Source organism: Tachypleus tridentatus, chromosome 2, assembly GCF_004210375.1.
Source record: "Tachypleus tridentatus isolate NWPU-2018 chromosome 2, ASM421037v1, whole genome shotgun sequence".
NCBI classification, from domain to species: Eukaryota; Metazoa; Arthropoda; class Merostomata; order Xiphosura; family Limulidae; genus Tachypleus; species Tachypleus tridentatus.
In genome coordinates, this window is record NC_134826.1 from 102,037,165 (window position 1) to 102,282,074 (window position 244,910).

At 34.8% G+C, this 244,910-nt stretch overlaps 1 protein-coding gene across 17 annotated transcripts; it reads left to right on the top strand.

Annotated features, from left to right (window-relative positions):
• Positions 1–21,882: 21,882 nt before the first annotated feature.
• LOC143244712 (nucleolysin TIAR-like) lies at positions 21,883–226,698 on the top strand. Of its 17 annotated transcripts, none has more exons than XM_076489841.1 (13): positions 21,883–22,005; positions 22,086–22,117; positions 22,290–22,385; positions 42,399–42,494; positions 172,053–172,110; positions 177,878–177,965; positions 203,596–203,671; positions 212,463–212,586; positions 215,661–215,756; positions 221,196–221,280; positions 221,565–221,694; positions 224,351–224,484; positions 225,223–226,698. In XM_076489841.1, exons 2-13 carry the CDS (start codon positions 22,109–22,111, stop codon positions 225,362–225,364), a joined length of 1,134 nt encoding a protein of 377 aa, XP_076345956.1. In that variant the 5' UTR covers positions 21,883–22,005; positions 22,086–22,108; the 3' UTR covers positions 225,365–226,698. The 17 variants fall into 17 exon arrangements, with proteins under 17 accessions (XP_076345956.1, XP_076345972.1, XP_076345955.1 ...); XM_076489851.1 differs by having other exon boundaries at positions 21,980–22,005; positions 22,297–22,385; XM_076489840.1 differs by having other exon boundaries at positions 21,955–22,117.
• The last annotated feature ends 18,212 nt before the right edge of the window (positions 226,699–244,910 follow it).

Genomic DNA, 244,910 nt, shown 5'->3' on the forward strand with positions numbered 1-244,910 from the left:
AAATTTTCAAATTACTTTCACCAGAAAATTTAAAGTGTTTTTAAGCATATCTTTACGAAACAATTTTTATTAGGCAACAAATAATATAAAGATCAGTGCAAAATAAGATAATAACGAACTGCACTTCTTGCTTCGTCAACCCTGTAGATCACTTCAACAGAGCTATATTATGAACAAACTGTTTTTGTTTTCCTGCTTAGCAGCCGTTCACTGATCATCGATCAAGAAACTCTAATGTTTTCTGTATTCGTAACGCAGTTACCAAAATGCCCGTTAGCTTTCTGAGTTTCCATACAAATGCTCGTGATGTTCAGCTTTGAGTGTTTCAACTATATGAAGATTTGTTTCAAACAACTAATCATCATTCACTTAGCAGTATTAATATCTACATGGTAAGTTTTTCACTTACTTTTGCTGAGCATTAGAAACGTGGGAATCACTTGGAATCCACATCATGGAGAAATTCAAAATATGTCAAATTATACAAGTATACAATTAGAATATTGGCTTTCCAATACTCCGAATATCAGTTTTGAAGAACAAAGTAGATATGCGTCTATCGCTTTACCATATAAAAGAAAAGAATATATTTCACTACCACTCAATCCAATACAATGCTAAGTAAAACTACATATGAATATTGTTTTGGACTATATTTTCAATTTTATAATTTAGATTATTTTGTTGTTGCTAGAGGGTGTTAAGTGTGATGTAATTATAATGAGGATATCTAGAAGATTTCCAAAAGTTTAAATGTAACGTGACGTCTCGAATTTTTGGAAGATTTGGGAAAACAAATATTGTGAAACATAAAAACACAAAATGAGTCTGTTTGTGAATCAAATAGAAATAAACAATTACTTAATGAGTCGTCAGAGAATTAGTTGAGAAATCCGTTTTTAGTTAGTGATCGATTATTGAGATTATTAGTCAGCCAGTTTTTAGATGTGTCGAGATATAAAGTGAAATGTAAGTAGTTTTATTTGTGAGTTACGTTTATCAACCTAACATAACCTGTAGAAACTGTGTTTTACAGTCGAAGAAGTAAATAGTACCTTACAAGTAGGTGAATTGGACAACATTATTTTTTACCTAATAATCATAAAGAATCCAACCAAAGATAGAAATAATTACAAAACTGTAATGATGACTCTTTTAGTGAAATTAAAATAGAATCTAAACTAAACTTCGTAATGATGACATGTGACAGAAGTGCGATCAAAAGTTTGCTGGAGATGGTGAAAAAGTTGTAAGAAGAATTTTAAAAAGACAGAAAAAGAAAAGAGACAGGAATTTATAAGAAACTCAGATAATTGGAAGAAAGCTACAGGAAACTAAATAAACATCAAAAAGAAAGAGGCGAAAATTAAAAGAAGATCAAAGGGCACGTTACCAAAGTATAAGGGAGAGGTTTAAAAGACGTAGGATTTAAAATTGTAATAATAAAAATAAATTTCACTGAAAACCAGATCAAAGAAACTATTAGAGACGTGCATAAAGTTCATAGCAGCAAAGCTGAGGGAATACAAAAATTATGAAATACAGAAAGACTGTGATGACAAAAATGAATAAGCAATGAGTTACATCCAAGAAGTAATGCATGATTATAACGGTAAAAGTAACAAGGTAAAAAATGAACATCAATAATAGAATAAAATATACGGAAAATGAATTTGTAAATGCGAGGGTTAAACCAGTCACATTCCTCTCTGCAACTTTCTTATTATTCTCTCCTCAACCACATTTAAATATCAAGTATGGGATAGAAGAACCCATTTGCTCTACACTATATTATTATATATATATATGTGTGTGTGTCATCTATGATTACGAGGATTTCATGGATTATTCTAGCTATATCATTACATGACCCAATTCCAGAATTAACCCATCATTTCAACATCACTGCACAATTAATAAACTAATAGATTATAATAAGAAAATACCTTGGGAGGCACATTTATCTCAGTTCCAAATAGCTTCTAAGGTGCATTGAAAGGGACCAGCCTTAACACTAAGAAATATCAAAGCTGAGAGCTGTAACAACTATTTGACTTTAGTTGTTGCCTCATTAAACAGGTTTGGAATGACACACCAGAAGGAATTTTCCAAAGCAAAATTATGAAGCACAATAAAATGAAAGAAAGAGCATATACTGGCTGAACTCAATGAAGATGTTAAAAGGCTTGCTCAGATATCTATTCCAGATACGACACCAGACATGGTGGTTTCATTAGTCATATCGAATTCATAAATACAACAGAGGAAGATAAACAACTTAGGCTAAAGAAAAGTAGATATATATATTTGAAGGAATCTGTTTCTTTGGAGATGGAAGTTGAATTCACTAAAATCACTGGTAAGCAACTAAAGCATCATCAAAGATCCACATTATTATCAAATCAAGTATTATAGAAATATTAATTTCCTCTAATGATAGCCTTGGAGAAATGTCAGGATTGATTAAACAGATGTAATTTATAGGGACATATTGCCAACAACTGTATACGAAAGTCAAAGGTGTGCAAAGCAGGAATTTGGTAGCACTCCATGATTTGACATAAAGAGCATTGTGCATGCGTGATTCCGATTATATACATAAGTTCCAAGTTTATACAATAGTTTTCAGCATGCTACTTCAAAAATCGTCATGGTATTGACGCTAAAGCTAATAGGGAATAAAATACTACTTCCTAGAAGGATGTCAAAAAAGTGTTATAAATCTGGAAAGCAGGACTATTGCACGCAAGTTTACGATTAAAAAAAAAAGTAGGCAAGCCATAAGGATATATATCAAAATCCAACTAGATCAGAGGAACAACAGAGAGCTAATCAGACGACTGAAAATAAGAATTAGCTAGACTTGAGAACCAAAGCTTAGTTGAGAATTATTCATTTGCCCTTGAATGAGATAACGAGTTCATTATTTAATAAAACCATTTCGTAATTTAATATATTCATGGATGGATAATCTTACAGTATGTTGAATGCTCATGGTTATACAGTAATAATTGATTGACTTGATCTGATAATGAAATGTAGCAGGAAAGATGGATTGATATGAACAGTATATAGATGTAAATTCCCACCAAGAGGGAAGTTGAAAGTCACTTGTATCATGGGAAACTGTTCTATACAATGCGATGTTCAGGTAAATGACATATAGGAAGAGTGCATATTTTGAGCCAACTTCATTAGTAAGTATGTATGTGAGGTTAAACTAGCTTCAAATATCGCCACAGTCTATGGTCAGGAAATTCTCAAACACTTAATGGCAATTACATCACCAGAGTTTGGACTTCAAGTAACAACAAAGACAGTTGCACAAAGTAATAAGCACAGCTAAACTAGGGTGACACAGAGCAGAAGTCACAAGAATAAATGGTTCTAATCAAAAGTCACTTTTTTGTGATAATCTTTGAAAGGGTATTGACAGAATGAAAATTAAGTATTTAGTTTTAAAAGACGTTAGTCAATATGTTGGAGAATTTCCTAATGAGATCATTTCCATAGCATCAATAGAAAGAAACTCTTCAATGGATATGCGCGACCAATTACCTAGAGAAAACTTCCTTTAGTGACGAGGCAATAAATGACGATAATGAACGAGAGGTCATCCCATCTTCCTACCAGGAACCATGAAAAAAAATTATGAAAAGACAGTTTAGATCTGGTAAATGAGATAATGAACTTTTTTTTATTAATTAGAATTTTGACTGTATTTTGCATAAACGATATATTTATTACACCGTTTATTTTTGAATATTAATTGTTATTAATTATAACTAATGACATTATCACTAATTATATAAGTTTAAGTTTAATATATTATTGGTTTATTTCTTTATTATGATTGTTCAGAAGGACTATCAATCCATGGAGAAGGCACTGCTGCAGACTGTGTTTTTAATATTTTAATTTAAACTCACTGTATTGTTGCTAAAGGGTGTCAAATATGAATTAATGATGATATATGACATCTAGAAGTTTCTACATGTATATATCGGGTATAAAGTCTCGAAGTTCTAGAATATTTGTGGAAACAAATATTGTAATATATGAAAATACGAAGGAGTTACTAACAGAATTAGATAGAAATAATCAGTTAATTAAGAGCTACTGTACTTTATAAAATAGGATTATTCAAGGGTCTTGACAACATAGAGAAAGGACATTGTTGAATGTTATGTTTTAATATATTAATTTTGACTTTTTGTATTGTTGGTAGAGGGAGTTTCATATAACGTAATGATAACGTATGACATATAGAAGTTTCCTAAATGTCTAAATTGGGTATGACATCTCGAATTTTAAGAATATTTCTGGAAACAAATATTGTGATATATAACAATACGAGGGAGTCAATTAGTGAATTAGCTAGAGATAATCAGTCAGTAAGGAGTTGCTCAAAGAGTTGTTTGATAAATCTGTTATCGATTAGTCACTGGCTGTTGTATTCAGTTAGTTTTTTTCAGTGTCATAGATACGAAAAAAACATTTAACAAATAGGTGGATGTTTAGTTTTATTTGTGAGTCATGCCTTATCAATGAATTTAGCCCTAAGGAACAAACAGCTCTTTACAAATAAATGGACTATGTTTTACATTATGTTTACTGAATAATCGTAAAGAACACGCCTAAAAATGCAAACCACAGTACTTTTGAATCCTTTTATCGCCTTTCAAATGGTACTCTTCCATTTCGTGATCAGTTGACAGTTTTCAGTTGGCATAGTCATCGGTTGAATATGAATAATACTGGCTCGTTTATCCACGAACACTTGCCACAGTTTTAGTTATCAGGGTCAAACTCAGAATGCGGACTCAAAATGGACCAGGGGTGTCTTTTCTTTATGGCATACCCCTACCCTTATTTATTTGTAGCACTAAGATGAACTGCATTGAAGGCCATCCAGGTATGATGGAGTTCTAGAACGAGTTTGAAGGATCCTTAAACTCGAATCTAGCATTGGATTTTATGTTTCTTGCCCCATAGGTGATCCAAGGGGTGTTATTATTGAAAATATGTGCATACCCTACTCACACGCTAATGGGACCAAATTTGGCACGTATGGCTAAGTAAGGCCCAGCATAACCATGTGGTTAGTGTGCTCGACTCGTAATCTAAGGGTAGCGGGTTCGAATTCCCATCACATCAGCCATGGGAGCGTTATAAAGTGACGGTCAATCCCACTATTTATTTGTAAAAGAGTTATCGAAGAGTTGGCGGTGGGTAATGATGAATAGCATTTACCCTGCTAAATTAATTACGGATAGCCCTCGTGTAGTTTGAACAAAATTCAAACCAAACCAATAAAACAAACAAAAAGTTATATTCAGTCTTTTTAAAAGAGACACATACTGAAACTTAGGTCCAAAATAATTTCCAACATTTATTTAAAATGCCATTGTGTAAAGTTTTAACTTAAATACAAAATACTGATCATAGTGTAGTTAACAATCTTTTCAGAGAATGTGAAGATAATCGTGAATAGAATATCTTCATTCACACAAACGTTGTTTTAGGGCGAAATATAATAAAAGGCAAAAACCATCAAGTATATTTAAATTATTTTATGAAGAGACTAATTTTTCTCTAAATATTTTCAAAAGAATATGTGTTTATAATTTAAGATCTAAATAAAAATTTTTGTTTTCAAAAAGGTTTGATTTTTTTGGGATTAAGAATAAAACAAAACAGTGGGCTATCTGTGCTCTGCCCACCACAGGCATTGAAACCCGGTTTCTAGCGGTATGAGTCAGCAGAAATGCCCCTGAGTCACTTGAGGGCTTTCATAAATGAGTGTAATGCTTTACCATGAAGTAAAACTCACGAGTATTTTTTGGTCAAAATATTCTTTTTTGTTACTATTTTGTACATATTTCAAATTTGTATGTTAGGATTATTTAAAAAGTAACAAAAATCATAAATGTTTTACAATTGTTTATTAAATAACACTCTATTTTATTTGGTCAGTAACTGTTTTTATAACATCATAACATATATGTATGTATGTACCTACTTCTCGTAATTATAAAAGTCAGGGAAAGTTTAAATTTCTATACATCATGAAATTTATATATTTGTGTTTTAGTTATTGTACTGTTATTACTTTGAACTCAGATAATTTTGAGAAACCATTCAAATCAAATTAATTAAATTTTCTTTCTAATATTTAATTTCGTGAAACAGTTCATGAGATCGTCAACAGATAACTTAGCAAATTTCAAGTCAATCCTAATTATTCAAGAAGAAAGCTATCGATATGATTTACAATTCGAGCACAGCAACAGACAAATAATAAAAACGAATAGCATAAATTATTTCAACACTTTATCCAAAACCCCTTACATATGAATTAAATTAATCTGAGAGTTAGTCCAAGACGTACTAAAACAAAAATTAATGAATAAGCATCTACACTATTTTGGTGATAAAGATAAACTGATATAAAAAATATCACGGTAGCTATGAAACTATGAATGCTATGGTTCTCCACGTTTCTACTACAAGTCTTTTTCAAGAGATTATTACACCGTCTTATCAGTGGAAATAAATACTCACGCATGTTTGGCATTGGATTTTTACAGGCACATTATTTTGTCTTTACCGTCTGCTGCTTTTTAACACCTACAGATATCTCTAATTGTTCTTTTAGATGCTTGATGTGGTACTTACATGAATTGCCATCGGAGGTGGAGCATTTACAGCTAGTTGTCATTTTATTTCATTATTTTTTTCTCGTATTATGGTTATCCGTCTTGATTATTTTATGAATTTAGCTTTACGTCATGAACAGACGAAGATTTTCTCATACACGATTAATAACAATTCTTCATGTATAAATTCAATGAAATGGCCAGAAAATCGATTTTCCGGTTTCTGTAATATCCGCCATTTGATCCAAAATAATACTTGGCTATACAATGTTCTTCTTTATAATATTATTTTCCTTGAAATTTTGGGAAGTCGGTTAATAATAATTTAATATAGAAATTATAATAATTTAAACATTATACCCAGAAATTTAGTATTTCCTACAGTTTTAACCACTTCACTATAATATTAACAACTTTTTTCTTTAATGTTATATTTTAATTTTTTACTCCCATGCACATAATAAAATATGATGAATGCACAACAAACAGTAGCGTAATATATTGTATTTCATGTAAGGGGTGCAATAAAGTCACATAGATAAAATTGGCAGTGTCTTGATAACAAGACTAAATGAACACAAAGCAGATGTTAGAAAAACAACAAAACCAAAGCAAGGGCAGCACATGCAGAGGAAGCAGACCTAAATGAAATAAAACTAAGAGCAAAACTAGAAAAGCAACAGAGGAAAACAACGGAGGTTGTTTATAAAACCAAAACCAGAAACCGCAGTGGATTTTCAATTTAAAGGAGGTAACGCTAGAAGCGTTCTGTCCCAACTGGGGTGTTCGAGAATGTTTTCATTCCCCTTCATCCCGCTTGTGAGGCTCAATATAAGCTTGTCGTGGAAGATTAAAGTTGTTATGTTATTATAAGTCTGACGATTTTGTTTTACAATTCCGCTTTCAGAAATATGCGGCCGTGGTAAAAGGTTGACAAATCGAGGCGATGGCAAAAAGAAACGTGGCAGTGGATGTTCGAAAGCGTATCATACATGCACATGTTCTTGCCTGATAGCTAGGTTTTTACATTTTATTAAAAAAAACAAACTGAAACAGTGAGTGCAAGTGGTTGCAAGCCTGGTGAAACGAGAGCAGAACATTGATTGGTCAGGTGGTGGTCGACGGGGCAGCGATAGTAGACCAATCAAAGTGCGGTAAATGAAGCTACCAGTAACTTAATCTGGGAAAATTTGTATAAATACCCATATAAGGCACTACAATTGAGAAGAGAGAGACACAGGAGAAGAACAGCCGACATGAACTTTAATACTTAACTTTATAAATTTTCTTTTTTCGTATTTTCCAGTGGAAAACAACGGCCTTTCTCAGGGCTAGAAACTACGTTATGCCAAAGACTCAGCTGTCAATCACAGGCGTTACGACCCGTTCTGCGAGACCTGCCCTAGACACCGCTTATCTACAACCTCTCCTTGCCCAAACTGCGAAAAATACCGAGTCAACGCTAAATTCAGTCCAGTCGGATACTAACACCAATTCCTGCTACTCCCTAGTAGGCCCCCGCTAGTACAGCGGTATGTCTACGGATTTACAACACTAAAATATGGGTTCGATTTCCCTCAGTGGGCTCAGCAAATAGCCCGATGTGGCTTTGTTATAAGAAAACACACACACATACTCCCTAGCAAGATCTCATCGGAATCCAGTTCGAATGCTGTCAACAACAACGACAACGATGAAGAATTTACAACGGTAAGGAAGAAGAAGATAACAGGTAAGAAAACTAAGTTAAACTCACCCCCAAACACCACGCACACAAACCACCCTTGACGCAACAATTACAAACAACTACTGAGTTCAACAAACAAACCCCGTATTCCTGCACTTGTATTCGAAGGTGTACCTAATACACTTCGACCACCTAAATTGTTGATTAATTTTAAAAAAATTGTTTTCTGTCAGATGCTTTAAAGAAATAAGGTGTCTTTCTAAAGGGGGTCTGGTTGTTAAATGCAAACAACCCAAAAATTATGCCCACCTTTCGGCCCACTCTCCAGCTTCACCCACTAGTAATTAAAAACATATAATTCGATATTGAAGACAAAGGGGTTTTAAATTATCTGGAATCTACAGCTTATCACCCCAAGAAAGTAAAGAGAATTATCTCATTTAAAACAAAACAGCCAACATCTCTTGTCCGAATCAGCTTTGAAAATAAAAAAGAATATGACTCTCTACTTCCAAATGGCTGTGTCCTGTTTTTTCAAACCTACAGGACCGAACCTGCAACCCTCTCTCCAAGACAGTTTTGAACTGTTTCAAGTGCCAAAAGTTCGGGCACTTGAAACCTAACTGTACGCCTAATGCTCGCTGTGTCAAATGCTCTGTACCCCACGATGTAGAAAATTGTTCCAAACCCCGTGAAGAAGTAAAGTGCGCTAATTTCCAGGGACTGCATGCCCTAAATATAAAAGAAACGGAAACTCTTTAAAGATAACAAACACTGAGCATAACACTATCTCCTTCACACCAACACTCGCTCCACCCAACACTACACGACTGCCATACCACACGTCACAGTACAAAACTTTCCCCCTCTCGTAAATCCGTTGTCAAATCCAAATATTGAACAACCTATGCCTACCCAACAAACATATCCAACATTTTGCACAACAAACAGGAAGTACAATACAATCAGACCTCTCACGGGCCTACAAGAACTGACTGGACAATTTTCAACGACACTCTAACCCTACTTATACCGGAAGAAGTTACAACTGTCACAAACAAACACGACCTTGACAAGTAGGTTAATGACGTCATTGCTGCCATTTCGGAAGCCACAGAGACCGCAATTTCTTCATCCTGAAAAACACTTTCCTACAATACTGGACGTCGACACCAGAAATACACAACCTTATTAAGGAACGCAGAAGACTTAGGCGCTTATATATGAACACCAGGGACCAATCGCTAAAACCAAAATTAGATAAAACACACGCGCTAATTAAACGCAACATAATCATCCAAAGAAAAGAAAACTGACTTAAATGCTGCTACACACTAGACAACAGTAATGACAAGCCAAAAGAATTTTGGAAAAATTCAAATTACTCATGAAGAAAAGCAACAACAAACTTTTCCAACACACTAAATATAACAACATAACCGCTGAAACCGACGTCGACAATTTGTTTGTTTGTTTTGGAATTTCGCACAAAGCTACTCGAGGGCTATCTGTGCTAGCCGTCCCTAATTTAGCAGTGTAAGACTAGAGGGAAGGCAGCTAGTCATCACCACCCACCGCCAACTCTTGAGCTACTCTTTTACCAACGAAAAGTGGGATTGACCGTAACATTATAACGCTCCCACGGCTGGGAGGGCGAGCATGTTTGGCGCGACTCGGGCGCGAACCCGCGACCCTCAGATTACGAAGCGCACGCCTTAACGCGCTAGGCCATGCCAGGCCCCACCGACGTCGACAAAGTAAACTTACTTGCCGACTACTACGCTACTTCATTCGCCGACATAAACTCACCATCTTTCAGCCAATCTTTGCAACAAAATATTAACAACCACGTCTTAACTAGACCTAGCCTACACGTCCCACAATTTCCGGCTGACATCAACTGTAACACACGTTCCTGACTTTTTTGGAAAAAAATCACAATGGGGAAGACTAAAAACTAAACTTTAACACTAAAAGAACTCCTCACCTGGAGAAAACGGCATCAAAAATATCATCTTATAAAAGGCCTCCGATAACCTCCACTGACTCCTTATCAATATTGAATCTTTCCCTCCTAACAGGATATTTCCCTGACGTCTGGAAAAAAAAATAATAAAAAAATAACTGTCATTCCTAAAACAAACACAGGGAACTCTTATCCCGATAATTTCAGACTGATACGTTTACTAAGCTACATTGAAGAATTAATAGAAAGAATAATATCAAGAAGATCGCTCCTATTTTGTAAAAATAATAGTCTCATCCCTGATATACAGAACTCCTCACGGAAAAAAAGACAGACCACTGATCACCTAACCAGACTCACAGAATATATATACAGGTAAACAGCGATATAAAACGCATTGATAAAGCGCGATAATTAGTTGGGCGCGATGGGGTCTTAGGCCCCAAATTTTTTGGGGTTTCTACAGAGGCCGCCGCTTAATATTACCACTGCTTAATGTAATCAGCCGGTTAATGTGATCAAAAATCAAAAACCAAATCCACTATAAATTTGTGCATTTCAACTTGTTTTATGTGCTTACTATATTTTATTGTTATTAAATTTTTTGAAAAATCCGTTTTTGTTTCAGTACTGAATTCGTATTTTAAACTTTGCCATGACATTTTTTTATCTGGTAATTATTTGACTTCAGTTTGTACTTAGATTTTAATAATTAGTAAATAAATTATCAAAATTAATTACTATATGTATTAACTTTTAAAATTGAACTAATTTTAATCAGCGTCTAATCGTAAAAACGATCACATGATTGCTCTGACGGAACTACTTTTAGAATATCAGCCCCCATCAAAGTAATGAATTCGATAAATTTCTTTAGAATTCTGCTTTTTACATTTAATTTCAGTCTTAAAATTGAGTTTAATAAATAAAAAAAAATAAAAAAGCTATATCATTGGTGTAAGTAGTTTTGTTTGTTTTTCTTTATTTCACTACAAAACGCGTAAATTTTCCATTATCGCTCACCCCGAGGGTCAAAAAAATATATAATCAAATCGGTATAAGGCGTAATCAGATACAACGCGGTCGAATTTTTTGGACACCAACTAGCGCCTTATATCGATGTTTGACTGTATATATAAGTCATTTAATAACAACCAGACAACAATTGCAGTATTCTCAGATGTCAAAAAAAACCTTTGATTCAGTGTGGCACAATGCCATTAGATATCGCCTATACTCCCTAAACGCTAATCAGACAATAATCAGATGGATTTCTAACTTCTTAACTAACAACCGCACTGCAGTGGTCAAAATAAACACTATCCAAGAACTTCAATATCACTTCGGGTGTCCCTCAAGGGTCTGTTCTATCACCTTTTGGTGACGAGAAACACACTTGAAATGAAAACGTATCTCAGAACCGCTGGTATGGGTATTAACACTTTTATTGATAAGTAGACTAATTTTTTTGTTAACCTGAAGATGTTCTAGGAAGGTTGAAACGTCGTTCTCTGCTTACTAGCCATTCAGAGAAACATGTCCTATCGCCTTTACTGTACATAATATTTGTGAGCAATATATCTTTCCCGGACTTGACATACACCAACTTCTCACAGTACGTTGACGACATAGCTGTCTGGAGTGTGTCATGCAACCCAATAATTGCAAGCAACAGAATTCAAGAATCACTAAATGCTATCCTTAATTGGTGTAATGACTGGAGATTCCTCCTAAATCCGCACAAAGCCACTGTCATCACATTCAGACGCAGCCTAAAGAAACATCACAAGAATCTGTTAAAAAAAAAAGTAAATCTTAAACTAGGCAACAGCATAATAAAGTTAAGTTCTTATGCAAAATTTCTAGGAATAACGTTTGGTACACGACTCTTCTGTACACAACACTTCAAAATCGTAAACAAATCAGTTAGCAAGAGAATTATCACTTAAAACTTATTAGAAGAAACAATAAAGGATGCGCACCCAGTACCATCATCAAACTATATAAAGCTTACATTCGTCCTCTCATCGAATACGGTGTTTAAATCACGTAAAACATGCAAAAAAGCATCGCCAGAACACTACAACTCCATCAAAATAGTCCTAATACTGGCCCTTAGGCTATCCACATTCACTACAATCAATTACTTACATAAAATTTGCAACATACCACTACTCAAGAACCGCCTAACAATTTTAGTTCACAGTTATTATGAAATAGCAGAGACACAAAACTCCTTAACAGCCAAGTTACACACCATGACAAGCGCTCCACACAAATCAATATCTTCTTACAACAATATCTTCCAAGATATCATAAAACAACAACAAACTATACTTCACAAACACACCATTTTAAGGTGCTAATCATTATTTATGTCTTTCTTCATTTTTGCTCTGGGCACAGGACAGATAGAACATTCAGCACCTGTCTTGTGAAAGTGGGTTTTCTCGGGGTGCTCCCGTTTCCCCTCACAACAAATTCTGAGGCACTTGGATTTATTGATATCAGCCACTCCGTGACCCTGATCACGAGGAATTTGATGAATATTCGTCGTCTTGCTTCTTTTCGTTCTTCCGTCAAGTCATGTCATTGACACTATACTGAAAACGTTATGCAACCGACCCTGACTGCCTTCTCTCGGTTACCTTGATCCGACCGAACACCTTCATCCGCACTTCTCTGAAACAGCTACAACCTTAAATACCAACCGAGCAATACTAAAACAAGCCAGACCAAAAATCAAATCTAAATTATCGAAAATCGCAACAAAAATTCTACCGCGAGCGGGGCGAAAGGAGATATCAATATCCTTGAACACCCCAGTTGGGAAAGTTTACCTTCCTTTTAAAACTAAACTACTGCCATGGATTTTTTTTTTTTTTTTTTTCGTTTCACGGTTAAGAAATCAGTTTCTGACTATTCCTGGTTTAATATCAAAAATACCTACCTCGAGGATGATGTTGATGAACGGTGTCATAATCTCATGAAGAAGTCATGTAGTCAAGACGTTAAGAATAAAATGTCTTGTCATACATTGATAGTCTCAATGCTACCTTAGTATCCATTTGTCAATATGAATAATACTTATCAAAGATACCAGTTTTATCTTTATACAATTTTATTATTAGGTTTTAAAATGTTAACAACTGGCCATACTTCTTGCGTATAATATTAGATTTTAAACTAACGGCAGTTCTTTAATACAAAATGTTTCTTTAGCATAGATAATTTTAATTTAATTATATTACAATATCATCGAAGAAACGACATAGACAGTTAAAAAAGTAACTGCTTAAGGAAATAATTAACCGAAACTTTTTTTTTTCTCTCGGTTAATAATTAACAAAACAGAAGTGTCATTTCATCTCTGCATTTTTGACGAATTTGACAGTTGTGGAAAGTGACAACATCTAGATGTTTAACAAGCACAGCCCTCCAGTGGCTCAGCGGTACGTCTGCGTACTTACAATGCTAAAAACCGGGTTTCGATACCCGTGGTAGGCAGAACACAGATAGCCAATTGTGTAGCTTTGTGCTTAATTCAAAACAATAACAACAAGCACAGCAAGTCTTTGAACACTTCACTTGTTACAACAAAACGTTTCGTGACGAACAAACGTGTTGAACTATGCTAATTATAATAGCTTAAACATTTGCGTTTATTCTTGATGTATTTTTCTCAAAATCTCTTGTAGGAGAACTCTGGATTTTGATGCTAGTTCAATATCTCAAAATATATCCATCACTTTAAGCTCTGGATGCGATAGAAGAGTGAAAGGTAGATCCTTTATAACGAATATAACGTCATCGTTCAATTTTAATACCTACGGTTGTTTCTGTGTAGCTTTCTTTATTGCATGCGACGTTTGGTTTGAATTTCGCGCAAAGCTACACGAGGGCTATCTGCGCTAGCCGTTCCTAATTTTGCAGTGTAAGACAAGAGGGAAGGCAGCTAGTCATCACCACTCACCACCAACTCTTGGGCTACTCTTTTAACAATTAATAGTGGGATTGACCGTAAAATTATAACGCCCCTAAGGCTGAAAGGACGAGTATGTTTGGTGAAAAAGGGACTCGAACCCGCGACCCTTAGATTATGAATCGAGTGCCTTAACCGCTTGGACATGCTGGGCTCTAGTTGTTGGTAAAAGAGTAGCCCAAGAGCTGGCAGTAAGTGGTGATGACCAGCTGCCTTCTCTTTAATCTTACATTGCTGTATTAGGGACTGCTAGCGCAGATAACACTCGTGTAGCTTTGAGCGAAATTCAAACGAAAATAAATCATTCATCTTCTTGACTTTTTTCGGTTTTATTTCTATTAAAGAAAAAGTAGAAAGGCAGCTTATTAAAAAAGTGAACCAATAACAACAGAAGATTCTGTTCTATTTAGCAGTTTTCAGATTGGTCTAAATTGAACGTTCGCGACAAACATATTTCATGTTTCGTTTTAATGGTTGTAACTTAAAGATTCCATATAATTAGCTTACAAGTATAGTTTTTTTAGCGGAATTATGGGAATGAATAGTTCACAGAACGTAAAAAACAACTTAAACTGTCAAATTATTCATCACTTAATATTTGTATTCTTTGAATTACATGGTAAGTATATGAAATTATTTACTAAACGTATTTAAAAATGAATTAAAAACTTCTCACCTCATAAATATTTATCACTTAAGGTTTTGATTAAAATTTAGCATTTGTAGCCAGGTATTATTATTATCTCTCTTTCTGTTGTTTTTAACTCTTGGGCAGAAACAAAGAAATTAATGATATTTTGAGAAAGCTATTAACAATAACTATTTTTTAAATGTTACAAAAAAGGTCTTGATTATTCTGAGAAAATTTACACTTAAGTCTTTCAGATGAAAACAAATTATAATTGAATACTTTTATAATCTTCATCCATTTTGAATTGTGCAAGTTTTTGAGTTTATTAAACCCTTTTTCTTGTGTTTTTACACTAATATTTCGTGTTTGTTCTTTAGGAAATTCTCTCCTTAGTTTTTGATTTTTTTTTTTGCTGTAACCAACACACATTTGTTGTAAAAACAAATTAGCTTTAACTTTTTTACTCGTTTTCACCTTTCAAAAAGCTGTAAACTTCCATCCTCAAAATAACTTTTCGAAACAATCGAGAGATAACACAGGCTTGCGATGGTTTTATTGTCTTGAATTTTTTACATGTTCTACAGTAATTCCTCTACCCTGAATCCGAAAATTATATCCATTTTGATCCATCACGTCCAGATTTTTCACGAAACGTCATATGTACTTTCATATAAGTGAATTATTTTCACTGAAATCGCATCGCACTTTGCCACGCTTAAAATGTTGATAACCATTGGGTATAGATTCCTCTGGACCAATTGCAACATGAGAATCGTATTGATCGTTCTAGAACCCACAAGAAACACAATAATAAAAATATTTATTGTGACAAGTGTTACGTGTACTTTAGTCACTGTGAGGTTCGAAGTACGATTCACAGTATGTGGTAATAAAAAAGTTAAAATAAAAGTAGTATTTTTTTCTTACATATTATCGTAGATTTTCATAATTAGAATGAAAAACTGAGGCATTATTCTGTCTACATAACCTGTTCATTTATTAAAAGCCAAAAGTTCGTCCAATTATTAAGAGAAAATGAACACAATGACAAATAAATATGAATACTTCATGTATACAAATTCGAAACGTGTATATATTACATTTTGAAACAAGTTTATTGGTGCATAGAATCACTTTTAATAGCGAAAATCCAGTGTACAATAGAATGATTTGGTTACGATTTGAAAAAGGGCCAACCACACAGTTTTGGGGATTGGCCGTTTGATATTTAAGACTCTCTCATAAACATATCCACCTTATTTTAAAACTGGCTTTGGAAACTGTCTTCTACTGAAGCACATGTCCACAAACATTCATTTGGTAGTACAGACCTTGCAGGTCAAAAACTGAGTATAAAACTGCTGTTAATACGGTTAATGGCCTTCTCTAACAACTTGTATCAGTGTCAGAGATGGTCACCGGCCGTATTAACAACAGGTAGTTAACAAAAAGCTAAGTTAGTGTTGCTACTTAGAAGTATAGCTGTGGGAAATGTTAAGGAGTTGCAAGTAGTTTTTTGGGGTTGTTTTTAAAAGGTCTTTTTTAAAAACAGCCTATTCCTCCATAAAAAAAACCACTTGCAACTTCTTAACTCATATTTAAAGCAGACTTGTTTCCAGTTCATCAGTACTTTTTAGAGATCAATCTCAATCTGCCAAGCATCTTATTAGAGTATCTTACACATTTTAAACCAAATTTTAATCAACAAACTGTCCTGATCAGACATTCTAAAACTTTGTCATTCTGTATTGTGTTTCACCAGTTTCTAGCCAATATATTCTCCTTAACATCATAGAAACATCCTTATTGACATTAGATAAAGGAAAGCAGTGACAACATTCATAACTTCCCTTTTCTGTAGATAAATGTATGTTCAGGTGCATTAGGAGGTACTCAGTGGTTTAACACTTGAGACTTAGTATCTGGTATTAGCGGGTTAAACTGGATAGCAAGAGCAACCCTAAGACTTTCAGTGCTCAGTGTTGGTTTCTTGAGTTTTACATAATACCATTTACCCTATGTAATCACGCCTGTCACTTTCACATGGTAGTGGAGCTTACATTGAAAGTACTGCGATATGTCAATGGTGTTTTGGTGTTTGGCTGGATGTTGCAGTCTTTTGTGCTGCTGCAAACAAGACCCTTGTATTTAATAATGTAAAAAACAGGTTTGAAGGTGAAACAAGGGCAGAGCATACTCACTTACACGAAGATGGAATTTTCCCGACTCTGCAATGAACACAGTAGTTTGAGACTGGCCTTAATCCATGATTAAGCGAAAAATACAGTCTTGATTTTATGTTATATTACCATTGTTTTGTGGCCAACTTTTCCAAGATGGCTGTACCGTTATTTACTCTCACTAAAGCTTGTTGGCATTTTACATGTGCTGAGAAATGGGTGAAATATCCCAGTCGCTCTAATGTGCTTTAGTTGAAGCTCTGGTGCTGGTATACCCATGATGAGACTTTTAACTCTTGCTAGATACTAATTCCAACAACTGTTGAATGGGTGTAGTGTTATTCCAGTTGTATAATGAAGAAGATCGTTTGATCACGTAAACTAGTCATACACTGATAAAGTCAGAATGCAGAGAGTACATGACAAGGAAGAAACTGTTTACAGTTATGATACTTATCAAACACTGCTGAAACTGCATGTGTAGTAAAATATTCACTATTCGTGTAAATCATACATTGCTGAAGTAGCTAAGAAAAAAATGAGTGCACATTTGATCACAGTGTTGCAAAACTATGATTTTTGGTACTATATTGGCTGAATTCACAACACAAACGTGCTGATCGATTGTTTGCTGCAAAGGTGAGATCTTATTCTTTCATTGAATGTCCTAGCCCTGTATATTATATATCAGAGCCTTATTTTACCGTAGCAACATTATTCTACATGGTAGGAGATTCCACTAGTGGTTCAATACCATGACTTATGCTTCATTATCTCCAAGAAGAGCAACTAAAGGACCGAAATATACCATGTGCATTTGTCACAATACAGTAAGGTGACGCAGAGCCAACACAAACTGGGGGACATAGCATAAATGCACATAATGTATAGCACAAGTGTGAGCTGCAATGAGTGCAAGAAGGCGTGATGTACCTTTTTATTATTCTCTGAGATGTGGCTCTCTATCTATATTTCACTTAGCGGTTTCAAGAGCTCTTGGGAAGAAAACACTTCAAGTCTTGCATATTGCAAAGATAGAAAGTTATCAAGATATTGCATATACCTGTGTTAAGATCCAATGGCAGTTTTATTGTCCAGTTTGATTCGACATTTTTAAAGGTAATATAAACATTAAATGGTGTGCGCAGCTCCGACTAAAAGCCAGATTAAACTGGGTAAACTCCAGCAGAGAATTCCCGGTTTTCCTATGGATGTCGTTGGTTCTCTCTCAGAAACAAAAAAAGTTATCTGACATGTTCTAGCTATTATTCGTTACAGCACTGAGTGGGTTTAGATTTATCCATTGGCCAATACATTAGCACAGCTTGTCATTTACTCATTGGTAGAGAAATCGGTAGCACAATTTTTTGCTTTTGAAGAAATTCACGCGAATCAAAGAGCTAATTTTAATAGGCAGGTATTCTATGAGTTATGTGAAGTTCTTGATGTGGAAAAGAATACACTTACCATTCTAAGTCTGTTGATATATCAGAAGGGGAAATACAAAAACTATTAATAGATGATTGCTGAATTTGTTACTTTCAACCAGTGGCAGCACCAGGATATTTTCATGTGGGGGGGTGAGGAGGGCTGAGGTAAACTGTGGAGGGGCTTCCCAAAATACCATCAATATGAAGTATAGATGGTAAATTATAATAATGTAAATATCAAGGTACATTTCAGAAAGGTGTGCTATTTTGAACTGCATTTTCAATGAGGTTTTTATTGGAAACTTATACTCTGATTAATAATTCATTATTACAAATTAGAAATAATCTGTTTATGAAAATATGTATATATGTAAAAGAGGAAGCTCACCTAAATTCCACCAAAGGTAATACATAATAATAAAGAAAATCAAGATTAACTTAGATTGAACATCTAATATACCATTAAGAGTAAAGCTACAAATTAAAAGAAATATAACATAAAGACAGTTTACATAGCAGAAACGAATTACCCCATGTGAAGTTAATACACTCTGAGAAAAAGTAAGGTCACTATCAGGCTAACTGTCTTTCATCATGTTGTGTTTATAGTCAATATTACTTCAAAACAATGCGCCTGTTCTGTTGTAACTTGAAATCCACGTGGTTGTCTAATCTTCGTCAAAGTTCAAGATAGAATGGCATTACACAGGGAGCGGCAATACAGCACATGAGTTTCAGTGCATTCAGTACGTTGCTATGGGACGCATGACACATACTTCTGTCTTAATGAAGACGTTGAGTTTTACAGATCTATGTTTCTTTGATGTTAATTTTTAAGTAACAACGACGATTCTGTTTTACATATTTTATGAATATACGTAGGTAACAATATTGGGGGGCTGAAGCCCCAACCCCTCCCTTGGCGCCGCCACTGCTTTCAACAGAACTGACTAAGGTGAACAATTGCCCCACATCAGGATGAATGGCATATTGCTCAACATTGCAGAGATCGACAATCTGTTTGCAGAACATATTCATGTTTGATTAGGAAATACAGCTATTTGTGAATGTAATATATCATGCAATCCACTCTCCAGAGGAAATACATCAAACTGTTTGCAAGAATAAGTAGAGTAATGAAAGTCTGCTTTATTTCACTAATAATAGTTTTCACGTCAACAACTATAGTAGGCCTCCATACGGCGTAAGAGACTAAGTATGATATTTGTATGTATCTAAAGGAATCTAGTGTAAGTAAAGTGTCCGCGTTAATGAATTTCCATGGTTAGAAGATAAAGTCTGGTGCTTGAAAAGTGGTTGTCCTTTTTCAGTTATTTATATAGAAATCAGTATGTATAGTTTCACCATCTTTTCTTGTTTACTGGACCCGAACTATGTTTGTGTAACAATTAGACTGTAGTAAAGGGAATGTGCATATATTACAACGTAGATGTGTTGATGTTGCCATGGTAATGATAAGAATGAGGAACACTCAAGTTTAGCTCAAGCAAGATACCTGATAAAGTCTGAAGGTCCATGTGTAAATGATTCGTTGCCTATTGACAATATTTACGGAAGTTAGCTTAAAGCCTGTAGAAATGCCATTTGACTACCGCAGTAGCTTTCATATCCTGTATCTAAAAGCAGCTTTAGGTTACAAATTTGTTGTAAAATGGATCGTTGCAACTTTAAAACCTACATTTTAGCTGAGCTTCTGAACATTTTAAATTATGACCTTTTCTATTTACCATCAAATTCTTAAGTCCTTCTGGCTATCTTGTCAACTCGACTACCCATTTTTTCATTCAGTGTTGTTGACCATCTGTACTTTACTCTGCCACCACGGTATGAAAGACCTTCTCAGGAAGCTTCTTTATTGAAAACTTCGGCGACATGGAAAGCTTCTCTGTTATCCTCAGTATTTCAGGAGTCCACCCAATGAAACCAGAGGCAATGGAGAATGATGAATTACTTGATTATTTGTCAGACAATAGTGGCTTTACCACTGAAGTCTCCAGGAGTACCAGCGACATGTACAAACACTGACTAACTGTCATTACCAAATCATCGGGATGTTTGCATTTTCCAGGCCCCAATACTTGTGATACCAGTAGAGTCCAGACTTCTTGTCGCACAGCTTCACATACCTAAACCCGAAATACCAACAATACCTCCCTCTTGACTGGCCTTGATACATGTAATATAGTTTGTGAAGTTCCAGTACCACCATAAACAATCAAATCTAGGGTTGTAGACCACCAAAACCTAAGAAGATTTTTTCTAGAGCTTAAATCCTGCAGGAAAATCTCTAATCTTAGAGAGTATCAGCTACTATTGGAACAAGAGAATACAACACGATCTGTGTGACAAATGTGTCATCAGCCATTAAAATCAATGCGGAGACCTTGGCATCCATAGTGATAATTACTACTACCTAAGTGGTCCCTGGTATAGCTTTCATTGACAATCCCAGCAACCATTAATAACTGTCTCATACTTCAGAAGATACCAATCCTGAAGTGGCACTTCCAGGCTGAAATGAGCAAAGACTTTAACAGTTTATAATAGAGATGAGAATTAGTTGCTGAAATGTAATGAACCGCTGTCATAGGTGGAGAAGAAAACGTGGCTGTCTTGAGCCAAGTTTGCTCAAATCTACAAAGTCATGATGAAGGCCAAGAAGATTAGTAGAAATTATGACATTCAGCTAGCAGTCAACCATCCTACTATAAGAGTTGATTTTGGGGTTTCAGTAGAGGTAATAAACCACTGTGTTGTTTGGTTTTATAAAAAAAGGAAACATTTAAATATTAACTCTCTGGTAAACAAAATGACAGTACAATCACATCAGATATATTTATTTTCATTACACACCTGGACAACAATAAATATTCAGCGTTTATAATGTGTGGATATATTTATTAAAATATGTTACGTAGTGTTTACGAAATTAGCTCAACAAGGGAGAAAAAGGAAAACAGGTAATTTTTTCTTAGACGGTTCCCTACATCTGTACTATAAATAATAAGAAACACTAAAGCTATAAGTGCCATCCAAATACAACGATAACAGTTCTGTATAATGAGAAAATAGTAAGCAGTTTTACTATTTCTCTTGCATATGTACTCCAGCCACTCAGTGATGAATCTGAGGGCTTAAAATCCTAAATATCGAGTTTCAATGCCCGTTGGGTAGCTTTCCGCTTAACAAGAAAAACGTTATAAAACAACCATTCGTACATATATGTGTGTGTTTAAAAACTGAATTTAGCTATCCTAAAAAATAACATTAAAAAGTTTAAATTTATAGAAATATTTTATCCTTACGACTTAAACTATACATTGTCATACACGTATGTAATGTTGACATCTGGCAAAGTTTGGTCTAAGATAGTTTTTCTTTTGTAGGGGGATTTGATATTACTCATGCGCTTTAAGTGACTGATAATTGATAGTATCGTGTTGAATAAGGTATGCGTTTTTCGAAAACTTTTTATTGTTTTTGAAAGGTGTAGCCACATTTTACTTTCGTTTTTTCTTATTTTTTTCAGTACCGGTATTATGAAAGCCAACCATGCACCTTGTAAGTATTATTCAAAATCTTAGAATACGTGAACATATAGTGTACACTGGTAGCCTAAAAATTATCTATTTTTAATGTATCGTTCCATTTTCGTTGATAATGGTGTTAAGCCTTAGGGTCTCTAGCTTTTAAATTATGATTTCATTATGTTGTTTTTTAAACCTGTTTCAAGCGTATAGGAAACCTAGACCAGTCAGTTACAGAAGAGTTGATTCTAGCTGTCTTCGGACAAATTGGACGTGTTAGAGGATGTAAAATTATTCATGAGGTGAGTTAAAGTCTGAAGACTTGAAGTTGAAGCAGTGGAGTTATTGCAAGAAAAGGAAAGGTAGATTAATAACAATAATAAAAACGTACAGGAATAGACTAAATATTATCGTTGGATTTACCCAAATTACTGTTATTGTTATAAGATTTATTATTTAAACATGAGCTAATAAAATATTAGTGACAGGTCGTGAATTGATTAAAAATGTTTTAACTTCTTCGTACGATTTTTTAAAAATAAAATGAGTATTGCAACGAGGTAGTAACTGCATTTTACATGTTTGTACAATAGTGCTGTGAACCTACTATTCAAAAGATTGACATTTATGTACGTGTTTTTGTGTATATGCATACACACACACACACATATGATTAGACTGGTTGCTCGTATATTCACAAGTATTTGTATTTTACAGTATATAACAGAGCTTAACAGTAATAGGTAAAACATTGCTGTCATCTAAATTCAAGATCTCAGCTTGTTGGTTGATATTTTTATGGTGAGAATTTTTTAAAATATGTTTTTTTTGTTATAAGGGAATTGATGTAGGGAAATTGTTTTTTCATGAATAATGGTAAAGAAATATAATGTGTACTTTTTTGTGAGTGTGCAAAGAACTGTAATAAGAGGATATAGTTGTATATTTTCACACCTTTTGTACATCATCTGAATTATGTTTGGTTGGATTATGTTAACTTGTGTGACTGATTAGGTTTTGGTGCTGTAGCATATGTCCCTTATCTAGTTGCAGTAATTATACTTAATATTTTAAAGTGTTTGTATAATAGTCAAAACTGCAGATTACTTTCATGATTGCCCTGGAATTATTTCATTTACTCTATATACATCACAGATTTATTACATTAAATCAGTAATATGTAATGCTCAAAGATGCCATTTTTATGCTACAATTTATGTACTGTCAGAGTTATGGTTGTGTGTAGTTGTTTATTCAGTGTATATAGCCTTGATCTTAGAAAACATTTTAAAAAATCTTTTATTTCATAGGATTCTAATCATTGTTATGTAAGGCTCAGATTTTCCTGCCTTTCTTTTAACAGTATAATTAACTTACCTCAAAGAACAACCATACTTACCCTGAGAAAATTTTAAGATACTCAAACCAAAATAAAAATTTTCATTGGTACTTAAAATGAATGCTACCGTTTTATTTTATAAACTGAAATGTTTCAAAATGCTTTTCATAAAAGCAGTTTCATAGTACATGTAATTTGTGTAGTCAAAAATATAATTTAGCCTTATGAAATTGTTTAAGACACCTTTAACAATATTAGGCATGATTATTATCATGTGAAAAATCTCATGATTGCCTTTGCAACCAGCCAAACAAGAAGAAACTGCAAGCTCATTATCCTTATTTTCTCTTACTTAACTTAAAAAGGAATAAAAAATTAGCATGGCATGTTAAACAGTGGTTTTAATCACAATTATAGTAATCTTATTCTACTCAAAGCTTTGAGGTACAAATGAATTTCACATATGTATTGGTACTTAATAGTGAGAATCTGCAAATCTTCCATCTGAAATGTATATGAGCAAGTTTTTCTAGTATGTTCTAAGTTTTAGTTGTAAACCTGAAACATGAACTAGTAAGTTTCCAGTTTTTTTGGCATTAATTTTAAGCCCTGTGTATAGAATCTGCCACATAATGAGCTATATGATTCATATTTGTTGTTAATTTATGGTTATACATTTGATAATGAACATCACAAGATGTTAATACTCAATAAAACATCATCCAAAACTTTTAACCATTGACTTTAGAAGTAATTGAATTGCCTCTTTGTCCTATTAGGTAACAAAATATGGGCTTATTTTAGTGCAGTAACACTGAGATGGTTATCTGTGAATAATGGTCACAGTAGTTCAATGTATATTTTTTTAGTTGGATAATGCATGTTTAGCAGATCTGTAATCTGTAAAAAACAAAATGTCTAACAAATCTGATTCTATTTTGGATCATGAGTGATTGATATTTTTCCGTATATAAAGTACTAAATCATTATCAGATGCATTTTTGCAAAAATACTTACAAATCTTAAAACCACAGAAAACCCTACAACAGTTTTGTATATATAAAACATATTTTGCTAAACATCATATAGGATGAAAAAGTTTTATATTTTGGTTGTTATAATCTATAAATGTGTACTATTCAAAACCTTTCCTGAGTAGATTAATCTCATCACATTATTTTTAGATACATTTATACATCGTATATTAAAGATTTTACTATGCACTTTACCTATATTCAAAGACGGGGATCAAAATATTCTTGCATTCTTGAAGAATTTTATCTTTTTGTTGGGTTTTTCCAACCAGAATGTGCAGTCCATCTGTATTCCTTCAGTTATGACCAATAAAAGTGAACTATTAGCATGGATTAGATACTAAAAAAAAAAAAATTCATGAGGGAATGCAAGGATTGCATTAATATAATAAAATTACATTCACTTGAGTGAAAGTTATCAAGAAAATTACATTCCTGTATGTAAAATTGCATTTGTTCCTTAATTGTTTTTTGTTTTGTTTTTAATTAATCTATGCAGTGTGTTCACTTTCATTTTTCATAACTAAAGGAATATGGATGAACCATGAATTTGTGATTGTAAAATCCAATTACAAAAATGAAATTCCTTATCAAAGTTAAATTTGTTGGAAATGCAGGAATGTAATATTTAGGTCCCTATAATGTAATTTTCCTGATAACTTTCTCTTGAGTGAATATAATTTCATTTTATTCCATCTCTGAAAGAGGTAAATGATCTGTCAACACAGGTATGTTTATTAGTTATTTTACATTGACAAACTGTGTAAGAAAGAAATAATGCACTAATTTGAAGATGCCAGTTGTAAATTATAATAGATATGAACTGTGGGTGAACAGCATAATCGTAAAACTTGAATGTGTGTGTGAGAGAGAGAGAGAATTTCACAGTTGTAAAATGCATAAAAACTGTGTGGAGATAGTACATTTAACTACTCAGTGTGGCTTCTTTGGTATTGTATATACTGTATAATTTACAAATTCCTCAGTTAAATATCTTTCAATAGCTAAGTTCAGCTTTGCTTAATGAAATCCCATGGAGTGAATTATCTTAAATGAGTAAAATCTAGATATCAAGTGCAAATGTTTTTGTTTTTTTTCAGAACTTATTAAACTATGTAAAACTTGTAATTAGACAACGTGCTAGTCTATGCATACACATGATCTCACAATGAGTACATTTTATAGTCAACTCTTTCCATTACTACTAATCATCACACAGAGCTTTGGTTTTAATGTTAATTTTTGCTGTTATGAGTTTGAAGAAAAACACAGGATTTTTCAAGTAGTAAGAAAGAGAATTGGTACAGATTGCCTTCCTAGAAAAAGTCTGAAGAGGAATTTTGTTTTGATTTGTGAATATTATGTGGTTTATAAATCCTTAGTACTTTGTTAAAATACATTTTCATGAGTGGAACCATAAGAGTCAATATTTTGTGTTAGTGATGCAATGATCCATTTTAATTTTATATGTATGATACATGCATTATTTTCTTGCTTTTTATGTGAAACAGTTTTATTAGAGTTACAGCATTTTTAATTTCACTGAAAAGATTTGTGGGAAGCGTATATAATGTTTCTATTGGTAATTGAAATTAAACTGATGATGTACCTGTGATATGAAAATAGAAGTTTTCAATGGAAATCTGCTAATTATTAGAACTAAGCATAGACATCAGATGCTTTAATTATACTGGTAAACAACCTTTGTTATTATTGTGAAGTGTTAATGAATTTTAACTTAAAGCATCTTGAATAAGATTTATTATAACATTATATTTATGAAATACACAATATTTTTAATGGTTCAGATGCACAAAAAGCACTGATGACCACTTGAGTTTGTATATGAATGGACTAACAAGTTCTTATTTTAAATGTAGCAACAAAAAAAATCAGTTCAGTGACACAAAGTAGGACAGAATTACCGAAATGTCATTGAAAACAATTGTCACTGCTAAGTACTCATTTTATAGTTATTTGGATGATCTACATAATAAATTTAATAAATAGCATTTTTACAATTTGTATGTTTAAAACATTTTCTTCCTATGGAAGAAATATTTAACTTAAAAGGATTGCTCACAAATATTTCAGATTTATTATATGAGCACTTTACCCCTTACCCTACATAAATTACTTTCCATTATCTAAGCTTACTCTGTAGATTCCATATGTATTATTAAATCATCTTTTGTAAGTTAATTAGCATAATAAAAATTGACACTTTTTGAAAATGTACACCCAAAGGTGTATTTTATTTAGCATAACTTTCAAATAAAAAATAAAAAGATGTGTATTGTTGTGTACTAGTATAAATTTTTAGTTTTCCACAATTTTCTAGCAACTTTTTGAATATTTAAACATTTTCAAGGGAGTGTAAGAAAGTTGCATTTTACCTTAATCTTCTTGAAAACTTGATTTCAAAATTATTTTGAAGTGCCAAAGGCATGAACCTTTTAAGAGTGTCTGATAGCATTCTCTACTAGAGTTTTGAAATTTTATGTTATCTGAAATGCATTCTATTGTATTTTTGTTAAAGATTTAATAAAATTCTGAAAGTTTTTACATAGGTACCTTTTTCCATGTGCTTAGAAAATGAAATAACAAAATCAATAATTTTATATTTGTAGACCTTTCATCTCAGAAATGCTTTGTTATATATATATCTCTGTTCTAGTTCAAAAAAGATTAATTATTAGAAGGAAGTTTTGAATGTTGACATGTCATTTTATTCTGCTTAACTGTATGGTAGGCAGAATATTCTGATGACTCAAGTTTTTTTTTTTCATCATTAAATTTATCTTATTCAAATAATGTACATAAATAAAATAGTTTTTAATTTGTTGAAAGAAAAAAAGAAGCCTGTCTTTGTGAGATGTGAATTTCTTTTACCAAACATACTAAAGGGTAGTGTTAGCAAAAATATTACCTTATTTTTCAAAATGATGTCACCATTACCTTTGTTAAGGCTAGGTAATAATGATAAATCTTTGCCATATTTTTTTTATAATTTATAGCTAGATGAAGTAACTATTGCAATTTGCAAAATAAATTCTTAAATATGTAAATATGTAGTTAAAACTTGATTACATAAAATTAAACCTTCTCATCAACAATAACAAAAATTTAATTTTAAGACAGAAAGAAGTACTTTTTATATTTTTTTCAAAATATTTTTGAAATTCAACTTATAAAGTCACAGAAATACTGAATCAAATCTCAAGACTTTTTTAAAGCCAAAATTAAATACTATCTAGAGTTTCTTGCAATTTGACTAAGTATCAACACTGTAGAAAGAAAAAAAAGTTGGATAATATCAGTAACTCCATTCCAGACAAGTTTAAAGTTCTCATTTGAAAATCATAACTCTGGAAATGAAGTGTAATTTCTGTTTAACATTGAAATAACTAGCATAATCATAGTCAGAATATTGTGTTACCAGGAATGTTGAAGCACGTAGAGTCAAAGTAGTGATTGACATTGGTGTTTTTAAATGATACACAAGAGAAGAATAGAAGGAATAAATTATTTTATTTAATGGCAAAGGATGAAAATATTTTGTATTTTCTGGGTTGTAGAGAAACATTTTGATTATAATGAAAGTAATATCATATTTTTACTCATCTTGTTGTCCACTTGTTTTGCTTTTTGACATTGTGTTGAGCAACAACCCAAAAGATTGATGAACTATTTGCTGGCTAGAAGGTTGGTGTGTAAATAGTTAATAATGACGCAGGAGGGACTCGTAATTAGAAATCAGTTTTGATGGTGGTTATTTGTGAAGATTGTACCATAATGCTTAAGAGTGTGGAATTTGGATTTACTATCATTATGGATACTGGGAATGGAACAGCTTAAATTTGTAACAACGTTTGCTTTGTTCATAAGCAAAGACCCTTAAACATGATATTCATTGGCAAATCTGGAATAATTTATAAGGTATGATCCTTGAGAGATTTCAGTGTGACAAATTCTCCCATAGAATGAGACACTGAAGAGTAGTGTAGAGAGAGGAAACCAAAACATCAGTAAATTTGTTGTAAAGAAATACTTGTGGTAAAAAATAATGGATGCTTTTTGGTTACCAAGACTGATTGCTTACCCACACATGCAAGTACAAGAAAGATTAAAACATACAAGAATCTTGTGTGTAAATGTACTGGAGAGAATACTAGATCCATAGGCATGTCATACTGTTAAATATCATAATGTAGCTCTCTCTTTATCATCATTTGGATTTTGTTACAATTTTCTCTTAAAAAAACAAAAACAACCTTCCTTGTCTAAGTAAATGTTTCTAAAGTGGAGAAAGGAAAAGAGGGATGCTTGCTTAAGAAATTTTATAAAGATGTTATCAAAATGTAAATGTGCCAAGGTTAAGAAGAAATTCAAACCTTTCAGAGATTTGATGTATGTTCTGTACATTTAACAGCAAAGATGCAAAGGAGTTAGCTAAAAACTAAGATTGCAGTGAAAGATCATAACTATGAAAAAAAAATCCAACAAAACAACAGTTTCAAGCTGGAAGAAAATAGTTTTTAAAATATATTCAACAACACTGAAATCATACAAAATAATTGAGTATGCTTGTACTCAATAAACTTTTTAGAAGCTATAGACACTAAGAAGGAATGACAGTACAAAGATTTTTGTCAGCATTAATATTATTTTATCAGTTTGGGTAAGATTAGTGACACCTTTGTCTTGCTGAAAAGTAATGCTCAATTTATGTGGAAGTAATGAAGTTTTCACATAAGGCTGCTAAGAACTATTTTTTTTATGGCCACCCTTCAATCTTAACATCTTGTATACATTTCATTAGTTTATATATAAATATGTCATGATATGTATATTGTTATTTTTTTATATTCAAATTGTCACAAGACTTCATAAAAGAAATTAAACTTTTTCAAACATCTCATTTTATAGTACACCTTTATGTTTTTGCCAGCTTTCACCTTTAATTTTCCAGACACATTTCTTAATAAATTTAAATTATATTATTTCTGGATCTTGTTTGAAATGTTCTTGATACTAATAATAAATAAATACTTAAGATCTTATTGATCAGATACCATCATTAACAAATTTAATGGCTTTTTCAACCATTTCTGTAGCAAAATAATAGAAAAGTTGTTACACTTGCAAAGAGATGGCTATTCATCCTTTTGCTTTGTAATTGGAATTCGTGTACCCTGAAAATTGGATCATTATGTTTAGCATACAATTTATCTATATTCATGTTAATCTATCTTATTTTTCTCAATAACTGTTTCATTTCTGTTGTTTCTCTCTGTTACTAGGTAATATGAAATCTAAACTCTCTGTCGATTAATCATTGTTTTTGTTTGATACCAGACTGAATATAATTTCTAAAGGGCAATTTGTCCAGAAACTGCACTGCACTTGTAGTTAAATGACTGATCAGCTTTAGGTAGAATAAATGGTTTGAGTTGTCAACTCAGATCCTGTAAGAAAGCTCTGTTAGCTGATAGTAGTAATAATCAGGACTGGGTTTATGTGTCCATTGAAGATAAGTCCATATAGTTCTTGTAGTTTGGAATGTGTTTAATATGTCCAGAAGGGATTATATATCCATATAGTGGTAATTAGGATTGTGTTTGTATTTCCACTAAGAATTCTTTTCATACAATTGTAGTTAGGATTTAAATTATGTATTCAGTAGAGATTATCTCTAGATAGTTGTAATTGCAGCTGTTGTTTATATGCTCAGTAGTGACTATCTCCATACAGTTGTAATTTGCACGTCAATTATATATGTATCCAGTGGGGATTATCTCTAGATAGTTATAGTTTGCACTGTATTTATACATCCAATGGGAATTATCTGTAGCTAGTAATAATTAGTACTGTATTTATTTGACCAATGGGGATTATCTCCGGAGAGATATAGATAGAACTATGATTATTTCTCTAGTAGGGATTATCTAGATAGATAATTTCTCTAGTAGATAGATAGGGCTGTGTTTGTAAGTCCAGTGAAGATATCCAGGTAGTTGTAGTTACAAAAGTGTATATATGTTTAGTGAGGATTGTTTTCAGATTGTATTTGTTAGAGTTGCTAATAGATTCAGTGAGTATTATTTTGATAACATTTTTTTCAGGATCAAATTTTATCATATCTCAGTCTTTCTGATGAAAGGACTCCTTTAAAGACCTGTATTGGGTTTTACACATTATGCACTGTTTAGGTGCTGTTTTTATACATGAGAAAGTATAAATGATCTTGGAAAATGACTAAATAATATTTCTACTTTTGAATCTCTACTTTTTTCTCAGTTTCAGTTTATTTTTTTTAATCTTTCCATTGATTTTGGTTTTGCTTTAGAAAAGGGAATCTACTCCCTTTCTTGAATTCGTTTTTACACTTTCTATTGGTAATTGCCGATTATTTCTTAACATCAGAAATACAGTATATTATGCATTTAACATCTTTTTAAAGATTGTTTAAGCCAGTCATGACTCAAAAAAGTCAAGGATTGTTGATTAGAAATAAACTATTAATTTGTGGCTTTATGTATAGGGTGTTTCGTAAAAGTGTGAACGATTTGTTGTAGTATAATATCGAAATCATGTTGTTTTGTTTTCTCGGTCAAAGAAGCCAACCGTAGTTTAATTCATGTTAAGTAATTGTCGTAAAAAATGTTTGTCACTAATTAATAAGAAACAAAGCATTTTTCACCGTAGGTTGCAAAACAATCTGGTATTTCTAACAATAACAAAAAGTCACTGGACGGGTTTTGAATTTAAAGGCACAGCTTCACTAAAACAACCAATTGAAATAAAACAGATTTGGAGGTTTTGTTTGACGCTATAGCTTAGTTGTCTAAAATTCCCGGTTAACAGAATCATAGTTTCGAAATTTGATACAGAGGTAAACTGTGAGCTTTATGTATTTTCAGGCTGGCCTCTTACTTGGTTAGTACAGGAGTGTACACAACTAATGATGCACATTATTGTTTTTCTACATTTGTTCATAAAGAAGCTGTTTCTTTCAACTGCTGTCAATTTCACTTGACTCACCGCGAAAAGTAATTGTAGAACGTGTGTATATCAAGCCTTTATTATGGGAGATATAGAGTTGTAAGACTGCTGAAGGGAGGAGTCAATTTGTCAGTTAAACTCATGGTAGTGAACAAAAATATGAAATATTGCACAAAGAAATGTAAATATATTATTGCGTATTATAATATATCTTGGACGAGTCTCCGTGTTACGTATTACGATTTCAAGTAGCTGGAAATTTGAATTCAGAAGTTCATTAAATGTTGATAAGTATAAGTTATATTTTCCAACAATAGTGGTACAATTTTCATTTTTAACAAAAATATACTTTAATATACAAAGAACAATACGATTTAAAATAACGGTTATTACAAATAATTTATTATATACAAAAGTTTTACAAACAACACTGTCTCTTTTATCTGGTCTGGAACTAAATCTTTTATCAACAGTTCACGATGAGCGAATTAATTCTATGTTACTAGACAGGCACATTTCTTTTGACGAGAAGCTACCTACCTGCTTCACTGGAGCACACGCAAGTTTTTCACCGTCGAAGTTATACAATGTCTTAGCAGTAATACTAACGTTCGAAGGTAATTCTCTAAAAGTAAACAGTTTATAATGTTCGAAATCTACAAATGTTAATGGTCAATATATGTAGTTTACCGATTGATAAGCGTTTATCACAGCTATAGCTTCCGAGGTTTGTAGCACACAAACTATAATATAACAAGCCAATCGCATGAATTGTCTTCACGCGTCGATTTGTAAACTTTAGGCGAGGTTCTCGAAAGTCCAGTTGGCAACAATATTTTACTTAAACACGGTATATTGATGATTCTTACACTCGAGAGTCTTCTATAAATTTAGAAAATAGGTGAAAATTCCGCAAGACATTTAACAGTAAGTTACAGGCATTTCTAAATACATATACTTAACTAAAACAAACATCAGTGTAAAAATAAATAAAAGCATAGATAACCTATTGTGTAGCTTTGTGCTTAATTACAAACAAATATAAATATATAACAGTAAATCTGTTACAATGGATACGATCTTCTAGTATAAAGTAAGGTGATTTTTAAGACAAGTTATGAAAAGCTGTTGTGATACAACTTCTTTAAATGAGGCTTGTTATTAAAACGAGCATTGCATGATTTTATCTGAAGTAATCAACATCATTATTTATCATTGTGTGTTTTCTAATAAACAAGAAAAATTGAGAAAATAAACGTAATGATAAAATAATATTCTGTTATATAGTATTCATATAATGAACAAAATTTAGTAACAAAACCGTAATAAAGTAACACATTTAAAATCCTATCACAGTAATTAAGGACTTCCAACAGAAGACATGATAAAATAATTTAACTAGCCTTGAAATACGTTAAAACTCCCGATATAATTTCATGTATAAAGTTAATAGGATCTACTGAGGACGAAGTAAAAATTGTAAGATGATGATACAAAACCTGACGTATCTAGAAATTATGACAAAAGAACCAATGAAAACTCGTCATAAACTAAATAGAAATCGTAATAAAGGAACCATTTAAAATCGTGATAAAAAAACAAAGTTTAAAATATCCTATAACTTAATAAACACGTAATATAATATTTGTGTTGAAACGTATAAGTTGGAAATACTTATGAATGCTTTATATCCTATACAAATAAAGAAAAAAAATGACACAACCTAATAATTAGAATAAAAAATACCTTTTGACGATTCACAAATAAAGTAACTACTCGGCTCAGTAGTATCATCCTTACAAACTAACGGAGTGTAAATGGAAACTTCTGGTGGTGGAAAAGCGGTAACGTAGTTGGTTATACAGAAGTTGAATACGTTTTATTGAAACGTTTTTGGAGCTTCGCCACGTCGTTATAATCTATTCGACGCAGTCATGCTCTGCATGATAACTGCATCTTCAAGAAAACTCTGAAGCGTAATTCTCATTGCAAAATTCTCTATTGCAAGGGTATCATGTCTAAAGTACATTTCTTTTTTTGTGCTGGCTTTCCATAATCCATCCAGTGTGCGAGGGCGACGGTTACCAAATGCTCGCGTCAATACACTTGTATATATAAAACAGTCATCTGTAGGAAGAATGGGATATAGAAACAGATGCTATGTGGAAAAATAGAAGGGAGGAAAAGCAGAGGGTGTCAAAGAACAAAATATATCGACAGCCTCAATAACTATGTCACCAAGAACTCAATAAGCAACATCGAGTTGATAAGGAGGATTGACAACAGAGAAGTCTGACATGCCATGGTCGTCGATGTCTGCCGCAGATTTGACACATGAAGAAGAAGATATAAAACAGTAAGTGATTTGACCAGTGTGTTATATAGAATATAATGAATATCTGTTTCACACTTCGGTGTACGACGTTATAATGAATGTTTAGTGGAAGCAACTCGTGTACATGTGATTTCTGTTGCTTTTCCATACAATCTTTTTTGTATCACGTACTGTTACCTATGGCACAGGGGCGGTTTTGCCATTGACCTTTGTGTTCGTAGATTCTCACCTGTTACAAGAAACATAACTTTGCTTACTGTGCTTGGGGTATAAATTGTTACAAGTCTTATTCTGAAAGGTTCTGTTACCTTAACTTGATCCACATTCTATTTTACGTAATGCCATTCTGTACAAGGAACATCTCTGTCTTGAAATTTATAAATCTTGATTTGAACACTATGATTTGTGTGTATAAATGTTTTATGCCCTAAAGGGCTGTTGTGTGCTATCTCCGAAAGCGATCAATTTCCTGCAGCAACGCATTACCTACGAACGCAACTTTATATTAGTTATGGTTTGCATATCTTGTAACTTTTATATTTCAGGTAATTTTAATATAACATTCTCTGTATACTATTTGGGATGCAACGCCATGGGTTCGAAGCTTGTCCGTTTGCAGCTTCAACTTTTTCATTCATTTTTAGTGTAAATAACTTTAATGTTTTATATATTAACCTGCCAGAAATACTTAAAATGATTTTAACTTCAAGGTTAAACGAAAGTGTTATTTATTCTTTGATGTTGTTGGAAAAAAAAAAAAGTTGTTAATAACGTTACCAAGAAGAAAGTTTAGCGTTTGTGATGGAATCTGCTCCGCAAGGCAATTTTCCGAGCACGTGTAATGAACGCTCGTGATTCGCTTATGGTAGCGCTGTCTAGTGTCTCGTGATGGTTGTGCATCAACGCTATGTATGTTAGAATGAGTCACCACTGCGCAGTCTGTGTCTAGGTTTTGGTTGAAGTGTTATACTGTGTTCTGGTGTACTCGGCAGTGTTGGGTATTCACAAAATTTGACATGCAATACCAGTGGACTGGTGTAACCAACCCTCTTGTTCTCTGGGTAGGATGTTGTTTTCTATTCGTATGTTTTATGATTTTTTAAATGTTAACGTATTGTATATTTAACGTAACAGTAAATACGTAAGTAATATACAACAGTGTTGGAGATTTAAAAAAAATTGGCTTTAATACCATTTTATTGTTAAAAAAGGCGTCGATTAACTGATTTTAAATCATAGACTGCTAGCACGACAGTGTTTTAACGCTGTTTTAATAGTGAATGTATCACAATATGTATAAAATGTATAAAAATTTGAGAAACGAACCAAAAAACGTCTCGGTGGCACTGATTATGGTAAACGAATAAGAAATATACACCAAATGTCAAAGGTGGTGGGGTAAGAAGGTCATTATATATCGTTAATCTGATACCCTGGGTCTTTACTCAGTGAGAAAGAAATCCAGTCAAATGTCTAAGGATACTTAATCAGGTGTGTTTGGTGAGTCATGCAGGCTTGTAATAATGTGGTATATGTGTGTGTATAAATACACATATGCAGTTCTGTATGTAAAAATCAAAACAAAAAGAGTATTCAGAACGCTGGCTTGTGCGTAATGTTATTTTTGTTGTATGGAGATCAGTTTCGATTAAATATGAATGATGTACAGTTGTCACAGGCACTTATTTAAATATCGGTGTACCAGATTTGATCTTTCTAAAACTTTGACCTGGGCGACAGAAGGGGAGAACGAAAAGATAATTTTTTAATGGATAAATTAGTTGTACGTTTATTTTTCTCCTCATTCTTGGATTCTATGTTTTTTGTAAATTTTTAGAACGTTATTTTATGAGGCTATATTATGTTAAAAATTAATGGAAGATGGCGCATTTTCTAAAAATACATGCACTTGATATGCGAAGAACATTAATAACCATTTATGCAATTTAGTAGTTTGTTGCTATTTTATAGCTATGTGTGCTTGCATATTGATAAACTTTAAACTCTTTAGTATTATTAGTTAAAAGGTCACACGAAATAAGGCTGAAGCTGGAACTTGTGTAAAATGTTGATTTTGTACTAGCATTAATGAAATAAAAACGATGTTTTTTTATGATTAATGTAAAGTATACGAGTCAAAGATATTTCGAGAATAACTATATACTCTGCATGAAAAATCCGGGCCCGGCATGGCCAAGCGTGTGAAGGCGTGCGACTCGTAACCTGAGTTCGCATCCCGGTCGCGCCAAACATGCTCGCCCTCCCAGCCGTGGAGGCGTTATAATGTGACGATCAATCCCACTATTCGTTGGTAAAAGAGTAGCCCAAGAGTTGGCGGTGGGTGGTGATGACTAGCTGCCTTCCCTCTAGTCTTACACTGCTAAATTAGGGACGGCTAGCACAGATAGCCCTCGAGTAGCTTTGTGCGAAATTTCAAAACAAACAAACAATGAAAAATCCGAAAACTACTGGTTTCGCGTAATCACATTCTGTGAATGTGTAAACCATTACACAACAGGTACAAACAGGTTATTGACGTAATGAATGCTGTTGTGTATACTCTGACATTTGTATTTCGCGTATGTTTAGTGGCCAAATACGCGTGTAATTAACATCTTTTATTTCCATGTATTTTACTGGATTTTCTATCTCCCTATCTTTTGATCAAAAGGTTGAACTTCTTACCAGGGGGATGGATTATCATGAAGCTTAGTGTGTATGTGCAACCGAAGTGTTATCATTTGCGTCTAGCTACTGTTTTTAGGTGTGAAATGTAAGGTAAAAGTGAAATTATTATTATTTGTGCTTCAGATATTTGAAACACTCGAGTTTAAAAACACAGAAGTTTTTGAACCAGAATACTTAATTGTGTGAATTTGCTCTTGGCTATAGAGAATGCAAAACGTTTTGTTTTTATCTTGAATTTCTAAATACTGTATGAAAAAAGGAATTTTCAGTCTTTGATCAGAAAAATGTCAATGTATAATTTTTAATTTACTTCTAAAATGTTTTTGCTATTTTATGAAACAAATCGGGTCTCGATACTCGTGGTGGGAAGAGAACGTCCCAATATGTAGCTTTACACTTAACAACAAACAAAATTTCATCGAACTCAGAGTTTGAATAACGATAGGCTTTAAAAAACGAACGTTGTGTTGCACAATTTAGTCTACTTCGAGATATTCAGAAGTTTAGGCATGTATAAACATTTCGTACACTGTTTTAAGAACTATTTCTTAAGAAGTTTTTGTTTTACGCTTGCTGAAACGTTTTTTCCGTTGTTATACTACATGATTCTTACAGCCAAGATACACCCGACCTGCACCAAACATATTACAATTAAAAAGAGGTGAACAGCCATGTGCAGATACTTCTACTGGTATATTGCTTATTACATTAGATTAAAACAGCTTCAAGTGCGGTGAGGGAGCGTTTTCTGTTTTTTTATTTAAAGATCCTCATCTTAATATTAGAATTTACTGTGACAGCATTAAAAGGATATATGTGTCAATGCTCTCAAAGAAACTTAAAATTAGAAAAATTAGAAGAAATGCATCTTGAACTGGTCGCTAAGTGTAGAACTTTACACAAATGAATGAACTGAAAGTGCATTTAACATATTACAGTAATTATGAACATAACTGTGGCTTTATATATGTAAAAACGGCTCGTTTGGGTTGAGAAATTTTTTTATGTAGAGAAGCGAACAACGTTTCGACCTTCTTCGGTCATCGTCAGGTTCACAAAGAAAGAAAGAGAGGTAACTGACCGGAAGCTGACCACATGTTTGAAAGGGGTTGTGTAACTGAGTGTCAGAAGGTCGAAACGTTGTTCGCTCCTCTATGTAAAAAATTTTCTCAACCCAAACGAGCCGTTTTTACATATATATTTTTCTCTACAAGTGGGTTTTCTCGACATCACTAATGACTGTGGCTTTGAATGGAGTCAGAGTGAGTGCTCGGTGTAGGTAGGCTCTGATCGTTCTGTACTAATTACAATAACGTCACGGGAATTATTTACCAAGTGCTGAGAATGGAAAAGTTCAAATGAACCTGACTCTCCGAGATCTATAACACCTGAAGCCTGGTGCCTATAACAACAACAAAGGCACGCCCTTGATCTTAAGAAAATGGAACACTGGCCTGAATTTGGTCTCTTAAATGAGAAATTTTGAATTTGTGTTTCTTGTACGTGTAGCTGAAACAGCTAATTTGATGACTTTCATATTTTATACTTTTCAATTTTTTCTCGTGCACGAACGGTGTTAAAAAAATCAAGTCAACTTTCTACTTTTCAAGTAGACTGAGAGTTCAGTATGTTGGTGAATCAATATAATGTGCTAGGCTTTGATTTAATATTGATGTGACAGGTTCGTCTCATGAGCTGATATAATTGTGTGTGTGTATTTAATGAAGTGGCTTTCTTTCTTCCTCCCTTACATACTTAATATTCGATTAAGTAGTGTAACGTATTGATTTGTTTATGAAGGGAAAAAATTATAATGATCACTAACGGTTTACGAAAACTAAAACAGTTTAGACAAACAATATACTACATAGGTAAGTATTCTGAAAATTTGTTTCCCTTATGAGATTCGAAAAAATGCACATAAGTTGCAAAACACAATGTGAAAGTAAATTTACATGTATTCATGCCAAATTTGGTAGAGGTCCATCAACAGGGAACGAAGTATTAGTAAAAACGTCTATAGAAAAAAGCAAACTGCAAAACTCAAAATTTGCATTAACCTAACGAACCTCAATACAAAATTTGGTGGGGATCCGTCTACACCATGTGAAGTAGTTAAAGGCAGACACAAGTCGTAACTATTATATTTATATAGATGTTTTTTGATAAACACTGCAAATTTGCCAATAAAATTATAACTATACTAGACCTTGTATTAATATGTTACAATTTTACACATTGTACTTATTAAGACTTGTAGGCACGTATGCTTATGTCAGATCTTAAATCATTCCTATAATTGAGATTCGACGACTAACGTTAAAATCAAAGTCTAATCTTAATACCAAGGCTTGGTGTGTTTATTCGCTCTAGATTTATTATCTAGATCTAGATGTGTTATAACAGCGAATATTATTAAATCAATAAGATTATAGGCGTCTTAGTCTACACAGAAAAAAATATAGGCCTAGCATTTACAGCTAAAGGCCTAATCGGATATTACGCCTAGATATAGATATGATTTTAATCTAGTTTCCTAAAGATTGAATTAAGAATATATTCAGTACTAAATCTAGGGGTGTATTAAGTGACATGCATTTTCAGTTAAATCAACCAATCTTCCTCTAGGTTATTTGATGGTTATAGGCATGTCTAAATAAGAAATGCAACAAATTTGACTTGGACGTTATCTTTAGCTCTGTTGTATTTGCAGAAATAAGATATAGATGTAGTAATAAATCGTATCTTTGTCACTGAATTTATTCATCAGTAAAGAAAAATATATATGTAAAAATGGCTCGTTTGGGTTGAGAAAATTTTTTACATAGAGGAGCGAACAACGTTTCGACCTTCTTCGGTCATTATCAGTGTTCGCAAGTACCTATAGGCGTCAGTAAGTTTTAAGTAGGTCTAATTTGGGCTTAACTTAGTATCTAAGTTAACTAGTATCACTGCGAACCACATCTATTCAGCCCACTGTAACTACCAATTTTCAGACTCTAAATAAACCTTTCTATGCGATTAGGTGTTCATACGCAAAAAATTAGTGCAAAGTTGTTTAAATAAACTTAACAAAAATACTTATCAGAAACTTTCAGGAAAATGTCTTTAATTTTTACTTCTCTATATTTGTTTAATAAATTCTTATATTTATCACACAGTATTTTAATCATTTTATTTAGCTTATTTATTAGATTATTTGTAACTAGGCATTCTCTATGTAGTCTATGATATTCTGGGTATCATGCTGAAACGGGCTGTACATATCGATAGAATAAAATTATGACGACGCATAAAATTAATGCATGTATATTGTTGTAAAATAAAGGTATTTAATGAATGCATAACGATAATTAAATTTCAATAGAAATTTATGATAAATGTTACGTAATCAGTTATATACACTATATTTAAAAATTAAAAGAGCATTATATAATTTAATTCGAGTATTGAAAATGTTAAAGAACAAATATAAAATAATCGAATGAAAACTGTTTTGTGAATTTAATTATTTCCATCCTCTTGCAGGTTTGCAATATATCGAACCAGTGTAGTTTTTAAACAAGTTTTGGTTTTTAAATCAACACTACCAGGAATGTTTTAAAAAGATCTTTGCATTCTAGAAAAATAAAATGTAACTAATGCCAAAGTTCATTTGATGTCGCATCCATGGGAGAAACCGTTTTCCACACTCGTATGTCAAGCAAACCCGCAGAAACAATGAAGTCGTTGAAGGGTATATTTGGCAACAATACTACTATCTCCGATTTCTTGATTGCCACCAGTTGAACTTCTAGTGTCCAGTCGCTTATTTTTACTAAAATTAAAAGTTTTATGTACTTCGGGAACTATTGATTGTCTTGTTTATTTCATTCAAATGTAAGGATTTCAGAACTTTTCAAGAGTATATTCCCTAACAATGAAATTGGTCAAAAGTTTTCATGTGGGTAAAATATGTCACACTTAGCCGTACGTGGATTAGTTTCATATTTTATGCACAAACCGACGCAGACAATCTAGAAGTCTAGATATATTCTTTTGTTTTGAAGAGTACTTGAACAAGTTTTTCAAGATGAAACAGTGAAATCCATGCTCGTTTTGGGGATTAAGAAACTGTTCACACAAGATGTATCAAATCGGAGTTTTAGGACTACTCTTGCTGATCTATTTGACAAGCTAGTTTTTTTTGCTGTCACAGGTCTCAGTTCTAATATTTAATAGCAAACATCCATGAATGGCGTCTATGTTAATTGAAGGTCACATGTTTTTTGAAGTAAATATACTCAATCCAAAAAGGTATTTCTTGCTAACTAGGTCATGTGGTTTATCCACAACACTTTTAGAAATTTGAGGAAACTGGAAAATTTCATTTTTTTTAATTTCTAATAATCTTAAACAAGAGTTGGTGACTTCATAAGTGAACCTGGATGCTCGAATCTTCCACCAAAGTTTATTTAGCCCTAATAGCATGCGGACATCAGTGTTGCGGAAAAATACGTTGTGCAGTTTCTTGTCTAAAACAAGAAATGACCCTTGAATATTTGAAAAGGGTTAGAGAGTTATGAAATTTCCTTCCTGCATAGGTGCAGAACATAGTTTAAACAAATAATACACCACACTGATAATCAAGTTTTTAAAAATACGTAAAAAAACATATGCTTTTTAACTTGTTTAAATAAAATTCCACAGGTCTCACGAAGTTTCATGAATGATTTTTTCCAGTGGTTCAAATTCAACACTAAATTGTTTTTTGTTTTAAATTCAGTTAGATGGCCTTTGTTGGGAGAGTAGATTTAATTAGCATCGAAACGTACACTGTGTTTCAAGATTTTAGGGAAAGGTAGTCAACACAGCCCTCCAATTTAAAAGATGGAAACCTTACCTTAAAAATAGGAAGTGAACCATGATGATTGGTTTATTACGTTTGTAATGGCTTGTTCCATGTTTATTAATATTATTTTACTTTTGTCATTTATTATCATATTATGATAAAGCCCCATGCCATTTACTTTAATGGTTGCTAGCATTCACTTAGTTGTTTTCAGAGGTTAAGGATTTTATACGTTGGTTTACTTGTATAATGACCCTTTTTATGTGTTAGATTATCCACAATAAGACTTGATAACGCGCTAAACTGTGCCTTGCTTCCCACACCTCAAAATTTGGTTATATCATGTTGCCTGTGCTACATTTAAGTGATTTTAATTGTAAACGCATCGTGTAGTTATAGAATTGACAAGGACAGTGAAAAGAACTCGACGGCCCTTTGTTTGTATGTTTTGCATAATGTGATACGGTAATGAACAAGCTTTGAAAATTTCGTTCTTTCCATGTTTGGAAATCCGTAATAGCTGAAGCGTTTTTTCGGATTGTAAAAAGCATGTGTGATCGTTTTAGATTTTTTATTTCCCTAAAATAGTCATCACACGTCTGTATTTATCAATCTCGAACACTTTATTTGTTGCATTATTCTTCAAATGGGTATAAACATTTTTCGATATTTTAATTTAGCAATTGGGACCCTTGTGATATCGCATATGCAGCCATGTTAACAATATAGTGCCATCTGGTGGCAGATTCTCCATTATTTCTGCTTCCATAGCTTATAGCTAATTATAATAAAAAACATATTGATTTTACAATGATAAATAAAGCTAGATAATGTCAGATTTATTTAAAGGAAGATGCAACTGTGTAATATTGTTTGCAGTGAAAGTCAAGACCGTGCAATTTTGTTTATCGTAAAGCGAATAATTATAAGCTTATCTATCTCATATTCATTATGCTGCGTGCGTCGAATTGTGTGTATTGACTGATTGTATTTATTTCGAAAGAGTAATTTCGTAAATTACTTAAACAGATACTGTATTAATAACAGATATTAATTTAATTTACTTTTTCTTTTTCTTCCTAGACTGCAAATGATCGGTATTGCTTCGTCGAATTCGCAGACCACCAGGCGGCAGCAGCGGCGCTTCTGGCGATGAATAAAAGGCATTGTTTAGGAAGGGTATGTAATTTAACTCGGAGTTTGTCTAAAGTTCTTATTATGGAAAGTAGGCTGATTGTATAGACTCAAAATAATTTAAGATAACAAACGATAATGAATACAATACACTGTAACAAAATATTCAATTTATATTTATATTTACTATCTTTTAAATGTATGGAATATATAACACTAACGGTTATATACATAAGTATTTCATTAATATATCATTAGAAGAAAGTATGCAAGACTGTTTTTTGTTCAAATAATGTATTTTTCTAAACAACCAAGCCGAGTTAAGCGCAGTGAAATTTAATCACTTTAATTAGTGTCTGTTTACAAGCAACAACGATAAAAGGATAAATTATCAATAATACATTCCCCAAATTCTGATGCAGAATGCCCCCACTGGCATAGCCCCATGTCTGCGAACATGCAACGCTAGAAACCGAGTTTCAATACCTGTGGTGGGCAGAGCACAGATAGCCCGTTGTGGAGCTTTGTGTTTATCATCAAAGAAACGCTGATGCAGAAATCGCCGAGAATTTAGTTTTTGGGAGAAGGTTATTTTGATTTATTATTTGTCTCGCTGTTTGCGATATTTCTCACACTTTAGGTTAGTTTGTTAAAAAGCTCGAAGTTTCATATTTAAATATCTGACAGCGTTGGTTATGTATGATGACCGTCATTGGTATTGATAAGTTCAATACACGTGTCATATTTCCAGCAAAGTCCAGGTGATTTTATTCATTGTTGTATTAAAAAGTGTTGGCGTGACGTATTTGAGAAAGAATAAAATGTGTGACAAATGTTTTCTATATACAGGTACTTTAAAGTACCCGATAGACAGTAATAATAATAGTTTAAATCAACGTGTAATATGCTAACCTGCTACTTTTTTGTGTATATGTCTCTTATCATTTATTGGATGTTCCCCAAAGGTAAAAATAAATGTACTTTTGTTTTTGCATGAACATTTTCAGAATATTTGTGATTTTGATAAGCTAAATGTCTAACGAATTCACTATCATTTGTCACTTAAGTGAAAGGTTGTATTCCTAAGTTGCTATGACAACGACGGTGCGAAATTGTTGACTCTGCAAAGGCAAAACGCTTATTTACTTTGCAAATAAACGTTTCTAATCGATTGGCTAGTCTGTTACTTAGAATACACATTTATATAGATCTGAAAAGACATACTTGCACAGAATTGATGAGAGTTCAATGCTTAAAAAACGAGTTTAACCCTTTTATCTCTAGTTAAATTTCAATCGTCTAGATTTTCACATCTTCGGAAAATATTTTCACGTATACAGGTTAAATAGTTTTGTATCATATACACAGTAAATTATTTCATGTGAAACTGTTGATGTGTTATTAATAACAACTGTTTGCAAGAATGTGCTCAAAGTTTTATTTTGAGTTACTTAGCACCTGCCGATTTATTCTATAACCTCTGTGTGTGAATCAGGCACGTAAGTTAGGATGAGGTTTTCCTAGCAACTGCAAGTTATGTCCGAGAATTGCTGTATGTGGGTTAGAACCTTAAGTTAGGATATTTATTTTGCAACTTCTAGTATTTCTGGGAAGTGCTGTGTGAAGATTACAATCTAAAATTTAGAAAGATTCATCTAGGAACTGCAAAAATGCCTTAAATGCTATCTGGGGATCAGAACTTTAAGTTGTGATGAGATTTATCTTTCAACTACCTGTATGACAGGGAGGTGCTGTGTGTGGATTAGAACCTTACGTTAGGTAAAACGCAACCTACGATGAGATTTCATACAACTATCAGTATTTTTTGATGACGAGAAACCCACTTGAAATAAAAATGTATCTCAGAACGGCTTACGGGTTAACCTGAAGATGACTTAGGAAGGTCGAAACGTTGTTCTTTCCTTATCAGTAAAAGTGTTAATACCCATACCAGCCATTCTGAGATACAACTGTCAGTATGCCCAAGAAATGCTGTATTGGGATCAGAAGTTAAGATGAGATGTACTTAGCAACTATCAGTATGCTTGGTAACTGTTGTGCGGTGATCAAAACCTTAAGTTAAGATTAAATTTACCTAATTTACTAGTGGCTTATGTTATTCGTTGGGATCAGACTTTAATTATAGGAATACATGCAAGTGAAAGTCGTGTTTGAAACTGTTTGAATATGTGAGAAGCTTAGCTTGAATATTTGTTTGGTTTGGAATTTCGCACAAAGCTACTCGAGGGCTATCTGTGCTAGCCGTCCCTAATTTAGCAGTGTAAGACTAGAGGGAAGGCAGCTAGTTATCACCACCCACCGCCAACTCTTGGGCTACTCTTTTTACAAACGAATAGTGGGATTGACCGTCACATTATAACGCCCCCACGGCTGGGAGGGCGAGCATGTTTGGCGCGACTCGGGCGCGAACCCGCGACCCTCAGATTACGAAGCGCACGCCTTAACGCGCTAGGCCATGCCAGGCCCCTAGCTTGAAGATAAGAGTACAAAAGTCGTATAAAAACAATTAAAGATTTTTGATCGCAAGCTCATTTGTGCTGATCTCTACGGGATTTCGAACCACAGGGATGTTAATAGGAAAATCTTTGCTCAGCCAAGAAGACTGTTGATCACGTGAGTTGAGCCGTGTATGGTATGTTGAGTTTTTATAACATTGAGATTCAGATACCAAATTCAACTCCTAAAGGATTCCTGGTGGCAACTAATGTAATTTTAATGGAGAAGCGGGAAGAGGCGAAAAGCGCCTTTGGCGCAGTAGCTAAGTGTTAAAGAAATGAAAATACTAGCACATCCTGAGGGGGTGAAAAATCGAACTCATCTGGTGAAACAAGAACGTCTGTAACAGTTACCACGACCGGTGGTTATTTCATTTCACGAATGTGTGATTACATTAACTTCATGATAAACTGATATATTTTCTTTATTGTAGAACCAGGTACATTATCTTCCTGATAGTTGGTTTCTGTAAATGCTATCGCCATGCGGATGGTAACTCGGTTGCAAAAAACTGACACAAACAGCGATTCAGGTGGAAATCGTACATACGATATCGTGACTTGTTTTAATGAATCATGTACAGCGTATGGAAGGCGTTCAAGGGTCATTGTTGTTGTGACTTATGTTTTAACGAGTTATTGTAGAGTATACAAAAGATGAGTCAATTGACAACGTGTACACTATTGCTGTGATTGGTGGTTTAATGAATAATGTAAAATCTTTGAAAGATGGAGCAGGTGACAACAACATTTACAGTATTGTTGTGACTCGTGTTTTAATTAACACGTAGAACATACAAAATATTGTTGTTAGGATACCTTAATAGTAAAAACATTTCTTTAAACATTGTTGTATTTATCTTTGAAGAGGTTAGCAACTTTGTTTGTTAGATATATATTGGTGAAAAATACAAGTATGATGCTATATTTGAGAAGGTTGCTAAATGTCATCCTGGTAAACTATCACTAGTAGTCGCATACAGCTAAGGTGTAAACACCTGTATTATTTCCCACGAATGAATTTTCACAAACAAAAAAATAAAGATGATAAATGATTATCAATATTCTTAACATGTGTTTGCTATAAGAGTGAGTATAAACTTATCATTTGTGTGATGTATGTAGGTAGGTAGTTTTTAATAATTATTGTTTGAGTTGCGTGGTTTTAAAGTGGGGGAGTGAAAAGTGTGATTTGTTTTAAATTTCGCGTAAAAGTAATCGAGGGCTATATGTTCTGGTTCTACAACATTGCACTACCGTAGTGAATGATTACCGCTGCATTTTAATGCAGGCTAAGGGATGCAGCAGTTAGTTGTTTCGTTTTAAGGTTTTCTTGCATGTATAGAAATTTTATTATCAGAATACTATAAAAATAATCATTATCATTCAAAGAACAACAACAAAACTGAATAGGAATTCAAAAATCGCGTAATAAAATTTGTTTGTTTTGAATTTCGCGCAAAGCTACTCGAAGGCTATCAGCGCTAGCCGTCCCTAATTTAGCAGTGTAAGACTAGAGGAAAGGTAGCTAGTCATCACCACCCACCGCTAACTCTAGGACTACTCTTTTAACAATGAATAGTGGGATTGACCGTCACATTATAACGTTCCCACGGCTGAAAGGGCGAGCTGGTTTGGTGCGACCGGGATTCGAACATGTGACCCTCGGATTACGAGTCCGAACGCCATAACACACTTGGTCATGCCGGGCCAATAAACTTTGTACCCGTGCAAACATTAATAGTGTACGTATTTACATTATTCTGTTTTCCCAACAACACGCAGGTCGTTTGTGTTTGTTTTGTTTTCTTCTATGTAACTTTAATAAATGAAGTACCTTCAATCTTTTGTAATTTATAAAGTATGATTTTGTACATCAAAATATATGTATACGAACGAGCTCTTTTCACTGAGTCATTAAAACTGCATTAGTGAATAATATACGCATATTTTTTTTATTTATATTTCTATTAATCTGAAGATGACTTAGGAAGGTCGAAAAGTTGTTCTCTGTTTATCAATAAAAGTGTTGGTATCCATACCAGCCGTTTTGATAAACATTAATATACGCATAACACAGGCATCCTTATAAGTCAAATGTATGTTTAAATCTTGTGTATTCGAAGTTGAAAGCTTCATGGTTAATAAATCACCTGTTAACGAAATTAATTTCGTTGATGTATACAGTAACAGCTCATTATGCTTGTTGATGTTCCGCAAAGTTAACGTTTAATTCAGTTCTTTACTAAGCTGTTCAGAACTAGTTCTTAAAAATGATCTAATACTAAGTCGTTTCTTTAATTAACTTTCTTTTGTTACTCTTGTAGCCAGTGTAATTTATTTATTGGAATTGTTTGTTAAACCTTGCACTAAGCTTAACGTTTGTAATTAGAAGTGGCAAATTAATATAATTTTTTTAGTGGTAATGATTGTACCAAAGAAATTGGTGGCATCGATGTTAAGGGCTTGTAATTTACAAATTAAAAACCTCGTGGTTGAAATTCTTCAGCTGCGATGTAATCGTGCTAGATAGAATCCCACTACTGCACTGTTTTAATCCAGTCTCTAAAGTACTAGGGCTGAGTGGCCATTACTCTAACATAAATGCGAAAGTTACAACGAACACCATTGACAGAAATAATGTTGGAAGCTGTCCGAGGTCTATTATGTTAGGTACTCTCTTACCAGCTCAACTTTAGTCACCTTATTTTCATCCACATCACAATAAATAAATATTGAGTGCTCATGTTTCTTTGTAGAATTTCATCAAGTTCATACATTTCTCGTTTCTAGTTGGTAGCCAATCCCATTGGTAACAATTTTTGGTAACTGGATAAATTCTACAATACGCATTACAAGAGTAGATGTTTCAACACGTTTTTGTTCCGTGTGTTCTATGAGAACGTTCCACAACTGGAGTTATTCGACGAAGTGTGTTTTGGGATTTTAACTTTTAAAGGAAGACTTAGTGAAATTTGGCGTTCTGGGAGGAAATCATATTATATATGCACACATTAAAAATGAAAAAAAAAAAATCCAACTTTGTTTTCAAGTGCTTAATTATAGAACTTTTTTTTTGAAATTATATCAAATGAAATAGGCAGTAATTAATTATGACTGTAGATAGACTATTTATATTCTTCCTTTGCGAAAAATAAATTTCGTCATTGCAGTCGGTCATTTGTAATCAATAGTCATTCTTAACATGGATCCACATATCATCTTCCAAATATTGTACTGAATTTTGCACAGAGCTATTTAAAGACTACCTACGCTAGCCATCATTAATTTTGAAATGAAAAACTTAGAGGATAGGCAGCTAACATCACCCACCGCTAAGTCGTGGGATACTTTAAAAGAATATTTGATAATCTACTACAACGCATATGTGACCGAAAAATGCTAACGCGATTTTTTTTACTTGGTGACGTGGCGCCAACCTTGTATCCACAGTTCGACACGCTAATCTAATAAAACACTGAAACACATTTAGCCCCTTCCAAATTGTGTTTAACTAGTGGCAGTTGCGCCAATGACATATTGCGAAAATTGTCAGTTGTCTTTCTCAGAGTAATAAATGTGCCGCGTATCGATCATGTCTTACGTGGAAGAATCTTGAAGTGATGATCCCCCCTCAAAGGCTTTGTTATAGAGACGAAGTAACCTGAGTATCATACAATTCGAGTTTGTTGCGTGCTTAGTCGGTGTCCAGTTCTTGGAGAGTGTTTGGTATTTTAATTTATCTCGGACGAATTTCCGATTTACTATATTTATTGCGATATCAGATAGGTAGTTAGGGTCCTCGACTCGTAGTCTGAGGATTTTAGGTTCGAATCACCGTCACACTAAACATGCTAGAACTTTTAGCCGTGGGGCTTTATAATGGGACGATCAATTTCACTATTCGTAGGTAAAATGTTATGAAGAGGAACATTAACAAAACTACTTCAATGCCGTAAGCAATAACAAACTCGCCAGTGGCTGACCTCGAATATAAAGGCAGTATACTCTCGAACAACAATGAGTCGCCTCAGTATCACGTAAAATGCGTATGAGTGTGGGATTAACAGTGTCATTTGTCAAAGACATAGAACCAACAGACACAGAAGGTCTAAATTATTTCAAATCAACAATATTTAGTGATCTTGTGACATTACGTCCATATGTGGACAAGAACGCACTGGGTGTTGACTCCTTTTATTATTTTCAAACACCAATAATGGGACATAACATGACTAGATGTTTGTTTTTTTTACAGAACAGGAAGAGAGGCTTTGATGGTTTGCTAAAGTTTTCTCCTGATAGTCAGAAGAATTTGAATTGGAGAAGCTGATTTTTTTAGAAGAATCTTAAACTTTAGTGGATCAAACAAGTACAAGTTTTTCTTGAGATGGCAGTGGTTATATGTGTTAAAGTATGCTCATTGGAGAAAGCAACTGGTTCTTGTAGTGTTTCAAATTTCTTTCATCCAAGTAAGTTTTGAGATTGTCACTTGTACAACGTTTAAATTCCTGAATTACACATAACTGTCTTAGTTTGTCAATACTGTTGCCAGTATCAATAGAATTATACTATCGATCAAAGTAAACTTTTTTTCGTAAGCGAATTCCGTATAAGTTAGACTTTCTTGCTTGTGATAAGCTTCCGATAATAATTCGTATGCTCTGAGAATAGCTGCTTAAACCTTATCATAATCTGTACAATCTTCTTGTACAGAAATCTTCTTGCACTTTACCAGTTAAAACACTTTATAATAATAATGACTATTTGCAGTGGACCATTCCATAGTTAGGACTACCTTCTGAAAGTCTTGGAAATATTTATGAACTTCATTAAATGTTGGTACTTTATTATATCGATTGAGTTCAAAGTTGTTATTTTGCCTTGATCTATTGAAGTTGAGTCTAACCTTTTTCAGCTTCTTTATGAGCTTGTACATTTTCTTTTTTCGTCTTCCATACGGGCTTGCATTTTCTGGGCTTCGACATTCGACTCTAATTGCCTAGTGGAGACACTAGAATATTCCCGTAATGCTTCCTCAGACAAATCATCATCGAATAGGATTTCAAATGTGTTTTTTTAGTTCATTTTTGCTCATTGATGTTGGTAATTTGGAGTAATTAAATTTTGTTATTTTTCAGTTGTTTGAGGGTGAGCTATGATCAGACACGATCAGATCTTGTTGCAGTGATAAATATCAATTGAATTATGTGTTGAATTTGAATTTAGATCGAATTTTATCTCCGATAGAGATATGTGAACACGAGTCCCTAATTTATTACATTTTCCCAGACGAATTTCCGATTTATTAAGTTATATATTACGATTCCAAATATCCCAGAAATTTAATGTATATTATAATTAATCGAATAAGTATTAAATTTGTGATATTTACCAACAAGATTGATACACACAATTTTCATTCGTAAGACAAATATATATTTTAATATACAAACAACAATACAATTTATAATAATGGTTATTATAAATAACTGTTTATATATAAATGTTTCACAAACTTATAAACAATACTGAGTTTTTTATCCGGTCTGGAACTACAGGGTGTTCGGAAAGTCACTGTGCACTTATATATTTATCAACAGACATGTTTCAGTATAGAATACAGGAGGTAAGTATGAATGACAATTATAAACAATGTTGAAAGTGACCCCGTTGGCATCAATACAGGCTTGGATCCTTTTTTTATTTTGTTTCTAAACACCGCTATCAGTTGCTGGCTTGAAATAGACTGAATGAATGCTGTTATCGCTGCTTTCAGAACATGGCCTAGCATGGCTAAGCGTGTTATGGCGTGCGACTCGTAATCTGAGGGTCGCGGGTTCGCATCCCGGTCGCGCCAAACATTCTCGCCCTTTCAGCCGTAGGGGCATTATAATGTGACGGTCAATCCCACTATTCGTTGGTAAAAGAGTAACCCAGGAGTTGGCGGTGGGTGGTGATAACTAGCCACCTTCCCTCTAGATTTACACTGCTAAATTAGGGACGGCTAGCGCAGATAGCTCTCGTGTAGCTTTGTGCAAAATTCAGAAACAAACAAGCTTCCAAAACTGCACGGTGACTTTCCGAACATCCTGTAGATATTTTATCGACAGTATATAATGAGTGAATTAATTCCATGTTGATACACAGGCACACCTCACTTGATGGAAAGCTAGTTGGTTTCTTTACACGTGAGTTTTTCCTCATGAAAACTTGCAATGTTCTCGTTGAAATACTAACTTACAAAGTTAAGTGATTTGTAATGTTCGAAATTTATAAACATTACTAGTCAAATATCTGTAGTATCATGATTGATAAGCAATAATCACCATTATAGTGTCCACGGTTTATAGTATACTAACTATAACAAGCTAACAACAACATACTCTCTCTCTTGGTGCATCGGCTTATAAACGTTTTGGTTGAGGTTGTAGAAAGTTCAGTTGGCAACAATATTTGAAGATACGCTAGTGCTTTTGTAAATTATATATTGTTGATTCTTGCACTCGAGAATATTTCACAAATTTAGAGAATAAGTGGATTTTAAGCAATACACATTTAACAATATAAACTACATGCATTTCTAAACATATATTTAACTAAAATAAACGTTGATATTAAAGTAACTATGTAATAGAAAATTCGTTACAAGACTGACCAGTATTTCCTTTGTTGCTTACCTGGTAGTCTTAGTTGTTCTTGTTGCTCATCTAGAGTCTCCCCGCGGTGTGGATTCCTGTGTTTGGTGAGGAAACTTTCCAGAGAAGATTCTGTACTTTCAGTTTACTTCCTCTGGGATTTAAACATCCACAAACATGTCTGCCATGCATGGCGATCTTTGAAGAGGAAGAGAGGATCCTGGTAGTATAGGGGTCCAATCCTAACACATGAATTTGATCTTGAATTCTTCTAGATGGGGGGGGGGGGCCTTGGGGTGGCCACCAATGTCAATTGGCTGGTCCACTTGGGCTAGGGTCAATGAGGTACCCGGGTTGGACGTTTACAGTGGGTGTTGTGGACATTGTGCCTGATACTGGTGTTTGGATATAGTACTCATGAAATCATGGTGTTGTTGCAATGTTCTTGTTTGGCATTGTAGTGCGTCCCCTCGTACGTCTACATGGTGGGCGGGTTCAGTAGGCACAAAAATATTTTTTTTTAGTATGGATCTCCCAACCAAAAATAAAATAAAATAGACTATAAGTAAACGACCACGTCTTGAAGATTCTGAACAGCAATTTTTAACACCTGCACACCATTTACTAATATTACATTCTTTATAAGACAAATCTTTATAGCAAATGTCTTTTTTTTACAGAGACTAGAGGGGCTTGCTGGCTCTCCTAAGTCAGTCAGAAAGCTACATTCTGAAGACATCTTGATGGAAACATCCACCCCAAAACAAAATGAACTCCTCTTGCATTCAAAGGCCATTTGGGATATATATCCATTGAGGTTGCTTCCCATACTACTTTGAATGCGTCACGAGGAGTTATTGTTAAGTGTGATTTGAAGAACATTCTTGCTGGTTTCTCCACCCAAGGAGTTTCTGTAGTAAGACGTATCTCCACCCGCAAAGATGGAATTATGAAGGCAAACAATGCCCTAATTTGGACGTTTGCATCACCTCTTCCACCTGCTACCATCATGGCAGGTTATCCAAATTGCAATGTGCAGCCATATTTTCCAAACCTTCTCAGATGTTTCCAGTGTCAGTGGTTCAGACACTCGAAGATATTATGTCATGGTTCCTTGACGTGTGTTCGTTGCAGTGGCAAGGACCATGACGCCTATGAGTGCAAAATGGACTTCCATTGTGCTAATTCTAATGGCTCTTGCCCTTCTTACTTTCGTTTTTACCCGAGAAGGGTGGAGGAAAAAGAGGTACAGCATTTGAAAACGAGGCTCGAAAGTTACTGTACACCACCCTATTTCAGTGTGAATGCAGACATATCTCTTAACGCCTCTGAAAGGATCACTCTCAAACCATATGAAAAGTCTTTTGCACTCCATATCATTCCTTCCAGCACATCTCTGAATCCACTTCCTTTGGTTCTGGGTTCGAGAATTTCCTCTGGTGCATCTTTTTCTCTGACCCCGAGATACAGAAAGATTATTTGTTCACGCCCTCAGTCACTGGAATCTTCATCTACCAACAAAGACCCTTCCCACTCGACTTAGGGCAAGATCTATGGAGGTCGATAGACCTTCTAGTAAAAAGAAACGACGTGGTCGAAAACAGAAGGGCTTACCATCCAAATCTCCTTCACATAAGTAAAAATAGCCATTTTACTACAGTGGAACTGTCGAGGTTTCCATTTCTAATTGGGTGACATCAAAGGGCTGATTAATTCTTACCATCTTGTGTGTCTTTCCTTACAGGAAACATTTCTGAAACCTGCTGATACAGTCACCTTTCAGCAGTTTTCTTTGTATAGAAATGATAGGTTGTGTGATGGATGGGTGCATGGGGAGGTGGCATTGCTGGATTATTAGCATGTGCCACCCTATCTTTGCCACCCGATACATCCTTGGAGGTCGTAGTCATCCACGTTTCTTTCAGTTGTACTACTACTGTTTGTTCTCTGTACCTTCTGAGGAGATGTATGATTAATCAGACCTTGATGCTCTCATTGAACCATTGCTGTTTCCATTTTTAATCATGGGGGACTTTATTGGACATAATCCCCTCTGGAGTGATGCTAATATTGATGGGAGAAGTCGTTTTGTAAAGCATGTACTTTCGGATCATAACCTTTCTCTCTTCAATACTGGTATTTGTGCTTATTTTCATGCACCTAGTTAGTCTTTTACTTCTATTGATCCCTCCATCTGTTACCCTTCACTTTTTCTCTTATTTCACTGGGTTAACAGTAACCCACAGGGCAGTGATCATTTTCCTATCATATGGATGGAAACTGGCCATAGTCGATGCCACCTGACCTGCATGCCATGATGGAAGTTGGACCAGTCAAACTGGCTCTCTTTCATTAATCTCTTGAAACTTAATCCTGCTGTCATCTGTAAACCATCGGTGGATGACTGTGTGACAGCAGTAATTAACTGTATTGTCCAAGCAGCTGCTCAGTCTATTCCTGAAATCTCGACCTTTTATTTCACGGTATCTCTGTCCATTGTGTATTCTTGCCTGCCACGTGGTACAGAAGGCTCAAAACAGGCCTGGAATATCTTTCATAAATATTCCACACTTTCAAACTGCATTGCTTTTCAGTGGGCTTATGCAAATGCGCAGCAGGTAAAGCATCAAATCCAGAAGGAATCTTGGATTAAGTTCACAACCAGCATATTTCTATCACTAGTTCCAAAGCCATATGGGACACGATTTGGAAGGTTAGTGGGCAGTATACTTCTGCCTTCCTTTCGATCTTGCTTTCTGAGGGCTGTGAAGTTGCTGATGCCCAGAGCGTTGCTTATACTCTCGGTAAAAGCTCTTCTCATGCATCTAGCACTTCTGGCTCAACTTCTATCTTCTTAGCCATTAAAACTCGGGCAGAGGAATCTCCTCTTTCCTTTTGGGCTGATCATCTGTATGAGTATAACCGCCCCTTTACACTGGTGGAACTCAAGCTTACCCTTCATTAATTTGGCAGTACATTAGTCGGACCTGATGATATTCACTACAAGATGTTGCACAATCTCTTTCCTGCCCCTATTGCTATTTTTCTGGTTGTTTTTAACCAGATCTGGCAGGTGAATGTTTCCCTGATGCTTGGTGCCACGCTATTATCTTCTATTTTTTCCAAGTCTGAGAAGGATCCCAAGATTCCTTAAAATTACTGTCTGATCACTTTAACTAGCTGTCTTTGTAAGATCTTAGTGAGGAAGGTTAATGCTCGTTTTGTTTGGTTCCTAGAATTAAACAACCTCTTTTCGCCCACCCACTGTGTGTTCCAACAGCACTTCACCGTGGACCATATTACTCAACGTCAATTAGAGAAGCCTTTCTCAAGCGACATCTTGTTTCTGTATTTTTTACCTTGAGAAAGCTTATGATACTTTCTAAGGGTTGTGTGGCCATTTGCCTATTTTTATTATACATTTTTAATGAACTGGCGATTTGAAGTCTGTGTGGGTTTGACACTTTCATGTTTTTTCCCACAAGAAGTTGGAGTCCCTTAGAGCTGTGTCTTGGGTATCACACTCTTCATTATAAAGATTGATTAATGCCATCAGTGGACAACCCCCTACAGCTGCAAGCAGTCTCTATGTTGATGACTTCCAATCGTCGAGCATGAGGTTTATTGAGCAGTTGCTACAGACTTCCCTCAATCATTTACTGAAGTGGACCACAGCAAATGGTTTTCCTTTTCTCGCTCTAAAACCATTGGCATGCACTTATACTGCCAACGGGGTATTCACTATGATCCCGAGCTCTGTCTCGGAGAAGTTGTGCTTTCCTTTGTCCCTGAGGCTAAAGTTCTTGGGCTTATCTTTGACCATAAACTGGCCTTTATTCCACACAACAAATAGCTACATGTCAAGTGTATAAAAGCACTAAACATCCTCCGTGTTCTTTCTTTCACTTCTTGAGGAGTAGATCAATGTTCTATGGTACAAATTTATCGTGCTTTCATTTGATCAAAACTGGACTATGGGTCTCTTTCTATGGTTCTGCCAGGACCTTGGATTTGAAGATGTTGGATCCTGTTTACCATGAGGGGCTTCAGCTCTCCCCAAAGGTTTTCTGCACTTCTCCAGTCCAGAGTTTGTGCACAGTTTTATCAACCTCTGCTGCTTGCAACTGTCTTTATTGTATGTGGCAAAACTTTGACCCTTACCACAGCATTCCACCTGAGATTGTGTCTTCCTTCTTCAGAATCGATGGTCTGCCATTACTCCTTTTGGGCTTCATATTCAGGTGCAGTTGACTGAATAGGGTTTGATCTTGGCTGATGTTGCTGTCTCCACAAATCAGCCCATCCCACCATGGCTTATTGCCATTTTCAAATGTAACCCTTCTTTGAGTCATCTGAGAAAGGTGGACACTCCCAATTGGAAATACCATCTTTTATTTTCTGAACATCTTTCAAACCATTCTCATTTGTGTGGATAGCTCAAAATCAGGTGTCTCTGTCGGCTCTGCCCTAGTTTGTTGTAGTTTGGTAGTTGCACACAGGATTCTCTCTATGATTTCTCTTGCCCTGGATCACGTAAAAGCTATGCAGTACTTAACTGTACTATTTAAACTAACTCATTTAGCTCTCTACTGGCTCTGGAATTGCTTCATGTTAGTTCTCACCATGTTTTTGTCAATATTCAAAACCGAATAGTTCTTCTGGATACTAGGCCACGTTGGTATTCGCGGAAACGAGCTCGCTGATACCACATCTAAGTTTGTTTGCTTTGGTGTTATCACGGCCGTACCTTTCCCATACATTAACTACGGTCCTATGTTCAAGGCTCGGCTCTGCGCCAGTTGGCAATTGACTTGGAGTGAGCAACGTGATAACAAGCTTTTCCAGATCAAACCTTTTATTGGATTTGACCATCTTGCTTCCTTAAGAATTAGAAAGAGGAAGTTGTCCTAGCTTTATTATGCATTAGTCAGTTTTTTAATTCATAGTTTTCTTTTATCTGGGATTCATGCACCAATGTGTGGTCTGCGTAATACTCACGTCAAATAGCCCACATTTTACTGTTGTGCCATCGTTATAACTGTGAGCTACATTTTAGACTTTTTACCATGGGTTCGCCCTTGACATTAAACAATGTGATTGGCGATGGCGACCCTGTCCACTTGAGTTGTTTTTAAATTTTTAAGGGCCATTGTCCTTTTTAACTACGTTTTTAATTTAAAAAATCGACTGTTTTGTTTTAACATTATTTCTTTTTACGTATTTTAATAATTTTACTTTTATTTTTATTTTTTAACCGGTCGTATGGCGCAGATAGTCTAGTTACTTTATGCTAATAAACGCCAAATAACACACCAACCATTTGGAGAGTCGCCATTGTTTTTTGTTTGTTTCTGTTGCCCATTTGGTGATTCGTAGCTGCTGTTCTTGCTGTTTACCTGTAGTCTGACCAGTGTTTTTTGTTTGTGTGTGTGTTGCTTAATTGTGGATCCATAGTTGATTGTTCTTGTTGCTCGCCTGGAGACTCGCTAATGTTTTCTCTGTTGCGTACTTGTCAATCCGTTGTTTTTCACCAGGAGGCTCATGAATGTTTTCTTTGTTGTGTACTTAGTGACTGTAGATGTTTTTATTGCTCGCCTGGAAATTCGGGAATGTTTTCTTTGTTGCTTACTTGGCAATTAATGATAGGTGTTATAATTGTTGCATACCTCGAGATCCACGAGTGTTTTCTTTGTCCGTGTTTATTTCTCCGAAAGTCGCCTGGAGGGATCACCTGTTTTTAACTGCTCCCACCACGTTATACAGTCGTGTAGTCGTGTGTTGTCTGTCATAAGGGACGCTTAGCGCTGCAATTTGTACTGTCATTACATCAATAAAATGTGCGCATACCATGAATCACGAGAATAATTATGCAGGCTATAGGCTACGACACATCATGACGTGTGTACTTTAAAAGCCAAAAAAAAACTATTTGTTACTGTTAATTTTGGTGTTATTTTTTCTTTAAACAAAGCAATTTTGGGAACGCTGCGGAAGTATATAGTTTCAGCTGTTGCTTATATGGTGAATCGCAAATGATACTTTTTATTGCTGATTTGTTTTTTTTGTTTCGTTTTTTCATTTATCAAGTGCTCTACATGTGTTTCCTGTACTGCTACTTTGTGATTCGTTTCAGCTTTCTTGTTGTTTGGCTGGTGATTCATAGCTGTTTTTGTATCTTTCTTTGATACCAATTCAGTAATTATCTGTTTGTTTGATATCTGTGAGCCACAGTTTTTTTTTATTTGGAATTTCTTTGCTGATGTTGACTTACATGTCTTCTTTATTTTATTTTCATCATTAGTATTTTTTGTTGCTTGATAATTTCTGGTAGTTCTCGATAAACGGTAGCAGTTTTCTCTTATACTTGATATACGATGGTAGTTTCTTTTGTTACATGATAAATGTATTTTTCTTTATTAGCTGATATGGTAGATTTCCGAGTTATCAGTAGCAGCTTTAACACAAACCGTGTTTGTTTTAGTTTCGTGGTTTTGCTTTTTTTTAAATAGCAATATATATCGTGTTTGGCTTAGTCCTCCAGTCGTTGGCATAACTCTCTCATTCTGTTCTGCATTATCACTGTTTCCATCAGTTCTCTAACTGATTCGCCTCTCATATAAATATCTACAATACACTTTCTTCGTAGTAAGTCCCTCAGTTAAATAATCGATATAGCTTTGCCTCAGGTGTGTGTGTAAATGTGTGTTTAAATTGCATTCGTTTTGTTTATTCTTTATTTGTGTTCTGTAGTTTTTACTGTAATAGTGCTTGGTTCTGTTATTAGAGCCTCATTCACTAGAATATTTTTATCTCTCGTGTAACCATTTTAGTTTCGAGGTACTTCTGTCTCCAGTGGCACAGAGGTATGTCTGCAGGCTTAGTCTTGAGCTACTGATTCTAACATTTGTCTTCTTACATCTTTCTCGTAATTTTAGTCCCGGTCTCGAGTTACTCAGTTCAACATTTTACTTCATGTTTCTTGTATTGATCCTTGCGTTCAACTACTGATTCCAACAGTTGTGCCTTTTTTTAATACCATCTTTCTTTGTCATTTTATTCTGGACTTGAGCTATCAACACCAGAATTTTTGCCTTCTCTTTCTTGTATCTTTCTCGTTATTTTCATTCTTGTCTTGAGCTCCTAATCTCACAAATTATTTTACTTGAACTCGTTTCTTTTTGCTACCTAGATTCTTACCCTCAGGATACTTACTGGTCCTAGCATTGTTTCCTTCCCTTGAATTGGCATCTTGGTTTTTCTTCTCACTTTTCATTACATTGATCTCAACATTTCTACTTTCTTAGTTATTTGTAGCTATTGATATTCAGATTATCCATCTTGTTCTCTCACTATTGTTTACTGTATGAATATTCTTAAATCGTAAAAGTTGCATTTTCTTTGAGGTGAGTATAGAAAATAATACTAAACATGTTTTGAAGTAAAAGCATTCTTGTCATATACAAAAAAAAATTCACAAACCTTTATCTACAAAGCTCAAATTTTAAATTTTTTTTTTTGTGTATATATAATTAAATGAAAATAAAAGCTGTAAAACATTCTAGCGACCAGTGAGCGTAATATATAGAAGGATATATTTATTACATGTTTGGATTATCGGTGAAATTTCTCTTCCCGCCCATTTCTTGTTCTCTTTCAGATGGGCTGAGAGCAACAATCTTAATGGATTTCAAACAGGTTTAGAGTTAAGCTCTAGTCATCTGGCCATGACAGTTGAGACCCGTAAGCCTGCTGCCTTACGCTTCTAGATTTATAGAAACCATTAAAAATAACTAAATATCTGCTTGGTCTTGAAGCTTTAAATATAGGTTTAATCGAAACTATTGTCTTCTATCAGTCTTTTTTTTCTTCGTATTTTTGTTGCTTCGTTTGAATTCTCCGTAAGCGCAAGAAATGGCAAAAGACTAGACTTCTTTCGGATGCATTTGAAAGATTGAGAAAAGATTGCTTGTTTTAGATTGGCTTATTTTATAAAAATGTTTTTGTACGTAGAGGCACTGGGCATATTTTCAGTTTGACCAAATAAAAGTTAAAAGAAAAAGGTTAAATTGTATTCGCTCTTGTAATGTAAAAACTATTTTTACGTTATTTATTTGTTTATAATTTATAAGTTGAAACAAATTAACCTGCCAGTTTTTAACATTAATTCAATAATACCAACATTTTTTTGTACTGTTGTCTGGTGAATACAGGTAGCGTCCGCATACTACATCATATTCAGTAGTTTTATCTTTTCTTTGTGTAAAGAAGTTTACAAGAGAATTGGCTTAAATCGCCTCTTTTTCGTTTTTTCTTTTGTTGAAAAATACGTAGGAACTCTCAGGTCACAATGCAGGTGGCACACTTTGGATCGGGCTTGGCCCATTGATTAGTGTGCCTGAACCGTAAATCCAAAGACTTGGTTTGGTCTCATGCTTTTGCCTAAGATTTTTTTGCATACTTCGGAGTCATATACGCTGTAAGAACGATAGTCAAATCCCACTTTTCTTTTACTCAATATTATAAACGTTTATTATAGGTGTTGTCGTCTAACCGCTTTCTAAATCAAGAGACACCTATGCGCAGGTAGATCTTTTGTAGTTTTACGCGAAAATTCTAAAACAAAAGTCACACGTCAGTGAGTTTTGTCATTACAGCTGTTTGAAATGTGCACCGTATGATATAACGGTACAAAGTCGCTTCTTCGCTCATGTTGTGGCTCACTTGTCATTAATTGTTATAATGTTAATTGTAACCAAACCACTTGTTCTAAGAAAGAAAATAGATGGTTGGCCTTTGGTTGAGCGGCAAAGGGCTTATAACACTTAAATTTGGGGTTTAATCCTTGCGTTGCCACAGCCAGCATAACCCATTTTGAAGCTTTCTATATAAGAAGAAACAAACAATAGTACAACACAAACATATGATTTATAAAAATTATAATAGGGTGCAGGACCTGTGAATATTATGGTGGTGTGTACCTTATGCATTACCTTTTTGGTGAAGTGAATGAAAATAAACCAAAACTGTGTATAGTGAGAAATTAATTAGTAATTTTTTTCTTATTCGTACGGCTGGTATAAGGCTGTTTATACTACAATCTTTAATGTCCTTGGTTCGGATATTACCAGACAGATAAGATAGAAAATGATTACACATTATCTAGTTCATTGTCGCCTTGACTTCAACAGAGGTTAAAATGTAAGCCTGTTGACTGTCTTTCAAACGAAACTTTTTTAACCAGCTGGTGACAGTCTGAACGTCTTAATGGTTTTAGCTAGTTGCAGGAATTCCAAGCAGAAATTCACATGCATGAAATAGTATCCGTAATAGCACGTGACTCCAAAGAAGTGGTCCCTGGTACGTGGGTAATTTTAATATAAATTATATATTTAATTGTATTTGCTTAATTTCTCTCGCGTACAAAGGTAGATAAAACTGTTCATTGTAAATTTTTTGATATCTTCGTATAACATCTTTTAATATTCTGTCTCAATTAAGCAGTTGCTTCTTAAATAACACGATACTGTTTTCAGTGTAAAGCAAAGTATTTACGTTATCACACTGTGGGAAGGGGTTTACATGATGGTTAATGCCCAGATCGATTTAGAAACCACTGGGAATAACTTTAAAATGCAATGTTTGATAATCGTGAAATAATAGTAAATGTTTTGCAAATAAACAACTACTTGATGTACTAAGAATTATATTTATCTTGGGACATATGGTAATTGCTGTATTATAACTGAAAATGTAAATCCATTTATAAATGATAGTTTGTTATTGGTGGAAACGTCACAACTACACCTGGCTACATTTTTAATACACAAAACGATGAACAAGCTGTATAGACAGCCAGGGTTCGAATGGTAACTGGTTTATCTGGCAGTAGTCAGTAAGCGGATCTTTATTTAGTTTAGTTGAGTTGGCGTGGCTGACTTATTCGTATCCAACGTTGTCGATTAATTTCATTGATCTATCGGGCAAGCGTTCAGCGAGAAACCGTGTTCTCTTCCCACCGTAAGCATTGTAGGTGACATAAACCAGTAAGGTATACTTACATTTCTTCCCGTCAATGACATTATGGTTGGCTTCAATCAATAGAATCTACTTAGTTCTTTTCCCACCGACGACATTGCCGGTGGCTTGAGTCAGTACGATCTACATGGCTATCTTCCCACCACTAGCATGACAGTTGACTTCAATCAATAGTATATAGCTGTTTACACACCACCAGTTTCACTGCCGACTTGCATTACTAGTATTTAGCTGTGTTCCTACCGCCAGGTACACGGCTAACTGAGAGCAGTTGTTCCAAGCTGATTTTCCATTACCAAGTTTGTGGTTGGTTTAGATTAGCAGTACCTAGCTGTTCTCCTGCAACCAAATTTACGACTTGCATAGATCAGTAATATATAGCTGTGATCACTAGTTCCTAGCTGTGTCCATACCACTAGCATTCAACTAACTTTTATCAATAGTACGTAGTCCTGTTTCCTCCACCAGCGTTACAGCTGACTTGATCAGCAGTACCTTAGTTGAATCCACACAACCAGCGTTACAATTGATATGATCAATACTGTACATCTTTCTCGCAAGCTGACTTAGAACAGTAGTACGTAGCTGTGTCTCCACCACCGACGTTAGAGCGGACTTGAATAATACCTAGTTATATCTCTACCAGCTGTGCTGCAACTAATTTAAATCAATGGTACTTAGTTGTTTTCCAACCAACTTCTCGGCTGAGTTGATCAGTAGTGCTGTTGTTATGATATCAACTTGGAATTGGAAATTTCATTTTTACAGGCATAATTTAAAATGCTCTTTTAAGAGTTCATAATTGAAGCTTGGTTTTATTGCGTGCATGTATGCTTCTATTCCAGTATGCAGTAAAGGCTTTAGCTTAACCAAATTTTATATGGTTTAAAAGTGTCGTCATTTACTCGACTTGCAGATAGTTTAACATAATGTGAAATTATGGAGATTCTGGACTATGAAAACAGCCATGAAGAAGTGGAAAAATAATATAACTAAACAATAAGGTTCTTTTTTTTTTTTTTTTGTAGTACATTAAGAGAAAGTGCAATCCGGATTAAACGGTCTTCGTCACTGACAATATGTTGAGCAACCAATCTAAGTAAAATATCGTTTGTTAAAGTCTATATATTTCAGATGATATAAAAGACACATTGTAAGTTATCGATTGATTGCACTTGACAAAAATAAACTTTTCTTTTTCTCATGCTGATAATGATGAAGTACCGAGATATATTTTTACAAAGCGAAGTGTGTCATTAAGTTAGAGGTTTCGCTGGTGGTTCTGATGGAAAACTTAGGTTTTGAGTTGTTCTTTTTTCCTTTCTTTTCTCAAGAGACAGTAAGATGTCTTTAATGTTGCTTTTCTCGAGAAGAAAATATATTTTTAACAATTCGTAAACAACTGTAAAAGAAGTTTGTTCTTTTAGCATCAAATAAACGAGTTTTCTATCAACAACCAGTTTTTTTGTGAATTAAATCGCGATAAAAATGCATTAATTGATTAGACGCCTACTACTCGTAGGAACATAATAATTGCGTTTATTTGTAGAACTTAATTCTTACAACAAAAAATCATTATTCTCATTCAAACAAAGAGTTAATCTAATCATATGTAAGAGACATTTTAAGTTATAAGCCTTGTAGCAAGATCTTGCATACTGTAGTTAAACCTAATTGAAACTTTTATAAAAAGAGTCCAGTGTTTCATTAATTAGTTGGAATAGTCGTTGGAAGAGTGATGTCAAAATAATCATATAAAAGCCGTCATTAATTCTGACAACAGAAATACTTATTCTGTGAAACTGTTATCGTATTGTTATAATTGTAGCTAGTTGAATATTGTTGTAGCATATCATTGAATCAATAACTGGAATTTTTAACCTAAGCTGTAACTTATGTGCATGTGAGCTAAACTACTAGGGTAGAGGCCCCAAATTTTGAACTACTGATAATTGGAATGGCAGCCAGCATCATCCGCTGCTGTAGCAGTCCGTACTGAATAACATAATTGAATGTTTTATTGAGAGAATCATATTCGGCAGCATCACTTCTTGAACTCCAGACCTCTCATGTTAACTATCAGTCCACATACGGCCTTTTAATTAGCAAAGAATCTATTTATTTTTTGTTGAAACACTTTACTTTTCTATTTTATCCTAGTTATAAATACATAACTTTCAATTGTTTATGAGCTAATACAAATATACATACATTTATTTATCATATTTGCATTTTGGATGTACGTATTAAATTTATATTATTGAGTAATAAAAAAAATATTAGCCTCAAAGCCATTTGTGGAAAGATGTTGGCTTTTGTGGTTTCATCCATTTTTGAAGTTTGTTATAAGAAAATTGTTTTTTGACACTGATAGCGTATGTTAAACCTTCTCCTGTAACTAAAGCTACAAATAAAAAAACATCATCATAGGTGGTAGCACCAAGTTCTATCCACAAAACTGAATTTTTTGAAAATGATGTATCTTTTGCATACGGCCTTATCTCTTATACTGCGTTTTACTGCACATCTTGAAGTTAAAACAATGCTTTGGTAAACTAGAGTTGTATGTATATTATTTATGTATAGTCAGTATTTTATTTTATGAACTCGTGGTTTCAATGTTAAAGTGTTTCATTAAAAGTTAAAATCAAGACAATTAGAACTTCACGTCGTTTCAACAGCTCCAAGTTGTTTTTCAAGAGATAATACGGTAACATCGCTAGCTACATAGAGTGTCCAACTTAACGTATAGTTCTGCAAGAGATTGCCTTGTATTACAATTAATATAACATTTAGCCAAAACCATAAATTGAGAAGTAGGTGAAGTATAGAAAAACATTCCAATGTTTCAAAAACGCATGCTCAGCCATATCAAAATTTAGAGTCGTATCATGTTTTTCATTTTGGTGTTCGTTACCGATTCTTGTATGTTTCACCTGTTATTTAATTGGTGTTACTGTTTCCTAAGTGGTTGTCTCGCTAGTTTTTAACTCGTGGAAACACCAGAAACGGAATAGGTGAAGATGTATGCTTGTTTGAAATTTATTTCATTCGCGCGCAATATAAATTAATCCAGATTCTGTCATGTAGTATGAGTGAGAACCACCTTTCCACTGATAAATGGTAGTTATTTACCTTAAGTAATAACTGAATATTAAGGAAAGGCAATTTAATATGAAATTAGAAACGTTACCTGTTGTCGGTGTGTAATAAACCTAAATTTATATTTAAGTATTAGTTAAGCATTTGGAAAGAGAATTAAAAATACATGACATGGAAAATTCATTTTTTTAACCGCAGATGAGCGACTTATAGAAAGGTTCAAAGCTCTTTTCTTTTTTTTTCAAATACAAGCGTTTAGTTCATAGTTCCATCATCCTTTAGCCGATTTGAGTCTAATTACAGTTTTCGACTTAGGAGATGAAACCTTTTCGATTAATGTATTTGGCCATGCCTAAGGTCTCGTAAATTTATTCTAATCCTGCCTAAAAGAGTTTCAATTTGATAGTAGTCTGGTAGCGACTCTAACTAATAAAATTGAATCGGACGTACGGATTCTCCATGCGTGCTGGTGCACAAAAGTATAGTTAATTAAAATGGAATCGCAAGTCTCTAAGATTAATTTATTCTAATCCTGCCTAAAAAATGGCGAGTACCACAGTTATTGAGGATTCTCTGTTGTTTTATTTATAACACATAGAAAAAAAATTGTAATATTTTCCTTTCTATTTTTTAAATTAAGTATGAGAGAACATTTTTATTTAAACACCTCGCCGAGAGCTTTTACTTCTTCTTGGCTTCTTAACAGAAAGTTGAAAAACAATAGTAGTATTTGTTTTTATATAGTACAAGCTCACAAATACAAGTGATCAAAGTCACTATCTATTTTTAAAGCTTCTATTTGATTATCATTACTTTAGTTTGCATGCAGATTTAAAAAATCCTTCAATAAGACGAGACCTAACCGTCACCTGAGTTCCTAGTAAATTCCTTCCTTTGTAGCTAGTAATTATTGTTTGTGATTATTTGTATAACTTAGTAAAAACAGATGGTTAGAATGTGTGTAATGAATGACATCACCTAGAAAGTGTAATTATGGTTCTGTGCTGCTTCAGAACTAAGATGCCATTTTGGGCAAAGATACAGTGTACTACTTACTCCCACCGTCGGTGTTTCATATGACATATTGACGAATTATAACGTTACAATTAGGAGTTCCATCTCTACGGTGGGCACTGCGCAGGTAGACTATTGTGCAGCTTTTCATTTCAAGCACTGTACTGGAGTTTCAAACTGTAAAAAATGTACTGCAACCTTTTGCAGGTATAATCATTTTCAGTACTGTTGTTTATCTTCTTCAACTTTTCTTTCCAGCAGAAATCAACGTCATCCACACGTGTTGTCGTCTTCCAATAATTCCTGCTTATTCCAAAGTATTCTGCAATTCCTTTTTTATTTGTCTTCTTTAATCTCATCTTTCCAATACTTTACTGGTCTTTCCAATCTTCTATGCCAGTTATTTACCGCTTTGGTGCTCTCCTTATTGCTTGTCCTTCTCTTCTAATGACCAAATCACCTCAGCCTCGCTTCTTTAGATATTTTATTTATTCCACAGACTCCTACCATTTCCTTAATTTTCATATTTTCTTCTTTCTCAGTGACCTGACACCTTCCAACAGCTATTTCAGCGTTGTTTTCTATTTTTATGAACAAACCGGCACCTTTTTTCTTCAAGATCCAGATATCTGCTCCATAGAGAAGCACTATCTTCTTTTCAGTTCACTTGCAGCTGTTAGGACAAAGACGTCAGCGAAACATAACTCCCACAGGGGAGGGGGCATGTGGCATTTTTTACTCAAAACGTCAATGGCAGTGACGAACAAACAGATGGGGTGCTAATGCTCACCCTTGGTAATTTCGGGCGCTTATTTCAAACTTGTCTACATCTCCATATACCATTTCATTATTGTTTTACTTTTCCACAAGTCTCTCACTGGTCTGATCAACTTCCTTTTTGGGTACTTCTTTCTTTCGGAGGCACTACTATGCTAATTCTTGTAGCACCATATCCTATGTTTACTCCAAATCAACAAATGGATGTCAGCTTCTCGTTTCCATCAAGCTATGTCTCCTACAACCGTTGCAGAGTCAAGATTGCACCTATTGTTCTTTTCTAAGGTTGAACCACAAACTGTATTCTGTCGATGTTTATTACTTCCCTTGTTCTATCTTTATGTATCCCTTGTTTAAATCAGTAGATGCTCTACCAGCTTTATTTCTCTATAGTTTTTACATTCAAGAGAATAATCTTCTTTCTGCTTTATTTAGATGGATATCAATAGGTCCACTCTCCTCTTTGCAGATATGCACTCTTTTTCCAAATGTTCTTTAATAGAGTCCGTACAAATTTAACTCCATCATATCCTAGTGCCTTGGCCATCTCACTGGAAATGATTGATGGATTTCCCGCCTTGTTTACCATCATTTTTATTGCTTCTTTAACTTTCACTATGCTGATATATAGTACTTGGACTGCTATTGGCGGTGACTCATTCAATTATTTTGTGGTGTGTCTACATACTTAGTGCTAGAAAATGAGTTTCAATACCCTTGGTGGGTAGAGCAGAGATTGCCCATTGTATAGCAATGAACTTAAAATGGAAACAAAGAAATTTTTATGCTTTAATTTTGCAGGCTAAGTAGTTCCTTGTAATAATATTTCCACCTCTATTTTACTGCCTTTTCAATCATCAGGAATTTCCTTTCATTGTCCTTAACTACTTTAACTATGATGTCTCTTTGCCATTCCCTTTGCTTGGCTATTCTGTATACCTTGCGCACTGCTGGTGTATCCGTGCTGTTTTATCAATTATCAATTCCCTTTTTATTTGCTACTGCTTTCTTTGTCTCCGTTTTTAATTTTTTGTACACCATTTGAATGGATGTCTTTCTCTGTGATAGTTTTCAAGGTTTCGTTCCTTTCCTAGATGGCTTGTTGTATGTTGTTTTGTTTGTTTTTTTCACCACTATCCTTCTTTTTGTTTTGGCCCATGTATTTCTATTTTATCACAGATATTTTCTACCTTTTCAATCAGGCACTTCAGTCATTTTTAGAACTCTCTTCATTTCAGTTGTTTGTTGTTATATACCTCTTGTATTTTTCATTTCACTGCTTCTTTGGTTTTCCCATTTAGCTTCGACCAGGCAGATGCCTAAAACTTCCAGTTGCGCAAATAGAAAGCGCTTTTCTTAGAGAATATTCTTAGATGAAGTCAAAGAGAGCGATAATGCATGTTAGTAGTTTGTGTTTAGCTGGTGAGAACTTCTTGAACATTAGTTACAGTGGATGTTTTTTAACTGTAGTATTTCGAATGTTGTGTTTTTAGATAAACCTGTATTCATCAAAGTGGGCCTTTTATTTTAGAGACCACAATGTGAGATTATAATGAGTTAACCAATTGTAGGCTTTAAGTTACGGAACTGGAAACAGAAGCAAACAAACGTAAGATTTTTCACTAAACATGTTAGCAATAACAGTTTAAATAGCAATAACTGTAATATTTGAAGATGAATCATTTACAGTGATAATAATCAAGTAAATTTCTTAAATGAGTAAAAGAGAAACAAGCTATCAGAAAGTTCTTCAAAAGTCATAAAAAATGAATTGAAACAACAATTGCGAGAACACACGAGTTGTATAACACATTTGTCAAGTAAAGTAAATATAATAAAAACATTTCAGGGGTGAAAAAAAAGATGTAGTCTTAAAAGAGGTTTGAGCGTGCAACTTAAAAGGAATGAAATCAGAATTGGCAGCCAAACTTGTAACTACACTTTATAGCATTGATAAGAAATTTACAGCAACTATTCATTTGCAAGCCAGGCTGCCTTTTCTATTCAACAAAATACGCATAACTAATAGACGAATATTTGGTATCAAATTCTGATCAGCGCTGTAAAGTGTAACTACCAGTTTGGCCACCAATTCTAATTTCATTCCTTTCAAGTTGCACATTCAATCTTTATCTGACTGCACCTTTTTTCACATCTAAGGTCTTGATTGAATATAAAGACTTTTTTGTCGATACAATCCACAGCAAGTAAGAGATACTCGATAGCAAACCTTATTATTTTTGTTATTATTAGGATCGCAACCCTATTATTCGGAACATATCTTTACACAACCAGCCAGATTTTTTAAAATATGATGGTAGTTTTCATCTCTCGAACAGTGTTAATAGCTTTTTTTTATATTAACGACATGAAATCTAATTAATTTCTTGCCATTATTTACATGCACTAGGTATAGCCGTATCAAGCATCATTATGTATGCTAATTGCTTAAAATAATATCACGTCACACTAAATGCACTTTAATTAAGATAACTTTATAAAATTTAGTAAATTTGTGCTTGTAAATAATTATTAATAAACGTCAACACGTACGATGTTTTTGAAAATGTGAGCTCGAAATTGCTAATCTAGTTTGCCTGGCCTAACCAGTGTGTATTTATCTGCCCGTCATTTCACATTCAAGTTTTGCTGCTCTAAATTATCTGTCTTTAATCCGAATGACAAAAACTTAACTTTCCATTTCTACTCTTAGGTAAAGCTGTAGTAAAAAATGTTAGACCCATAGCTCACATGACTTTTTGCGTAGGCGTGCGCAAATATTTTCATTACATATAAGCGGTTAGTACATATATATGGCTTATACTTATATCAAATGAAACTCTTAATTGTAGGTTGAAAAGATCTACCAGTGCATCAAATTTGAAAATAATAGAAAAAACATAACTTTTACGGATTTTTAAAGTAAAGTTTCCGTACTTTTGGTGCGAAGAAAAACAAATAGGTAGAAACTTAATCAAAATAAGGAATTTTATATTTCATGTATTTCTTAATGGATTACCTTAATTTCGAATGTGAAATAAGAATCTACTAGAGCGTATCTTCTGAAAACATGACAGTTTCGATTACTACAGTCTGAGATACAGAAGATGGAAAATTGCTAAACTATTCGTCACGTTAATAACGCATTGTATGTCCTGCAGCAGATTGTTTTGGCTGCACGTGTCTTGATTTTTGCTGATTTTATGCCTAACTTGATCACCAGCTGAACTGTGCCATATCTATCATGAGAAGTCGATTTCTTTATCGAAATCGAATAATGGTGAGTGAATGTAAACAACACTGTTTTTATTTAAAAAAGTGAGTATGGAGAAAGATGTGGAGTAGTGGAAATTATAGCAATTTCTTAAGTTGATTGATTTTGAAGTAGGAGCTTATTGATTGTGAAAGAGCAACAGTTGCCCATGTCTGCAGATGACTTAATTTTTGGAGTGGAGAACATAAATACTTCCACTTCTCATCTGATGCAGTGTAGTGATCCGTATATAAAGATCTTGGGGTTAGTAGAATGTTTCTAGGTAAAATATCTCTAAACAGATTCCAACCCACGAAGTCGAAAGATTAATTATCTGTTGCATGACCCGAGTCTGCTAAAGAAATCTTCGAGTGGAAAAGTGAAAATGCCCCAAGTGATAACAAAGCAGTTAGCAATTGAAGGATATGAAATGCTTAAGGTGAAGTCAACAGGTTATTAAGCAGAATGAATTGGACTGTAACGTGGAGTTTATTTCTCAAATTTTCATTATGTCTAGAAGAGAGAGGGCATATTTTGTGAAACTTCCATTTGAATAGCATTTACTAATGCAGATTGATATAGAGACGAAGTATTGTACTCTGCATTCTGTGTTCAGTGTGCTTTGTATTTGTGACTTTAGTTTTAACAGTAGCTGCCTAAGAGGATCCAAATGTCTATGCATCTTATACAATATTTAATGAGAACACAAAGTTCATGCATGTACTTGTAGATTATGACACTGGGAGGGTTTATATCGGTTCCAACAATTGGCTTTACCAATCTGAAAGTTCTTTAGAGCTGGAGTTCAGAACTGGCTCTAGGGAAAAGTGTAACCAGCATTCTCCACCAGATGAAATTAGCCACTACAAATGTTAAGTACTATTTATTGATAGTAAAGCATACAAGGTAATTGGCTCTGGTATGTGCATCAAGAAGCATGTTGAAATCACTAACTTGGAGGTATTGACAGTTTTGCAGACTTGGTTCCTCGTTCTGATAGCAGTTAATGATAAAAGTTATTTTCTATGTTTTCAATGGGCCAAAACAGTATCTTGGTTACCCATTCAGGGTATTATATGTAGTGACTATCAACAGACATTTGGAGTAATACTGGGGCATGGTTCCTGCTATCCCAATCACCATTATTTGATTAATTATTTTAAAAGTTTTTGAGGAGTTGGGGTTATCTGATGCAGGATACAACCTGTACAAGGAATAAAAATAATAATTAGAAAATATATTCCCTCATATAAATGAATTTCTTTTAACTTAATGCCTACAATATGCTCACTTTCATGGGCAATAACTAAAGGAATATGGATGGATCATGCATTCCCAATCAGGGAAAGCCAACTAAAGAAGATGAAATTTCTCAAGCAAAGTTAAATTCCTTTGTAACATAATATTTTGACCCCTGCATACAAAAGTAACTGTACAGTGTGTTTATGTATATTCAGATGGCACAGACTGCAAATTACTCTAAGATGCATTTGTTGTTATAATTTGTTCTGATCTTGTTACAACTCTTTAAACTGACATAGGGTCTAATGTTTTTAATAGCATATTCACTTCCAGTGCTGATAATTATTTCAATGTCATCCCTTCCTTATACTGTTTGTGTTTATTTCCTGTCTAGAATTGCACAACAGTATAGAGAATCTTAGCATTTGATGCAATGACAATGTGCTTACTTGTAATATGTATTACATATCCATAAGTAACGAAAATTGTCCCAAGCTCAGGAAAGGTCTTTAGTTTTGTCACCAAAACCTGAATTAGAATGGAACAGTTTCAATAACAGTGCCTCCTGCAATAACCTTTTTCAACATGATTCTTGACTGCAGCATCCAGTGTCACCACTGCTTAGCACATTTTTTATTATTGGGATTGATACAGGTATATGAATAAGGTGGTGATTAGCAGAAGAGAGAATGCTGTTGAATTTGAAGAGATGGCTGTTAAAAAAAGATAACTAACCTTTAGCTTGATATTGCAGAACACTTAATCTATATGAATTGTGGATTGTGTTTTTTGAGAAGCAATGTACAGTTAGTGCTTGAATAATAAGAATGCAGTGGGCATGCATGACGTCTAAAATTTAAGCCTGTCCTGTTTGACTTGACAAAGATCACATTGTGGTGAACCTAGCTATATGCTCCAGTGAAATCAAAACAGAAGCCTTGGATATGGCATTAAACTGCATTTAAAAGTAGGACAGTCAACTCTCAGGATAACAGTGAAACAGTTATTCTTTAGCTTCTGTAGTAATTGGGTTATCTTTAGGCAAAAACCTCTTTGGTGTGGATGCCTGTACATAGTGAGGAGACTTCTGAAAGAAGGTTCTGTCTTTACAGTTTATCTCCTTTGGGATCTGAACGTCCACCCACGTGTTTGCAGTGTGTGATATCTCTTGAAGGGGAGGAGAGGATCCTGGTAGTTGAAGGATCCAACTCCAACACACCATTTCGGCCCTGAATTTTCAGGGTTAGTTGGTTGATCCTCCTGGGTAAGGGTCAACTGAGTAACAGTATTGGAAATTCTCAACAGGTATTGTAGACCTTTCTGATACTGGTGTTTAGGTATATTGTTTATAAACTCCTTGCATTTCTGCCCATCCTCTTGCTTTCAGTTCTGTAGCACTTCTCATTTTAAGGCTCCATTGTGGGTGAGGTCAGTGGACACTGAACTTTTGTCTTTTTCTTGACTTCTAACACCTCTCACCCACTTGTTGCTAAGGTTAAAACAACCCCTGATTGGTAAGCGACTGTTCTTGGAGGAATCTAATTCTCAGTACCAAGCTACAGTTGATAATATATCTCAATTCCTCATTTTACACTTGCTATCTGAAAAGTTCCTTTAGCAAGTGTCTCAATTTTTTACTCGGAAAGGATTGGAAAGACTTGCTGGCTCTCTCATATCTGTCCCAAAATTAAGATTTGGATACATTCTGGTTAAAACACCAGATGCAGAATACAGCAAACTCCTCTTAAAGTCCAAAACTTTGAGGGATTTCTCTCTTCAGGTTTCTTCCCATGCTACACTGAATACATTTCGGGAAGCTGTTGCTGAGAAGTAACTTCTTAACATCACTGAGTAAAAGATTCTAACTAGTTTCTCCAGTCAAGGTTGGTTGGTTGGTTGATTGATTTAGTGTTTTATGGCACAGAGCAGCTAGGTTATCTGCACCAAACGTCCAGTAAAAAGTTAAATTAAATTTAGTAAAATTCATAAAAGGAAATTAAGGTAAAACAAAACAAAGGTTAAAAACATAAGTAACATAAAATCAATGTTTACATCTAGTCTACAACGTGAAGAGAAAAACTACAGTAATTCAAGTTGTAAAGGACTTTCTGTAGCATAACTGTAATAATCATAACTCGCCAGGAAGACTAATGGGTAGGTACAAAAACCACCATCAGTCACTTGAAGTTGGTCTTTCCAGTCCTGGTTTTGAGTTATTCAATTTTACGGCCAGTGTCTAATTTCAAATCGAACTAGATGAACTGTGATTTTCAAAATGGAGCCATATTAAAAAGGTGTAATGTATAACTTAAAAAACTTAAATGGCAGAAAAAAGATTAATGGCCTTTGAAAAACTAAAAACGTTACCAAGTTGGACAGTGTCACCATCACCAATAACACTGTTTAACATTATAAACAAGCCTTGGGACAGAACATGCTTAAAATTGTGCCATCGTTGTGAATCATAACGATGACAAAAGTAAAATGTGGCTAATTACGATCTGAGTGTTACACATGCTACACACTAGTGCATCATTTCCAAATAAAAGAAAATGATGAGTTAAAAACTGTGACCAATGCGTAGTCTAATGAGAACAACTTCCTCTTTCCGATCCTTACAGAATCAAGACGGCCAAAGTCCAATATAGGGTTTTATTTGGAAAAGCTTATTTTCGTGTTACTCACTCCAACAGAGCCGAGCCTTGAATACAGGATCATAGTCCATGTATGGGACAGACACAGTGGTGATAGTGCCAGAGCAGATAGACTTAGATGCAGTGTTGGCGAGCTCGTTCCCGTTAATACCAATGTGGCCTGGTATCCAGAAAAACTGGATAGAAGTAGATGTTAAAGAGAAATAAAACAGTCAGTTGTGAATATTGGTGACAACATGATCTGAACCAACGTAAAGTGATTGCAGGGCCAGTAGAGAACTAAGCATGTCAGTATAAATCGTGCAGTTTGAGTACTGCTTAGCTTATATGTGATCCAGGGCAAGAGAAATAGCAAACAGTTCAGCAGTGAACACAGAAGTTGTAAAGGGGATTCTGCGTGTAACCACCGAACCACAACAAACCATGGCAGAGCTCACACAGTCACCTGATTTCAAACCATCTGTATAAATAGGAATGGAAGGATGATTCGAAAGATGTTCAGCAAATATAAGACAGTATTTCTAATCAGGAGTGTATACTTTTCTCAAATGACTTAAAGATAGGTCTGTAAGAAGCCATGGTTGGATGGGCTGATCAGTGGATAGAACAATATTATCCAAGGACACACCCAATTCATTCAACTTCGCCTAGATAAGAAGGCCAAAAGGAGCAATGACAGACTGACTGTCTGTTCTGAAAAAGTGTGGCCATCGAGAAAGGAAAACACAACCCCAGGTGGGATGCTTTGGTAAGGAACAAAGTTTCAAAGCATATAGTAAAGACGGTTGCAAACGGCAGCACTGCAAAGAAAGTTCATGAGACTCTATTTATAAGCTCTGAAGTGGGGAAGTGTAGAAAGCCCCAGTGCAGAGCTGAAGCCCTTGATGATGAATAGGGTCTAGCATATGTAAGGTCAATGGTTTGGCAGAGCCATAGACCAGTGATCCATAGTCGAGTTTCGAGCGAATAAGAGCACGATATATCTTAAGCATAGAACGTCGATCTGCTCCCCAAGTGGTGGAAAAGAGGACATGGAGGAGGTTTAATGCTCTTGTACACTAGACCCGTAGCTGCTTCATCTGTGGTATAAAGGTCGGTGTAAGTCAAAGATAAGCCCCAAGAACTTAGTCTCAGAGGCCACAGGCAGCACAACTTCACCGATACGGAGTTCAGGATTAGGGTGAATACCCTGTTGGCGGCAAAAGTGTATGCAAACGGTTTTAAAGAGAGAGAAGGTAAAGCCGTTTGCTGTGGTCCACTTCAGTAAACAATTGAGGGCAGTCTGTAGCTCCCGCTCAATATACCACATGCTCGATGACTGACATGAGATGTGAAAGTCGTCGACAATAGGGAGAGGGAGTTGGTTCAGTGATGGTATTAATTTCTATACTGAAAAGTGTGCTATTCAGAACACAGCCCTGAGGGACTCCAACTTTCTGTAGAGAAGAAAGGGAAAGTGTCGAACCCACACCAACTCGGAATCTTCTGTCCATTAAAAAAATTAATCAAAATGGGCAAATGGCCACAAAACCCCTATATGTGGAGGTCTCACAAAATGCCATACCTTCATGTTGTATCATAAGCCTTCTCTACGTCAAAGAATATTGATACAAGATTTTTGTCATTTGAGAAAGGCTTCTCTGTTTGACGTTCCAAGTCGAATCTGGTGGTCCATGGAGGAGCGCTGTCGTCGGAACCCACACTGGGTGGGTGAGAGGAGGTGGTTTGATTCGAGGAACCAAACAAGACGAGCATTAACCATCTTCTCTAAGGTCTTACAGAGACAGCTCGTCACAGCAATTGGACAGTAGATTGAAGGAATCTTGGGTTCCTTTCCAGGCTTAGAGAAAGGTAGGACAATAGCCTGGCACCAGGCATCAGGAAAAACATTCTCTTGCCAGATCTGATTAAAAATAATCAGAAGAATAGCAAGAGAAGCAGGAGATAGATGGCACAGCATCTCATAGTGTATATCATCAGATCCAACCAATATACTGCCAGACCGATGAAGGGTCAGTTTGAGTTCCACCAGTGCAAAGGGACGATTAGTCATAGAGATGATCAGCTCAAAAGGAAAGAGGAGACTGCTCTGCCCGAGTCTCGATAACTAAGAAGGTGGAAGAAGCAGCAAAAGTGCTAGATATCTGGCAAAAGCTTACGCCTAGAGTATCGGTGATGCTCCGAGTATCAGCTACTTCCTGGCCATCAGAGACCAAGATCGAGAGGGGGACAGATATGATTTTGGAACTGGTGGTAGAAGATTTGCTGGTTGTGAACTTAATCCAAGATTCCTTCTGGTTTGGATATCTTACTCATCGAGCATGGGAAGGGACCTGCTGGAAATCAGTGTGGTTCGAGAGCGTAGGATATCCATGGAAAGTATCCCAGTCTCGTTTTTGAGCCTTCCGTGCTATGTGGCAGGCAGGATTTCACCATGGACGAGAATATAGTGGAAAACGTGTCGAGGTTTTAGGAATGCATTGAGCAGCTGCTTGTATAAAGAGGTAGTTACTGCTGCCACACAGTCGTCTATTGATGGCTTACAGACAATGGAAGGATCAAATTGTGTAATAACAATGAAAGAGGGCCAGTTTGCCTAATCTAGCTTCCACTGTGGTATGCGGGTCGGGTGGCATCGACCACAGCCAGTCTCTCTCAAAATTATAGGAAAATGATCACTGCCTCATGGATTATTGTCAACCTTCCGTGAAAAATGTGATATTAAGGAAGGGGAGCAAATTGAGAGATCAAAAGCACAAAGAACTGACTAGGTTCATGGGAATAAGTAGAAGAATCAGTATTGAAAAGTGAAAGGTTGTGATCACAGAGCATATGCTCTACAGAAGGGATGATGTCCATTACAGTCCCCCAGGATGAGAAAGGGAGATGGCAACTGTTTAATGAGAGCATCAAGGTCTGATTGATAATATGTTTCTCCAGATTACAGATAGAGAGAATAAATAATGATGATATGACCCAAGGAAACACGGATGGCTACGGCTTCCAAGTGTGTGTCAAGTGGCAAAGACAGGGTGGGCAAGGCTGATCAACCAACAGTGCCACCCCTCCATGCACTCTTCCACCACACAGCCTGTCATTTTTGTATAACGTAAATCGCCGAAATGTGACTGTTTCAGCAGGTTTCAGAAATGTTTCCTGTAAGAATAGACAAACAGGATGGTAGGAAGCAATCAGTGTTTTTATGTCACCCAGATTAGAACGTAAACCTCGACAGTTCCATTGTATCAGGGTGGCCATTTTTATTTACGTTTAGACGAATTGGGTGGATAACCCTTCTGTTTACGACCACGTCTTTTTTCCTTACTGTCCTTATTCGAGGGAGTTTTGTCGACCTCCATGGATCCTGCCCTTGGTTGATTGGCAGGTCTTTGCTGTTGAGAACGTGAACGAATGATTGTTTTGTATCTTGGGGTGAGAGAAGGTGGATCTGAGGAAATACCTGTACCTGGAACCAAAGGATGTGGATCTTGGGGTTTGGTGGAATGTATATAAGAGACAGAGAAAAGTGTTGCAGTTGATTCATAAACTTTTTTAAACATGAAGGTCAAAAGACTCTTCATTTGGAGCAAGTGCAGCAGCATACGTCCAAGATGAAGTGGTGGATTGCAACTTTCGAGCCTCAGGATAGGTAGTGTTATAAATCGTTTTCAAATGTTGCACCTCCTTTTCCTCCAACTATTTAGGGCAAGAACGAGAGTAGGATGATGTCTCTATGAACGTTCTCATGGTTTGTATGCTATTGTTCTTGCAATTGATCATGTAGCAGCTAACTAATACTTTGACTGCATTGTTTACACAGACTCTGTTAGCTGTCTACAGGCCGTGGAATCTCTTCAAGCCATTTCTCACACTGTTCACGTTGACATTTTGAACCAACTGGCCTGATTTTCTTTGTCATCTGTTCATATCTGATTTTTCTGGGTACTGGGCTATGTTGGCATTTTATAGGAATGAGCTCCCCAACATCTTATCTTAGTCTCTCTGCTCTGGCGACACTACGGCCAGGTCTGTTCTGTATGTGGACTATGATCCTGTGATCAAGGTTTCAGTTTGCACTAGATGGCAGTTGACTTGGGGTGAAGAACATTCCAACAAGATTTTTCAGATCAAACCTACTATTCCTATTTGTCTAGTTTCTATACAGATCATAAAAAGGATGTTGTCTTGACAAGGCTGCTTATTGGTCACAGCCTTTCAACCCTTGATTTTCTTTTATCTGGTATTGATACATCATTGTGTGGCCTTTATGACATTAGCCCACATTGTACTGTCATTCCATCATTATTATTGGAAACGGCAGCACCATTTTAGACACCTTTACACTTACAATTTACCATTAACTTTGAACAGTGTCATTGGTGATGGTGACACCCTTTATCGACTGTGTTTATAGTTTTTTACGGGATATTGGTCTTTTTATTTGTATTTAGATTGTACCCTTTTTTCTGGGGATTTCAATACCAACACACACACAAAAAAAAACAATTCTATATTTTAGCACATACCATTTTTACCTTGTTTATTTTAACTATTGTATATTTATTGCTATATTTTATTGTTTTTTTTCACATTTTTAATGCTTTTAAAGAAATTGTTTTACTTCCAAAAAGAAATGAAATAATTTCTACATAGGCTGGATTGCTCTTTACCAACTGTTTGTTCCAAATAGCCTCATTACTTCGCATTATTAAATGCTAACCAACCAAACAACCTTAAGCATAACACTCATTAGTCTTTTTCACTAAGCTTACAGCTGAAGCTGTTGGGGTCATAGGATAGTGGATCATTTTATCTGGCAGATGCTTGGTGCAACTAGGGCAATGATAGAGGAGACCTACTCAAGTTAGTTGAGTACTGCAACATGCAGAAATAAATGGCATGCCATATATTCCCAACATCAGCAGAAAAATAAGCAACATTTGGCAAAAACTAGCAACAAAATATGACATTCCAGTTAATACTAAATTTATTCAAAAACCACGCACAAAACCAAGGTCTATACTATGTAGAAACGACACTAACAAACACCACACCAACATCATTTATAAAATACAATGTGATAAGTGCCACGACTTCTATATTGGAGAAATAAGTAGAAAAATTCGGCCCGGCGTGCGACTCGCAATCCGAGGGTCGCGGGTTTCTACCCGCGTTCAAACATGCTCGCCCTCCCAGCCGTGGGGGCGTTATGATGTCACGATCAATCCCACTATTCGTTGGTTTGTTTTGTTTGTTTTGGAATTTCGCACAAAGCAACTCGAGGGCTTTCTGCGCTAGCCGTCCCTAATTTAGCAGTGTAAGACTAGAGGGAAGGCAGCTAATCATCACCACCCACCGCCAACTCTTGGGCTACTCTTTTACCAACGAAAAGTGGGATTGACCGTCACATTATAACGCCCTCACGGCTGGGAGGGCGAGCATGTTTTGGCGCGACTCGGGCGCGAACCCGCGACCCTCAGATTACGAAGCGCACGCCTTAACGCGCTAGGCCATGCCAGGCCCCTATTCGTTGGTAAAAGAGTAGACCAAGAGTTGGCGGTGGGTGGTGATGACTAGCTGCCTTCCCTCTAGTCTTACACTACTAAATTAGGGACGGCTCGGTGCAGCGGGCTAACAACCTACTCACTTAAATACCTGTTGAAGAATCCGCAAGCGATTGCGGCCCTATGTTCCTTGATGGAATCTAATGGTGAATGAATGAATGAATGAAGTAGAAAAATGGAAACCAGATTCAAAGAACACAAAAGTCACCTTCACATGTTTTCGAACATGCAAATCAAATAAACACAACCATAAAAAAAAACATCCAAATACTAAAGTGGCCCGGCATAAAGTGTAAGACTCTAGTCTTACACTACTAAATTAAGGGCGGCTAGCACACATAGCCCTCGAGTAGCTTTGCGCGAAATTCAAAAACAAACTAAATAAAGAAACAAACATAAACAAACGCAAAATTAAAGAAACCTTACTTATACAACAACTCAAGCCCAATTAAACCAATACAAAGGAAAACCTTTATACCTATATTAATAAAAATAATCCAACATTTAAGCACGCCTTCTGCATTCCTACACTCTCAATTACACAACAGCCTTCAAACATGTGGTCAGCTATCGGTCAGTTACCTCTTTCTTTCTTTGTGAACCTGATGATGACCGAAGAAGGTCGAAACGTTGTTCTCTCCTCTATTAGTGCTTTTTTTATCCATACCAGCCGTTTTAAAATATATAATTTTTGTAGTGCTTTAAATTAAATGCACCTTCATCATTGGAAAGTCGTGAAAAGAACAGTATACCAGTAAATGTACCTGTACCTCATGTGCCATTTATTTATTTGGCTTTACGGGAATGATGGAATGGCAAATGTGTGCATAATTCACAGTACAAGTTTACTGAAGTCACGCAGAATTTAAACGTCACTTTTTTTTATGTTGGCTTCAAGTAGTAAAAATTAAAATGACTGCTGATATTGATCTATTTGTCTGATTTTATAATCCATTTAAACTAGACATTTTGGGTGATTCACTTGAGTTTTTTTTATGAAACTTCATCAAAATAGGTTCATCCAATTCCTCATGTAAACCTCTAATGTCAAAGACACCTGACAGACTGCCAATTCTGCTTTATATATGCACAATTGGAAAGACCTGAGAAACATATTGAAAATTTCTAAATTTATGAAAATATTTTATTTTATTTTAAAATATTAGCATAATTTATAGCTTTAATCTACATATTTAATAAACTGATTTTGTAATCTCAAACAAGCAATACATGAAATACCCAAAAAAAAACCAATTTCACAGGACAGACACTGAATAATCTACCTGTCCTGTGTCCTACCTATTTTAGTATCGTGTTTAGTGAGACAATTTTGGCATATCTTAAAATCATATAACAGACAAGACTTTAATCACATAGTGTTGGAATGTCTTAGATGATATGATAGACAAATATTTAGTTAGATAATTATGGGGTACGCAGATTTTTAACGTGGTGTGACAGATGAGAGTATGATGGAGCTGTAGGTAATCGTGACATATCTTAATATGATATGACAGGTAAGTGTTTAATGAAGATATTCAATTAAGTAATTGTGGAATATTTTAATGTGATAAGCAAAATTTTAGTTGTATAATTAAGAAGTATGTTAGTATGATGTACGAGTAAGTGTTTAGTTTGATAATTGTGGTATATCTTAGTGTTATGTAATTGGCAAGTATTAAATTGTAGTGCTTATTTGGACAATCATGATACAATAGGTTGTCCAGAAATAAATATCATTTCTGAACTGCGAAGTTTGTAAAAGTATAAACCAGTTTCGTGAAACATGCTTTAATCAAAGTAAGCACCACTTACTTCAACACACTTTTTCCAACGTGTAACAATACTGTTTATGCCCCTGCTGTAGAACTCAAGAATTTCTATAGTCAATGAACTCCCTGGAAGCTTCTTCTGCAGCTGCCTGATTTTGAAAGCATTTATTGTTAAAAAAGTTGTCAAAGTGCTCGAAAAAATGAAAATCTGTATGGGAAAGGGCTTGGGAACAAGGTGGATAAGGCAGAATCTCAATTCCCAGTTTATTCAATATTTGGAGTGTGATCCTTGACACGTGGGACGAGCGTTGTCATGAAGAATAGAACCCCTTCAATTGACTAGAGCTGGTTGTTTCTCATGCAACTTTCGAAGTATTCTTAACAGTATTTGTCTGCTGTAATTTTTTTTCCCTGGACTCAAAAAGTTGTATTGAATGATGCTGGCCTCAATCCATCATAAAGTCACCATGACCTTTCTTTGGTGAAATTTGGACTTTTGGAAATGCTTCGGGGCTGTTCTGCAATTGAGCCATTGTGCAAATCTTTTCAGATTGTCGTACAAAATCCACTTTTCTTTGCATGCCACTATCCACTCAAGAAATGGATCATTTCAGTTCTGCATTGGAAGTGTAGAGCAGGTTATGTTGATCTTCAGTTAGTTCATGTGAAACTCACTTATCCAACTTTTTCGTCTTTCCAATCACACTAAGGTGTTTGGCAGTGCTTGATATGCTTGTGCCTAGCTCTTCTGCAAGTTCACGTGCTGTTGTACGAGGGTCTGTCTCGAGTAATTTCTTTAATGTGTTTTCATCTAAAGATGACTTCTTTCCATAACCTTTGTGTTCTTCAAGACTCATCTCCATTTTGAAACCTTTTGAATCAATGCTTAAATGTACATTCAGTAACATATCTATGGCTGAATTGCCTGGTTGATGTTCTGATAGCTATTGTCAAAGTTTGAAGTCGTAGAGGAAAATCAGATGAATGTCCTTTTTTTTCATGCTGCCTTGGGGGTTTGCGAAACTTCCTCTGAGTAGAGTTGAAATAGGGAAGGTTCTGTTCTTTCAGTTTACCTCCTCTGGGATCTAAACATCCATCCACGTGTTTCCCATGCATTGTGACCCGTGAAGGGGAAAAGAGGATCCTGGGGGTTGTAAGTGACAAACTTGGATTAAACCAACCAACCAATGATAAGTTACTCCATACTCAGCTTCTAAATGTAATCCTGAACATTCCAACATTTATTTCAGGACAACATAATATTTTAATAAAATCATTTAGAAAAAGTTTCACCCCTAATACTACTGTTTTTTTTTTTTCTGGCACTTGTAATGCAGTAGTGAAATACATTCAGTTTATATGGTTTACATTTTTAATATTTTATTTTTGATGCATGGGAAATTTGCTTGTTAGCTTTTCTGACATACCTGTAGTATGATTCTCCCCTCATTTAATAGAAATATACATATTTGAAAACTACATTGTGAAAATTCTGAAGTAAAAGCCATCACTTTATCCATCATATTTCCTACTGCAGCTACAGCCTGTCTGGATATCTCATGCTTTTGTTACTCATTGTTTAGTCTATAATTGAAAGGTTTCTTGGTATTTCTTTTACCATGGACTTGGAAGTTTTGTGACCAAAATGGTAAATGATATTTCCAGGTGTATTGGAAACAAGATTGATGAAGAAAAGAGCATTTGTTGTTGAGAGCATTGTTGTTGAGAGCATTGTTGCTCTGAAAAGTTGCTGTTGAACCTGGCTCTGCTGAAGTTCAATGATTTCATTGAGGTATTCATCATTGACATCTGCTGTCGCAACATTAAACATGAATGACTATCTCACCCATGCTGGATATGATTCTCTGGTGGGGAAGTATCTGTCGAGAGACTTTGCAAGCTCATCTAAGTGCATGGCAATTGCTTGTTTCAGTTCCTCGGGTACAGAAATGTCTCCAATTTCAGACACATCTTCGATCTTACTTGCACAGTTTGCGAAGTTATCATTTTCTGTTCACCATTTCCAAAACAATAGCTTTTTTTGAAAAGCCTTCAGGTTTTCTTCCACTTTGATGATGTTGACTCCACCGCCTTGCATCTATTGATTGAGATGATTGAAAGCATTGAAGATATCGGCCATGTACGCCAAAATGAGAATAAACTCATATTTTTCGAAGCAATCTGCATGACAATGTTGGTGCTCTCGCAAAAACAGGGCTAATTCCACACGCATGGCAAAAACACGATTCAGCACCTTTCCCCGGAATAACCACCAAACGTAAGAATGGTACAGAAGTGCCTCGAATTCAGAGCCCATTTAATTACGCCACTCTTTGAAGATGCGATGCTTCAGGGTATTATTTCGCACAAAGTTCACACATTCCACTACAATTTTTAATACTTCTGCCAGTTTTGAAGGCAAGGTGTTTGTTACCAATGCATGCCTGTGCAGAACACAGTGCGTTACACTGATGTGTGGTGCATCGGCTTTCACCAGTGCACCAAAACCATATCCCACGAAAGATCGTTGTCTCTGAAGAAGTGATCCACAAGTTTCTTCACGTCGGCTGCCTTAGTTCTTACTGTAAGAGGCTTACAAAATAAAAAAATCTTCTTTTATCTCGTCGTTCTTCACATAGTGCAAGAATACAACAAGCTGGCTTAGATTGGAAACATCTGTGGTCTCGTCGAGTTGAAGGCTGAATTTTGCTAGGCTTGAAATCAGATCTGCAACTACTTGAGCCAAGATGTCATCGCTCATGTCATCTATTCTGCTGCTGATGGTGTCATTTGAAAGAGGAATTAGGGATAACTTATTTTCAGCAGTTTTTTCCCAGCATGATATTCGCCATATTTAATGCAGCTGGTTTTACGAGTGCTTCATCAATGGTGTGTAGTTTGCCCTGCTTTGCGATCAAGTACGCCACTTCGTACGATGCTGTGAGGATCGGTTTGTTGATGGGTACAAAGCCGAGAACAGGCAAAGTAGCCTTTTCATCGAACCTGGCTCTCTTTACCTTGAATTCAGCAAGCGTTGTGTTCTTGTATTTCCCATCTCCATGCAGCTTTAGGGAGTGTTCTCTTAGTTTTGCCAGTGCTAGACTAGAATTTCTCAACTTGGCATTGCAAATCATATATTGAGGACCCTGACTTCCATCATGTTCCGTTATACACGTGAATCCATATTGTACGTATTCGTCCGACCATTTTCTGTTTTTGCTCGACATAGTTAGTATGAAGGGATTGAAAGATTAAGAAACAAATCACAAATGACGCACGATTACTATAGTCACAAGTCGAATGCTAAGCGCACAAAGTTCCCCTGCAGCACAGATATTAAGGTCAAGTGATGTGACGTGATCAGCTGCAGCCAATGATGGCCAAATGGAGAATGACGTCACGAATCATATGAGTGAGGTGAACAGAAAGGGCACACACACACTGTGTGTGTGTGTGTGTGTCTTGACCTCCCGAACCCCTGAGACTGACTCATCGAACCACTGTGGTTCGATTGAACCCAGGTTAAGAACCACTGCCGTAGAGCCATTCAAGGTGAAACCCTAAGTGATAAGAGACCTGAAAAGTCAAGGAAATGTTAGAAGCTGAAATCAATAAGCCTTCAAATTACACCTGGCTCAAACCACTTGTGTATAAATTTCCCTGACCTAAATTTAGTAGCTACCTAGAGAGTGTCACGGCAAAACTAGGCAAACGAACCTCTGCAAAGATTATTGTCAGATCCAAGTGAAGATAAAATCTAACTAGAAGACAATCTTTGTAACATTAGACTACCAGTTTAATAGAATATTGTTTGGGTTATTCAACTTAGCAGAAACATTCAGTTGCTAGATAGGGAAGATGTTGTACAAAACCACCAACATCAAGCATTATGTTTGACATTTTGACCCACTCAGCCAGATGGGAAGACCACCTGAAGAAACTTGGGAAGCTTTTAAGTGAGTGAGGGCAGCAGGTCTGATTATCAGACCATTTGAGTGTTATATCGGTTATTCTTTACTGGACTTTGTTGGACCTAAAATGGGCAACCAATAGATAACTATGGAGAAGAGAAGCTAACCTGCATACAAGATACACCAGCGATAAAGCAGCAAGTCAGGTTCTTCTTGGTGTTAGAAGGGTACTATGGAATATTTATCCCAAATGATTCTTCAGTCACTGCTCCACTTACTGCCCTCACCAAGAAAGGTCAACCCAATAAAGTGAAGTGGGTGGGAACAACCACAGCAGACATTTTTCCAGAAGTTGAAAAGGTGTTAAAAAAAACTCACCAATTCTTAGTGATTGACTTCAATGAATCATTCATCATTCAGGTTGGTGCATCAGACATGGGAATTGCAGCAGTACTTTTGCAAGAAGATCAAGATGGACTGTTTCCCATAACTTACACCAGTAGAAAAATGTTGAGTAGCAAAAATAATTGAATAATTACTCTGTGATTGAATGTGTCTGGCTGTCATATACTATCAGTAATTCAGTTATTGTGAATAGGTGATTGTTCAATTATTGTCATGTTACCAGAACCTTAAGTTTTTCTCTTTGTTGTAACAGAACATTATTGCATCATAATATCTTGTATTCTGTGGAGCATTCTAAGCCTGTGTCAAGCTACATGTACATATCCAATATGTAGTGTGATATATAGGTAAAGATAAACAGACCTTATACTATCTAATTGTAAGTTAAAGAGAATTATTTAAAAGTTCTGGATACAACTGTAATGTACATATAAGTGTAATGAATATTTGTATATAAGCTTGACTTGACTTGTCTTAAAATATTTTAAAGCGAGTGTTCTGTGTGCTGTTTGTTTATTGTTGAAATTTATTTATAGTGGGTCAGACACCCAGTATAAGGAATCTGACCTATACGTTTAAACCTGACAATCACCTTTTCTTGTAAGTGCCATATTGTTACATTGGTGTGTGTGTGTGTGTAAATAAGTAGTTGAATTATTATAGAACTTGTCCCACTTTTTCTTTTCTTTTTTTTGTTAGTTTCTAAACTTTAAATTGTGATTATGTGTGTGACTTGTTTTTATGTCCATTTTCAACACTACTGTTTCTGTGATTGTTACAACCTTCTTCATGGATTGGTGTAATGACCCATTTTTATGCTCTATGTAGATGTATTTTTGTCATTTAGCATGGTGTAACAATTAAAGAATACTTTAACTTAAATGTTACTGAGAAAGAATAAAATTTGAAAGGATTGTTCTGTAGTTGTTTTGTGATTGACTTTTAATTTAAATTAGACAAACACTTGATTTTATTTGTCTTATAGAATAACTATTTTCTACCTTATGTTACTTTTTTCCAATTGCTGCATTCAGGCAGATCATGACACAATGAAAAGACTGAATGAAAATGTATTGTATCAGTAAGATACTGAAATGTTTCAAATAAAAGAACTTAAAGAAATGTATGGTATGTGTTTCAGTCATTTTTTCTGTATTAATACACATATCCATTGAAAAGTAAAAAGGTTTTGCTGCTTGCAGTAAGATGTTTTAGTGTTTGGGGTAATGCATTCATCCCTATTCAGGTTCTGATTGTTTCACTTATTACTTAAATTTTCAATTATGATTCCTAAAGGATCTAAACTTTAATGAAGGATAAAGGCCTTAAACCATCTGAAGCATAGAGGCATATAATAGTTATTAGGACTTTTATCCAATTCATAGCTTACATGAATAACAGTGACATTAACCTTGCTGAGGCAGTTTCTTAGGCCTTTTTTTATACAGTGTATTGTATGACTAGCAGCAGTTGATGTTACATTTGATGCAGGTTCCTATGTTTTTTGTTCCACAAGGAGCTAAGATGATTAACAGTGATGTTAGGTTTGCCAAAATAACCACTTAGGCCTTTTGTTATATGCAGGCTTTACATTTCTGATAGTGACATTAGGTTTGCTGATTTGCTTTAACTGTAAAGGATTTGCTACTATAACAGCTGGTTTCTTACTTATTTCAGTATGTTATGCCATGTTATCAAGTGCTACATATAAGTTACCTTGGCCAAGCTTCCAATTTATTATGTTACATATTACCATTTCAATTAGTCTGAAATTGAATGAAATTGTAATTTGAACTTAGAAATTAATTAAATATTAAGATGTATGAAATTTATATTTGCCAATAAGACTGATACACAGTTTTTTCTTGATAGAAATATGTTTTAATATACAAACAATATTGAGTTTGTCTATCTGATCTGCATCTTCCTTTATCTTATTTGAGGATTCACAAGAAGCAAATTAATTCTGAGTTGATAGAGGTACAATTAACTTAATGGGGAACTGGCAAACTCTTCGCTGATCACGTGTGTTTCATCATTGAAGTTATATAATGTCTTCATAAAAATACTTATGTCCAATTTTAATCTGCTGAAGTTAAATGGTTTGTAATGGTTGAAGTGTTTAAACATTCCTGTAGTTTCCAGATTAATAAGCATTGATCATAGTTAAAGCTTTTAAGGTTTAATAATATACCAACTATAGCAAACCAACAATACTGTCTCTTGCACCTTGCATTGATTATGTTTTGTAATTATTAGCCAAATTTCTAGAAATTTCAGTTACCCCAACAATACTGACAATATGCTTGTGCTTTCATAAAAATGTATTATTGATTCTTACACTCGAATCTACAAATTTAGTGAATAGGCAGTATTTTTCAATGCATATTTAAGAGTATAACTTGCATGCACTTCTAAATATATATTTAACTGAAACAAGCATAGTAAAATAAATATATAATGGTAAATCCATGACAATAGCAATGATTTTGTTGTCATTGCTGTTACCCATATATAAATGGTGGGTTTAAATTGTATATAAAATCAATATCTATGTTTATTATTTACTGATATTATTTGTATGAACATGGTGTAGACCCCTTCCCATTTTCTAGACAGTAACTGAAACATGCACAGTATAAATTAAGGTTAAGAGTGATGCAGGGATTACTTAAAAAATAATAGAGGTATTTATATACTGTTTACAAAAATTAAAGGTTACTGAAGTTTTGATGGTCTTTTTTTTTCTACATTTGAAGAAAAAAGTTCAATATTGACAAAACCTATTTATTACTTATGTTGCATGTAAACAATACCAAGCAAGTTGAAAAATTCATCACCAAATAACAAAAAAGCAAGATTAATAAAAAATGCTAATATTTAGCTATACAAATATCAAAGAAAAACCTTTTTACAGAGGTGTCTAAACTGTGGATGCTGCAAAATTCTTACTTTTACACATTGGACTTGTATAGCAACTATAGGTTATATTTTTATATTAATTTTCCTTAAGACATGCCTACAAACCCGTATATATTGAGCTGCTTTTAGCAGTTCCTTATACTTTAAATCTTTCATCATAAAATCTGTGTCTAATCAAGCACCTCCACTTTTCAACTTCTTCCTACATGACTATATTAAGATGAACAAACTTAACAAATCAAGTCTTTAGTTGCTAGTAGGTTTTCTTCTATTGTTTATAATTTCTCTGTGCCTGTTCCCCATAATGCTTGTAACATTTAAGTTGATTTTTTGGGTATAATACTATACTCTTGGATGAGGGCAGCTCTGAGTTCCTGGACAGTTGTAGAAGCAGGCTGCCTTCTTTTAACTTCTCTTCCCAGCAGTTCCCATGTGTGTTTAATCAGACTTTCATCTTATGATTTAGGAGGCCAGTCTAGCACTGTTATTTCTTCATTCTAAAAAACAAATTGCTGTGTGATTCTCACACTGTGAAGATAGACATTATCTTGCTGGTAAATGAACTCATATCTTACAGTAACTGTAAATGAGTGAATGATGAGTAACCAAATCTTATCCACAAATGTCTTACTGTCAGAAATCCTCCATCCATTAAAAAGAGGAGTGCATGCCCTGCATTAGATACAATCTCAGACCATGATAAACCCCCACACGCATGTACAAAACATAATAGTAGACAAGATGAACAATATTACAGGTCAAATATTACTTACCTTCATGTCTCCAGATACTTGTACATAAATCACATGAAGATGTAGAACCTGCTCTCATTTATGAACAGTTCAGAAGTCCATTATTAAAGAGTTCAGGTGGCATGTTCCTGGGCAAATGCCATCCAGTTTATTTGGTGGCTTACAGTTAGTACAGAGACTATAACTGGTATTCTGCACCTGAGCACAGTCTCATGCAGCCAGTTCCTGACCATTAAGCATGATGCACATACTCCACCTCCACTGGATTGGTGAAACTCATTTTTGTGGCATCTAGTATGTTAGTGCAATTTCTAAGGATTAAATTCTGCAGATACTGCTCATCTACTGCACTTGTATACCAACCCTGGTCTGGTATCCTGGTATCTTCTCCTGTGGCTTGGTATTTGTAGCACTTTCTACTGATCACACTGTTACATCCTCTTGACCTGTTCCATTTCAGTCTGGGTGTAATCCACCTGTAGCAGTGACAGCTCTGCAAATTTCAGTTTCAGTTAATTTGTTTCTACCATCTTGCATGTTATCTGCAAAAGTAATTACCAGCAAACAAGTCTATAAACCTGGTATAAATTTTGAGGAGGTTATACAACATTTTTGAAGAGATATTTGCTGAACCTTTTTAAGTAATATGAAACTGTCATATTTTGCCATTCCCTTGTGATGATGACTTTGTGAGGTTGAAAGTTGTAAGAGTCAACTTTTTAGAGGCTACAGATGGCTTGAACTAAAAATATATGTTTATCATTACCCATTATAATGTTATTTATTGTTTTGACAGTGCTTGTCTGTCATACTCAATATGTCAATTCCTAAATAAAGATATCGACCAGAAATTGCTATAACAAGCCAATTTAGATGATAGTGTCATAAACATGGCTCATAAGAAAATAATTTATGGGTATAAGTAATATAAAATATTGTGTATTACTGGTTTGTTGTAATTTTTTGAACATTTGCTGTTGTAGTAAGGATATCCCTTACACAATTAATTTCAGGCCTTTATCTTTAGATGCATTTATCAACCCGTTAAATTTTTTAATTAGTTCCTCTGACTTGCTCTTTCTTATATTGTGAGCCCCCTATGTGTACAACAAAGACTACATCATTGCCAGTCCCCTTCACTATATATTTTTGCTTTGTCAGTTATGTCTTCCATCTGTTACCTAGAGTAGCATAATCTTTTTTTTTCTTCCTGTTAGCTCTACAGACTATTCTATCCACGTGCTATGTCAAAGAATCCCCTGTAACTGCAACATCTTTAAATTTATAATCCATAACTTTCCCTATTCCTTTTGCTTTCCCTCTCTCCAGTACTTCCTCATCAACATAAGTCAAGGTCTGATATATGTTACTCAACATTATAGGCTTTTTACAACTAAATTCACCACCTTCAACCCTCATGCTACCATTTCTAACATCCTGAATGTAATTGTTAATCTCAGCAGATGCCTCTCTTGAATATAAAAGCTTAAGCTTTTGTAGTAGTGAAAAATAAATTGAAAACTTGTACCAACTATTTTAGCTCCAATCTTACTAAATCTAGCTAATATTTTTATTATTTTACTCTTAATTTTTTATATTGATTATTACATACAGCTTCATGAAATTGATAAAAAATATACCATAAAACAAGCCTATGATGGTTTTATTGTCTTTAAAATTTTACATGTTCTATTGTAATCTCTGTATGTTAAATCTAAAAAGTGATATCCATTTCGCTCCATAGCTTACATAAGCTCCACAAAATGTTGTATGATGTTTTGCATAAATTTGTTCAGATTTTTGTTATAAGATTATAACAAGCAGTTTCTGTTGGAAACACGCAGATCGTCACGGCTTCTTAAATGTTTGTGATGGATATTTCAACAGCGATTCATAATCACTGCTGTCAGAATGGTTTCAGTCTAATGATAAAAAGGTAGTAAGCCCTTTAAATTTTCCGACTAGAATTCTGCCTTTTTGAAAGGGAAGTAAATTACACCCATTTAACTTTTATCTTCCCTTTTTCATTCATTTTTTATCAGTTAACTTCTTCGAAACCAATATTTTTCTGAAAGTACATTTTAATTTGAGCTATAAATGTTGATACTTCAATGCCCAATATCATTTTGAGACTGTCAATTAATATTTGTTCCCCAACTAAGAAATCGTGAATTTTAATTTAACTGAAACTAAATCAATAGATCAAAACTATAATATGATAAAAGCGTGTGTGTGTGTGTGTTTCTTATTGCAAAGCCACATCGGGCTATCTGCTGAGCCCACCGAGGGGAATGATAAAAGCATTAATGAAAAGTATTCGGCATATATCGACAACACATATTGAATGTAATAAATCGTAAGTGATTAGAATAGATTGGATTTTATTTTTGATGTATTCGTTGTTTACAGTCTTGGGCCAGCTTAAGGATATTTAGGTTTCGTCTTAAATCTACATATTAAGTCAGCAATAAAAATGTTTCAATTTTTGTAAATATACTTCCAAAAATTATGAAGTCTTTGAACATTATAATTATACAATAAGACTTGAAAAAACTGAGTGTATGAAAAAATGGAATACTTTCAAAGCACAAAAAAAGGTTTTTTATTTCTTTGTCACAGAAATACATAAAACGTGCTTTCTAGAACTTGTGGCTTGTTTTCTGAATAATTCAGATTATTAAATTAACAGTGTCTGTGCTTCATAGTCAAATCCTCAATAGACGTAGGTTCCTTATGACGAGTAAAATACAACTAATGACATATTTTGTAATGATGGTATTACGAGATTTCCCATGCTTTTATAAATAAGATCTTCATGCCCTCGTGTAGTGACATGAGTCTTCTAGTGTGAGACTACAACGACAAAAACAACAAAAGAGAACCCTGGTCACATGTCTGAATATCACGCCATTTGTAGTTTACTATTTCTTCGATTCAAAGAGGAAGGAACAAAGCCAAGAGTTTGGATGGAAAGGAAACGAGCTTTCGATTGCTTCATTCTCTTCAAAGCTCTTCAGTTAAATACATAACTTTCTTGACTAGAAGTTAATCTGATTTATTTGGGGAGTTTTTGATTAAGCGAAGTCAAACAACTAATTATTTTCTTTGTAAATATGGCTACAATTTTGTGAATATTTACTAGAGCGTAGCTGTGTTATCACGATCGGCTACCATTAAGGACATGACAATGAATAATAATCATCTCTCATGAAACTATCCATCATACCACGAACCTGCGCGGATATAAGTGCTGAGAAACATTCTTGCTTCTGAACTACAGGACACCGTGATCCCAAGAAATCTTATCAAATGTTGTAGAGGAAAGCCAGTTAATCAAATTTGATTTTATGTTCCAGTGTCATTGAGGAGATTAAAAAGGTTATTCTAGCGTGCAAGAATCAGAATAATTTGATTAATTAACGCAGAGAAAAGTTTGTGTATGTGTAATGTGGAATGCGTATAGATAAAAGTTTAGATTTATTGAAATATTGTTTTCTTATATATTGATAAGTCTTACGTTTTAATATTAGGAGAGCCGTAAAGTTTTAAAAGATTCAGCTATGAATCTATATAAAATACTAAACTTAAACATTATGGCTACTTTGAATATTCTAGAACAGTTTTAAGAATATGTGAAAACTACTGTAGCCTTTAACCTACTGGATAGAAATCTGATAACGATCCTGTGAATTTATCAATATGTGTTTGCAATGTTTACATTTTTGCGCACCTTCTCTTCGAAGTCGAACTAGAGTCCATTTATATTTGGATTGTTTACAATATAACTCATACAGATGACATTTTTAAATAATTTAAAAGCAACTTATTTCTACGTTCATTGTTATGAAAATCACTTTCAGATGAAACTTGAGTTTTTAAAAAGGTGTTAAATTTAAAAACAAATACCTGACTGGTATCATTCACATCTCTAGGCGGAGACACGTTGGGTCGGCCTGTATCCACAAAATATAATTTAGATTCACTCAAACCACAAATTTATAAGGTTACAAATTTCGACACTTTAATGTAACTGTTTCAGTCCAACTTTTGTTTGTGAATGAACGTGAAAGTGCAGAAACTTGTAATCTTATAAATCTGTGATTGTTCCATAATAGTTGGTTTTAAATAACGTTATCGAGAATTAAGTTTATATCCACTATTACTGTGTTTATGGGTACCATAAGCCTATATATATTGGCAAAGGCTCATGACGTCTAGCCTGTGCTTGTTAGCTGAAGCTTAGTCAGTTCAGGACTGATTTTTAAACATAATGGCATCAACATATTTTCTTTATATGGGGTACATGCTGAGGCTTAGAGTAGCTCTTATCAACAGTTGTTGAAATACATGAACAAAGTTAATACAACCGTTTATAACTAGATTTAATCCGCTAAGTCCTTGTCAGGCAATTTCCATAACACCACTATGAAGCTTGTTCCATTTAAAAACATCACTCATATTTGACACTGACATATTAATGTCCGCATGAAATCAAACAGTCCAATAAATTATAAAACGAGTAATCATATGTCAAACATGGGTAAAACCTAGCGTAAGGTGTCATTGTGGTGACAAATTTCTAAACGGTAGTAATAACACATCATAATAAGACAGGTAATATTTCGTATAAAATCACACTTTAATCTCCAAATATGGGTTTTCCGTAAAAAGGATATATAATATCATTTTGATGAATCGAATGTAAAATTGTGTTACTAATACGTCAACAACAACAACAACACAAAAAAGGTTATATACAGTTTGAAAGATCTTATTTTCTCTTCCGTTACTATGGCTGTTTTTATCACAGAAATTATATCCTTCACTGTGCCGATACCTGCAGTGGTCGGAATTGGCTTGGGGTATATGGTTTTGAAAATAATTTTCCTAAATGTTCGGCTTGTGAAAAATATGGGAGTCTCCCGCTATCTGCCGTTTAACAATCACGGTGTGTGAATATTTCTCTTCCGAAAAGTTGTTTGTATCTTTTCAACCATAACTCTTCTGTACTGTGATGTCTATAGATCGGGATTTTGCAGTGAAATAATTATTTTAGAATTAAATAGTTGTCTCCAATGGAGTTACGGCTTGCGCCTGACGCGAAACGCTAATGTACTAACATAAGCAGATCGTCCTTATAAAATGTGAATGATCATGTATACTTCTAACATATGGGGGTTAGGTTATTTAGTACCCTACTAACAATCCGGGGGTTGAGGGTTCGAATCCCCGTCACACCAAACATGCTCGCCGTTTCAACCGTGGGGGCAAAAAAATATGACGGTGAATCCCACTATTCGTTGGTAAAAGAGTAGTCCAAGTGTTGGCGGTAGGTGGGGATGACTAGCTGCCTTCTCTCTAGCCTTACATTGCTAAATTAAGGACGATTAGCGCAGATAGCACTCGAGTAGCTTTGCGCGAAATTCAAAACAAATCAAACCCTACTAACAGTGCAAGCATATCACGACTAAACTTAAGTTTAGAAATGTCAAGAAATTCAATTTATGACGTTACTGTAGCATTGCATGCTCTGGACTAGGGAAAAAAGAAAATGCGTGTACTAAAATGTTTTTATGGCGTTTTCCATTTTGTGAGGGTAATTTCTTTGTAAAAATACCCACAGACTAGTCACGGAGAGGTCTTGTAAGGATAAATCAAACGTCTAGGTGGTAGCGGTATTGACGTGATCATGTATATCGGTGGTAGACGAAAAAGGTTGCTGTTTTAGAAAATTTTGAATTTCTATGTCGGCAGTGTTAGCAACTTTTTAGCACATTATTAATACATACTCATATTAGTGCGCATGGGCCCGGCGTGGCCCGATGAGTTAAGGCGTTCAATTCGTCACATGAAGGTTGTGGGTTCGAATCCCAGTCGCGCCAAACAGTCGCCCTTTCAGCCGTGGGGGCGTTATAATGGTACGATCAATCCCACTATTCGTTGGTAAAAGAGTAGCTCAAGAGTTGGCGGTAGGTCATGATGACTAGCTGCCTTCCCTCTAGTCTTACATTGCTAAATTAGGGGCGGCTAGCACAGATAGCCCTTGTTTAGCTTTGCGCGTAATTTAAAGACAAACAAAAAACAAACATTAGTGCGCATAATATATCGTTACCGTTTGTTTAAACTGGTAAGTTTTCGCTTAGGAATTCGATAATGATTTTTCGGCGTGTAAATTATTTGGAATCCTTTTTTATCCTTACTTTCAAGTGTAACCGTATTAAAAATATTGCTCAATACTTCTGAGTTACATATACTACTTTATATATGCAGTAATTCGGTTATGGTTTTTATGCCGTTAACTACTCGTGGTACATATACAGTGCATCGTGTAGAACATTTTGTTTCCTTGTTACAATGTTTGACGAAGAATAACCAAAAAAGTGCAATTAGTTATTTTCAGTGTAAAATACTTGAGGAGTCCTTAACAGGAATTAATGCAACATTTATTATGAGGAGACTTGTAAGGAACATTTATGTGTTTAAAAATTGGTAATTCACTTTTAAGTGTTGTCGATAGAATTCGTTTCGTCTGCTGAGTTTTAGGCATTTTATTTCGTCGTCCAGATTCTATGGAGACTGCTCTCTCTTTTCCTCTCTCTCTCTCTCTCACACACACACTTTTGTATAAGATATGCGTTAAAAATTCATCATTCTTTCATGTACAAACACACGTGGGATCCATTTTTATTCAGACAAGGATTATTACGTAACCAATGTCTGGTTGCTAACGTATTTACATTAGATTTATTGTCAAATGAAAATCAGAGTGATTACTGAGAGATTGCTGTAATTCTGATGTCGCTGTCTTCTGTGAAGCGTTGATGACATGTGTTGTTTGTCTTGTGATATGTGTGTATGTCTATATACACACAAACACATATATCACTGTCGATAGAGTGGATTAAGATAGTATTTATCCAGTTGTTCTAAGATAGTAGAAAATTGAGAATGTTAAATTCTGTTCTTGAAGAATGGTAAATTTCTATTGTTCTACTAGCGCATTATTTGTTGATTCCAGGTTTATTATCAGAATGCACGTTGATATAGCTTTTGTTAGAGATACGAACTTAGCTATTTTCAGTTAATTTTAGCAGTTTGTAGTAGCTTAAAAACAGTAATAAAAACAAACAAATTTGTCTTCTTGTTAGTGAAGTTCTTAGCCTAAAAAGTAATTGGAAGCAGAATTGTGTTCTTTTGAATGTTGTTTATAGCAAGTAGAATAATTGGAAATAAAACTTCTTGTGAGTATAGCTTATAGTTTAATAATAATTATAAAAGTAAAGCTTTTTGTGAGTATAGTTTATAGTGTAGTAATAATTAATAAAAGAAAACTTCTTGTGAGTATAGTTTATAGTATAATAATAATTAATAAAAGTAAAACTTCTTGTGAGTATAGTTTATAGTATAATAATAATTAATAAAAGTAAAACTTCTTGTGAGTATAGTTTATAGTGTAAAGATGATAACTGAAAGTAAAATGTTTCTCGCTTATATAGTTCACATTCTAGAGAAGGCAACTTAAATTAAAAATAGAACTTTGTGGTCGTGGATGCGATATAAGAGTAACGTTCAAACCTCAATGTTCGATCCAAAAACTGGTTGCGAGTACTGCTCACTAATTATCTTCCCTCTAGTCTGTGAGGGCTAGGCTTTCTAAAGTGTCTAATTTGATGTCAACAGTGTTCTGGAGCAAATTTCTCTGAGTACGAAGATAGGCAATGTAATATCTCTAATTTATTTTCTGTGAATAAGTCACGTACAATGAAACATAGCACATTCTTTCTTAAGTACCTCCCCCACTTAGAGGAACAGTGCAAAGTTTGCAGACTTATAACCCGGTTTCAATACATGTACACATATAACCCATGTGTAGCTGTGTGCTTAATTACAAAAAAATAATCTTCCTTAAGTACGCGGACAGAGAGTGTGCTTTTCCTTTCTATGGATACGATTAAACAATGATCCATTTCTTCTATAATACACCCGCATTTAATTTATCTGTTTTGCTATACAGCTGCGAATAACTCTAACGTACGAGGTCTGTTAAAAAAATACTCGGACTGTTTGAATTGCGCGGCTCCAGTTGGTTCCAGGAAATCCGCTTGGTGTCGCTAGGTTCGCACAGATCAGCTGATTATGACGCCATTTCCCGATTGCAGATATCTTCATTTGTGTATTAGCTACGTGGTTTTAAGTGAAGTGCGATTTTTTCGTTTGGCGGATTTCAGAATGAATGACCTGAAGTAGCAACGACTTGCTGTTTAATTTTGTGTTAAACTTGGAAAATCTGCGACTGAAACTTTTGCTATGCTTAACACGGCTTACGGTGATGTTGCTATGAAGTGTACGGCATGCTTCAAGTGGCATGAACGTTTTAAGGATGGTCGACAGTCCATTGAAGATGATGAGCGTCCTGGACGTCCTTCCACGTCAACTGACGACCCACACGTCGACAAAATCAATACCCTGGTGCGGGCAAATCGGTGTCTGACTGTCATGGAGCTTGCTGAAGAGTGTGGAATATCAGTTGGATCTTGTTACGAGATTTTGACCGAAAAATTGAAGATGTACCGCGTTGCTGCGAAATTTGTGCCACGCCTGATGACGGACGAACTAAAAGCCCATCGCGTCCAGGTTTGTCAAGAACTGCTTGATCGTTCAGAAGAAGATGAAAACTTCTTGTCAAGGATCATAACAGGTGATGAATCATGGGTTTATGGTTATGACATTGAAACGAAGGTCCAATCGTCCCAGTGGATGGGTGAAACATCCCCCAGACCCAAAAAAGTTCGCCAAGTTCGATCCAAGGTCAAGGTGATGCTGACAGTTTTCTTCGATGCTAAGGGTGTTGTTCACCACGAGTACCTCCTCGAAGGCTTCACAGTGAACCAGACTTACTACATTGAAGTTGTGAAACGTCTGAGGGACGCCATCTGTCGCAAAAGGCCAGAAATGTGGAGGAGTGGCGACTGGTTTTTCCATCACGACAACGCTCCAGCCCATTCAGCCCTCAGAACTTGTGAGTTTTTGGCCAAACACTCGATCACTGTTCTTCCCCACCCCTACTCACCTGAACTTGCTCCTTGCGATTTTTTCTTGTTCCCCAAACTCAAAAGACCCTTGAAAGGAAGAAGAGTTGAGACGATTCCCGAGATTAAGGCAAATGCGACGAAGGAGCTGGAGGACATTACAAAAGAAGCGTACCAGGACTGTTTCAACAAGTGGAAACACCGTTGGGATAAGTGTGTGCGTTGGAGAGGAGAGTACTTTGAAGGAGTCCCAGACCTGTAACTTCTAAATAAAGTACATTTTGTTTTATGACGTCAGTCCGCGTATTTTTTTAACATACCTCGTACATGTGGCAACGCTTAATTGGGCAGTAGTTTGTACCATCTCAGCCGATCTGGAAGAACTGATACTTTACAAAAGTGCATTTCTCAGTTGGACTTGGCGTGGACGATAGACTTAATTCTATAACGGAGAATGTGCAATTGTGACTAGTCATTTAAACCCATTATTTTAATATATTGTAACAAGAAATAACCACTGCAGTGACAGCTTGAGGATTCTTACGTAAAAACAGAACTTTCTCAGTGGCGTCTGAAGGATTATAACACTACAAACAATATGTGGATTTATGCTTAAAAATAAATAAATTAACAATGCGTTATATAACATATAACAACATAATAATTATAATAGTAGAAATAGTTTCTTTCAAACTGGAAATATTTCATTGTAGGTTAGTATTTTATAAAATTAGTGCAGCATAGAAAGCAATGCGTAAGCAATATTTTATCATAATTTTATGCGCAATATTGTTTTAACCTTTTGATCATTTTTTGACCCTTTAAACGCTTAGAGTCATTATGGTAACGTATGTAACACTCTCACACGAAACAAATTCTTTATTAATCTCGCTATATAATGGAAACTCGTATTAACGTTTATGGTGACTTTTCATTCATCCTGCCATAGGTACGGTACTAATGCAGAAAAGACTCAATGCTATTATTGCTTTCTGTGTAAGTGTGATAGCATGAGAGAAGTATTAAAAAAAAGACACGTTTTTTACACTTGTAGATGCTTAACGCTATGGCAATGTTAATCTGAAAAATGAAGATGATATTCAATGAACTCATATCCATTTCTGTTTTTAGAATTAAATGTCAACTCGCTTTTTATATTTCGTTGATTGAAGAATATCATAGAGTAACTTAACAATCCTGTTGTCTTTGGAGTTAAACGGGATGTTTTGTGAATTTATTGAAGCTTAGTATTATATTTCTTGTTTCTTATGTGTATTCTTTGTTTATTGTTATAGAAAGTAACGAAACTGTACAAAATTAGAAACTTGTTAGCCTAGGTTAGGTACGGTAACTAAAAATAATACTCTTTGTGATGTATACTTGCGAGCATACACAATTCAAAACGGTAACGTAAACTACAAGCTCCCCAAATGGTGTACATTGTGTGTGACGGTATTATTAGTTAGATACTGTTTAAAGGCCAGTAAAACAGTAATAGTGAGTATAAACATGAATTCTGTTAAGAGTTATAGTGTGAAAATTTTGGTGGTTACGAATTCGGTCACACCGACGGAGCCCATAGCGAGAAGGTTGATTCCCCCATATTTATGCTGCCATGTCTTATTTTTGCCTCATTCTTACTTGAAATTTTAAGAGAAAAAACAGAATTTCTTTCCCTATTCTCTTGCTGCCATAAATACCAGTTGCATCGTCTACTGTACCCTTTCATTCCGAGGAGGTTACAGTTTTCTATGTGGCGGAATGATTTCAAGCTCTCAATTCAAGAACTGTGTGTGTGTGTGCATAGTATTAAATATAACGATCCAATTGTATAATTTTATTCTAATATATTTAACAAATAGGGAACTTTAAGACACTCGTGTCAGGAAGCATTCAGCTGGATGCAGGTTAACATTTTAAGATTTATGTCAAGACATTCACGTGAATTATTTTCCAAAACACTGTTTCATTGAAAAGGCTATCCATCAGTCAGTTAACACTATCTACTCCCATGTATATAATTCTGTAATAGGTTTTTACTTACTATTCTTCACTGTCTGTTATGATTATTTGATTTCATATCTATTAATCTGTTAATACTTTCTTTAACTAGGGTGTCTGTAAAAAAGTAAGTATGAAATCTCAATCAGCCACATATGAAAATCACGTAAACTCGCAAATAAACATTAATATAATAATAACACACTAAAATTATATAACGTAGATGACGGGACTGTCGTTTATATTGAAAATGACTGCGTAAGAAAGCGACGTATTTGTTACTGTATACAAGTACTTAGTAGTGTGTGTCGTATGTTCAACATAATATTTCCAAGAGTTTTGCGCATTCACACACGCGCAAACTACCACAGGTAAAGGGTACTTTTAGTATCATATTGCTAGTTTTGGAATAAAAGCTATGAAAATAGATAAATGCTTAGAAAATACCACCAGAACTACGTTAGATTTTCAAATGTTATGTATCCAAAGTATGTTTGTTTGGGGAGGGGTGTTGTAAATGGTATCAGTCATTGTTCGTCTGACAGTTTAAGGCGATGTCTTCACAGCCTCTGAAAGTGTGGAAGGATTTATGCATTGGAACAAGTGTAGATAATTGCTCTAAAACTGTAAAAGTTTAAGCTAATCGTGCATATTAACCTGATAATCTGGGCCGTTTGCAATGTCTGTAACTAACTTATGGCGTTCTATGTTGTTAAGAAAAAGCAAGTGAATTACATATCTTTGACTACAATTATTTTACCAGCGTACAAAATATTTGGAAACTAGAATACATCTTCAGGGTCAAGTATTACTTTAATGGATTTGGCGTGGCATAAAGGTTAGCTTCCCAGGCTTTCAGTTGTGGCTGCACTATTAGTCTATTCTGTTATTCGATTCAAAGACGGAAAAAAACCCTTCTTGTAGCGGATGCTGCTGATTCACTGTTTTCCCTTTGGTCATTAGCTTAAAATTAGGGACAGCTACCTTTGAACCCTGGCAATTTCTGACTTAGCCATCAGCCCAGGTGGGGCATAAGGTGCCACTCATGTTGGTAATACCGTTATCTTCACTTGTTCTACTTTTATTCTTTTTGTTGAAGAACTTGCAAAACTAATAAAAAGTATCAGTGATTTATTTTACCAGTTGCTTTCCCGGTACGGTATAAAACATATATCAAGCCTGTTAAAGAATTAAGTCTAACAAATATGTAATACAGCAAATTATATCTTTAAAATATCAGACTGTATTCCATTCAGTATTTGTTTCCCACGAAAGCTGCAACTAATTATATCATAATTAGAAGATGGTTGATATGATCTTATATTTTTAACCGTTCTTATTACCATGAGCTACCTAGTAAGTACGGCTTGAAATTGTTTTGTAAGACATTGCTGTGAGTTTGTAACGTAGTGGATGGTAAGGAAACGTTTTCAAGAGTTTGATTGCTGCAATACACTAACACTAAGAGATTAATATACAGGATGTCCCAGAAGTCTAGACCCATAGGGAAAAATACAAAATTTTTTCTTTATTTATTATTTAAATTGCATGCAATTAACAGCAGTACACATATGAATTCTTGGTATATTGTGCCATCATGGTATTTTCCTTTCTGAAATATGTACAACTGACATTAGAAATGTATATGTTTAAGAATATAATGCCTATTTTCCGTATGGGTCCAGACTTCTGGGACGCCCCACATTTTGCATGATCAGGCCAATAATAAAAGTTTCATGAGATAGCTTATTTATTTCTTAATTTCTTTTTTTTTTCACCAAAATATGAACTTCAATGAAGAATAAATGAAGTAAAGGACCATATATCTAAATCAACATCCGCAGTTAACTGGTTATTATAGCAGTTTTAGGACGACAGGTTTTCCATTAATTTGTTGGCTTTTGTGGTTTTAAACCGTAAAATTCCTTATTGTTGATTACATATTCGAACAATAAAGTTGGGGAAAAATGCTCTTCACTTTCCAGGTAATTTATTATTTCAGCCAACGTTTCATTATTGCGACTTCGTCAGGGCTACATTACAAAAACTGTTTCTGATTTTACTGTCAGACTCTCAAAATCCTTCCAGTATGCATTACAAATTCTGAAAAACGAAATATCTGAACGACCTGTTTAATAACTTATCACAGCTTTTTATCACAAAAGGTAACATCTAAAATATAAGTGTGACGTCACAGATAACATATTCGATTTTTACCTTTGGTGAAAAGAAATCTCTATTACAAACATTAAACAGGCGGTCTGCTGTATAACATCGAATAAGAGGTTATATACGCAATACAATAATAAAACTGACAACACCTGAGTTAGTTTAGACGACTGTATTGGGAGTTGAAAAGGACAAAAAATCCCATAAATAAAATTTCTGAATGACAGTCGTCTTCAAGAGAAAGTGAGAATTATTGGAATAATAGTAAAGTATGTCGGTGCATACACACTAAGCAGAAATTTTCGCGATTTTAACGGACTAATTAGCATAAACAGTTCCTTCGTCATGCGTAGAGAATAACAATTAAACACTTCATTTTAAAAGTAGAGAGAGAACAAACAGTGAGTAAAGCCGTAAAAGAAGTTTCGGTTTTGTGTATATGAATAACAACGAAAGTCGTTTAAAACAGCTGATCAATGTAAAGTAACATCAGTGAATTTCTGATAACTGCAGTTTAGAACACTTTTTTAGTCTTGAGAATTTGAAGCACTACCGGAAGTCTCAAAGATTATGTAGAAAGCTCGTTACAAGTGACTAGTTTCACAACCACATCAATAGTTCTTCCTTAAAGCGGTTTGCTAAAAGAACGTCATTAAGGAATATTTTTACTTTGTTGCTGTTAACCAAATAGAAGTTATTGGATAGGAGGCATTGTCTTAACCTGTTTTGGAGGGTTAGGTGTGTGACATTCAGAACAGTGGCAACATATCTTGTGAATTGTTTGTCTGTTTTTACCTTACACTGAAGATAGATTGTCAAGACTGGCGAAGAACGGAAGAATTTTGGATGTAAAAAAAATCCCAATTCATTCCAGTGTTGTTTTATCTAAATTCTCATTCTTGAGAAACCTTTTATGTGTGTGCGTTTACATAGTTAACAAGTGTAATATTAAAAATTATTATTTAATGTTTAAATTAATTTTTACTTTAAAGTGATAGCTAGTGCAGGAATAAGTGACGATCTATGGATTAACAACAATCACTTTCCATGAACCAACACCTACTGGTACAGTCTTAAGTGTTCTTTAACTTAATTCTAACACCAGTAAACATAACCCAGTTTCTGATAGCCAGCAGAACATATACCAGAACTATTAACAAAAAGTCTTAAATGCTATTGTTTTTGTTGTTGATATCCACCAAACTGACTTGGCTGTCTGTCAGTCGCAGACATTAGATAAAGTTTGAACTGTTTTGTGTACTGCTTGATATTCTAGCTCATAACTTCTGTCATGCGTTGCTTTGTAGGCAGATTCTATAGCTGTCTACTTAAATATAGAGGAGGGGATTATGTGCGTTAATAGTAACCTAGTTCATAGCTGCCATTGCCTTTTGGGTATCTTCAGCTTGTGTAACAACCTGGTTTATACGGTAATTTGTGGACAAATACTATAGCTGTCTATTTACATAATTAGGAGAAGAGGAACGCAACAACTGTGGTATTATACACTTAGTACTGAAAATGAACAAACTAAGCCTATATAATATAAAAGTCGTGCATTTTGTGCCATGTTGAAAATTTGTAATTAACTCATTTATACCAAAGTCCCAGATGTTTTTCACTAAGTGAGTAATTTAATGATGAAATTTCAGGGTAAAAAGATGAGAAAACTTTGTAGTCTGAAGACAGTTTTTATTTATATAGCAGTGTCTAATTATATAAATATCCAGATTGTTTCTCAAGTTGTTACAGAGATTATGTTTGTGTCAAACGACCCGATATTGCTATTTCAAGATTTGCTTATCTGCAGAAAAAAGTGGCGATTTTCCAGTTAGCTGTCTTCAGTGTGGAGCGATATAATTGATGGGCTATCTCATTTACATTGGTAAAGAGTACCTTAAAACTCGGGGTGTTGACTACCTGCCTTTCTTCTGTGATATCACTTCTAAATTTAGGGACGGATAGCCCAGATAGCCCTCGAGTAGTTTGCTACAAAATGTAATGAAACAAACATGTGATATTGTAATGTGTTAAGCTGACAAATATAAACTTCGTATTAAGTTTTTCTCCAAACTAGAAGTGCAGAAAGTTAAAGTTTGTGATTAGATTTGGCTAGCTGAAAAACGTTAATTTGTATGAAGTCTTTCATGTATTTTTTTTCCAAAATTTTCTATGGATAATACTATTAGGAAAAAAAAAAAATTTCGGAAACCATAGAAAAGAGAAAAATTGAGTGTTATAGTGTTCCATCTAGGCTATGCGGCCGAACATCAACCAATCAAGAGCTGCGCACATTATTATTCCAGCCGTGCACATCTTCGTTTTGTTTTTTAATTTCGCGCAAAGCTATTTGAGGGCTATCTGCGCTAGCCGTCCCTAATTTAACAGTGCAAGACTAGAGGGAAGGCAGCTAGTCATCACCACCCACCGCCAACTCTTGGGCTACTCTTTTACAATGAATAGTGGGATTGACCGTCACATTATAACGCTCCCACGGCTGGGAAGGCGAGCATGTTTGGTGCGACCGGAATTTGAACCCACGGCCCTCGGATTACGAGTCGAACGCCTTAACACGCTTGGCCATACCGAGCCCTGCACATCTTCAATAGTGGTTATGTGCCCCAACACGTTAACGGTCTCAATGATCTTGGCGGTCTGTAGGCTTAAGGCCCAGATAACTAACTGGTAGCGTTGCAAAGTGGCTTAATGATCCAATAGGATAGATGGTTTTAAAAATAACCCACCTCTTAAAAAACAGAAACAAAAAAACTAGTAGCGCACATTACCATGATACAAGTGCACATGAAAAAAATAATTTTTTATGTGAATGGGACAGCAATGCACAATATCAGCATTACATAAAGAAACAATGGCCACATAGAATCAGCTTGATATCAGGATCGAAAACGTTGAACGTGAAAATTCGGTTGCCATGTTGAAAGTCCTATTACCGCCTCTTTACATAAAATTGGGTTTGTTAAAACAACTTGTAAAGGCCTTAGACAAAGTTGGCGAATGTTTCAAGTATCTATGTTAGCAATTCCCAACTCTTTCAGAAGCTAAACTGAAAAGTGGGGATTTTTTTGAACCTAAGATTAGGAAACTGACTTCGAATGAACAGTTCGAAATGACAATGATGATAGTTGAAAAATAAGCGTGAATTGCCTTTAAAGATTTTACTGACTAATTTTAAGGAAACAACAAGGACATAAATTACGAAATTTTGTCAATAACATGCTCGATAAATTCAGAGAGTTGGGTTGTAATATTAGCTTGAAAACTCATTTCTTACACTCGTATAATGACTATTTTTCTGAAAATCTCGGTGCCGTTATCAAAGAACAAGGTAAAATGTTTCATCAAGACATCAGTTTGGTTTGGTTTTTTGGAATTTCGCACAAAGCTACTCGAGGGCTATCTGTGCTAGCCGTCCCTAATTTAGCAGTTTAAGACTAGAGGGAAGGCAGCTAGTCATCACTACCCACTGCCAACTCTTGGGCTACTCTTTTACCAACGAATAGTGGGATTGACCGTAACATTATACACCCCCACGGCTGGGAGGGCGAGCATGTTTAGCGCGACGCGGGCGCGAATCCGCGACCCTCGGATTACGAGTCGCACACCTTACGCGCTTGGCCATGCCGGGCCTCAAGACATCAGAGAAATGGAGAGGAGATGGAGGCGTTAGGGGAGGTGGAACATTAACATGATGATTGAATGCTGGTGGTCATTGGAACGAAATGCTCTAGACACAATACGTAAAAGGAATACCACAACATGCATTTTTAAGACTTAGACATACATTTCACAAAAGAAATCGGGATGAGTGAAGATGCATATTCGTTTGATATCAATGTTCTTAGCTTTTATTCAGTTTGTTCGAATTGTATTAACAAACATAATGATAAAAAGAAAGTTCATTGTAGCAAATGTTATAATTTGATCCAACTAAGAATTTCTTTTTTTCCTTTCTGATTGGTAAAAAATCGTTACATGATAGAAAACCTTTTTTTTTCAAAATCTACGTAGGTGAGTTATGGTAAATACGTTATTAAAATCAAAAACATTTTATGAAGTTTAAATTCGCAAGCCTGTATAATAACGAAAAACAACAGCATATTTTTTTATACACGTTTATGAAGATTCATCAGATGACCGAAGGCACCTTACATTAAAATAAGGGTAGGTTTAAAGTAAAACAAAAAAGTTACATTGTTGGCATGCTCCGAGATAGTTTTCAGTGCAACTCAAAACATCATAAGTATAGTAAATTATTTAAAAATTGTACCCTTGGCACCGATGTCATTTAAAATGCAAACTTGAGATCAAATTACGAAAACTAGTAGACAGCGTATTCACTTCATTATGATTATATTACAACTCTTTCTCTGTTACTATGAAACACAATCGCCTGGAGCTAACAAGTTTTAACCAGAGATGCCATTGCTGATTCCGTTAAATAGTTCAACTACGATTCAAGACAGCCGGTACACTTACTTTTGGGGTACAAATAAAAACCCACGCAGACATCGAGTTGGGGGCGGTTTTAGGAGCATAGGTCGAAATTTAAAATTCGTGAAAGATTTAAAAAATGCTCTGGTTTATTCTTTATTGACTTGGTGACTTTCATGCAGTTCTGGGAATCTTCCATAGATTTCTTACTTCTCCCACTTATCAAGTAAATCAAGAGCAATGATACATACCCTCGTCCCGCCACTCCTTTTCGAGACTGCATGCGTTTATATTGAATAACATAATATTTCATCTATGAAAACTCAAAAAATTATTCTTATATTCAGAACGTTCAACGATCCGTATCTTTTTTCGTGGTGTAATGAAGAGTCTCAACCTTAATGTGCCCATACAATTTGGTACATATCCAATCACACTTTTGATTTATTAACTGAAAACTACCCTCTTCCCATTGTTAAAAAAAAAAAAAAAAAGCTTCAAGGTGATCTAGAATCTAGTTACCGTCAGAATGTGACGGTCCTGACTTTCCATCTTGTGTAAAATTTTTATATACATGGTCTATTAATTAATTTTCGAGGTACGCGCGCGGAAATACACGGACGAATCTGGTTGCGAATACCCACCCATCCTCGCATTGCAGGGTTAACAATGTATTATCTGAAACTGTACCAAAAGATACACTCAAGTTTATATTAATATCAGATTGTAAAGAAAAAAAAACATTTACCTGCCGCTGTAGATAATGTTATTTTTCACACTTGTCACTTTAAATTATTTGATGCAGTAGACTCACTACCCCTTAACAAAGACTTGCATACGGAGCGGTTTATTTTTTGTACAATACGTACTATAGTTTAACACAATATTTAAACGTGCACCTGCATGGTTTATCATTTTTAGTTATAACACTGACTATTAAATGTAAAAAAAAAATTCTACATACATATCTTACAGTAGTTTGTTAAATATTCGCCCTAGCTACTTGGAATAAAAATGTTATCTCTGGGAAACAAAATGTTGTACTATATAGAAACTAAGACCACAGAAAATTCTTTTTCGTCGTGGAAAGTACAACTTGCCAGTTTCCTAGTTTAGAGCCGGGTATAAAATTGTCTTAACGTAAGTTGTACTAGACATTTGTAATTATTGAAAATACAGAGAAAACGTCAGAAAATTATTAATATTTATAACCTTTTATTAAAATACTGCTGGGAAATCTAGAATTACAATGAGTACGCCCGATTTTTGTTCAGACTTAAAATTAGGGATTTTATTATTGAACGCTCATTATTGGCTGTTGATATTCTATGAACCTTTTCTTCTGTTTTATCAGATCCACTATTGTAAAACATACTTTTTAAGTAAGAAACTTATCTGCAAATTTCGCAGTTTAAGCTTTAAAATCATTAGCGACGTTGAAGTTTCTTATGGCTTGCCCTGTTAAACACTCTTCATCAAGTATATAGTCTGAAAATCTCTGGGGTAAAAAGCTTGCTTATGTACTAATTGAGAATGGTTTTTCAGATCATAGAACTTTCACCATCAAAAGATTTATCTAATACAAAGATACAATTTTCAAAGCCCAAAAGTAATTAGTATTAACAAAATATGAGCAAGCATGCTAACAAAATAAAGATGGTAGAGATTGTATAACCCCAAATCAAAATATTTAGATAACATGCTAAATAAGATTTAAACACTTAGAGATGAATGAAAAATCTAAAATGGAAAGCTACATATGAGCGAAAGGGTATATGTACAAAATATTAACGGGAAAACACACGTCTTATATAGATAGATAAAGATTATAATTATGGTCTGAATAAATACATTTAGCGATCTATAAACGTGAATATTACTTGCAGTTTATTATCAAATATATATATAGTGATTATAATAAGTGATGTTTTGTATGTATAATACAGTGGAGCGCCATTAAGCCGCGGACCAGTAAACCGCGAAATCGCTTAAGCCGCTGTAGCAAGTCTTGTGAGCGATGTGAGCGAGGATTATCGCGGCTCACCGCTAATTTAAGAACGTGTAAAAACGCGGCTTATGAATTTAATCCTGGCTTTATAACTTCAAGGGGATATTTAAAAAGGATTTGCTTTAATTTGGGAAATAAATAAAATATATTATAATAGAAATCGACCGTTAATCTACCTTATCCGCTCTCTATGTCAGCTTTATGGAGGCCGCCATTGTTACCGAATCACACCTCTCCATACATTAAAGTTAATCCGCGGTAAATCCGTGAAAAAAGTGATCAATAATTAAAGTATTATTTTTAATTCGATAATCCCATATAATGATCACGCAATGGCCCGGATGAGGCTCCTCGGCGGAGCTGTTGGCGACTTCGGCTTTTCAGTCACAAAGGTTTAAGCCGCGGTTAAGCAGGTTGACCTCCCCCCCCCAAATACCGCAGCTTAACGGCGCTCCACTGTATATGGAAAACACGGAATTGTATAATTCATGTTACCTTGAATTTTAACTATTTGGTTTATATTTTATGGTACTTGGACTAGCCAGCCAGTTATTTCAAAATAGATTTGGTCATTCTAACCCTTTGGTTTTTCTACTTTTGTATATTTTCTTAACCAATCAGAGACCTTGAATATCAAACTTTTCGGACTGTGATCATCCTCTCTTCTCAGATTGTTTGAAGTGCAGACAATAATGACATCAGTATTTCCGTAGAGGATTTGTGCTCTTGATGTGTATGTAACCACATGGTTATCTTTGTAATTTTGTATCTAGATTGTATGCATGTAAATTGTTTTATAAGGTTACAGTTTTAAATATTGTATGATATTACCAATTTTAGGGTGTTTTAAATCTATAGGAGGAAAGTGTAAATTATTTTATTACAAATTAATGAAAATATTATTGTATAATAAACGTTTTACTGATGATGCAAATTATTGTACAAAGTACAACTTTTCATTATTGTATGATATTGCGCTTTTTAGGGCGATTTAAACCTATAATAATATATGGAATATGTCGCATATATGAGGACAAGAAATGTAATACTTTAGTACTGAAAATCATTAGAAAATAAATTTTGAGTTATCATATTGTCCTTGTAAAACTCATTAATGGTAAGGATATGTAATTAATGTCCTTTTTAGGATGAATTAGTTCGTCTTTTCACGAAAGTTTGCTTATAAATGAATTAATTATAAATTATTTAAATAATTAGTGTTAAGCATCATTATTTGGATGATTAATTAATGATATTATGAGACATGTATGAAACATGGCGGCGTAAAAAATATTCTCTTCTTTGTGACCTAATCATTCATCATGGTCGCCTGTCAAGGAAGTCTAGCAACGTGGCCCTGATAACGTTTCTTCTGAAAACATCTTTTGGAATTATGACATATTCATTCTTCATGACATTACCCATTCCTCAACTTCCGTCTTAATGTGTTATTGCATGACGTCACTTCCGCCTCTTCAGTTTCTCTATAACTAAAAGTTTTTTATACAGTAACTTTAACAGATTTCAGTCTTTTCACGGTCGACTCTCAATTTAAAGTTGAATATTTGCTAAGATCTAGTCAATTTTATATCTAAATACGTAATAAAATTAAAAGGTTTGCTAGTCTCTTTCAAAATTCGAAATCACATTATGTATTGCTTCTTCCTCTGAAAAATGAGAAACAGGGCTTTCTTTGGAATGAGGGAGGATAATACTTTATAAATTAGAAAGTAAAGGAAGTAAGTTGGATGCTTCGAGTTATTTGAAAATTTTAAGTTAAAACACTTTGGTATGTGATATCTTCAACATACTCGAAACATAACTATTATGTTTAATTTTATTAGTATTTTCGTGTTTGAATTAAAGCAATTAAACATGTAGTTTTGCTGTCAGAAGGCTTATTATTAGAGAGTAATTACAAAATTAAATCCTTTGAAATTAGCGAAGAGGTTCTTCGAGACATATGCATATTGTACTTACAGACTATCTTTTTATTAAAACCATCTCTAACACCTGTTTCACTGTTTTCATAGTTTTTCCTGGAGCAAATCAGATGTTAATTTAATATATTTTTTGTTTCGGACATTCGCGCATAGTTACATAAAAGCTTTATACTTAACTGTCTTTAATTTTGAACTGAGAAACTAGAGGAAAACAACTTGTCACCAGTACTCACCACCAAGTGTGATCTAATAGCGCAGTTTGACTATCATTCTTATAACGCGTCCAAAGTTCCAAAATGCTAATTGTGACTTTGCAGCAACGGATTAGCAATTCAGTATGTTAGCTACAAGGCTCCTTTTTAGTTTATTGCTAGATACCTCAATAATATATTAACTACTCGTTCAGAAATATTTGTTACATAATTTAAGGTAACAGATACTATGATTTACAAAGTTTTATATTTATAACGTTTTTCAAGTTATGGTGTTAAAACTATTATTTACGAAATCTGTGATATAAACCAATTTTTAAAATGGTGCATGAGGATTATTTAGTATGTTTAAAGACCGTTATAGGCAGGTATAGTGTTTCTCATATGTGTAGAAAATATTACAATTGCTTACTTATTAAAATTGAAATTATTAAGACGACTTTGGAAGTCAATAAAGTTCTCAAAAAATAATTATTTAGGCTTTCATCATTAGCAATTTTATATATAATTATACTCCCCTCTCATTCCTGAATGGATACTTGGTCTTTGGAATTCTCGTACAAGGAAGTTGTTAGTTCTCTAGTCGTTAGAAGTTTCTAGACAAGTATTTTTTTCACATTCCAGAATTTACGTAAATAAGTACTGATCTTGCTTTGAACTGACAAATTAAGTTTAAAATCTATTTCAGCTCCTAACAGAAGGCAATGAATAGGAGATTCAATTCTCGTAAAAGAAAATTGCCCATCTTTCATGGGTATAGTCACAAAATAAATTGAAAGAGTTACAACAATTTGTTTATGGGGTACTTTCTCGTATAGGAGAAGGGTACTCAATGTTTTCCATAGCATCTGATATTCAGAGTTATCGTAGCACATAGTTTGACAGGCGAGATCGATCGTGCATAGGATTAGTTAGAGTCAGTTGACATGTATATTTAAGAATTTATAGGTTGAATTGTAAAAGCTTGTTTTATATGTCTAGTAGCATCATAAATTATCAAGTGTGCTGTCTGTCAGCGGTTGGAAGGCACCAACTCATGTTATAACTTTATTCCTTTTCGCTATCTTTCTTTCCTACGTATTTTTGAAGATGACAGTAATTGAAATGATTGTTGCAGGGGGGGGTGAGTTTATGCAGGCTTATCAAAAAATATATTTAAATATGTAAACTCAGTTCACGTCCATCTGTAAGGTACATGTAAAATGAGCTGATTTTAAAATATTCACAGGTTTCAGGACAAGTTACTTGAAAGAATGTAAACAGAAGTAAGCGTTTCCATGTTCATTGTTCTTAAATGATGAACCAGTTGAATTGTGTATTTATCATGACATTACTACTTTTGTGTCATGGATTTCTTATTAAGCTTCGCTATATTTTCTTTGTTTTATTCCGACATTTTTGTGTTTCTAAAATAAGAAGTTGTGAGTGATATTACACTATTTCATAATTGTACTTAATTTTTTTAATAAAGCTATAATTCGAGACTTTGTTCCTGCGATGTGCACAGCACAGATAGCCCGTTGTGAAGCTTTTCGTTTTATATTTAAGGATCCGGAGTGTAACAGTAAGTATTGAAACAAAAATTGAATCATATTAATTTGTAAATGTGTAATACTTATAATAGCTACTTCCTGAAATTTGATATGTTAACTACAAGGCTCCTTTTTATTTTATTTTTGGATAACTGCACCAACGTTTATGAAAAAAATAAACAATTTTTAAATTTCATTTTAGTTGTTCGTTTTCGCTACAATTTTTCACATATTAACAAAATTTCAAGTTTGCAGATTTTGTATTGTTGGCTGTATTGCCTCTTATGTCGTAGAAGCAGCAGGATTTTTTTCATTGTATTTTCCTAAAAGAACTTTAAGTACACAGCTTTTGTGTGTTTAACGTTTGATATTGTTACACCCTGCTTGGAATATGGTGTTAAAACTAAGTAATCAATTAGGAATAAATTATTTATAAGACTTGGTATATTATAAATAGTTTTATTGCCATGGACATTTCGAATAGTATTGATGTTTGTATGTGTCTTCACGCGATTTCTGTAGATAAACTTGTAAAAAAGATGAAGTTAAAAAAAACGTTGAAAATAGACTCTGATTACTCATTTTATATATATATATATATAAACAACGTTTCGAGAATATTACAGTTAGAATAATTTATTTTACTTGTTTTACTGTTTTAAACCTGGATTGCTTGTTTAAAATTCTGCCAGCCAGTATTTCTAAGAGAAAGACCAATCCTGAATCTAATATGGGGTTTTCACCGTGCATTTATATAAAATAACAGGTTGTTATGGTAACGAAAACGTTCCAGCGAGAGAAGGAGAATAAATCATTAAGTTTTCGTATGTATAATGATGTTAATTTAGTGCCATGGAACTTAAATTTTCAGTGTTTATAGTTTAATATCATGGAGCTTAAATCCCCCAGGTTATTAACGCAATAAATGGTTTATTATTTAAAACCAATGTTGGAATTTTTACACTGTTCATCCCTGAACGAAATAGTTAATGTATGTTCACAGTAGGTTTAGTTATGCTTTGGCTAAAAGTACTTCTATAACGTTTGTTCCATTTGGGATTAGGATATATCAAACATTTTAACTATTGTGTATAAGATCAATGATGCCAAGCTTGGAGACTGTAACTGTAGCGTTATTTGGTATTTTCTTAATGTCACAGCAAAAAAGAGAGATGAGGACTAGCGTCATAGCGAAGTACGAGTAAAGAACGTCATCATATTTTGCAAGTTTAATGTTGCATTTAGCTTATTTTTTTCAGTTGATAAAGCTGTCCAGCTAGGTACGGTTAAAAGTCTGTCGGGTATATTAACTTTTCCAAACATCTTTTCCAACATGCTCTCGCGTCCCTGATTTCCCAGGTGGTTTGCATTAATCAAACATTATGTCCCCTTCTGGAAGCTGATAAAACATTAACGTCTTCCTATTAAACTTGCATGAAATTCAGAATGAAATGTGGCATTTAGAAAGAAAAACAAAGATCTTTGAAAAGCCAATATGGGATGTATGATTGACACAATATCGTATCTTTTAGTTTCTGATTTCTTTCATTTATCTGCGTGATTGTTCTGAACTGCTTGGGATGCCATAAATACATCTATTTCTATAAGAAACTACAGTACTGGCTTTTGTTGTTGTCATAATACATTTATTTGGAAATTGTGGCACACGAGAGTGCTACGCTATATTTCTTCATATAGTGTTTGATTTTAGCATGTGATGGCATTACTTTTATTTTCTCCAAAACAATGCTGTTTGGTGATTCTAACGCATGCTATTTTTGTAACTTTTATATTTGTAATTGACCAGTACAATACACTTATTAAATAATTATTTTTAGTAGTAGTATGTGTACTTCACATTTTACAAACACAGTAAAATAAGTCGCAGTTTGTAAATGTGATTCTAGGCAAAACATATTAGATTCGGTTATTATGGGGCTAAAAAGTAATGAAGTTAGTTATTTTTTAGCTTCAGTCGATATCCATGTAGAACAATAATGCTACAGTTTCTTTTCCTCATTCCTATTATAGCTTTTAAGTAACTCAGAAATTTATATATATATATATATATACATATATATAAGCTTTAGGCCTGAGTTTGATAATTATTGATTAGGTTCAGTATTAGGTCTTTTAAGCGTAGTTATGAAGGTACGGTTGGTATTAAATAAGAACGAACCGAATCAAATTCTCTTTTGTTTCAGGTTGAAACTAATAGCATTAAGTCGGCTTTCAAGTTCTTCAGGCCCGGAATAAGTGATTCTGTTCAAATAAATCTCATGAGACGTAAGCTGGTGGATTATGTATATTTAAATCCACCAATTTTTCTATCGTAGCAGCCCGAACACTGCCAACGTTATACTTTATAGATAGGTTTGTTTCCTGTAACGTTTGCTTGAAATGTTCGTTGGTTGGTGTATTGAACAGTTAAGTTTGCATGTTGAAATTACAACCACTACTAATAACGTTTTATTGTATTCACGTCCATACGTTTTACTATCGAGTTTTCAAGTTTTGAAGGTAGGAGGCAGAGGTTTACTGTGGTGGCACACTGTGTTTTTCTTCACGTCTAAAACTTCTCAAGAGTAATGAAATTGAAGCTAAAATTAGGGTTAGACGTTAGTATTGTTTGAAATTAATCTGTAAGTAAAATTGATATTAAAAAAAAAGGAACACTTCACCAACTTATTTTAGCTTACACCATTACAGATGTTGTTCATAAAATTTTTGATGAAATAAATACCCTCTAAGCCCATATTTTGTTTATCATATCCAAGCCGATTTGAAAAATCTTGGTATTTGGGCAAAATCAACACTGGATTAAGCAGATACGGCGTGCAGTCTTATTTAATCTCTCGGAAAGTAATATAAATAAATGAATAACATTTTTAAGTGGACAAAATAAAATAGTGTTGTTGTGACATACCCATATGAATAACGATTATCGTATTTCAGTGGTGAATGCTCAACTTTTCTAGAAATATGACTTTCACCTTTGTACAACCAACTTGGTTACCATGTAGAACTGACTCTTGTCCATGTGCTAACCATGTGGAGCTGAAGTTCATTCAAGTATAAACCGTGGTTGAGTCTGAGCCACGTATAAGCTATGTGAAACTAAGTGATTTACGTACAAACCACGTGGATTTGAGTCGATTCCGCGTATAAACCATATGAATCTGTAACAATTTCGCTTATAAACCATGTGGATCTGAGTTTGTTTTACATATGAACCATGTAGAGCTAATTTTGAGCTGTGTTATTTCAACTTAGTTTGAACCTGTGATTCGGATAAAGAAAAGAAAAGAAATTTGGAAAGAAGTATTTCAATTTGTCCTGGATAAATTCTGTTCATCTTTTTCTATACAGTAAACTAGGTGATAGTCAGTGGCTTAGGTGTTTCGCAGATTGAGAGCGTACAAGTGTGTGAATGGAAGTTAGAAGGAAGGAGCCAACATTTGTGACTACATGAAAACGACTTTTAAACAAAACCAGTGTAACCCCTTAAGTAAGTAAACAGCCCTTTTCAAGGCCACATTTGTGAGTTATAATGGCTAGTCACTTGCATTGTTTCGATAGAACTTAGACTACAGTTCCTGTCTGACTGTATTAAAGAAAGATGTATTTTGTTCATGTTGCACATGTATAGACGTCTTCAGTAGTTCATATAGTCAGTAAATTTCTTTGTCGTAATGTATGTATTTATGTGTAATATTTTAAGGCCTTTCATTGCCAAACCTCAAAACAATTTAATGATTTTGGGGGCTTTACCATCAACATTTACATTCTTATTTTATATTCCGCTTACAACAAAAGTTTTGTAACAGCAGAAGAAAGAACATTATGATTTTCTTGAATCATTTTTTGTTAATTTTTATGGATTTTATGGTAGTTTTAAATGAAAAGTAAATTTTTGTAGTTTTAATTATTGATTAATGTGGCAAATCACTTGTCAGTGATTATTTAAAGCTTCGACGTTTTGATTTTGGGTGATAATTTCACTTTCGAAGTTTCCACGGTAGAAACACACAAATTATATCATGTTTTATTAGTGTTTTAAAATTCGTTCGTAAACCAACCATATATGTGGGTAGCGCTAATGCAGAGGATATATATATATATACACACACACAATAATAGCATTTGTTTTTTCTCAGTATCTTTAATTAAATATTAACTTCTCTCTCTTTGGATGTTAATTGATCTTCAAAATCCAAACAGCTTACAAAATGAAATGGTAAAACTACTAAGTATTTATTACACTGTTTAATCGGGTTTATTTTTCTGTAGAACGTTTGCATCTATAAGGTGAAAAAGTTTCATATCACCAGACTTTCTGGATGCCTCTCTCCTTTACAATGTGCTCAGCTGATATCACAACACAACGTCACATTAGAAGTGCACCGTTTATTTCATGATATAGCATCATAACACCATCATTCCAACATATTTATACGAAGTTAATCACAAACAGCTATTGTAAGAAAAGAAAAAGAGAGAAGTGCAACTAAACTAAGATTGGAATAACCATAGTAAAGTTGAGACTCAGAAATATCATTGTGTTGTACGGTTTTTATCCTGTATATCTTGGCTGTATATTTTAATGGTGGATCCAAACATGTTATATTACAGATTTACATGAATACTCTCTAAATTGAGGCTTATTATGGCATTCTAACCGTAACAAAAACTTCATTGGGGGCATTTGTTTTATTTCTTGACACGTTTTTTGACATTCCTTGGAAAGTGAACAGTTACTTTTTATACAGTCGCCGTTATTAAATGGGAATCTTACGAACCTATAATTGGTTAGTTGTTTTATGGTAATATCATGTACTAATATATAAACAGTCACGTAACTGAACACTTATAGAAGTCAGGATATACATGTAATAAAAGCTTACATTTATACCGCTGTAATTTTTGTTAGAATAATATCTTTAAGAATGTGAAGTACTGATTAAGATATTTTTTAAAAAGCTTTTATTTCTGCCATTTTAATTTTCCGTTGAAATAAATGCTATACACACAAAAATTTTACATTCACATCATTCTCATGTTTTATTAAAATCACATTTAGGAATATGAACTTCTGATACAGGCTATACACACACAAATCTTACATTCACATCATTCTCATGTTTTATTTGAAAGTATATATTTAGGGATATGAAGTTCTGATACAGGCTATACACACACATATCTTACATTCACATCATTCTCATGTTTTATTTGAAAGTATATATTTAGGGATATGAAGTTCTGATACAGGCTATACACACACATATCTCACATTCACATCATTCTCATGTTTTATTTGAAAGTATATATTTAGGGATATGAAGTTCTGATACAGAACATACATCCAAAGATTCCTACATTCGCACTATTCTAATTTTTGTTTCAATCATATCTTTATAGACAAGGTATACAAATCTTCGGTCCGAGGGGCGGATTTTGAGTGACACTTCCAATCGTTCTCTTTGTTCATAGTGTGTAATCAGTCCTTGATTATTTTATGAATTGTGTGCAAAATGATGAGAAAGAAATCTGGAAATGATTTGTTTTATTCACCAAAAATGTCTAGAAATGTAACTTGTGAACAAGAAGTGTTTGAAGACGAATTTTGCTGGTGTGGAGTAACTAAATTTTCTAGAGTTAAGTGATCGGAATGTTTTAGTGTAAACACAATTATATACATTACCAAGTATAACAGAACTTTCTGAACATCTAAATTTGTATGTCTTATTGACATAAGTTGAAAACTGACTGTATCCTTATTTACCATCTCGGCTTGGTTATTGATAGAAAGTTTCTAATGTAAACTTATGAACGTCATTCACCAGAATACTGGTAATTATCATAAGCTCTAATATGTTTAACACCAAGCTGATATTGATGATATAAGCGGTCTTTGAAATTGGTTAAAAATTCCGCAATAAGTTTCTCGATAAGTTTGAGTTGTAAACAGTGAAGCTCATAATTTACCGTGTCAAGCAAAATCTTTACTCGAAGTCGCAGAGGATTAATCTATGGTTGGTTGATCACGAAACATTGAACGTTTCTCTTAGGTTCCTTTTACATCATTTAAAGATGACTATATTTACTATCGTAGTGAAACTGTAAAACTACTGATAGGTAATAATAAATGGCAAAATGCAAGTCTAGGGGTGCCCATAATGTTCTTGAAATTTGAAGAAAAACAGGACATACGCAAATAGCGCAACGTCAGTGACAAAGACGGATACCATTTCACACCATCTTTCTCCGAAAAATCTACCATTTGTCTTCTGTTATTGCTTTGTGTAATTTTCTTTTGCCAATTTATTTGAAATATTCATAGCACACATATATGTGTACGTATATGTGTATTAATGGTTGTTGATTAAAACTGTCATATGGAAAAAAAATAAGTTTTTTATGTTGAAAAATGACAGTACTATTGTACTGTTCATGTATAAAATCACTGGCCTGGCACAGAGACTTCAGATAAATGTCCTTAGTTTCAGAGCTGTGATTTCTGATATTTTATTCTCTAACACATCATCACAAATATTCATCCATACACAGACAAATGCTCAAATATTATATATGACAAACATAATATGCCTCTTCGCAAACTTTTATCACGAAGTCAGCATAAAGTCATAAACAAACATAATAACCGTTAAATCTAAACCCCTCCGTGTGGATTCTTGTACATTGTGAGGGGACCTCCCAAGAAAGGTTTTGTTTTCTCAGTTTACCTCATCTGGGACCTAAACATCCGCCCACGTGTTTGCAGTGCGTGGTGACTCGTGAAGAGGAGGAGAGGATCCTGGTGGGTGAGGGGTCCAACTCTAACACAACACTTTGGCCCTGAATTCCTGTTGACGGGCGGCTTTGGGGTGGCCCCCTTTAGTCATTCGACTGGTCCACTTGGGATAGGGTCAACCAAGTACTATTGTTAGATGTTCTCAACAACTATTGTGGACATTGTATCTGATGCTGGTGTTTGAATATAGTGCTCAAGAAAACCTGGCGTTGCTTCAATGTTCTTGTTTGGCATTGTAGTGCATCCCCTCGTGGGGCTTCATGGTTGGTGGGGGTCGGTGGGCACTGAAATATTTCTTTTTTATTATGGATCCTCCAAATAAAAAACTAAATAAAATAGTGAAAAATCAGCCCAAAGGTAAACGACCAAGGATTGAAGATTCTGAGCAGCAATCTTCAACATCTGTAACGCCTCTCATACCTCATTTTCTTATACTACATTTTCTTTCAGATAAACCTTTTGGGCAGATCCCTTCTGAATGAAAGAGGAAGGCATTGCTGGCTCTCCATAGTCAGTAAAGAAGCTTCGATCTGGTGACATATTGGTGGAAACATTCACATCTCAACACAGTGAATTCCTCTTGCATTCAAAGACAATTGGGGATATACCTATTGAGGTTACACCTCGTGCTACTTTGAAATAACCACGAGGAGTTATTGTTGAGATGGATTTGAAGAACATCCCTGAGTCCAAGCTTTTTGCTGGTTTCTCCACCCAAGGGGTTTCTTCAGTAAAGTGTATCTCCACTCGCAAAGATGGAATTACGATGCCAACCAATATCCTCCTTCTGACATTTACATCACCGTGTCCACCTTCCACCATCAAGGCAGGTTATCTTAATTACAGGCTATGGCCATACATTCCAAACCCTCTCTGATGTTTCCAGTGTCAGCGATTCGGTCATTCAAAGACGTCATGTCATGGTTCCTTGACGTGTGCTCATTGCAGTGGCAAGGACCGCGATGCCTATGAATGTAAAATTGACCCTCATTACGTCAATTTAAATGGCACTCACCTGTCCTACTTTCGTTCTTGCCCTAAATGATAGGAAGAAAAAGAGGTGCAGCGTTTGAAAACGATTCATAGCATTACTTATTCTGATAATTGAAAGTTGCTGTCCACCACTTAATCTCGGACTATGCTGCTGCACTTCATTCTACTACTACAGTAGGAGTGCAGACGGATGTCTCCGAGCCTCAAAAAAAATAATTCTCAAAACAAATGGAAAGTCTTTTGACCTCCATGGTTAAAAAGTTGATGAATCAACTTTAACACCCATCTCTGTCCCCGTACATTCCAGCAAACCTCCAGATCTACTTCATTTGGTTCCGATAACGGGTACTTCCTCAGGTACATCTTATTCTCCCACCCCAAGATTCAAAACGGTCATTCGTTTACGTTCTAAGTCGCTGAAAACCTGCCCAATCGACCCAGAGCAAGATTTATGGAGGTCAATAGATCTTCCTCGAATAAAGACAATAAAGAAAAAAAGACGTGGTCGTAAACAGAAGGGCTCTCCACCTAATTCGCCTGCGCATAAATAAAAATGGTCACCTTGATACAATGGGACTGTAGAGGTTTATATTCTAATGTGAATGACATCAAAGCACTGATTACTTCCTACCATCCTGTATGTCCTTTCTTACAGGAAACATTTTTGAAACCTGCCGATACAGTCACCTTTCGGCAGTTTTCTTTGTACAGAAATTACAGGTTGTGTGATGGACAAGTGCATGGAAGGGTGGTACTGTTGGTTGATCAATATGTGCCCACCCTGTCTTTGCCACTGGGCACACCCTTGGAGGCCGTTGCCATCCGTGTTTCCTTGGGTTGTACCATCACTGTTTATTCTCTCTACCTGTCGCCTGGAGACCTATGATCAACCAGACTTTAGTGCTGTCTCACTTTTTAATCCTGGGGACTTTAATGGACATAATCTCCTCTGGGGAGGTGCTGATATTGATGAAATGGTCACTCTGTATAGTGTATGCTCTCAGATCACAACCTTCCTCTTTTCAATAGTGGTTGTTATATTCATGCCCCTAGTCTGTCCTTTACTGCTATTGATGTCTCAGTTTGCTCTCCTTTACTCTTCTCTCACTTTTTATGGAGGATTGACAATAATCCACAAGGCAGTGATCATTTTTCTATCATTACGAGAGACTTGTAGTGATTGAGGTCACCCGACTCGAGTGCCTCAGTGGAAACTGGATCAAACCAACTGGCCCTCTTTCACTGCTCTTGCAGAACTTGATCCCACCATCGTCTGTAAGGCAACTGCTTTTTTATAAATTGACTAGATTAATTTCAATTAAATTGCGAACATTAATTAGAAGGATACGCTGCAGTTTTGTATTTTATGTAATTTTAGGTTATAAGTGTTTATAAAGAAGGATCGTTGACCAATGTCGCCACCTCTATTTCAGCAGTGATTAAATAATTTATTGTTGTTCTTTGTTAAAGATCAATGAGTGTGATGTAAGTTACATAATTTAGCATATGTGGCCAATATTTCACACACAAATGACTGACTTGTTTTTATACCGTTCATTACTAATGGGGTCCATATGTTGTATCATATTGGGTAATTTCGTCTTCTACAACCCTAAGTGTAGAAAACTGGCCAAATAAATTTGATGGCATGACTGATATACATAAATCACAGCAGCAAAAGTTAGTAGAGTTAATGGTAATATTTGTGATTTCGATTTTCTTTTTTGTAAGTGACTCCTGTGTTATGTGGCTTTGTCAGCAAAAACTATTGGACTCATAAACAATTTAGTGTATAAATGGTTTAGAAAAAGTATTTGAAAAGCCGATGAACTCTGTCGGTAATTCTGTGGTTAATGTTATCTTGCAGACTGGAGTATTTCGTTTTGACAAAGTGAAGACTGGATTCAATAGCGTAATGTTAAAACAGGTCTAATAGCTAAGTTTAGGATTTAAAAACCAAAAACAAATCGGCAGTCACCAATCCTGCTATTTACAAGCCGATTAAATAGTTAACAGTCTTAAAACGGATCGAAAGATCTGAGATTTGAGCTTCGATGTCGCTGTATATTTACCTCACTTTTAGCTATATATGTGTTATAAAACTCAATTCCTTTCCTGTTATTCGTATAACAGTTGCCATCTGGGCAAAGAGTGTCGCTGTTTGGTGGTGCTTTCTTTGGTCATCATTTCTAACATCAGTACTCTTCTAAAATATTTCAGAGACCTTTGGCATAAAATAAGAACTTATTACTGACCGCTATGTATATTTCTTAAAGCTATCCGAACTTCGAAGATAAGATTTGATTTTAATGGCGACAGTGTGTGTGCACGCGTGATTGATTAAGCAGCATAGTTACGCACGATATAACATGTATTTATTGTTGTATTCAGACAAATAACAAAAACTAGGGATGAATTTCTTCGTACAACAGAGGTGTTGTAAGAGAAATTTCAATTATGCCGTGTCCCTTCCGTCTTTTGTTTTGTTACTTTGTTTACTGAGGTTGTTAGAAATATGAATCGTAATTATAATTGTTGTTCGAGTTAAACTTGTAAACATTTGTGATTGAGTTACATTTTTATAAATTCTGTTTTAGTAATTAGTGGTCATACTAATCGCATTAACGCGTGGTATAAACAGCTGTGGAACTTTGTAAGGCGCTTCTGACTGTTGCCAAAAGAGCACTTTGTTTGTTTGTTTTGGAATTTCGCACAAAGTTACTCGAGGGCTATCTGTGCTAGCCGTCCCTAATTTAGCAGTGTTAGACTAGAGGGAAGGCAGCTAGTCATCACCACCCACCGCCAACTCTTGGGCTACTCTTTTACCAACGAATAGTGGGATTGACCATAACATTATGCACCCCCACGGCTGGGAGGGCGAGCATGTTTAGCGCGACGCGGGCGCGAACCCGCGAATTACGAGTCGCACGCCTTACGCGCTTGGCCATGCCAAGCCAACAGAGCACTTTGAAAGCAGGTGATATATTTTAATATCCTAGAACTTGTTCATATGAAATTAAAAACTGCATTTGAACTTAACACCAACTTTTTATTTTCAGCCATGATTCGTTCCCTGTGTAATAAAGGTCAACTAGCAGGTCTCCTTAATATATTTTAATAAGTTTCAGTACATAAGGGGTTCAAGATTTTTTTTCAATATTAATAGGTAGTTTGGGACTGTAGTACGTCGTTTGTTACAACGCTAGAAAGCTGGATGCGATCTCTTTGGAGGACACAAATTCAGATAGCCAGTTGCGTTGCTTTGTATTCAAACAAAAAAGAATCTCATTTTTTTGTCAAAACAAAACGTATGACTCGTAGAAAAACGTACCAGTAACCTGTTTTTATTATTAGTGAACAAAGTGCAAAATGCCTTATCTAAGGGATTTGGAGTTCGTTTTACTTCACCATATAGTAACCTGAATTAACGTAGGTATGTGAATGATATTATGGAGGAGTATATCAGGCTCTCAGAGCCTGATAGATATCATATAAGCATCACCATTAAAACTTGGTATTTTCATTACATTGAAGGTGTTTTAGTACAGAATAACGTAATAGCATGCTTTTATATTTGAAACTGGAACAGTTAATACTAGATGTACTTCCACAGAGTCCCTGAAAGCATTCTGTTTCAATAATAAATAAAACCAAAATTAATAGTAACAAATATTTTCATTTCTTGCATTTGAAGTTAATATGTCGTACTGTGTTGTTGTCTACAAAGTGCATAATTCTTATAGTGATTCACATGCACAATTTTTACTGATGTCGAGATAGTACAAATTGTAACATTAAGTGTCCCTTATGCGGCTTCGTTTTAGTGTCTACTTACTGACTTATAGATAACATATTACTGTATAGTGATGCGAGTGATTAAAACAGGTGATCTGTTCAGACCTTTGGACCCCAATCGGGAAGTAACCTTGAATTATGAAAAGGTTCAAAGTGTTTGCACACTGATGCGTAAACTCCATTAGATAAGCGGCAAAAAATGTAACAGAACAAACCTAGTAATAAAATATGTATACAGGTCTAGAACTATGTACTAAATATTACGTAACCACATATTTTTTTACAGTACATTTAGTTTCCCAGTTCCGTATTTCAAATTAAATGCGTTTGAGATCTGCCTTTTGTCTCCTGTTATCACTGCCCAAAAGGTAATCTAAATGGATTTGACGAGGAAATACAAAGGTTAATCTGAAACAGTATTTACATGTGTAATATATTTTTAAGCATTTTAGTACGCGAAGCTGCTGTATGTTTTCTGTCTCCACAGTTACTGGGATATAATTCAAACTTTCATTAAGTTTAGTTAGTTTTACGTCAGAGTATCGATCATAAAAACTACTAAAGTTTTCTGGCTTTCGTTTTGTAGGACTGGGTGAGTAATCGAATACGTCACTCGTATTCTCCATTAGAAAAGATTAATATAACACGAGAAATATTATAAATACCAATAGTGATTGCTTCTGGTAAATAATGTGATATTATAAGAACTCGAAACCCCTTGATAACGTAAGAGTGGGTGGGCCTTAAGCACATGGTGAACGAAAGGCTCGGTGAGAGTATGTTGTATATATTACTATGTTTTGCTTGTGTTTTTCAAATTTATAGTGCTTTTGTTTGAGCTTGACATTTGCTGAGATATAGATGTATTTTCAGTTGAAGTTTAGTTAGCTTTCGGTAAATTGATTTTTATTTCTGCTTAAAGATTGGACTTTTAGTATTTAGTGAACAATTTTAAAATATAAAGTTCTGTTTAGCCTTTTGTTATTTTTCACAAAGGTATGCTGCGAACCTGAATTGTTAAGAAATACGTTAAACGTGTCTTTCTCTGTCTTTCTTTAGTTCTTCACAGCGCACTAAACACTCTTTAAGTCAGACCATTAATCCATCATGCAGATCTTGAACTCTTGTATATCCTACTCATTTTGTCTTGGGGAAATTTGTGAATCTAAAATTAGCCCCAAAGTTACAGTTTGAACACCGAAATATGGCCGAAACATTATAAATCAATAGTTCTGAATATGTGAAAAAAATCACATAAATTTTAGACTCCCACACAACCCATACACAAACACACATTTCTTTTAATTTATACATCTAAAATTCACACTTCTCTGATTTCGAATCCTAAATGGGCAAATTAAGAGGAATATGAAAATAAATTTGCAATTTACGGGTTTTTAATTACAATTTATGTGACAAGTGACTTCTAACACTTCTTCAGTTTGCTGTTTTTAAAACCATAAATTTCAAAGTGATATATTTCAGATATCAACAGTATTTTAGAAAAACAAACATGTCTTTCGTCGTCATAAGTTGTTCTGGTATTGTACAAATGACCTCCTGGACCTTTAGGAAATTAAATATAGATAACAAATATTCTGAATTTGAATCTAAAATGTACAAATTAAAAGGAATTTGGAAAAAAAAAAAAACATCTTTAGTTTACATGATTGTTATTACAAATCTTTGGCCTATTGGTTTCTAATGCTTCGCGTTTAAATGGTAAATAGTAGTGACATTCAATAGTAACAGTTGTTTTCTTAAATAAAAACCTGGCAGAACGTTATAAAATCAAACTAGAAGAAAACATCGAACAAATAAGAGCAAATCTAGCATTCTTGTGTGATGTTGGTAAATCAAACCTAAAGGTTTTGTCAAAGACGACCATGAAACGATATTTACATAATTTAATTTTTGATAATGTGTCGGTTAATTCTACAATTCTTTGGTTAAAAAAAACATTCCAAAAATAGGCAGTGGGTGGTGTTCGCTAGCTACCTTCCCGCTAAGTGTATCACGTCTAAATTACACTATGTGACACAAATTTTGTTCCTGGATAATATGTTTTAGTTCTTAATTGCTTATGTTGTAAAAGTACAGAAAATGGCCATTATTCTCTTCAAACTTTGCTTTTCTGACCTCGATAATGAAATTTAGAAACTAACCTATCTTCTATGTAAAAATGGGCAGATTTGCACATTTTCATTTACATAAAGTCTGAATAAAACAACATATGAATCAAGATGTTCATGTATTTATACTAAAGTTGAAAAATGTCGGTGACGCTTCCTCTGACTTGCGACTTGCATACTTGGTGGGATCCACATGTGGTGGAAGGACAATTTGTTTTGCTTACCAGTCTTTCTCATAAGGTATGCGTATAGTAAATAAACTAAAATGGAAGTCTTTTGGAGTTCATTTAATACATCGTGATGGGGGGTAGGAGGGCAGGTAATTCACTAGCGAAAAGGAGACCAATTGTACTGTGTGCTCGAGATAAACTGTTAGCCCTTGTCTAGTTCGTTTGATATCTGGCTTTGCTGAAACAGCCACTTAAGGCGGAATTTGATGTAGTGTGTGCTGTCAGCTGCGCTGAACATTCGTCCACATGTTGGTCACAGTATGATATGTGGTTTATGAACACGGTTTGGACAGCTGACTTTATTTCTTCTACAAAAGATAGCCAACCCGTTTTGGCATCAGTTGTTCTTAAACTATCTACATTTTGTTTTTCTCCATGGCAGAGTTGAAGACGAAATTATAACGGCAGCCAATATACCATTTAAATTATGACTAATTGTAATTCTAACAGGCAGGATCAATGAAGTTAAATAGAGGCCACCTTTCCTGTTTCACACATCATCAAACTGTAATGTGAATAAAAAGCTTTACCACAGTTCTGTTATCTTTATTAGTGTTCGTGGGAAGGCGAATTTTCCCATATCGAAGGAAGAAAGGATTATGATATTGGGTTTTGTTTCTTTTTATTATTGTTGCGCAAGTGAGAAGGGGTGTATGGTACATTTCACTAGTTGGTTAGATACAGTTATGATGATGTCTTCTTTTGTGTGTGTGAAGTTCCGATTTGAACTGGGTATATAGGATTGTACCATAAAACAGTAAATAAATTTCTGTAGTTTTTGTTTTATGTTATTGTTTATTTCTTGCTTGTTTGTATCTTCATATACCTTGTTGAAGAAGGTACCGTCGACTTCATTTTTCTGTAGGCGCTGCATCCTCTCTGCTGTCTTATAATACAGTACCAGTAATGACGCAACTCTACATATTGTTTTACATTGTCACTGTTGGAGCCATTTCAAAGGGTAACATAAAATAAGCTGCTCGTTCATCATACTTAGTGTGAATTGTATACGATAATATAGCATAATGGTATTTGTTTAAACCATTGTTTTCTGTATCGCCACATTATGAGGATTTTTAACGCATTGCTGACTTGATTTAATAAGAGTAAAGTTTGAGAATCAAGCCCCACGGTCACTACGTAGTTAAACTGCTCTCTCTGCTTTCCTTCTCTCCTGTAAACTAAAGAACGTTTTGCATCGTTATTGGCAACGCTTGTCAATCACCATAGAGAAGCTTACAGTATATATAGTTAAAATTTATTAAGAACATTTGAAAAAAAATTAAAAATTCAACACCAGTATAACAACTTTTAGCGTACGTGGTGAAGTTTACTAAAAGAACTCAGCGTTTTGAAAGAGTGTAAATATTCCCTCCACACACACTGCTTACGTTACTGTGCAAGTTGACATTTCAAGCAGAAATATGTTGATCACCTAGTTATATGCTGCCATCTAGTAAGTACAATCTCAAATATGTTACGATTCCGTTTAATATTATGCGAGTTTCTTTATAATCAAAACCTCAATTAATAGGGTATTTTTTAGTTCTGTCACTTTCAAAAAGTGTCCAGAATTATAAACATTAACTTAACATATAATATGATTATTAGTTCAGTTTTATAAGCTTCGTGGCCTAATTAATATCTTTAAAAAATCTGCCTTACATTTTAGCTGATGTAAAGAAAAGGTGGATGTAAATATACTCTAGTAGACATTTTGTAAAACATACTGAAAGCTTTTCAAGGCTTTTTAAAATGTCTAACACTAGACCGTAGAACAACATTTTAGCCCTGACTAAATTATAGTAAAAAGTTACATAAGTTAAGGTGTTAATTTATCTCTTGTTTTTTGTTGTTTCTTTGTGTGTGTTTTTTCGAATATAGGCTACAGTTAATAAAGGCTTACCTAATATTAGGCCTAAGACAGTTGGACTTTTCTACAATTAAAATTATTTTGTATTACTCCAGAAAACTACTTTTGCAAAACAAAAATTAATTTAACCACAAATGTTTTGCGGATTTCTACTAGTAAAAGTTCATAGGACTATAGAATGAGTGGTTAGAATTAGGATATTGAGTTGTTTTTGGTGAACAATCCAGAGATTACTTATAACATCACTTTACACGCTACAGCGTCTATGACAGACTTTCACTTTACACACTACAACATCTATAGTAGCTGTCTTTCACTTTACACACTACATCTATAGTAGCTCTCTTTTACTTTACACACTACAACATCTATAGTAGCTCTCTTTTACTTTACACACTACAACATCTATAGTAGCTCTCTTTTACTTTACACACTACAACATCTATAGTACGTCTCTTTTACTTTATACAATACGACATCTGTAGTAGGTGTCTTTTACTTTATACACTACGACATCTGTAGTAGCTGTCTTTTACGTTACACCCTACATCTGTAGTAGCTATCTCTTACTTTACACACTACATCTGTAGTAGCTGTCTTTACTTTACAAACTGCAGCATCAGCAGCTTGCTTTAATTTTAAGCACTAAAGTATCTGGGGTAACTGGTTTTAAATATTCGCACTATATCATTTATAGTAGGTGACTTTCGCTTTATCCACTTCAGCATTTGTAGTAGCTGACTTTCACGTTACATCGGTAAATATTGTAAATTAGTATTGACAAAATGTGACTTGTGTCCTACTTTTCTATGTTAGAATGAACTTTTTTAATTGGAACTTGATAAAATATAAGATGTTATCTTGAGATGTGACTTATGTGAAAGATAGTTCTTAATATATTACAATAAATTTTTAGAGAAACTGTGGAAAAATACTGCAGTGCAAAAAGTTTGCATGTCTGATATGTTGCATTTGGAACTGTGGTGCAGCTAGGTAATTCTTGTATTTTTTCCTTACATACCAAATGTTCTAAGTTTAAACAGTAAACTAATTTTTATCTTTCTCAGTTTGCAATATTTACGCATATAGTTATATGATACTTCATATTTGCCTGCACATTTGGTTTAATACCTACCTGTACATGATCGCTTGGAATACTGGTTACGAAATCGTCATTCAAAAGTGAAATAATTTTTGTCTCATGGTGGATGATGTCAATGTCATGCTACAGTGTTGTAATTCTCATCACCAGAATTGGAAAGTTGTTATTTAAAGTCCCAGTTGTGTGAACGTCCCTTCCTGAGTTATGATGTAAACGTAATTTTTCTTTGATCCCATAATTATTGGAATGTCTGTTCATACGTTATGGTGTAAACATAATTTTTGTTTTAAAATCACGATTGTTGTTGTGTATATTCCTGGATTATGGTGTAAATGTGATTGTTATTCTGTTAATTGCAATTTTTATAATTATTTTATTCGTAATGGGCTCAAGCGCACTTTTGACCGGTTGTTTCCTAATCAGATTTTATTATTGGTTTCTACATTATTGATTTATTGAACGAACATCTGAAACTTCGTACAGTGAAATTATTCGAAGCATGGATTGCATTGTATAGTTTTCTTATTTCGCTCCATTCATGTAATGGATTGTTTTAGGAAATACTGTGATTCTGTTTTGAATTTGAAATTGTCCTTGTACCGAAAGTGTCTGATTGAAGAAATTGACCGGTATTTAATTGAAATCCAATACCGAATTTTCAACCACTTAAAATTGGATTTTGGAGTTATTGATGAATTCTTTTTCGCAACGGTAAAGCTGATGAGACTGGAGAGCTAAAGAACACTTCACCGCCAAGAAGCTTTTAGGGAAATAATGGTGATGGATCTAAGTGGAAATATTCTAGCAGCACTAATACGCTTCATTGTTACAATATTAGATCTAGGGTTGAGGTAGTGGATGATGATTATTATTTTTTTCTTTACGCAAACTGGTATCAGAAAAAGACTTCGAATATTTGTACATTATAATTGCTCTTGTCAATTTAACTGAAATGTAAAACGGTGAAATATTTTCCTCGCGTTTCCTAGCACCCTTTAGTAGCTTTACAGTTTCATCTACAATGAGAGAACGTGGGAGTGCTCTCTAGTAATATATATATATACATAGAGAGAGAGAGAAATTCATTACTTTCCTGTTAGTCTCTGTAACTCACTGTGCTTTATATGTATTGTTCTTTCTTTCCAGTGCTACAAAAAATCGTTGAAATTGCCGAACTAGTCAGTTGAATAACAAAAAAAAATTGCCTTAAGTATTCATTGCTTTATATTCAGAGAAGAATAAAGTGGTATTTATTTTTACTATGAACACATTTCAAAACTTAATACTTTACGCTTTTGTATCCAATTGCTGCAAATAAAGGAAAATTAAGGTACGGTGAAATGTGTTTTTTTTTCAGAAAAAAAAAGATGCTTTCTGAAACTTCCTTTATCTAATTATTGAAATATAAAATTACGATTTTTTAATAAACAATCTTAATTATATTAATTTGAATAATATCCCCCAGTTGCACAGCAGTATGTCTGCGGACTTACGACGCTAGAAACCAGGTTTCGATACCCGTGTTGGCAGAGCCCAGATGGCCCGTTGTATAGTTTTGTGCTTAATTTAAAACAAACAAAAATAATGTGATTAAACTAAGTCGTCAGGATATTGCACCTTCATTGCCTCTATTATTGATGTTTAGTTCTATATATCTTACGTCTCTCTGCTTTCATAACTTTTCTCACACTCACTTATTCTCACCATGGATAAATATAGGGAGAGAATTAAATAAGAGTGCATTAGTTACAGATATAAAGAACACTAGATTTGCTAGTTACTACACTTAAATCAGAGAGGGGCATGTACGCATGCGGCCGCCATTGCTATGTGTTGAATCTCAAACTGGCAGACAATATAAAATGGCTGAAAATAGCAGTCGCCCTTCTAAATTACGACCCGAAAGAACGAAAAAAACAAGGAGCTGTATCTTTACTATTACACATACAGTAACCAAGAGTCGAAACTGGAGGTTGTCACATTCTACAAGTAAGTAAAGCCTTTTTTAAATGTAATAAGTTCTAGTGGACGATATCGAACTGGCGTGGATGTTTACATCTAGTTTCAAAGTATATATGCGAGTCGTTTTTGAAAAGCATTTCACCTACACAAGTCAGCATAACACTTTGGAAGCTGTTTATTTGAAATGCTGACAATATTAAATACTCATACAAGTTGAAATAATCATCCACGATCTTCTGGTGTTGCCTGTTGGCGAGTCAGGCTATAAAAAGACGCCACCAAAACATACACTGTATATAGTTACAACTAGTGTGCATTAACTTTTGATGCTATCTCTAAGTGTCAAGATAGGAGTTTCTTTAAATATACTACTTGGCTTAATGTATGAGAGGGGGAATTTGGGTTAATTTGTGTATTTAAACAAGTCTAGTCTAATCAGTGATGGTATGGTTATAAGGGAAACAATTCAAATAGACCTAGTACTGTCAATAGACTCGTTTTCAGAATTAATTGAAAGTTAAATTTTTGCAGGCGGCCCCTTACACTCCAAAATCCTTGAGCTGCCAGTGTCATTACAACAAATAATCAGTATGCACTACAAGTGGTCTAAAATATTTTGTGTTACTTAAACAAACAAAAATATTATTGTTACTGTAAGTAATAATAATGGAGTGAACCTAATTTTACTGAAGTATGTATATACACGCCTTTTTATTTTGCTAGGTTTACTTTTATGTACGAAATATCAGTTAAATGTGTAGATGCTTTGCACTTTGGCGACTGTGTAGTTGCATATTTACATGAAATAGCAGAATTTAGCTAGTATATAACTATGAATTGTACATTAATAGTGGAAATATGATTATGATACAAATGGATATATTATTACAGAGTTATTGAAACTGATCCAATGTAGTGTACTGTATTCAGTTTGAAAAGTCAGGCCTGCGTCCTTGGAGTTTCTCTACTTCATCACGTCTATAAGATTTGTGAAGTTACTGTGTAGCATACATTACCCATATGGTCGTTTTCTGAAAAAGTATTTAAGGTATAGAGGGAAAATTGAACTAATATCTTAATCGTTTGATTTCCTGTTATAAGTGCTGATAGACTTAAATTACTGCACAATTGTAAATTTATACAAGTTGTAAAAGGGCCAATTGAACTATGTTGAAGTTTCTATGGTAAGAAAAGGTACTTGTCATGATAATATAGGTATGTATATAATAGAGTAAAACGCACAAATCCATACAGCAGATATTGGACATACATTATGGTACGCAGATTAGACAAAGTCAGACTAACGAAATGTTAATGAAAAATGGCAAATCTGAATTGTTTTTAATTATTTAAATATATATATTTATAAAGTTGACCCACTTAGCACTCCTACGAAAAGTGGGGCCTAATAGGCCCCAGAGCAACTTGAAAGGTTATTAATATTAGGCTAATAATTTTGTATTTAAATGAAATTGCCATTTAAATCCATTAATGAATGGATTAACGAGATTCCCACTGTCCCTATCTACTTTCTAGCGAAACCACAGCCAGGGGAACGGGCTTGGAGAAATCAGGACTAGAAACGTCTTTTCGTAGGAGTGTTAAAACTTACAAGTTTATTTGCACATGAAATTGTATATAATTTGTATTTTCATAACTTGTCATATTTTTCTGAAATCAACATCAGCCAAATATATCAGATCAAATGTAAACACTGTTTTTATTCTTTGATCTGTACATGTCTATGCCAGTAATATGTGATTTTCTTGTAAAATAAAATATTTTACATAATCAAGTAACCTGACCTCACGTTGACATTCAAAGATGAATCCTACTATGGGGAATGATATTTGGCCTTAATGGCAAGGTGATCTTGAGAGCCACTGTTCTAATGAGGGGAGTATTAGTATTTTATACAAAAGGTTTTGTCCTTTTATAGATTGTTTAGGCAGAGTATTCATTACGAAACTTTGTAGAATGAACCGCAACTGCCTGTTGTGGAGACGCAAGTGTAGAGGACGACGTTTTGAAAGTCTTCCGCCTTTCGTCTTCAGGTCAGTGTGTGTGAAATGAAACGAAACCTTGGCAAGGGTTTAATTTAGAGACAGAGAAGTCATGATTCGGGGCCGGGCAAGGATGTTGTCTTGGCTGGGATCTAAAGATCCAATGCCTGAGATTTTGGTGTGGGGGGGAAACGGGAGTACCCCGAGAAAACCCATTTTCACGGCCTGGGCGCCGAATAATCTACCCAGACCGTGCCTGGAAGTAGCTGGAAAGAAAATCAAGGTTATTAATACATATTGGAATAGAACACATGTGGCTTAAGGCAAGAATGTGGAAGTAGCTGGTTGGATGGTGACTTGGAGGACTACTTGCTATGATACCTCTGGATGAAAATCTTCGTAATGCTAAACAGTGTGTCAAATCAAATTCGTGGCAGGTATTCCGATTTAACGCTTTCGAGGGCGCTCAGAAGGGACCTTCTCTTCGCCCCTACTCATAAAGTGAAATTTTGCTGGGCTAGTGATTAAGAGCTAAATTGAAATAATTTTAAGTGTACCAAATTATACTGCAGACTGGTGACAAAGGTCCGTTGGTGGTCTGTAAGAGGTTAAACACTGATTCCCCTCCAAAAAAAACAACACAATGGATAGGGATGTCTAAATCCCAAGGGCTTGGCATGGCCTAGCGCGTAAGGCGTGCGACTCGTAATCCGAGGGTCGCGGGTTCGCGAGGGTCGTTATAATTTTACGGTCAATCCCACTTTTCGTTGGTACAAGAGTAGCCCAAGAGTTGGCGGTGGGTGGTGATGACTAGCTGCCTTCCCTCTAGTTTTACACTGCTAAATTAGGGACGACTCGGTGCAGTGGGCTATCAACCTACTCACTTAAATACTTGTTGAAGAATCCGCAAGCGATTGCGGCCCTATGTTCCTATATGGAATCTAATGGTGATACCTAACTAAACTAACTAAATCCCAAAGACTCAGAATCTGCTGTGGGGAAAACGAGAGTACCCCGAGAAAATCAACTTTCACGATCAGAGCGGCGAATAATCTACCCTGACCGTGCCCGGAAGTTGTTGAAAAGAAATCATGGTTAGTAAAGCTTTAAGGAAAAAAAAACACAAATAAACACACACACACACACACACACAACGGCAAAACATATAAATTAAAGCAACGATGGATCATAAGACCGATCTAAGGCACCAGGAGGATATAGATAGACTGTTCGTGGATATAAAACTGAGCGATCGATTCTATCTGTATCGATGAGTCGTTCTATTTTTATCTGGGATGATTTGTGTCTTCTTGCGAATCTGGTTTGTGTCTTCTTACTGAACGTGGTGTTGATGTCTGTTGAGACTGACGCGTCTGTGGTCTTAACGTGCATGAGTTGAGTCTGGCATGTGGCTGTATTCTTCGGATTTGATCTCTGTTGAAGATTAATGTCAACCTTGGTGAGAGTATCTTTGTCTTTCTTCTTAGTGTAGATATGCTGCTGGCAGCGGAGATGATAAGCATAAATGGAGTTGAAAAGCTGACTGGACGAGGGTTACTCTGGCTGACATGACTGGACGAGGGTTACTCTGGCTGACATGACTGGACGAGGGTTACTCTGGCTGACATGACTGGACGAGGGTTACTCTGGCTGACATGACTGGACGAGGGTTACTCTGGCTGACATGACTGGACGAGGGTTACTCTGGCTGACATGACTGGACGAGGGTTACTCTGGCTGACATGACTGGACGAGGGTTACTCTGGCTGACATGACTGGACGAGGGTACTCTGGCTGACATGACTGGACGAGGGTACTCTGGCTGACATGACTGGACGAGGGTACTCTGGCTGACATGACTGGACGAGGGTTACTCTGGCTGACATGACTGGACGAGGGTACTCTGGCTGACATGACTGGACGAGGGTACTCTGGCTGACATGACTGGACGAGGGTTACTCTGGCTGACATGACTGGACGAGGGTTACTCTGGCTGACATGACTGGACGAGGGTACTCTGGCTGACATGACTGGACGAGGGTACTCTGGCTGACATGACTGGACGAGGGTACTCTGGCTGACATGACTGGACGAGGGTACTCTGGCTGACATGACTGGACGAGGGTTACTCTGGCTGACATGACTGGACGAGGGTACTCTGGCTGACATGACTGGACGAGGGTACTCTGGCTGACATGACTGGACGAGGGTACTCTGGCTGACATGACTGGACGAGGGTACTCTGGCTGACATGACTGGACGAGGGTACTCTGGCTGACATGACTGGACGAGAGTACTCTGGCTGACATGACTGGACGAGGGTTACTCTGGCTGACATGACTGGACGAGGGTTACTCTGGCTGACATGACTGGACGAGGGTTACTCTGGCTGACATGACTGGACGAGGGTTACTCTGGCTGACATGACTGGACGAGGGTTACTCTGGCTGACATGACTGGACGAGGGTACTCTGGCTGACATGACTGGACGAGGGTACTCTGGCTGACAGACTTGACATGTTGAGGTATAGTTGGTCGACGCTGGGGACGTTCGGCACTAACATGAAAACAATGTAGGGTGCATCCGTGGTTTAGTATATAATCAGCTACCTATTTATGATGAGTCACGACTTTTACAAAATGAGTTGGTATGTCTGTGATCTTGGAGTGGATTCTGTGGACTGCATGGAGTATCGAGAAAGTGGTTATTTCCAGAGAATGTTGTATTTTGACTGGAGTTATAGAAAGATGAACGTTCTTAATGAATACTGAGTATAGGCTGCTGGAAGTTTTGGTGGGAGAGCACTGGACGTTGATATTTGCATTCCACGGTTTACATAGGTAAGCGTGGTCCTGAAATGTTGAAGGCTGCAGTAGTATATCTCTTTGACAAAGGATTCTTGTTTTTCTAGGATCAACTGAGACGTTGGGTTTGTACTGGTAAATGGAAGGCAATAATCTGGCGAGGAGAGAAGTCCGTCGGTAATCCGTCAAGAATTACCGGGGATACTGATGATGTTGGCGTAGAAGGAAGCTTGTGCGATAAAGGCAACATGACAGAGATGAATTCACACGTGTGAACACTTCAGCTACTAGTCAAGGGAGCCACGAAAAGGAAATCAGTGTGTGTCCTTTTTTCCTATTTATCGTGGTAATCGTTTTGGATCTTGAAACCTCAAAGGCAAAACCTGAGAGGCAACCCAAGGGCGCTCAGAAACTGTTGTTTCTCTTCAGTCCCGCGCTTGTTCAGAGGTTCGGCGTAACTTGAGAGGTAGGTATTAATGATAAAATTGGCATTACTGAATAAAAGTAAAAATGGTAGTTATCTTGGTTGTTGTTATTGGATACATGTGGCAAGAGATTCGGTGTGGAAATGGCTAGATCTAAAATGTCTTGAGAGCCATCTACATGTGTATATGTTGATGTGCCATCACTATGGATCGAGAGGCCACTTTCTTCAATGAAGTTATTTAGGATAGTCCCGTTTCTCTTTGGTTTGTTGCAGAGAAAGTTACTATGCTTAGAGTTGAAATCTCTGATAAAAATGACCGAGGTATTTCTATTCAGAATTTGCTGGAATCAATTTGTGTCTACCAGCATACGCGAGAATACGTATGACTGTCATTGGTTGAATCTACAGGAAATCTCTTCTCCAATTAGAAACAGTGATAATCCAACCAATCATAATACGCACTCCACAATCCTCCAGGACAATATAAAAGACTGACAACACCTACACACACACTGATATGTCCAAATACATAAAAAAATTCTATCAATTTCTAAACGTTTAATTAAGCTAGCAAGAAAATACTACAACAAATCCACTCACCGTAACTCACTAACTTCCCATTTCAAGAAAATAGCAGCCACCCTCAATTTATCCCATTTAACTTTATCTAGAACAAACCCAATACATCACGACACTTGTAATCTGTCATTTCACTAATCCATTCTACTTTCAATCTCGTTTCAGATTCAACCCAATCTCCTGGACCAGCTCATCATAAGGGGACTAGGCGGGCTTTATTCAGTCCCGTCTAGTGAAAGTGGGTTTTCTCGGGGTACTCCCATTTTCCCCCACATCTAAAACTTTAGCATTGGACCTGTAGATCTCAGCCGGGCCAACTTGATCCATCAATCCATGCCCGGCCCTGAATCGGCCCGTTTGAGTTAATATTTTGTCTAGTATGCCGACAATTTGCTTCTTACTTCCTCCATCGAATATTACCTATGCCTTCACTTTGTCAGTTGTTACGCCTACCAGACTCGCACACAGATTCATGCTAAACTCATCAGCCCTTTAAGCCCAAAATTATTAATAGCCACGTAGTCAAAATTCTTAACTTCTACCAAGTGCGGGGTTGAAGGAGGACTGTTTAGTCTTCGAGCGCCCCTGAGCATTAATATTTCCACAGAAATATTAACCTTATTCCAAAACAACTGCCAGAATATAGCATAACACACACTGGTGTACTCAGTCCCACTCTCTTGTTTTTCCTCATCACCTCTGGGCATTAAATGTGAACGCAAGCTCAACCTGAAGTTCCTCCCTGCTTTATAAGACCACAGCAAGCAGTTTTCCAAGTCATCATCCAACCAGCTACTACAACATTTTCGCCTTAAGCCAATTGTGTTCAATTCCAATATGTATTAATAACCTTGTTTTTCTTTCCAGCTACTTCCGGGCATGATCAGGGTAGATTATTCGGCGCCCTGGACGTGAAAGTGGGTTTTCTCGGGGCACTGCTGTTTTCCCCCACAACTAAATCTCAGGCATTGGATCTTTAGATCTCAGCCAAGGCAACATCCTTGCCCAGCCTTTTGAGTTAATGTTTCGTCTCGTCTGCCGTCCAGCTATCTGGACTACGGGCTCTGGCTTGGCCTACTTCCCTTGTGTCACCTCTGTCTCACTCTCCTTTCTCACCTGTCATTTTCATTCTGCCCCACCTCACTTCATCACCTTAAAACAAGTCAAATTAAAATACAGAAAAACTCCCACGTAAAGGTAAACAATCTTCCATGAGCGGGGTTGAAGAGGAACTACAACGTTCCTGAACACCCCTGTTGGGGAGAGAATTCATCAGACTTCTCTGTCTCTAAACTAAACCTCTGCCAAGGTTTCGTTTCTCTCGGTCCTTAATGATGGCACACCAACACATCTAGATGGCTCTATAGCCATTTTTTATCTAGCCATTTCCACACCGAACCTCTTGGCACGTGTATCCAATAATAACAATCAAGATAACTACACAACATTGGAGGTGATCACGACCCCATTTACTTCAAATTATTCAACCCGGAGTTGGCAAATCGCTAACCCCCACCTTTAGTTTTCGATTTCGTTAATACCGACTAGGACTAGTTTCGCACATACCTTAATTCTGCACCTATTCTAAAAGAATACAATAGTCTCAATGAAGTCACGATCAACAACCTAACAAACAATATTATCTCCTCCATACAAAATGCGATCTCAGCATCAGTCCCACGTAAGGAACTATCACGCGAACTAAAGTCGTAGAAGTTAACACCCGAAATACACTCGCATATCAAGCAGAGAAGGCGGTTACGTCGTCAGTTCATTGCCGCGCGCGACCGACACCTAAAACTCTCATCAATAGAGAAAACAACCTTATCGAATCACTCATTAAAAGAAAACAAGAAATCAACTGGAAAAATTTTTGTATCTCAATTAATGAAAGAGAAAAGAGATCCAGCTGCGTTCTGGAAAAAGTTTAAAACAATATGCAATAGTTCTAAGATGCAAGTCAACTCTATCATTAAATACCGCGGCTCAACAACCACGACAGACTCAGACAAAGCCAGTCTATTTGCACAATATCTCGATACTGCTTTTCAGACACAAAACCTTCCATCTTTCGACCTTAATCACTATCGTACAGTCAATAACTTCAAAGCAAACAACCAAAAAATATTCTAACCCAAATTCGCACACCTATCTGACAATGCTACAGCTAACACCCACGCCGATATATCTCGCTCTATATCATGTGCTGAAGTTAAATCACGCTTTTCAAAACTTAAGAACACTGTCTCAGACGTAGACCAAAAACATCATTCTTAAAAACCTCCTGGACACACATGTACGTTACCTTACAATCCTGAACAACTTATCATTATCAACAAGGGTATTTCCCTGAGCACAGGAAATCGGCTATAATAATAGTTATCCCGAAACCAAGCACTGACTCACAGAATCCTGCTAGCTACCAACCTATTATAATGTCTCCTGAATTCCACAGTTAAACTGATGGAAAACATAATCGCTAGCAGACTGTTTTTCTTGGAAACTAACAATATATCGGCGACATTCAAAATGCGACCAGACACAAGAGGCAAACCAGCGACCATTCAGTTCGATTCACTGAAACTGTATTTCAAGCTTTCAACCGCAAACTCATGACTGTAGCTACGTTCTTAGATGTTAAAAATCATTTGATAGTGTCTGACACAATGAACTACTATTCAAATTACATAGTCTACAAATCCCACATACAGTCATTCGGTTGATCTCAAATTTCCTATTTAACAGACAGGCCAGAATACGTGTGAATCGGGCACTCTCACATCCGTTTGCACTCAAGGCCGGCGTCCAGCAGGGGTCAGCCATGAGCCCATTACTCTACATTATATACGTTAATGACATTCTGATCCCCAAGCACACATATATATACACACCCGTCTTAATAAGCAGACGACGTGGCAATTTGGAGCACGTAAAGCGATACCGCAGCCGCAGTTAATCGGGTTCAAGCTTCACTCAACTAAATATCAGCATGGTGTAATCAGTGACGTCAACCAAGTATCAGCATAGTGTAATCAGTGGCGTCAACCAAGTATTAGCATGGTGTAATCAGTAGCGTCAACCAAGTATCAGCACGGTGTAATCAGTGGCGTCAACCAAATATCAGCATAGTGTAATCAGTGGCGTCAACCAAGTATCAGCACGGTGTAATCAGTAGCGTCAACCAAGTATCAGCACGGTGTAATCAGTGGCGTCAACCAAGTATCAGCATGGTGTAATCAGTGGCGTCAACCAAGTATCAGCATGGTGTAATCAGTGGCGTCAACCAAGTATCAGCATAGTGTAATCAGTGGCGTCAACCAAGTATCAGCATAGTGTAATCAGTGGCGTCAACCAAGTATCAGCATGGTGTAATCAGTGGCGTCAACCAAGTATCAGCATGGTGTAATCAGTGGCGTCAACCAAGTATCAGCACGGTGTAATCAGTGGCGTCAACCAAATATCAGCATAGTGTAATCAGTGGCGTCAACCAAGTATCAGCATGGTGTAATCAGTGGCGTCAACCACGTATCAGCACGGTGTAATCAGTGGCGTCAACCAAATATCAGCATAGTGTAATCAGTGGCGTCAACCAAGTATCAGCATAGTGTAATCAGTGGCGTCAACCAAGTATTAGCATGGTGTAATCAGTGGTGTGTCACATTAAACCCCAACAAAACTCAGGCTATTGCATTATATCGTCGCCATAAGAATAAAGGTAAAAAATTAATAGACTCACGTTAAAATTACTCAATACAACTATTAAATTCACGAAAACAATTAAATTTTTGGTCGTAACCTTCAATAGGACACTAATTTGGACCGATCATTTCAGTCGTATTCGCAAATCAGTCGAGCAACGCATTACATATTTAAGGCGGATCGGAGACACCCACACCAGGTGTTCTTCGGAATCCATTTTAACCATTTGCTAATCGAATATGGTTGTATGGTCAGATGTAACATGTCACATAATATCTTGAACAAATTAGAATCCCTACAATACCGTGTGATTAGAATAGCTCGTCGCTTACCTAAATACACCCACTATCATATTTGGACTCCCTGTAGGCATTATCTAAAACAAACACCAGGATCCGCAAACTTGCAGTCAAATACTACAAATCGGCGAAAGTAAGAAATTCTCTCACGAAACAGTTTACCACATTAGCTGCTACACCAAGCACATGGCGCACCTAACAGTCTCCTTATCACGTTTGTAACGCTTAAAATGTATTTATATGTACTAACTTTACACTGTATTCCAGATTTCACCTCCAGTTCCTCTTTGTAGCTGTCTGGGAAGTGAAGTGGGTTTTCTCTAGGTTCTCCCGTTTCCCCCACATCCAAAATTTGGCATTGGATTTACAGATCCACGTCACCTTGAGTGACCCAAATCATACATCGGTCATTGATTTTGTGATATTCACGCATGCTGCTGGGTGCAAGTCGTTGGCTTTTCGCTCAATTTTGCTTGCTTACTATCACGATTTTCAATATTATTATTTTCAGCATTATTTTCATCTACTCATTTATTTTGTTAATTATAATTTTTTTCATCTTTCTTCTATACATTAATTTATGTATTTAATTTTTATTTTATTTTTTATATTATTTATTTCTTTTCTTTTCTACCGGATCGCCTAATCTAATTCCTAACTCAGAAGTTGAGTGAAGAGAAAGTACCTTTCTGAGCACCCCCGGTTATCTCTGTTTCCAATGAAAGGGGACGGAGATATGCAAACCGAAAACCTGTCTGTATTTTGACTTGTCTTCCAGAATTTGTCGGTCCGGCATGGCCAGGTGGGTTAAGGCGTTCAACTTGTAATCCGAGGGTGGCGGGTTCGAATCCCCGTCGTACCAAACATATTCGCCCTTTCAGCCGTGGGAGCGTTATAAAGTGACGGTCAATCCCACTATTCGTTGGTAAAAGAGTAGCCCAAGAGTTGGCGGTGGGTGGTGATGACTAGCTGCCTTCCCTCTAGTTTTATACTGCAAAATTAGGGACGGCTAGCGCTGATAGCCCTCGAGTAGCTTTGCGCGAAAATCAAAAAAACAAACCAAACCAGAATTTGTTTGTGTCGATGATTCTAGTTTTCTCCTAGTTTATTCTGTGTCCAGTTGACGTAGCATGCTCTGCAATGGCTGAATTTTGTGTTTTCATGAGTCTTGTACCATCTTTATGTTCTTTTATTATTGTTGCAAGTTTTCTTCCTGTTTCTCCAATGTATGTATCATTGCAGGAACACTGAATCTCATAGATGACGTTTTTGAGATTCTCTTTGGCAGGTCGCTGTTTGTTTTGTTCTGATTACGGAATAAGAATATCAGTGAAATATCTTAAACTGGGTTTCACCAAGATGATACAGTTACAGTATCGTAAGGAATTTTGTATTATTATTTACAATAAGAGACTGCTTGTGTGCATCAATTAAGTTGCAATAAAAATTGGAGGATTGTAGCAAAGTTTTTACCTACACTTCAAGCCTTCAAATGTAACACCTTCCACAAACCATGTGGAGAGAAGTAGCCGAGATCCAAAAAGATCTAGTAGTAGGGTAAAGAGAGGGGAGGAGAACATGATATTGGGCCATAACTCTGTAAAAAGAGGAAAAGAGAGTCTTTAAAAAGTAACATTACTAAATTTATTGTTTTTAGAAATAGTACAGTGTATGTAATCCTCATTGAGAAAATAAGTGTAATGATTTGTATTATTTCTTTTGGACTTTGTGTGTTTGTGTGTGTATATACAGAGGGTTGACAAAAAAGATCATTTTATGGGCTAATTAAAATAAGAAGATCTGAGAAACTACATCAGGTCCACAACACTTATCAGAAAATATAACTAAAATCATGAAAAGTTCAGGTATTTACAAAAGCTAGTGTCAAGATTAGGACTTCACATTTGAACACATCTCATTGAGTGCATTATAAAAACATACAGTTATACCTTTTTATGTTATGTAATAAAATATATAACAACAACATTTTCAGGGGGGTCACGGTTTTGTCCACCCCCTGTATAAAAATAAAAGATTATCTTACTAGGAAGAATAGCACGATTTTACACAGCATATCCAAACCTTAAATGAAAAGTAATTGCAATATTACATAAACATCAAAAAGTGAAAAGAAATAGCACAGTTACAAAAGAGACATGTATCACCTTGTCACACACCATTAAGGTGGGTAGTTATGAAATGTGTGCCCTGCTGTTTGAGGTACTGACGGAAGTAAGATCTACTTTGCGTTGAAAGTACATAGTATATCTAGTTTAAAAACTGCCAATCTGAAGTTAAATTGGGTAGACAATGTACCCTCAACACAATCTGGGTCTTACGTCCGCTAGAATCTCAAAAACCAGAGCACACTGCGTAACTACTCACATTAAGGTGTATGACAAGGTGTTATATAAGTCTGTTTTGTAGCTGTTATTTATTTTTCTTCTTGTTCTATGTAATTATATATATATATCTTTTTTTGCCATTAATTCGAAAATAAATTCGAATATTTTTTTACTATATTTATATCATTATTTTTTTAAATTATTTCCATCCATTTCAATTAAGAATGTTTTAGGTGCAAATAGCATCTCCACCCCCTTCCCTGAAAAGGACACGAGTCACTATCTCTTGTTCATTGGCAGCAATATTTGAGATGTATGTTTTTCTATGATACATAATAAACATTTGAAAAAAAGATATTTTAACACGTTGGTCCCCAAGCCTATTTTGCTGATACTTTCTAGGGTCCCATTAGTCTTTTATAATTATTTTTTAGGAAGAGTGTATATGTAGTCGTTGTGTCCCAGCCAGTAAGTGGCCCTTTAAAAAAATAGAGCACAACTCACCGGCAGGTCGTGTGGGAACCAACATGTTAAATTTTATACTTTCCTCTGAGTTAAAATCTAATACATTCTTCATATGACACGTTAGCTACGTGTGTTTAATGAACCATTTTTCCATTGACTTCTAAGTTCAAATCAATTTTAAATAATCTTACTTAACAGATTTATTAAAATCAAATAAAATTACCCAGATGTCTAATTCAGATGGAAAACGGCAATAAGTTTTGCCATCGTCAATCACGTGATTTTCGAAATGCGCAAGCGACTCCTATTGCTGTCTGTTGAACTTGCAATCTATTGTTATTTATATCTGTGGTATTAGTCCTGTTATGGCACATGAGAAGGTGGTCTTAAGACTAGATTTGAATTTTAGTGTTGAAAAAATGACTGGAGTTTTGTAAAAATGAAAGGAAAAAGAAAAGACCCATCCTTCTGTCAGCGAGCTTTGTTCACGAAACCTTTTCCTTCATAAAAAAAAGGGCGACCTAGTATGGCCAGGTGATTAGGGTGCTCAACTCGTAATCTGAGAGTCGCGGGTTCGAATCCCCGTCGCACCAAACATGCTCGCCCTTTCAGCCGTGGGTGCGTTATAATGTGACGATCAATCCCACTATTCGTTGGTAAAAGATTAGCCCAAGAGTTGGCCGTGGGTGGTGATGACTAGCTGCTTTCCCTCTAGTCTTACACTGCTAAATTAGGGAGACTAACGCAGATAGCCCTGGTGTAGCTTTACGTGAAATTGAGAACACACAAATCGATTTATTCTTCATGTTATGACTGTCTTACAAATCCATCGATATTTCGCACGTACCGGAACGTGTTTTTATAATTATGTCATACAACCTGAAACTTGCGGTTTAAACGCCGGAAGAAGATGAAGCACTCAAAACCAATAGGCCTAAAGTGTATGATAAAAATTATGTCGCAAAGTTTAAAACCTAAAAATTCATTTCAGTTACCATAATTAGTAAAAATAATGGCAATACATTTTGGAGAAGATATTTAATTTAAAAAAATTATTATATGTTTTCATCCAGCTTTTTCGATTCCAACATACGAATTTATAGTCAGTAATCTCTGACTTAGGTGTTTTTTTAAAACTTATCAAGAACTTTGAAATGTCGATTTCAAGTTAAGGAATGCATAAATGATGTGAAAGAAACTGAATTCAAGTCGACCCTCATGGGCGTTCGAAGTGTTATGTACACAATTAAAACAATACTAAGTCATAGTTTTGTTGCTTAGTAGCACACACAAAAGGAGCGTTGCCAAGAAATAAGTGATTTATATATATATATATATTAGCAAAAACTGTTCGGGTTGTTTTGGTGCTTACTAAATAAAATATGTATTTGAGTAAGAAGCTTAGCGCTGTCTGTTAATTAATACATGAATTAAAGGCTTTAAAAATGACACAGCTGTCTTGACTGCTATTGTTAAAGGAGTTACAGAAAGAAAGGGAGCAACCCACGATCTTTCGCTGTTTTCTGTGTTTTTGAAGTTTTGTACTACAGTGTACCATTTAATCATAGCTTATATGGGAGACACGTAACCAGAGGCGACTTTAGGCTATGCCAGACTTGCATTACTTGTTTTTATGTGTGATTCTTACAGATGATACTCCAAACACGATTCGAACATTACCGAACATATCATGTCGTCAATTTGTACAGTTTTTATCATAAGCTCGTTTTAAAATTGTTGAATATGTTATAAATAATGCATGATCGAAATTTATATAAAAGAAATATATGTTTGTCTTCCCTTAAAGGTCAGAAGAAGGAAGAGTTATCGTTTTAGTTTTAAACAAATTAAAAGTTTTTGTATACTAAACAATACCCTGCAGACAATTTGTTTTACCAGTCGGTGAAAATTTGTGCATTGAAAGGATAAGATGGCTTGTAATAAGAAACTATAATTTACTATAATTATCTATTTTCAATTATTTTATTGTCATATACTACGAAAAGCTCTGTAACACCCAAAGATTATGGTGTAGAACGCCTAAACCGGTAAACTTGTTTATTTCGTGTTTCATAAATGTGATATCACAATAAGACTGTTAATAATTTCTCTCGTATTCTTCTTTCTTGATCAAGTTCAAATTTCCAGTATTATTGTTAAGTTGTGAAACATTTGCTGCGAGCAGAATACGTTTTGTTTTAGGGTTGTGAGGGTAAAGATTGCAACAGATAGTCAAAAGACACACGAAATTTGTGGTATCGCCCGCTAAACTTACACTACTCTTGCTTTATGTTAGCCTCTCATTGGCACACAGAGGTATATCTGCGGATTCGCATCGCTAGAAATTGGATTTAGATACCTGTGGTGGGCAGAGCACAGATATCCAGTTGTATAGCTTTGTGCTTAATTCGAAACAAACAAAGCTTTATGGGTTTTTTCAAACCTGATTCCGTTTCTAAGACAAATATAATTTATAACAATATTTATGTATAAACGCTAATGTGATTCATTTGGTAAACAACGCATGTGTAGCTTATTCGTGAGCCTTAGTCGGTTTACTTAAGAAAGCTAGTTCGGTCAATATATATTCTACTGTTAAAGTGAGTGATAATGTATTTGGCGTGTACTTTCAGTCGTGAGAGTAGTATAAAATTACGGTCAATCCCATTATTTATGTGTAGAAGGGTACCCCAAGAATTGGAGTCGGGTGGTTTTAACTAGTTGCTTTCCCTTTAATCTATCGCTACACTACTAAATTATTGACGACTATCAGAGATAGCCCTCGAGTAGTTTTGCGCGAAATTCAAAACAAATTATAACATACATACATGCATGCATGGTATTTTGATCTTAGTAAATTTATAACGGAAAACTGAGTGAAGAGCAAGTTTGTCGAGAACCTATCACTTCATATAATTCTTTCTGGGCTACTCATCATTTGAAGTTACCAGCCATACCGGCCGAAATGCCGAAGAAGACCGGCAAACCGAAAGATGCAATGGCGTCGAAAATTGAAGGCCTAGGTCAATGTTCAACGAAAAGCAAATCTAATGTAGGTGGCCTAACCGTAAATGAAAATATAAATTTAAAAACTTTAATAGAACTGGCTAAAGAAGAAATACAAAATATAGCCTCCCCAGTGGATGTTACTCAAATTAAGGATAGGAAAAAAAAAGAACAAAATATATAAAGTAATTGAAGAAAATATAAAATCTGCTGCTGTCGATAATGAAGCTGAGGCTACATTGTTAGACAATGAAAAACTAACAACTGGTAACGTAAATGCTAAGATCCCCACTCTGGATACTGAAACTAACACAAATTCAGAACCAAACGAAACAAATTCTGACGACGAAGGCTTTACACTAGTGAAGACTAGAAGTCAGAAAAAAAACAAGAAAAACAAACACTAACAAATACAAAAACACACAAAAAAATGTATCTAGATTACCAAAAGTCGCCATAATAATACAAGGCATACCAGGAAACTACAACCAACCACAACTTGCAAGAGAAATATTCAGATGTAAACCTAAAATTAACATTACTAACATTAAGCGTCTGTCTTGCGGCGGGGTCCTCGTTCAAGGACAGGAACCCGCTGACTTTAATAGATTACTGAAAGAATGGCCTTCAGACGCTTTTAAAACAGGAAACATAATTATACACTTACCTGGAGCTAGGGCAACACCCAAATCTTTTGTAATCAGGGGGTTGCACCACTCTATTGGCATAGAAGATATTAAGATATTACAGAGTGCTATTGCTTCCAACACCTTTCCCCGTTAAATTTGTACATCTGATAAAATCAAATGTAAATAATAATAATTAATAAAATAGTATTAAATTAAAACAGACACCTACGTAATAGACTTTAAAAAAAGAAATATATAAATGGACACATTGCCCTGGAAAAGACCAGTCTAAAGTTGATATTACTCCATATTAATCAGTCAATTCCAACAATGTAATGGAAGGAGGAAGAGGTCTCGATGTACCTGACCCTCCTGGGTATAAAAATTATATATACCCATGTACCAGACACAGACATGCATGCATGTTCTAGGATGAGACTGGATTTTTTGGCGAGAGTAAGCAAAAAGAAGGGCGAGTTTTTAATGAGCTCCTGAAAATACAGGAAACACTTCTAATCTTCTTTTTGAGTGAGTTATCTTCATTTATCTGGGCGAAAGAGCAGTAACAAGTACTCAAAGAAACAAACAGTAACTGTAAAACGCAAGGAAGCTTCAGACTTCACCTGGCCGACGAAAGCGCGGGTCGCCAAACAAAAAGCGAGGCCGACGACCGGAAAGGAAAATAGTAACACGACGTCGAGAAACCAAGACGCATGCTCTATCAGTGGTCTAAAAAGCAAGCAAAGTTCATTAGGTGGCCAGAAATTGATTTAGTTTCAAACGAAGTAAATAATTTTCCATTAATTGCTTTATGCAGTGTAGACAAAAATAAATTAACAATATTTGATAATGAAAAGATAGTAATTTAAGGAAAAACGTTAAGCAAGAAAAAAGTAGTTCACTGTCTTTAGCGAACACTGAAAATGAAGAAGGGGAGAAACTTCTAATACTGTGGTAGAGACAGTTTCCTCCACCGCTATAAATACCAAGAACAAACTAACAAATCCAAATAACACCTTGAATGTTGATTACAAAACAATTAATGATGTAGCCACAAACCAAGAACAAAATGATGAACACGACACCGAAAAACAAGAAGATTTTACACTAGTGTTATCAAAAAGACGAAATTTAACACAAAATGATAAATTACAGTCTTAAAACATAACAAATCTAAACAACTCCAATACTCGATTATAATCGAAGGTATTCCTGGCACATACAACCAACTCCAACTTACGGCGGAAATCAGACGATGTAAAACAGGTATCGTAATAGGCAATGCCAAGCGTCTACCCAGGGGCGGTGTCCTTGTACGAGGACAAGAGGCCGCTGGCCTCAACAGTCTACTAAATGAATGACCGAAGGACATTTTCACACCTGGAAACATAAGATTCGCCTACTAGGTAGCAAACCACAGCCCAAAGCAATCGTAATTCGTGGAGTGCACATTACGATAACCATAGAAGACATACAATAAACACTAGAGCAGTGGTTCTTAACCTTTTTCCTCGTCTTACCCCCTGAGACTCTCCAGGGTATTACCATGACCCTATAATAATTCTTGTAATGGTGAACTTTGGGTAAAAGTAGAATAAAACAAATCTATATAAAGATTCTAATTTATTGAAAATGTTACAAATAAATGACCTTGAGAAATGCTTGTTTGTTTTTTTGTTTTTGGAATTTCGCACAAAGCTACTCGAGGGCTATCTGTGCTAGCCGTCCCTAATTTAGCAGTGTAAGACTAGAGGGAAGGCAGCTAGTCATCACCACCCACCGCCAACTCTTGGGCTACTCTTTTACCAACGAATAGTGGGATTGACCGTTACATTATACACTCCCACGGCTGGGAGGGCGAGCATGTTTAGCGCGACGCGGGCGCGAACTGAGAAATGCTACAAGTGCTAAACAAATGCAAAATCCATGGAATTATTGAACATCATACAAAACCTACATATTCACTTAATGTGAGGGTTGATGCAATATATAGTATATATATATATATATAATGAGAAAATATACCAAATACGATGGAAACTTTGATATTTAAATTGTAAGTTCGATGTATTAATATTATATAGTTCAGAAAATTTAGGCAATTAAAACGTTGTAATATATGTAAATTTTTACTCAAAATTAGACAGGTGGCTGCGCAACAAGCATCTCGACGCTGTTCAACTGCCGCACTTCAGCGTGTTTCTCATTGGTGGGCAGTTACAGGAACTTGCCACAAAAACTACAAACTGCTCTATGATTTCCCTAATAATTTCCCAAACCGTCCGTGACTCCGAGAAACTTCAAACGACACCCCAGGGGGTCAAGACCCCTAGGTTAAGAACCACTGGACTAGAGGATCAAAATATACCTTACAACAAACTAGAAAGAATAATTTCCAAAATAACAAACAAACTAACAAACTTAATAAGAGTAGACACAGAACAAAATTACAACATTTTGGAATTGATAAACAACATTATCGCTCTATGGTACCAAAGATTTCAAGTAGAACAATTGAAAACACTAGCAATTGTAGTTACAAAATGCTACAATTCCCAAAGATGGTGAAGTATCAGCGGTATGTCTAACAACACCGAGGTGCTGTGATGTGGCAGTGAGCACCACATATCTATGTGCAAAAAAGAACGTGTAAAACCTAAATGATGCAACTGTGGAGAAACACACACAGCGAACTACAAAGGTTGCGACAAATACAAAAAATAAAACGTATCTAAGAAATGAAAACTGCAAAACCGATTGCAAACAATTCAACTAATACAATTGCACAACAAATAGACACTGCTACAATAACAGTGCACAAAAGCTGAGGGAAAAATCACAAACAAAAGAACAACAAAACTGAACCAAAACAGTAAACAACACACAAGAACTTAACGAAAGCACACACAACAAACCCCCAAGAAAACAACAATCATACAATAAAAGAAAGCACAAATGATGATACGAGTTTTGTAGTAAATTTAATTAAAAACATCTTTATACCTTCTCTACCCATACCAGCCGTTTTTAAATATATAACTTCTCCAGACTGCTGCATCTGCAAAATTTCTAGGACTAACGTATGATTCTAATCTTACATGAACAAACCATGTAAATAATATAAAAACTAAAATTTGGCGAAGAACAAAATATGCTAGGAGTCTAACTGGTAAAAACAGTGGAGCAACACCTAAAAACGCCCTAAAAATACACAAAACATATATAAGACCTGTAATAGACTATGCAGCTCTAGCATGGAAAGAACAATTGAAAACCAAATTACAGTCATTACAAAATACACTACTTACAGCAGCATATAGAGTAACTAGAACCACCTCTTCAAGGCTTATGCATAAATATTCAAACACACAAACAATAGTAGATAGACTCCTATATAGTACAATAAAAATTGGAGAAAAAATGAATTATTACGTGAACTCGACAAGTACTGTATACATGATGAATGTGATCCAAAGTACCTCTCCCTGATTAATTTATATAGCCAACCAATCAATTTATATATTAGATCATTAAGATAAAATTATTAAATAATTAAAAATAAAAATAGACCACCTATGGGCTAGACATTAGTGAAGGAACTGATGGTGTAAAATACATGGACATTGCCTGATAGGGGCCCGAATAAATGTGGGTTACTCTGGCCCTATGTAGTAATTAAGTAATTATTAATATTCCAAGCAGTTCACACCACCAAGAAAATGGTAGGAGGAAGAGGTCAAGTGCACCTGACCCTCCTAGGGAGAGGGAGAGAGATGCATGTCCTACGCTGCAAAATGTTTAGGCCTTAATCACGGCTAGAAACTAACCCGGAAAATAACCCGGATTTAAAAGCAAAACCTGGAGAATAAAATGGTATCACAGTCAATTTGCAAGACTAAATGAAAACTGTTTGAGGACCAATATAGTTGTGAATTACATCTAAAACAATGGTGTTGGAAATTACACAAAAATGATAACACCCTGACAGATGCGTTAGTTGTTGTTTCAGTGGAACTTGAGGCAGAGTAGGCATAGTAGACCTGAGAACTTTAATGAGCTGTAACTGCCTGTTGAAAGAGAAGAGACAACGTTTTGTTTCAGCTTCTGTATTTAGGCCTTCTTCAGGTCCGATTCTTATCCATTATATACACATATATTCCCTTGGTAACAAGGCTTGTTGGGCAGAGATTCGCTCATTTTTCAACAAGACATCGATCCCAAGTGTGGCGAAACTATATCAGGTAAAAAAAAAAAACCAACAGAACAATTACTTGGCCTTCACAAAGTTCCAGAATTAATATTATTCAGGGTTTATTGGCTTGTATGGAAGCTGGGAAGGTCAAACGGCGATTAAACAAATTGGCTTAATTGTAATACAAGACTAATAAACGTGTAGTAGCGCGTAGACAAGGCTCGCTACTCTGTTTAGAACAAAACTGTACAGGTTATTCGCTTTTCTTTTTGACTTGCAACCATGTATTGTACTAATAATAAATTGGCTATTTATTTTCGTATTTAGAGGGAAATTGAGAATCTATATCTCTTCACTCCTCTTTTATATGTTTCTTACATGAAATAGTAAATTTATTTTCTAATCAAAAAAAAATTCCAAATCCAATGCTGTTTATTCTCTCCTTCCTTAACTCACTTACAACTCGTACCAAACATGCTGCACCTAAACTGGTGTTTGTATTCGATACCCAGTGAGTATGAAACTGTAGGTTTTGTTGTGTACAAAATAAAAAATATCTAAGTTTTTAAAATGAAATAAATGATCTCAGATCACCTAATGCCCACACTACACATGTCAGAAAACATTGAAGCATGTCATAATCGCATATGAACTCAAATGGGGAACTCTGAGGTTTTGATTGAATTTATAATTACACCGAAACCCGAAGTATATGATACATAAAACATAAAGAACATAACTAAACTAAAAAGTTAAAGCAAAACTGCGTCAGAGTTGTGATATCGCAATGAAATGACAAGCTAGGTTTATATTGTTTTACTGAGTCCTGTGTTCTTTTCGGTCGTGGCTGAAGAACCTTTGGCCTAGATAAGGAATGCAAATTATAACTTGGCATTTTATTGTAATGCAGTTGATTGTTTAACCCGGCCTCGGTATTGAAGAATTATACTTTTGTACTGATACATGCTTATAATCATGTATTATACAGAGACGAAATATGTGAAATATGTTTGTTTGTTTTTGAATTTCGCCCAAAGCTACACGAGGGCTATCAGCGCTAGCCGTCCCTAATTTTGCAGTGTAAGACTAAAGGGAAGGCAACTATTCATCACCACCCGCCGCCAACTCTTGGGCTACTCTTTTATCAACGAATAGTGGGATTGGCCGTCACACTATAATGCCCCCACGACTGAAAGGGCGAGCAGTTTAATGTGACGGAAATTCGAACCCACGACCCTCAGATTACGAGTCGAACGCCTTAACCCACCTGGCCATGCCGGGTCAAAATATTTTTATTTGTCTAATTAAAATCTGTTTAATCTTATAATAACGTCTTTGTGTTCTTATTCACTTGTGAATTTATGACAATTTTTATCAAAACTTTCTTGGAACGTGAGGTTGTGATGTCCCCTTTCCCCTATGAAGAGACATCGAAAGAAATAAGGTTCAGATGTCAATCACAGTAATACTGCACAGCGAAATGTCTGCTGACTTAACAACGCTAGAAACCGGTTTTCGATACCGTAGCGGGCAGAGCACGTATAGCCCATTGTGTAGATTTGTGCTCAATTCAAAACAACAGGGTAGTACTTGAGGCCTTGTTACGTTGTTGTATTGACTTGCCGTCTGATTGCGAGTTCGTATTTACAATATATTACTAAAAGAATGAAGCAACATGTGAAGTAACGCTGTATTACTGAAACAAATTTGGACATTTCAATACAGAGCGAACTTGGCCTAAAGATATTTGAAATTATACTTTTTCAAAATTTTGAACATAAAAATTCTATCTTATTTATGGTTCGAATCTGTTAATTTTAAGTTACTTCATAGGTGAAACTGGATATTGAACACTACTAGTCAGATAAAGTTTGTGTATGGATTAACAAAGTTATAAAGAGAAATTAGTTTCCTTTAATCTACGCTGAAGGATTAGCTTAACTAAAGCAAATTTACTGTTTTATGTTAGGCAACTTACAGTTAGTGATTTCAGGTTTTTGAGTTCATAAAGTTTATTACACCTGACAGAATAGAAATGGAAAAGACGGAAAAGCACGTCTCTGCAATTAGTTTAAAAAATCAATCGGAGCACCATGAGTATAATGAATATTTACAATTAAACAGGTCTCCCGCTGATACAGCGGTAAGTGTACGGGTTTACAACGCTAAAATAAGGGGTTCGATTCCCCTTGGTGGACTCAGCAGATAGCCTAATGTGGCTTTGCTATAAGGAAAACACAAACAATTAAACAGTAACACAAAATCTGGCAGATTTACTGTTTGCCTTGCCGAGCTTTTGTTCTCGTTTCTGATTGAACATGTTTTATTGTTGAAATGTGAAAAATAAATAAACTTTAATCATGAGTACGTTTTCCACTATGCAGAGATCCAACTGATTTGAAGTCGAGTCACTTTGGCAGTCATTATGTGTTCAGATGTGGTGGCATTAGAGTGGTAAGTAGTACTGTTTTGCGTCATAAAAACTATATATATTTGATATTGATTTGCAACGTAAAGAAAACCATATCTTAACTCGCTTGGTTCCCATTATTTACCGCAGTGTAAATTAGATTGCTAAACAAAGCGACAAAGTGGCGACTTTTTCCGTGTTTTAAGCCATGAACAACATTTCGGCTCTGTTGCAAGAGAGAATGCAGACCCAGTGTACTTTACGATAATTGAGTTTTACAGATTTAGCGACGAAGATCTTACGTCTTCACCTTACGCCAGAATGTTAAATGTGGTCATCGTAATTTTCTTGTAATAAAAAAACCAAAATATGGAATGTTGCACATAGTGAGTCTTCCTTCTTTCTTTCCTTTTAAGGGTAAGAAATGACAGGTCAGAAGTTTTCTTCCTACTGTTTGTTGTTAGAAATGACACGTTAATAACGAACATATTATCGTACAGTTACAAAAGAAATCCAGTTTGCTTCGAACGAAAACAAAACGATGTTTGATTTTTAACAAATGTTATTGTAAGCAATGAGTAAAGTTTTACCTGAAATAGTACTGTTGTATTTCTTGATGACGAGAAACCCACTTGAAGTAATGTATGTACACTAGTGTTACGTATAGTGTTCCTAGCCTATACAACGTTTTGTTAGAAACAGCAGTAACAATTTAGGTATTATTAAAATATACCTTTTATTTTCATTGTTCTATATCCAGATCCCTTTTTTCTCTTTGTATGTATACAGTGTATGTCTGTGTATGCACGCGCGCACACACACACTCTTGCAAGTCCCTATTTTATAAAATTCTAACTTTTAACATATTATCGAGTAAAACATGGCATTGAGATTTAAAGAAAGATGTCCTTGACCCTAGAATTGTCAATAATGCCCTTATGACTCGTCAGATTTATAGTCTAATTTGTTACAACAAATTAAAAATTCGAAGTTGTTCGTGGATCCATGACTTGTTTTACAAGATTTCTAATAGTACATAAATCACTCTCTCTCTTTCTCACACTAACAAACAAAAATATCTTTAGTGGGAAAACCTTTTTGATTTTGATTTTAAAAAGTTGAGAAAAGTCCAGAGTAGTGAATAAGAACACATTTTCCTGCGTTAAACAGAGATAAAATGAACATCTCAAGAAGCTGCAAAAATATGCATAAGTACATCAAAATGAAGTTGGAAAGTGAACGAAAGAGTAAAGGACTGCGTCACGAAAGCTATTATACAATTTCTCTAGGATTTTGAATCTGTAAGTAATTCATCCGTTGTACGCTGTCACTGGAATTTAGAATGTTTTAGTAATTTCTCTTCATTTTTCACAAATCATCATACCATTTCACTCGAATTTAAAATGTTTTAGTAATATATCTCCATTTCTCAGAAACTATCCTGTCATTTCACTGGATTTTTGATTCATAAGTAATATATTTCTTTTCTTTTTTTCTACTAACCGACTTATCATTTCACTGATCTAGAATTGTATAGTATCTATTTTACCAGACTAAAAAAAGATAAACACACAGACACACTTTTTACTTTCTCTTCATTAAAAATGTTCCGTTTTCTGGAAGCATGACATTGCCACGTGAACTCCCTGTAACTATCTTCTAGCACAAATAGCTTAAAGCTCTTCCGAGACTTCAGCAAACAGAAGCACGTGGTTAGGTTCTTAAGAATGTCATATATCAAGTTAAGTTGGCGTATCAGCTAGCGGACACGTTTAAGAAAGATGGTACACCACAACTAGAAGGTAAAAGAAACCCGTCGTAATTAGCGGAAAAAAATAAAGACTAAGTTGGTGAGGCATACTTCTTTAGGTAGATTCTCTAGCGGGTCAGTAGTAAGCTTTAGGTTATAAAATGCTAAAGATCTGGGTAAGATCCATTCCATGGACTCAATTCAGCCTATTGTGTGGCTTTGTGCTTAAACAAACAAATATTTTTGAAGTAAACATATACATAAATAATATACTTACGTTTGTGTACCCGAAACATTTCTAGTGAATTTCTCAATCAAACGTCATAAATCTGATATCGGTAAAACGACGTTGTCCGAGGAGTCTTGGTTGTATATCGGCTTTTCAATTGAGAATAACATCACCTGTATTTTTGCTGAGTCCGTTTTCAATGCAACGAGTGTGATACACAATGTCGTTGTCATCATGTGACGACTGAATTCGATTTGAATATTAATTTTTTTTTATTTACGATGTATTTCACACAGCACTACGTGTAATTTCTAGGAAAAATTAACATTACACCAAAGACAATTTCTGTGGGCTTTCTCGATTTATTTAAGTCTGAAATACGCGTGCGCAGTTCGTTCAGAACCATATGCTTATCACTTAGTGAACATGCATTTTGATGATTTTGCATATTCAGCTAAGTCTGCCTGCATAACAACTTTACATTTACTTTCTTTTGTAAGAATTGAGCTTCAGTTCTTTCTATAGACTGCTATGAATACTTATTAGCTAATTTGTCTTCACTACGAGTTTTATTCCCATTTTTTTTTGTGAGTTTCTTTGTTCCAACTCTTAAAACCGTGTCATAGACTGAACTTTAATAGCTATTTCATACACTGTACGCTATTATGAGTACTATTTCTTTATTTTTCACTTTATGTATACTTTTATTAAATGAGTTATGTCTAAGTGAGTTTGTTTGTCTTACTGCGTAAAATATTTTCCAAATAGACCAGGATTGATCAATCTGACACACAAGTGCCTGCAAGAAAGCAGGCCCGCCATGACGAGGTGGCTAAGGCACTCGACTCATAATTCGAGGGCCACGGGTTTGAATCCATGTCACACTAAACATGCTCGCCCTTTCAGCTGTGGGGGCGTTATAATGTTACGGTCAATCCCACTATTCGTTGGTAAAAGAGTAGCCCAAGAGTGTGCGGTGGGTAGTGATGACTGTCTGTCTTCCCTCTAGTCTTACACTGCTAAATTAGAGACAGCTAGCGCAGATAGCCCTCGAGTAGTTTTGCGCGAAATTCAAAACAAACCAAATCAAACAAGAAAGCATAAACATCTTGTATATTGCAAACCGTGGTGTCTGTCCTACTGTTCGTCTGTCTCTCGTTTGAAATGGTGCGCGAGCAGACAATGCTTAACTTTCACTTTTGAAATGACGGGAGAACGGACCTGAATAATGTTGATGCTATATTTTATTTCTCAGTTAGGATATTCTACTCTAAACTGTGAGGAATTAATCACAGTATCATTCATATTTTGCCCCTCGCTAGTACAGCGGTAAGTCTAAGGATTTACAAAGCTAAAATCAGGGATTCGATTCCCCTCGGTGGGCTCAGCAGATAGTCCAATCCAATGTGGCTTTGCTATAAGAACACACACATCATTCATATTTGAAAATGTGACGTAACTGAAACAGTTAACCAAGAGTGTAACACAATTAATCTTTTTAAAGTCCATGAAATAATTTAAACTAATAGATTAACTTCAATTTTTCGCCTCACTGGGGACGGGTATTTTTGCTTTTGATAGAATAAGGAAAATTCAAGCGAAAGAGAAGGACATGAAAGCTACCGCAAATGTTTACGGGTTGCGGTAAGTACATACTGATAAATAATAATTATACGTCTAATCACGTCTTCTCTCTTTCTGACATATTACAAGTTTTCCTGTGTATTATTCACACTACTGGCGTCACAAAAGTGTACTCTGTGTTTGTTTTGTATGTTTTAAAAATTGTTATTCTGAAGTTGCGCTCATACGGAAGATCAACCACATGAAGAAAGCAGTTTCCACCGAAAAGTAAAAAAGGAATATGGAAGGCACGTGAAAGTCTGAACATAGCTTACGCTTGTTTAGCTTATATACGTCAACCTTGGTACGTAACTCATAACCGTTTAGTTCACGCACATCAACCTATGTAACTCATAACCATCTAGTTCACGTACATCAGCATTGTTATGTATGTCCTGATCGTTTAGTTCACACACGTCAACGTAACTCATAAACAGGCAGACTTTTACTGCGTACATAGACTGTCTTTTTTGCATGTAACTGTGTATACAGATTGACCATTGTTACACACGAACAGACAGAACTGTACTGTCTTCAAAGACAGACTTTTTTTAAATAACATGCAGACAGGTGGATCTTTTGTGCGTTAAGAAACACGACGAATAACAGTTTAATGGCATATCTGTCTACTTGTATAAATGATACCATGGTGAACATAGCAAAGACAATCTGGATATGACCACCGCTATGTGTACTCCATTATTACATTAACATTCTAGTGAACAAATTATCATGTAGATACCGGGATATGACCATATCTATAAGTATTTCACATCGACACTGTGGTGAATAAAGCTCAATCTAGATATGTCAACGTCTGTAACTACTTAATTTGTACGTAATACAACACGCATTACATTCTACTTTGAAAAATAATTAGCTCTTTACTTATAGAAGTATAAGGGATACTTTTTTATCAATTAGTATAATGTATGTTATTGTATTATCATTAATACGTTCCTCTTTCAGCAACTTGTGTATTTACTGTATGAAACGCTGCTCATTTATTTAATTAAAATATCGAAGACAGCGCACGTGGAAATCTCTTACACGCCCGATCGTTCGTACGTAGATAAACGAAGTCATTACACACATGCTAAATTAACGTCAATCTCTTCAATATAAGTCTGCTAGTATCCATATCGTTGTCTTCGTGTGTTTCCGCTTAATTTACAGGATAAACTGAGAAACGGAAGATGATTGTCACTGACTAATTTCTGGTGTTGTATAATGTTTGTGGAACGTCCTTTACATTATGTTCACTTCTGTGTGGATTTTACTCGGAAAGCGTATGCTTTTGAGCTTGATCTGGTCAGTTCCGCTGGGTTGAAACTTTGTAAATCCAGTCATCATGAGAAATTAACTTAGCTTGAAACGGAAGTGACGAAAATTATATTCTATTAGGGGACTGTCTCAAAATACACGAAAAGTTTTTAGCTATTCCATCATGCGATATTCTTCGTTCTCAACTACAGCATTAAGCGAAGTGTGTTCTCCTTCGCTATATATATTTGATAGCTAAGTGATGTCGGGTGCAACTGTTAGGTTTTTCTATGTTCCCACTCTTTGTACGGAAATGTGTCATTACCGATAAGCACAACTATTATCATTAGACTTTGTTCGCATACTTACAGATTATTAAGTTTTACTTCCTGGCAAAATATTTTTGATCAGAATCTTGAGTGCAACCGTAATTTGTACATAGCAGCTGTTAAATGGATTTGTATTGTCGTGTCTAGGTTTTCAAAAATAATTATTGGTACTGCGCTATCGAGAGTAATTGGTGGTTGTGTTTCTATACAGAAATCTGGGTAGAAATGCGTTATCGATGCAAAGGAGTAGTTTTAAAGTTATTTTCAGCTTTGTTAAGGATAACAAAATCATTGTAGTGTTGAGCTCTGTAAACTGGAAAGTACAATATAAGGGTCTGGAGTTAAAGAATATTGTGGTTGCAAGTTATACACAAGAAGACACCTGTATAACGTGTTAAGTGTTTATGTTCTAAATGATATTGTTGTTCTTGCTTCGCTCATCAACTCTTATCTATAGACGCTTTCCTTTCGTGCGGAATATATAACCTCTTTTGGTTGTATGTCAGTTTGATGTCCACTGTGATGCGAAATTGGGAGACTGTGCAATTGTAAACGAGCGTTAAGTTCATTCATCATGACAAAGGAAAAACCCTGACAAAAGCGTTGTGAAACTCCATTTAAAAAGAGAGAGAAAGAGCTTCGCAATCCTCGGGAAAGAAATAAGGAAGTTGTTGTATGTACCCAAATGATACCCTTTGGACCTGTTGGCTTCACATGAGATTTAGCTCATAATGACACCTGAGACGGCGATTTGTATACGGTTGGTCGTATTTTAGCGGCTTAAAATTCGTCATACTGTGCTCCTTGTTAGCATTTACCTTATCTTGTTGTTTGCTTCTATTTATTGACCAGCTCTTTTCCTTTGAGGCTAGCGATATGAAGATGTTTCGAAACAAGTTTCTAATCTCATGCTGAAACAGACTTACATTTAGTGATTTTATAATTTCTGGTAATGAGCATCTTGTATAGTAATCGTAGCTGGGCAAGAAAGATTGTGATAGATATATGTTTAGAGTAAGCTCTGCTTGCGCAGTTTCTGTTTAATTCTGCAGTGTAGTAATTAATTTAATGAATTTACGCGTGGAAGGAAAATGTTTAATATTGATTATTTACATATAAAATAATATTATTAATTCATTGGTTTCTAACGTAATATGGAGATTAAACTCATAGTTGAGAGAGAGGTCTTAGAAGTGAAAATTGACAAAAAACTACTTGGATAGCTTGGCTGTCGAGCACTGGTCTTGTTAACCAGAGGTCATAGTTCAAGTTCCGTCCTGATGTCACTTTTTGCTTATCAGTCTTTGTGTAAAATATTTAACATTATTACGATAAGACTATATTAATACTTCAGTGTTTCAACTACAGATATATCAGTCTTCCACTGAAAATGTGGAAGTGTTAATCCAGATCTTCAGATGATAAGTTTTAAATAAAATAAAATCAATTTGTTACCTGAAGATGCTAGAAAAATAGAATATTTAAAAAAAAATTATACATGTCGAATTGTTTACCCGTAGATGAAGAAAAATATTTAAAATTATTTAGCTTGAAAAGTTATTCCTATAAATTATTCAAATTGTGTCCTGTACAGCTCTGGAAACACTTTGCGAACAATGTTATTGAAATACTGCTAAATTAAAAGTCCACTCTGATTGGTTATCTGTCACTATATATTTCCGAGTTTGTAAAACTTTTTAAACATACAGAGAAGTTAAGCCCATTATACCAATGTATTATCTGAACACTGTCTTGCCTCCTGAAAGTTTGATACTACCTGCTAACTTCAGAACGCCCGTTCTGTGTGATAACTGTGTTATACTAAAAATGGGTTTTGTTTGTAACCTGCATTGTGTTAAGTTATGTTGGTTACCAGGATGTAGTGGGAACATCATTAGCCTTCTTGAAACAAAGAACTGAAGACCTGAATGCTATAATTGTGTGACTGTCGCATCAGTTTGGACGTTTTGACAAGAAGAAAGGAGCGTTATTTCTGTTAACAGCTATAGCTAATTCTGATTATTTGTTGCTATTGTTTTCTAACTTATAATTAAATCAAAGTCCAACTATGTGATTTGAAATGTCTTATGTGTCGTGTTTCCAGTGGGTATTTTTCGAATTGAAATCTTTCTTTTCAAATCGAAGAACTTCCAAATCCAGAGATATTTTTTAAAATTTTATTAGTATTTTTCCTGACGTGTATGTTGAAACTCTTGATGAAAGTTTAATAAAATCAGTTCATTAAAACGTTTTTTCTGTACTGCGTAAAGAAACTATGAATTTGAATAATCCCCATCCGCCTTATGTGCGAATTTTGTTTAAATTAGATTGTGTATAGTAAGTTGCATGTTTCTCATTCTCACGCACATTAGATTACGTATCACTATTATTCACGTTGTTTTTGTGTTTTTACGAGAAATGATGCATTTATGTCTCCGACGTCTGTTGCAGTTTTTTTAGTCTAAAATTAATTTCTTATAAATTAACAAACGTTTTAGCATTTGTCGGTTTTCGAAATATAAGTCATAAAACATATTTCAGAAACGCTTTCATTGACTCGTGCTGGCTGTGGGGAAACATGAATTCGAAGGCCTGTAATTGTTTGTGTCCATTTGCCACTTCGCACATTAAAGGCTTGAGTGCGTTATAAGAGTGACGGTCATTTAACATATCCCAAGAGTTGGTGGTGTTGTTGTTGACTAATTGCCTTCTTTCTAGTCTTGTCATTTCGAAATTTATGGACGTCTAATGCAAATGTCCCTTGTACAGATTTGCACGAATACGCAAAAAAAATCTTCACCGATTTTTTTTTTTCTATCCATTTGAATTAGTAATCTCATAAGGTACCAAACCTATCATTTTCGTTGTAATTCATTTTATACAATAAAACTCCTGTGTAATTAAATTTGTGTTTTATGATACCATCTTTTTTCATTATATTTTCTTTTTTTGGTGTGAAACGCATCAGAAAAACGCCTTGCTTGAATGTTGCAATAACAACCTGGATTGGAGTTTCGCACCAGTATTAATTCATTGTTTTTCAAGCACGCAAGCTCGTGCTCTCAGGTCGTATATGTTGCTACTCCATTAGTATGATGAGAAAAGCTTTTGCGAAACGGAAAGTAATGCATTGTAAATACGAAGGTTCGAATTCTGCAGCAACGAGTCTTACATGACTAACGATAATGAAGACAGGGTTTTAGCAGGATCTCTGAATAATCTTATTGACTCTGCAAGAGTTTCCTTCTGAAGCAAAAAGATATTTAATTAAGCCTACATCTTGTATCTTGTTTTAAGTGCTAGCAATTAGCCACTCCCATTCATTTTTTGGAAGCTAATGATTTCAGTCATCAGACTCACCTTCGAAAGATATTTAGAAATTTACTCTTGAACATCCCTGATTTTATAACTCTTACGGCTTCATTCAGAACAGGGGAACTCCTCCTCCTATATTAGGAATCCTATATTGTTGGTAAAAGCTAGGCCGCTCTACTGTAGAGGATCATTAGGCAATAAAGAGATGTCGTTAAAAAAAACAAAAACAGAAAGAAGCTTGATTTGTAACTGGTTGTAAATTGGAACGTTGGTTGATAAACTGTGGCTGTTAGTTGTTAACTTGAGAAGATTTTGGAAGTGACAAGTCATGAATAAACCTGTTGTAGCCCGAGAAATGATACGTTTGTTCATCAGAGTGTCAGTATTAACGTAGAGTAACACTCGCATTGTGAGTTAGTTGTTTCCTATAAAATTAACCGCTGCTGTCGACTGCTATCACTATCCTGAAGTTCACTTTTTATTACCAATACTTGAGTTACGGAATGGATGTTCTATAAGCTGCCGTTATCTACAAAATAATAATGACAAAATTCCGGTTGGTGGTAATTGTATAGTCAAGTTGAAGCTGTCGCTTCATATACGTGATTCCGTGAGTGACACAGATGATTTCATGACGGATGGGTAAAACAATACACGTTAAGATGATTCAACAATTGACAGGTAAAGCTATGCTGTCAGGATTTTAAGCCCTTTTTTTTTGTGAGAAGAGGTCTGAAAAAGACTGCCATTTACCTTTTTACCATGTTTTTTCATCAGATATGGGCAAGTTGGGTCAGCTGGCCCTGATCCCTATTGTGATTCTTGAATTCCTCTTTCTGTTGGGTGAGCTTGGAGATTTCAGTTTATGTTCTTATGCTTTCTATTTCCAGTCTCTCCTTTCTCGGAGTTTCTACTCCTTTTCTTTTTTAGTCTCTTCCGTATCTGTGCTATTTTCTTTCTAGTTCATGTTGTTGTTTCACAAACTCTTGTAGTTCGCCTTCTTTGAGGCGAAGACGCTCACCTCTTTCTACCCATTTATCAAAACCCGTTGACATGATTATATAGCGTAATTGTAATTTCTACACTACTTTTGTCACCACTACCGTTTTGTGTATTTAGGCTTAACTTCCGCTGTCGTTCATGTCTACCACTGGTTACCACTGTATAATCCTGGCAGGCTCGTCAAATGTCAGGTTTTTACGTATGTGTGATGGGTTCTTTTACAGTAGGTGTCTGTGACTTGTTGGCAGTAAATTAAAATAATAAACGCACATCAGACAATCCACTTATCTTAAAATAATATATCCAAAACAAGTCAAACACAAGGACAAAAATGCTTTACGCTATAGTGTATCACAGTTGTATTTAAAACTCTAAATAATTTTCTTTTCTTATCAAAAGACCACACAGGTTGGTTCAGTTGCTTTAGAATCCAACTGACAAGACGAATTATTTTACTCTATTTTGTTTTTTGCTCTATAATCTGCGACAAATTTGCTTGCATTATCCAGTGGATTACTACAGTTGTATCCAGAACTTTAAATAATTGTTTACTTTTCATCAAAGTCCACAGAAACATGTTCATTTACTTTAACCGTGGAGGGCGTTATATGTTACGATCAATCCTACTATTCGTTGGTAAAAGAGTAGCCCAAGAGTTGGCGGTGGATGGTGATGACTACCTGCCTTACCTTTAGTCTTACACTGCTAATTTAGGGACGCCTAGCGCAGATAGCCCTCGTGTAGCTTTGTGGGAAATTCCAAAACAAAACAAAAACACCTTTTCTTTTATGAACGTAACTTTCACTTGGTCGCCTCGAACTTTCTACAAACTACGAGACGCCATAATGTAACAATATGCAACGAAAAAAATACCGAAGATTCAAGTAACGTGACTTCAACAATACAACAAAAGCCTAGTACAAAAATTAATCTGCGTACACAACGCAAATCCATACAGAGCTACGAAACTTATCATAATAATTAACTTTTAATACTCTTGTTATGAAAACTAAATAATCGTTAAATATTAAGTCACAAAATAAACTAAATAATGACACTTATACTAAAGAGTCCAATAAACATACGTTAATATAATTCCACGACTGACAAGTAAAACAGTACATGTTAAGATGATTCCATGACTGACGGGTAAAACAATACATATTTAGATGGTTCTACAAATGACAGGTGAAAACAATACTACATGTCCATATTAAGTTATCCACAAATAAATATAGTTTTTGAGCTGCGAAATTTGGAAAAGTATAAACCAGTGTTGTAAAACGTGCTTTAATCAAAGTAAGCATCATTTGCTTCAACACACTTTTACCAACGTGTGACGTTGCTGTTTATTCTCCTGCTGTAGAAATCAGAGTTTCTACGGTCAATGAACTCCTTGAAAGCTTTTTCTGCAGCTGCCTGGTTTTGAAACCGTTCATTGTTCAAAAAGTGTTTATAGTGCCAGAAAAACGAAAATCTGTATGGGAAAGGTTCGGGGAATAAGGTTGATGAGGCAAAATTTCGATTCCCAATTCGTTCAATTTTTTAAGCGTCATCCTTGACAGGTCTCATATCACCGATTTTGTTGATCTTCAGTCAGCTCATGTGGAACCCACTTTTCCAACTTTTTCTTCTTTTCAATCGCACTCAGGTGGTCGGCATTACGTGATATCCTTGTGCCGCTTTTCTGCAAGCTCACGTACTCTCGACTGCTTTCCTTAATGTGTTTTCATCTAAGGATGGCTTCCTTCCACGACCTTCGAGGTCTCCGAGACTTTTATCTCTATGTCGAAACCCATTGGAACCAACGCTGAACTATACTATACGTTCAGTAACAGATTCATGGCCAAATGCCTGGTTGATGTTTCGTGTTGCTTCAGTTCAAGTTTGAAGTCGTAGAGGAAATTCAGGCGAAATTCTTTCTTGTCCATGCTGCCTTGGTGGCTGCGAAACTTACTCTGAGTAGAGTTGAAACAGCAGGCAGTTAAGACACCTTGTAAGCGACAAACGTTGGATTAAACCAATGATAAGTTACTCAATATTCAGCTTCTAAATGTCATTGTGAGAATTCCGACATTTATTGCTGGATAACCTAATATGATTCCATGATTGACGGGTAAAACAAAAACAAACGATTTCACAGTTGTTACTTTTTTTTAAGAAATGAAGTTAAGCAGTTTCGAGATATCTTGCCTAATCCTACCTGTTTGGTAATTGACGTAGTTGCTATTGTCAGGAAGTTTGATTGATGGATTGCTTAGAATTCAAAAATATTGTTGAATATTTTGTTATTTGTGATGAACTCAAGAGTGAATATTTTCCTCTGAATTCAGTTTGCTTTGGAGATATGAAAAAAATACTTTGCTCTTCTTTCATGCCATTTGATTGTTTTGTTTCTTTTTTTTAATTTCGCTCAAAGCTACACGAGGGCTATCAGCGCTAGCTGTCCCTAATTTAGCAGTGTAAGACTAGAAGGAAGGCAGCTAGTCATCCCCACTCACGGCCAACTCTTGGGCTACTCTTTTAACAACGAATAGTTGGATTGACTGTCACATTATAACGCTCCCACGGCTGAAAGGGCGAGCATGTTTGGTGCGACGAGGATTCGATCCCGCGACCCTCAGATTACGAGTCGAGCGCCTTAACCACCTGGCCATGCCGGGCCCCATGCCATTTGGAAGAGAGACGTCCCGGAACCTTTCTGTACGAAGAAAAAAACAATCACGGAGACATGTAACACATCCATTTATGACATAAGACATGCAAGAATGCCTGTTCCCAGTGAAGAGAAAAAGTTTGATTTCATTTATGAATATAAATTATTTCATGGTCTTTAAAAAGGTTACTTATGTTACACTCTTGGTTTAAATCAAAGCCGAAGCTCTGAACCAGTTATACCGTCCACTGCTGAAAGTAATTGTTGAGTATTTCAGTCATACCTCACAACAATAAAGTACGGTAAAACTATGTTTTAATTCTTTATGCTACATCAGACTTTGAAATGTGATTAATTCCAAACAATTTATTGTAGAATATCCTGCTTGCGAAATAAAATTTGATAGCATTATTATTCACGTTGTTCTACCGTAATTTCAAAAGTAATGTTGATCACCGTGGTTTTCAATATATACAAGATGAACAAGATGTGTTTCATTTGAAACTTGTACGTTTTCACGATAGAAAACAATAAGAGTTTAAAGTTTGTGTAAGATCGTGTGTCGTGCTTTTCCCCATTCTTGTGTAAACATTTTTTTCTTTAATTAAAAGTATCCAAGATTATACAAAAGTTCAGTTGTGTGTGCTTGACATTCACAACTAATAAGAAAGTTCGTAGTTAAAAAATCTCGTTGACGTTCATATCAAATTGAGAAGAAAATCCGATAGAATACTAGATTCACTGATTTAATATTTATTATGATGCATGTATTTTGTGTTATTTTTGAAAGATTTAAAGCGGTTTTTTTATATACAGACCAAAAAAATGTAAATGCATATTTAAACTTCATATTTTTATTTTACAAGTATTTTAGTTCAGTATTTTTATATTCAGTTTTTTATGCATAGTAGAAATTCACACATAACGATTCATATCACAAGATAGACCTTTTTGAAGTATGCAGTTCAGAGTTAAAAACGTAATGAAAAGTCACGATACCCTTCAGTTCTGAGCTTTGAACTCAAGAAAGGTCTCAATTACGAAATAAAACATCATGAATAAGCACTTGTAATAAGTTTCTCATCATTTTTTAATTTTCTCATCCTTTTGTAGTTTTAGGAAATGTGTTAAATTTAATTGCTTGTATCGATTTTTCTGTTAAATGCATAATAATGACACAAATTAAGATTCAAGATAATTTTTTGTAGAATGAATCAGGCACTTATAAAAAAAAATATCTGGACAATAATAATATGATTCCCTGATTAAGGTAATTATCTAACGGACAGGAACTGGACCCTTCACTTTAAAGAAAAGAGTAATCTTGACTCCTGTTTCAGTGATGGCTTTTGAACAGTTTAGAGCAACTGATATTCTTAATGTAGAAAGTTTTACTCATCAGCCATGAAATTATTTTAATATGTACAACAGCAGACGATTCTTCATGACATTAGTAGTAAGGTATGCTGATTATCCAATGTAATAATGTTGTAGTGGTGCTACAACTGGTTAATCGGAGTCTGTCGATTAGTAGTGGTGTATTTTTGACTCTTACGTTATCGAAATATCGAAGAGAATTGACATCCTGCCACAGCTGTTTATTTATTTTGTTTTTTTGTGTATTGTCTTATAAAGCAATTTAACTTTTTCTATAGTTTTTAAAAAAAAGCTCTAATCATAGTCCTCACATGATAACTGCTAACCACCTCACTGTACATGGTTCCTTTAGAACATTCTAGAAGTTCCTACATTATTTGTCGTAAAGTTTAATTTTTTTTTCTTCTTGTCTCACTACTCATGCAGAACATATAACAACATTCAGGATAAAATACTGCCCAACTTGCTGTCGTTCCTGTAATTAATTATATTAGTTCACTGTTGTGCAGTAACACGTCTCATGTCAGAGCAGAGCCTGAAAATTGCTGCGATCAGATCTGTATTAAAACAAAAATCTAGGAAAAAGGCATAAAATTCCAAATGTATCTGTTGTGCAGTTACATGTTTCATGTCGGTCTTAAAACGTCTGCGAGCAGACCCGTAAAGGAAAAAAAAAGAAAAATTAGGAAGAAATGGCGTAACATTCCAAATATGCTATTTCGTTTCTCTGATGTTGTGTTGAAGAGAGAAAGTATTATATTGCTTTTTTCCCCCCATAACTATTATTCTCGTATTTAAAGTTAATCACCAATGTGTTGACTTTTTAAGACTGGGAAGAGCGTATGAAATACAATGCACTAAGTCGTGTGAAAGACTTAGATAAAGGTGTAGCGTATTGGGTTCGTGCATTTCTTCAGAAGAAAGTTCTAAGACTGAAAAATATTTTTATCCATAATTTCGGAATAAAAGAACGTAATTAACAATTTAATTTATTCAACAGAGTCATCAAATAAATTTGTATTCTCTCTCAAAAACAGTAAATATATGTATATGTGAGGCGTTAATTAGTTATGCTAATTCGCCTCATTCGTATGTTATTTACTTGCCTTAACTTCAGAGTTCATGAACTGTAAACGCTATAAAGAAGAATCACCATGAATTATCAGGTAGCGATGCCCATGTAGGGATGAGTCAAGTCCTCGTGTTTCTTTCTTCCTTTTCGTCAGCAGTAACTCGTACATCACAGTGTACCGGAATTCCAGCTTGCACACCAAAGCACTTCAGTACTCTCTAACATGTGCCTTTTTAGTCTAGAACCCAAGTGATTCACGATAGTTAGTTACAGCTCGAAATATATGCAGTGATACAGGTTGTTTAATATCAGTCAATAAATGACGCAACATTTGATGACAATCGTAAACAAAATAAAAATGTTTAGAAACTAGCAGTTAAAATTATTTATTGTAAAATTGTTGAGATGTAGGGATCAGAAACGACAGAAACTAGAGAGGATTAGGGATAGAAAAAAAAATCTCAATTAACTATTCCTGCATTCTACCATCTTGCACCATATGAATGGTTAAATACAGGGATGAGTAATGTAGTTTTCCTCCCATCTCAAATGCTCTCTAGTATCTTGATATTTTTCCATATCTACATCACAACAGTTTTAGAATCAATTTTTTTATTGCATGTCATGATTTAGCTCGTGCAGTTGTGTATAAATAGTTTTTAACTCAGCAGCATACTTAGAGCTGATTCTCATGGTTACGCTTTTTGCCATCTGCTATTCAAGTTAGCTAATCATTGTAAAGTATACAAAAACAACTAAAAAATGAACGTATATTGACCTTCCTTAACAAAATTAAGGATTATAAGAAAAGTCATTGTTTTTTCTGGTCCGGACGTGATCTACTAATTAATATGCTGGGCTGTGAACGGAAGGTTCAAGCTTTGAATCGCGATATGCCACCGAACATGCTCCACACTCTCAGTAACTAGATAATTAAATTGCAAAATTGATACTTTTTATGACTTCAAAGTTTTTAAGCATCCTGTAATTAACAAAGTCATGAACTCACAAGTAATTTCCTGCATAAATAATTTAATAAAGTGTGTTTAAAAGCCAGTGAGATTCCTCATTGGTAACTGTATGGTTTATCTTCTCAAAATAAACAAGTACGCTTCTGTAACTTAAGAAAACAAAGAAAAATTCTGGGTTCGTATATAGACAAAAGTAAAGAATCCATTAATCCAAAATTAGAATATCAGATTCGGGCTCCTTATTACCTCATGCAATAGCGTAATAAATAATTTCGGATCCCTAGCGTGATTGAACTATTTATAAGTTGTTCTGAAATGTAGGAAGTAATTCTGAGTTCCGTGCTGTGATGCAGCTTTTCGAAGAACATAGCGTCATCGTTAACTCATGTTACAATCTTCTCTTCGTGTCAAGTCTACAGTGTTAATGGACTTGCCCAAGTAAGAACGAGCGACTTGCAAGTCGTATACACTCAATAGTATGTGTCACGTCTTGTAAACATATAATCTACCAGAAAGTTGTTTATTTTGAGTTTTCAGTGTGAGATTACCTAAATAAACGTAAACGTTTTCCATTTCTATTTTAATTTCAGTAAACTGTCATGCATGTTAAATATGTTTATATGGTTTACAATTTAACTAAGATTTATTTCAGGAATTGTAGTATTTCGCAGGATGCAAACAAAATCTAATATGTTACATTTTAAGTGAAAATATTGCTAATGGTAAATAAAGTGTAAAAGGTAAATGTTTGTTTATTATGCATGTATAATGAGTTCTGGGTTGGACGTAACCTAGCGAATAATATGATTAGACTGTAAGTCAGATGATAATTAGGAATGGTCAAGTGGTTAAGGCACTCGACTTGTAATCTGAGGGTTGCGGGTTCGAATCCCCATCCCACCAAACATGCGCGCTCTTTCAGCCGTGGGGGCGTTATAATGTCACGGTCAATCCAACTATTCGTTGGTAAAAGAGTAGCCCAAGAGTTGACGGTGGGTGGTGATGACTAGCTGCCTTCCCTCTAGTCTTACACTGCTAAATTAGGGACGGCTAGCGCAGGTAGCCCTCGTGTAGCTTTGCGCGAAATTCAAAACAAACCATACAAGATGATTAGTGGTTCGCGAACTATTGCCGCAGAAAAAAGTGTCTTCATTCATGGTTCTGTGGATACGCAACAACGGTGACAGTCAAATCCCATTATTCAATCAGACAAGAGGTGGTGGTAGGTACTGGGGATTGGCTACCTTCCGTCTAGTCTATCAGTTTAAATGAGAGTTGGTTATGCATTAGTATATTTTCAAATTGAAAATAGGATCAACGTTTAAAATGTGCAATAAAAATGCATTTTGTCAATGGTCAAGATTAAGACAAGTTGTTTCGGTAGCTCATTGTCAAGAGTAAAAACTTATATGGCAAGCGGGTAGTTTTATCGGAAAGAGGCTTAAGTTATTGTATACCTTAAGAGTAGTGTAAATATCATATGTAAGAAATGAATATTTTCTTTTTATAACTGTGCTTTACAATTCACCTTACCCATCATTTTTAATTAGCAAAGAACTGTCTAATTTACAGCACAAACTTTCTGAAATATTCCATTCATATTGAGTGCAAGGTTCGTTCAAAATTATTGTTTCATGACATCGTATTAAATATGAGTTTTTTTTCAACAGGATATTCATTCACAAGTAGAAATTAGCATATACTGATTACATACAAAACCTTTGTGTTCTTTAAGACTATAGTTAAAATTAGTTTGCGCTTGAACTGTTTTTCTGGGAAAAAAATCTTATTGTGTATGCTTTTAAGGCATACTGAAAATAGAATTATATTATAACAAGATTTGGGTGTCATTATTTTGTAATATTCTAGAAATCCTGTATTTAAAATACTATTGCAATATAAATGCTGATCTGAGCGCAAATTTCTTGCGGTCTCTATTAGTTTACAATAATAAATCTCGGTTTTTGTCTGTCATGATAATAACCGCGCGCGCGGCCCGGCATGGCTTGGTGGTTAAGGCATTCGACTCGTAATCCGAGGGTCGCGGGTTCGAATCTCCATCACAACAAACATGCTCGCTCTTTCAGCCGTAGGGACATTATTATGTGACAGTCAATCCCACTATTCGTTGGTAAAAAGAGTTGTCGTTTGGTGGTGATGATTAGCTGCTTTTCCTCTAATCTTACACTGCTAAATTAGGGATGGCTAGCGCAGATAGCCCTCGTGTAGCTTTTCGCGAAATTCAAAACAAACAAATAATGTTTCTTGTTGTTTTTTTTCACTCGGTGATAGGCAATGTTAACACTAAATAAAAAGTGAATAATGAATCGTTACTTTATATACTTTCTTTTAGGAAATGAAAGTGAACTGGGCAAATTCACCAGGAGACACACCTAAACATGACTCAAGCAGTAAGTACACCCTTCCCGTTAAAAAAAAAAAAATCTATACAGATATCACTTCTTAAGTTGCATTGAAAATACGATGGTTTAACATCACGTTCTTCTCGGACAGGTCAGAGCATTTTCACTATTAATCTGTTTGTACCAGTATAGGAAGATAGTTTTGAACAATTTGATATACTAAAATGTAGTTCTAGTTCTAAAATGCGTCTAGTTCAAGTAATAAGACAGGACAGGATGTTCTCAGTACTCGAGAAGGAAAGGTGGATGTTAATCACTTGTATTTTTTGTGAATTAAAAGTACTTTTTCCATTATTATTTTTACTTAAGAATACTTTTTCCATAAAATAGGTTTAAATGTTTGTTTAAAAGACACGTGTATATTTTCAGTACAATGGATAAAAAATACATTGTGTACAGTTGCACTTTATTTTAATTTTTTGTAGTGTTTTGAGATCGTTGATGAAATATTTATGATAATTAAGAGATAAACTTAAAGAATGAAAACACATTTCATTATATTAATATTATTCAAATAGAGAGCAGTTAATAAAGCACTTCTCAATAAATTTTCCATGTTCAAAACTAACAATATTAAATGTTTCCACCCAGGTATATTTTGAGACATACAATTGCACATCTCAGAAATTCGAGTTGTGTTAGCTGTTTATTATTTGTGTCAGAATATATAAAATATTAATTCAAAGCCAGGACAGTGAAAGAGAAAGAACTATGGAACTACCATAATTATGCCAAGGTAGAAAATTAACTAACTCACTTAAACTTCTAATAGATATAAAGTGTAAAATTAATCCATTCTAATAGCTAGCAGATATAGGCTGTAAAACTTACTCTAACAAACAGTGATATAAGGTATAAAATTTAACTCATTCTAACTACTAGCGGATATATATAAAGAGAAATCATCTTAGTATAAAAACTATAAACAAGGTGTAAAATCAACTAATTTTAACAAATAGTGATTATGAGGTGTAAAATGAACTCATCTTAACAACTTGTTCACTGTATAAAACTACTTGTTACTATATAGTCAGATAAAGTTGCTATAAAAGCATGGTACCTTAAACACCAATAAATATAACCTGTTTTATCAGACAGGAACAAAAAGTACTTCTTCATTTGGCTTTTGTTATTTGTACATTTTTCTTTTCCCAACATTTGAAAAATAAAATGGTAACTTTGTTTCCATCGTAAATTGAATTATAATTCCACAAAGTGTATCTTGTTAAGAGTGATCCAGAATTCATGAATGTTTGTTGGTTTGACTATACAGTAAGTATTGAATCTTCTTCCTGTTCCTAACAAAAACTTAATTGGTATTTATTCATTAGTGACGATATATACATAGCTCAGGTTAGGCTATAGCCAACTCTTGGGCTACTCTTTTACCAACGAATAGTGGGATTGACTGTCACATTATAACGCTCCCACGGCTGAAAGGGCGAGCATGTTTGGCGCGACCGGGATGTGAACCCGCTACCCTCAGATTATGAGTCGCACGCCTTAACACGCCTGGCCCCAGAATTCATGAACGAAATGTAACCTGTAGATGGCAATTTTTTTCTCACTTTCTTTGATTGATTTTTGCTGTTAGGAATGTATGTGTGATTCGACCACGTGAATCGAAGTCATGAATAATGCGTGATTGTTTTTAATGTATTATCTGCATTGTAAGAATACTGTTATTCATGAGAAATGTCTCTTATTATATAAACTGTGCTATGCTCAGAATAAAAAAATGGAGGAAATCTTATCCTTTTCTTAAGTCGGTCTGCAGGGAAAATAATTTTCTAACACTTCCCTGAACTGTAAAGAAGAACGCGAGGAAAAAATATATCTTCTATTCTCTGGGCATTCCATTGCCAAATGGAAATCGTCTTCTGTTATGCACGTGGATTAGAAGCGATCGTACGTCTAACTGAAGCCAATAAGAGAAATCACGTGAGGGAAAAAACCCGTGCAATTTAAACTACTAGAAAAGGAACAATGTTATTTGTACTCAGGCTAGCTGACTTCGATGGTAGCTTAGTTCAGAACACTTCAGTTGCATGAACTTTACATTTTAACAGAAAGAAAACTATACAAGAAACGGAGCACTTCATTTATCCATTCGACCATTGTATTAAACGGTGACAAAGCACTAGACTTCATCGATTACACCATGAGACACCACACTGTATTCAGAAGCACTTTCATTCCTTCTTCAAGATACGTTCGTGCAGTCTATTGTTGTATGACTCAACAATATGGTCAGTATTAGATAACTCTCTATGTAAAACAGTTTACCTGTTATACAAGCAAAAACCTGACCAATACTGCCTGCAGTATATTCATCTCTACAATTCTAACAGCACAACAAGGATAAAAAACAACTGCCTTTGTAATAGGTGACAACAGTTAGAAAAAGATGAAGACATGCATTTCCATTAAGTCTGGTTGACCATTGGAATAACTAGATAAAGTGAGTGCGGTTTGCCAAATATAGAGCAAAATCAATCATTGTTTTTCACCTACTGTATCTTGTATACCTGTACCGTCATATACCAAATGTCATTCAATTCTTTAAAATTTCTGCTGAATGTTGTATTTCGTTTTGTCAGTGACCAAATCCGACCTTTCCTTTTTTTGATTTTCTGTAGTAAAAGCAACAGCAGCCATAGATTATTAGTAACCGTTCTTTACCTCTTCAGCAAATGAACAGAATTAGCAGTTACACATTTTTTTAAAGCAAGATATGAAGTGACCCAGTAGCCCACATCTGTCTTGTGTATAATACATTTTTTGTTCTCGCTCGTTCTCTCTCTCGATTTATTTTAGCATTTTCTCCAAACATACATAGTGATGGCATTATCACAAAGAACAACATTCTGATAGTTCATTTTAATACTCTGCACTGGTGTGAGTAGAAAGGTACAAGTTTCATGTTAGATTCTCGCGTTTTAAAACCGTATTTATTTTACATACATTATATGTGGTGTCAGTAGGTGCAGTGGTTCCACTTGTGAACATGTTCTGTAGTTCACTATATACATAATAATGGCGCTTTCACTAATATACATATATATACAGTTTGTAATACTTCGGTCTAAACTGAGCCATACAGTTCAAACAGAAACAAGTGTTTCTATTTAATTACCAAATTAAACTCAATTCTGCTTACAACTTTCTTACACCTCTCTATAATAAAATCTACCAGTCTAACGGTACGACGTACTTATTGTGACATACAGATAAGTGTAATTTTTGGCTCTTTACCTTTTTTCTGTCACTTGCAAAAAGTTTCTTTTTATCCTGTTTTGGCGTTTCGGGCAGCCATTCAAGTGACACTTGCGAGATATTTAAATGTAATTTCAAATTCATCATTCTTCTCACACATGTAAGTCTCTTGCATGTATTCAGGTTTACACTATAGACGCTTTGGAACAGGATTTGAATGATATTTGAATTAAGTGTTATTATGTGTACTGACTCGTTGCGTATCGTAAATTGTGTTGTCTAAACGGCCTTTCTGTATCGAGCACTATAAAGTGTACGAATTTTATTCTCTTTATTAAGTTAGTACATATAACTGAAATTGTGTAGGTGACATTTCTGTGTCAGGTACTATAAAGTATACTAATTTTCTTTACTAAATTAGTTCATATGACTGATGTCTTATGGACACTGGATGGTATTGAATGTACTGACTCACTTTACTGTGTAGATAACATCCCTGTCGTTTCCTAGATAGTTTATATCATTAGTATTATGAAATAGACTGAATCTCTCTACTAAGCCAGTGAAGCTCGGCGATTAGATTGAAATAGCAGTATTGTTAACAGCTCGTATTTACTCTTTCCATTGATGTGTTGTGATGTTCCACCATTAAAGTATTTTGTTGTTAATCTATTGGCTGTCACAAGAGCACGTGTGGAACATGCCATATAATTTTGTTCTATAGCCTATAAAAGTATAATATTATCGCACGTGAGTTGCGAATTTTCTACCACCAGGAATAAAGGTATTCCTCTTAAGTATTACCAAAGTTTACCTATTAGAAATAAGTAATTAAATAGTAAAATATATACATTTTTAATAGTTTATATAAAAATAAACCGTGCTCTAGGTGATATTTATCTAATAAATGTCGTAGTGAATGAATTCCAGATACGTAGTGAAGTGTTGTTTTAACTTTTTGTAATGTATTTTTATTAACTTGTCTAAATACTACAGTGTTTATTTTTTTGTACAGTATTCTCTGTGCAGTATTCGTTTTATCAGTTGCATTATGGCTGGCGCTAGGAGGGGTGGGCCTTGCACCCCTCAGTTTCACTCTGGCACATTCGTGTTCATACGCTCTAACGATTTAAAAAAATCGTATTACCAAGTCAGTCAAAGCTCCATTAGCATCCCAAAGGGATAGGAGCTTTAGCCTAACCTGAGCTATGTATATATCGTCACTAATGAATAAATACCAATTAAGTTTTTGTTAGGAACAGGAAGAAGATTTAATACTTACTGTATAGTCAAACCAATAATAATCTTATATCATTGAAACATATTAACGGAATGCTGTGGAAAGTCTTGGTATTTTTGGTTGGCTTCTTAATTGTAAATTCTGTGGTTTTATGAGACTTTTTGAACGTAGCATCCATTAATTATTGTGCTGTGCTGTCAATTTCTGTTCAATGTTTACATAAAGTGCAATGTGTTTGAAAACCATGCCACTAACACTAAGTGCCGAGTTTAATGGTACGAGGTGGAGTTTAAGAGTTGATGTTCTCATGAATATTACATGTGATTCTTCATGAGAATGATATCTCCAAATTAAGTAAAGAGATTTTTACTGTCGTATATGCAATTACGCGCTGAAAGCAGTTTCTTTTCTTTAATGTATAATATTATAGTAGCTACTTCAGTCTGTATTATAAGCCAAATGAGAAAAGGCCAAGAAGCATTATTGAGAGACTCGATTCTTTATTACCCAAATCTTGAAGTCTAAAATTTTTAAAAATAAAAGTCCAGTATGTTTTCATCTCACATTATTTAAATAGACACACTCAAGCTTTTATACAAAAGATATGATAAAAACAAAAATTATTATTATGTAAATTTTCTCTGACTAGACGTTGGAACCAGTTTGTTAGATGGTGTTTTTCATTAGGCTCGTAACTTTTGCAGCCCATCGTGTAATGTACAAGTTTAGATTTTGCCAAATGCTTTTTGTGTGAGAATGGGTTGCAATTTTTTACACATTGTACAAACTTAGTTTTTCGAAGTTTCATGTATTGACTTAAACTTTTGATCCACAACTGTTATTCACTATGAATAACTGAACTTCCTGAAGATAAAGAGTTTACCATATAAGGTCCCCTTTTCCAATGGCTCAGCGGCAGGTCTGAGGGTTCATAGCGCTAAAACTGGAGTTAGATACGTGCGGTGTACAAAGCACGGACAGATTATATATGTAACTTTCTGTTTAACAACAATTTCTCTGATTATCTTCGCATGTTGACACTCAGTGCATCAAAATAGATCTAATATACGAATTATCATTATATAAGCGTTTCTGGAAATCATGTCTCGGCACTTATACTGTATTCTCAATGATTATTATTAACACATAAAAAAGATGTACAAGCTGAGCTTTCTAAACACGTAGCATTTTCAATATCTCTTACAATTATAATTATACCAATTTTAAGAAATTAGTTTGTGGTTTGTGAAAAAAATAAAAAGTTGTGGTCATTAATAATAGAAACATTTTAATTTTTAGAACATCATCATATCTTTGTGGGTGACTTGAGTCCAGAAATAGAAACAATGCAGCTTAGGGAAGCCTTCACGCCGTTTGGAGAAATTTCGTAAGTACTATTCTTCAACCACTTTCTATCACTAGTGGAAGAACCAATACGAGTGTGGAACCCTGTCTTTTAATCTTCATTATGCATACGAGTTTGTTGATTTTTCTAAGACAACCTAATTAAACCTCAAGAAGTACAATTATGAAAGTACTAATTTTGTAGCATTTCATATTTTTCTCTAACTATGACCAGAAGTTTATTTCTAATTACGAGAAATTTATTGTTTTCAAGCCTGATAGATCTTTGTTGTTTTGGCACTAGACTGTGCGCGTGCTCGTCAGAGTAATCGAATTACCACGGGAACGAGTCCTGAAGCGATTAACCCTCTGAATGAGGAGAATATTGATTTAATTATAACCCTTGTGGAAAATGTAAATCATTCTGCTTACTGGAAAAACGTTATAGTATTTAATTGTTTTATATTTTATTCGTCATCACAATCAAGTTAACTCAAGATAATCAGAAATAAAATTTAATAAGCCTAGAATCCTTGTTAGAATTCCTTTCATGCTCCCATTTAAAAATAGTATTAAACACTAATAGACCTCAAAGTACGTGACATTATCAACTTTTAAAAGCATTTTTTGTGTTTTTAATAGTCTAAGGACGTTGGTCAAAATGCATGAAGTTTTATCCTCCTAAAATCTGAATTCGAGTTTTATTAATAAAAAGGTATAAGAAGATAAGTACAGGCTATTCATGCAAAAAATCTATTTCGTTGAATATATTTTAGACCACAGGAATCGGGATGGCCACGCGTTTGTCGTTGTTGTGTGAATTTCAACTTTTTTCTAATCAGAACGACATGTTATGTTGCAAACAGATCACTGTTCTATAATGTGTCTTCTTCACTCCCCATCGAAACTTTAAAGATTTTTTCTCCATAGCACCAAATCAGGCCTCAGAATTGGGAAGGTGGCGTTCTAAGAAAGAAAATATTTTAAAAAGGCATCCAAATAAGATAAAACGAATTTAAAAATACCATTTTATCTTGGCTCTCTGTACTTATTATATGATTAACAAAATGGAATGTTATAACAAGCTTTATTCTCCGTCATATATTTTTATTAGAATACATATTATCGGAAATTGTATTTATAATTGAATTTGACTCCTTTCCTAGCCCATAAAATTTGTTTTAACTCAGTGAAGAGAAGGTATTTCATGACAGCTTCTTTAATGGCTTAGCTCGGTCATAAACGGCGTTTGATGCAAAATATTTTTTAACTACGAGTTTTTATAAGGTTTGTTGATGTTTTCGAATATCCAACATTCAAATCCGCGATATACTTCTAAACACTTTCCACGCCTTCAGCTCTGAGCGCGTTATAAATGTTTCTTTCATTCAATTTCGCTATTTCGTTAAGAGTAATTGCGTAGACTGAAGGCCCTGTTGGCAGGTTTTTCTCCACACGATGGTCAACAGTTCCGAGTTAAGGCTGGCTGTTTAACCTGTGTGAAGCATGAAGTGACGATTAAATATCTCTTAGTGATTTGAACTTACAACGGTGTGTGGTTGTTAGTACCTGAAGATGGCGTCTGTTGAGTCCGAAAGCTCATGTCGCAGGATTTTTCATGAAGTTGCTACTGAAGTTTAATTCCTGATAACCCAACTTTACGGGTATTTAAAGTTCAATTAATGAAATATTTACGTGCTCTCGACAATTCCAGTAAACATAGTTTCTCGTGGACCCTTTTTTAAAGTGGTCAGTGATGCACTTATGAATTTAAAAAGCCAGCACTCTTGGCCAAATGCAGCATGTCTTTGCCACACAATCTAAACATGGCCACTTTTGACACCAGAAAAATCGAAAACTATTTATATCACTGCTTGGGACCTGCAAGAAGGTATTTTTGTTTCAAATCCTATGCAAGTTGGTACTTTTCTCGTTGGAAAATGAACAAAAGGTAAAAATTCCAACATTCTATCTCTGTCTTTGGGACCTGCAAAAGAGTGAATATCTTTGAACTAACTTACATGTAGATTTGTCAAAACAAGGATAAACGAGACCGAAGCCCTTAAAATTATGAGTTTATTTAATATTTTAATCTCTCCCGCTGAAATTACTAAATGTTTATATATATATATATAACGATGTATGTATGTATGGGACTTGTAATAAAGTATCTTTGTACCAAATCCCATGTAAATTAGCCGAAATATGTCAGAGTAATTGTGAAAAAAAAAACCTAAAAATTATGCTTTTATGGCATCTTGACCACCCACCAACAATTTGTTTGGGAATTTCGCACAAAGCTACTCGAGGGCTATCTGTGCTAGCCGTCCCTAATTTAGCAGTGTAAGACTAGAGGGAAGGCAGCTAGTCATCACCACCCACCGCCAACTCTTGGGCTACTCTTTACCAACGAATAGTGGGATTGACCGTCACATTATACACCCCCACGGCTGGGAGGGCGAGCATGTTCAGCGCGACGCGGGCGGGAACCCGCGACCCTCGGATTACGAGTCGCACGCCTTACGCGCTAGGCCATGCCGGGCCACCCCCACCAACAATAACATTAGTCTTACAGAACTGATGCGATATCCACGCTCCCCTAGCAACATGTACGTCACCAAAACTGTCTTAGGGATTCGTTTCATGATGCATATTTCTTTAAATACGTGTACACTTGTATTATTCTAGAATATTATTATAAGAATTCAGTATTTAACAAGTTAATTATTCATGCAAGTTTTGAAAATAAACTGTATTACATTTACTCATTATAATTATTACTTACGTAGGCCCTTTTCAATAACAGTATTTCACTTTATATGTGTCAGCCATACAGTTTATGTACTGTATCGCACTGTACTGAGCAAACCGCTACAACCTTTGGAAGTGTACAGAACGTGATTTTCTAGTAGGACGTTTGCCTGGTCTGTACTGTGTAGGACATTAAGGTACATAAGCATTCATAGAATACTGAGAAACTAGACCCCTGAGCGTTCAGTATGTTTGAATGTGTTATGATTGTGCCAGTGATAATAGTTGCGCACGAAAAGCACCCTTCCTTCGATGAGAACTCTTCCTACATTGTTCTTACAGCTTCAGCTTTTTTTTTTTTTTTGCTTGTTATGCTTTTCTGAGTTTATTCATTCTTTAAATTTAACTATTCTTGTAAATTGTATATCTTTAATTGTTATTTATAATTTAAATAAATGTTATTTGTTGTTTGTTTGTTTTTGTTCAGTAAAGCACCTTCACAGTATTCCTTCCGAAGTTGAATAAGTTCTTGCAATCAAAATATTTCTCCAACTTCTTGTGCTTCTTTTTTCATTCTTTATTGATCTTCCACTAATTCGTTTGTTTGTTTGTTTGTTTGTTTTATTTCGAGCAAAGCTACACGGAGGTTATCTGCACTTGTCGTCCCTAATTTAGCAGTGTAAGGCTAGATGGAAGGCAGCCAGTCATCACCACCCACCGCCAACTATTGAGCTATTTACCAACGAATAGTGGAATTTATCGTTACTTTATAACATCCCCATGATTGAAAGGGCGAGCATGTTTGGTGCGACAGGGATTCGAACCCGCGACTCTCAGATTACGAGTCGAGCGCCCTTTAACCACTTGCCCATGCCAGGGCCTTCTAATAGGAGACTCTATTTCTATGTTCGTAGAGTAACAACTTTTCTTACTGTTAGTTAGATACTGATGAAGGTTCAGTGATGTCGAGAAAACCCACTTGTATAGAAATATATATGCAAAAACGGCTCGTTTGGGTTGAGAAAATATTTTACATAGTTCGCTCTTCTATGTAAAATATTTTCTCAACCCAAACGAGCCGTTTTTGCATATATATACTGATGAAGGTTGTTTGACTGAAACAATTGAACATTTAATTATTGCTCCTTGAAGATATTTTAAGTAGTTTCTTTCCAATTTATTCAAGGTATATACGTATTTCTTTATTTGTGTTACTTGGTGAAAACTAGTTGTGTTGGCAAGAAAACCTATGCACAGAAATAAGTACGTCCGATTTGTTACATAGTAACTTATAGCAACCACCTGTTTGTTACTTACCACATGTCATATTTTAATATGACCGTAAATTGTCAAGGAAAGTCTTTTTTTCATATACTGTGTTTCATTTTCCACTAACATGTACAAAATGTTCAGGAATATAGAATACAATGAAATGTGCAGTAAATTAGAAAAACGCATAATATATGTTTTTGTTATGAGTTCTGATCTTCGAATACCGATTATGGTTATTATTATACGAAAAATAAGAAAGTTGTATATAATATCGACCTTAACAAACACGTAGCGGAAAGATTCCCTGCAAGATGGATGTCGAGATTTTAGTTCACTCTCCCTAAAGAAAATCAATGCAAGTGACATATTCTTCCTACCACCCAAAGAAAATTATTACCTAAGTTATGTTTAATTGTTGATTTAAGGAATTAAACACCACATATATTGTTGTATCCTAACAAGAAGATAAAATAACAAGTCACTGTGTGTCTGTGTGTTTCTACCTATCTAAATATTGTGTATTTTCGATTTGAAAAGAAATTAAAACTTTCCAGTTGCGAAACAAAAACTACATAAATTAATTTTGCAATATACGCAAACAGACACTTAATTAAGGCCCGGCATGGCCTAGCGCGTAAGGCGTGCGACTCGTAATCCGAGGGTCGCGGGTTCGCGCCCGCGTCGCGCTAAACATGCTCGCCCTCCCAGCCGTGGGGGTGTATAATGTGACGGTCAATCCCACTATTCGTTGGTAAAAGAGTAGCCCAAGAGTTGGCGGTGGGTGGTGATGACTAGCTGCCTTCCCTCTAGTCTTACACTGCTAAATTAGGGACGGCTAGCACAGATAGCCCTCGAGTAGCTTTGTGCGAAATTCCAAAACAAACAAACAAACAAGACACTTAATTACTCAGTGACACTCCTCAGTGAAATAAACAACTTTTTTAAGTTATAGATTTTATACGAAAGAAAACGGAATCTGATAGTTCTTAGATGTCACGCGTTTCTTATTAAAGCTGATTCTGTTAACAGTTATTATCGTTATAGAAGACTAGAGATTTTTATCCTTAAAAGCTAACTAATTTTTGTCTGTTTGATTGAATTTCGTCCTAAACTACACGAGTGCTATTTTCAGCATGGCGGCCGGTGTAGGCTCGCTGGACCCGCTGATTTCCTTTAATAGTCATTTTTTTTCACACAGACGGTGTCATTAGCTGTGTTTTGCAGCACGGTCGATCTATTTTTGGTATATATGACGAAATTTTGAGGAATATTACGTCATTCGAAATTGCGTAAGAAGGGCAAAGAGACCAGTCAAAAAACAACTTCTTACCATCTCAATGAAGAAAAAACGGTATCAATGGGGTCTGAAATACAAGATCTGGACGCAAGAACAATGGAGGAAGGTGTTATTCAGTGACGAGACTCGTTTCTTCGTACAGGGTCAAAGAAGTCTGCATGTTCGCAGATCTCCAGGTGAGAAACTTCAAGAATCTCACATCAATCAATTCGTAAAACATCTCTTGAAGAAGATGTTTTGGGGCTTTTTCAGCTACTTTGGCATCGGAGGCTTACATATCGTAGAAGGTATGATGCGAGGACCACAGTACATCGAATTTTTGCAGAGAAGAGTCGTTCCACAATTGAAAAAGAGATTTCCAGATGGATCTGGCATTTTTCAGCAAGAAATGGCTCCGTGCCACACATCGAAACTTGTGAAGAATTTTATGACTACAACGCGAATAAAGGTGCTGGACTGGCCTGGAAACTCTCCGGACTTAAATCCTATTGAAAATCTTTGGGCGATTTGTAAAGAAAGACTTTGGGGAAAAGACTGTACTACGAAAGATAAGCTAATTGAGGCCATAATTGAGGTGTGGTACCGCGATCTAAAAATTAGTAAAGATTGCAGTCAACTCGTGGACTCGATGCCAAAGCGGATTAATTATCTTCTAAAAAATAAAGGCGGTCATATCATGTATTAATTTGTGAGTAATTTTTGGATGCTCGGAAATAAAACGCAAAAAAAAAGTTGAAAAAATTGTAATTTTTCGTCTTGTTTCAATTAACTTGCACAAGGGTGTAACACCGCCAATTCTTGAGATATTCTCTAAGACCGAAAAGTGGGATTTAACTGTCACTTTTATAATGCACTCACAACCAAGAGCGCAAATAACTAAACACTCAGCTTCACAATCCGACACACTAACCACTCGTCCTAGGATTCGCTCATAAGTTATAAATCCTTAGGTAAAACTTGTGTTTTGTACATTTTGAATTTAAAGAATTTGTGAGTTATAACTAATTATTAATTTAATATTTGGTAGCTGATTAGTTTATATTCCCTACTATCATGCAATAGGAGTTCCGTTTCCAGAAGCCTTAAAAGTTGTAGCTTGTAAATTCTTTAAAGAAAATGTCACTTATTCTTTCAGTGCAGGGGAGACAAAAACAACTAGATGGGGGAGAGAAGGCTTGACGAGTTTCAACGTTTACAAAACACAAAAAGTATTAGGCTGTCCAGAAATAAATGTTAGAATTCTCACTATGACGTTTAGAAGCTGAATATTGAGTAACTTATCGTTGGTTGGTTGGTCTAATCCAACGTTTGTCTCTTACAAGGTGTCTCAATTGTCTTCTGTTTCAACTCTATCTAGAGTAAGTTTCACAATCCCAAGGCAGCATGGACAAGAAGGACTTTCGTCTGATTTTCCTCTACAACTTCAAACTTGGACGGAAAGCTACCGGAACATCAGCCAGCCATTCGACCATGAATCTGTTACTGAACGTACAGTTCAGCGTTGGTTCCAAAGGTTTCGAAAATCGAGGAAGGAAGCCGTCCTAAGATGAAAACACATTAAGGGAAGCATTTGAGACAAATTCTCGCACCACAGTACGTGAGCTTGCAGAGAAGCTGGGCTCAAACAAATGAAGCATTGCCAACCACCTTTAACAACTTTTTGAACAATAAACGCTTTCAAAACCAGGCAGCTACAGAAGAAGCTTTGAGGGAGCTCATTTATTATAGAAACTCTTTATTTCTACAGCAGGAGAATAAACAGCATCGTCACACGTTGGTAAAAGTGTGTTGAAGCAAATGATGCTTACTTTGATTAAAGCACGTTTTACAACACTGGTTTATACTTTTCTAAACTTCGCAGTTCAAAAACGACATTTATTTCTGAACAGCCTAATACCTGTTTGTACATAACAAATTTTATTTTTTTCTTTATTTAAGTTGTATAAAAAATTACACAAACTTTGCATAAAAATTTAAGCCTAATGGACTACATTTAAATTTGAAACCGATAATCAGACTTAGCTGATTAAAAAGAATGGTGTGTCGTCATTTTGTGATATTCAATACATATCCACTTGATTCTTAACAACACCCAGGTGTCAGGAGGATTTTTTTTAGGTTCCAGTGATATAATCTCATCTGCAAATCGCAATGATATATATAATTATACTTACAGTGATTCAAAAACGAAATCCAGCTGGTTAATGTTTTAGTTTCGAGTACGTTTTATTTTATTTTCAACGTAATTTCCAAAACAAAAGTGAACTACATGCAGTTTAAAAACAACGTGCCATTTTCAGAAGTTTGAATTACTCTGTGCCACTAAATGCTGTGAAGTAGTTTCTGATAAACACGTAATGCTAATAATAGGATTCCACGTACTGTTTCAAAAATAATTTTAATAAATAATGTCTTTAATTTTCATTTACTGTTTTATGTAAAGAAAAAAGAATCGTAACTTAAAGTGGCTGTGTATACAAAGAGAAATATGTCAGGGGAAACCTCTGCCTTCTAGATCGTGTTTTTTTGCATATGTATATATATATTAAACCCATGGCTCTAATTCTGTTGTCCGTTTCGCATTCTAAAATGGGAGAGGGGGCGAAGCGGTAAAGATCAAGTTGCAGTATTATAGTTTAAAGTAAACAAGTGATACTATGTTCGGTTAAATTATATTTTATTTCAAACTTTAATTAAATTACGTTAATTATCGCACTTGTGTCGCATTTCTGTGCATGAGAATCAGCTATCTGATTATGGGGTACTCGAGAATATCTTTGGCTCATTTGCTGTGAAATTCTCATCAATGCTATTTGTATATCTACCAGTTTGACTGCCAGTTTTAATTTCATTTTATAAGTCGCACGCTTAATCTTTTCTGGCCGTACCCTTTTTCGAAACTTAGGTGTTTTTGATTAGATATCACGACTTTCTGTCAATATACACCAACAAACCACATCAAGTAAGAAATGACACTCGATAGTAATCAACATTATCTCTAGGATCGCAACTCTATTATTCGGAACAGATTCATAATTTACAGAACCCAGCACAGATTTTAAAATATAAGGTGGTAGTTTTCTTCTCGAAAACAATGTTAATAACTGGCTTTATAGTAACCCGATGGATACTAGGTTAACAGTTTCTTGTCATTACCCACATGCACTCGGTACAGCCGTATCAAGCATCATTACATAAATTAATATCATGTGACGCTAAACACTCTTTAATTAGGAGAATTTCATAAAATTTAGCAAATTTGTGCTTAAATGTTGACAATGAATAATAACCGTCCACCTATATGAATATTTTGTAAACTTAAACTGGAAAATGCTAACCTAAATTGCTTGGCCTTACCAGTACTACCGTATCTGAACATGCTTTCACCCTATAGTTTTGCTGCTGTAGATCAGCCGTCTTTAATCTAAATGATTAAAAACTCTCCACCTTTATTGTTAGGCGAAGATATAGTACGAGTTTCAGACGATAGCTTTCGTGACTTTTTGCATAGGCGTGCACAAAATTTTCGTCAAAACTAAGCTGTTTTTGTTGAATAACTTTGCATGTGTGTCTTATATTTAGACCAAGTTTGACACGTACTTGTAGATTATAAATACCTATCAGCGTATGAAAGTCTAAACACTCCATAAAAACTAAGTATGTGTATCCGTCAAAAACGTTTCCATAACTTCGATGCGAAGAGAAAAAATAATCAAAATTGGAAATTATTTATATCTCGTTTGATTCGTAACGGGTTACCTTGAAATTTGGTATGTGAACACATCTTAAAATATGTGATAGTTTGAATTACAAACTCCGTGCTACAGAAAATTACTAAATTATCGTTCCTGTTAATAACATACAGTGTGTCCGGAAGGTGATTTTTTGTTTGTTTTTTGGCCACGAGACACAGGTGTTTCTTGATCACTATAATTTAGGCTCCAAACTAAAGTGTGCTAGACCTACTGAATGACAAAAATAAATGGTATTTTCCTCCTTTTTATCCTGATTTCTTTCAACAGAAGTACTTTAATAGTATCGAGCTGTTAACTGGTCAATTGCCCTTCTTCTTCAGATGATTCTCGTGGTAATTCCCGTTGTAAATTCATTAGTTGTTTGTCATTTTTTCACTCGATGTAGGTACATTTGTTACAACTCTTGTTGCTTTACTCCCATCCAGAGTATTACAATCGCTATTGCAGAAAACAGTGTAACAACCCTTTTATCTAAACACTACAGTGTGGAAAATAATGTATATATATATATATCTTCTATTTAAACACTACAATAGAAAACATTAATTCTGATGGCTCCTGTATAAATACGGTGTTAAAGAAGGCAATAATAGTAACAGTTCTTGTATTTAAACGCTTCTATAGAAGACAATAATGCTTACAACTGCTGTATCTAAATGCTACAAGAGAAAAAAAATAATGCTGAAAACTTATATCTATAAACGCTGTTATAGGAAATAATAATGCTGAAAACTTATATCTATAAACGCTGTTATAGGAAATAATAATGCTGATAGCTCTTGTATCTAAAAGCTGTTATATGAAACAATATTGTTAACAATGTGTATTTAAACGCTTATATATAAAAATTGGCTATTTCGATTATTGTATCTTAACTGTATGGAGAAATATTTGACTTATGCCTTCGATATTTCGTATAGGGCAAAAATATTATTTTAAGCAAAATTATTTTTAAATCCTGGTGGCTTCAGCAGATTATTAAAGCTCTGAATCTTTGTTGTTGTTGTTTTCAATTGGAGTTGCTGTAATGGAGAAAAATGTATATTATTAACTTTGTGGAATATTGTTATTTTAGACAAGTTTTTTTTTGTCTATTCCAAATTTCAACTTTTACTGAAAGTGAATGCAGTAAAGTGTTTTTGTTCATCATGGTACATTGTCATATTATCTATATTACGTTTTTATTATTATATTATGTATATGTGTTTTTACATTATCCATGCTCCCGTATTTTGATATACTCTCCAACAGTGTTATGTCTGCGGACTTACACTACTAGAAACCAGGTTTCGACACTCGTGGTGGGCAGAGCACAGATAGCTCTTTGTTTAAGCTTGTGCATAACAACAAAATAAACAAACGTTCTTGTAGTAGCTTAAAGTTCTTTGATAGTCCTCTCGAGAAATCTCTGTTTAGTCTGCGAGCAAGCGTCGGGTTTTAGCATTGTAGTGGTATGAGGTTATTAGTTAGTCCACTAGAGAAATCTTTGTTTAGTTTGCAAATAAGTCTCAGGTTTCGTACTTAACAGCTAACAGACAAAATTGATTTGTATTTTTTTGTAATTGGGTAGGTAACCGATGTTATAAGAGACTGTGTAACCAACAAAATCATAGATCTACAATAAATTTCGTGCATAAATATACTACAGCACTTTTCTAAAGGATCGGCTTATCGGGTCGATTTGAAAGCAGCATTAGTACAATTAGATACCATTATGTGGATATTAGCGAGAGTCGATTGTTCTTTTCGTGGGTTTTATTGCGTGAGTCTGAAGTACCAGCAAGCACAAACTTGCAGGTGAAATTTTGAAAGCAGATTAGTCAAGAAAATTCAGTGCATGTGATAGTACTTGAACAGAAACTTTTAGCAATAAATATAATGGCTTGCAGAAAATTAGACATCGGTTAAATAGCGAAAACCATGAACAAGAGCGTAGGGACTACTTAGAAGGAGACACTCTTATATGATGTTGCTAAATTGTTGATTGCATCTCAAAGCTCGGCCTTCCTAATAAGGACACGGTAATAAACTTCTGCTTAGAAAAATCGTCATATTCCAGTTGGATTACGTCCATGACCTAGTGCAAATAGTCCTTAATTGAGAAATAAACTACAAACTGCAAGTCGTCAGAATTTTTACGCAGTCTGTTTACGCTTCTACAGGACAATATGCGACGAAAATAACAACAATCCCTCCCATACTTTTCCACATCCTGACACATCGGGCAGAACATCAATAATTAGACGTCAGTTCTCTTCACTGACGAATTCAAATCCTGTCTTGATTATGAGGACATGATTGTCGGTATCTGGGCGAAAATTTCTTTGTTGCATCGTGTTTCAGGACACATCATGTAGTTAGATACTTTATTTTAGGTACTTTAGTTTGGTTCTTTATCCGGTAATGAGATATTGTTCTGGTTCAGTGGGGCCAAACTTTATTTTGATTGATGACAGTGCCGTCAATATTAAGCAGAAACCATTACTGCTTTGGTTTAATTGAAAGCGGTCTAGAATATAGATTGGCAAGGGAGATATGATGATTTGAACATGCTGAAGATGTGTTAGAGAAGTCGATGGTAGCTCGTCAAGTTCACTCCGAGAATGAACTCGGCTTCCACAACTATTTGTGCATCTTTTTAATCATATTTACGGTGTTAACAAAGTACCATTATGTCTGGTGGCAAACAAACGCGTACAGTATTTGATTAATGAGATGTACAAGCATTACTAATGGTTTGTCTCGCAGCAGGCAACTACAAAACGTATGGTATTTGATTAGTGGGATATACAGGCGTTGATAAAGACTTGTTGTTTCTCGTGGTAGACATACACTTTACACATCTCATGCAAGCATACAAAGTGTGTCTTTAAAAAATTCAATGAACTTGATTATTTAGTTTGTTGTTTACCAGTGAAGAGTTTACATTGGTATCAATGTCATTAATGTCTTCTCTTGTTCAGCATCATTTTCCACAACTATTCAGTAACTGGTACATTATGAAACTCCTCTTTATTAAAAATGTTGGAAATGCTGATTCCTAGCAGAAGTTGGTATAGTCTAGAAAAATTGTTTAAAATATCATACCACAGTAATTTTGAAGTTAAGGTTATAAAATCCATAATTTGACAACCAAAAAAACTGTGGTATTGTTTAATTCTTGCTATTTAACACCAAAGTTTGGTGACACCAACTCTTTAAGGTATGTGATGAAACGTCTACGGCAAGCGCTTTTTCATACTTGTTTCAAAAATGTAGGTGGCGGACATAATACTTACATGAGCAACCACGCAAGGCTTGAATGAACAAAGTTTGTATCACGAATGGAACTGAGTCAGAACGTTGTCTATTCCAGTTCACCTTCTCGACAATAACTTTATTTTACAGAAACGTTTTGTGAACAAACCGCACACCATTAGGTTTGGTGTCATTTTTATCTCCACCATCCAACTCTTCTTTCTTCTTAAAAATTATAAGTTCAGAATTCGAAAATACTTCTAAATTACTTTTCCACTAGCTTTATCTATATTTTGAGTTGCTAAATCATTTGAGCCTTAATTGTCTCTCCCGCCCGATAAGTATAAATTCAAGTATTTTTTCTCAGCCGTCGTGGTTCAAGCAGATAAAGATAATTAAAATTTTGGCAGTCATCCTTCTCACACTCTCGAACAGCCCATGTAGTTCTTTATGTTAATGATGGCAGAACTTAGTCGCTCTACCCGAACATACATGTGAAGGTTCGTTCAAAAAACAACTACTAGCAAAGAATTAAATTTGTGCACATAAAACTTAAGTTTGAGAGACAACAGAAGTGTTCAAGTTTGTCTAACAACATTTAGATTTTCTAATACGTGTAGTGATAATTTGCTCGTGCTAGTGAATAAAGATTGTGGTATAATTGTTAAATGTAAACAAATTCAGCACTTCTTGCGTGTTATTAGTCTATTTGTACAAACATCGTATAAACATATTGTACAAATGTATCGTATTAAGTTTAACAATATTGATAAATTTTCGAATACAGCACTTCATTTTGTGTCATTTCAATATTAATTAATGGTAGACAGCACATGCGCGGAAAGTGTGAACGCGGTTACAAGCCGCGTATTCTTTACAGCGAATATCACACAAGAATATTTCGTGTTTAGATACCAGACGTTGTTACTCAATCAACTGCACATGTACAGACCACGTTTTTGCGACGTCTTGTTTATGCAGACTAAAAATCTGTTTTCATTCTGTTTAGTATTTGTGTAACACCTTGTTTACCAGTGTTGTAATATTGGTTTATGTGTGATGTAATATGTTGTTGTTGTTTTTATTTACCCATGTTATAATATTAGTTTACCTTGTTGTAATATTTATTTTGTTTTGACACGTTTTAATATTTGTTACTTGTATTGTAACATGTGCTTTATATACATGTATATATTTTTGTTTCACCCATATCTGTTCTAATTTGTGTATAACTGCTATAGTTACATTGCAGAGTTGCGAAGGAACAACATGTGACTGTTAAAGTAGGAACAGGTGTTTAGTCAGTCAGATTGTATGATCAATATACTCCAGGTATAGACTTGCACGCACCGGTTACCAGAGCAACCAGCTGAGAGAATAAGCGTCGATTTCAGTCTTATTTTTCAGAACATATTATAGCGAGAGTTTTGCTTGGAAACAAACATGTTCTATGTATTTTGATTATCTGTTTGTGTAAGTAGGGAGTGGCGTAGAATGATTTTCATGGAGAAAAGTTGTCAATGTGGAGTTTTAAGAATTTCTTGAAACTCCTGAACAGGAGTGTATGAATTCAGTTGCATTTGTTAAGGGAAATATATTAAATGATTAGTTTTTTCATCTTGAACGAAAGTAACATTTCCCGAACAGCTGTGTGCTGTCTTGCACAGATAATTAAAGCACGACAATATTGGTAAGGACGTGCTACGTCTTTGATACGTCAAACACAGCTGATGACAGTAGTTATCCCTGCACCTCAGACGTACACGCTTATTGGCTGCCTAAGCGAGAGGAATAGAAAGGGGTAGAGACGATGCTATCAAAGACGATAACGTCAAAGATCCTTAAAGTGTCACGAGAGGGCGCATTGTTAGGAACAGCTTCCTAGACCGCCATGATAGGGGTTGACGAACGATTACCCTTTAGTTCCAAGAAGTGAAATAAAGGACATATTGGTAGGCGGCCACCACATGATAATTCAGTGAAGGGAAACAAGCATAAACTTCGTCAACATGACTATAATTAATACAGTGTTGCAAAACACTAATTTATTAGTTAATTACATTTCCTGACCATTCATATCTGAACCATTCCAAAAAGGATGCTTCATGATAATTCATTAGTTCTACACATTTAGTGAAAATTTATATTCAAATAGTGCAGAAAAAAGTGTATTAAATATCGTGCAGTAATTAAAATGTATACTTTCACTAGTTTTACTTTGTAATATCAATATAACGTGAAAAATATATCATTTTACACGCGATAACTTACAGTTTTGTCTTTAAAGAGTTTTACAAGGGTTGGACAAAACTGTAATTACGTGATCAATGTCTAGAATTAATTGTATTAAAACTATTATTATTATTTTAACAACAGTCTTAGTGCCCGTAAGATTTTAACAAATCTGCTATCTGTTATTTGAATGAAATCACGACATACATTAGACTGCAAGAAATGTGATTAATGACTATTATAGGATAGCAATACTTGACATTTTTTTCATAAATATTTGAAGACTACACTTTCTCGCACATATGTTGACAATGATAATAACCATATTACAAGCAACTAAAACTTATCATTTTCTGTAGAATATTCACTTTGTTCAAATCATACCATGCAAATAAAACTCATAAAACTTTGGAGTCATATTTCTAACTGATGTCATTAACACTGAAAGCATATAATCACCAAATAACGCTTTACACACTGACAGATAACCTTATATTGACTCTTTACCAAGAATAGAGGGGTTTGTTTGTTTGTCTTGAATTTCGCACAAAGCTACTGGAGGGCTATCTGTACTAGCCGTCCCTAATTTAGCAGTGTAAGACTAGAGGGAAGGCAGCTAGTCATCACCACCCACCGCCAACTCTTGGGCTACTCTTTTACCAACGAATACTGGGGCTGACCGTCACATTATAGCGCCCTCACGGCTGAGAGAGCGAGCATGTTTTGTGTGACGGGGATGCGAACCCGCGACCCTCGGATTACTCGTCGAGCGCCTTAACCGCCTGACCATGCCGGGCCTAGGGATTAATAGAATTTAAAGTTCAGTTTGGTCACAGTCTTACGTGTTTGATATTCAAGACCACAAACCAGCTTGATTTTAGAAAGTGTATGGTGCATAAAGTCAAGTTTAAAAATATTTCTTGCCTTTAATGTTCGCTAAAACAGATAGCACTTTAATTTTAATGCATAGAAAGTTTTTATTAAAATAAAAATTAATTATAATACACTTGTATATGTATTCGTCTTATATTTAATATTGAAAATAAACAATACGTCAATCCAGTATTTACTTTTCAAAACCATAAATGTGAATTGACGCATTTCAGTTAGATATAATATTTGTATTTAATTAGACTGTACATTTTTAAATGTGATTATCAATTATAATATATTAGTGCCATCTATGTATTTGCGTTATCCATAATATAGAAAATAAATGGTTCAAAATCTACATATTTTTTTACATAAATGTAACGTTCTCCATACTTTATCTATGGTTTTTGTATGTAAAATATTCATTTTACCTTATGATACAAAACACTTAATGTATATCTGTGTGTGTGACCGCCATAACTCCAAGAGAAAATGTTTGTTTGTTTGATTTCGCGCAAAACTGCACATGGGCTATCTGCGCTAGCCGTCCCTAATTTAGCAGTGTATGGCTAGAAGGAAGGTAGCTAGTCATCACCACCCACCGCCAACTCTTGGGCTACTCTTTTTACCAAGTGGGATTGAGCGTAACATTATAACGCCCTCATGGCTGAAAGGACGAGCATGTTTGGTGCGATGGGGATTCGAACCCGCGACCCTCGGATTGCTAGTCGAGTGCCTTAACCACCTGGCCATGTCGGGCCGTCCAAGAGAAAATAACCCAGCAACCTGAAATTTTGCAACTAAGTGGACCCTGAGGGTGTGTAACTTTGTATTATTACTCATCCACTTGCATGTGCGTCTTTTAATGAGGCAAGCTAGCAAAAAACAAAAAACAGAAAAGAAGTGATTCTTTATATTACAAAATATGAATAAAAATCAGTCAGACATGCACATGCACATCTTTTTATGAGGTAAGCTAACACAAAACACAGAGAAAATATCTTGTTCTTTATATAAGAACTTCTAAAATATAGAAAAGCCAGTGTGTTTGATAACAGTGCATTCCAAGAATTACTTTTATGTCATTTCTCTTAACAACAAAAGTTTAGCCTAAGTACTATGTGCTGAAAGTATAAAATTAAATGTATAAACTACAAAACTGGAAAAAAATATTTGTTGATTTTTTAATTTAGAGTTTCTGTTGATTAAACAGGTTTGTTTTGTTTTTATTAAGAACGTTAGTGGTAAAAGAGAAAATTCTTTAATTCAGAAACAATTTAAATTTAAAATCAAGCCTGATTTGACCCACACGTGCTTTTGAGGGGGGGGGGTAAATAACGTGACGTATACTGACATCCAATTCTTTATATAAAATAGTGGTCTAGCATATATCAACCTAATAACCAGAGCAAAGCTGGTATTTTTGCTAGTTCTCAGTATTTGATGGGGCATTTCAGTTACGTACAATTATTGAATACTTTCTACTGAATTCTACGCCCTACAAATAGTCAGAAGCTCATACTGTATCAGTCAGCATAGAATAAATTTCAAATTAAAAGGTCGATTAAATTCTAATTTATGATATTATTTACTCAGACTACATATGCATGTAAAGTTATGAGATTTCATTATACAATACAACTAATTGTGTACTTGAATGGTGATAGAGTTCTCTCTTTCTAATTATTGATGACAAGCTCGGTTACACATTCAGACATGTCGTAATTTTTAATATCTGTACAACAAAGAGTCTAAAGGTCGCATTTGAAATATAAATATCCTGTCCCTCTCTCCACAAATAATTAGACTGGTGTAGTTTTTCTACATTTAAGAAGGAATGATGAACCAGTTTTTAAATGCAAATATATCGTTACATGTATTTCTTTGCTTATAAATCTAATTTCCGTATTTCTTTCACATCGTAACGTTTGTTTCAGCCATATTCATTATATTGAATATTCATATTCGGCAATTCAAGGACTATGGAGAAAAAAACTGTATCTACTCAAGAAAGGTATCACTTTTTCTTTAACATAATGGGTTTGTTTGTTTGTTTTTGGAATTTCGCACAAAGCTACTCAAGGGCTATCTGTGCTAGCCGTCCCTAATTTAGCAGTGTAAGACTAGAGGGAAGGCAACTAGTCATCACCACCCACCGCCAACTCTTGGGCTACTCTTTTACCAACGAATAGTGGGATTGACCGTCACATTATACACCCCCACGGCTGGGAGGGCGAGCATGTTTAGCGCGACGGGGGCGCGAACCCGCGACCCTCGGATTACGAGTCGCACGCCTTACGCGCTAGGCCATGCCGGGCTAACATAATGGGAGGAATTTAAATAGTGCATCTCAGACATTAGTGTAATTGTGCAAAACAAAACTGAACAATATTTTCTTTTCGAATAATGGAATCGTGTAATTCATATTACATGTGTTAATAATGTCTCCTCTTTTCTGTTTACGTATAGATTTGATTATGTTGGTATTGATATGACATCTGTTAAATTTTTCTTTGTTTTATCAAATTCAAAATGACACAATTTATGTGCACAGATTTCTCATTTTGATACTTACTTAAACACTATAGTTCATAATAAAAAATAGTTGAATAAATAGATTAAACCAAATCATATTTATAACAATATATATGTGTACTGTATTTTGCAGGTACTGAAAAGAACAATATCAAATCGATTATCTTAATCAAACTCACCATTCTTGTAACATATTAATTTATAGATTAGCATTGACAAGAATCAATAAATTTATTGTTTAATATATAATTAATCAAATACTCATTGAAATGTCCCATCGAATATTGAACATGTACATATTGTACTTTCTATGACTGTAAAGTGAAAGAACTATGTTTACAGAATTTTAAATTCAGTAACATTAACAAATTATTGTTAAAGTATGGAGAATATTACATTTATGTAGAAAATATATGATTATGTGCAGCTAGAACTGTTTATTTTCAATATTAAGTATAACGTAAATACACAGATAATGATAATGTATTATAATTGACTTCTCTTTTATTCAAAATAGTTTTGGCCAACTCGGAAATGACCTTTTCTCATTAATAACATATAGCTTCTTTTTTCTATCCATTCTTCACACGTGATGAACAAGCTTTGTATTTCATAATAGACAAATATTCGTTAACTTGTCGTCAGTGACGTATACACGTGATAGTTCATAATAATGTTTAGAAAGTTGCAATGTTTTATGAAATTTTAATAGAAAATTGATGGATAAATAGCAAGTAGTTCATTTATTATATTTAGTTGAAGCGAATAATATGTATCGTAGATTTGCAAAACTGAAACAGCAGGTAATGTACAAAAATGAAAGAAGCTATGAACACTTTAGAATTTTTTTCGATACCGTCACAATGTTTGTTTGGAGGTGTGTTTCCTAATGATCAGCTAGCTGATCATGTAGAAAAAACAATCCTACATGATCAATCTGGATCTGAGTAATAAATCTGGTATTCACTGAATCTCTATTTACACTGATAGAGATGAGAAAAGAGACTATTTTAGTCCAATAGTACTGGCTTCACAGAATCTTAACATTCGAAGATTCACCAAGAAGAACTGTCAAACATAAACTTACAACAACAACAGATATACTGTAAGAACAATATTTTTCTCTCTGTGTCTGTACACGATATTGTATATATACTTATTATCGTTGTAGATATGTCTTCAAGAAAGTTCAAAGACTTATGAAAAATTATAAGTGTTGTTATTCTGTTATAGTGATTAACCACATTTATTGTGTTGAAAAATTATTCCCTATAAAGTTTATCAACAAACGAAAATTATAATCTGTATGTTAATTCATTCAATATTTATAAAAACATTAAGTACGATAACATTATTTCATTACAAATAATTGTAAAGTATTTGTTTCGTTCAAATAAATGTGTGATGAAACTAATATGTGTTACAAAGATATAGTTTTATCTTTAAATTATTGTTTTGCTAGGGACATTGTCGCATGTTGAGACACGTTGAAAAACAGTTTGCCTCAGTAACTCATTGTATATATATAAACACCATCCACCTTTGCAAAACGTGTAAATGAATTATTTTAAGTTATATGAATATCATAAAGTGAAATATGAAATTTTAATTATCGCATGATCTTTAAATAAACGCCTTTTTCTGGACATTTTACTTATAAATGGTGAGGAAATGTATAAAATTAATGAATTAGTGTTAATATGGAACGATGACGAGATTCTCTCTGACGTCACCGGTACCTAACGGTGATCTCCCAGAACGTGTACTCATGTGACATTTTGTGAATTATGACATCATCATCTACTCCTCGTCACTCCCCTCCTTGAGGCAGCCAGTCAGCACGTGTGTCTGAAGTGTAGGGATAACTACTGATGACTTAGTTCATTTCTCAAACTTCTCGTATTGACTCCGACAATAGTCGACAACTGTGAACTTCATGTGAAGATATTCCCTGTAGGTCCACTAAAGATAGTAGTTGCCTAAAATTTTACGTTCGATAGGTTATGGTAATAAATATAAACTATGATACATCATCGTATAGTAATCGTATATGATAAGTACGGTACAAAGTCACGCATACACCATAAGGCTTACATCGAATATTTAGTTATGCGCATATATGTAAAGTACATTGAATTTTGCTTAAATAACTTCATAAGTGTAAGGTTTGAACATATTGCTAAACTTAATAAGTAACACCGGTACATGTGACTATGATAAGTGAACGTTAAGAACATATAATTTTATTAATCAACTTGTTAAACACCTTCAAACAGTATATTGATATACATTAAAGCCAATTAGCAAGTAGGGAGGTAATGTAGAAAAACAAGCTATTTATTCGCTTGTAGTGAATTAACTTGATATTTCGAAGTTTAGTATAAATTATCAGGAATTATAGAAATAAGTTAGTTCAGCGGAATAGACATTTGCTGAAGGAAGAGTGTATTTTCAAAAGAAGTACACGTTTTTAGGGCCTTTTCTATACAGTTTTGTATTAAAGAAAATGAGCATTGTTCATAAACGAAGTACGACTTTTGTGACGTACCTAACAGGTGGACCATATTATCTGAATTTTGTTCATCACTTGTAATGGTCAGTGTCCACGAAGTTTTTATCCAATGGAGATGATATTAGCTAGTTTATCTCCTTCGTCCCTACATTTTCTAAGACAGTTTTGTTGTGTTGTGGTGTATGTGTTTTGATCATGTCTATAAGTCAACTATCTAACGTGCTGCATTCCATGAACACCACCTGGTAATCACAAATTAAAAATTTCCAAAAATGGAAACACTGGAACCTCGCTTTTCATATAGTATGTTAACAAGTTTCTGGTAAATTGACTTGAATACCACTAAGTAAACCCTTTCCCCTCCCTACACTATCAAAGAAAAATATAATAAGGATATGTTAAATGATATTCAGGGCGCCCACGTCCAAGTTGATTTTTGTACAAGCGAAATCGTCTGACGGCTAGCTAATAATAAACAAATCTTTTACAGTTCAGGCTGTTTTAATACAGTATCTACATATCATAGAGAAATAAAGTGATTTCGTATTAAACCTATTGGTTAACTTGCTCATTAGCTGAAGCTGCAAGTTTCATACGTGTAGAACCTGCAATTATAATTTAAATAGCTCAGTTAATGAAAAGGTGTTTCATAGATACCTATTTTTCATACAAGTAAATTGCGTTATTAACAACTGAGACTGTCAGCTTCGTGTGTATCTAACCGGAGTTTTCAATTAAAGTTTTTAGTCTTGTACATACGTAAACTGAAATAGTCAGTTCTGTACATAAGTAGATTGTCTTGTCAACTGAAATATCATTCTGTATATACGTAGATTATCTTGTCAACTGAAGTGGCTGTACGTGCATATTTTCAATGACTGAAACTGTTATGTAGACGTGAAATCAGGGTTACTGACGGAAGTGGCAAGTTTTATATCATGGTTGTGTACTTCTTATAAGAGTATACTTCTGAAATGAAGCTTTTTCTTAGTGTCTACATTACATTTTCTAACTGTTGGTAATAAGCGTAACGTGATCGTTAACCAGCTTGTTTCTTTCAAACCAACTGGGAAATGCAAGGAGGGGGTGAAATGTTAAGGACAGAATGCCAAATAACTGTTAACTGATCACTTAAGTGCGAGAGATGGTGACAAATCTTGTTACAGGTCACTTCTTTAAAGTAAATGTTTTGCCAGTCGACCACAGTTGAAAATCAAAATCAAATTCCTTTTAAACGGCAAAAGTTCTATTATGAAGCAGACATCTAGCATTCACTAAATATGATAGTAATTAAAAGTATACAAACTGGCTAAATTTTCCCAATGTGTTCTTATGGTAATAACAGTTTACATTACAAAAGCTGGGTCAGATTTCCAGTGATGTAAATATTCTAATAACAATTAACACCCACACAAACTGGGTGATATTTCCAATGATGTAAATATGCTAATAATAGTTAACGCCCACATAAACTGGGTGAGATTTCCAGTGATGTAAATATTCTAATAACAATTAATATCCACACAAACTGGCTGAGGTTTCCAGTGATGTTGATTTAGTAATAACAATTCCGATAAATTTAAACAGATTGTCATACGCGCATTTTATTAGATTGCCTTGCGGATGTTCCAGAGAAGTGGAGTAGTAGGCCTCATTTTAGGGGCTTTAAGCTGTGATTAGTGCAAATCAATCGTCGCTGAAACTTAAAAATCATATTGACATGGTCAGGGAGTTCTTCAGTCCTTTTGCTAGAATTGTTGTAATACAGTTTAGTGAGAGTCGAATTCCTACTACATCAATCTATTATAATAACATTGAGTCCAAATGCGAACCAATAATAAGTGTGTTGGATTGTAGAGTTCATTTTCCATTGTTCGCATCCAGTTACCGGTAAAAAATACGCTCTACACTTCTTTCTGTGAGTAGTTATAAAAGTAATGGTAATTCCAGCATTTAGTGAGATAAGAAGAACCAATACTTGGAAATAGGTAAAGTTACCGAGGTGTTTTGTATCATTTCAAAATTGGAGAGCTAGCGTAGATAGTCTTCATGTAGCTTTATAAGAATATTCAAAACCAGCAAAATAACAGTGTAAACTATATATGTAAAAACGGCTCGTTTGGGTTGGGAAATATTTTACGAGCCGTTTTTACATATATATTTCTCTACAAGTGGGTTTTCTCGACATCACTGAACAGTATAAACTGTATATTTTGTCATGAATGCGCAAACCATATGTAAATTATCCTTGATATGATAACTCATTCCAGTTGCCTTTTGTTATCACTCCAGTTGCATGAAACATTGATTGCGTTATGCAGACCATAATACTTTTGACAGTTTACAGACTTGGTGTGTAGTTCTTATGCCGTAGACCTGCTATAATACGTTATTGCAGTGTAGTAATAGTTTCTGAATTGTTTGACATGAGAGTAATGTGTTATAATAGTGCGCGCGCATCTTCCTATATAAATGCAGATTCCCGCACTTCATTACAGCAGGTGTAAACAAAAGATGAAAGTAAATATATTTTAATAGATTTTTTGTACAACAATATATTGAAAGCTTATCAAAGTTCTTAAAAGGTATAACGTTAGTTCGTATAATAAGATGTTAAGTCTATTCACTGACCGTATTAAGTCCGATAAAATTTAGCCCTAACCAAAGTAAGGCAAAAAAACGTACGCGTAGTACAGTGTTAATTTATCTCTATCGAATATAAGCCGTATTTAGCAAAGGTTTAACTGATTTTAGGCCTAAGACAATTTGACTTCCAGATTTCGGAGTGTAGATTGAATTATTTTGTATTATTCTAGATATCCCGTATTTAAATAATTACTGTTGCAATAAGGATACTAATTAGCTAATAAAACTTTTGCGTGTCTCTTCTAGTAATGTATAATAGTATTAACAGTTAACAGAATAACTGTGTAGTCCTTTGGCTGTAGACATGCTATGTTACGCCATTGCAGTGTAGTTGTTGCTGCATTGTTTGATACCAGGTTGTTACGGTAGCGGTGTCTTTACAAAGCCTCATGCACATTATTTGCTAAATGATTGACAGAGTAATGGGGCTGATCGGGCACTCCCGTAATCTTGTTTAGTGACGGAAGGAAAGAAAGTAGGGAAAAAGTGGCGTGACGTCCAAACCCCATGTACTGTGTGTGGTCTTTCTGGAGACTGAAGATAAACTTGTCAGACTCAACTTGAGTGTTATTTAGATAAATAATTTCTAACGTAGGAGATGTCACTTGTAATAATTTTCTTTTGTTTTTCGTATCTGTATAGTGTAAAAAACCAAAAGACAAGATAGATAGAGTTGAGTATGGAGTCAATACTTGTCTCATGTTATGGATAAGAAGCTTAGATATTCATTTCACGAAACATGTACGTAGTGATAAAAGAACAACAACATGAAGTACTTAAAATATTGCGATATTTGTTTGGAATAAGTCATCTTGTACACAGTTTTTCTTTTGCTCTCCGCTGTATTACGGAGTGATTTTTCTGTAACTGTTGTGTATATGTTGACATGGCCAGGAATTTCTTCAGTCCTTTTACTAGAAGTGTTGTAGTACAGTGTAGAGAGAATCCAATGGCGTGCGAAATCTGAACTTGAAACAGTATAAAAGAATGAGACGGCGATTGAGAGAAATGGATACATTTTGGTTAAAAATTGTCACAATCCAGTTGGACTACTGGTTTTATTACCAACTCGCATTTTTTAGTCGTAAGCTTTGCGAACAACACAAATATAAACATAATGGCCTTCTATTAAACAACATACCAACAATTTAGTCTTTTTTTTTTCATTTCTGTTCATGTAGATCTGTTTTAACTCAAACGTAATGCGTTTTAAAGAAATAGTTTCGATTCATTGCTCCCTTTCTGGTTGCAAGTAAGCACGGGTGGAAAACGTGTTATATCTACGTATTACAGTCTGTGGAGGCTTGAACCATACAATTTCTGTAAGAGCACATCTACAGTGCGTGGGATTTATACATCAGTCTATCCAATTGATTAAAATGCACTAGTCTAAAGATTAGCCTAATGGCCCGGCATGGCCAAGCGCGTTAAGGCGTGCGACTTGTAATCCGAGGGTCGCGGGTTCGCATCCCTGTCGCGCCAAACATGCTCGCCCTTTCAGCCGTGGGGGCGTTATAATGTGACGGTCAATCCCACTATTCGACGGTAAAAGAGTAGCCCAAGAGTTGGCGGTGGGTGGTGATGACTAGCTGCCTTCCCTCTAGTCTTACACTGCAAAATTAGGGACGAATAGCACAGATAGCCCTCGAGTAGCTTTGTGCGAAATTCAAAAAACAAACAAACAAGACTAGCCCAAATTTACCTTCATTCACAGGTACGTCAATACCTGTGTCCATATTTGAGTTATATCTATAGTTGAAGCATTTCATTATTTTGAGTAGCTTGTATAGTAGCCGTATGCTTCTCATGGAAAACTTTGAAGCAATAAAGACAAGCCAGAAGAACAGGACATTGATGATATTAATGAGTACAGTTGGGCTTAATGTAAGTGGCGCAGATGGCAGCACATTCCTAGTAATTTTATAGTCAGCAGTTTGTGAATCGTTTTTCTCGTTGATCATTGTAAGTACATGAATAGTTTAATCATATATTTAATATAAGTCTGAAAATAATTCAAACAGGTTTTATATTTGTATTCTCATACAATTGACTCAGCAGATAGCCCAAGGTGGCTTTGCTATAATAAAATACACATTCATACAGTTGTCTTGATGTACGACAGCGAACCCAAACTTTTCTTATCCACGACTGCTTTTAATAAATATGCATGCTCTTTTTATGTGCACAAGTACACATTAAAATGTTATGTATGTAATAGTAATTACTTATTACTTGTTTTCATTAATAAAAAATATATTAAAACGCTTAACTGTGCATTATTGCACTACTGACTATACCTTCCTTACTAGCTCGATCCCCTCCTAGATCCTTTACGCTCCCCTGGAAGGAGGCGTCCAACACTTTGGAAAATAATTATTTACGCTAAAGTCTCCTCCACCAACTGAAATCTCCCGGTTTAAGGTTTCAGGATTTTTGTTAACTTAGTTTGAGTGTAACTTGCATCTAGTGTTTTATGCTACTTTTGAATAATTTGTTCATTTTTTCAAAATTTAAATTAAGAAATGATAACTGTTTGCACTTTTTTAATTCTTTGCTGTTTTAGAGACTGTCGAGTGGTGAGAGATCCCCAAACGCTCAAGTCAAAAGGTTACGGATTTGTTTCATTCGTGAAGAAAACGGTACGTATCAACATTGTGATCCTGATTTTTTTTAAGAAACATTAAAATGAAAATTTAAAAATATCGCCATCTGTTGCATTGTTTAGCTTATCTGTCCCAGATCTTCTGAATTAATTATGTAAATATTTTGGTAAAAGTGCTTGATAATATAACTTTAAACAATCCTACTGTTTTATTAGTGAATGCAACAAAGAAAAACAGAAATTAAGAAATATATCTTTTGATAAAGCACCACAGTGGCACAGCGGCGTAATTGCAAACTCACACCGTTAGAAACCGGGTTTTGATACCCGTGGTGGACAGAGCACAGATAGCCCATTGTGTAGCTTTGTGCTTAATTCCAAACAAACCGCGGCCCGGCATGGCCAGGTGAGTTAAGGAGTTTGACTCGTAATCTGAGGGTCGCGGGTTCAAATCCCCGTCGCACCAAACATGCTCGCCCTTTCAGCCGTGGGGGCGTTATAATGTTGCGGTGGGTGATGATGACTAGCCCTCGAGTGGCTTTGCGCGAAATTCAAAAACAAAACAAACAAAACAAACTTTTGTTCCACTTTTTTTTTAATTGTAGCATTTTGAGCATCTTCAGAAATTCTTTATATGAAAGTTTCACAGTCATTAACTCTCAAGCTAGCTGCAAAATATCTTGACAGATTTAACATTGAAAATGCTGAGAATTATAGATAGAATCATGTACAAGTTACAGTTATTTGTAACTCAAGGGTAAATCCCGGTTTCATCCTGAAGCTGTTTTCCTTGAAGATTATTCATAATAATTGCAATATATCTTGCAGCAGAGTCTTATATGAAAGCTGTCTATGGTGTATAAGAGTTTTAAGCTCTTGAAATAATATATACTGTACTAATTCTATCTCGTATCATTGCTGAAAAGTTTATATAAATATGAAACTTTCACAACATGTTTGTGATCCTTGTAACTGATCATTTTACACAAATGAACGCCGAACTCGTTTTTTACAGGATATTTTACACAGAATGAACAATCAATACCACTCGCTTGTTTTAGGACATTTTACACAAAATGAACAAAGATTTTTTGTTATACTTTGTACGCAAATTTGTACGCAGATTGCAAATTTGTACGCAACTAAAAGCTTTTCTAAAGTAAACATAATGTGAGACTCATAATCATGACTAAGTTATTATATAATAAAGATATAGTTAGCTTAGACAGGAGAAATGTATGAGTTTAAATAATGAAAAGTTGCAAAACAAAAAGTGAAATGAGCTATCCTCGTTATTTTAATTTTCTAATATATTGTGTACACAATGAAAAAAATTCTTGGGAGTTAAAGAATAACGTTAAAATCCACTAAAAGAATGAAACAGCAATGTTAGTACGGCGTTAAAACCAACTTTAACTGAAATAATAATGTATTATGTGTAATAATGTTGGCATTATTCATTTTGAATAAAGAGCCGTATTTAAAGAATGCAAAGTAAATTTCATTCATAACTGAACCTCATCAACATTCGTCTTCCTACAGTGTAAACGATAACTGCAAGTAACATCAAATGCTTTTAGATAATTTTAGTTTTATAATATTGATGGCGCCTTCTAGGTAGCATTAGTGCCAATTACTTTCTGGACAGGCATTTTTTATTTCAGTAATGGCTGTTGCCATTGAGATTCATGCAAAGAACAAAACAAATACTTATCCAACAACATCTTTCAACTCCACTTGGTCTTCTCTACAATGAGATATTCTTGCTATAAACTTATTAAGTGATTACTTTTTTCGGTTGATTATTTCATTAGTACAATTTTTGTTTGCTTGGTAATTATTGTTGCTAATTTGCTAATCGATTAGCACACTATGCCTCCTCTAACCCGTACAAATAATAAAGAAGAGCAAACGAGTATGTGTTACCGTCTTAACTCTTTCTATTTAACGGATACACTATTAATGTTGACCAAATACCACCATGCAATCGCCATTGTTGTTCTTTTTTAAGTATGCAATCATCTCGTATGATCTGTAAGTAAAATAAATTGATAATTGAATAATGAAAACATGTTTTACTTCTACAATGAAAATACTGTTTGTTATTTTAAAACTTCATGATTGCAATGACAAATAATTAAGTGGTCATACTATGTATATGTGTTTTTTAAATAAAATAAGCATCAAGATTTCACACATCTCAATATTTTGTAATCACTACCGTGCTCGCTTAATAGTAAACTTATTAGATTTCAGTTTTATTTTAATTGCTTAACGGAATACAGAAAACTCATGTTTACAAACATTGCAACTCAATAAAACCATATCTATTAAAAATAAAAACAATGTAATTAAAAAAAAAAAGAATCAAGTGTGAACAAAATAATTTTATTGAAACTTGTTAAGCAATCACCAATCACATGACATCCTTGCTCGTACTCCTTTGTTTCTCGAAAGGATACCAAAGGATGCCTGGAGGGGTCACTTTTATCTTTCTTAAACATTTGAACTACAATCCAGTAGTACTGCCTATCAATCAGTTGACAGACAGTAAAATGATGTCACATAGGGACGCTTAGCGTTGTAATTTGTACTGTCGTGACGTCAGTAAAACGTGCGCATGCCAAGGATCAGGAAAAGAATTACTCACTCTGTAGGCTACTACACAGTATGATATATGAACTTTAAAGCAAGAAAAAAACAGTATTAATTTGTCGTGATTTTGGTTTTATTTACTCTTTTATTGAAAAAGAACATTTTGGGGGATCATGCAGAAGTACGTCTAGTATATTCCTGTGTATAGATGAAACTAATTTAACCTGATGATGGTAAAATTTTCTCCAAACACTGCATTTGTTACTGTATTAAACTTCTAATAAAAACTTTCTTTATTACCGTTTCAACCCATTTATATCTTACCATATCCTATTTTATAACAAATTTTCTTGAAGACAATTTCTTTAGCTTTCAAACAGATATAATTTAACACATAACAACTTTCATAATTCACAACGAAAGGAACATTTATAGAAATTATAAAATAGAAATAATCAGTTATTGACTGAGAACGTAACAAAATTGCTGTAGACTAAGTGTGTTGACTTCAGGAAAATTTACAAAAATGTATTTACGGTAATTAATTGATCAGTCAAATATAAGAACTGACATGTAATTTTCTCTGATGTTATTGGTTATTTTCTGTAAAATTGGTGAACGTATTGGGGGTTTCGACCACTGATCTTTAAATATGGATTGGCTACATGAACAGCGGTAATACGCATGCAATTGAGGTAATTAAAAGGAACGCAACAGCCATTTTTATGCCCTCAGATCATTAGATCACAATAGTGAAAGGAGAGGCATTACACTGTATCAGAGTTCAATAATGCAAGTCTGTTGTACAGCGTATGAATGTACTAATTGTGATGAATAGGCACAGCGACTTACAGGAAAGATGTTTCAAATGTAAGTAAAATGATTTATTTTAATTTTTTGAAAGTAAATCTATTTCACTTTCCGTATTTGGTGTAAATTGTAAATATAATCATCTAATGACAGTAGTTCCAATTAAGTTAATTTTACTTATCACGTTATTAGTAATGCTTGCTGAATTATCTATATTAAAACTGAAGGGCTTTTCACAATAGTTGTAAACATAGTATTAACCATTAAAAATAGTTCTGAGCAATGAACTGAATGGGTATTTTGTGAACTTCAGAATTAAAATTGTAAAGAAAAGTGATCGTTAATTCCATTTACAATACTTTGGCTTTAAAAAGCTAGGGGTATAAGAACAAAAGTGTCAGATTTACTTTGCTTCAAATTTTTTCTGTGCAACTGTTATAGACGAAATATTAAAAATCTTACGAAAGACTTAAGGCCTTGGTCATGACATTGTTGGTCATGCTTTGGGTTCCGTACTCGCCTTTTTTTTTTTTTTTAACACAGTACTATGTTTTATAGGGTGTCATAAATTTTTATATTTTTTATATTTTATTTTTGACTACTAACAATGAGTTTCTCGGTTTCTTACTTTCTAGTATGTCTAATCTGACCAGTAAAACTTATTTTTGTAATAGATCTTACAATGACTTGGAGTACAAAAAAAGGTGGTACACAAAATGAGAAGAAACAAGTGGGTGTTTTCTTTTAGAACTCTTAATATGCTCAGATTATTTTACTTTTGACTGCTTTAACAGGACAGGTCAGAGCACAAAATTATGGGAATATGCAGTGCCAAAAATGTTCACATTTGTTATAAATATGTTATGATTGGTATTAGAGTAAATTAGAAGGAAAATGGTTTTGTAGTGGTGGTATGATATGTAACTAATTTGTTCTCATGTCATCATCACTTTGTGCATATTTTCAAGTCAAACACTTATAACTTGAATGAGACTATTAGCATTGTACAATAACTTTGTTATTGTTCTTGTAATCCACCACAACACTATTTGTTGTGGTTTCATAACTGTACCATTGACCATGTGACTAATCAATCCATATGGAAGAATCAGTAGCAAATGAAACAAAAATGATACCACTACAAAAGAGCTTCTAAATAAATCTTTATTAATTGAGTACAGAAATGGAAAAATTAGATTATTTTAAATAATACATTATTAAAAAATAAACATATAGATTGGGTCACTTAGGTTTATCATTTAAACAGATATTTGTTCATTAGAAAAAAAGAAAAATTTGTTCAGAGATACTAAAATAGAAAATTTTTTATTTTAAAATTTCTATTAGAAATTCTGTAAATAACTTCATGGCAAATACAGAGCTAGAGAACAAACTATCTCTCTCTCTTACACCCATGCATGCACACACACAGTTTCCTTTTGTCTTATAGGTAAAGGTGAATGTCAACCTAATTTGTAACAAGTTTATATTTTAAGCATACGATTTTAAGGTTACGATACTATTTGTATATATTGAATAGTAATAATTATATATTTCAATTAGTCTTGATATAGTGTTAACTAATTTTTAATTCAATTTTTAGAACAGAAAACCCATTAGTGAAAGCTGCAAGTTAAGAGGGTTACATTAACCACAGTGTATGAAGCAGTTGAAATGGAGCCAGCAGAGTTACAGACAGAGTCTACACTTGCTCTTCATTGCCTCAGCTCTTAATAGAGGGTGAATATGCTTGTGCTGTATTTGATTTGCCAAGAAAACTAAAGAGAAAGCTGGACTATTAAACAAATTTATGAATATCAAAAGAAACTTAAGATTCAACAACAGAAAGGACAAACACGACTAAAAAGAAAGGTTGAATGTCTGTCAGGTGTTGTTAATTCATTAAAAGAAAATATTTCTGCAGGATATGTTGAGGTTTTGAGGCCCGATTTTGAGAAAGTGTTGAAATGAGAGTTTTAGCAAAGAAAGATTGTAACATTTGTAATAAAGCTTATCTAGAGGAAATTGAAAAATTTGCTGTAACTCTCCAGATTTATTCCTCTAAAGTGTATGATTTTGTTAGGAAAACCTTTGACTTTGTTCTTCCACACTGTAGATCAATAAGATCATGGTACAGTAAAGTAAATGGGGAACCTGGTTACCAAAGGTGCCTTTATAGTTCTTCAAACAAGAATTAGCTAAGACTAGCAGAAAGGCATAAAATTGCTTGTGCATTAATTCTGGATGAAGTGACCATAAGAAGACATTGAATTTATTAATAACAGATGTCTGGGCTTTGAGATGTTAGCAATGGACAATGTGAGAATGCTACCCCAGTTTCTTTTGTTATCATGTCTGTTTCAATTAATGATTGTTGGAAAATACTTTAAGGATATTTCTTCATAGGTGGACTTACTGATAAGGAATGAGCCAACACTGTGCTCGAGTTTCTTTAATGGTTACACGATGTTGGTGTTACAGCAGTGTCACTTACATGTGATGGTCCCTCTATCCATTTTATGAAAATGAAAGTGCTAGGTGCAGATTTAAGAGTTGGAAGTCTGAAGCCATGCTTTTCTCATCCATTTGATCCAAACAAGCTGGTTCATATGGTATTTGATCCATACTATGTGCGTAAGCTGGATAGAAATGTATTTGCAGAAAGTGGCACCTTTTCTTATATATGCATGGTCAAATTGAACAGTGGTCATGCATTTATGAGTTGCATAACTTGCAAGAAATTGAAGGACTTTGACCAGGCAGTAAGTTGAAAATACATTTATGATGGAAAAAGAATAAAATGAAGGTAAATTTTGCTGCTGATGTCATAAGTTTAAGTGTTGCTAATATATTACATTAATATGACATGGTAATGCACCTTCCACATTTCAAGGATTCAGAGAGGACTGAAATTTCTGAAAATTTTTGATGGCATCTTTGATATTTTAAACTCCAGAAACCCTCTTAGAAAGGGAATCAAAATTCCAATAGGTGTTACAAACATTAACAACTAAACAGTTGTACTTAATAGTATTAAGAATGCATATGTTTTTGAAAGACAAATCAAGTAAAGCAGCCATTACCAAGTAGGAAGAAAAATGGTTTCTTACTTGTTGAAAGTGTTGAGCGTGTGTTTCATGATATTGTGGGAGAAAAATTCCATTTCTAAGGTATTTATTATTTACAGAATGAGTCAGGCTCACTTTAAGGTGTTCTTTTCAGCTATCTTTGCTAAAAGTGGTTTCATTAACAACCCTACTATTCAACAATTTATGGCTGCATACAAAAGGCTACTTGTATATCACAGCATAGTAGCTAATACAGGCAACCCTATCACAGACAATGCAAACCTTCTTACTATGCTACCAGATGTTACTGTTGTAGCTAAGCATCCCACAGTTGCTGCATGTTCAGATATCTCTGTCAAGTGAAAATATGACCTTTTGTATCAAAATCCAGTTATAAATGGGCATGATTACGCTGAGGCACCAAACTTAATTAGTTTACCTTCATACAAGGAAACAGCAGTGTTCTGTATTGCAGGGTATGTAGTTTGAATGGTTAGGAAAAGACTGAACTGCTTGTGTTGTGTGGATCCAATGCCTGACAGAGAAGAAAAATCTTGTGTTTTCCTGCTTTTGAAGGACAAGAGAGGTTTGGAAAAGGCATCTACAAGTGTTGTCAAAATATATGAGGAGACTGAAAAATGTTTGCAGCATTTGTTAATGTCTACATATGATAACATTCCAACATCAGGTTCTATTTCCTCTGATTTTATCTACTGTACTTTGCAGTCTCTCACATGTGAATTTGTTTCCAACATTTAACGATCACGTGTTTGATATTGATGTTATCATTAACCATTCACAAGTTGTGTCTGAATAATTTGCTAAGATAAGACTACACCATCTTGGTAAACAGTTTAAGTGGAAATTAACAGGACAAAAGATAAGGAGAGAATTATCAAAACTAATTCTTTCATAAGCACCAGTAGCATTAAAGTTAATATTGACACAGATATGCTAAATGTCAAAATTATATAAAATTAATCTTGAGACATACTGTAAGTGTTGCAAATTAATAAAGTTGACCTTGATATACATAAGTGTTCAAATTAGATACTTAATCTTGAGACACATACTGTATGCATTTAAAATCAGTACAGTTAATCTTGGGACAAGTGATGTAGGTCAACCAGTTATTATTAAATATTCCAGTTCATTAACAATTTTTATAACATTTGTATCCTCTTTAAAACACATTTGTATTAGAAAGGATACTTTTAAATTTTCATTTATAGAGATTAATGTTTTCAAGTATTGTAATAAAAAAAAAGCATTGTCTCATTATCAAATCATCATTAAGCCAAAGTAAAGAACTTTTACACAATCCTTGTGGACCAATAATTCAAAACACAAATGTGTACCCTGCTACAGCACCAAAACATGTAATACTTTCTTTCATGCCACATAGTGGAATGCTTTCAGACTTATAGACTTATACTGTCTGAAACTGGATTTTGATATCTGTGGCAAGCAGAGCACAGATAGCCCTTTGTGTAGTTTTATGCATTGTGACAAAACAATTACTATCACAAAATGAACATTTAAGGCTCATTCCATTACATCATACATTTAGATCTAGATTTATCATAGACCCTAGCTTTATTCACTAAACTTGTAAAATCTGGTATTTATTAACTGGAATGTCACTGAATTGCTATTTACTACTACCATATTTTGTATACAAGTTTAATTTATTAATTTAATTTAAACTTAAAACATATACAATTCAATGTCTCATTTCTAAATGCTAAATTGTTTATCGTGGCAGTAAACATTCTTTCAGTTCATTTATGTTTAGACAAGACAGAATTAAAATTGTTTTTATGCAAAATAAAACTACAATCTTCATACACAAAATGAATGATAAAATTCAACAACAATAAAAAGAACAATTTAAAAAATAAAACAAAAAGTGTGATTCTGTATTCTATGGCTTTTTTGTTCTTTAATGGCACCACCTTTTCTTAAATCTATGGGATGTAGCAACCAATCCATATATATAGATTAGTGGTTTCGACTTCCCTTGGACATCTCCCCTAAGTTTGTACCTGGTTAGACAACATTAAATGTTATAGTTATTAATTTCTAAAAATAAATTATGGGGTTTTACTTCCTTGGGTCACTTCACTAAAAGTACAATTGCTTATACAACATTACAGAATATGATTACTAATTTCTGGAACAGAAATGAATGGGGTCTTATACAATGTTAAAGAATATTGTTATACAGTTATAAATTAGAAACAAAACATAGTGTAAAAAACAGTAAATGTTTTTAGAGGTTAGGATGCAAAATGTGATGATGCCTTAAGATGTAGACATGCTCACTCTAATAAATTATGCTCTGCAATCCTCTAGGATGCAGAAAATGCAATTGTTCAAATGAATGGGCAGTGGCTGGGAACAAGGGCTATTAGGACAAACTGGGCTACACGAAAACCTGCCAACGACAGGCCAAATGAGGGTAGGCATTCTCTTATTGGTAGGGTCATTATTTATGTACTTAATAATTTTTATGTTTGATGTCTAGTTAACAAGGTATTCATTTATTGTGTATAGTTATCTAATTATAAGGAGTCAGCTGCTAATCTTGCATATTGATTTTTGTGTGATACTGAATATTAAAGTGCTTTTTACATAATATTTTTCCGTAGGGTGATAAGTGCCTGAAAATAAGAGTTAAGTAACTGAACAATAGTAATTTAGTGTACACTACATAGTTTTTGAACAGGAAGAAAATAAGGATATTGTGTGCTAAAGCAGGATGTTTCTTCCATTTCAATGGACTTTTGTATGCACAGATTTAAAGAGTTTTTTCTTGTATTTAAGTAAATCATGGTTAAAATGTTTATCCAGTCTGTAACCTCAGCATAAATAGCTACTACACGTGAAATAGTGCCAATAGAATTACAGTTACTTTCTGACTCTGGATAAAACCACTTGTAAATTTTTATGAGTATCTGTTGTTGTTGATGTATTTCTGCTAGAGTCTAGTGCCAATAGAATTACAGTTACTTTCTGACTTGGGATAAAACCACTTGTAAATTTTTATGAGTATGTTGTTGTTGATGTATTTCTGCTAGAGTCTAGTGCCAATAGAATTACAGTTACTTTCTGACTTGGGATAAAACCACTTGTAAATTTTTATAAGTATGTTGTTGTTGATGTATTTCTGCAAGAGTCTAGTGCCAATAGAATTACAGTTACTTTCTAACTCCGAATAAAACCACTTGTAAATTTTTATGAGTATTTGTTGTTGTTGATGTATTTCTGTTAGACTCTTGAGTTACATCATTTAAACAAAAAATGAATGAAGTTTTGAAGCATTACCTGGGGTATTTTATCTCGATGCATTATATTTATTTATTTTATTTTATAAGATTCACATAGGAGAAGGTGGGAATGGTAAAAAAGCTACTCATCACTAGATAATTATGCATATTTTACTATTTTCAGTCCTATGTTCTTAACTTTTCACAATCTTTACCTAGCTAAAGTTGTGCCCAAGTTATATTAATAGTAGGCATTGCTGTATTGTATATGGGGCACCAGTAAAATGTGTTCAAAAATATTTTGTGGTTTGAAATTATAATATGTGGGTAACCTACTTCGTATGAAGTGAGATAATTTTATAATTTTTACCTTTTACTTTAGTAAGTAAATATAGCCCTAAAATTCCATTTGGATTAAAAACAACAAATGAAAAGCATGATGAATGTGAAAATATTTTTCATTCTTTGAATTTCAAGAAGCCTGGTATATAAAGATCAGAAAGAATGTTGGCTTTATTTACACTGCATTAAAGTATCAAGTATCAACTGTGGCTGGTTTATTACAACAACTGATATTTTAAATGACATGGATTGTGTTTAAAATATGGTTAAAAATAGTTTCATTATTTTCATTTTAAAGTAATTACTAAATATTTTATTTATTTAGATGTATTTAGCTAGCTTTAAACAGACAATTTTGCATGTATTGTCCGTATAAGCTATTAATAAGATTGTTCATAGTCATGTACAGATATGTATTCTCATCTAAGAGTAAGAAAGTGCAAATTTAGAAACACATTTTACCTTCATCTTTATGTCTATCATTTTAACTTTCATCTTTTCCATTCATTTACCAATAAGTTCATTTAGTTATGCATTAACTTGTGAAGTGCAAAGTGTCGACATTTGTAGTTTTTAGGAATAATGCACCTCTGTTAAATAAAGCTTGACATAGTGTGAATTATCAATCAGCCCATCTAGCTTCATATTAATTGGTGAAGTGGAAACTATCAGTTGTGGTAGTTTCTTGGAGTAATGAGCTTGTCTTGTTGAATGCTCCCTGATGTATTATTGTAAGTTATATATATCTTCAACTTATCTACCTGCACATTAACTGGTGAAGTGCAAAGTGCCAACTTTTGTAGATTCTTAGAGTAATGAGCTCGTCTTACCAAACACTGCCTGACATAGTGCAAGTTATCACCTTCACATTAATTGGAAGTGGCAACTTTAGTAGTTTGTTAAAGTAATGAACTTGCATTATGAAATACATTCATTAATGTATTGCATAGTATATACTTTTAAAGGATATTTGATAATTAGCACCTTTTGTTAAAATTCATTAATGTATTTTACAGTGTAGATTTTGGTATGATATATGATAATTATCTGTTTTCACCAGACATTCAATAATGTGTTGCATAATGTATACTTTGGTAGGATATCTGATAATTAGCTCCTTTCATTAGGCTATTCAATAACTAGCTTTTTACATGTTAGCTGATGTATAATTACAAAATCATTCAAGAGACCTTTGTGAAAAATGAATTAAAATATTAAAAGTAATATACTGTGTATAAAATAGAAAGAACTTGAGCTAACTGTAGTCCTTAACTTGTAGACATTGCCATAGATTCTTGTGTTTGGCATTCCCTTTGTCCCACCAAGATAATCTACAGCTAACCTTGATTTTCCTTATAGTGAGCTGTTCTTTTGATCATTTCTCTGGAATCATACATTCCATTACCATTTTCTCTAGCTTTTCTCCTTTTGCAATGATAGGTACTCAGTGACTATCACTTTTTGGGTCTTGATTCCTGCAGGTGACACTTGCTGTAGGAATGGCTTGATCTTCCTGTGCTCCTGCAGTGTATATTCCAAGTCTTTCTAATTCTTGTTCAGTATGTAGAGCTTCTTAGTGGCTACAAATTTTCAAAAAATTCCATACTGCAATTTTAATTTGGTATCCCAAGTGCAATTCTGTATATCTGAAACACCTCGTCTTTGCATGTTTGATAATGCCTCTTTATAGTTAACAGGTAGTGTTAGTCCTTATGTATTATTCAGTAGCCAGTTGGTCAAGCACATGGGACTATACACATTGATTAAAATAATCTGATGTTTGATAATCAATCACATGTTTAAGTTGTTGTTTAAAGAATAATTTTTTGGAATTTCTTTATTAAACCAACTCACCACAGAGTATGAATTAAGAAAACATTATTACATAAAGAGGTATTTGAAATATACATGTCATTCATTAATTTTGTTTTAATTCTTCCAGGACACACTAAGCCTCTAACCTTTGATGAAATTTACAATCAGTCCAGCCCCAACAACTGTACTGTCTACTGTGGTGGTATCAACCAAGGACTTACTGGTCAGTGGGTTAAGTTTAAAACAGTGCAGTAGAAGTTAGGCTTAACTGGAATGACTGGTACAGTTTTGTAGTGGTCAGTTTTTTGTGTTTTTTTTCCACTGATGTACAGAAATAAATGAACAATTATTAAGTTTGTTTTGAAAAAAGAAGTGTTTTGGTTAATGAAATATGACCATTTTACATTTGAAAATTTAATCAATGAAGAAATTATGTATTTATCACTTAGGTATGATTGTTTTAATTAATTAAGGTAAACAATTAGAACTTAAAATACTTAGTTAGTACCAGTTTAAAACAAGATACCCCACTGAGCCAAAAAATACATCAAACACTGACTTATTTAATGTTGATTGAAGATTCTGCATAGGAAATCAGTGATACAAAAACAGTTTTTAGCAGTAAAAAATTATTTTCTAAAATAATGATGTTTTGATCCATGATAAGTTTTTTTTTTCAGGTTGCCATTATTGGCAAACAATACATGGCAAGTTTAAACTACAAAAACATCTTATTACATTGTAGCATGTTATATTCAGGTAAACTGAGTTAATATTAGAGTTATTGGATAGGTATACTGAAAAACTGGAGATTGAGTCAAGATGTCAATCACAAAGTAATGCAAACTTTTGTAGTAACTGAATTTTGAAAAAATGAGATTGGACAAGAAATAACATGCAAAATGAACAATCTTTATTATAAAACTAAACATAAACACTGTGTGTATATATGTTTTTTCTTATATGGGACTTTGCTTGAACTGGATTCTCTCAGCTGCTTCTCCTTTGATATCATGTTCTAGACTATTTAAATATAAAGTTTCTTAGTTTGCAAGAATCATTACATTTACCCAAAGGAACTAACTATTCATATGACTAGTCATTCTCACTGCAACGTAAGTAAGGCCATAACCTCAAGGTATAACAACTAATGATCTTTGAAGAATAACGGTGTTAACACTTTGCACAAAATGCAGTATTGCAGTAATTTCTACACATGCAATAAAGAAACAAAGGGAGCTAAAAATAAATCATCTTAATAACTTTCTGGACATATCTGGAACAAAGAGTAAATTAAGAATAAATACTAAATTATTACAAGGAGACAGAAATGCATAGAATATTCATATAGCATAGCATAGTAGCACATCAGTTGTGTTACCATTATTATCAACTACTACATGGCAAGTTTAAATTATGATGTATTGACTCATAGTTATGTGTTATTGTCAACTCACCATTATGGTAAAAAACTACTGATATGTAAAATTAATAACATAATTTATAGGTGGCATTAAAATATCAAATATGAAATTAAAGCCATTTTTCCAATCAAAATACAAAAATTATAGTACCTTTGTAAAAGTATGTAAAGGATTGTTTCCAAAAATGGAAAAAGGTGAATAGGGCCACTGTGTTTGATTCAGTAAATAAGCCATATTTCAGCAAAATAGAAAGGTATCAGGTTCTTATTTAATATTCTAGTATGTCAATATTGCTAATTTTAGTTCACAATTTGTGCAAAACTATAGACTTAGTATTTTGACATCACAAACATCTAATTTTAAATAGTGCTGCATTCAACATACCATGTGACTCACTAAAATCTATAGTTAGATGTATTCTGTTAATATGTACTATTAAGTTAAGAAATTAACTCATATATAATATTAAAATTTGAATTGTAAACCTACAATCTGATTCTAAACTTGTTGACATAAATTCATAAAATAAAGAGTTCCTTAAAATTTTGAATGCAAGTCAACAAACATGATGACATGGCTTTTGAGCCATGACTCATTGTGAAAAGGTTAATTTAAAAGAAGAGAATAGGGACTGTAAACTTTTGAAAAACATTTAACTGAATGTGTACGTACATATGTTCTCTAACTTTATTCTCTGTAAGTGGACCTAAAAACCTTAAGAAACAAGATAGTTAAAATTGTCAATTTAACAAGAGTACAGAAACAAGTTAAGTCAAAATGCAAATATTATATTTTCAAGCCTGCAACGTGGGACTCTGTGAAAGATAAACATACTAGGCTAGAAATACGAAAATAAGGTAGACAACTATTTACAGCACAATCTGTTTTTTCCTTTTTCTTTTTTTTTTTTAAGAGTCCCAAGTTTAGGCTTGAAAATATAATATTTGTTTTTTGATTCAACTTGTTCTTGTACTATTTTGACCATCTATATTTTCCCTTTTTAAATTAACAGTTTTTTTAATTATATTGTTTCTCAAGTTTTTATGTCCATTTATGGGAAATAAATTTTAAGCTACATATGTGTATGTCCATTCAGTTGAATATTAGGATTTTTTTTTTCCACCCAACCATTATTTACTGAGTCAGGTGGTGCCCGAGGTTTTATGTAAACATTTGTTTAACAAGTATAGAGTACAAAGGTATACCAATGAGGAATTATGTTCTGCATATCTCTATCAAGTTTCATTAAAATCTGATCATTTTTGACTAAGCTATAGAGCAAAAATAGTATGAAAAGTAGTTTCCATATTAACAGATAGGGATTTTTGGAATTTTTTTACTTTGATGTGACCTTTATCTTTAACTTTGACCATCCAGAAATTTATCACTTCTTATTTAGGTCATATTCCAAATTATGCCAAGTCTATTTAGCTGTTTTTAAGAAATCATGCTGACAAACATGCACAGGTGAAAACATACCCTCCATCCAACTTAGGTGGCAGAGTTATGAAAAATAATCAACTTTTTAAACAGATCATGGACATTTGCTCCATTTTGAGTAGTATGTCTATGCAGGTTGTGATGCAAAATACCCAGCAGTTATGCTGTAAACTTGTGGAATAAATATATGAATAATAAATTATACTAAAATATGCACTCACCATTTCAGCAAAGTGTGAAAATCAGTGGAATAAATCACCACTCACAAGAGTAGAGAAATCTTCTATGGTAATCATTTACTGTTAGAAATCTCACTGAAATAGTCACAGAAAAACATGTGGAGACAAAGTAAAACAGTGAAATTGAGAAATGATGAAACTTAGATGTGGTATTTTCCAAGTAATGCACTATAAGTTGTACAAATTATATTCCACTTAATTCACTCTAAGTTGAACAAATCATTTTCATTAATGAGCTTGAAGTACTTAAAAAATTTCATCAGGGAAAAAAATAGTGATACATTCAACACTACAATCATTACTGTTGTCGAGGTTTCAGTAAAATATTTATAACCATTTTTTCTGTAGCAGCTTGTAAAATTATAATCAATAAAAATATGGCTGGAGCTACTGTTATTCTATGAAAACAGATTCCAATTAATATAACAGTGCTTAAATGGCTTCTACATTTTTGTGATGCTTGAACAGCTTCAAAGAACTTATGTTGGTAGCAAAGAACAACTTCTTTACTTTCATAGCATTCTAGATAAATCACAATTTTATGTATTTAGTTTCTTCTGGTTAGTAGTAGTCAGTCCTCCCCCCTCTCCCTTCATTACCACCATTGGCTGAGCAGTATGTGTGTGGACTCATCATTGCTAAAAATTGGGTTTTGATACTTTTGGTGGGTATAGTACAGATAGTCCTTTGTGTAGCTTTGTGCTCAAATACAAACAAACAGTAGAAGGTTTCTTCTTGTTTTTTCAATCAAATTAAATCTGGTCATCAAAAAGTTGTTTGCAATTGTATAAAATAAATTAGAGATTTAATCTATCCTTCACTTCATTCTGTATAGTAGGATCATTTTCTTCATAGTTATTAAAAATAAATCATGGTTTTAATCTAGTAATCAATCTTTTATGGTTAGCAGAAAAGGAGAAACTTTTTATCATGGCTATTCAAAGCAAACCAAGGTTTAATCCATTATTCACATTGTTATGATCAGTAGAATCTTTTTCATATTTATTTAAAATAAACTAAGAGTTAATCTATTTAGTTTATTAAAGTATTTTTTTTCATAAGTAATCCACTTGGAGAGTGGAATATGCTTGATTCATTACCATATGAAGTAAACTTGGATTACACTTACTAGTCAAAGCAGGTTTTATTGATAAATAAATATGCTTATATCATTGTTTTATATATACTCTTCAAAAAAAGAAACGCAAAAGGCGAAATTTGAGACATATTGTTAACAAGTTTATTCTGGGTAGTTCTGTATAACATGTATGAAACTTTGCACATTCACTGCTGAACATCCAAAGTCTGCAAAGGCGAAGTCCATGCTCATTAGTTGATGTTCGTCACTCAGCATCAATAACGAGTATGCCCCCCGTGAGCATCAATAACTGCTTGGCACCTCCTGCCCATGGAAGCGATGAGATGACGAATCACATCCTGTAGAATGGCTGTCCACTCAGCCTGCAAAGCTGCTGCAAGCTGAGGTAGAGTCTGCGGTTGAGGTTGTCGCCGTCGCAGACGTCAGTCCAACTCGTCCCAAAGATGTTCGATGGGGTTTAAATCTAATGATCTGGAGGGTCAGGGAAGAACGTTGATGTTGTGGTGTTTCAAGAAGACACTGGTGAGTCGGGCTGTGTGAGGACGAGCGTTGTCATGCTGAAAAACGTCGTTGATGTTCACCATGATGGGTTGCACATGGGGCCTAAGAATCTCGTTGACGGTTGTGTACGGTCTGATCGGAAATCCTACGCAGCCCTGGTGTGGTTGAGGCAGTAGACGTCGCAGTGGTGGTCCTATCCCAAAGATGACGTAACTGGATGTAGCGATCTTGTGTGGGCGTGGTCACACGAGGTCTGCCAGATCGTGGACGGTCACAAGTTGATCCATGTTGTTGGTGATGATTCCATAGCCTTGTGGTGGTGCTTGGGTGGACATTCACAGCTCTGGCAACATCTGATCGAGATTTGTCTGCTTCCAAGCGACCAATGGCGTTGTTGCGTTGTGCTTCAGTCAGTCTTGGCGTAACTGTATTGCATGTCGGTGGCTTAACACTGAGCTATGGAAACCGAGAACCCGTCACTTTTATAGGGATTTTGCACATGTTGCACTTGCAGAACATGCAGATCTCTCAAACAAATTTATTGGACACGAATGCGTTTTGGCGAAAAATCCGATGTTTTCTTCCGTTTTCAAAGTGCACAACTTTTATTGTCATTTTGGTCTGACAATCAGTGCCTTAACACGTGTAACATCACATACTCTGAGCTTGTAACGTTATTACATATATTTCTCTTTAAAATAAAAAAAATATCCCTTTTGAATTTCTTTTTTTGAAGAGTATATATACACTCTATCAAAGAGGATTTATACACAAAACTACTATGTCAGATTATTCAGAAAACTAAACTAATTTTGACCAAAATGTTTTAATCTTGTCAATTATGGTCATAATGATGATACTATTTCATCTATAAGCCCAAACGTTAAACCACTTTTTAGTTAATTATTATTGTTGTAACTATAAGAAATATGACATTTTTTGTTTTTTGAAATTTCCAGATGAACTTATGCACAAAACCTTTATAACGTATGGCCCAATCCAGGAAATACGAGTATTCAAAGATAAAGGTTATGCATTTGTTAGGTAAATTATTTTTAAGAAGTTTATTTAGTGTTTTCACTCCACATATGAAGTTTATAAATCAAGCTAAAAGAAACTGAAACTTTGATTTCTTGCATGAATATGGTAGTTTTATCTTAACATCAAATGCTCCTACATCTTTATATTAAGAGCCTTTTTTTTGAGAGGTAAAATATAACTATTTCTGTTAAATGCTTCAAAGAAATATCATCTCGTATTTTGTTTTACTGAATATTTTGAAGTGTGCTTGTCTGTTGGCTAAAAAATCAGAAATCTTCATCAAACAGGTTTGCCACCAAAGAAGCAGCAACACATGCCATTGTTGGTACTCACAACTTGAAAATCAATGGTCAAATAGTCAAGTGTTCTTGGGGAAAAGAAACCAGAGACCCAGTTAATCAACAACAACAAACACAGGTGTGTTTTTTTATTGTCTTACAGAAATAGTTCGAGAACAGTACAACAGGAAAATCGTATATTACATATTTCACAAATAGGTGACTTAGGATACATCCCAACCTATTATTTTAAAGGATTAAACACTGAATACATTTTTGCACTTTATGAGAAAAGAATAGAGGTGGATAATAGTGACAACTGGTGATATGTGATTTGATTATTTGTTGTTATAGATTGGTTCTGCAGTCAGAAAATGCACACAGTTTTAACCAATGAAGTGATTATTTGGATATGTTATTCTAAATATTTATCACAGCAAAGATACTTTAAACAAGTAATTACCATGACAAATTACTGTATATTAGCAATAAGCAGTTAATTATTCTCATCTAAAGAAACTAATTTCTTCTTTTTTTTCCAACACAGTATAAGAATACATATTGAACAATTAACAATGATATTTTTCTTAATATATTAGTCAAATAACTCTGCTGTAAAGCAGTTTATGAACAAAAAACCTTATTCTGTCATACGACTAATATACAGAACATTACCCTCTATTATATTAATAAAGAGAATAATAAAAAAATACTGAATATGAACAGTCAATAAATTAATATTTTTATTTGTTGTTTGAAATAACTGCAGAGGTGGATCTGTAATGTGTTTTTTTAGTATTGTTTACTGATTGAATGTTCATCAGTAAACATTTTATTTAAAAAATTAAAGAGTATCTTGCTCACTTAAAAGATCTCTTCAGCCCTTTTACACTTTATCTTCTAAGCTACCTTATGATGTACAGAAGCAAATTATTCTTAAGTATCAAACTTAATTCATTAAAGCAGACTAGTGGTAACTCAGTTTTGTAGAGTCCAATGCCTCACTAAGTTCCAACTAGACTTTTAAATTTACAACTACGATGTGTGTTGTAATTTTTAATTATAAGGACTATAAAACATTCAGATACTGTTTGTACTAAATAAAGCCTAACTTACCATAATGATTTGGTTTGAGGCAAGAATTGGAAATAAATAAAAAACTTAATAATGTTTAAGCTTAAATTTACCCCTCATTAAGTTTCATTAAAATGATTTTCAAAATGTTGGTATGAAGAATTTCAAGGGATCCTTTGTGGATACCATTACCTTTCTTTGCACCAGATCAATAACACTGATTACAATAAGTAACAAAATTTTTACTTTTTCTTGTTCCTGGGCAGAAAGTGTTATTTCCCAAATACTTATGCCTAATGTAAATATAAAAGACCTATTTTTCTCTTCGAACTTTGTTTTTGTGACCTGGGTAATGAAATTTTCAAATGTACCCATTTTCCAGAACATTTCAGGCAGATTCAGTGCTGAGTAGCCAATAAAGAATTTTCAAGAACTTTCTAGAATGTTGTAGAACTTACAAGAATTTTCTAGAACCTTTTTAGAATTTTCTAAAACTTTCCATAGTAATATATATACAGGGGCTTACCACTCACCACTTCAGTTTAGTTCTAGCTGCCTAAGGTGTCTGTAGGTGGCCAATTTATCAAGACAAGAGCAAAAAAGTGCTCTGTGACAACATCTGTTAAAATGTGTGAAGCCTACAAGGCATATTTCAGCATGCTTGTAAGGGATCAAGGCAAACCCTGGAAATCTCATTTTACCTGTGAGCACTGCAAAAAAACTCTAGAAGGTAAGACAAACAATTTTTGTTTGTTTGAATAGTAAGATTTGATATCATACAAATTTTAGACCTTTTAAAATTTAAATATCTTTTAATATATATTTTTTTAATTTCCAATAGTATAAAAAAATATCACATATAAAATGTTTTGCATGAACCTCTTACACATTAGTTGTGGATTAAATAAATTTATTCTTCATAATAACAATTTTATTTTGCTCTTTTGCAGGATGGTACAGAGGGGAAAAGAAAGCCATGAAGTTCACTATTCCGAGAATTTGGCGTGAACCAACTGACCACTCAAGCAACTGCTACTTCTGCATGGCAGACCCTTCCAAACGTTGGGCTGGCAAGAATGCATCTGCTATCATGTACGAGGACCTTCCATCGCCCTAGTGCCTTACTACCCTGAGCTCCCTGTACCCACTCTGCCAGAGAGAAAGCAGCCATCCTCAGAAGAGAGCAGTAAATCAGAAAAGGAGGTAGACGTTGAAGATCCAGATTACAATTTCAGAGGTGCAGCTGGTGAGAGAAATCCATAATACCCCATCCAAAAAGACCTCAATGACTTGATCAGAGATTTTGGTCTTACAAAGTCGAATGCCGAGACTATATTTGAGGGCTGATACATGAAAGTGATTTACATTACAGTCGCAAATCTCAAAAAACTACTCACTTCTAAACTTTTTGTTCATTTTTGTATAACTTTAGTATAAATACATGTAAATCTTGATTCATATGTTGTTTTATTCAGACCTTATGTAAATGAAAATGTGCAAATTTGCCCGTTTTTACATAGAAAATAGGTTAATTTCTAAATTTCATTATCCAGGTCACAAAAACAAAGTTTGATGGGAATAATGGCCATTTACTGTACTTTTACAACATATGCAATTAAGAAATAACACATACTATCCAGGAACAAAATTTGTGTTGCATAGTGTTATTATCTGTAGTTGTACTGTTAATAACATCTGATAAACTTGTATGTGTTCTACAGAATGCAGTAACCCCTTACATCTACCCCTACCAACATCTAAGCTACTGGTATCCTCAAGGCTATCCTCCAGTGCAGGGTCAGTATGTACAGGGCATGAATTATCCTTATGGTCAGTACTATGGAGAGGGATATGGGTAAGTCTGTAATCTTCCATTAATCATTATTATAAAGATGTGTGTATACTATGCATTTTGGTGGCATATATTTAATACAGTGACTTTTACAAAAACATTTATATTTATTGGCATAGTCTCAAAAGGTTATGTGTTTAATACAAAACTAGGTTATCTACACTGTACATTATAAATAAAAAAATCTTCTAGTGAGAAAAATGATATTCAATCATGCATTGAGTACCCTCTGTATTAAAAGTGTTTTAGACTGTAAAATTTATTATGACAAAAATATTATGTGCAAGGTAAAATTTGCATCTTAAAAATACAATATAATATTCACGTAATTATAAAGAAATCTGTAGAAGTTTTAAACTATGGTATAGCTGGAGCATTCTTAGATTCACTCTGAATTAGACTTTGCACTTAAAATATTAACTACATTGGACAACTCTGGTAACAAAACTTGCATGTCTGAGACATATAGCTGAAACTAACACAAAAAGTAATGTTTTACTACTGAGAGTATTAAGTCTCATGCTCAGGTTTCAACAACATGATTGAAAATATTTAATCTATGATGCTGCTTGTTAGTAGTTGTAGATAATATCAAATGCTAGTTGTGTCATTAAGAATTCAAGAATTTAGTTTAAAGGAATATGAGTAACACAAAGGCATTACTAGGTACTGGTATTTTAAATTGTTAAATATATTTCATGGTGTATTTTTTTATCAAATTAGTTAAACTTTTTCTGACAGCTTGGGAATGCACATGGCTTGGCAAGGAATTCCAGGACAACCCCAGCTGGCTGCAGCAGTTGCTCAGAGCCCCATGGGACAAAGCCTACAACAGCCAAGTGTTATTGGTGCCTACCCTATGCAACAGTATCAGGCTCAGTAAATGAGAAAAAGAGGTGCCTCTTTCTGTGTTATTCACATTGTGAGGATTCTGAAGGTTGGGAGAAGTGTGTAGATGTCTCTGCACTGGCTTAGTGTTCAGTCCTTATCTGAAACAAGAATGTCTGGCCATCTGTACACTTCTCGTTTTTTACAACAATGGTAGGAACAACAAGGACAGACAGTCTTCTCAATAAAGTGTCAAGTTTTTAGTGATGTTAGACAATAGGTGCCCTGCCTTAATACTTAAAACTGTTGTTTCAGGGTTTTAACTGTGAATGAAGTACTTGAAAGTTTATGGCATTCCAACATGCTTGTCCTTCAGACTTATGTTTCTTGAAAAGACAAGATATAAACAAATTATTGTTTGATATTGAAAGTTAGTAGTTGTTTTCAGTAGCCATTGATTTATACTGTCATACAAGTTACCATTGCTAAAAGATAATATACAACTATTTTTGGAAAAGAAAAAAGTTAGAAGTTTTGTTGGCTTTGTTTGATGGCATTCTCCCTGCCATATTGAAGAAAAGTTTAGTATTTTCATACTCTATCCTGAGAGTTACTTCTTATTAATTTTCAAAATTTAAATTGAGCCAACCATACCTACCCTAAAAAGTGTGCAAGATATTTTAAATGTGTATCTAAACTTTCATATGCACAATGTACAAAGTGTTTGCTCTTTTTATAGAGCTGGTTGGCCAAGCTGGAGAAGAAAGAAGAACACTAGCTGTTAATGATGTGGTAGATATAGCTATATGAGTGGTAATTGTAGTTTAGAGGCTATATGCTTTATGGATATCTATTAAATCAGTACTGAAGGTTTTTTGTTCTTTTGTCTTTGTGTGTGTGTATCACAATAACAACTGGTGACATCAGTACTATGTAGGAAAACTGAGGTTAAGGAAAGTGTAACAAGCCAGTAAAATACCCTTTATTTCTTGAGCTCAAAGGCAATATTTATAAATAATCCAATAGGTGTAGATAGGAGTTGGATTTGTACTCTTTTTAACTGTACAAAAATTGTTTACCATCAGTAGAAAAGTTCAAATCAACTAAGGGAATGGTTACCATAATGTTTTTTATTCATGATGTTAAGATAATGGAAGATATTCCATTTTTCTGAGTGATTAAAATAGTTATTTTGTACAGAACTATCACAGGTTGGCAAGGAAAAAAATCATTACAAGAAATTTTGTTTCTTCTTAGAAAGCCAAGGTTATATAGAGAAGACTGCTTTAATACTAGTTCTGTACAGAAATCTAGTCAGATTGTACCATGAGGATGGATTAGAACTGTAAAAAAGAAATAAAAATAAAAGTGTGACATTTATATAAAAAAGAGTTTGTGAAAGTAGATGCTCAGTTGTAAATGTCTTATTAATTGTATTTTATTTCACTTTATCTAATAAACTGAAAACCTTAAATCTGTTTAAACATAAATTTAGAAGAATAAAAGTTTACAATTAAAGATTTAAGGAACCTAATCTTTATCCTATTTAGTGTTTGCTAAACATATAAATATTTACATGTTATAAGTTAACACTTAAAAGTATAAATATATATGTCACAGAGGTGTAAAGCAGAAATCTGTCTACAGAGGTGCTACTTTTGAAAAGTAAATAGCAAAGCCTTACTAAGAAGTCTAACACATGCTACCTCTAAAATATTTTGTAATTTTCTCTAAAAGTTGTTTATTTTGGTGGTATCTCATGTTTTTTACACATGTAGATGGAATCAAATCCCCGCCTTTGCCTAGAAGCATGAATGTAAGTATTTATGCAGTTACTTTGAAACAATTTCTACATCAGAAAAATATATCAAAGTGAATGGTAATTCCTTATCAGATATTAGTATAACATAAATTTTTATAATAATCTTATTAGTTCAATTGTTTAAGTTCTATTATCACAAAATTGAGTTTTACACAATAGAATACTGAATAACTGCAAGACTGGGGTGTAATGAAGGATGTGGATGATTGATGTGCTGATTTACTATTCTCAACAACATATATCACAGTTTACTTCTTTTTATCTTCTAGTCACATACTGTTCATTAATAAATTCTTGGGATTTTTGAAGAAAGCACATTATGGGGCAAAAACATATTGATTAAAAGCCAAACTCCCCCCCTCTATACAGGAAGATGCAAAGGCCATACATTACCATGATATTTTTGAGTTATATTTCTCTTTTTTTTTTAAATTACAATAATTGTTTGATATTTCATTAACCTTGCAAGAACGTTTTTAGAAACCTTGAACTGCAGGTGGCAACAGTACTTCTGTCTAAGTAAGATAAGTTCAGTGAATTTGCTGCTGTGATCTGATCATAAATACAGGACTTTTAGAAATTATTATTGTATTATATATATATATATATATAGATGATGCAAAAATTGAGCAATATCTTTTCAATAGAAAGAAAAAGGTGTATCATATTATTGTTTTTATTATGCATTACATAAATGAAAATTACAGAAGTATTGTACCTATTTCTGAAGATCCAAATTATTTGCCATTTAATCCTTTGATTATAATTTTATTTAAGGTGTCACAATGGCATCTGGTTTTCTACAGCTGTCTACTATACTAAGCATTTCTTAAAAAAAATTAAAAAAATGCAAGTTTCATTTTTCTCTTATGTGGTTAATTAAGTAGAAAGCCATTGCCAATAATTTTGTAATACTCTATAACATTTCTTTTACTACTTAATAACTAATAGTGTTTCATACATAACTGGATCTTCTAACAGTTACTTAGCGATTCAAAAATACTTTTTAGACATAACTTGATAGTTGGTTTTGTTTTGTACCAAGTAATGATTTAAGCAGTGTATTTGCAGGGAAACAAAGGCAAAGATTATTACTACAAACTGCCTTGCATGGACAGAAGAATATTAATGAAAGTGTTTCAATAAAAAAGGATAAAGTAATGTAATCTTCTGCAACCAGTTCAGAATAAGAATGACAGCACTTGTTCATAAGTTGTGGTGTAAGAATAAATAAACACAAACATGATACCAAACTAATAAAAACACAAAACTTTCTCAAAAAGAAAATACTATCAAGTAGAACAAATAAAGTAAAACTGAAATAGATGTGCCCTGGAAAATCAAAATACAAAAAAGCTTTCTTTAAATAGAAATTTGGATTTGAAGATAAGCACTTCATGGTAGCCACTTATCAAAATGCAGGGATAAAACACAACTGTCTCTCAAATAAAAGCTAGAACCATCATTTAATCAACCATTGAACTTCAATCATATTCCACATTGACCTTTCCACCAAACACGTTATAACATTAATATTAAAATAAAATATTGTAACACATGAATATCATACTGCAACTGCCCCCTTGTCAACTAAATAATAGCATAGTATTCAGATGTGTCCTACTGTAGAGAGGGTGTCACCAGAATACCCAAGCTACTGCCAGGTTGCACATCACCATTCCCACATTAGCGTAATCTTTCACATCATGTAATAGGAAATTTGTGTTCTACAGATCCATCTAACCAATGTCAGAAAACCAAGAATTGCAACCGATACTCATATAGTTAAGCTGTTCTGTTGATATTTGTCACTTTTGAGCAGCACTTTAAACATAGCCATTTAATGTCTACCACAACTTCATAATGCTTTAGTCTTCAGCACATACACTGCTGGCCAAAATCTTAAGGCCAATGAACATAAAAAAAAAAAAATATGCATTTTGCATTGTTAGACTCAACCTCTTATTTGAGTAGAGCTTCGAAAGATGAAAATAAGAAAAGGGAAAATAAAAATAAAAAACTTTTTTAGCATTTAATAGGGAAAATGTGAACACTATGAAATTAGCCTAAATACTAGCTGGTCAAAAGTTTAAGGCCATATCAAAAAGAAGTCCTAAACAGGGTATGAAATGCCCAATAAGAGGTCTCAGTAATGAGTTGCACATCCATTATTGTGAATAACTTCAAACATTTGCTTTGGTATGTCAATATAAGCATTTGCAGAAGGCTGGCTGGAATGTTATTCCAAGTGGTAAAGATGGCTTCATGAATATCATGCACTGTTTGGAATTGACATCCATTTCTATATACTTCCCTTGCCATCCACCCCTAAACATTTTCAATGAGGTTTAGATTGATCGAGCATGCTGGATGGCTCAAAAGAATCACATTATTTGCCATGAAAAAGTCCTTTGTCCTGCAGGCATTGTGGATTGCAGTATTATCCTGCTAAAAGATCCAGTAATTTCCACACAAGGAAGGGCCTTCAGTTACTAAGGATGCTCTCTCCAACATGCCAATGTAGCCAGCTGCTGTTTGATGCCTCTGTATAATCTGAAGCTCCATTGTTCCATGGAAAGAGAAAGCACCCCAAATCATGATGGAACCTACTCCACTATGTTGTTTAGAAAATGTCTCCAGTGGGATATCCTTATCGTGCCAGTAACGTTGGAAGCTATCTGGACCATCCAGGTTAAATTTTTTCTCATCAGAGAACAAAACCTTCATCCACTTTTCTACATCCCATGTTTGGTGCTTCTCAGCAAAGTTTAACTGAGCTGTTTAGTGGTATGGAAGGAGGCGTGGCCTTTGAAGATGTTTATGGTTTTTAAAGCCTTTCTCTCATAGATGCCATCTTATTGTTCTTAAGCTGCATTTTGTGTCTATAAGGTCCTTAATCTGGTTCGACGATCGGCTGGTGTCTTGCCAGACAACCCGTCGAATCCTCCTGCTCAACGCTGGCTAAATTTTCTTGGGCTGACCACTGGAAATTCACGTTCCGTATCCTTCAGGGTCTTTTAAGAAATTTGCAACAGCAGTTTTACTACGCCCAACCTCACCAGCAATGGCACGTTGAGAGAGACCTGGCTTTTGTAGCACGACAATTCTGTGGAGATATCAGTGGGAGATGTTGACAATGCTAGTGCTTGAACACAAATGACTAAATTTCGTTACGTGTTTACCGATTAACACGTCGTTTTAGTATTGTCTTAAACTTTTGACCAGCTAGTATTTAGTATTTAATTTCCCTATTAAATGCTAAAAAAGTTTATTTTTATTTTCCGTTTTCTTATTTTCATCTTTCGAAGCTCTACTCAAATAAGTGGTTGAGTCTAACAACGCAAAATGCATATGTTTTCTTTATGTTCATTGGCCTTAAGATTTTGGCCAGCAGTGTATGTTGATAACTATTGTCATTGTAGAATGATTTATCTTTATTTTTGGTGTAAAATGTTCCATTTGTTATTGTCTAAAACTTCATAACTAACTGGTGTGTAATGCATATTAATAAAAGTTCGAAAAGACATGACCTAAATAACATTGTTATGGGGTAGGCCTACAACACCTCGTCTCATATCATACCGCCAGAATTATGCTCCTGTACTTTTCGATTTCTAAATTACTTTTCTGTGGTGGAATTTTTAATCATCCAGTATATATATATATATATATATACAAATTCAGTAATCATATTTATAGTATTTAAACAAAATAAATTCACCAGCTTCTGGACGCTTTGAATTGATCAATTTTCAATTTTTGAGCACTGAGTAAGTGACTTGTGTTGCTAGTGTATTTCTAGACTAAAAAGTAAATAATACTAAGAACAGCTTAAGTAAAACTGGAGCCGTCCATTTCTGCTTGGAACCCAGTGAATCTTTTTCTTTTCACGTTGGTGTATCACAGGACATCTCATCTAATCCTCAAGTTGATTAACGTTTAATTCAGTTCGCATGTTGCGAATCCACAAACTTTCTATCGTGCGTAGTGTAATACATCTTTTGCTACACGCACTCCCCAAGATGTTGGAGTGTTTAGAAACGACATTTATGTGCAGTCCTTTGAACAGTGGCAAAGAATGAACTACTGATTGTTTCACTATTCTGTTTATACTCTTTGATACGCGAGCTCAAACAACATATTCTAGACCCCATGCAACTAATGTTGCACTTTAGGACATGTACATTTATGTACGACATGAGAGTGATGTGTAATTGGGATTCTGTCTTCACATTTAAAATAATTACTGAAATGAAACAATAGTTTAAACACAATTCTAAACTGAATGTGAGAATAACTTATTATTCAGAATTTATTTTGGTTTCGTTTTAATTTCGTACAAAACTACACGAGGGCTATCTACACTAGATGTCCCTAATTTAGCAGTGTAAGACTACGCCAGGTGGGTTAAGGCGGTCGACTTTTAATCCGAGGTTCGTGGGCTCAAATCCTCATTGCATCAAATACGCTCGTCCTTTCAGCTGTGGGGGCGTTATAATTTTACGGTCAATCCCACTATTCGTTGGTAAAAGAGTAGTCCAAGCGTTGGCGGTGGGTGGTGATGACTAGCTGTCTTCCCTTTAGTCTTACACTAGCGCAGATAGCCCTCGAGTAGTTTTGCATGAAGTTCAGAAAACAAACTCTTAAAACACAATTAATTGTATAGGAAAACTATTTTTTTTTAAATGACCTTTATGCTTTGCATTTCTTCATGATCACTCTCTCTATTGCATGGGTATTTGGGTATTGATGTTTATCTACCCAGAAGGGTCAGGTTTCGTTAACATTTTCCTCCTTCCTTCAAATTTTGGTTTTACAACTGTCAAGTGTATTTGTATATGGAAGACGAGGGCTAGAATAACCCGTACCTACTCAAGCCCATATCAAGGTAATATCCATGCACTATCTACACATACACTTGATGCAAATAAATCATTTCTGTTATAGCTCCATAGAATATTTGCATTTTCATTAGTTAGGTATTAACTATAAAACGTTTACATGAAAACTTTTTCAATGTTTAGTTTGTTTTTTAGAATTTCGCACAAAGCTACTCGAGGGCTATCTGTGCTAGCCGTACCTAATTTAGTAGTGTAAGACTAGAGGGAAGGCAGCTAGTCATCACCACTCACCGCCAACTCTTGGGCTACTCTTTTACCAACGAATAGTGGGATTGACCGTCACATTATACACCCCCACGGCTGGGAGGGCGAGAATGTTTAGAGCGACGCGGGCGCGAACCCGCGACCCTCGGATTACGAGTCGCACGCCTTACGCGCTTGGCCATGCCAGGCCCCAATGTTTAGTTATTAATCCTTAATCTAATGTGAAGTCTAGTTTATAGGTGACCTTTTATTTATTTAGAAAATATATATTCACTGGGGAATGGTGCTGAGATCTATCCTCATCATGTAATCAGTACCTGTCAAGTTCGCTTACTAGTTCATTTTTTCTCTCCAATTTTTGTCAAAACAGTTTATTGTACTATGTAGGAGTCTATCTGCTATTGTTTCCATGTGTGCGTATTTATGCACGAATTCAGATGATGTTGTTCTGTGTACTTTATAAGCTGTTGTGAGTAATGTATTTTGTATTGTATGTAGTTTTATTTGAAGTAGTTTTTTGCTTGCATTTGTCCACGAAGGGGCTGCATAGTCAATGACGGGTATAATGTATGTTTTATATATTTTTATGATACTGTCTGCCGTAGCTCCACTGTTTTTGCCAGTCAGACTCCTAGCATAGTTTGTTCTTTGCCAAATTTTTGTTCTAATATTATTTATGTGGTTTACCCACGTTAGATTTGAATCGAACGTAAGTCCTAAAAATTTTGCAGATGTAGCAGTCTGGAGTAGTTCTCCATTGTGCTTTTCTATGTTTAGTTAGCTTAGTGTTTATTTTGATTCTATATTTTTGACAATATTCACTTATTCTATTTAATTGTGGTTGTATGTTTGTGGCTGCTATTGGTGCACTTTTCCAGATTGCTACATTGTCTGCAAACTGTGAGGAGAATCCATTATTTAGATATTTCAGAGGCATATTATTCACGTACATGATGAATAGGATAGGGCTGACTACCCCTCCTTGAGGGATACCAGCTTCTGGAGTGAAACTCTCAGAGGATGTTCCTTCAACATTTATTCTACACGATCTATTTTCCAGAAAGTTTGACAGCCAGCAAATAGTTCTCCATGGTAGTCCCATTTCTTGCATTCGGAACCGGAGACCGTTATGCCATACAGTGTCGAATGCCTTCTCAATATCGAGAAAGCAAGCGACAGTGCATTCTCGTTTATTATAACTATCAACCATTGCTTTGGTTAATCTGACTAAATGGTCTGTTGTTTGTCTGAATGTTCTGAAACCATTTTCTTCTTCTGGTAATTTTGACGTTGTCTCCATGAATGTGGAGAGTCTATTACTGATTATTCTTTCTGGAATTTTGTCTACACTGCTGGTCAGGTTGATTGGTTTGTAGCTATTTGGGTTATTGGCTGGCTTTCCTCTTTTATGGAGCATTAGTACATTTGCATGCTTCCAAGAAACTGGGATATAACCAGAATATAATGATAAATTAAACATTGCTGTGAGATGTTCAAATAATTTTGTAGTGCTTTTTTTTTTAAGAAGAATGGCTTGTATACTATCTTCTCCTGGTGATTTATTTTTGGTGTTATTGCTTCTGAGTTCTTCTGTTACAATTGTGTTTGTAAGCGTTGTGTTTGTGCTTTTGATTTGATAGTTATTTTTCTTCATGAAAAGTTTGTTTTGTTTTTGAATTTCACGCCAAGCTATGCGAGGGCTATCTGGGTATCACGAAAAGAGGAAAAAGAACTGACAGTGTTATGGGCTCGATGAATTAAATTATAAATTATGTTCTTTTTCATTTCAAAAGGTTAAACTGTCAAAATGAAAATAACGTAAAAACTGCACTGCACCATTGAAACAGCATGGGCCCAAGATCTAGCCGTCTTCGATTTTACTGTACTTCTGAAGAAAAGAAATTTAACACAAGTTATTCATAAAGAACCATCTTCGTTAAAAATTCATAAATCTAGAAAGTTACTTCACCATTTTTTCAAACTTTGTTTTTTTCATGAATAACAAAAATTTTCTTTATTTTAAACTTTCTTCGAATTGATATAGTATTAGTTATAAATCTCGTAATATTTCATTCTTAAATTTTTCTAAGAAATAAATATATTCGGAGATTTCACATTTAATTTTGCTTTAAATTATGCCCCTTTTTGGAACGTTTGAAGAAATTAATCTTTCATCAAAATTACAAATTTTATTTTCATATTATTTAACTAGAAAGATGTACATGATGTACCGTTTACAAAATTGTGCTACTTTTCAATCTATTTCAAACTAGTGGAGCCAAAAATTAAGTATTTCTTGAACATTGATACATATTTCTATGAGAAATGCAGTATAAACTATCTCTAGAGAGAATTACCATATTCATGATTTATCATTATAATATCCCATGCAACAACAACGAAGTGGTAAACACAGGCCTTCTTAAAAGTCCACTTTCCTCAAGTGTATTTGAAATTGATGCCCAATAAAGAAGGCCTACCATTAGTTGTTATTAATTAAGCACAAAGTAGGTGTCGAAACCAGATTTCTAGCAGTATGAACCCGCAGACTTATCCTATCTTAAGACCCTCTTTTGGAAGAAACAGGTTGGCCTTAACCCGTTAGAATACGAGTCCCAAACGCTTAAACAATAACTTGATGTGTGTTTTTCAAAATGGTATACCTTTCACCAAATTTCCTAATATTTAAACCTCGATTTATTGTGAAAATTCCGGCTATGCTATGTTCGATTTTATCACGTCTTTTCAGTTGATACATGGAACTCTAAAATAGAGGAATTTTCGCTCAAAGTTTTGAAACTTGAAGGTTATTACAGCTATTTTCACTGCCTCATGGATCATCGTCAACTTTCCAACTAAAAGAGATACCAGGGTTTTGTGGGTAGTACAACTAAACACCAACATAAGACAAAACGTCCACAACACCCATTAAAAACGTCTAACACTAACAGTTAGTTGACCCTAGTCCAACAGAATCAGCCGATTAACTCTGGGAGAGCCACTCCAAGGCAGCCTGTCAACAGGAATTCATGGTCAAAGTGATGTATTAAAGTGCCACCAATATAATTGTTTGTCTGTTGAGAATTAAGTACAAAGCTACACAATGGGCTATCTGTGCTCTGCCCAACACGAGCATCAAACCCCAGTTTGTAACAGAGCCTGCAGACATACTATTGTGCTGCTGGTGGGCCCCAAAGGATGTAAACTGAAAATATAGAACTTTCCTTGGTTGGTCCCCTCACCACATACAGGAAACCACCTCAAGGCATTGAAAGACAGATCATGCGTTATTAGAGAATTTTTATTCAAATGTTTATATAACAGTTAGTTATACAGGTGTTTTTCTTTAAACAACCATTTTTGAAGCAATTCCTATTAGAGACAGATTTCAGGGAATGTGAGTAGGTGAAAAGAAATATTCACAAAATATCCTGGGAAGATAGAGCCATATAGTATATCTATTTGTGCAATGTGGTTAGTGTGCTAAGAAAGAACTTTACAGCTGTGATAATCAAGGGGATTGAGAAAAATCAAACTGTTGATAAGTCTTACAAATTCAATGCAATAATTTGGAGTCACTTGAGTTAATTAACATAATAAATCAACTTTACATTGTCCAGTTCATAATAATGAAATAACTTATCATTTTAGTGTTTAAAAAGTCAATGTTATATCTAAATGGATTATAAATGATTTTTTAAATATATGTGTAAATATATTTACATATCGTTCACACTCTTTTTGTTATTTATTTATAATCACACCTAGAGCTAAACAACATCAGATTTATTTTGCTCTTAGCATTAACTAAAGCTACATTAAAATATGATTGCTGAAGCTAACAATAATTTTTATAGTTTGTATTTATGAATACGTTTTAAAGGGTAATACTCCCATCATAAACACACAAAAGTAGAAACTTAGGTAATACAAATTATTATTGAGAGTTTTGGCTGATAAGAAAACATTTGTTAAACAGAAAGGAGGTTTGTTTTTTCACCATTACTCACAGTATTAATACTTTGATTATTTGATAGGACAAGCTATTGGTAAAGCTACTGGTCTACAAGATGGAACATGCAAAATGAATGATTTTTGTTCATGAAGAACTAGTACACTCACTTTATCAATTTAAAGTTTATGAAATCAGCTTCATAAAATTTTAAACTCTGTAGATAAAGATATGAAATATACCATACATAATAATACTCTACCTGCAGCTGATAAAGCCAGTATGTTAAGTTAGTTGCAACAATGTCATCATATCTTTTAATTGCAAGTCACAGAATGCATTAAACTTGAAATGAAATCATTGACTCATGAAAGTTTGTATATCACCTTTAATCTTTATTGTGCAAAGATTAATGTTTTTTTTTAACTGAAGATACCAACAGAATGATTTTCATAAAGTAGAAGTGATTAATCTTCTTGGATCAAAATAATAATCTTAATAGATCATATGATGAAGCAAAAGGAATCTTCTGAAAATATTTTTTTCTATCATACTGATATAAAATACAATTACTTAGTCTTATATATTTTTACATAGGAAATCAGTCCTTGAACAATTTCACCACTTTCAACAAAATCAACTGAATATAAATTCTTACATTCATATACTTTTAATTTACTTGAAACACATTCAATATAATGCTTTTATTTATTTTTTGTCAAAGCAGCCCTCAGATATAGCCAGATTCTTCATCATGATTCAACATCACCCATGTATGAGCAGCTTGACTAAGATAATTGATTTCACAAATCAAGCAATCTTCCTATCTAAGCTTTATATAAAAATGGCATGCTACGTTGTCGAAATTGAGTCATGGTGCTGCTGATGTAATTCTATTATAGCACCTAGTAACATATACTAAGCAACACTCTCTCTGCTGTTGATTAAATATTAATTGACATCCATATTGGGTTTAATGCCCTCAACAACATATTATGTCGTCAAAATTCGGTCAAGGTCAAGTTTGTTTACTCCCACCACTAAATTGGCATCTTAACTAACAAAAAAATAAGGTTTATGTCTGTTACAGGATATGAGATAATGTTTACAAATTAATTTACCTGTAGTGTTATATTATTCATTACTTACATTTTGACATTGTAATTATTGTTACTAGTTTACTATCTCTTATCATTTCTTATGGTGTAAAAAGTCACAGTTCCAATTACTTAAAGAAATCTATTGAAAGCTGATATTAAACTATTAAATGTTTTGTTTCTTTTAAATTTAATTTTGATTGTTTTTGATGGGTTGAAATTGTATATAATGAATCAGAAATGTGATAGTATTACTGCTCTGCAGGTCTTACATCTAGACTATGCTGTTAATACATGCAGATCATAAATCTAGTTTACTTTTGTTGCTTTATGCAGTCTATACATGAAGCAACACGGTGCATCATTTTTACTGCACTCCTTTCTAAACGTGTTGTGTCCACTGCACCTTGTATAAAAATTAAAAAAGTTTTAAAATAGTGCACAGCATAAGACAAACTTTTAGTTTACTCACCAATTTAGTGTAAAGGTTGATTGATTGATTTAGTGTTTTATGGCACAAAGCAGCGAGGCTATCTGCGCCAGACATTCGGTAAAAATGTAAAAAAAAAAATAAATAAATAAATGTAGTAATAGACATAAATGGAAATGAAGGTAAAACATATTTAGCTGCCATGTCTGCAAGCTCGTTCCCGCGAATACCAACATGGCCTGGTATCAAGAAAAACTGGATTGAAGTAGCTGCTAATGAGAAATGGGCCAGTCGGTTTCGAATATCAGCGAGAATAGGATGTGAGCTAACGTGTAGCGATTCCAAGGCAAGTATAGAACTAAGCGAATCAGTATAAATAGTGCAGTTGGAGTACTGCTCAGCTGCAATATGATCCAGGGCAAGAGATATGGCATACAGTTCAGCAGTGAACACAGAAGCTGTAGAAGGGATTCTGCGCGCAACTACTGACCCATAGCAAACCATAGCAGAGCCCACTGAATTACCTGATTTGGAACCATCTGTATAAATGGGAACTGAATGATTGTTTGAAAGATATTCATTGAATAAAAGACAGTACTTCCAATCTGGAGTATCTGCCTTTTTTAGGTGACTGAAAGAAAGGTCACATTTGGGGGCTGTAATAAGCCATGGTGGGATGGGCCGACCTGTGGAATCTTCAATGTTATCCAAGGAGAGACCCAATTCATCCAATTGCGCCAGGATGCGAAGGCCAAACAGAGCAATGACAGATCATCTGTTCTGAAAAAGTACTGCCCACCGAGGAAGGAAAACACATTTCCAGGTGGGATGCTTTGGTAAGGAATGAAGTTTTGAAGTATATTGTAAAGATAGTTGCAAATGGCGAAGGTGTAGAGAAGGTTCATGAGATTCAATGTATATACTTTGAACTGGAGAGGTACGGAAAGCCCCAGTGCAGAGTCGAAGTCCTTGGTGATGAATGGGGTCCAGCATCTTTAAGGCCGAGGGTCTGGCAGAGCCATAGACCATTGATCCATAATCAAGTTTCGATCTAATAAGAGCACGATATACCTTTAACATTGAACAGCGATCTGCCCCCCAACTGGTAGAAGAGAGAACACGGAGGATGTTCAGTGCTCTTGTGCATTTGACCCGAAGCTGCTTTAAGTGTGGTATAAAGGTCAGTTTACGATCAAAGATAAGCCCCAAGAACTTGGTCTCCGGGACCACTGGCAGCAAAACTTCACCGATATGAAGTTCAGGATCAGGGTGAATACCCGTTGACGGCAAAAGTGCATGCATACAGTTTTGGAGAGAGAGAAATTAAAGCCGTTCGCCAGAGTCCACTTCCGTACACGATTGAGGGCAGTTTGTAGTTGCCGCTCAATATATCTCATGTTTGACGACTGACATGAGATGTGAAAGTCGTCGACATACAGTCCATTCACAACAGTGAGAGGGAGTTGTTCAGTGATGGCATTTATCTTTATATTGAAGAGTGTAACACTCAATACACAGCCTTGAGGGACTTCAAGTTCCTGTACAAAAGAACGGGAAAGTGTTGAACCCACACGAACTTGGAATCTCCTGTCCATTAAAAATTTTTTAATAAACATGGGTAGATGGCCACGTAACCCATATGTATGGAGGTCTCGCAAAACGCCATACCTCCATGTTGTGTCGTAAGCCTTCTCTATGTCAAAGAATATTGATACAAGATGTTGGCGGTTGAGAAAGGCTTCTCTGATAGATGTTTCAAGACGAATTAGGTGGTCTGTGGTGGAGTGCTGTCTACGGAACCCACACTGGGTGGGCAAGAGGAGGTTGTTTGATTCAAGGAACCAAACAAGACGAGCATTAACCATCCTTTCTAATGTCTTACAGAGACAGCTCATCAAAGCAATTGGACGGTACTTTGGAGGAATCTTGGGATCTTTCCCTGGCTTAGAGAAAGGTAAAATAATAGCCTGACGCCAGGCATCAGAAAAAACATTCTCCTGCCAGATCTGGTTGAAAATCAGAAGGACATCAAGAGAAGCAGGAGATAGATGGTGCAGCATGTCATAATGAATATCATCAGGTTCAACAGACATACTGGCAGACCGATGAAGGGCCATTTTTAGTTCCACCAGGGTAAAGGGACAATTATAGTCAAAGAAACAGTCAGTTCGAAAGGAAAGAGGTGATCGCTCTGCCCGAGTTTTGATGGCCAGGAAGGTGGAGGAACAAGCAGAAGTGCTAGATACCCGGCAAAAGCTTTCACCTAGAGTGTTAGCGATGTTCTGAACATCAGTCACCTCCTGACCATCAGAGAGTACGATCGAGAGGGAGACAGAATTGTAGTGCCCATTAACTTTTCGAATCCTGTCCCATATGATCTTGGAAGTGGTGGTAGAAGATATGCTGGTTGTGAACTTAATCCAAGATTCCTTCTGGCTTTGACGTCTTACCCACCTAGGATGTGCACGGGCCCATTGGAAAGCAACCTGGTTTGAAAGTGTGGGATATCTACGAAAAGTATCCCAGGCCCACTTTTGAGCCTTCCGTGCTAAGTGGCAAGCAGGATTCCACCACAGATGAGGATATTGTGGAAAACGTGTTGAGGTTTTAGGAATACACTGAGCAGCTGCATGTGTAATACAGTCAGTTACCGCTGCTACACAGTCGTCTATTGATGGCTGATTTACGATGGCAGGATCAAGTTCTGCGAGAGCAGTGAAAGTGGACCAGTCTGCCTGATCCAGCTTCCACCAGGGCACGTGGGTAGGGTGGCATTGACCACGGCCAGTCTCTCTCAAAAGGATCGGAAAATGATCACTGCCTAGTGGATTACTGTCAACCCTCCATGAAAAATGGGAGAATAATGAAGGGGAGCAAACTGAGAGATCAAAAGCGGTAAAGGACTGACTAGGTGCATGAAAGTAAGTGGAAGAACCAGTATTGAAAAGAGAAAGATTGTGATCCGAGAGCATCCGCTCTACAGATCGGCCCCTCCCATCAATAATAGCACTTCCTCAGAGGGGATGATGTCCATTAAAATCCCCTAGGATTAGAAATGGAGATGGCAACTGTTCAACGAGAGCATCAAGATCTGATTGATCATATGTCTCTCCATGGGACAGGTACAGAGAACAAACAGTGATGGTATGACCCAAGGAAACACGGATGGCTACAGCCTCCAAGGGTGTGTTGAATGACAAAGACAGGGTGGGCACGTGTTGATCAACCAACAGTGCCACCCCTCCATGTACTCGACCATCATACAACCTGTCATTTCTGTACAGAGAAAACTGCCGAATGGAGACAGTATCAGCAGTTTTGAGAAATGTTTCTTGTAAAGAAAGACAAACAGGATGGTAGGAAGCAATCAGCGTTTTGATATCATCCAGATTAGAACATATACCTCGACAGTTCCATTGTATCAAGGTGGCCATTTTTAAGAACGGGTAGGTGAAGTGGCCGGAGAACCCTTCGGTTTACGACCACGTCTTTTTTCTTTACTGTCTTTAGTCGGAGGAGGTCTATCAACCCCTATGGATCCTGCTCTGGGTCGGGTGGGCAGGTTTTTGTTATTGGAAGGGGAATCCAGTGACTGAGGACGTGAACGAATAATTGTTTTGTCTCTTGTGGTGGGAGAAAAAGATGTATCAGAAGAAATGCCTGTATCTGAAACTGAAGGACGTGGATCTTGAGGTTTGTTGGATGGTATGGGAGGAATAGAGATGGGTGTGGAAGTCGATTCATCAACCTTTTTAACCACGGAGGTCAAAAGGCTTTTCATTTATTTTGAAAACGATTTTCTTGGAGGCACAGAGAGATCTGTCTGCACTCCCACTGTAGTTGTGGAATGAAGTGCAGCAGCATATGTCCGAAATGGAGTTGTTGACAGCAATTTCCAAGCCTCAGGATAACTAATGTTATGTGTCGTTTTCAAACGCTGCACCTCTTTTTCCTCCAACCATTTTGGGCAAGAATGAAAGTAAGAGGGTGAGAACCATTGCAGTTTACGCAATGTGGGTTCATGTCACAGTCATAGGCATCGTGGTCCTTGCCTCCACAACGAGCACATGTCAGGGAACCACGACAAGATGTCTTTGAGTGGCGAATCTCTGACATTGGAAACATCAAGAGGGTTTGGTATGTATGGCGAACCCTGCAAATGAGATAACCTGCCTTGATGGTGGTAGGTGCACGTGGTGAAGTAAATGTTAAAACGAGGGTATTTGTTGGCAGTGTAACTCCATCTTTGCAGTGGAGATGCGCCTCACTGCAGAAACTCCTTGAGTGGAGAGACCAGCGAGAATCTCTGACTGGGAACGTTCTTCAAATCCCTTTCAACAATAACTCCTCGTGAAGAATTCAAGGTAGCATGGGGTGTAACCTCAATAGGTATATCCCCAATTGCCTTTGAATTCAAGAGGAGTTCACTGCATTGGGATGTGGATGTTTCAACCAATATGTCACCAGATCGAAGTTTCTTTACTGACTTTGGAGAGCCAGCAAGTCCCTCTAGTCCCTTTTAAATAAAAAAAGGGGACATTTGCCCTAAAGGTTTTTCCGAAAGAGAATGTAATATAAGAAAATGAGGTAGGTGTGTTATTGATGTTGAAGATTGCTGTTCTGAGTATTCAAGATGTGGTCGCTTACCCATTGACTGTTTTTTCACAATTTTATTTAAATTTTTTGGAGGATCCATTGGAAAAAAAAAAAATTTCGGTACCCACTGACCCCACCCACCATGGAGCCCTACAAGGGGACGCACTACAAAGTCATGCAAGGACAATGCAGCAATGCCAGGATTTCGTGAGCACTATACCCAAACACCAGCATCAGGCACAATGTCCACAACACCCGTTGAGAACTTCCAACACTGGTACTTGGTTGACTCTAGCCCAAGTGGACCAGCCGATTGACCCAAGGGGGGCAACCCAAAGGCCGCCCGTCTACAGGAATTCGAGGCCAAAGTGGTGTGTTAGGGTTGGACCCCTCAACCACCAGGATCCTCTCCTCCCCTTCACGGGTCGCCACGCACGGCAAATACGTGGGTAGATGTTTAGATCCCAGAAAAGGTAACCAGACAGAACAGAACCTTCCCTGGGAGGTCCCCTCATCACGTACAGGAATCCACACTGAGGGGTAGTGTAAAGGACAGATGGATGTAAGCTGCATTGCTGACAAAGGAACTCTGAGATCTTCATCTACCAGTAAATGAGATTGCTGTTGAATTTGATTGGTGTCAGAGCAGAAAACACTGACTTTCACAAGTTTATTGATATAAAAGACAAAAGCATATTTAGTGCTTTTCATAATAAGTCTGAGGTTTTTGACATGAAATCTGTGTTTGAGTCTTTCTTGAGTTGCCATTTACATATGAAAAGTTATTCTACCATTAACTGGATTTCAGATCCAATCATGTACTCCCGTTGCTTCTTGGAATTTATATACAAATTGACAATGAAGTTCTTTAAGACTAATGGAAACAATGTTACAAATAAGATTGATTTAATATTTTCTTCCAAGAATTTAATGAGGCAAGGAAGTTTTACAGTTTCCATAGCAGCACGGATTTTTTGTGAAATTTAGGCACTTTGTCACTCAGCTACAAAAGTATTGCTATTCCAACCTTGCAGTGACAAGGTCATTGAATAGCACAGAACTAGAAGCTACTTTTCCTCCATAAAATGTGCTATTGGTGTAGGGTTACAGTCTAACAAAAACAATAAGAAGTTCCTATTTCAACTGTACAAAGCAACTGAATACGTTCCTGTAAGACAACTAGTGCACCTTTATATGCAGTATGAAGCTTCTAATACACAGATCTCATTGTTCCATGAAGAAAAGAAAACAGTCTACTGTTCAAAGGTCATGATTTCACAAGACTCACAACACTCCTGGAATTTTGTAGCAGTTTATTTGTTAAAGGCTGCAATTTCTTTGAAACTAGAGCTTTACTTTTAATGATGCAATATATAAAAGTTATGCTTTAAACAATAGCATATTTTAGCTCTGAACCCCCCTTTTTTTTCTCATAAATGCAGTTACTCCATACATGCATACTCCAACACAAATAATCCAAGAAAGACTATCTATGGTGCAGAACTTATCAACAAGAGAGAAGATGGTTTCCTTTTTAGTTCTCTCTTCCAGAACTTGGCAAAATAAAAAATGTTCACACGCAATTCCCCTTCAGATACAACAGTATCTTACAGCTACAAGAAACTGAACTAATTTTGTAAAATAAGTGGTTTAATCAAGTTATATAGTGAATTTTGAACTGTTCTGGATATTTGTTGTCAAATGCAATTTTATACCACTTACGTTTACATCAATACACCTTATTAGAGTAATGTGATAAAGGGATAAACATGAAGGCCTTACCATGCATAATCTCACACAATTTTATGGCAAGTAGGACTAATGTCTCTCCTAAACTGCAAAGCTTGGTGCTTTTCACAATCAAATAAAATAGTTCTAAAGAAGCTTTCATGGTTTTTGACTTTAAAGATAATTGTTTTACCCACATGTTCAGAGAGCTTGGTGTCCAAATGCCTTGCAAGTTTATTTGGTTTCATGCTATCATTAGCTAAAACCTGCAAATAAATAATGATAATGCACTATGACTTTTCCTCCTTATTAAAAACTTTGTATGTGAAACCAAATTTGATTAATGCTCTTGGTACCTACACACTTCAGTTTTTTGTTTAGTGTTCTGTTTACTGACAGAAGCAGTAGAAACAGAAATGGAGAAAGTGACTAATCCAGCTGGAGGACCACCAATTTATTATTCATCATATTTGTTTAATTCTGAGCTGACAGTCCAAGAAACAAGAGATCATTTCTGCCAATATGTAGCACTCACCTATTCATATTTTTTGGATTTTTGAAACAGACACATTGAAAAACGTGTAAAGAAACGATAAAAGTCAATAAACATGTTACATTTTTCCATGGAATGTGACTATGTGACTGCAGGCTACATTCCAACATTGCTTAGTTAATAACTATGTTGGATAAAGTTAAGTGACACTAATAACCTGAGAAATGATTTTAGAGTTCAATCCAGACTTCTTAAATTTTTAACATTTATAATTTGGTGTCTTTTTAACAAAGTAACACGTGATTTGTTAATTCTGAGTTTGTTTTTGCATGTTTGAGATATCTGATACCCTTTCCTACACTGATGTATAACCTTCAT

Bases quoted from the DNA above. Each gene is read 5' to 3' on its own strand.
- LOC143244712 (XM_076489841.1), top strand. The intron at 177,966-203,595 runs GTAAGTACTATT...TTGCTGTTTTAG, and splicing joins ACGCCGTTTGGAGAAATTTC to AGACTGTCGAGTGGTGAGAG. The intron at 224,485-225,222 runs GTAAGTCTGTAA...TTTTTCTGACAG, and splicing joins TACTATGGAGAGGGATATGG to CTTGGGAATGCACATGGCTT.